The sequence below is a fragment of the Aotus nancymaae genome, unplaced genomic scaffold (genome assembly GCF_030222135.1).
Source record: "Aotus nancymaae isolate 86718 unplaced genomic scaffold, 86718_ANA_hifiasm-v0.15.2.pri h1tg000007l, whole genome shotgun sequence".
Lineage (NCBI taxonomy): Eukaryota > Metazoa > Chordata > Mammalia > Primates > Aotidae > Aotus > Aotus nancymaae.
In genome coordinates this window covers 31,160,132-31,448,489 of record NW_026988418.1, presented here as the reverse complement: position 1 = coordinate 31,448,489, position 288,358 = coordinate 31,160,132, and the positions used below count along the sequence as shown (strand labels likewise).

The 288,358-nt window shown below is 40.5% G+C and overlaps 2 protein-coding genes, 1 long non-coding RNA gene and 2 pseudogenes across 4 annotated transcripts; 2 read left to right on the top strand and 3 right to left on the bottom strand.

The window, feature by feature from the left end:
- The first annotated feature begins 59,559 nt into the window (after nt 1–59,559).
- WLS (Wnt ligand secretion mediator) lies at nt 59,560–187,900 on the top strand. 2 transcript variants are annotated; one of them, XM_012442674.3, is made up of 12 exons: nt 59,560–59,889; nt 97,544–97,816; nt 127,601–127,725; nt 131,564–131,725; nt 133,184–133,320; nt 136,444–136,612; nt 138,012–138,109; nt 138,470–138,533; nt 140,831–140,974; nt 142,201–142,284; nt 148,905–149,058; nt 160,476–161,327. In XM_012442674.3, the coding sequence occupies exons 1-12, from the start codon at nt 59,784–59,786 to the stop codon at nt 160,583–160,585; spliced, it is 1,626 nt and encodes a 541-aa protein (XP_012298097.1). In that variant the 5' UTR covers nt 59,560–59,783; the 3' UTR covers nt 160,586–161,327. The 2 variants fall into 2 exon arrangements, with proteins under 2 accessions (XP_012298097.1, XP_064228564.1); XM_064372494.1 differs by lacking the exon at nt 160,476–161,327 and adding an exon at nt 187,623–187,900 and having other exon boundaries at nt 59,579–59,889.
- Nucleotides 104,780–105,133, bottom strand: LOC105710366 (large ribosomal subunit protein eL34-like; annotated as a pseudogene).
- Nucleotides 170,683–186,645, bottom strand: LOC135273416 (uncharacterized). Its single transcript, XR_010341211.1, has 3 exons — nt 186,597–186,645; nt 184,185–184,246; nt 170,683–171,437 (listed from the first exon to the last, which is right to left on the bottom strand). It is a non-coding gene; the product is annotated as an uncharacterized LOC135273416 (long non-coding RNA).
- A 30,324-nt stretch (nt 187,901–218,224) lies between the features above and the next one.
- DIRAS3 (DIRAS family GTPase 3) lies at nt 218,225–226,700 on the top strand. Its single transcript, XM_012442801.3, has 2 exons — nt 218,225–222,129; nt 225,282–226,700. The coding sequence occupies exon 2, from the start codon at nt 225,347–225,349 to the stop codon at nt 226,043–226,045; it is 699 nt and encodes a 232-aa protein (XP_012298224.3). The 5' UTR covers nt 218,225–222,129; nt 225,282–225,346; the 3' UTR covers nt 226,046–226,700.
- A 1,419-nt stretch (nt 226,701–228,119) lies between these two features.
- Nucleotides 228,120–228,941, bottom strand: LOC105710174 (NAD-dependent protein deacylase sirtuin-5, mitochondrial-like; annotated as a pseudogene).
- Between the last annotated feature and the right edge of the window lie 59,417 nt (nt 228,942–288,358).

Here is a 288,358-nt window from a genome sequence, read left to right as displayed (position 1 = left end):
TCACTCTGTTGCCAGCCTGGAGTGTGGTGGCACAATCTTGGCTCACTGCAACTTCTGCCTCCCAGGTTCAAGCGATTCTCCTGCCTTAGCCTCCTAAGTAGCTGGGACTACAGGTGCGCACCACCACACCCAACTAATTTTTGTATTTTGGCCAGAATGGTCTCGAACTCCTGACCTCGTGATCCACCAAAGTGTTGGGATTACAGGTATGAGCCACTGCTCCCAGTCGAACAGGGTTTTAAATAGAGACACAGGAAAACTACTAGACCCTCGTTTTTGTAAGGAATTATTAAGATGACACTAAAGTAAAAGTTCAACACAATCTCATGCAAACAATGTGAGTGGTGCTCTATCTCCAGAAAGCTAAAAATATTGTAAAATTCTTGACTACAGTGTAGAAATGCTGGACTGCCAGCAATTTACTTTTATGTTCTTTTCCTTTTAGATATAAGGATCTCACTGTGTCGTCCACGCTGGACTCAAACTCCTGCGCTCAAGCAATCCTCCTGAGTACCTGGAACAACAGACACACACTACTGCACCTAGCCTCACCCGCTTCACTTATGTTAAGTTTAGTGTTTCTTTTGGAATTGAACACCCAGTTGTCCCCCTTAAACCCAATGGATGACCACTTGTGACTTTCAGTATCTTTAATGGTTTTTCATTTTCCATTTTGTTACTGAAAACATCACTTCCAGAATGGAAGTCCTCTCTTCTGACAGACCTATTGATGTGGTCCAGAAAGTGGTCCCAGGCCGACTGCTCTTCTGTAACCATACATTCTCTCTAGGCAAATTCCTTTAGTCCCATGTCTTTAAATAATTTTTTTTTTTTTTTGAGATGGAGTCTCACTCTGTCACCAGGTTGGAGTGCAGTGGCGCAATCTCGGCTCACTGCAATCTCCCCTTCCCAGGTTCAAGTGATTCCCCTGACTCAGCCTCCCGAGTAGCTGAGACTACAGGCACGCACCACCTCACCTGGCTAATTTTTTTGGCATTTTAGTAAACACAGGGTTTCACTATGTTGGCCAGGCTGGTCTCGAACTTCTGATCTCACGAACCACCTGTTTCAGCCTCCTATAGTGCTGGGATTATAGGCATGAGCCACCGTGCCTGGCCTAAATAATTTCTATGCTATATGGCCCCTTATAGCTTTATCACTAATCCTGATCTTTCACCAAAACTCCCTTGCCGATTAAGTATCTGACATCTCCATGATGTACACTCAGATGATTGCGTGAGTGTATAGTAGATATGGGGTATCCCAAACTTACAATGCCCAAAACAATGTTCCTATTCCCCTAAATTTGATCATCCTCAGTTTTGCATCTCAGCAAATGACTACACCACACAAACACAAAGCCCTTGGAGTCATCCTTGCCTCCTCTCTCTTCTTCACACGCCATATCCAATGTCGGCTTTACCTCTAAAGTCCACAGTATTCCTCCACTTCTCCCAGTCTCCTCTGCTCCTGCTCTAGTCCAAGCCACCATCATTTCTCCCTAGATGAAAATCAGCAGCTTCCTAACTGGCCCCCCTGCTGCTCTTGCCCACGCCCATACAGTCTGCTCTCTAGACAGCAGTCAAAGCAAATTGTTTTAAATGTAGGCTGGGCCCAGCAGCTCACGCCTATAATCCCAGCACTTTGGGAGGCCAAAGTGGGAGAATCTCTGGAGCCCAGAAGTGTGAGATCAGTCTGGGAAACATGGCAAAACGCTATCTCCACAAAAAAGAAAAAATTAGCTAGGCGTGGTGGCAGGCACCACCTGTAGTCCCAGCTACTCAGGAGGCTGAGGATAGTGTGAGCTGTGGTTGTACCACTGCACTCCAGCCTGGGTGACAGCTCAAGGCCTCACCTCAAAAAAAAAGCAAACAAACAAACAAAAAATTAAAAATGTAAATCGGACCATGTTACTCTCCTGCTTACAACTTTCCAAGGGTTTCCAATTACACTAAGAATAGAATCCAAGCTCCTTACCGTGGTCTAGGACAGAGTTTTTCAAAGCAAACCATTTACTAGATTGTGAATCCAATGTACTGGGTAAAGATCAGCATTTTAAAGTAAAATATGACAGCAAATATCAAAGTTACCATGTGTAGTAAGGATAAGTGTTATTTTATAAGCGCTGGGCACAGTGCCTCATGCACGTAATCCCAGCACTTTGGGAGGCTGAGGCAGATGGCTTGAGTACAGGTGTCCGAACCAGCCTAGGTAAAATGTTGAAACCCTGTCTCTACAAAAAATACAAAATGAGCCAGATGTAGTGGTGTGGGCCTGTAGTCCTAGCTACTGAGGGGGAAAGGGGCTGAGGTGGGAGGATCAGCCCCAGAGGCTGAAGCTGCAAATGAGTTGTGATTGGGCCACTACACTCCAGTCTAGGTGACAGAGTGAGACCCATCTCAAAAAAAAAAAAAAAGTATTATTTCATGAAGTTTCTCTCTCAGATATGTGTGTGTGCTGGACTGTGATGGAAAATAAATTTCTTAGTCTGGAGTCACATTAAAAGAGTTGATAGGGCCGGGCGTGGTGGCTCATGCCTGTAATCCCAGCACTTTGGGAGGCCGAGGCAGGCGGATCACGAGGTCAGGAGTTAAAGACCAGTCTGGCCAACATGGTGAAACCCCGTCTCCACTACAAATACAAAAAAAAAAAAAAAATAGCTTAGCATGGTGGTGGGCACCTGTAATTCCAGCTATTTGGGAGGCTGAGGCAGGAGAATTGCTTGAATCTGGGAGGCAGAGGTTGCAGTGAGCCGAGACCATGCAATTGTGCTCCATCCTGGGCGACAGAGAGAGACTCTGTCTCAAAAATAAATAAATAAATAAAAATAAGTTGAAAGCCATTGCCCTACAAGACCCTAATGATCTATTTGCTCGTATCTCCCACCTAATCTCCCACTCCATCTCCTGCTCACTCAAATCCTTTAGTCCCACCAGCCTTCGAAGTGTCTCCAAAGAAGCCAGGTTTCTCCCCACTTTGGACCCTTGACTCTTGTTTGGAATGCTATATTTCCAATTATTTGCATTGGATGGATCCTTTTTATCCAGGTCAAGTCACTGCTTAGAAAGCCCTTCCTCTGACTGTTCTAAAGCAGGGCCACCCACTTCTCTATTGTATCACCCAGTTGGATTTTCTGATGATGCTGACCATATTTATTTGTTTGTCCATTGTCTTTCTCAGCCCTCCTGGCATAGCCACAAGACCTTGGGACATTACCAGGGACTTTGTCCACCACAGATTCCCTGCCCACATATAACAGTGAGTCAATAAATATTAGTTGATGGACTGTTGAATGAAGAGTGAAATTGCTTGTACATGTGTTTTTATAAAATAGGGACACCCCATAATGAAATGCTTAACTAATTGTCCTAATGCTGCTGAGAAAACAAAGTTGCTGCTGCCCCTGCTAAAACTGCACAGTGGCTGGCAGGCAGTGCCCTGTGGGATAGCCTGATGTTTCAGTTGTCAGCTGATTGATGAATGCTTCAATTTAGTGTGCAAAAGTTAATTTCTTGGCATGCAATGTATGAAAATGCAGATTAGTTGACATTCAGCACTTAATAGTTAAGAACATTCTCATAGTATTTGCCTAGTGCCCTATGGTTCCTGGCAACAATAGCCAGAAAAACTTTAAAAACCACATATTCATCTTCAGCTATAGTGGAACCAGAAGTAAAATCTACTTCTAACACCTCCAGTCCCGAATGAAGGAAGAGGAACCCAAGAAAGCAAGTAAGCAGTGGCAACTGCCAGGAGTGGCAAGATGGGAGCGAAGTTTGAGTGGAAACTGCAGGGCTCTTTGAACTGACTGCACCATGGACTGACTATACCATGGTGACTCCCGTGACCCACACATACACCAGATGGCCTTCTGGAGCCAGACCACAAAAGGAGTAGAATAGCTAGCTCCTGCAGTGACTGATTAACTGACCTCACACCATTCCACCATTGCTCCTGCCTCAACCATTCCTGCCTCAACTGATAAGCCAACCTTGTGATACTGGACCTTAGACCTTGTGACATCCCCATACCCTGAGACACTTCCCAGTTTGCAAAAAACTGCCCTGAATGCTAACTTCCCACTGCCTACCCCAAACCCATAAAACCAACTCCTATCCCACCGCCCTCCACTGACTCTCTTTTTGGACTCAGCCCACTCGCACCTGGGTGAATAAACAACCTTGTTGCTTGATAAAGCCTGTTTTGGTGGTCTCTTCATTCAGAGCACACCTAACAGAAACTGCACTAAGGGAGCCAGGCTCAGGGGCTGCACAGCCTATCCACCAAAGTCCTCCCAAAGGTTATTAGGATTATTGTCTCGATCTTTATTTATTTCCAGATGTCTGATCAAAAATGGGCTTGTGTGCTGAGCTAAGGAGTTTGAATTTTCTTCTAAGTGCTATGGGGAACTTTAGGAGGGTTTTAAGCAGGACAGTGACCTTTTGGGGTGTCTCTTAAAAAGACTTCCTAGCTGCAGTGAGCAGGGGAGGGGAATTGAAGGTGTGCATGCTTGGCAGTGGGAAACACTGCAGCAGACATTTCCAGTGAGGAGCAATGAGAGCCTGCAGGAAGGCAAGGGTTGTGGGAACCAGAGGTAGTGATGAGAGACAGAGCCTTGTTCCAATCTGACTCTCCCTACCTACAAGTTACTGCTTCCACTCGGTGACCCTAGCATGGTTCCTATGCCTCTTTCCTCTCTGAAAAGATAAAGCTGATAATAGCTCCTATTCCAAAGATTGCTGTGAGGATTAGATGTGGTAATGAATATAAAAACTCAGTGCCACATAGTAAGTGCTCAATAAACATTAGTTGTTGAGTGCTGGGAAGGGAAAATCTGGTCCCATATATATATATTTTTTTAATTTGAGACAGAGTGTCGCTCTGTAGCCCAGGCTGGAGTGCAGTGGGCTGATGATCTCGGCTCACTGCAACCTCCGCCTCCCGGTCCGGTTCGAGCAATTCTCCTGCCTCGGTTTTCCGAGTAGCTGGGATTACAGGCATGCACTACCATGCCCAGCTAATTTTTAAAATATTTTTAGTGGAGACGGGGTTTCACCATGTTGGCCAGGCTGGTCTTGAACTCCTGAACTCGTGATTCACCCACCTCGGCCTCCCAAAGTGCTGGGATTACAGGCGTGAACCACAGCCAAGCTGATCTCTTTAAATGATACAGAATGGGGAAGGGAAGTGCCGCGGAGGAGGGTGTGCTCCCTGGCTAGGGCTCTATCCCCACGGACCTAGGCGAGGACAGGCACTTCTACCTTCACTTCTACCTTCCTGCCCAAATGTTGCGTTTTCGAAGACCACCCTAGCCTGCCACCCACCATCCTGGGCCTATAAAAACCAGAGACCCTGGAAAGGCAGAAACAGAAGCTGCTGGACTAGGAGAGGAACAACACAAGCAGCGGAAGACAAGCAGCTGGACTTCGAGAAGATGTGGAGGGGAGCACACGGGCGGAAGAGCACACCGGCAGAGGCCAGGACGTGGGCAGGGCGTAGACCGGCGGGATGAGGCAGAGTTTAACTGGGCAGTCGGAGGAGAGCGGGGGCTGCCGAGCAGTCCAACTCCAAGGGAAAATCATCTCCCTTCTGGCTTCCCCACTACGGGAGAGCTACTTCCATTCAATAAAATTTTGCACTAATTCTCCGAGCCCATGTGTGATCCGATTCTTCTGGTACACCAAGGCGAGAACCCGGGATACAGAAAGCCCTCTGTCCTTGCAGCAATAAAGAGGGGCTAGTTGAGCTGGTTTCACACAAGCTGGCTGTAGGGAAACTAAAAACGCACCCTGTAACACATGCACACTGGGGCTTCAGGGGCAGTAAAGATTCTGCCCTAGACACTGCTTTGGGGTCAGAGCCCCACAGCCTGCCTGCCTGCGTATTCCCCTGGAGGTCTGAGCAGCAGGGCACTGGAGAAGCGAGCCACAGCCCCATCGCACACCATGTGAGGGGGATAAGGGAACCTTTCCTGTTTCACAGAGTGAGGCAGATCCACACCCTGCAAACCAGAACAAGAGTGTGACCGTCACAAATGCTTTGAAAACACAGAGAACCCCAAGTTTATTCTCACAGCAGATAAGGCTTCACAGAGGTAGATCTGGAGCTGGGGATTAGGAGCGGGGAATAAGCAGCAGTGTGTGTGTGTGTGTGTGTGTGTGTGTGTGTGTGTGTGTGTGTGTGTGACTGAGTCTAGTTCTGTCGTCCAGGCTGGAGTGCAGTGGTGCGATCTCCGCTCACTGTAACCTCCGCCACCCAGGTTCAAGCGATTCTCTTGCTTCAGCCTTCTGAGTAGTTGGGATTCTAGGCGCCCGCCACCACGCCCGGCTAATTTTTTTGTTTTTTTTAGAGATGGGTTTCACCATGTTGATCAGTCTGGTCTCAAACTCCTGACCTTGTGATCCGCCCGCCTCGGCCTCCCAAAGTGCTGAGATTACAAGCATGAGCCACCACGCCCGGCCGGCCATAAGCAGCATTTTGAGAGGCAAGACTTATATTGAAAAATCCGATTCACTCCAATGCATACATTGCAATGCAGACTCTATTCTTGACTGATTAGAGTGAGCGAGTGACTGCAGCGAAATAGAGGTGGCTGGGAAGGCCGTGCCTGCCTGCACTTGGGTGAGAATCGGGATTCCAATGACCTCTTCATCTTGGACAGTCGCCTCTGGCCCCCTCTTTCTGAGGCAAGGCTGGTATCTTAAGCTAGTAGGAGATGCGGCTGCAATTCGGGCTCTCAATAGATCGGGGGCTGAGGGCCCCTCAACCACAGGTTTTTGTCTGCAAACCCAGTTTCGGAGGTCCCTAAAAGTGTACAAATAGTAAAGCCCGGCCCAGCCAGCCAATTCATCCCATCCCTCCAGCGCTGCGTGCTGATTATTTGCTCTCCATATCACCTCTCCTCAGGGGGCTTCAAGGAATCAGCGAATCCCCCGCATCAGAGCTACGAATCCCTAGCGCAACCCATTCACACACAGCGGGGCGGCAGGGGATTAATTGGAGGGGGAATGTTGTGAATTCCAGAGAGTTCTTTCTTTTCGCCTCACAGTCAGTGGCCGGGGATATTGCTACATGAAAGCTTTGCTGTCAGTATCAATCATCATTGCCCAGGCTGCTACATTCCAAAGAATGAATTGGCCTCATTTGGTAACTCGACTGGGTTTGGGCAGGGGGAGGGAGAGTCATTCCTGAAGGGTCCACATTTGCAGGGCCCCAACTCAGACTCCATAAGTGGTTTCCAAAGACAAACAGAAACCTGGAGGGCCCGGCTTCCTTTTCCTGGATTCCTCATTGTAGTGAACCCTGGGAAGGGAAAGACCTGGAGATAGGGTGAGACCCGGATAGTGCCAGACCCGGATAGTGCCTGGGCAGGAAATCAGCCAGAGCCTTGGCTGAGAGGAGAAAGACACACAGAAATCTCGCATTGTTTTGATGCAGAGGCCGACTTTCCCCTGCGTCTCGGCAGGAAGGCTGCAGAGCTCTCCCTCGTCTCTGGGCTGAGCGGGGCACAGGACCTGCAAGGCAAAGTGAACCCAGACTTCTCCCCATTCAGAGGAGGAGGTGCTCCAGGAAGACAGTTTTTTTGGTTTTGGTTTGGTTTTTGGTGTTTGTTTGTTTTTTGTTTTTGTTTTTTTTTTAATGCAAAATGTCCAACGTTTTCCTCATGGAAGCTGTTGCTGGGAGCCCCTAGAAAGAAAATGAATTTTCCCTGGGATTTCACCTCTTAAGTCTGCAGCCTCCCTGTCTAAACCTTTCCCTAATTCTTACCTTTTTCAGGGCAAGATTTCCAGATTGCCTGCTCCTCCCCGAGACTGCCTCCTCCTGAGCATTTCTCTCCGCTTTTCCCAGCTGCCTCCTTCTGTCTTGTTGCAGAATTTCCTGAAACTCCCACCAAGTGAAGGGCTCAGATAAACTATCATGAGGGATCAGCAGGCTCCTCCACATGTCTCGACCTCTCTCTGCTTGCTGTGAGAGGTGCTGCTCTCTGTCCGCAGGAACTGGAGCCCCAGGTGGGGCTGGCTTAGTGGCTCTAGGGTGATGTGACCCAAGGTGAGCCACTGGCTCTCTGTCTTACCTACTGCATCCAAGAAATGGATGCTCTGCCTCCCTCTAAGGCTGTGCAGAGATTAGTGGAAGAATAGAATTTAAAGAGCTTTGTGATTTGTGAAGCACTCAACATGAGAAATGATTATTAAATTCTCTCATTGGAAGCAGTATTGGGAGAATTACTGATCTTTATCAAGGCTTCACTCCATAGCTACCCCCACAGGAGAGTCTTGGTGAAGGGTGTCCTGGGAAGAGTAGAAATAGAAAGATAAACCAAAACACACAAAGAAAGGCAAAAAGTAAACAAAATGCTGGATTATTATTATTGTCAAAAACTAAAAATAGAGTGATATGCCTGCAACATTTCAAGTTGAAATGCCCAGAAGGTGACAGTGTCTCATGTGGGCAGCATTCTAGACCACTGCTCCATTTTCTGTAGCTTCTTTGTCATGGCAACAGGCCAGCACTGGCGTGAAAGGCAGGCGATCTGACTATAATAACGAGCAAGTTGCCTCCTCTCTCCAGGCCTCAGGTTTCCCATCGCTAAAATATATGAGCGAGACCAGACATTTTTAGATTTTCTCCAATCCTTCTGCTTTAGATTCCTGGACTTGGTTCGGCATTCTAACTTAGCAACCAGGAGGCTCCAAAGTCATTTCATACTTGATAAACTATCAGTTTTACCGATCCTCATCTGGGGGAAGCAAGCTAAGTAAACAATCTAAAATAACGCCAGCCACTTAGGACCCCTTGATGCTGCCTAATCATAATGAGAATGTTTCAATATTTGTAAATCACTATGGCAAGCAGTGTGGCATTGTGCCTTAAAACACTCTGGTACAATCAGCACAGGATCTCCAGTGCCATTAGCACAGTTTCCCCACTCCCAAAGGCTTTAATACAAAAAGTGCTTACTTTACACGGTAACTCCACTCTCAAAAACAGACACCTAAAAGCCACAATATTGGTGTTGCAAGAATCCTAAACAAACACAAGGTCAGCATTCTGTGCCACCACCGCACCTCACCAAATTGAACTCTCATCTGACAATTCTCACCCAGAGTCTTTATCTCCCAGCTGCACAGTCTGCCTAGAGAGACTCTTTTCTTCCCAGTGGCTGTCAACTGACTTGTCTGTCCTCAGTGGGAGCCTTCAGGTTCAAGGCTCTGTCTGGGGACTTCCTATACATACAGCCTTGACTATTATTCTGATGGGTCATTTTAATTCTCCCTTGACTATTATTCTGATGGATCATTTTAATTCTCTCCACTTTGATCAAGTCAGTTTCCACAACAAACAAGGCTCACCAAAAGCATTCCTGGGCTCACAAAGGCAAACACACTTGGCTTTGCATCACAGACATCAGAAGCCAGAATTCCTCTTCAGCTATTTTAACCCTTGGCTGCATAAGTTTCCCAGTTAACACTTTTTACCTCCCTTCCCTGCAACCAGAGACAAGTTAGACTCCTCCAGGGAAATGCAATGGTTTCCAGCCTTTAATTAAAGAAGGATCCAAGTGGCAGATGCAGTTCACACACACTGGAGCCAAGTCTTGGCTAGGAAGGAAGATCCTTTTGCTCCAAATGCTCTGCAGTTCAGTAAAAGTAACTTCAGCTAATAAAAATAGCTCTAGTGAGGGTCAGCAGCCATTTTAACTATTTGAATATTATCTCATTTAATATTAATGAAATATTCAGTAGATGAATTAGGTATGTCAACTTCACAAATGAAGAAACCAAGGATGAGAGAAGTTAAGCAATTTGTCCATGATCATACAGCTAGGCTGGAATGATGCTGGAGCTTAAACCTGGATCTGGTCTGGCTTCAGAGGCAGGCCCTAATGTCAAGATGTTCAGTGTTAGACTTTCGCGCTCATTATGCTGTAGTAGAAAGACCTCTGAATTGAAGACCAGAGTTTAAGTCTGACTGTGGCTATCTGCAGCAAATCCATTTTCTCTGTGTTGATTTTTCTACCTCTAAATTAGGAAAAGAATTAAGTCTTTTTTTTCCCAAATCTCAGTCTTTCATTTTATTACTTTTGCCATATCTTCATACCATTCATACTACTATTTCATAACTATTTTCTCTAAATCACTGTACTTTTTTTTAAAGCAAATGAAATATTTTAAAACTAAACTTTATTAAATTAAAAACCAAAATGACTTGCTCTAAATGGATGGTAATAATATAAATAAAGAAAAAAACAATGCCATTAAATTCTAGCTAGATTCTTTATCTATCTAAGGCTCTGAGCCTTAGGCTAATCTTATGTTAAATTGGAAAATGTGCCAGTTGGTGAAGGATTCTACAAGGTAGTTAGGGTGTGTTGAAGACATGCCAAAAAAACAAACTGAAACTTTTACTCAATGTAACCAGGTGGAAAGAGGACCTAAAAGAGAACAACTTTTTCACTGCTTTACTCAGTATTTTATTTAACATCGTGTCTGTGTACTGCCTCAAGTTATCTCACATAACATTTTTTTTGCATACTATCAGTGGTCTTATCTTATATTTGACCAAATGATATTGTAGGATTCTCTTTCAGCATTTCTAGCTCCAAAATACTTTGATTCTAATTAGAACAATTAATGTTAATGACGATTAAATTTGAAACTGAATTTGCTGGCACTCATTGAGCTAGCACTCACCAGCTCAGGAAAGAGTCTTCATTTTTTTTTTCTGTCAAAATAAATTGATAGCAGCAATAGTTTATTGTCAAGTTCTTATTTTACTTTCTCTGCTCTTGTTGTCCAAGCTGGAGTGCAATGGCGTGATCTCGGCTCACTGCAACCTCCGTCTCCTGGGTTCAAGCAATTCTGCCTCAGCCTTCCAAGTAGCTGGGATTACAGACACGCGCCACCACACCCAGCTAATATTTTATATTTTTAGTAAAAACAGCATTTCACCATGTTAGCCAGGCTGGTCTCAAAGTCCTGAGCTCAGGTGATTCACCCACCTCAGCTTCCCGAACTCCTGGGATTACAGGCATGAGCCACTGCGCCCGGCCTAAAATAAGTATTTTCAAAATGTCTCAGTTTAATTTCAAATATGGAGAATATCAGTAGATCTATTCCTCATAAACAAAGCTGCTTTGGAACCTCAATAATTCTTTTTTTTTTTCTTTAGAGACATGATCTCACTCTGTCACATAGGCTGGAGTATAGTGGAGTGATCATAGCTTCCTGAATCCTTGAACTTCTGGGCTCAAGCAATCTTCCGGGCTCAAGCAATCTTCCTGCCTCAATCCTCCCAAGTAGCTAGGACTACAGGTATGTACCACCATGCCTGGCTAATTTTTTGGTTTTTTTTTTTTTTTTTTTTTTTTTGAGATGGAGTTTCGCTCGTTACCCAGGCTGGAGTGCAATGGCGCGATCTCGGCTCACCGCAACCTCCGCCTCCCGGGTTCAGGCAATTCTCCTGCCTCAGCCTCCTGAGTAGCTGGGATTACAGGCACGCGCCACCATGCCCAGCTAATTTTTTTGTATTAGTAGAGACGGGGTTTCACCATGTTGACCAGGATGGTCTCGATCTCTTGACCTCGTGATCCACCCACCTCGGCCTCCCAAAGTGCTGGGATTACAGGCTTGAGCCACCGCGCCCGGCCTGTTTTTTTTTTTTTTTGTAGAGATCAAGGTCTTGCTGCATTGTCCAAGCTGGTTTCCAATTCCTGGCCTCAATCGATCCTCCCAAAGGATCAGTTCAACTTCCCAAAGTGTTAGAAATACAGGTATAAGCCACTATATTGGCTAAATTCTTAGTAACTCTTAAGAGTATAAAGATGTCCTGGCTAGGTGTGGTGGCGCACACCTGTAATCCCAGCATTTTGGGAGGCCAAGGTGGGCAGATTGCTTGGGCCTAGGAGTTTGAGATTAGCCTGAACAATATGAAAAACCAGTCTCTACAAAAAGATACAAAAATTAACCAGGCATAGTGGCTTGCACTTGTAGTCCCAGTTACTCTTCAGGAGGCTCAGGTGGGAGGATCACCTGAGCCTGGGAGATTGAGGTCGCAGTAAGCCGTGATTGCACCACTGCACTCCAGTCTGGGCAACAGAGTGAGACTGTCTCAAAAAAAAAAAAAAAAATGAGTATATCCTGAGGCCAAAATATCAAAGCATGTCTGAAGCCATTACAAATGGCAGATCATCTAGAATACATCAGCTAGAATATGAACAAGAACTACCATGATGAGAAAAGTAGGAATAACTGTAGGGTTAGTAATTAATGAATTATTACAATTAGTAATAATGAATAGTTAGCATTTGTAAAATGATCAACTTAGTGATATTATCTGTGATCGTTACAAAGAAAAATTAAGAAATTAAGAGAAAATGTAGCAACCAGAAAAATGTTAACATTATATTTACATCAACAGAAGCAGAATGTTGGATTCTGAACACTCTGACTGCAGCAATGTAAAACATCTCTTTCTGTGTGGGGGCCTGGAAAGGAATATGGAAAACCGAAACGTTAGTTGGGAAGTGTGCAAAGGAAAATTATTTCTTTTACAAATGATTTTTAGTGGTGTCCACCAATTACTTTATAACAACTATTAGATGGTAGCGAAAATTTAATTTTTTGTGTTGTCAAGAAACTGCCAAAAGGTTGGGACACTACAGTCGTGAATCTCTGATCACACACCTGATTAAATCAACAAGTTGGGCAGATATATCTTAGCAATTTTACTAGCTGATTCCCATCAGCTCTATAGCTACAAATTGGTTGTGACTATCAGCCAAAATCATGGCCAAAAAATATAATTGTCAATTAGTGTGTTTCACATAGATAAGGCCAAAGAGTATCCCCACCTACGTTAAATGTCTCAAGCTCATTTTGATTCTGGGAGCTCAATTTACAAAGAGAATTAATATTTCTCTTTATTTTAAGTGGTTTCTATGGATACCTTCCATGAAGCATTTCATTCGTATCTATCCAATTTAAGCTTCTCATTTTAATTTAAATCTATTTTCTGTTCCTTCGGATCTGTATATGATACACACAGTTCATTTACTGAAAATAACCTATAAAAAGCATTTATGCACACGAAATTTTAAATTAATACATTAAATGTTTAAACAGAAAGAAACTCCTAGTAATACAGAAATTCATAATCACAGATTTGGAAGTCTATTTTTATTTCCATAATCATCACTCAGATCCTGACTTGTAAAGAAATACATTTTCTGGTTTCAACCTTTTTTGTCATTATTAGGTTTCCATCCTCTTTCTCGATCTTATTTATTTTGTTTTATTGGAGTTTTCTTGCTTGTCAGAGTTGGGACTAAAATTTTTTGGGGTGAAGCGTGGTGGCTCACATCTGTAATCCCAGCATTTTGGGAGGCCAAGACAGGAGGATTGCTTGAGGCCAAGAGTTCAAGACCAGCCTGGGCAACATAATAAGATCTTGTCTTTACAAAAAATAAAAATAAAGTTGGCTGGGCAAGATATTGCACACTAGTAGTCCTAGCTCCTTGAGAAGCTGAGATGGGAGGATTGTTTGAGCCCCAGGAGTCTGAGGCTGCAGTGGGCAAAGAGCCAGCCACTGCACTCTAGCCTGGATAACAGAGGAAAATCTTGTCTCTAAAAATATACATAAATAGAAATAAAACCTTTTTTGTTCCTACCGCATTTCAAAATCAATAATAAAAATTTAATTGATGACTCCAGTTTCTACTTAGTGTAAAAAAACTTGAGAAAAAAGTATTTTTAAAAGAATAAATCTCTGAAATAATATTGCTGGTATCTGCTAATGTAATAAAAACTTTTTATTTGTTGAAACTTTCTTTTTTGTCCAAGAAGGCCTATAATACCTAAATTTCTTAGAGAGGAGATCAGATGCCATCTCCAGCTAAAAGTCTTTCATTTCTTATCTACTATGCAAACTATATATACCTCAGCCTAGAAACATAGGCCTTCCACATTGTGCTTCCAGACTCCCACCAACTTTATCTACCATCTCGCCCTGCACAGACCCACAATGCAGACAAACAGGTCTACTGAGTTCTCAGTGAGTCTCCTTACTGTGTTTTTTAAGATTTATGTGTGTGTTTGCTTTATTCTCTACTTCTAAACAAAAGCTCCTTTAAATTTATTTATTTATTTATTTTTGATACAGACTTTCACTCTGTGACCCATGCTGGAGTGCAATGACACAATCTTGGCTCACTGCAGCCTCAAATTCCTGAGCTCAAAGGATCCTCCCACCTCAGCTTTCTGAGTAACTAGAATCACAGCCATGTGCCACCACACCTGGCTTATTTTATTTTATTTTAAAGAAGTAATATGTATGTACAATAATTACACAATTCAAAAAGCACCAATGCAAAGGTTGTGCAAGGAAGTCTCTTTTCCACCTTCCTCACCCACTTCTCCTCCCCAGAGGCTCTCAGTATTGCTAATTTCTTGTGTACTCTGTGCATACATAAGAGAGAGAGAGAGAAAGAGTGCATGTGCATGTCTGTGTGTGTGTGCATGCACATGTGTGTGTGTATTAACAAAAATGGCAGCACATTTTCATGTCTTTCTGCAGGGCAGACATATAATTATATTGGGCAGGTTGATCATACAAAAGAGTGTCCAGTAGAAAGTGGATAAGGGCTAAAACCCAGTCCATGTTTCTCTTGTCAAGCTGTATTCTCTGTGGTCTTGCTATTGCAGGACAGAAAACGTGACATCTCTTTCATACCCATCCCAAGGTTCATGGCTAAGACTCCTGTAACAAAGACAGAGTAATAAGAGAAAGGCATATAAATGTATTTAGTATCAATTTTATGTGACACAGAAACCTTTGTAAATGAAGACTTAAAGAAATGCAGGAATTTGTGTATTTTTATGGACAATTGTGCAGAAGTATGATTGGAGGACAAAATGGTATGATCCGATCGTAATAAACTGGGAGGAACATAGCAAGGCCTGTTTGTTCAGTTTCTTCTTGGTGACCCCTGATGATATTCTTTCTCTCTGGGGGTATAGGAGTGGACACCTGTCACATGAAGGTCTTCAGGGAGGAAGAAATAAAGATCAGAGAGAACTTTCTTCAGGGGAGAAAGGCCAGAGGAAGGTGAGGGTGGGCTTCCTGTTTCTGCTGTTTTCTCAAATGCCAAGGTGCTATATTTTGCAGTGTTGTGTCCTGAACTCTGTCACTAGATACATCCTAAAGAAAAAGTGCTTTCTTCAAATTTCCACAAATACATACCAGAGACTAACAGTGAATAGTTCTATTGCATATTTTTATTTCATTTTAATTTTTCATTTTCTTTTAAAATATCTGTTTTCTTCATTTTGCATTATTACAAGAAAGGACTTGCATTACAACTTTATGTTGGGAAAAAGATTAATTTGCAAAACTTATTTTCAAGCACTAACCTTTTTTTTTAGGCTTGCCAATTTATAAGTCATCAGTGAATACACTAAGTGGTAGATATTATTGTTTCAAATAAAATCCCTGTGAATTTCTCAGAAATCATAAAAATATTATTAAAAATTATATTTAAAATGGTTATAATTTTTGAAGCAAGAATTTTTAGAACTTTGAGTAGGCTAAGTTATTTAGAGTTTATTAAATCTTGAAAAAAGTTTTATTGAAATAATTGCACTTTTTTCTTTTCCCCAAATTAGGATAGGACACTAAAAAAATTTTAAGTATTGTTTTCATACTCTGAGGGCTCACTGGGTGAGCCTCACATTCAGTGGCAGAATGTGTCAAAATTTCAGGCTGTTATAGTTGTAGAAAGAATTCATCTTTAATGCTTCGCACTCCAGGGGTCCCCTTCTGATGTGTTTCCACCCTCATTTTCCAAGAGTTAAATCTAAATCTGTATTTCTTCTCAGAAAATTCATCATTCTACTTTGTAGCTTGAGATTTGCATGCCAAGATTATAGCTTCTGGAAATAAGAATTCAGAAATTCATTCTCATATCCAATCACCTATTTGTATTTTTTTTTTAATAAAGCAATCCAGGTTATACACCTTAGATTCATTCCTCTAAGAATTTTATTTCAAGTGACAGTCATTCTTACTGGACATATTGCATTGAGGTCAGAACCTCTAGAAGACAAAAAGACATTTCCTCATGGCCTATCAGGTAGGTATGTAAGTATTTGTAATGCCAGAGACATTTAGCATTTACTCTTATTCTATGACCTTGAAAAAAAACAACCCTAAACTTTTAGATTTTTTTAAAAAAAACATTTTCAATTAGTGTTTTTGTTGTTGTTTGTTTTGCTTGTTTGTTTTGGAAACAGGGTCTGTCTGTGTTGCCCAAGCTGGAGTGCAGTGGGTATTTACAGGCGTAATCATTGTCCATTACAGACTCAAATTCCTGGGCTCAAGCCATCCTCCTGCTTCAGCCTCCCAAGTAGCTGGGACTGCAGGTGCATGCTATCATACACAGATTCCAATAGTTATTCCACGATTCAGGGTCCCAGGATAGGGATTACTATGTACCTAGGTCCCTCTTTACCATCCTGAGAGAAGAACAAAGCACAGAGGAGAGGTGGGGTGGAGCAAGCTCAGATCTTCCCAGGAAACATGCCTTCTGCCTGGTGTTTGTCCCAGGCTGAGACCCAGAATATAGGGCAGAGAATCTTGTCCACATGCCAGTACCATTCACACACAGAGACATCTCCCCCTTTAGCAGTGATTGCCTTCTGGCACCAGTGGAAGTCCAGGCAGGACTACCAGCAGTTCCTGGTCTGGTTCTGGCTAAGGAAGTTGCTGCCACAAGGGGCAGTCCTGTGGTTCTTGATTTGGTCTTGATGTCTTCTGCCACTGCATTGACTCCTAAAGACTCCCCTGACACAACTCGCAGCTCCAAGTGACCCTCCAAAAAGACCAACTTTTAGATTTGTGATATAAAAATCAAGTAATATGTCAATTATCATTTGCCCCCCTAGTGCTGACCTTCATATCAATTCTTCGATCAGTTTACCTCTGACCTCAGACTCAAGGAAGAGTGAGCATGAGATGAGAATGATGACGATGATGATGATGCTAGGGCTCAGAAATCATACCCCAAAATAAAGGTGTCAGAAGGAAAGTTCATCTCTGACCTTCTCCTGTCCTCCTGTATCTCTTCTGTCATTCTCAAGGCAAGCCACAGAAACTAGATTCCTCTTCCCCAAGACAGGTCATAGAAACAAGAACCCCTTTTCCCCAAAGCTAGCCATAATACCTAAAAATATTATTCTAACCTTCCCCCACCTTTCTGTATAATAACTCGCCATAAAAAAAATCTCTCCAGCCCTTCTTGTTTGATTGTAGGTCATAAGACTCCCAGCCAGAAAGGATCCTGTCCTGTATGCAGAAGTAATGAATGCTACACAGACAGGCTAAGAAGAATCTGAATAGATAGCCCTGGCTGGGTTTCCCCACTCAGTTAGTTGCCATTAGTTTATACATGTTTTGTCCAATCCATTTCTACACAGCTGTTCCCATTTCTTAAAACTGAAGCATAAAAATGAACACTTTTCCTTTTATCTTTTGGTCTTCATTCTGAAGGCTCCCAGGACATGTAAAATTATGATTAAATACTTTTATTACACTTTTATCTTGTTAACCTTTCATTATAAGGATGTAGAGGAAAGAGATCACCTTCTTTCTTTGCCTACAGTGCTGATGATGATGATGATGATAATGATTGAAAAAAGAAGGAGCTATAAAGGTAACAGTTGCTTTTTCAGATCTCTAAATGCCAGGGTATGAAAAGAGCCCTGTCAAAACATCCTGCTTCATATAAGGTAAGAGATATTTCAGGCATAACGTTCACAAAGCAGTAATAACTATTCAGACATTTTTGCCTTTCTCTGCATTAAGGGAGTCTAAAATATTTTATCATGGCATAAAAGTTGTTTTGAGTTAAAAACATTTGAGAATGTAATTTTTTCCTTCATTATCTGTCTAAGAGGAGAGCCTCCATTTGAAGTCAAGAATCGAACTGTCAATATAGATCCCATCTTCAGGAGCAACCAGGGAAGATTGACTCTGTCAGACACTAGACAGAGCTCCCCACCCCAACAAACAGACATTGTCACAAAACTATCGTGTCTCCCATCTATCCTCCTGTAGAAGAGGAAAGGTGTAATACCTTTCCTCACTCATTGTAAGGATCCTGGCCAACACTGCATTAACAAAAGACAGGAGAACAAGAGAAAAGCATGACAAATTTATGTAACCAAAGTTTTATGTGACACAGGAGCCTTGAGGAATAAAAAGCCAAAGACCCTGGGAAAATTGTCTTTTTTTTTTTTTAGAGACGGGGTTTCACCATGTTGGCCAGACTGACCTCAGGTGATGATCCACCCACCTCAGGCTCCCAAAGTGTTGGGATTACAGGCATGAGCCACTGTGCCTGGCCTAAATTGTGTATTTTTATGCTTAGGTTTGATAAAGAACTGACAGCCATATAGAAATGTGATTAGACAAAAAGGTATGATCTAATGCAAATATACTGACAGGAGAAACCCAGCCAGGCCTGCCTTTCTGTTCAGATTCTTCTTGGCCTCCCTGTGTAACATTCCTTTCTCCTGGGTGTGGGGTGGACTCCTCTGGAATGAGGTTCTTCAAGACAGAAGAAGAAGGAAAAGAGTGGACTTGGCCTTTTTTTTTTTTTTTTTTTGAGATAGAGTTTCACTCTTGTTGCCCAGTCTGGAGTACAATGGCATAATCTCGACTCACTGCCAACCTCCGCCTCCCGGTTTCAAGCAATTCTCCTGCCTTGCTTCCCATGTAGCTGGGATTAAAGGCATGTGCCACCACACCCGGCTAATTTTGTATTTTTAGTAGAGATGGGGTTCCACCATGTTGGTCAAGCTGGTCTCGAACTTCTGACCTCAGGTGATACGCCCACCTTGGCCTCCCAAAGTGCTGGGATTACAGGTGTGAGCCATCATGGCTGGCCCTAGGTTTTATGGCATGCTTGGAGGAAGAGGAGTTCTAGTTTCTATGACCCACCTTGGGGAAGAGGAATCCCAGTTTCTATGACACGCTTACTAAGGGGGAGAAAAAGAGACAGGAGATAGGAGGATAGGAAGAAGTCAGATAAATCCTGTTTCTAAGGGTCTTCCAACGTCCTTCAGTTCAAAGTACTCAGCATGCCAAGGTGCCATACTTTCAGGTATCATGTGCTGAGTCCAACACTTCTAAGGTCCCATTTATCTTTCCTAAAAGTCATTTGTTTTCCCATATGTAGGAAACTTACTCTTCTCCTATTAAGATAGTATTAATGCTCCAAATTCTATTAATAGCTGCCTCCTTGCCCACATACATTTGACATATGTTAACAAAATCTGTCTTTTGCCTGGCTAATCTGTCTTTTGTCAGTTTAATCCTCAAACCCCCAAGCACTGTGCATAAGAGGGTAGAGAAAAAGCTTTTTTCTTTCCAATAGCATCAGCTCCTTCTGGGAAAATAAGACTTACCCTTCAAAACCCAGCTCAATGCTACATTTTTCCTTCAGTAGGAAGTGTTCTGTCCTTCTTTCGACCTTCTGAGAAATTTTTTTTTTTTAGAGATGAAGTTTTGCCCAGGCTGGAGTGCAATGGCATGATCTCAACTCACTGCAACCTCTGCCTCCTGGTTTCAAGCGATTCTCCTGGCTCAGCCTCCCAAGTAACTGGGATTACAGGATGCGCCACCATACCTGGCTAATTTTGTATTTTTAGTAGAGATGGGGTTTCTCCATGTTGGTCAGGCTGGTATTGAACTATCGACCTCAAGTGATCTGCCAGCCTCGGCCTCCCAAAGTGCTGATTACAGGTGTGAGCTACACATGGCTACTTACATCTCTTTTAGAGCATTTCCCTCAGATATCTTATAATAATGTACCATTTGTTTCCTCTGTCATATTCTAACATCCTCTTTTTTTTTTTTTTGAGACAGAGTCTCATTCTGTCACTCAGGCTGGAGGGCCGTGGCACAATCTCGGCTCACTGCAAGCTCTTCCTCCTGAGCTCATGCAATTCTCCTGCCTCAGCCTTCCGAGTAGCTGAGATTACAGGCGCCCACCACCACGCCTGGCTAATCTTTGCATTTTTAGTAGAGACAGAATTTCACCATATTGGCCAGGCTGGTTTCAAACTCCTGACCTCAAGTGATCTTCCTGCCTCGGCCTCCCAAAGTGCTGAGATTACAGGCATCAGTCACCATGCCTGGCCTAATATATATGTTTAAGGACAAACACTGGTTCTATCCCATGTTTGGGTTTCCAGTAATACTAGGAATAGTACTTTGTATATCTAATAGACACTTGGTAAATATTCAGTCAAAGAACATGGCCTGGAAGAAAGAAATAAAATGTGTCTGTTGGCCTGGGCATCAGGGTTCTGAATAGTTCCTAAACCGGTGGTAGTCACTTCTTAGCTATTAGCTTTGGGCAAGTCCCTTTTCATTCTCAGCCTCAGCTTCCTCATTTGCAAAATGAGAATAATAGCACCTCTGTGGAAAGTGATTTTCATGGTGATTAGATGAGCCGTCTCACTAAAATATCAAGCCGAATGTGTGGAACATCAAAGACACTCTGTAAGATTAGCTCCTCTCTGCTTCCTTCACACCTAACAGGGGCCTGAACTTTGAAGAAACTTAGTAGTCTTCCCATCTTCATCCTATCTGAATGTCACTTTCAGGAGCCTGCCTCCCTTTCTTCTATCAAGGTTAAAATTGTCCCAAATAAGAACCTCCGTTGCCAGGCATGGTGGCTCAGGCCTGTAATCCCAGCACTTTGGGAGTCCGAGGCAGGTGGATCACGAGGTCAGGAGTTCAAGACCAGCCTGACCAACATGGTGAAACCCCGTCTCTACTAAAATTACAAAAATTAGCCAGGCGTGGTGGGCACGTGCCTGTAATCCCAGCTACTCAGGAGACTGAGGCAGAAGAATGGCTTGAACCCAGGGGGCAGAGGTTGCAGTGAGCCGAGCTCATGTCACTGTACTTTAGCCTGGGCAACAGAGCAAGACTCAGTCTTAAAAAAAAAAAAAAAAGAAAGAAAGAAAGAACCTCTCTTAACAGACAACATAGATGGGACAAATCTCTTCCAGAGCCATAGAGAACTAAAAAGCCAGGATTTCTGGAAACTTCCCAGTCTTCTAGGCATACTGTTAGGTCAACTTGTCAGCTCTCCATTACCTGTGTCAGCTAAGAGAAGGAAGTTAGAATAGTGGTGGTGGAGGGGGCTTAGCTGATAGAATTGAGCTTGGGAGATGAATGGGGATGGGTGAGATGGCCACATAAGATGGCTAGGCCCAGAGAAAGGAGGGATTTGTTAATGAAAACAATGTCTTCATCTGTGTGTTTCTCTGGGAATATATATAAATTGTGTGATTTTTTCTCTGTGTGAATCTGTATGTCTATGCTTATGTGTGCAGGTGAATCACCCAAGAGAAATCAATCCATTCATCCATCCATCCATGCTTCCATTTATGTATTCATTCATTCAGTCAGTCATCTTTTCATTTTATTCATATTAAAAGAGATTTTCAAAATGTTCCAGGTAATAGAGAAAAATAAGTCAAATAAAATATCCTCTACTTGCAAGGAGTCTGACTACAATCTGTTTGCAGTTTGTTGGAAACAGACAAGTAAGTATTTTGCAAGTACTGTTCTAAGAGAGAGGTTAGAATAAGGTGCTAGGAAATAGACCAAGGAAAGAACCCTGGAAAAGAGGAAAGAAAAGAGAGCCCGCATAGCCAAGACAATCCTAAGCAAAAAGAACAAAGGTGGAGGCATCATGCTACCTGACTTCAAACTATACTACAAGGCTACAGTAATCAAAACAGCATGGTCCTGTTACCAAAACAGAGATATAGACTAATGGAACAGAATGGAGGCCTCAGAGGCAATGCCACACATCTACAACCATCTGATCTTTGACAAATCTGACAAAAACAAGCAATGAGGAAAGGATTCCATGTTTAATAAATGGTATTGGGATAACTGACTAGCCATGTACAGAAAACAGAAGCTGGACCTTCCTGACATCTTACACTAAAATTAACTCCAGATGGATTAAAGATTTAAACATAAGACCTAGCACCATAAAAACCCTAGAAGAAAACATAGACAAAATCATTCAGAACATAGGTATAGGCAAGGACTTCATGACTAAAACACCAAAAGCATTGGCAACAAAAACCAAAATAGAAAAATGGGACCTAATTAAACTTGGGAGCTTCTGCACAGCAATAGAAACAATCATTAGAGTGAACTGGCAACCAACAGAATGGGAAAAAAAATTTGCAATCTACTTAACTGACAAAGGGCTAATATCCAGAATCTACAAGGAACTAAAACAGATTTACAAGAAAAAAACAAACAAACCCATTCAAAAGTGGGCAAAGGATATGAACAGAACAGAAACTTTTCAAAAGAAGACATATATGAAGCCAACAAACATATGAAAAAATGCTCATCATCACTGGTCGTTAGAGAAATGCAAATCAAAACCACATTGAGATACCATCTCATGCCAGTTAGAATGGTGATCATTAAAAAATCTGGAGGCAACAGATGCTGGAGAGGATGTGGAGAAATAGGAACACTCTTCCACTGTTGGTGGGAGTGCAAATTAGTTCAACCATTGTGGAAGACAGTGTGGCGATTCCTCAAGGACCTAGAAATAGAAATTCCATTCGACCCAGCAATCCCATTACTGGATATATATCCAAGGATTATAAATTGTTCCATTATAAAGAGACATGCACACATATTTTCATTGTGGCACTGTTTACAATAACGAAGACCTGGAACCAACTCAAATGCCCATTGGTGATAGGCTGGTCAAGGGAAATGTGGCACATATACACCATGGAATACTATGCAGCCATAAAAAATGATGAGTTCGTGTCCTTTGTAGGGATGTGGATGAATCTGGAAACCATCATTCTCAGCAAACTGACACAAGAACAGAAAATCAAACACCGCATGTTCTCACTCATAGGTGAATGTTGAACAATGAGAACACATGGACACAGGGAGGGGAGCATCACACACTGGGATCTGTTGGTGGAGAATAGGGGAGAGACAGTGGGAGGTAGGGAGATTGGAGAGGGATAATATGGGGAGAAATGCCAGATATAGGTGACAAGGGGATGGAGGCAGCAAACCACATTGCCGTGTATGTACCTATGCAACAATCCTGCATGATCCGCACATGTACCCCAGAACCTAAAGTACAATAAAAAATATATTTAAAAAAAATGACCTCAACCCTCCAAAAAAAAAAGAAGTACTAAGCTGGGCTTTTTGTTTGTTTGTTTGTTTGTTTTTTCTCCTCTGCAGGTTTCCAAAAATACATTTAGTTCCATATATTCCCCAGCCTACCTCCTTCCACCCCAGAGTTTATTTAAGGAGATTATTTTTCTTTTGACTTGTGCTGAAAACCCAGTGCCTCAGCATTTCCTCTCTAGTTTAGAGGTCACACTTCTCCACCAATTTCAATAAAATAAAATAAAATGTAATGTAACTTTTATTTATATCACTTCCTCTTGTTAGTTGTGGAAAATTATAAACTCTTTGAGGCACCAGCACAGTGCCTTAGAATATAGACAAGGCTCAATAAACGTTTTCTAAATAGTGAGCAAGAAAATGAAAGAATAAAGTTCTCTACCTGTGCAGGTCTCATCTGTCACATGGAGACCCCACCGCTGGATTCTCGGGGCCACGAGAGCAGCCTGACTCTGGGTCTGGCCAGCCAGAAGCACTTAAAACATTATAGATAATAATGTAATTAGTTACTACCATCTATAATTACTATTTAGTGAGTGGTTCCAAAATATTTAAAATATTTATTTTTGCATATTTATTTATTTGAGACGGAGTTTTGCTATCGCCCAGGCTGCAGTGCAGTGGCGTGATCTCGGCTCACTGCAACCTCCACCTCCCAGGTTCAAGCAATTCCCCTGCCTCAGCCTCCCGTGTAGCTGGGATTACTGGTGCCCACCACCATGCCCAGCTAATTTTTTCGTATTTTTAGTAGAGACAAGGTTTCACCATGTTGGCCAGTCTGGTCTTGATCTCCTGACCTCAGGTGATCCGCCCTCCTCGGCCTCCCAAAGTGCTGGGATTACAGGCATGAGCCAAGGCGCCCAGTCTATTTTGCTTTTAGAGTAGATAGGTGGGGTCGGGGGCAGTAGGGAGAGAGAACACTTTCAGGTCATAAGGAAAACCCTATGAGGCACTCCACAGCTCTGTTTTTGAGAACTCAGCAGGGGCACCATGCATTGCCTCCTCCTCTCAGTCAAATTCCAAGATCTAAGGGTTAACCCCAGGAGGGAACATGCCATTCCCAGCAGAGTCCATTATCTTGCAACCTGTTATCTAAACAAATTGTCTCCCTGGCTCCAGTAGATGAGCGGATAACCATACCTGAGGCTCCTGGGGTGCTCTGCTATTTACATAAGATCCCAGTCCCTTGGGCCACTGCCTAGTGCCTAAGGAACCCAAGGGTTGTCTCTCTCAGGACTCAAGATTTTCACTCCTTTGCCTCCTAGGCATTTGCCGGTCACAGAATTCTCCACTACCAGGACACTTGGCAAACCAAGTGTACAGACCAGTGTGATTCCCAGGTCTAATCCTAAACAAGTAGTTCACGTCTTGCTTTGCTGAGACCCACTTTGAAAGCCAAAAGGACTGAGTTGTCTGCAAATAATTTCAATCCCATCACGAGATTTGGGGTTTATTTTATTAGAGACAGGCTTTTATTATGTTGCCCAAGCTGACATGGAACTCCTAGGCTCTAGTGATCCTCCCACCTCAGCCTCCTGAGTAGCTGGAACTACAGGTGCATGTCATCACACCTGGCTGCTAGGATTTGTTTTTAATAGAAGTGAGTTACCCCTTAGCATATGTGAGACGTATCTGGAATGTCACCTCGAGTATGAAGACTGACTTAACTCACTCCAGCTACCTGGATTTTCATTTTGAAAACCGAATGCCTGGGCCTGGAGTTACAGTTTTGCTTCCAGTTCAAAAATGCCTGGCATATAATAGGTGCATAAGAAATGTTGTTTCAATTCATGGAGAAAATGTCAGTTTGGCCTTAATCTGAATAAAACATTTACCTTATTTGGGTAGAGAGTTATGAATCTGGAGATGGCTAGTCCCTCAGGCTACCCATTAAGAAAGAACATCACTCAGAAAATCATACCCGGCAGTGAGCAGGCACTTTCAAAAACTGCTTCAGCTGGGTGCGGTGGCTCACGTTTGTAGTCCCAGCACTTTGGAGGCTGTGGTGAGTGGATTGCCTGAGCTTAGGAGTTTGAGACTAGCCTGGGCAACACAGTGAAACCGCATCTCTACTAAAATACAAAAAATTAGTCGGGTGTGGTGGCTCACGCCTGTAATCCCAGGCTGAGACAGGAGAATTGCTTGAACCTGGGAGGCGGAGGTTGCAGTGAGCAGAGATCGCACCACTGCACTCTAGCCTGGGCGACAGAGCAAGACTCTGTCTCAAAAAAAAAAAAAAACTGCCTCATTATGGTAGGACTGGAAGTATAGGAAGAACAAAGGGAGCGTGTGTGTATTGGTGTGTGTGTGTAAATATATATATAACTTGTATAATTTTAAATTTTACAAAATAAAGATAGAGCATAAATATGACAAAATACTAACACGAATGAATGCTCATGTTATGGAAATATATACTATTTTTCTTTTTTATGTTCTATCTTTTTTGTTGTCGTTTATAAGAGATAGGGTCTTGCTCTGTCACCAACTGGAGTGCAGTGGTGTGATTATATCTCACTATAACCGTGAATCCCTGGACTCAAGGGATTCCTTATCAACTCAGCCTCCCAAAATGCTGGGATTACAGGCGTGAGCCACCATCCCCAACCATGGAGGCAACATTGTCCCCCATTAAGAATGCATATTTTGGCCGGGTGCAGTGGCTCACACCTGTTATCCCAGCACTTTGGGAGGCCGAGGTGGGCAGATCACAAGGTCAGGAATTTGAGACAAGCCAACATAGTGAAACCCCATCTCTACTAAAAATACAAAAATTGGCCTGGCGTGGTGGCTCACATCTCTAACCCCAGCACTTTGGGAGGCTGAGGTAGGTGGATCGCCTGAGGTCAGGAGTTCAAGACCAGCCTAGCTAACATGGTGAAACACCGTCCCTACTAAAAATACAAAAATTATCCAGCTGTGGTGGCAAGTGCCTGTAATCCCAGCTACTAGGGAGGCTGAGGCTGGAGAATCGCTTGAACCTAGGAGGTGGAGGTTGCAGAGAGCCGAGAACGCACCATTGCACTCCAGTCTGGGGAACAAAAGGGAGACTTCGTCTCAAAAAAAAAAATACAAAAATTAGCCAGGCATGGTGGCGTGTGCCTGTAGTCCCACCTACTCAGGAGGCAGAGGCAGGAGAATCACTTGAACCTGGGAGGCGGAGATTGCAGTGAGCCAAGATTGGGCCACTGCACTCCAGCCTGGGCAGGAAAGAGAGACTCCGTCTCCAAAAAAAAAAAAGAATGGGTGCGTTGAGAAGACCAATATTGAAGATTTTCATAAGACCTTTTATATTGATGTTGTTTATCCATATATTACAAACACATGGTGTGAAACAAAAATCTCTCCCCTATAGGTTCCCATAGGAAATATAGTAATGGAAGAATTTTGGTTCTTTCTCCCTGGCTTCTGAGGTTGTGTCTGAGGAGCGACTGCTGGGGTGTTCGTCAGGGGATAGTGAGTGACACCAGAGTAACTGCCTCAGAGCTGCAGACTCCTGTTGTCCTTATTATACAGAGCCAGTTTCCAATTACGTGTGCAAATGAGGTCCAGCAGTAACATGGGTAATTGAAATCCACAAAGAACTCCCAAACCTCATTTAGAAAGCTGTTTCAAACACCTCTTGGGCCTGTAAACCAGACTAGGGTAACTGTTCATCTTCTTGAAACTGTAAGAAACAGACTGGGATGACTGTTCATCTTCCATCGATTCCAGCCTCAAATGGAGAAGGAATAACAATCAGGCCTTGTTCATCTTGCATGTTTTTACACAGGGCATTCTATGGACCAAGCACCTTGTTAACCCCATTCACAGAAGTGTCTAGTTTGTACCCATAGGCTGCATATGTGGTAGGTATCATCCTTCCTGTTTTGAAGATGTGAAACTGACAGATGCAAAGTGCTACCAGTAGGAAATAGTATAGTCAGGGTTCAAAATCCAGTGTTTCTAATTCCAAGTACAGTCCTTCATGGTATCTTCAAAGCCTTATGAAAAAGCTGGAAAGACCTGGGAAATGTTCAATTCAATTGAATTCAGTGCAATTTGAATTGTTAATCAATTTAAGTGTTCATTGTTTGAGCTTTAAAGGTAGGCAAACGGGTTTTCTTTCTTTCTAACTATAAATCCATAAGAAAGTTCCTTATTGGCCCTTGCATGTTATTCAAAATTCTCTCTCTTTTTTTTTTTTTTTTTTTTTTTTTTGAGACAGAGTGTTACTCTGTCACCCAGGCTGGAGTGCAGGGGGCGCAATCTAAATACGAAATTAAATCTAAATACACAATTAGCCAGGTGTGGTGGTACATGCCTGTAATCCCAGCTACTTGGGAGGCTGAGGCAGGAGAATCGCTTGAGCCCAGAAGGCAGAGCTCACTGCAACCTCTACTTCCTGGGTTTAAGCAATTCTTCTGCCTCAGCCTCCCAAGTAGCTGGAATTACAAGTGGCTCTCAAATTCAAGCAATTGTTCTGCCTCAGCCTCCCAAGTAGCTGGAATTACAGGTGGCTAATTTTTGTATTTTTAGTAGAGTCAGAGTTTCACCATGTGAAAAGTTGAACTCAGAGAAGTAGAGAGTAAAATGGTGGTTACCAGGGGCTGGGGAGGGTAGGGGCCTTAGGGAAATGTTGATCAAAGGACACAAAATTTCAGTTAGATAAGTTCAAATTAGTTAAAAATAAGCTCAAGAGCTCTATTGTACAACATAACGACTATACCTAATTAAATATTTATAAAATTATTTACTATATTCAATTTTTTCTATGTTTAATAATCATGTGATCCTTCGATAACCTAGGGGTTTAAGAAAATCTAAAATAAGCCAGGCACGGTGGTTTACGCCTGTAATCCCAGCACTTTGAGAGGCTGAGGCTGGTGGATCTCCTGAGGTCAGGAATTCCAGACCAGCCTGGCCAACATAGTGAAACCTCGTCTCCGCTAAAAATACAAAAAATATAAAAAATTAGCTGGGCGTGGCGGCAGGTGCCTATAATCCCAGCTACTCAGGAGGCTGAGGCAAGAGAATCGATTGAACCTGGGAGGCAGAGGTTACAGTGAGCCAGGATCGCGCCATTGCACTCCAGCCTGGGCAACAAGAGCGAGACTCCATCTCAAACACAATATAATCTAAAATAGATAATATAATTAGGATTTTATTGTACCAAGTTAGACTCTGACATGCATTAGGCATATAGCCTTGATCAAGTCACTAAACTTCCCTGAGCCTGATTTAAGGTAGATAAATAGTAACATATTTATGTAATAAACTGTACTGCAGAATTAGGACAATTTATAAGAATACCTATAATAAACTAAACTAAATAAATTGCATACAGAAATATATTAATACATATAAATTCCAAGAAAAATGTAGGTTGAGTGGGGAAACAAGACTAAAGAAAAGGCCTCTGTTTTTTCAGTTGTTAAGATACAACCTTACAGATTAATGTGAGAATCAAATATTTAATAGGATACTGTTTGATAAAGAGTTCACTGACCATGATGGACAGAGAGGTGTATAAAGAGAAACAAGTCCAGCCACATCTCACATTCCAGCCACCCCCACTGGATCTTCAGACACGTGAGAAGCCACCTTAGATTCTCCAGCCCAGGTGATCACCCTAGCCAGCACCACACGGCAGGGATAAGCTGTCACCACCATGCCCTGCCCAAATTGGAGAAGTATGGGCAAAAATATGGCTTTTTAAAAACCACTACATTTGGGGTTAATTTTTGATACAGTAATAGATAACTCAAACAGTTTGGTTTTCATTTGTTGGTCTCAGTAACAGCAACTTTCATCTCCTGTCTTGAGCAACTTCCACTTTATTTCACCAATTATCACTCCACTACCCGGCCTTTGGCATCCGTGGATTTTGAAGGAAGGTCAGTGGTATTGTGTGGAAAAGGTCTTGACCTTTGACTGATACCTCTAAAGAAAATTATCATGTGTGACTACTAAACAAAAATATTTAAAGCTTCAAATTGTTTGGCAATACAGAAATAGACATCTAAGCCCTCTATTGACCAAATATCAGAAATCAAATGTCACAGTGGCATGTTTGCATTAGACTAGAAGAAAGAAAATGATATTAGTTATTCCCAGGGAGCCACAGTGAGAGACTGGCATGTGCACATGAAATGCAACCTCCTTTCTATAGAAAGTGATTTAAAATGTGGAAAGTAAAAAAGTTCCTCTTTAAAGTTGCCTTTCTTGTTAAAGAATAAACCATGAATGTGCTAATAACTCTTTGTTAAGCCCTATCCTATGTAGCTGTTAGACATGCCACGCTTACAGGCACATAGTACATTCTATGTCCTTGTACTTTAACCAAGGTATTTGTGCTGGACATGCTCACAGGCATGTCCCAGCTCTCCATTGCTTTTATCTGTTTAGAAAAGTTTTCAGTTGTTAGCCCATCGGGTTTTAGTTTAAATTGTGAGGTCTGGCTTCAGCCAACAGAGATCAGACACAGCAGTAGGGACAACCCCAAATGCATAAGGAATAAATATGTCTGTTTTCCTTTGTTCATTGTACTCTCTGGCAAGATGGCTAGTGAGAGTACCCTTCTTGCAGTCCAGGAAGTAAAAATTGTGTTGCTAAAAAATCCTTTGTCTCAGTGCTAATTTTTCTTTGTGGAACCAAGCATCTGTTTCCAACAAAAAAGATTAACACATGCACACAAACACAGTTATTTTATTCCTGATTTTAATATATTGTACAATAAACATATTAATATCAAGGAAAATAAAGTAAGCCACAAGCTTTTCACCAAGATGTAACTACAGTCATGTATTGCTTAATGATGGGGTTACCTTTTGAGAAATGCATCCTTAGGCAATTTTGCTGTTATGCAAACATCATAGAGGGTACTTACACAAACCTAGATGGTACAGCCTGCTCATACCTCAGGTATAAGGTATGGCCTATTGCTCTTAAACTGCAAACCTGTACAGCATGTTAGTGTATTGAATACTGTTGGCAATTGTAACACAATGGTAAATGTTTGTGTGTCTAAACACAGGAAAGGTACAGTAAAAATAAAACATAATATACAGCACACCTGTATAAGGCGTTTATCATGGAGGAAACTTGCAGGACTGGAAGTCGCCCTGGTTGAGTTGGTGAGTGAGTAGTGAATGAATGTGAAAGTCTAGGACATTCCTGTACATTTTACAAACACTACGCTTAGGCTACATTAAATTTATTTTAAAATATTTTTCTTTCATTGATAATAAATTAACCTTAGCTTACTGTAACTTATCTACTTTGTAAACTCTAAGTTTTTTTTTTTAACATCGTGACTATTCTTATTCTGTAATAGCACATCTTTTTTTTTTTTTTTTTTTCTTTTTGAGATGGGATCTTGCTCTGTTGCCCAGGTTGGAGTGCAGTGGTGCAGTCTCAGCTCACTGCAACCTCCGCCTCCTAGGTTCAAGCAATTCTCCTGCCTCAGCCTCCCAAGTAACTGGGGTTACAGTCGCCTGCCACCATGCCCAGCTAATTTTTGTGTTTTTAGTAGAGGCGGGGTTTCACCATGTTGGCCAGGTTGGTCTTGACTCCTGATCTTGTGATCTGCCCACCTCGGCCTCCCAAAGTGCTGGGATTACAGATGTAAGCCACTGCGCCTGGCTAACACATCTTAAAACATACATTTTACAGCTGTTCAAAAATATTTTCTTTCTTTTTATCTTTATTCTAGAAGCTTTTTTCTACTTTTATAATTTTTTTAAAGTTTTTTACATTTTTGTTAAAAACTAAGCACAAACACACACATTACCTAGGCCTACATAAGGTCAGGCTCATCAATTTCACTGTCTTCCACCCTCGCATCTTGTTCCACTAAAAGGTCTTCAGAGTCAATAACACACATGGAGCTGTCATCTCCTGTGATAATAGTGCCTTATTTTGGAATACCTCCTACAGGCCTGCCTGAGACCATCTTATAGTTAACTTTTTATTTTATTTTATTTATTATTTATTTATTTATTGAGACAGAGTTTTGCTCTTGTTGCCCAGGCTGGAATGCAATGGCACAATTTTGGCTCACCGCAACCTCCGCCTCCAACGTTCAAGCGATTCTCCTGCCTCAGCCTCCCGAGTAGCTGGGATTACAGGCATGTGCCACAACACCCAGCTAATTTTGTATTTTTAGTAGAGATCGGGTTTCTCCATGTTGGTTAGGCTGGCCTTGAACTCCTGACCTCAGGTAAGCTGCCCACCTTGGCCTCCCAAAGTGCTGGGATTACAGGGGTGAGCCACCATGCCCTGCCAACTTTTTATTTTTATAAATAGAAGGAGTATACTCTAATATAGCAATAAAAATATAGTACAGTAAATGCATAAACCAGTACATTTATTATTATCAAAGTATTACATACTGCACATCATCGTATGTGCTATACTGTATGTGCGGCACATAATCATATGTGTTATACAACTGGCAATATAATAGGTTTGTTTATAACCAGCATCACCACATAAGTGTGAGTAATGTGTTTTGCTCCAACATTATAATGGCTACAATGTCACGAGGTGAATAGGAATTTTTTAGCTCCATTTTAATATTATGGAACCACCATCCTATCAGCAGTCTGTCATTGACCAAAATGATGTTATGGGGTGCAAGACTATATTTTTATTTTGTCAAGTTCCTTTTTCCATCCCTTTCCAAGTGCATTAACTGTGAGTCCTTATTTTTAGTTGATTAATTATCTAGCTTTTCTTTCACAGGCGCAAGTACCAATATGAACCCAAAGCAATGAAGAAGGAAGGCAGGAAAGGGGAAATAAGGGAGCAGTCCTTGTTGCCCTGGAGGCTTGGAGGAAAGGCCGTTAATGATCAATTTGTTTTTCTTCATGTATTCAGTCAATAAATGTTACTACAAAAATTTTAAGTACTTTTCATTTCTTAAAATCCTTCAGCTGTGTAATTACTTGTTCATTGATCTTCTGCCCAATTAGACTGTAAGCTATGCATGAGGCCAGAGGCCAGATCTGGTGTTTTGTATTGTTTTGTTTTGTTTTGTTTTTTTGGTTGCAGCATTGCAGTGAGCTGAGATTGTGCCCAGGCTGGAGTGCAATGGCGTGATCTCCGCTCACTGAAACCTCCACCTCCTGGGTTCAAGCAATTCTTGAACTTCAGCCTCCCAAGTAGCTGGAACTACAGGCATACATCACCACAACCAGCAAATTTTTGTATTTTTAGTGGAGAAGGGGTTTCACCATGTTGGCCATGCTGGTCTCGAACTCCTGACCGCAGGTGATCCACCCACCTCAGCCTCCCAAAGTATTGGGATTACAGGTGTGAACCACTGCACCTGGCCTCAGATCTGTTTTTTCTTAGTCACTACTGTATGTCTAGCCTCTAACCTAATGCCTAGCCTTAAGAGGCATTTAGTAAATATTTGTCCATTTGAAGTAGGGGAATTGCAAGTCTAGAGGACACATTTACTAAACTAGGAATAGAAAGGAAGAAGTAAGGAGAAAATGGTTGTTAAATAGTGGGTGAGAGTCTATATATTGAAAGGAGAGCACACAGCTCTAATGTACTTTATAATAACTGTGGTCTATTTGATTAATGCTGCTAGCTCAAATTTGGGTCTTCTGCAAAAAAAAAAAAAAATGATGAAACCATCTCCGGAGACATTTTGTATTCAGTTCATTTAATATTTATATTGAGCTTCTTAACTCAGCATCCTCAAGGAGACCAAAAATGATAGTTGGAATATGGAGAGTAATACTCAGGAGGATGGGGTAAGAGCACTCCCCACTCTCATAGTCCCAGATAAATCAACATAGCCTGAGTTAAATTTAGGTACTCTTCTAAAGGATGGAGGGAGTACTCCAGAATAGTCCAAAAGGAAATAGCATCCTTTCTCATCTCTTTTTCCACAAGACTCTAGCAGACATTTAAATAGATTTCTTATTACAAGGAATAAAATCTATGTAAATTAGGATAGAGATCAAAAAGAGACTCCAAAATTCAGTGATTTAGTAAGATAGAATTTCACTGTGCTTTCTCATAACAATCTATAGGTGGGCAGACCAGGCTAGCAGATAGCTCTGCTCAACAAAATAATTAATAGACCTAGATTCCTTTCTTTTTGTTGTTACATTGTATCCTATTAAGATTTCTCAAATGTTAATGTGAATTTAAATCACTGGTGGATTATGCTAAAATGCAGATTCTCATTCAGTAGGCCTGGAATGGGGCCTGAGATTCTGTATTTCTAAAAAGCTTCTGGGTGATGGTGATGCTGTTAGTCCAAGTCCCACACTGTACGTAGCAAGGTCCCAGGGCATTGCCATCATCTTCATGGTCAAAGCTGGGTGACCGGCACATCTGTTCACCAGTTTTCAGTAAGGGGTTAGGAAACAAATCTAGGGCAAGAAGCTGTCACTAAGCAAACAATGTAGAAATATTTTACACATCTTCTTTTCACATTCAGTAGTCAAGGACTTAGTAAGATGGCCACACATGGCTTCAGTGGGACTGACAAATGCCTTTAGTCTCTAGCTGGGCAGCCATGTTACCATATCAAGGGGAATGGATATTATCATAGGCAAAGAGAAAATTCATATTGGGAAACAGTCAGCAGTTTGCACCATAAAATAGAAGGAGTCAGGATCTTATAACTAAACAGTAGAAATGAAATGTAACACCAAGAAGCAGATGGATGGGCCAGATATTGCACTAAAACCTACGAAAACAGCTTTAGCAAAAAGTCAAGGATCATTCATAGCATTCCATTTTTAATTTTCAATTTCTGGCATGCTTTGCTTGCACATCCTCTGTGACTTGTTCTTAAGGGTTGCTGATGATAGGAGAGGTAACAGCAAATGGCTCAGACTATTTTAGTGACACTGAGTGGACTCTGACATGTACTTATAGTGAGATAAAACAAATGTAAACAAAAATCAAGAAAACAGCTAAGATTTCATTAAAAACATTAGGTCAAATATTAGAATAATCCAAGCATGAATTAGGAGCTTCTGGATGTATTAATATATAGCATGAATTTATATCACTGTGGACAACAGTTTATCAGGACACATTTCAAAATTTATCTGCTTCTAACGGCATCAGAAACAAAATTTATTGTTCAGCCCCTTGGATACGACACATTTTCTTAGAATATTCAGTTGAATAATAAATTTTAGAAGCTTCCAGCAAAGAAAATTGCGTAACCTTTTCTGTCATCTCCACCTCATTTCAACATGTAAGTATCCTCTGCCTTACATAAGACCTCTTTTGCAACTAATCTTGTTAGAGTGACCATCTGAAACTTCTGAGCCTGAAAGGGGCATTTTTTTTTTTGAGACAGAGTCTCTCTCTGTCACCAGGTGCCAGGCTAGAGCGCAGCGGCACAATCTCGGCTCACCACGACCTCCGCCTCCTGGGTTCAGGCAATTCTCCTGCCTCAGCCTCCTGAGTAGCTGGGATTACAGGCACGCACCACCACACCCAGCTAATTTTTTGTATTTTTAGTAGAGATGGGGTTTCACCATGTTGGCCAGGATGGTCTCGATCTATTGACCTGGTGATCCGCCCGCCTCGGCCTCCCAAAGTGCTGGGATTACAGGCTTGAGCCACCGCGCCTGTCCAAAAGGGGCATTATTAACAATTATGCTGGGTATAAATCCAGCATATAAATCCAGTTGTATAACCTATGACTGTCCTTGGTAGCCCAGGATGTATAACTCTAAGTTTAGGTTGTACCTATAATATTTTCTTTTTATCTTTTTTTCCTCAGTTCTTAGATAGAAGTAGGGGAGATTAATATACTGGTAAGTAAAGTTCTTTAAGATTGCAATAAATGCCAGGTCTGGTGGCCCACACCTGTAATCTCAGCACTTTTCATTTCTTAACACTCCTCAAGTGAGGTGGGAGGATCACTCGAGCCTAGGAGTTCAAGACCAGTCTGAGCAACACAGTGAGACCTTGTCACTCGAAAACGTAAAAAAAATTAGTCGAATGTGGTGACACATGCCTGTGGTCCCTGTTACTCGGGATGCTGAGGTGGGAGGATCACTGGGGCCCAGGAGGTCGAGGCTACAGTGAGCTGTGATCACATCACTATATTCTAGTCTGGGTAACTAAGCAAGACCGTGTCTCAAAAAAAAAATTGCAAATGAATAGTCAATAGCAGATTACCTTGGTAATGAGAGTTTCTTGCAAATAATTTAGGTAAGGAAAGTAAAGTGAAGTTATGATTGGAGAGCTGTGCCATCAGTTATTGTTGACCTTAATCCTGTACTTTGAAGAGTGCTATGTAGGACAAGATTAAAATTCAACATCATTTGGGATACGGCCTCCACTGTCTTTTCCTCTCTGTGTGCCTCTGTTGGACAGAGATTTTGCCAAGTCTTGTCAAGGTACTTGGCCTCCCTCACATAAAGTTTGTCTTCTTTAATCAATAATGGCCAGGGAACAAGGACAGGTTGACTCACTGAAGATGTTGTGAACTTTTTTATAGAAAAAACTACACTACTTGAGAATTGTTTACTCTAACTATAGCATGTCATTAAAGCTGGAGTGATATATGACTGTAGCATGCCCATAGAACTCATGGGCATTTCTCCAGTAAAATAAACTCAGGACATGGAATGTTTACTAAAAACCACAGTTGGTGGTGGTGGTGGGCACCAGTAATCCCAGCTACTTAGGAGGCTGAGGCAGAGAATTGCTTGAACCCGGGAGGCAGAGGTTGCAGTGAGCTGAGAAGATTGTGCCACCACACTCCATCCCAGGCAACAGAGCAAGACTCCATCTCAAAAAAAAAAAAAAGTGGATTCCATGGAGGTTGAGAGTAGAATGTTGGTTACCAGTGGCCAGTAAGGAAAGCAGGGGAAATGAAGATAAATTGGTTAATAAGGACCAAAATACTGTTAGGTAGAAGGAATAGGTTCTGGTATTTGATATACAGTAGGGAAATTATAGTTAACAATCATATATTGTATATTTCAAAATTGCTAGATGGGAAGAATAGTAATGTTTCAAATAAAAAGAAAAGATAAACATTTGAGGTGATGGATATTCCATTTACCCTGATTGATCATTATACATTGCATATGTATATCAAAATATCACATGTATCCTCAAGATATGTATAACTGTGATACCTCAATGAAAAATACCGGAAATGTTAGCATGTTTACAAAGGAAATATGGTGTACATACTGTATATTATGCAACATCCCCAGCAGAGTCTGAGGTAGCACTTTAAAATCTAAAACATTGTATCAGGTAGCTATTACCTCAATAATTCCTCCCAACAAAACACTCCAAAACTCGATGGCTTACAAAAGCAACCATGTTTTTCTTATTTCCCAGCTCTGTGGGGATGCTGTTCTGCCTTTCTTCTCATTCTTCCAGGATCACTGATTCCCTGGGTCAGGCCTTCTCTTGGCAAATAATGGGAAGGCCAAAGGCCAGACCAATTCAAATCTCAGCACATTTAACACCTCTGCTCTCATCAGCTCCCCTCACAGCCTGTTGGCCAAAGCTAGTCATACGACCAAGTCCAACGCTAGGGAAACATATTTCTTCCCAAGGGGGAGAAGGTAGGTGAAGTGTTGCTATACATTACTCGAATTAACGTGACATACTAATATTTCTTCAGTAAAACATGTGAATATCTCTGCATTAAGTGGGAGGAATACAAATTAGAAATAACCCTGGTGAGTGTGGTGGCTCACGCCAGTAGTCTCACTACTCTGGGAGGCTGAGGTGGGTGGATCACAAGGTCAGGGGATCAAGACCAGCCTGGCAAAGATGGTAAAACCTGGTCTTTACTAAAAATACAACAAAATTGGCTAGGCGTGGTGATGGGTGACTGTAATCCCAGCTACTCAGGAAGCTGAGGCAGAGAATTGCTTGAACCCGGGAGGTGGAGGTTGCAGTGAGCCAAGACAGCCATTGCACTCCAGCCTGGGCAACAAAGCCAGACTCCATCTTAAAAAAAAAAAGAAAAGAAAAGAAAAAAAAAACCCAAGATAATCTGGTTTTCAGAACCTTTTGTATTTTGTATTTGTAGATGAAAATCTCCATCAAGTCCATGTGACCTTTCCTCTCTTGTCATTTTACTCTGTAATTTCTACTCCTGAGACCAAGTGTTTCAGTAAGGATAGCCTCCCCTCTGCTTAAGGCAGGCAAAAGCTACTGCTGCTACATGGCTCCTAATGTCCTTCAAGGCATATATGTCATATACATCTTTTGTTACCCTCACAGGGCCTAACAAAAGCTCCAGACCCATAGGAAGCCCGTAAGAGAAATGCTTATTCAACTGGATTATAACATCAGTGAAACCTATAGATCCAATGCAAGCCAATGGTGAAAAGGTGTGAGGAAGCTAAGCCTTAAGGACATTTTCTGTCATTTAGTTCTTGCATTTCCTCCACTCCTACTCTATAATCTCTCTCTGCTTAAAGAATATCTTAACAATTTACAGCTGTGTTCATTAAACATCATGTTATCTCTTTATTAAATGATTCACACTTTCACATTTTTTGTTTTATTTATTTATTTTTTGGTTTGTTTTTGGTTTTTTTGAGACCAAGTCTCACACTGTTGCCCAGGCTGAAGTGCAGTAGCACGATCTCAGCTCACTGCAACCTCCGCCTCCCTGAGTCAAGCGAGTATCTTGCCTCAGCCTCCCGAGTAGCTGGGATTATGGGCACACACCACCACACCCAGCTAATTTTTTGTATTTTTAGTAGAGACAAGGTTTCACTATCTTGGCCAGGTTGGTATCAAACTCCTGACCTCATGATCTGCCCACCTTGGCCTCCCAAAGTGCTGAGCTTACAGGAATGAGCCACCTTGCTCAGCCATAAACTTTCGCGTTTTTAAACAAAATGAGATAGTTACTCTGACTTCAACAATAGTCTCCTAAAATAAAGGGGTGGGAGAAGTTGGCGTTAAGAGTTATTCTAACATCTAAGGCCAAGTAATTAGTGATTCTACTATTTTTCTATTCCCTTAGTTGTCTGAGAATCATGTTTCTGAGCAAGTTTGAAGTAGGGCTGTGGATTTGTATTTAAAGTGGAACATTGCCCAATAACAGTGCTGTCTGCTACATGTTTGTCCCTAACTCTTCTGGCCTAAAATGTAATTAAAATAGAGGGCTATTACAACTGGATGGTTATTACTTGCTTCATGTTACAGCAGGTTGGTTGATGTCTTCTTAAGAAATAAATAACTCAACTTTACTTTGAAGGATTTTTCTGGTAACCAAATGTGATTCTTGAGGGCACAAAATCATGGTTTCTTAAGTTTAGGAAGGAAGATGAAATAAACCGAAGAATTTATGAAAGAAAAACAATAGAAAATGGCTGAATCACCAGCAACTGAACTAAACAAGAGAGTCTAAATAATTTTTTAAGCTACATCATAAAAAATGACAAATCAAAGATAAATAAATCAATGGAAGCTTAAGGTTTCTGGGCATATTTCTTGGACTTTAAAAGTTGACGCAAATTCTCTATCACTTTAAAAAATTAGCTGGCTTATTTGATTACAGCAACAATAAGGTTCAAAATTTAAAAATAAATGAAATAAAAAATATAAATTAAAACATCAAATTTTCCTGTCTTCTCCTTCTCTGTAACTATGGACATAACCTCTGCTAACATTTTCTTCCATTTATAGCCATTGAGAATATTTCACTTTCAGTGTTTATATTAATTTACTTAGGTTGCCATAACAAAATACCTCAGTCTGGGTGGCTTAAACAGCAAAAGTTTATTTTCTTTCTTTTTTTTTTTTTGTTTGAGACAGAGTTTCATTCTTATTGCTTAGGCTGGAGTGCAAAGGCACGATCTCAGCTCACCACAACCTCCACCTCCTGCATTCAAGTGATTCGCCTGCCTCAGTCTCCCAAGTAGCTGGGATTACAGGCATGTACCACCATTTCCAGCTAATTTTGTATTTTTAGTAGAGACAGAGTTTCTCCATGTTGGTCAGGCTAGTCTTGAACTCCTGACCTCAGGTGATCTGCCCACCTCAGCCTCCCAAAGTGCTGGGATTACAGGCGTGAGCCACCACGCCCGGCTCAGAAATTTATTTTCTCATAGTTCTGGAGGCTAATAGTCCAAGGTCAAGGTGTCAGCAGGTTTCGTTTCTTCTGAGACCTCTCTCCTTGGCTTGCAGATGGCTGCCTAATTTCTAAGCCCTCACATTGATTTTCTCTGTTTGCTCACATCCTTGGTGTGCCACCAGTGTCTAAATCTTCTCTTCTTTACAAGGACACCAGTTGGATTGCATTAGGACCCACACTAACAGTCTCATCTTAGTTTAATAACCTCTTTAAAAGCTTTATTTCCACATACAGTCACATTTTCAGATACTGAGAGTGAGGATTTTAACATATACATTTTAGGAAAAGACTGTTCAGCCCATAACACTATCTTAAAAAGCAATGCCACAGCAAAATGATGAGATTCCTGCACACACATCTTTGAACACTTTTGCAGGTATATGGGTCAGATCAATTTCAACTTGGGGGTCAAAAGCTATGCTCATTAATAATTTAGATATATGTTGATAAATTTCCTACAAAAGGTTTATAATAATTTATTCTACCAACAATGTATAGACCTGCTTAGTTCCCTTCAGCTTGGGGCTTACCCAACCTTTTAATATTCTTAATTGGATTAAAAAATACATTTTATTCTGTTTTAGTTTATGTATTTTTAAATATCAATATGGTTAAGTATCTTTTCAGGTGTTAATTGCCCACTAATATTTTTTCCATGAACTCCCTTGCCCATTTTTTTTTTTATTGAGTTATATATCTTTGTTTCTGTTTTTGCTTTGGAGACAAGGTTTCACTCTGTTGCCCAGATAGAGTGCAGTGGTGCAATCATGGCTCACTGCAGCCTCAAACTCTGAAGCTCAAACAATCCTCCTGCTTCAGCCTCCCCAGAAGCTCAGACTACAGGTACATGCCACCACTCCCAGTTAATTTTTGAGTTTTTCTTTCATAGAGGCCGTAGGGTCTGCCTATGTTGACCAGGCTGGTTTCAAACTCCTGGCCTCAAGAAATCCTCCAGCCTCAGCCTCCCAAAGTGCTACAATTACAGGTTTAAGCCACCACTCTCAGTCTTACCTTTCATTTACTTACTTGTGAGATTTTTTTGTATATTAAGGTGCCTTGTCATATTTGCTGCAAATATTTTTCCCAACATGTCCTTGTCTTCTATTTGGCCTTTTTTCACTGTAGTGACAGAGTAATACTCAGTCTCAAAAAAAAAGAAAAGAAAAGAAATTTGATAAACATTGAAAATGTTAAGATTAAAATGCAGATATTAATCTTTTTCTGTATGGCTTGAGGACTTTGGAATAAGTTTAGGAAGGCATTTCCCATACCAAAATTATGTCTGGATTAGTATTATTATATGTTCTTGTCTATTATTTTGTGATTTCTTTTTTCACATTTTAATAGAGAAGAAGGAGGGAGAAAATCCAAGTTTATGTTTTTCAAATGTTCAAAGAGTGTTACCAACATTATTTATTCAACAATTTATGTTTTCCTCATTTATTAAAAATGTGACTTTTATTTTATCATTAGACTCAGATCATTACTCTGGATTATTTATGGATTTATTCACCTGCCTGATTGATCTGTTTGTCTATTTGAGGTCAGAAAGAAAGTTCAGATACTTGAAAGAAACACTTTATCTGATGTACTCAACCCATCTCATGATTCTTTTCTTTTTTTTTTTTTTTTTTTTTTTTTTTTTGCAGAAAAGAAAGAACACTTAGAGAGATGCAGCAGAGGAGGAAGGCAGAAAAGAGATGAGATGGAAGAGGACATGATAGATTTTTTTTTTTTTTAAGAAAGAAAGAAAAAAAGAATGAAGAAGAGGAGGAAAAAGAAAGAGAAAAATAGAGAGAGAATGGGAGTATTGCTTTCTTGCCCAGGCTAGAGTGCAATTCAGTAATGAGTTTTGAAAACCTCTTTTATACCGATAATTATACTTAATGATGTAGTCAGGAAAAAATAAGGGAAGAAAATAATAAACAAACAGCCAACCAATATTTCATTTAAACCTATGATATGCTATGCGATTACTGAGGAGTGATTTACTTCCAATTATGTAGTCACTTTTGGAATAAGTGTGAGGTGGTAATGTATGTTTTGTGTATTTGAAGTGGAGAGTTCTATAAATGTTTATTAAGTTTACTTGTTCCGGGTCTGAGTTCAAGTCCTGAATGTCCTTGTTAATTTTCTGTCTCGTTGATCTACAGAATCGTTAGCTCTTCTTGTTACATTGATCCTTTTGCCATTATGTAATGTCCTTCTTTGCCTCTTTTGATCTTTGTTGCTTTAAAGTCTACTTTATCAGGGGCGAGAATTGCATTTCCTGCTTTTTGTTTATTTATTTTTACTCTCCGTTTGGTTGGTAAATCTTCCTCCTTTGTTTTGAGTCTTTGTGTATCGTTGTGTGCGAGATGGGTCTGGATGCAGCATACCGATGGGTTTTGGATTTTTATCCAATTAGAATATATATAGGTTTAATACTGGCATTTGATGCTAGCTGGCTGTTTTGCCCCTTAGTTGGTGTAAATTTTTCATTGTGTTAATGCTCTTTGCTTTTTGATATATTTTTGGAAAGGCTGATATTGGTTGTTCCTTTATATGTATAGTGCTTCTTTCAGAAGCTCTTGTAAGGTAGGCCTGGTGGTTGTGAAGTCTCTAAGTACTTGTTTGTTCGCAAAAGATTTAATTTTTCCTTCGCTTATAAAGCTTAGTTTGGCTGGATAGGAAATTCTGGGTTGAAAGTTCTTTTCTTTAAGGATGTTAAGTATTGGTCCCCACTCTTTTCTGGCTTGTAGGGTTTCTGCTGAGAGATCTGCTGTAAGTCTGATAGGTTTCCCTTTATGGGTAACCTGACCTTTCTCTCTGGCTGCCCTTAGTATTTTCTCCTTCATTTCAACCCTAATTAATCTGGCGATTATGTGCCTTGGGGTTGGTCTTCTTGAAGAACATCTTTGTGGTGTTCTCTGTATTACCTGGAGTTGAATATTACCCTGCCTTGCTAGGTTGGGAAAGTTTTCCTGAATGATATCCTGAAGAGTATTTTCCAACTTGGATTCATTCTCTTCGTCACATTCAGGTACACCTATCAAACGTAAATTAGGTCTTTTCACATAGTCCCATATTTCCTGGAGACTTTGCTCATTCCTTTTCACCCTTTTTTCTCCAATCTTGTCTTCTCGTTTCATTTCACTCAGCTGGTCCTCGACTTCTGATATCCTTTCTTCTGCTTGATCAATTCGACTGCTTAAACTTGTGCATGCTTTGCGAAGTTCTCGTGTTGTGTTTTTCAGCTCCATCAATTCACTTATATTCCTCTCTAAATTGTCCATTCTCGTTAACATTTCATCAAACCTTTTTTCAAGGTTCTTAGTTTCTTTGCATTGGGTTAGAACAAGTTCTTTTAATTCACGGAAGTTTCTTATCACCCACATTTTGAAACCTGCTTCTGTTATTGGAACACACTCGTTCTCCATTAAGCCTTGTTCCGTTACTGATGAGGAATTGCGATCCCCTGTAGAGGCAGAGGCATTCTGATTTTGAGTATTCTCTGCCTTTTTAGGCTGCTTTCTTCCCTTCATTATATATTTATCCCTCTGTCATCTTTGTAATTACCGACTTTCTAACTAGGTCTCTGAGTGGACGTCCAACTTTTTGATTCCCAGTGCCGAAATCTGAGCAATCCACTGTGCCGGCCAAAACAGCGGTGTTAAGATTGATGGTGCTTTTCTGCCCGGGAATCTCCGGACTCTGCACCAAGAACTGCCGCTCTAAGGCACCAGCTAAACCGCCGCACTGGCCACAAGAGTCGCCCTGGCGACCCGTGGGGCTCCTCCGCTGGGAATCTCCTGGTCCGTGAGCAACAAATATTCGTCTGAAAATGTGGCATCCTCTCGTTCTCTGCGCTTTCACTGGGAGCTAGGTGCCCAAGCTGCTAGTGATCAGCCATCTTGGATCTCTCTCCCGATTCTTTTCTTTTCAAATATTTTCCTATGTGTTTATTTTGTCATATAAATTTTAGCATCATTTAGTTCAAACTTTCTAAAATCTTCAAAAAACCTTGTTTAGTTTTTGATAGGAATTCCATTATAGTTTAGATTGATTCAAAAATTACTGTTTTTAAAATATTGATTAATCTCTCCAAACAAAGAATGTCTTTTAATTTTAAAAAATTTTGCCTCCATGAAACTTTAAATTTTCATGCTTTCTTATTAGATTAACTCCTAGAATAGTTATTGTGAATGAGATATTCTTTTCCATTCTAATTTTTGGCAGATAATCATTATTCTAAAGTAAAGTAATTGACTTTTTTTTTTTTTTTGAGATGAAGTCTCACTCTGTCACCTAGGCTGCAGTGCAGTGGGTGGCATGATCTCAGCTCACTGCAACCTCCACCTGCTGGGTTCAAGTGATTCTCCTGTCTCAGCCCCCCAAGTAGCCAGGACTAAAGGCGTGTGCCATGACACCCAGCTAATTTTTTGTATTTTTAGTAGAGATGAGGTTTCACCACGTTGGCGGGGCTGGTCTTGAACTCCTGACCTCAAGTGATCTGCCTGCCTTGGCCTCCCAAAGTACTGGGATTACAGGCATGAGTCACTGTGCCTGGCCAAGTAATTGAACTTTTAACTATTGTGATTATATTATTGCTTGAATTATTTTTACTTGACTGTTTTGATTTAAAATAACATTAATCACATATAATTCTAAGCTTGTTTTCTTCTTGTTTCTTTTTTTATTCTCTTGTCCAATTGCGATGGCTAGCATCTCTAAAATAAATATCAAATAATAATGGTGACTTTAATTCTAGATTGCACTAGAGAAATTCACCAACACAATAAAGCAAGCAAACAAAATGAAAGCCATGAAGTTTAGAAACAAAGAAATAAAATTACTATTATTCATATATGACTTGATTTTTCATGTAAAAAATTGAAAGAATCTACAAACAAATTACAAAAATACATTTATCAGCCAGGCACGGTGGCTCACGCCTATGATCCCAGCACTTTGGGAGGCCAGGGCAGGCAGATCACAAGGTTAAGAGATTGAGATCATCCTGGCCAACATGGTGAAATCCCATCTCTACTAAAAATACAAAAATTAGCTGGATGTGGTGGCATGCACCTTTAGTCCCAGCTACTTAGGAGGCAAAGGCAGGAGAATCACTTTAACCAGGGAGGCAGAGGTTGCAGTGAGCCAAGATCGCATCACTGCACTTCAGCCTGGTGACAGAGCGAGACTCTGTCTCAAAAAAAAAAAAAAGGAATACATTTTTCTTGTAAGGTCCATGGATAGATGGTTGATATAGAAAATCAATTTTATTTATATGTATATATCTACTACACAGCTAGAAAATAAAGAAAATTTAATGCTATTTATAATAGCATTGGAATTTTCCGTGTTTGGATATAAAAGTAATAAAAGTAATACAATATCCCTTCCTTAAGAATGATAAAATAGGGGCTTTGTGAAGCATCTCATGACTGTAATTCCAGCACTTTGGGAGGCTGAGGCAGGAGGATCACTTGAAGCCAAATTTTCGAGGCCAGCCTGGGCAACACAGCCAGATCCCATCTCTACAAAAAAATACATAAACTTTTAAGTTAGTTGGGAGTGGTGGCTCATACCTGTATTCCTAGCTATGGGGTAGGCTTAGGCAAGATAATCACTTGAGCCCAGGAGATTGTGACTGCAGACAGCTGATTGTGCCACTTCACTCCAGCATGGGTGACAGAGTGAGATCTTGTCTCAAAAAAGAAAAAATAAAAGATGGCTGAGAAAAATATCTAAAAGACCCTTTTAAATCAAATGGAAGAAATTAGCTCCTCAAAAGGCTGAGGCAGGAGAATGGCTTGAACCTAGTAGGTGGAGATTGCAGTGAGCCGAGATTGTGCCATTGCACTTCAGCATAGGGGACAAATCGAGACTTCATCTCAAAAAAAAAAAAAAAAAAAAAAAAAGAATTACTGTGAGGCCAGGAGGTGTAGTGACTTATATCTGTAATCCCAGCACTTTGGGAAGCTGAATTGGATGGATTGCTTGAGGTCAGGAGTTCAAGATCAGAGGGGCCAACATGGTGAAACACTGTCCCTATTAAAAACACAAAAATTAGGTGGTCATGGTGGCTGGCACCTGTAATCCTAGCTCCTCGGGAGGTTGAGGCAGGAGAATTGCTTGAACCCGGTTTGAACCATTGCATTCCAGCCTGGGCAACAGAGCAAGACTCTATCTCAAAAACAAAACCAAACAAACAAACAAACAAAAAACAAAAACAAAATTACTGTGAGGCTACAATAATTAATAGTCTGATGGTACCATAAGACAAATAGACAGCAAAGTAGAGAGCTCGGAAGCAGATCTACACAAATGGTTACCTGATTTACTATGTAGCCATCACTGCAATTCAGTGGCAAAGAAATAGTCCTGGGTCAATGGATAGACAATAGAAAAATTAATTTGAGATGACTCCCAATCCTTTATGTGAAAATGAAACAAAAAAGCTTCAAGATGGAAACACAGGAGAATATCTTCATAACCTTGCAGTAAGAAGAGATTTTTAAAATAAAGCAACAACACAAATCATAAAAAGGAATATTGATACATTGGATTTAATTAACCTTAAGCATGCCTGTTCCTGAAAAACACCTTCAAAAAAACAGAAAAGATAGATCACAGATCAAGAGATGATATTTTCAATACAATTCTTTTTTTTTTTTTTTTTTGAGATAGAGTCTTACTCTGTTACCCAGGCTGGAGTGCAGTGGTACAATTTCAGCTCACTGAAGCCTCTGCCTCCTGAGTTCAAGTGATTCTCCTGCCTCAGCCTCTCAAGTAGATGGGATTACAGGCTCCTGCCACAACACCCGGCTAGTTTTTGTATGTTTAGTAGAGACAGGGTTTCGTCATGTTAGCCAGGCTTATCTTGAACTCCTGACCTTAGGTGATCCACCTGCCTCGGCCTCCCAAAGTGCTGGGATTACAGGCATGAGCCACTGCACCCAACCTATATAAAGAACTTCCATAAATAAGTAAAGATAAAAACGGTGACCAATTTAAAAATAGAAAAAAGACTTGGACAGACATTTTACAAATCTCAATGAACAAAAGGCAACAGCATAGTCATCACAGAATGCAAATTTGAAGTCTAATTATATACTCGTATATCCTACCAGAATGGCTAAAATTAAAAAGACTGACACTGCTAAGTGTTGATGAAGGTGTGGAACGGTTGGAACTTGATTTGCGAGTGTAAATGTATGTTGGCATATGGACTTTGGAAAATTGTTACAGTATACAGTAACATTGAATACATCCATATTTCTATAGCCCAGCACTTCTGCTTTTACATAGATATATAACACAATGGAATAATTATGTCAACTAAAAGACAAATACGAGAATGCCTACAATAGCTTTATTCATAATAGCCAAAAACTAGAAGAAACTCAAATGCCATATGAACTGTGATCATATTTACACAATGAAATAAAATAAGTGAAATACTGCTACATGCAATAACAAAGATGAATATCGCAGACATCATGCTGAGCAGCAAATGCTGGTTACAAAAGAATACAAATACATATTATGATGCTCAACAGATCAATGGTGAGAAATGTGAAAAAAAAAGTGGATTTTTCATACAGCTTTAGGGTTAAGGAGGAATAATCAACTGGGAAACAGCACAGAAAAACCTTTTGAGATGGTAGAAGTGTTTTATATCTTGATCTGAGTGGCTACGTAGCTTATATATTTATTTGTTATGAGTGAAATTGTGCTCCTTCACCAATTTATATGTTGCAATCCCAACTCCCAGTAGTGAAGAATGTGATGATGTTTGAACACTAGGTCTTTTTTTCTTCTTCTTCTTCTTCTTCTTTTTTTAATTGCATTTTAGGTTTTGGGGTACATGTGAAGAACGTGCAAGATTGTTGCATAGGTACACACATGGCAGTGTGATGTGCTGCCTTCCTCCCCATCACCTATATCTGGCATTAGGTCTTTAAAGAGGTGATTAAGTTAAAAGAGGCCTTTAGGATATGGCCCTAGAACAACATGACTGATATCCTTATGAGAAGAACAGGAATCCAGGCACAGTGGCTACCTGTAAACCAAGCTATTTCAGAAGCTAAGAGGATCACTTGAATCCATCTAACCTGGGCAACAAAGCAACAGCCCATCTAAAAACAAATAAATAAATAAAAGGTGAGAAGGAGACATCAGGGGTACGCACATACCCAAAGGAAAGACCCTGTGAAGAGGCAGCAAGAGGGTGGTCATCTGCAGGCTGAGGAGAGAGGCCTCAGGAATCCAAGGTGCCAATACTGCTGACACCTTGTTCTTGGATTTCCAGCCTCCAGAACTGTGAGAAAATAAATTTTTATTGTCTCCCAGTCTGTGGTGTTTTGTTACTGCAGCCTGGTATAGTGTGGATCTGTGTCCCCTCCCAAATCTCATGTCGAATTGTAATCCCCAGTGTTGGAGGAGGGGCCTGGTGGAAGGTGATTGCATCACCGGGGAGGATTTCCCCCTTGCTGTTCTCATGATAGTGAGTGAGTTCTCAGGAGATCTGGTTGTTTCCCCCTTCGCTCACTTCTTCCTGCTCATGTAGGACATGCCTGCTTCCCCTTTGCCTTCCATTATGATTGTAAAACTCCTGAGGCCTCCCCAGCTATGCTTTTTATGCAGTCTATGGAACTGTGAGCCAATTAAACCTCTTTCCTTTATAAATTACTCATTTCAAGTATTTTTTTCTTTTTTCTTTTCTTTTCTCCTTTGAGACAGGGTCTCACTGTCACTCAGACTGGAGTGCAGTGGCATGATCTCAGCTAACCCCAACCTCCAACTCCCACACACTCAAGCAGTTCTCCTGCCTCAGCCTCCCGAGTAGCTGGGATTACAGGAGTGCACTACTACCACCAAGCTAATTTTTGTATTTTTAGTAGAGACAGGTTTTACCATGTTGGCCAGGCTGGTCTTGAACTCCTGACCTCAAATGATTCACCCGCCTCGGCCTCCCAAAGTGCTGGGATTACAGGCATGAGCCACCACACCCAGCTGGCTCATTGCTTCCTTGGAGACAAGGCATGAGAAGATATTGATCAGTTTGGAGGCTGACAATGTTTATACTTGATGGCCCCCACTTCTCCTTGTCCCATAAAATAGAACATCTGTTGAGAGAGAGAGATGAAGAAACATGAAAGCTTAGAAGCCAAGACCTGGAAGAGCCACTGGGCTTCTACTAGAATTAAATAAAAAGACTTCTGAGTAAAACACAGTCCTTTGACCTTAAAAATGTGTAAAACACCGAAGTGGATTTGACAAGTACCCAAATAACTATAATCTGGGGCAATATGGGCTAAGAGACGTAATAGACATAGAAAGTTAGTTGTATGAGGGTTCACCAAGGAAGAAGCTGTGTCAGGTTATGGGGTAGAAGGATCAAAAAGCATCTCAAAGTATGTGTAATTTTTGAAAGACAGAGTCTCAACAAGCAGTCCAGGAGTCTTAATATTTTTCCAGCAGACAGCTTGCTAAGAAAAAGGTACAATGAGAACATCGTTGTTGGGATTACAGGAAACTGTAGTTGAGGGGAACTTGGCACAGAGGAAAAAGAGTCTCTGACCAGGGCAGGATGATAAGGCAGGGTTTGAGGGCATCGAACCTCACTTTTCTAACTAAATAACAGTATCCACCTCCAAGATTATCTTTCTGTTCCTCCTCTACCTCCTCTAGTTTCTCCGTGTTATTGAGTGCTTAGCAAATGCCTGGCATTTTGCTAAGCTGTTTATATATTGAATGTATTCCATCCTCATCACAGATTTTTTGAAGATAACATCATCTCCATTTCACAGATGACTTAGCTGAGGCTCTGAGAGGTTAAGTTACTTTCCTGAAGTCTCAGAGCTAGACCATGGTTAAGCCAGAATTCCACCAACATCTGTTTGATTCTAAATCCTTGCTTCCCATACTGCCTCTCATAATTGAGTAACAGCACCTGGTATATAGGAGATGTCCAATAAATTTATAATGGACATTAATAATAATTAATAGACATACATCCAACAACATGTGGTGCTTGGGAGGTTTATCAAGATGTTTAAAGTGGACAGAACCCTGCTCTGTACATGTACCCCAGAACTTAAAGTAAGATAAAAATAATAATAATTTAAAAAGTGGACAGAAACCAATGTACCCTTGTGGGACTGGCAGAAGAGGAAAAACCTCGCTTTTCTCTCTCTCTCTCTTTTTTTTTAGACAGATTCTGGCTCACTGCAACCTCCACCTTCTGGGTTCAGGCGATTCTCCTGCATCAACCTCCTGAGTAGCTGGGATTACAGATTTCCACCAACACGCCTGGCTAATTTTTGTATTTTGTAGTAGAGATGGGATTTCACCATGTTGGTCAGGCTGGTCTCGAACTCCTGACCTTGTGATCCACCTGCCTCAACCTCCCAAAGTGCTGGGATTATGGGTCTGAGCCACCATGCCCAGGTTTCTCGCTCTTTTTTTGGGGAATATTTACTTATATTAAACTTACTGTGTTTCAGGCACTGCTGAAAACACTTTATACAAATAAACTCTCTTAATATTAATTACAATCTCATTTACAGGTGAGAAAATTGAGGTACAAAGCAATTAACGTAACTGGCCCATGCGCACAGCTAGTAAGTGGCAAAGTCAGGTGGTCTGGCTCTGGAGCCCATGCTCTGAACCACTAACTCTGCTGTTTCTGTGATGGTCAAATGGAGCCAAGCATGGAGGACCCTGTGCATTAAGCTAAGGAGAGCGATCCTTGTCATCTTGCTTTCTCCAGCCTGCGGTCTCTTCTATGCCTCTTACAGCAGTCATTCTTTAGGACTTACCCTCTCAGCTCGTAAGTCATTGTATCACCAATATCCTTTTATTTACATGAGATTATAAACTTCGTGAGAGTAAAAGATATTTGTCCTTCTTGCATTTGTGTCCCAGCACTTGCCATGGCATATGGTCAACACGTAATAAATATTTATGGAATAAATGAAAGAAAGCTTCATCAAATCATTCACACTTCAAGTATCAGATTCAGACACATGCTCAGGTTCATTCATTTTGCTGTAAAGGAATGAATGAGACTGGGTAATTAATTAATTAATTAATTATTTTTTAGTATTATTCTTTTTCATTTAACTTTTATTTTAAGTTCAAGGGGTACCTGTGCAGGTTTGCTACATACATAAACTCATGTCATGGGGGTTTGTTGTACAAGTTATTTCGTCACCCAGGCATTAAGCCCATCCGTTAGTTATTTTTCCTGGTCCTCTCCCTCCTCCCACCCTCCACCTCTGATAGGCCCCAGTATGTGTTGTTCTTATCTATATATCCATGTGTTCTTATCATTTAGCTCCCACTTGTAAGTAAGAACATGTGATATTTCTTTAGTTTTCTGTTCCTGCATTAGTTTGCAAAGCATAATGGCCACCAGTTCCATCCATGTTCCTGCAAAGAATATGATCTTGTTCTTTGTTGTGGCTGCATAGTATTCCATGGTGTATATGTACCACATTTTACCTAGTCCACTATTGACTGGCATTTAGGTTGATTCCATTTCTTTGCTATTGTGAATAGTGCTACAGTGAATATACACGTGCATGTGTCTTTATGATACAATGATTGTATTTCTTTGGGCATATACCCAGTAATGGGATTGCTAAGTCAGATGGAAGTTCTGTCTTTAGGTCTTTGAAGAATCAGCCACACCGGATGGTTGAACTAATTGACATTCCCTCCAGCAGTATATAAACACTCCTTTTTCTCTGCACTCTCGCCAGTGTCTGTTTTTTTTTTTTTTTTTTTTTTGGTTTTTAATAATAGCCATTCTGACTGGTGTGAGGTGGTATCTCATTGTGGTTTTTATTTTCATTTCTCTAATGATCAGTGATGTTGAGCTTTTTCTCATATGCTTGTTGGCTGCATGTATATCTTCTTTGAAAATTATTCATGTCCTTTGCCCACTTTTTTAACGAAGTTGTTTTTTTTAACTTGTAAATTTGCTTAAGTTTCTTATAGATGCTGAATATTAGACCTTTGTGAGACACATAGTTTGCAAAAATTTCCTCCCATTCTATAGGTAGACTGGGTAATTTATGTATTAAAAAAAAAGGTTTATTTCGCTCATAATTCTGCTGGCTAGAAGACTGGGAATCTGGTGACAGCCCCAAACTGTTTCCACTTATGGGGAAAGGCAAGGAGAGCTGCCATTTACAGAGATCCTATGGTGAGCAAGGAAGTAACACCCAGCTCTCCTGGGAACCAACAGAGTGAGAATTCACTCACCACCCACTCCCAGGAAGTGCATTAATCTACTCAAGAGAAATGCATCTCCTTGATCCTAACATCTCCCCTTAGGCCTCACCTCCAACCTTGGGGATCAGATTTCCATGTGAGATTTGAAGGGGTCAGACAAGCCAAACTATAGCAACATACATCAGAAGTAGGAAAATGTTTGCCCTCATACATTGTTGTCTTAGGATGAGTAGTATTCATAAAACAACTCAAACTCTTGGGCAAAGAGGGTCTTTGCTGGGGATTCATATCATAACAACAAAATAAACAAACAAAAATATTATAAGACTCAATTTGCAGATTATCTAAGACAAAATTAATTTTATGCACTACATGTTTTTTGCTTAATGTATATTAAGAATGTCCTTAAAACACTCTAGAATTAGGCTTAACAATTACTCTCATGAGTCATTTGACTTGAAAATTGATCTTCAAATTGGAAAAGCCCTTAGCAGCAAATACCAGCAAAGACAGATTGTAAAAATTCAAGGTTTAATGGGAGGAGGTTTGCTCTGAGTGGGAGTTAGGTACTGAGGAAGAGAACAGAGTTGAACATATGAACAGAGGAGCAGGTGAAAAACATTAAAACAATGCCAATCTCAAGATTGGCAGGAAAGGGGGCTTCTGCATGAGTGTCTCGAGTGTCTCAGGGAGAAAGCGGGAGTGAGGCACCCAGGAATGCTAAAGACTTGATTTCTACTCCCTTCTACAACTCTGCAGGTTTCTTTCTTGGGTTTCTTTCTTTTGGTGGGTTCAAAGGGTGCAGCTGGCATAAAGGAGATAAGAATGAAGCCTCTGATGTAGGCTTTCCAATGTAGCTCCATGAGGACAAGGCCTTTGTTGGGCTCACTGCTCTTCCCCAGCATCTAGATCGGTTTCTGGCTCAATAAATATTCGGTGATTGGATAAATGGTGTGTTGCATATACTTTAAAATCTCAGCTTCCCGGCTTGCTAGCAGGGTGGCCAAGGGAATATTCCTTAACTTCTCTGAAATAGCTTTCCTCTTTTTAAAATGATGAAAATAATGCCTACCTTACAGGATTGTTGTATGGATTAACGGGGAGAACATAGGCAAAGAATTTAGAAGAGTGCTTGGTACATAGAAAGTAGTCAACATAAGTTCTCACTGTTGTTATTGCTATAATTAGTGGCATTATTCATAGAAGCTATTAGCTGCCACTGTATTTGATGTTTGAGGAATGATGCCCTCCCTCACTCCCAGCCATTCCAGTTTCTTTTCACTAATGCAAAGTAGGAGAGGTCTTTGATTTTCCTGTATATTATCCTCATGCAACCTTTGCTTTTCCACATTACTTATAGGCATCCTAGGCTGTTTTTATGGTACATTGTCCTTCATGCTGAGCTACTTAGTGATGGCTTTGAGTTAATCTGCAATGGGGATAAAGATTGAGCTTTGGCTTGAGTCAACATCTATTCTTACCACATCTAGACTAAGGCTGAGGTTAAGCCTGAGCCTCCCTTCCTGCCACTGGCCGCCTATGGTCTTCCCAAACCACTGGATAGCCAGGGACTGGCACTTATTCATTCATTACTATTCGTTAAAAAAATGTGTGTGTCAAGTCTGCCACGGTGCTGGGTATTGTCTGGATATCACAGGAACCACCATCCAGGGTAGGTGTTTCTTGGCCTTCCCGGGTTTTCCACCTATTGCCTCTCTGTACAGACAGGTGCAGATGTTGAGGAACTTGTGAGCATGACAAAGTTTAGGGAGATATAGGGAAGACGAGCCATCATTACATACATGAAGGAGCAATCAGCTCAGCCCTCATTTGGCTTATACTATAAAACACTGGCGGCCGGGCGCGGTGGCTCACGCCTGTAATCCCAGCACTTTGGGAGGCCGAGGCGGGTGGATCACGAGGTCAAGAGATCGAAACCATCCTGGTCAACACGGTGAAACCCCGTCTGTACTAAAAATACAAAAAATTAGCTGGGCATGGTGGCGCGTGCCTGTAATCCCAGCTACTCAGGAGGCTGAGGCAGGAGAATTGCCTGAACCCAGGAGGCGGAGGTTGCGGTGAGCCGAGATCACGCCATTGCACTCCAGCCTGGGTAACAAGAGCGAAACTCCGTCTCAAAAAAAAAAAAAAAAAAAAAAAAAAAAAACCTGGCAATACCTGGGTGTGGTGGCACAAAAGCATATAATCCCAGCTACTTAGGAGGCTGAGGCAGGAGAATTGCTTGAACCTGGGAGGCGGAGGTTGTGGTGAGCCAACACTGCACCACTGCACTCCAGTCTGGACAACAAGAGTGAAACTCCACTCAAAAAAAAAAAGAAAAGAAAATACTGGAAAAAGAAAAAGCCCTTTTTCCCACCTCTGCACCAGGCAGCCAGCACAGGTGATCTCAAAGGCTTGAACGCTGGAGCTTCGCAGCTCTCTGCTGCAGCTTCTTTCAAGCCTGAGAAACAGGGCTGGCTGGCTACTTCACTGTTGATTGCCTCCCACTAGAGGCCTCTGGAAACCTATAAAGTTTCTTACCCACCCTTCCAGGTTGCCTGGGTTCAAAGAGGCAATTTTATAAAAGGGACTATAATTAGGGGTTTTATAGTTTGTTTTGTTTTGCTATCTGGGAAAAGAATCCGCCTCCCCTATAACATGCAGTATTTGTTGAGCACCCACTTTGTGTCAGGCACTGTGCTAGGCACTTTTTATTTTGTTGAATGATTACCACAGCCCATAAGACTGGTATTATTTATTCGTTGTAAGAAATGAGAAAAGTAGTTTCCCCACATTTATTTACACAGCTAGCAAGCCGTGAAGCTGCGACTGAATAAGCCTAATGACTGAACCGTCTGTGGAATGTAAAAGAAAAGGTGAAATGAAGATCTGCAGAGGAGGCGGGGATGCAAAACGGGAGGGGGAAATGGGGTATGTATTAAGCAATTGAAGATCAGGTTGAAGTATTGGTTTTCTGAATTGTTCCTACCCATGGTTATTGTGTAAAAGGAGGCATTAAGAAAGGTCTTGCATTTCCATACAAAATAAGACAATGGGGTCCACAGAAAAAGAAGGGGAGGTGGTTTTGTTTGGGGAAAAAAAGGCATTTTACAAGAAGTTGTGTGTCTATGTGTGTGTGTGTGTGTCTGTGTGTGTGTGGTGAAAAGTGACACTGAATAATAGAGTGTGAACCCACAGTGCTTGCTCACATTCACAGGCACCAATTACAAGAAAATACCAACAACCATGGAGCCATAGGGATGCCATTTATGGATAAAAGCTATTTATGAGAATGAGAAGACTCAGAGTAGGATTATTGCTCTTGTTAAGTCCCTCTGGGAAGTAAATTAGGTGTTTAAGGAGATGTATTCAATTCTTTTAGATCTCTACATTACATTTACTGCAATGCCAATAATAATATGCTGCTCTTGGCTTCCAAAGGAGGCTTTCTCAACTCCAGAATCTGAGCCCTCCTCTGTGCAAGGTGCTTTGCTGGGTCTGTGAGGCACACAAAGGCTCAGATCACACTCTCCTTGTGTTGAAGGAATTTGCAAGGCAATTGGGGTAACAACACATCACATATATAGTTACATGTGCAAAATGCAGCCTGGTATATAGGGGCCAGGTAGGAATATAAACAGTAAATTATATATAGGAATTGGGAGTGGGGAGAAGTTATATCTATCTTCAGTTAGATATCCATTCATTCCTTCATTCATGCATTTATTCATCTATTCAATACATATGCATGGAACATCACTATGACCTTCCATATCTCAAACATTCTGAATAAAATGATGAATAAATCGGAATACCTAGTTTAAAATCTAGTGGAATGGAGTTGAAATGTTCAGTTTGTTTGTTTCTTTGTTTGTTTTGTTGTTGTTTTTTTCTTTTGAGACAGAGTCTTGCTCTGTTGCTCAGGCTGGAGTGCAGTGGTACGATCTCGGCTCACTGCAACTTTCGCCTCCTGGCTTCAAGTGAGTCTCCTGCCTCAGCCTCCTGAGTAGCTGGGATTATAAGCATGTGCTACCACGTCCGGCTAATTTTTGTATTTTCGGTAGAGATGGGGTTTCATCATGTTGGCCAGGCTGGTCTTGAACTCCTGACTTTGTGATCCACCGGCCTTGGTCTCCTAAAGTGCTGAGATTACAGACATGAGCCACCGTGCCTGGCCTAAAATGATCAGTTTTTGTTGACAGAGTTGGATTTGCCCTTGGATCACTGCAGTCTCTGGGATAATCTACCTAATGACAATGACTCAAAACAAACATTTTCTTGGTAGTTGGAAGTTTTTATAACAGATGTTTCTATGTCAAAAACCACTGAGTATTGCCAAAGTTCAATACTAGATGTTGTCCTTATTAATACAGTCGTCAAGTAAAATTAACCACTTAGATGTCTCCTAGTATATGCTTCAAAAAGTAATCACAATATAAAAATTTTAGAGCTGAGCAATAACTAATCAGTCATCAGTTTTATTTACTAGTTTTTAAACACAAGATTCTTGATTTCCTTTAAAGTTTCCTAAATATAATAATAAATATTCATATCTTGCAAGAATACCATGAAGTAGTACTATTATTATTCCCATTTTACAGAAGAGGAAACGATTCTGTAAAGAGTGAAGCCTTTACAGAAGCCTCAGAGTTGGTCTGTGAAGCCACAGAGTTGGTAAGTAACTGTGTAATAGCCTGTGATCACACGGAACAAGGGCCAGAGCTGGGATCAGGGTTCCAACCCAGATCCAGCTGACTCTAACTCTCAGGCTCTTTTCTACTCATCTTTGTTGTCCACTTGGGAAATAAAGATCCACAGTCATTTTTAATGTTTGAAAAGACATGATAGAAATTATGATATTTTTAAAGCAGCCCATGATGATGGATACCACAGGTGTCTACATCCCACTCAGTTGAGCATTATTGGTAATCTCATGACAGAAGCATTGATTAGCAAATAGAAAGATCTCTTTTTAATTAAAATGATTACTTAATAAGTACTCTTTTATAGCAGAGGATGATATTGGTGGAGAACCAGCATCTTATTTCAAGGCTCTCATTTCCAGATGAGAAAACTGAAACTTAAAGGAGTTAGGCTAGCTACTCTGTAGAGGTGTAGAGATGAATTTGGGAGCAGAGGGCGTGGGGTGTATTGTAGCAGCTGATTAAAAACTAAGTCAAGGAATTCACTAATCTGAAAAAATCAATTCTACCACTCCAGACATTTTTTTGTGGATCCAATTTATATTTGAAGTGCATGGAGGCCAGGTGTGATGGCTCATGCTTGTAATCCCATCACTGTGGCAGGCAGAGGTGGGTGGATCACCTGAGGTCAGGAGTTCGAGACCAGCCTGGTCAACAATGGCAAAACCCTGTCTCTACTAAAAATATAAAAATTAAACAGGCGTGGTGATGGGCACCTGTAATCCCAGCTACTCGGGAGGCTGAGGCAGGAGAATTGCTTGAGCTCAGGAAGTAGAGGTTGCAGTGAGTAGAGATTGTGCCACCGCACTCCAGCCTGAGCAATAGAATGAGACCCTGTCTCAAAAATTAAAAAAAAACCCCTCTTTTTCTTTACCCTCTTATGGATAGTGCTTGGATGTCTGTGGATTAAACTGACAAAAGACAGATTAGCAAGGCAAAAGATAGATTTTTGTTCACATATATCAAATGTATGTGGGCATTTATAACCACTCAAGGAGGCAGCTGTTAATAGAATTTGGAGTGTATACACTATCTTAAGAGGAGAAGGATATTTATGGGAAAACAAATGACTTTTAGAAAAGATAAATGGGCCCTTAGGAGTGCTGGGCTCAGAACATGATACTCCAAGGCATGCTGAGTACTCTGAACTAAAGGACATTGGAAGGACAACAATTCTGTCCACATCCTTTCTGATAGTACCTGGTGTTTGCCAAAGTAGAGGTAATTAATTACTATCTAGTTAATAACAATTGGACTGGGGCTTCTTTAGGGCAGGTGCAAGTATCTGACATCTTGGTATCCTTGAGTGCTTACGAAAGAAAGCCTGGAATATGTTAAGGGCTCAGTAAGTGACTGGGACAAAGAGTTGAATGAGAGAATAGATAAACAGCAACCACAGCCATGCGTTGCTTAATGATGGGAATACCTTCTGAGAATGTGTTAGGTGATCTGTCATTGTACAAATGTCATAGAGGGAACTTACATAAACCTAGGTAATATAGCCTACTACACACCTAGGCTACACCATGTAGCTGATTGTTCCTAGACTACAAACTTGTGCAGCATGTTACTATACTGAACGCTATGGACAACTGTAATGCAATAGTAACTACTCTGTGTATCTAAATATATCTATAGAAAAGGTACTGTAAGAATATGGTATTATAATCTTACAGCACTACTGTCACATACACGGTCTGTTGTTGACTGAAACATCCTTATGTGACACATGATTGTATATCCTCAGAACTGTTAAGAACTATTAGATGCTGAAGAGATGGTGTTTTGTAGCGTAAAGGTTGGTGCTTGTCCTTGAAAAGTGGTTTGTTCTCGGAGACTAGAAATAAATGCTTCTATAAAGTGTAACTTGCATGACATGTTCTATAAGGGCAATGAAAATTCAGGAACGGAGTAGAGGAGGAGAGAGGACTGGGAAAAATAGTTTCTTGGCGTGAAGAAGGTGTGTAAGGAGGGAGGGACAAGAAACAAGGTGTGTGCGTAGTGATGGTGGAAAATGTGCGTGAGGGGAGCAGGGTGGGGTATTGACCAAACCAAGGGTCTATTGAGTAAGGTGAGTTGTATTGGCCAAGTGGTTCAGTTTATGAAACGTGGAAAAACCAGGCCCAGAAATGTAATCTCGATAGAGCAGAAAATCTCTATGGCGGCGGGGTGGAGGGGGGCTCGCCCTCTTTTTATTGAAGTTAAGTATAAATATAAATATATGATCTCTCACAAAGAGACAACAAACATTGTAACTTAATATGTGTACCCTCCAAACCAACTAAGCTCTCTTTAGGCTTTTGAAATGCAAACTGTGGGCTTGCCTTCACCTTCACTTCTTCATTCCACAAAAGTTTTCTGGGCACCTACTTGAGCTAGAATTTTGTTAGGCACCAAGGGGGGTACAAAGAACAAAAAATGTTGGTCCCTATTCCCCAGGAGTTTACAGCTCAGTGGTGGAGACAAACGTGTACACAAATCCTTACAATAGGAGGTAAAAATGTAAACACAGGATTGGAGGGGTTCAGTTCCCAGAGATACTGCATGGAGGTGGTGTGGAAAATTAGAAAGATTTTTTAGACTAATTGATTTGGGATCAGGTTTTAAAATTGTTGGAGTAGAACATGTTCTCTTTAAGGCAATAGCCAGGGTTAAGGCTGTGGAAGTCCGTGCGCTGGAGTAACGAACAGTGGTCTGATTTGGCTGGAGCGCAAGATTCCTCAAGGGGCGCCGTGGGGAATTTAGCTGGGTGTGTGCCCAATAACCGAGGCTGGGAACCTGGTAGAAGGAAGTCGAGCTGAGACTTTATTCCGCATCTCTTGTGTTTTGACTTAGCATCTATCGGTCCTTTAAAAAAAAATTCTCCTCCTCTTTCCTAAAGAGAGTTCTAGCAGCTGGGGGTGGGGTGGGGACCGTTTCCTAAAGTCAACGCCTAAGTTAAAGGTCTGCAAGGCGGTCCACCGCTGATATAAATCTCACACTTCGGAAACCAGAAAAGGAAAGCTGTGAGAGGCTGGGCAGGGGGAACCCGCTTCACATCCACAGCAACCCCCAAATGGCACCAGCCCTGGCGGGACAGGTTGCAGGCCAGACTCGGGAGCGGGGCGCCAGCACCCGCTGGAGCTCTGAGCCCCGAACTGGCGGGCAAGGGGTAGAGGAAGAGAGGGAGGGAGGGAGGGAGGAAGCGCGAGAGGGAGGGAGGAAGAAAGGGAGGGAGGCGGCGTCATGTGATCCGCTTCCCTGCTCCTTTAAGCGTCCACAGGCGGCGGAGCGGCCACAATCACAGCTCCGGGCATTGGGGGAGCCCGAGCCGGCTGCGCCCGGGGAATCCGTGCGGGCGCCTTCCGTCCCGGTCCCATCCTCGCCGCGCTCCAGCACCTCTGAAGTTTTGCAGCGCCCAGAAAGGAGGCGAGGGAGGAGGGAGTGTGTGAGAGAAGGGAGCAAAAAGCACACCCTAAAACATTTATTTCAAGGAGAAAAGAAAAAGGGGGGGCGCAAAAATGGCTGGGGCAATTATAGAAAACATGAGCACCAAGAAGCTGTGCATTGTTGGTGGGATTCTGCTCGTGTTCCAAATCATCGCCTTTCTGGTGGGAGGCTTGATTGGTAAGTGCGAGAGCTGCAAACTTTTCCCCCTTTCTGTCTTTTCGGGCCCCTTCCCTCTTTGCCTCTTGGGCTACTTGTTACAGTATCACTGCCTTGCTTCTATGATCTAATTAGTCCGGCTATTGTGCTTAAGAAAGCAGAGCTCCATGGGGCTCCGTGGGGCACAATCCAGTCTAGTGGCTAAGAGAAAAGGAGGGGAAAAAGTTTTGGCCTAGTTTCAGTATCCACTTGAAAGGCAAGAGGGGGGCGGCGGGGGTGGGAATCTTAAGCATGGCGACGGATCGCGCGAGGAAGCGCTGGGTTACAAAGTTGATTGCTCGCCGCCCCCCCCCCCCCGCCCCCGCCGCTTTTTCCCGCGTTCCCCCCCTTTTCCTCTCCGTTCGCTTCCAATCAGCTCCGGGAGGGCAACGTAATCGACTTTATTAGGAACAACAGAAGAGTCGGGGCACTGCGCCCGGCGCAGACCCGGAGCTCTGTTACACGGCTGTGATACTTGCGTGGTGTGAATGCATTTGGTCGTCTTTGCTAGGGGCTGAGGGGTTTTGCATTCTGGGGTCCCGACCTTCGCGCCCTGTTTCCCCGCCGCCCTCCACCCCACGCTCTGCCGTGGACAGGTCCTAATTGTGGGCCGGGAGGTGGGGTGGGGAGGGAGGGGGTCCTTGACCAGCGCCGCGGGAAGTTGGAGAGGTCGGAGGGGAAAAGCGTATCCGAAAGGTGTTGCTTTTGGCCTCCTGCCCATTCGCGAATCTTCTTCCCCCCACTTCTTAGAGCCCCGAGAGCCGGCGACTCTGGATTCCTCGTCCTCCCTTGGCACTTAGGCGAGCGTCCCCCGCCCCGACTCCAGCCCCCCTCAGGTGACAGCTCTCTGGCTCCCCGGCGGCTGCGCCGCCCTGGGAGACCTCCCCTGGCGTGCACCTCCCGGACCTTTCTGAGTCAAACAGGCTTCCGGTGAAGAAAACCGCCTCACGGACCGTCCACTCGGAAAAACTCCCTTCCCCTCGCTGTGTCCCGGTCTCCATCCATCCTCCCGGCTCTCTGCACATTCGCGCCCCCCACCCCCTCAAGATTTGGGACATCCCGGCACAAACTTCAATGCCAACTTTGCAGCGGGCACGGATGGGAGGTTCGGTCTCCTTACTTCACGGCTTTGTTAAACTTTGCGGAGTGGAGAGTCCACGAGGGGTTTCTCCCCGAGTGCCTTTGCGGGCGCCCACGCGATGTGGGGTGCAGGGGAAACGCCCGGCGGGCGCAGGCAACGTTGCTGCCAGAGCTGCGCAGGCTTGGGCACCTCGAGTCGTGTGCGTGCGTTTTGTCTCCAGACTTGGGTTTGATGGGAACAAATTAAAGGGAGTTTGCTACTGTAAATCACGGTAACATCCAAGCCAATTGTCTTAAACAAAGGGGAGTGGGTGAAGCTTCATCAAGGAGAGAAATTCCTAAAGGAGACAGTGCTTTTTTCTCTGTCTGCATTTATCCACAAAGCAGAAAGGGGTTCAGGGTTTTCCAATCTCATATCTCCAGTGTGGGTCAAACAGCTTCATATTTTTATTTCTGAAACCCTCAGCGCGCGCGTACACACACACACAGACACACACATACACACACATGGTTTGGCTTTTGTGTTAGGAGCTCCTGTTTGGCTACATGCAATCTCCATGTTTCCCCGTATTGGATTTTTCGAGGCTCTTAATACCTTCTCTGCTGGGAGCTGAAGGCAGCCTTCCCTGTGCCCTCACAGTGATTATGCAGCGGTTACAATTACACCTCTTGTCTCCCTTGATGAGCAGTTGCAGTTAGATGCCATTGGATCTTGTGTGATTTCAGCGGCAGACCATAATTAAAATTTCTTGCACCTTGTGCTTTCAGAATTAAATTGGCCTATTATCCCTGTCTGACCTTCATCCTCTTTGAGGTTTTTGCACAAGCAGCAAACCATTACACATAGTTTCCTGGTGTTTGTTGGTGTGTTTTTCCTTTTTCTAAGGCTGATCTCCTAGCTTTGCAGAGCCCATTATCCATGATGTAGGCTTCCTAGGGGACTTCTGGAACTAGCAGAATTTCTGGGATCCTACCAATGGGGAGAAGCCCTAAGGGCACTCCTGAGTGGCTGGTGGACATTACAGTTACTACAGTGTCATAACACTTGTTTGTTCCAAGCAGGGTTTGTCTGGAGTAAGTGATGCCAAAGATTGTTTTTCCCACAGAATTTGGTTAATGACAACAACCTCAAAAAGTCCGTGGCAGGTGCTAACTTAACTAGATTACCCTCAATTAATAAACTGCTTTATTACAATTTCCTTGAAAAATATCTATGTATAACACTTCTTGGAGGAAACTGTGTAAGTTTACTGCTTACTTCCTCTCCTTCCTCAATTGCAAAGGCCATGTCTCCAGTTCAGATCAGAGCCAGCCCACGCTGAACAGTGACTTAGCCTTTCCTCTTAAACTTAGAAAGTAATTTTTTTTTGCTCTGAAACAAATCTAAAAACTTGGGAGGGGCACAAACATGGGAAATAAATATCAACAGAATATAAATGATACATTTTCCTACCAAATTTCCCTAAGCTGGAAAACAGAGGAGACTAAAGAAAGAATAGCAACAAAGTAAGTGGGCAAGCGGAAACAGTAGCTGAAGGAACAGTTTGTAGGCTGGAAAGTCAAGGTAAAGTTCAAAAACCTCCTCTGCTCTCTCCAGTGAGAAGAGAACTCCTCCGCAGCTCATTGTCACTGCTACTTAAGAAGTCAGTTGTCCTGGGTGTGAAGTGTCTCTAATATATCTGCAGTAGGCCAAGTCAGAAAAGGAAACTTTCCTTTTGTACTGGCCAGAATATATTTTTCTTTTTGATCACTCTTTTTGCTGATGAGAGTAAACATAGAGCAACTTAGGAAGAAGAGATTATAAATGACAAAGCTCTTGCTTGTAAGGGTATAAGTCCCACATATACCACACACACAAATATACAGCACAAAAACACCCCCCCAAAAAAACAGTGACAATCCATGAGCCCCAAAGTGACCAGGCAAGTGAGTTAACCAGCAGGCTTCAGGCTCCTTATTGGTAGAGGGAAGAGTTTAAGGTCCCTTTCAGTTCTAAAATTGTGTAACTCTCTCAGTACTTAGAGAATTGTACATGACATTTAGACTGTTGTTTGGTTGCAGCCTTCTAGATTTGATGAAGAAAATTTATAAAAGCAAATAGCCTGTAATCCCAGCACTTTGGGAGGCCGAGGCGGGTAGATCACGAGGTCAAGAGATCGAGACCATCCTGGTCAACATGGTGAAACCCCGTCTCTACTAATACAAAAAAAAATTAGCTGGGCACGGTGGCGCGTGCCTGTAATCCCAGCTACTCAGGAGGCTGAGGCAGGAGAATTGCCTGAACCCAGGAGGCGGAGGTTGCGGTGAGCCGAGATCGCGCCATTGCACTCCAGCCTGGGTATCAAGAGCGAAACTCCGTCTCAAAAAAAAAAAAAAAAAAAAAGCAAATAGCCTCGAGGGACTGGCTTAGGTTTAGCCAGCTTATATATTCTCCTATTTCAATGTCCTTCTTATAAAAAAAAATTTTTTTTTGTTTGCTTTTTTCTTTTTGCATATAAGCAAAAAAAAAAAAAAAAAAAAAAAAAAAAAAGGTTTCAGCTCTAAGTTAAACCTTTAATGGGATTTTGCCAAAAGGCTCTGAAAGCAATATCTTACATAGTAGAACTTGGGGTATTTATAAATTCACTGCTTTATATCATGATTCTGTAAAAATTTTGAGCCACTATGAAACCATATATCTGATACATCTAGTATTTTACATACATCTAAATACATTCTAAATATTTAGAAATTATTTAAAAATGCAATAACCCCTGAAGGAAAAGAAAAATATTTTTAAAAATATAACTTAATCTTTATCTTCCTTAAAAATAAGCCTGCAGAAAACTTAAAAAATAATTTTCCTTTGATTTCATGTTTGGTGAATTTAGCTCCTGAAAAGGCAGCTTTGGGGGTGGTGGATGCAGGGAGGGGAAGGAGACCATGTACCCTGAAAAGACAGTGCAGACTAAAAATCATGAACTTGAATCCCTGGCCCATTATGTGCAATTTGCTCATCTTCAAATTAGTCATGTTTCGGGAATATAATGGTTGAAAAAGCAGGTCACTCTTCCCAGCTGTTCTAAAACTATTCAGAGTATGAAGATCAGAACTGGATAAATAGAAAATTGTTGCACTGTTTTAAGCATACCCGTAAATGACAGTATTCCAAACATAAACTCCAAATAAGTATCAACAAATCACTAATCATTATTTCTTTAGGAAAGATCACTGTTTCTTTGAAAAGGCAACTTATGTGAGTGGCCTCTTTAATGCTGAGAATGTAATGTATACTCTATAAAATATAACATATACACATATGTAATCAATTTTCTCAAATTGTGCATGGATTATCTACTTCTTTCAATGATATAGCCCCACATGATTGTGCTAGTATTGTTTAAGTGGAGGCAACTGGTCTTTACTGTGACCCATTTATGTGAGCTTTTGTTTCTGTTGCTGTTATTTGGAAGTTGCAGAATTTTAAGAAATTAAATAAAACTGCAGTTATGCAGAGTGTATGTGTTTGCTCCCCAATTTATTAGATTTTAAGCTTGTTGGATTTATTTTAATGCGTCAATGATGCAATCGTTGTAATCCTTCAATATTTGAGTATCTGGTGAGAATCTTGAAAAGTACTAATCAATTGGTTTTTGGTTGATATTAGGCCATATTTTTCTGTATTTGATTCTGCTTTTTATTTAATAAAATTTCATTGTTTTCCTCTTTGTTACCTACTAGAAGTATCTAATGCGATTTGTAGGAGTACTGTGCAATCTTAAAAGTTAATCTTTTTAAAAAAGTGAAATTCTTTTAGCAATTGAAATTAATTACAATATTCAAGTTTAAAAAAACAAAACTATTTGGTTATTGCAGTGCAATCATGCTCGTGCTAACAGTCTCTAATTGCTCTTTCATCTGATTGTTCTTTCAGGACAGCCTGTCTAGACTTCTATTCGAACTTTCCCTTTTCCTGTTACAACGAGAAACATTTCCTTGAGCTAATAGTGTTATGTGTGGCTTTGTGAGGTTTTCAGGTTCCCTGCCTGAAACCCAGATTGAGATTTAAGGCCTTTCCTACCTACATGACAGCAATAATTTGACCTTTAAATTTTTAAATCCATATAAACTGCAGAAAGATTATCACCTTATCTTTCTCTTAAAGGTGTTTCTATGGAGATTTAGAATTTAGAATCTGTTGAAATTATGTAAATGTCCTTAGTTTAAAGCTCCTGTGTGCTACTTGCCTGATTTGCAAAATATCTATTAGGGTGTATTGTGTGTCCAGGATAGGGCTACATGCTGAGGCGGAGTTAGTAAAGACAAGACTTAGAGCTTGAGTAAACTAGGGGAGCTGAGGGTAGAAAAGAGCCCTTCTTCATCTAAATTTACAGCAAAGGATTTCCTAGGATGTAGTTTTCTAACATCAAGGTAATTTTCACTTATTTATTGGGAATTCAAGAATGTATGAAATTAGAAGCCCTACTATTTATACCATCAACTAATTATATTATTTTATCTTGAAATAGATATATTAATAAAATGATATGTTTAACATGTACTGAATGTGCAATATGTGCCCAAACCTGACTAAATTCATCCTTACAAAACCTTGCCAAATTGGTATTTTTGTACCCATTTTATATGTAAGGGAACTGAGGTGCAGAAATATCTAGTAAAATTGCACAAGGTTACCTAGCTACTCATGGTCAAAGCTAGGATTGAACTCCAGTCAATCTGACATCAGAGCCTGGATTATCAACCACTAGGTGATCTTCCCACTTTCCCCAAAACCTTGACTTTTAGGCCTGAATAAAAATGGTCTGAATGTAGGGAAACAAGATGAATAGCACTAAAACTGATTTCTCATTTTTATAACCAGCTAACATTAAAAGGAAAATATATCAAATGTGATGAGAAATGAAATGGAGTGCAGCCGTACAGACCCAAACAGTGCCTTGCCAAGGCTGAGGGAGGACGTGTCTTGAGAAGTTTGCCTATGCCAGTCCAACCAATTCTATGTCAAGTTCTAACCAGTACCCGTAATTGTATGAATCATCCAGTTGACTAAAGCAGCCAAGTTTGTTAACCATCAAATGTTTGAGATTCTGCTACTTTTGGGAAGATTACTCAGTTTTATTTTCTCTAGTTGGTGATTTTAACATATATGTAGTTATACAGTAAGTCTGGACTTACTCAAAGGAGAGGAAAGAAAGAATCAGTAGAGGTTGGAGAGGTTTTTAGAGTGTGCGGGTTGGCAGCGATGGCGGAGGAATTAAGGAAAGAGCCTCTTACTGAAAGTTGAAAATTCTTTTCCCCTATGGAGAATTTTTGTTTGTATGCACACTCATGCATAATAAGGAAGGCATTTTAAGCCAGAGACTCCTACAAATAGCCACCCTGACAGCAGGAATAGGTACATTTTGTTCTTTGGAAAATACGCTAAGAGATTTTCTCTATTGAAAGATTTGCAGCCCTCGATTTTGATAGAGACCCTGAGAGGTAATGGGACACAGGGAGCATCAAGACATGAAATGATCATGACTATTTCATTTAAGTCTTACTTTTTCTCTGAGGGGTTGCAGTGGTGGCATAATAAACGTGACTGCTCTGCACAGTTCCAGAGAAAGTGCCCACATGGGGATGTAGGAAGGAGAGGAGGAGAGTGGAGAGAAGGAGCTTGAGGCATGCCAATTCTCGAACTTAACGATCTCAAACTATAGTGTTTTCTAACTTTTCTTTTTGTAAAAGGACGAATCTAAAAGGATTGCTAAATAAAAGAAAATAATGATGTATAATTTATAATGTAAAAATACCAAATTTCTATGGTCTCTTGCTACCATCTCTCCTCCCCCACCCCCCACATTCTATCCCTAATTAAATCTTATAGGGGAGCAAAAGCAGTAATCATATTGGGAGACTGGGGGACTGTGGAAAGCATTTCACATGTAAAGATTCACTTAATGCTCATAGCATCCCAAAGAAGCAAATATTTTACTTTCTTCAATTTTCACATGAATCTAAGGCTCATTTAAGGACCTTTTCTGAGGTTGCAGAGATAGTAAATAAGAGTGCAGAGCAAGTAAATGAGAGGGCTCAGACTCAAGCCCACAGTCCTTGATTGAATCCTAAGCCATGCTCTTAAGCCTAATGCCACACTCTCCTCCCATTGTCCTTTCCATTTCTATGGGAAACAAAGGGGTGAGTGTGATGAAACTGATTCTACACAGATTCAACAGAAGATGAAAGCTTTTTTTTTTGCTTCCACCCCTTCCCCAAACCACTCAGTCCATCACTGCGTGGTAACTGATCATTGGACTAGTTACTTCCTAAACAAGGGATCTCAACTCCTAAGACATAAGAACCTTCTACACTAGCCATTATAAATATTGACCAGTGCTTCTGGGCCATCCTAGGGAGGGCTGAACCTGAGAAAATTATATGCCAACACTCCCAAAAGGAAATTGTTGCATACAGCAAAAGATGACTGAGAGTTGTAATGGGAAATTTGTCGAGATGGTGGGTCCTCTGAATGCCCCCCTGGATTTAGCATACACAGTAGGTCCTGAAGGTAGCTGTTGAAGAAATGGGAGTGTAATGAGGGTGTGGAATAGGAAGACGGAGATAGAATATAGACTCAAGAAAAGAAAATGAAGGCCTCTGGAAATTTATGAGACTATCTTTTCAAAGACACGGTTTGTGCCTGGATTTCCAAAACCTGCTTCCAGTTCCACCAAGTGCCCCTAAACTGAGCTAATATTTCTATCTGCTATGCGTATTTAAATCCTGGACCTTCAAGTTTAACTTTCTGCTCCTTCTTTCTCCTTAATACTCCATTCTGATAATATAATCTGGCAAAGGGGTGTTCTTTCTTTGCTGGCCCACAGGAATTACAGGGTCTTCTTAAACATCTGGTTAATTCCCTGGGTTAACTCTGAGGTTTTATCCGCAGATACACATTTCCAAGAAAGCAGAGGTAATTGAAAGAAAAGGCCTAGTCATTACATTTGTTTTGGCAAGGCATTATGATTTTCCTTTAGAAAGAAGATAATCAGTCTGTAAATGGTTGACTCAGTTTTTCTTCAGCCCTAGTTTAATAAGGACAGGCTCATGAAAGTTGGTTGGAGGCCAGTTAACTGCTGCCTTAGTTACCCCCTCCCAAAGAGAGAGCTTCTGGTCTAAAAGCAGCATCACGTAGTGGAGAGAAACTTGACTAGGACTCTGCAGACAGCCTGGGGCCTCAATGATCCCAAATAAGTCATAAAATCTCATTGACTCCCTCTCTCAACTGTGATGTGAAACAGAACCTTCTTTCCTCATGGGGATTGCTACAAGCATTAAATATCACTGGAATCTACTGTCTTGAGGACTTGGCACTTGTTGGAGTGTCTCATTGAGCCAGACCTATCAGAGATGTGATTTCCAAAAGACTTCGCACTGAAATCATTTGCTTAATCCCAAATCCATCTCTCCTACTTTTCTTTGTCTCTCTCTGTACTTAGATTTGGGGAAACTTACACATGATACTATGTATTATCCATTCTTTTCCCTTTTCTTTTTTTTTTTTTTTTTTGAGACAGAGTTGCCCAGTCTGGAGTGCAATCTCCGGGCAAGATCTCAGCTCACCGTAACCTCTGCCTCCTGGGTTCAAGCAGTTCTCCTCCCTCAACCTCCCAAGTAGCTGGAATTACAGGCATGTGCCACCCTACTGGCTAATTTTGCATTTTTAGTAGAGACAGGGTTTCTCCATGTTGGTTAGGCTCATCTCGAACTCTCGACCTCAGGTGATCCACCTGCTTCGGCTTCCCAGAGTGCTGAGATTATAGCCGTGAGCCACCGCACCTGGCCTCTTTTCCTTCTTTGAGCCATCGCCACTTTGCCCACCACCTGCAGATTAGTAGATCTGTTGAGGCAGAAGGAATGGGAATGATCCAAAACCTTACTTGGTTTGGGTTTGAAAGTTCAAGGAGGTCATCCTGCTCTCTATCATTAGTTCCTGTGCTATAACCAAGTATTTCATTGTGAGCCACCCCCAGTTGATAGATATTAATGTTATTGCAGAAAGCTAACAAATAAGAACACAAGTCCAAATCTTCTCCTAAAGCATGCACATTTAATCCCAAGGGAATCTCTCATGCTTTTACTCAGAATCTATTACTTCTGCATTATATACACTGTTAATGAGCTTGATTATGCCATTTCGTAAGTCTATACTTCTAAGCTGGGATGATTTGCCAACTCTTACTGGCAGAACAGACTTGTAGAAGTGTGGTAACATGAGGACAAAGGAAGAGACAAGAAATGATTAAAAGTCTCTATTCAGAATAAGAATGCCTGGGATTCAGGGGTCTCTGGGATATTAGGCAAGTCATTCCACAGATCAATGGTACCTCCACCCCCGCCCACCGCCTTGGCAGGCAGGATCAACAGATTCTAGGCCAATAGAATACTTGATCCCACCCTAAAGCTGTGTGATTTTGTCACTGTCCATGAGTGCAGCTACTTGGATCCATTGTACCCATGCACTCGGGTGGTGTTTGGCCTGAATAGAAGCTGAAGAGCTTGTCGGTATTAAATCGCAAAGATGAAAGGGCCTTCGAGACTATCTTGTTCTACCTTAATTTAGAAGGAATTTGAGTCCCAGGAAAGGGAAGCCATTCAGTTCATGCAATTAGGCAGAGCCATGGCTTGGACTCAGTTTCTAATGCCACTCAGTGCCCCAAAGATACATATCCCTCAGAGTTTCAGTGTGAAGTTCATCTGATTTCTGTCTAAGGCTATTACAGAGTTAACGTGCAAAACATTCCCAACTTGTGCTTCTTATAGCTAGATCAATTTTTCTGTTACTTGAAAATAAAATAGCAATAACTTTGTCACCCCTTCCCTTTGTATCCTTAATATACTTAGCTAATCCCTTATGGAACAACAGAACTATGTGGAATGTTATGCTGTGCTATGTGGATTTTAAAGAACACTACAGAATTTAAAAAACATAAACTAAATTCCTTCCTTGCTTGCTGAGGGCATGGTACATTCCCTTCCTCCTGCTTGGGGAAATGTACATTTAAAACTCTTTAAAAAACACACACCAAAACCACGCAGTATAGCCATTACTTATCCAATCCAGAAAGCACAGTCCTGTGTCTGGTTTTAAGACTTTATCAGTCTGAGGCTTCCTTGACTAAAAAAATCTATGACTAATTCTTGTGCTTTCAGAGGATGTTTGTGGCAGGCATAATTCCGAAGTTGTAGTGAGCTTGGGGGGGAAGTCACACAGCCCTATATGTTTGGTTGGATTTACATACAAAAGCAGCAACAAAATTCCTCATCCTTCGTCTCTGCCATTTCTTCACTTTGAAGGTAATTGCAAGCAGAACATTCACATTGCTAAAATAAGGCTTACAAGATTGCGGGCCCCACCTTTGTGACTAACAAGCATATTTTTGTGATTCGAGTGGTGCAAGTATTATACTGTAAATTCTTCCTCCTCTGTCTTTCGTTTTGTTGAAACTGAGCAGAGTCACGAAGCACTATTTTTCTGCACCATCTAATTTAGCTGAAATGAACAGAGACTTTTAAGTCTCTGTCTAACAAGCTTGCCTTCAGGTGATCACCACTAAAAAAGTTAGGTTCCATGTTTTATGAATTCCAGCCTTCTTTCGAGGCAGAGCCCCCCGCCTTTTTGAGGTCCTGTTTCTTGTACTCAGTTCTCATGTATTTTATCTGCTTTTAGTTATGTTGTAATTTGCCCCAGAGCAGAATGCCTCAGACGTGGAAAAGACAGAGAAAAGACGCGTTCCCACATTCCTTTCTTTTCTCTATTCTGTTGAGCTAGTTCTGGCTTGTGTGAACCAGGCTCCTACTTTATCCCTGGGTATCTGGGCCAAGCAAAGTCGATAAGATTTCTACTGAGGTTTTGAAAAGACTGCACATTGGGCCCCTCTGTCACTTACAGGACATCTCAGAAAGGTGTTAAATCTTATCTAAGTAGATAAGATTTTTACTGAAGTTTTGAAAAGACTGCACATTGGGCCCCTCTGTTACTTATGGGACATCTCAGAAAGGTTTTGCTTCTTGAGGATCATATGAGGATGTGGTGGGGTGGGGCTTGGCCGTGACACAACTGTGGGACCTCAACCATCTTTTGATTCATACCTCCCCCTGAATTTCAGAATTTGCAGGTCTATGAGCATGCCAGTGTTAAATCCCTGGCACTATTCTTTGAATGTGCCCAAACAGGACACAGCTTGGCTCTGTGAGAATGAGGTATTTCTGGGTAATAGTTGATGAAAGAGAAAAAAACAAGATAATTTGTAAATGCTCAAGATTTTTAAACTGAAAGGGCATTAAGGTCATCTTTTAATTAGCATTTGTTTCTGTTTTTACAGAATCAGAAGAATTCCTCCAGTACCTTCCTTCCCTCCCCCACCCACTTCTTGAAAAAGAGAAAGAAAATTTAGGAGAACCATGATCAGTATGTTTGGGATTTTAATCCAAGTCAGGATTAGTGTATATATGAGGCAGTCATATTTCTGTGTTAGAACTTCGGCTAATTACTTAAACCAGCTCTGTAAAAGAAAGACATTAACTCTTCCCACTTAACAGAACTGTTATAGGAATTTTGAAAGTTGCCTCTTGATGATGTTGGCTTCTTATAGGATTCTTGAGAAATAGTCACTCTACAAAATAATACAGTGTTGGCTTGAGGTTTTCCATATGATAGTTTGTGTTAAATGAGAAGCTTAATCCTTGAGAAACTTGATCCCTCCATTCAAAGTGTTTGGATTTCTATAACTGATGGAATGTGGTTTTATGGTTGATCGATGATAGTGATCTGATTTATCTCTTTGTTATCAAACTTGCTTCATAACCTAGACAAACCATTTAAATTCTGTGAGCCTCAGTTTCCTCAACCAAAAATATCTGAGTCACAGGGGGTTTGGGATTTAAATGAGAGAACACAAGTTCCATCTTCTTGGGAGCCTGCACATAGGTGTGAGATTAATTAATATATATGAGCCATTTCCCTAAAGTAGAGGTTGCCCGTAGTAATTAACTTTTCAAGTCTGTTTGTTTGCTTATTCTGGAGTCAACTTGTGTCTTGTAAGGTCAATGACAGGTTATTTCTGCCTCTTAATGGATTGGATAAAATTAGAAACCCAGCCACCCTGCTTGATAGCCTTCCTATTAGGCAAGATCTATGCTAGCCAATCGTCCAAGAAGCATGTCATTCATATATCTGGTAAATTAGAGTGATTAACTTAGTTTTTTTTTTTTTTAACCAACATTTAATCTGAATCTAAATATTTGTCTTTTAAATACTGGGCCAGTATTCATGGCTCTTTAGAGCATAGATAAGCCCAGGTAGCATGACTTTTAAATGGATATCACTCATTAGGTGGAAGAAACTATTCCCTCTTTGCTTGCTGCAAAGCGAAACCCAGTTGTACTTCTGTTTTACATTATCAAATTGGAGTCATCATCCACTGGGACATTTTTTGCTTCTAGATATGACATTAATGACAAAGACTTTTGAAAGTCAAACTTTGAGGAAAAATGATTTTTAAAACTAAATATTAATCACTTCTCAAACAGCGAGAATTTTAGTGCTGTTTTATAAGAAATTTTAAGCAAAAAATGATGATTAAAATATAACCTCTGTCAAACTATAAGCTGTGTGAGAATGAGGATGGTCTAATTGATTCACCTTTATCTGTGGTTCTTACCACAGATCAGTGCAATGTAGGTACCCAATAATATCTGTTGAAGAAATGAAGAGATAAATGCCTTGCATTTTGGACCTATTGTGGAGGCAACTAAAATGCTTCAACTTTAAAGCTTTGAGGTCTGCCCTAAGTTTTATAATATTATATTCCAGGCTATTATTATTTAAATAGGGGAGGGTTTTTATTATTCACTTGAACATAAAAGATTGTGCTACAATCGTAATACAACATGCTTACATTTATACAATGGTACAATTTTGGAGTTGGAAAGAGACCTTTTTCTATTATGTTATGGAAACTAAGGCCCAAGGACGACATAGTGAGAAATAAGATTTGAACTGAGCTTTCTGACCACTAGTGGAGAGTTTCATTACCAATGCCTACTGTTATGCTGATTATTATTATGTCTGACCTATATATTTTGGTCCCTGTTTGGCCATAAAGGCAGAGAATTGACTGTGGCTGGTTGTCTATACTAGGTGATCAGAGTTTAGTGGGAGGAAGGGAACACACAGAAGTACACATATTTCCAAATTCTGAATATCCAAATGGAACTGTTGGTAATGCAAATTTTGAGGTTTATGGTCTTTAAGAAATAAATGTGTTTCTTTTGTTCCAGGAGGGCTATTTTGAAGGGGCTTTTTTTTTTAAGAAGACCCACACAGTTTGTTTAATTTTCCATAAACTTTTAAAGATGGAAAACTAATCTCTCAAAGTTATCCTTCTAAGAATTTTGTAGATTTACTTACAGTTGTACTTAGAGACCAATAATGTATTTATGATGTCAGCTTTTATAAATGCCCTTGACAGGAAAACATAATTCATTCAAGTAACTACCTCTGCATTCCACTGTATTCGGCTTATAGATCTGGTGAGTGGGAATGGATTCATTTGCACATTCCTTCAGGACTCCTCCAGGTTCCTGCACACAAGCTGTGCGAAATGTCTACCTGCGGGCTTAGAGGAACCCAGACCTGTGACTTGCAAGTAGGGCCAGGCAGAGGTGCGAGGCAGAAACAGGGATTAAAGGAGCGCATGTAAGCTGACAGGGAAGGAAGCAAGTGTAACAAGGCCTCACAACAGTGCCTGGCAAAGAGTACACACCTAGCATGTGATAGGTATTATTTTACTATTAATCTTATTCTTTTGACCCAGAAATGAGTTCTTAGAAGTAAATCACCCAGGGTCCTTTGGAGGCTGCCATGCAAGGTTTTTGCCTGTTGTGAACCTGGTTGTACTGATTCAGAGAAATGTAGCTGATTCCAGTTCCAGAGTTGGATGTACAGTTTCTTGTTTGAAGTTAAAAGCCCATGACTGGAAGTCGGTATCTTTTGTCCCCTCTCAATATCTATTTATATTTTTGAACAAGAATACAATGATGTTTATGGAAATAAAAACAAAGAAAAAAAATCCACCATTTTGATATAACCATTCTATGTTAATGTTTTATTCCTTCCCCTTCTATGACTGAATATTTCCAATTTGCTATCAAAGAAATGTATAGGCCTACTTAGCAGAGGCTCAGAAGTTCATTGTGTATGCTGCTTCTACCAGTTTTGTGTTTGCTTTGGAAATTCAGCAGTCAGTTCCTCTTCTCTTCCTTCAATACTCTTCTCTGATACTTAACTCAAGATTGTGGTTGAGCCATTGAACCATGGGAAATTCATTTTCAAAATCTGCTTAATTGCTGTGAGACTTTTAATTTGTTCTGGATGATGGTGCTAATGTCTGGGAACTGGGACTGAAGCCCTCCAAAGTTGTTAATTTAATCAACCGCTGTGCCCTTGCCATGCCTAATGAAGCTGGGGGGAGGGCACCAGAACCCTCTCACAAAGAGGCTGAGTCCCTCCTGACCACCTTGTCAAAGATAAATAAGAGGGGCCCCACGGTTAGGTTTAACACTTGGGGCAAATTACCAGAGTGTCAGCTCACGTTACCCAAAGCCCAGGGTTGTGCTTCCCAAAATAATTACTGAGTAGGTTTTATGTAGGACCCTGGAGTTTTAAGGCATGGGTTTTGTGTGCATGTGTTCACACCTGCTAATCTGCAGAATTCCTTAGTCAGTTTGGGGTTCTGTTGTGGTTTTGTCCATAATCTGTAAGATCATAAACATCACCCCCAGACTATTGATGTTCCCGTTAACCACTGAAGTTTTCCATGGTGAGACTGGTGAAAGATTGCTCTGTCCTCATGATAAATTAGCTTGTTTATTCCTCTTCTGCTTATTTCTATCCTGCTGTTGGTTAGTGTAATGAAGCAGAAGTCCATTGTATGTGTTCATTGGGTAGCGATCCTCTGGCACCAAAGGGGGTAATTGAGTAGAAAGGCAGAATGCTGTTGGTGCATGGGAGAAGTTAACACCACATGAGGTCACCAGGCTTCAAGCTTTAATCAATGTGGACACAATGCAATTGAGATTGTGAAAAGGGTTTGTTTATAGTGTGAGAGTAAGGGTCAGTAGTTAATCTGAAATGCTGTAGGTGTGTTTTCCTTGAACCAAGAAGGTACAGAGCATGTGTCATAGGGGATTGTAAATATCCTCAAGGGAGGGACATAATTGGGGTGGGGATTTAAAAAGAAGGGCATTTAAGAACTTCAGTGTACTTCTTATTGCTCCATCCATGTTTTATTTAAGTTTTTGCCATTTTTAAAAATAAAGAGATATAGAAGAAACAGTATGTAAGTACATGGTATACAAGCACAGCCCTGCCAACGAAGAACTTTGTTTTTTCTGCAGTGATTTCCTTTGGGAAGATATTTGGAGCACTATAAAATATTGCTAATAGGAGCCCTGTGTGCTAATTCTGAAAGAATGCTCACTCTCAGAAGTTTATATCTTTAGGATTTGTCATTGTTGTGGCTTGAATGAAATAATATGAAAGCCATTAACCCTATACTTGTTCATCCCGCTACCTTTTTCCATCTTAGGGCTCCAGTCTCTAAAACATGCCTGTCTGCTTTTTGGATTATTTTTGGCATTTTCCCCCATTATTCCCTAAGTTTCAACAGCTAGAAACACCAACTTCAGCCAATTTGAATGTAGAGAGGGCCTGCCCTTTTGCTGCAGAGAAACTTTGCAAACATCTGGTTTTCCCAAATGATTGCAGGGAAAATAACATGAGGGTTATGGAGGAGCCAGAGGCCTGCCATGAACCCTCCCATGCTTTGTTTTGTGTTTGGTAAATCTAGGTAATGCATTGATATGCCTGATACCTCACATTTGTATAGCGCTTTTATCCTCCTTAAAGGCACGTTAGTAGAAATCATCTTATTTGATCTCAGGTATATTTATATTTTAAGGTTATAAATAAAACCTTAAAAGAGATTGGGGAGATGGGGAATAACTGTTCTTAGTATGTTTTGTTTGGCAACGCAGTAGCTATGTTTGTGGAGGGAAGAACTCTGGGGATTTGAATATTAATTGCATTATGATAAATTGAAGAACAAGAAAAAAGAGTAGATTAAAAAACGTATGAATTATTTGTGATAGAAATCACTGTATATTAGCCAAGCATTACTTTTTGAGCTCTCTTCCAGGACAAGAAAATGCCAGTTGTGGTCCATCTTCTTCACCTTCCTCTGCCTAGCAAGCCACTCCCATAAACAGTTTTTTAATATCTCTTTACATAGTTATTCAACACATTTTAGCCTGCTGAGGATGTCCAGATGTTTTTCTCTTTCCTCGGGCAGAATCTGGGTCTTTAGAACCCTGGGGTAAATCTTAAAGGAGGAGCCCGGGAGTGCCTAGGAGATGAGAGTGAAACTAATTTACTAGGTTTAATTAGTGAATGATGCTATTGTTGCCCACTTTATTAATTCTTCTGTGTTGTGCCTTTCTACTTACTTAAGCCATGCTAATAAACATGCATTGAAAGTTCATTTTTAGTGTCAGTATGATAACTTCTAGTATGGCTATAATAATTAAATTGCTCAATCTATTGTTGGACATTTAGAATAATTCCAGTTTGGGTTATTATAAACAATACTGGAGAAAGCTTCTTTGTATTTAAATTCTTATGTATGTCCCTTATTATTTCCTTAGTAAATTTACTTCTGTGAATTTATCTTAGGTAAAATGAAATGCACATTTTTAAGGATTTTGATGGTCAGTGATAATCATATCACCCAGTAGCCAAATCTGGGAATGTCTGTCTCTTTGCATGTTAGCCAGTACTGGTGATTACTTTTATTTAAAAAATGTTTCCCAATGTGCCAAGAATATCTTATCCTTTTAATTTACATTTCTTTGATTGACAGTAATGGTAAACCTCTTTTCATGTGCTTACTGGCTGCATACTGACTTGCCTTGTTGTTTCTTTCTTTTAATATACTATTTTCAAAGTTGGATCATCCCAGTAATATAACTTCTTGGAGATTAGGAAAAGAAGAAAGATTTATTGGGGAGAAAGATTGGTGTTTTTTGGCTGCCCAGTGTTTCGCCTATTTGTTTTGACAGCAGGATCTGCCTGAATCTCCTTTGTGGAACATTTTCTTCCCCACTCTCAGTCCATGTGGCTTAAGAGAATCTTCACTTCTGATTCTAGTGATGGACATATGACCAAGCTAAGCACTAGCCACAGTGGATTTATGCCTCAAGTTAGTCAATTACAGTGAATTGTGAGATTTGTGTGGAGGCTACCAGGAAGAGATATCCTCTCTTGTTCTTACTGAATTTGAACTCACAGAATATAAGCCTGGAATTGCTGAAGTCTTTCCAATGAAGCCTGAGAATGAAGCTAATAAAATACAGGGCGGAATTCAGTGACTGTAGAGAAGTGAGATCTGTTGACATCATTTGATTTATCAAAACAACCACTAGAAGACTGCTTTATCTCTAGATATTTTTCAGTATCACCTTACTAATTGATAGGTTAATTTAATTTAGTTTTGCTGAAGTATCTTTGAGCAAGGTTTCCTGTCTCTTCCAATCAAAGAAAACTGATGCCCTTGTTATGCCTTCAGTTTAAAAATAAGTTGGTGGAACCAGGTGCGGTGGCTCACACCTGTAGTCCCAGCACTTTGGGAGGCCGAGGTGGGTGGATCACCTGAGGTCTAGAGTTTGAGAGCAGCCTAGCCAACATGGTGAAACCCTGTCTCTATTAAAAAATACAAAAATTAGCCTCATGTGGTTTCATGTGCCTGTAGTCCCAGCTACTCGGGAGGCTGAGGCAGAAGAATCACTTGAACCCAGGAGGTAGAGGTTGCAGTGAGCCAAGATCACACCACTGCACTCCAGCCTGGGTGACAGAGCAAGAATCCATCTCAGAAAAAAAGGAGTAAGTTGGGGGAGGCCACTGCTGCATTGCAGAGAGTGTATTTGGAGGGTTTGCTTGTTTTGATGACATAAGTTCTCTGTAACAATTAAAGAATAAAATAAGTTATGGAACCAACCTCTGTTAGGCAGCTCTAACTAGAGCAATATTGGAAATGAAGTGTGTGTGTGCGTGTGTGTGTGTTCAGAGATCACTGTTGAGCACCAAGTAGCTGGTGAAGATCATTAGTGACAATTCCTGGAATTTGGCCAGGCTGCTGGCTTTGAAGCAAAGCTCATTGCAACACGTGTTCCTGCTGGGCTGGATGTCTGTGTGAAATGGATGGCAACAGGATGTTCCGGCAGCTGAAATGAAGATCCTGAAGGCAGAAGAGAAGCTTTAATGACTGCCCAAGCAGAGCAGTAGTTCTGGGGATGATTGGGAAATTCAGTAGATGTTACGGTGACTCAAGGTTTCTTTGGGACATCTAGGAGGCTGTGAGGCAGACCAAGCAATGAGCAGCACAAGTTGCTGCAAGTCCTGAACTAGGTTAGCCATGGGCTACAGAAGGAGTAAACACATGGATTTTGCCCTCCAGCAACTTAAATTTGATTGGGAAAACAAGATCCATAAAATAAGACAGTTTGTTGTTAAGGGCTAAGTTAGGTGAAAAAGACTGAGTTCTAGGCATTTTTTAGATCAGATGATTTTTTTTTTTTTTTATAATGGGGGTTTGGTCTGGGCCTTTAAAGTATGGAATGATCACCTGAAACACAACTTGATGTTCGTAATCCAAGTCAAGATTCACCTCACTCAAAGTGCTAAATAATTAGCTTAATACAGAAAGCCATGAGCAGAGTATCAAGAGATCTGGCTCTAGCCCCATTTTTCTCCTCAGGTATATCATTGAATCCCTCATGCTTCCTCTTGTCTTTCTAAATCGACCTGTTAAGGCTGTCTCTTGGCAAATAAAAACAGAGGCATGTCTTTCCTCCAAGCCAAATATGGTTGGGCTTTTCCACCCATTTCTTTTCTTCCTTATTAAAGGCGCTAAAATAAATCTTCAGAGATGTTAGGTCACCTACGATTAGAAATTTATTTTAGATGATGATTAAGGTATTTCTTAGCTCTCAGCTAAATTCTGAAGAATACAAAGAGGCACAAGAGATGAGAATCTGTTCATTTGTGGTGTTATTGAAATAAAACACTGGATATGAAATTTGAGAATTGAGATCTCAGTAGGGTAATCTACCACTTGCCAGCTATGAGACCTAGGCTTGCTTTTACTGCTTGTAACCTTGTATAGATCTGAAGGCTTAAAAAAATAATTATATGAAGGCATTTATCTTTTGGACTACACAAAAAAACAGATAAGGTGTATCTATTTAGCTGAGTAGACAGGCATGACATATATAAAAATGTCATTAATAAAATAGAGTAGTATAAGATGAAAATATTAGGTAATATTATTCGAGTACTTAGTATGCACCAAGCAATGTATTAAGTATTTTATATGCATTATGTCAACCCTGATCTGGTAGTGTTGAAACTAAAATCTTCATCTAAGTTGCTATTTTTATGTTTAAAGGTCTAGAGAAACTAAAGGATTCTTAAAGCACTGCTTTGGACCTCCTTAACTTGTTAATTGTATTTGCTTTTAAAACCCTCTGTTCTAAAAGTAATGGAATTTGGGGGATAAAACCTGGAGGTGGCTGTAAATTGACCAGAAGGTTTACAAGTACCCATAAGGACTGGCATTGTGTTAGACATTGTGGGCAAATGCATTCAGCTCTGGGCCTCCATCTGTATTTCCCTTTGTAAACTCTTTTGCTGAATGTCCCATCATCCTTTGTCGAGATGAGGTCCTGTTCATCCTGTCTGCTTTCACGACATAAATGTTTTAGGAACTCTCCACAGACTGGCTGGATTGTCTGTTTGGGCTGAGAACAGATTGTGTGGGTGATGAGACAAGTAGGAAAAGACTAAGCGATCAAAAAAGGGGAAAGGAAAGCTCTTTCTCTTTCTCTTAGAATGGAGCTTGGATACAAAGGGCACTTCGTTAATCATGCCTCCTTTGTAATCAGAATGGAGGAGGCATTTTTTAAAACCACTACTATTTTGTCCTCTGTCTCATCCAAGTTAAACCAACTGTGCAATAGCTAATCGAGGGGTTAAAAATTTCCCAGATGCAGCCAGGCAGAATCAACTTCACTAGATAAAGGAATCGTTTGATGGTGATTCGAAAGCCGTCAGGTGTAGCGCCAGGCTTCTTGCAGACATGGCACTACTCTGGTAGGATACTCATGTCCAGGATCTGTGTGGTGGCAGATTTGTGATTCGATGATGGAAAGCTCATGTGTGGTGAGAAATGGGGAAGAGATCTGTAAGACTTAGGGGTTTTGGTAAGTTTGGAGAATTCAGTCACTTTGCACTGTGTCCCTAGAACAATCACTGAATGGAAAATCCAGGGATCTCAATTTACTGAACGACCTTGGGCAACTTGTTTAATCTTTCTGTAGTTGCTTTCTTAGAAATCAAAGAAGGATAACAATCTTTGGTGCCCACTTAATGGGTGTTGTATAAAATAATGAGATTGTAAATGCTTTGAGTACCCTGGAGATGAAGAGATAGGGAAAATTCTCTTAGGTGTTCTTCATGCTGAATATGAAAAATGAATAAGGATAGTTTTTGTTGTTTTTTAAGGAAAACCTGTCATTTTTTCAGCACCCCCCCCTTTTTTTTTTTTTTTTTCGAAGGAGGCTGTGTGCCTCAGTAAAGGTTGACTTTGCAACAGTTTTATTTTCCTGGACAGGTCCTGCATATTTACAATGTGGTTGGTTTTCCAAGAGGAATGTTTGGGTTTAGACCTGTCCTATCCATTCACTGAATCTAGGGGTGAGATGTTTTTAATGAATTGTTGGTGTAGAGCAAATAAAGAGCAATGAAACAAAAGGTAGTATTCGTGGTTAGAAAAGGACTAATCAACTATGACTCTAACTATCCCCTAGCTGGATGCTTGCTGATTTTCTTTTTAAAATCAAATGCAGTTTTCAGGCCAAAGCAGTGGGAGGTGGCGGTACATTCCAAGAAAGAGGCATCAGAGCGTCTGAGTGTTGGAAGACAGCAGAAAGCCGCTTGATTCTTGGTGGGGTTTTTTCTGTTTGTTGTGTTTGTTTTCGGTTTTACCCTTACTGCTTATTCCTTGATCATCTACTGAGAACAGAGGGGAAAAATCCCCCACAAGGTTCCTCCTCCCCTTGGTTTGGTGTCACCTAAATGACATTTTCTTCCCAGGTGAGATTGTTGTTTACCTCTCCTCTTGTACTGACGAGCAGCTGGGGCTTTCTGCCCGGTGGACCTTCCATTTGTCTGTTTTCAACAGGGAACCCCAATTTACTAATTCTCTGGAGAAACAGAGATCTTGGCTGGGGAGAGGGCCTGGGAATTTGTCTAGCCCAGTCTCACCCACACTGGGTCTCCCAACAGAGACGACTTTCCTGTCAGCATCTTTCTATTCTAGCAACTTGTTGCTCTCTAGACAGCTTGTTTAATTTTTCAGTCCAGTTGGAACATTACGATGGTTAAATGTTCTTTCTTATCATTCAGTGGAAAACTGGCTTCCATGACCACATTCTAATTTCCACTCACTAATGCTGGATTTTCCTTTTAGAATAATCTAGAAAGTGTGCTTCACTTCAGTTAGATAGTAGCCTTTCAAATAACTGATGATGACTATCATTTCTCTCCTTTGACTTTTTCTTCTCCAGTTAAAATACCTCTGGTCTGGTTTAGACTCCTGACCATACTTGCTGTCCCTTTCTGGTGATTGCATTCCCAGTCAAGGTTAAGTTTACCTCTGCTACCATGGCAACCAGCTACTGCTTGTGGTTCCTACTTAAAGGAAACCACCATTTTCTGGTTTTCTGCAGAAAATCCATAATTCAAAAATTAGCTTGTTGCTGTCCCTAGAACAAAGACATCCATACTGCTGATGGTCTGCATAGTGCAGGGAGCACCACCCTCTACGACGGTCTATACGCCGGACTTGCCATTTGAACTCATGTAACTTGGGGTAAATGTATTTCTTGTATATCCCTGTATTAGTTTTTCTCATTAGGAGAAATAATGTGGCCTGAGACAAAGCGAGACTGTCGACCTCGGACAGATTAGCTTCAAACCCCAGTTCAGACACTTATCGGCTGTGACCTTGGATGAGTTATTTTCATTTTTCAGGTCTTCATTTTACTCATCTCTTAATGGAGATAATAATATGTACCACTTACTTGTGTATAAGAATGAAAATTGTCCTGTTAAATCCGTAGCGCAATGCCTAGCACATAAAAAAATCCAATGAATATATTTAAAAAATAAATATCCATTATTGTAATTTATAAATGACAGCCTGATGCAGTCAGTGTAGCGTGAGGCAAACTGTAATGGTTATGAATTGTTGAGAATGTGGAATCTGTGTAGTTGGAAACTGAAAATGAAGTATTGTAGAATGACTGGATGGAGTATGAATTTTTCTTGTAAGCCTGGGTGATTGGGATAAAGCAAGGGTTCTCCACCAGAAGCAGTTTTGCCCCCCAGGGAACATTTGGCAATGTTTGGGGAAGACTCCCCCTGCCGCGCCCCGGAACTTTCCAGCAGGGGGGAAGGGGGAGAAGGATGCTATTGACCGCAAATGGGTAGAAGCCAAGGATGTTGCTAAATATTTTACATTGCACAAGCCAACCCCCCACAATAGTTACTCAACCCAAAATGCCATTAGTGCAAAACTTGAGAAATCCCGGAGTAGAGGGTTGAGGACTGGGCAGCCAAGAATAGTAAGAAGAAATTGGTAGGTATAGCTATCTGATTGTGAGAAACCCAGAATTTGGACAAAATATTACAATAAGATGATGGCCGAGTGCAGCCATAGCTCTAGCCTTATGCAGTCTAGACCCACAATCCTAACATGCATTTCTAAGATGTCAGTCTTTTCAATATTCCCCGTGTCATGTATGAACTCCATGAATCCTGCCTAAGGTTTGCATGATGTTTTTGCACCTCTCTTATTTGCTTATGTTGCCTCTATGGAAAACATGGCCTCTTTGGTCCAGTCTCCAGGTAGGGATTCTGTCAGAGAAACAGTCAATCAAAGGTGAATTTAAAGTGATCTAACAACTTCTGTTCTTTAACTGTCAAAGCACGGTAAAGGGGATGTATCATCTCTAGCAATACTTCTAGAAATCCCCATTTTTTTTCCCCATCCACTTTGATGTTGCTAGCGTGTCTCTTCCAAAATCTCCCCAACACTCCCGCTGGTAAAACCCCTCCCTGAGCCCAAGCCCGTCTCTTCTACCTATCTCTGTCTTTTGATTGTCTGTTATGAAAACCCGAATAATCCATCGTGGTGAACCCTCATCATGGGGCACGTGAGAGGTTGTGACTGAAGGGGTAAAGCCAGCATTCTCTTTATCCAAGGGGAAGAGGGGAAAGGTTAGCAAATACCCATGTCAATAGATTTGGCTCTGCCATAATTATTTTATAATAATTTGTGAAGATAATTGTGAAAAAAAGATTTTGTAATCCCATTTTGCTAAGGATAAAACCAAGGGTTAATTCTGTGTTCCTTCAAATAACAGGCTGCGTAAGATATGCCTGGGTTATTTCTCAGGGATATCTTAGATGTTCAAGTTAAAATCTTTATAAAATCATCTCTAGTGCTGGGGCTGTTCACTGATAAGTGAGGAGAACCCCTGTTTTTAACATCTAGGATGTACACTTTCTAGTTCCTTAAATGTTGATGAACACACCCCTCAGGGGAAGAAGGCAGAACAGAGAACATGGAGTAGGTCTTCATCTCCCACCAGATTCTAATTCTTCTCATTTGCTGATAACACTGTTATTATCAATAGTTAACATTCATTAAGGCCTCACTGTTTTCATGGTACTATAATAGGGTTTTTATATTAATCATTTTATCCTCAAAACAAACTTATGAGGTGAGTACCTTTAGTACAATTTTACAAAAGGAAAACTGGCATCCTAGAAGGCTAGGTAAGCTGCCCAACTAAATTGCTAGTGAGTAACAGAGTTGGGATTTGAACCCAAGTTTTTCCTGAGTCTAGAGCTCTTGCTTTTAATTTTTCTTACTCTGTTTTTGTAATTGACTTCAGCAACATAAAGAACTGTTCCTGTGAACGTAAGTCCCTTGCGACCTTGTAATCATTGTTTTCTCTTATGACATATTTTTTTGTAGAGGGTGATCTGGGTAAATTTAGAAATATATTAGGAACCCGGCAGCTTAAATGAAAATCTGAAGGAATGTTATGGTTGATTTCATTAGCAAATTTTGTCAATGATCTCTTGGCTTAGGGAAGTATATGCTATGACTTATATTTCTTCTGAATAATAAATAGACTTAGCTCTCTTGAGCTAAGTCTAAAACATAGAGGCTGGACATGATCCAAATTATTTCATTGTATTGGAATGTCTTTGTGTTGTATTAGACTGTGAGTATACGGACCACTGGCTGGAAGCTGGAATAGAGTTTTGTTGTTTTCCCCTAAAGGTCTTCATTATGATTGGATTAGACCCACCTTTTCATAGTATAAATTATAGGGGTATATTTCACTGTGCTGAATACATCAGTATGAAGTTTTACATATACAATTGGCTGTAGCTTGTCCTTGCTTTTAGGAACAGTTCTTTGATCTCTCCAGCTGTTGGAAGATAGAAAACACTCAGAACTCATTCAGATCCCAAACAATAACAGAACAAGAGGAGGACCATTAAGATCTGTTCCTCTAACAGATGTGAAAATACAAGGACAAGGAGGAGGGGAGGGGCCTGATAGGTACAGCCTGAACTCTTGGAACATAAATTGACCCTAATTTGAAGGAACTTTTTTTTTAAACTTAAAAGAATGACTTTCATCATAACATAGAGTACATAAATTCTCTTCAGAATCCTACAATTGCTGAGGTAAAAGTGCATAGCAGTTTAAATACTGCCTTTTACAGTTGAGAAAACTAAGGCCCAAGATTGAATAATTTGCCTGGTTAATAGTATATCCATTGCTAGAACTGAGCAATCATAAGTCGTAGGATAATTCATTCTACCAAGATTCTTATCCTCAAAAATTTAAAGTAGTTCAGGAATAGCAGATCAACTTGTGGCCCAGAATCGAAGCTCTAAATATTAAATATGAAGAATGCTCAGAGAATAATAATGATAGTAAAGACCCTAAAAGTCATCTTTCCATCCCTACGCGGTGCTCAAATGTCCTCTGCATCCTTTGCACTCACCAAGTGTTACTGCGGAGCACCTCCACTCACACAGGTGCCGGCAGCTCATTTTCTTCAACTGGTCTGGTGAACTTTGGGCCAATTTGATTTTATTGATCTCACATTTCCTTCCTGAGAACTTGCAACATTGGAATGACCCAGGGTAAATCTAATTCCTCTTCCACATCTTAGTCATTCATATATTTGGCCTTTTATCTGCAACCCTCCCCTTTTAAACAAGCTATACACCTCCAGCTTCTACAAATTCTGTCTGTAATAGGACATGTCATTCATTTTCCTTTGATTCCTGTCTCAGTGAATGACATCACTCATCTGCTGCCTATGCAAGAAATTTGGGAACATCTTTGACTTCTGTCTTTTGCTTACATCCTACGTCAATCAACAGGGACAGTAAATTGCTCATCCTGCATCGCTCTTTCCTCTAGTAGAAACTGCCTCTGTCTGTCACCCTTCTGAATCTCTGAGTCACCTCAGGACTTCTGATACTGTCTACACTCCACTGTTCCTTCAACACCAGATTTCAGTTTTTCTTTACTAATTCTTTGAGAACTTTCATATGTGATTCTTTGGGGCAGAGAAAAAAAAATCATTTAGATCTCTGAAAAATAGTACATATGTACAGCAGAAGGTTCCTTTGCCCAGGTTTCTGTCTGAGCCTGTTTTGTACTTTGGCCTCAGAAGCAGAATATTGATGCTTTTAGGAGTGTTTGCTTTTTCTCTGGTAGGTATTGTTTTGAGGACGTTAAAGAAATGGCCAAAATCTTCCCTACATGTGTTCTTAAGAATATGGATTTTGTCATAAAATCTTCAAACATACAGCCATGAGTTATATACACTACAGGCTGAGATGTGAACATTTTATCTCATTTTGTCCCCCATTTGCGTTCTGTTCACTTAGGCCTTAAAACCCTCAGGGCAGTGCTGTAAGAAGGTAAATAACCGTAAGTCCTGGCTTTGAGAATCTGTTTCCAGGAACTATGCTAAACAGCAGTTATCTAAACATGTTCCTGCAATATTAATGTTGGCCACAAACCTTTTGGAAGCAGTTTTTTTAAACATTATCATTTTTTGTTTGCCTGGTATCTAATTTCTTTTGATGTGTAAATTACTTTTCTTGCTATGGATTGGGTGATAGTTTAGGACAAGTTCATTTTGATCTTCAAAATTTTTTATTTCACTTAATATATTGCTTGACACAGATCTGCAAGAATCGTCGTAAGTGTCTGTAGGAAGTGAGCCTCTGTTAAGCACACGTGTGACCTTGGGGGGCTGGCCTCATGGAAGGCAGCTCTGGCTTCTTCCCAAACTGTCACTGAGTGCCAGTCTAAATATGCTTTGATACAGGCAGGTCAAGGATTAATCCACTATGGCCTTTAAAAAATGATGCCTAATGGGCATTTGATAGACATTTGTTAGTTATATTGAGCATAACTTAACATTAATGTGTTTATTATGACACAAAAACCCTATAATAATAGTTCAATTCAAGTCTGGAGGACTTGCATGTTTAAGTTTCTATGCTTAGTGGCACAAGGCAGAATAAAATGTAGTTCTTCCCTTTAGGAGCTTATAATTTTGTAGGGTTCAGAAGTGATGCCTGCAAATAAAGTAGAATGCCATAATAAAGACACAGACCAGGCCAATGCGGTGACTCACACCTGTAATCCCAGCTAATCGGGAGGCTGAGGCAGAAGAATCACTTGAACCTGGGAGGTGGAGGTTGCAGTGAGCTGAGATCGCATCACTGCACTCCAGCCTGGGCAACAGAGCAGGACTCCATCTTAAAAAAAAAAAAAGACATAGATCAGGTGGTACCAGCACGAGAGGAAGTAAGCATCATTTGTCAACTGAAGGAAAACCAAAGGAGGCCTCCAGCTGGCACATTATAGGCATTTAACAAACTGAATGAAGGAGAGATGGCCCTTGAGGTAGAATCTAAAACTGATGAAATTTAAAATATTTAATAATTGCATAGGCACTTTATTCAATTTTGTGATTTCAGTGTTTTAAAAAGCCAATAATTCCTAAGAATGTGAATGTTAAAACTGCAAGTTTTAACATTCTTAAAATGTACTTCTACCCTCAATTCTAGAGAATTCACAAATTATAAGGGCCTGTGTTTTCTTTGAATAACCAGGAAAGGAAATATGATTATTCTTGGCATTTGTAAAATTCCACATAAAGACATTAACAGGTCTTGCTTGCCCTTAGCCCTAACCTGCAATGTACATCACTAAATTTTCGACCATTCAGAATGTCCTGTACTTTAATTGCTTTTATCTATTTATCTGAAACTGGTCAGAAAATAGAAAAAAAAATCAATAAATTGTGCGCAGCTCTTTATAGGATCTTGATTTCTCCATTCCCTGGCATACCACATGCATGGATAGGAGACTTTATCATTTTGGTGTGACGAGAGGAACTTATATTTAGTTCAGGCTCTTGCCCTTATCTATTCATTTACTTCCTGAATGTTTCCATGGATGAGAGACCCACCCTTTCCTGAGTCAAACTGTGCCATTGTTTGCCTACTTGATTTATCAGTCATTCTTCCTTAGGTTGCTCTGGAGTCAAATTTTCTCTAACTTGAATTCCTGTCTCTTACTATGCATACAAGGGGTATCGTAGACTTTTCCATGGCAGCTCTGTGCTCCTGAGTCAGATCTTCTCTAGGCTAACATCCTAAACACTGCCTACCTGCAATATGAAGTTATGACCAAGAGCCAATAAAACGTGGGAGAGTATCCATTAGATTCAAGGAATTTTAGTGCATTTTCGGGAGCCTATTATTCCATCATTTCTTTAGGGAAGTCTTAGAGGTACTCTGTCCCTGACTGTACATCAACCAGACAAGCTGTCGTGCTGGCTCCATTTGTGTGACATCCAGCCCAGTGCTGGTAGTGCCTCACCTATGGATCTTCAGTAAGCTACTTATGGCCACAGTCTTCATCCCTGGGCTCTGCAACTACCTCAGGCAATCTGAGACTGCTAATAAATAGTGAGCGCTAATAAATAAACAGATAGTTGTATTGGAAAGGAGCATTACATATTAAGTCAAACCTGGGTTCCAGTCCTAGCTCTGCTATTTACTGATGAGACAAAAACCACTGATCTTCTAAATATGCAATGGTGGTAATTATGTTACTTGATTACTAGGTGGATTCGATAATAATCTATGTATGTGAAAATGCTTTGCAATTCACATACTAGTTGTTCATGTTTATTATTAACAATAATATTGATAAATGAATATATGTAGTTTATAAATAATAAATGTCTGATAATTTTAAATAACAAATGTTGGAAACTTGTAGAGCATAATAGGCACTTTAGAACAAAGCCACTGACTGGGTTTCTTCTAGAATATTTAATTTCGGTATTTTCTGACCCTAAAATTCCAATATAAACCTGTGCCCATGGTGAGCTTATTTAAGAAGGAGAGCCAGGTGTCCCCTTTTGTGTCACCTCCACCCCTACAGCTTTGCCAGAACAGCTTTGGGGGCCTCTACGGGGGGCTGAGAGATTTCCCACACAAGAACTGCTGCGCCCTCCATGCTGGGTTTATGAGATCATAGCCCAAGGTAGTAAATTATAAGATGCTATAATTCACTTTCCATAGGTGGTCTTGGCTGCATTCCACAGTCTTTTGGCTGAGAGGTTGCTGATTTTGAAGCACTGGCCCAAAGTCAAAACTTAGCTCAGATGACTGGCTAGCCGAGCAACGAGCAATAGCGTCAACAGATGAGCCACTGGTTTTTCTGTGGAGGTCTTTTGTGTTCACTTCATATGTCTTTAATTTTTGCTGTTTTGAGTATTTCTGGAGTGACGGAGAAACAGAAATTGCAGGCATTTTTCAGGGATAAATTCGTAGTTTGAAGTACTTCTGTCAGTCTTTTTGATTTAGGCTCTCTTTGCTGCAGGACAGCAAGGATGGTTAAGGGTCAGTTTTTGAGTCTTAATCCAGGCAACTAGATTGCTATACCAATTAGCACATCTAATCATTGGCAGATTTTATGGGCTAAACCTCTGGCAGCGTCTTTTATGTGTATTTTATTATTTTTTCAAAAAGAAGGGAAAAAAACTGGCACCAATTTCGAGCCTAAAATAGTTTCGTGTTTACCACACCATTTCAAATACTATGTAAGAGTTTGGCTCAGTGTCCCAGAGCACTCTAATTTTTTTCCTCTTGGTTCCAAGGCTCCTCCATTCCACGGGATCCAAGCCAGGCAAGTAATGTAAGCCAAGTGGCGCTTGTTTGCCGCGTAGATCCTGACAAATATAGAGTAATTCTTCTATTGTTCAAAGCTGTTACATCTTTGGGTCCACAACAATTGAGGTTGTAGGCCAAGCATTTAAAATCCTTATCTGCCTAAAATGTAAACATATACTTTTTTCAATATTTTTGAGTCAGAATGGATTATACACGTTTGCTACAATTTCTGGAAATTTGCTGTCAAAATGTCTGTCATTTCATAAGTTTATGTTGTAAGGAACTATTTTTAAATAAGTGCTTGACTTTTGTGTGTACAGTACAAATTATTTTGCATTCAACTCTATTGTGTGGTATGTGTGTTTGTGTGTTTTGGTGGTAGTGGTTTAGTGTAAAGGAATGTTCTGCTGTATTAAAAAAAAATTAGCTTTCCTAGAACAGATGTTAGCATAATTAACTATTGACTGAAAATGGCTGGCGAGAATGAATTTCATTTCACTTAGCATACCCCATTTCATGCACAAGGGCATAGCTATGATAAGTCTAAAAATCACTTCTCCAGGTCTAGTCTCTGTAGACACACTTTCAGCTCTCCAGTAATTGAGATTGAATTGTGAAATAATATTTCATTGAGTAAGCTAGTAAGATTTAATTGGTATGGTTGAAATATAGGAGAATCTTCTCTTCAAAGTAGGTGGTGGAGGTAGCGTAAGTGTCTGACCATTATAACTTCAGAGCAATTTCAGTAAAAGAATTAACACACTGAATCTGTTAAGTACTAAGTCAACTTAATGCAAATATTTGCACTATCTTTAGCTGAAATTTTTGAAGAGCTCATTCTAATGAGTCATTCAAAAACTTAGATAAGTGGTATGGCAAATATTAAGACATCTTTTCAGGAACTGACCTTCAGTGAATGGTAAGCAGCATTGGCTCCATAAGACCTCATAACTCAAGCAGTTAATATGATCTGGCCACTTAAGTTGTGCAGTATATTTCACATGTTTCCTTTTAACCAGAATTAAGGCTTTGGAGCTGAAGAAAGACATGTGGGACGTCTAAGGAAAATCAATTGAGCATATTTAAAGCTAATTTCTAAATTTAGTTAAGGATTTTCTTAGGTTAAATAAGTACTTTGGGGGCATTTGAAAAAAAAAATGTAGCTATGTAACAGGAATTCATATGGCCTCTTTTTCTGACACCTGTGTTCCCTCTCTCCCTCTTTTCGACCCTCCCCACTTTGATACATCAAAAAATCCAAACCACACCCTGCAATTGCCCAAGGGCCTAAGTGCGCAATACGTTTTATATAAGTTCTCATAAGGCAAGCAGAGATATTTAGATAGGCAGAGCTTAGAACTACTTTGGGCATACGCTTTGTAGTTAACTTCTTATAAATACCATTCAGAGTAAAATGGAGGTTTTCTCTACATTACAAAGTAAAATGGATATTGAGCCATTTAACTTCATAAATCAGGTAAAAGTTTTGGGAGCCTATATTTCCCAGCTGTTGCTTCAAAAGCAACAGCTTGGAAAACAAAAAAGCAATAGCTGGGGAATGTAAGGTCCCAAAACTTTCGAAGCTATCGACATAGGCCAAGTAATTTGTAGTCAGCCCACCCCTGCCCCAATATTAATTCTATCCTTTGAAATCAGCCTCAATTGTTTGTTAAAAATAAAGGCTAATAACCATTTCTAGTCCCCAAAAATGTTTTACAGAACAAGATAGAAAATAAATAAAATGTGGGGTCTGTTGGGGGGGGAGTGGGGGGGACAGAGGAGGGGTGGGGAGTTGGGGAGGGATAGCATGGGGAGAAATGCCAGATACAGGTGAAGGGGAGGAAGGCAGCAAATCACACTGCCACGTGTGCACCTATGCAACAACCTTGCATGTTTTTCACATGTACCCCAAAACCTAAAATGCAATGAAAAAAAAAAAGAAATAAAATGAAATTATAAAATATAAATGAGTCAAACATTCACATTTTTGCAGGTGGACAGATGACGTTGGCAGCTTTTTAACTGAGATTAGGTTTCAGGCGTTAGACCAGCATCTCAAGTCAGTAAGCGAAAGTATTTGCTAGCAACTTTTTATGTTTTTAAATCAATGTATATTGTTGTTTCTATCATTTTTGTTAGATAAATTCTACTGTAAAAATAAAATAAAACATTTCTGAAATCTTTGACCATTTTTGCTTAAAGTTATTCCTTTTTTAAATGGTGGCAGTCTGATTATTAATTCTTACAAACAGGAATGACCTTTTAAACTGGTCTATTCTTCTCATTCCTTCCCCTTGTAGCCCAAAGCAGATTAATCTTTAAATATCATCTTTGTTGCCAGGCAGACATTCTTCCTTTCATTTAGAGGAAGGCTATTATTACCTGATGATTGAGACTTCAAAGGCTCTTGGGGCCATTTGCGGGAATAGGAGGGATGCTTCTTCATTCCCACCTGACCACCCTCTCACTCCCCCTTCTTTCAGCAGATCTCATGTTTGGCCTTGTGGCTAGTTATAGGGCAGAGATAGGTGTCTTAAAAGGAAACATTCCTGCCAAATAAAAGTTCTTTGTTATATGTGGGTCTCTTTATTATTCCTTCTTTATGGTGCTCTGTAGGGTACAGCAGGGACTATTGGGAGCAGGGGCCAAGGCACTCTAGTAGAACTGTACCACTGATTAGAAAAGGCAAGGATGGCCACAGACAGAGATAGGAGTGGTGCTGTATTTTTCACCTGCTAAGTGATTTCCTTTTAATTTTTAATATTTAAGCACAGATAACTGCAGAAAATATGATTGTTTTAGATATTCTATGACCCAGCCCATGTTCTACCTCGGCACCTTCCCTCCTTGGCCATCCCCCTTTCTCCCTTGGCTACTACCTGCTCTCTTCCAAGGCTATACCCTGCCAACAGCCACCCCCAGCTCTTTTTACAACCAGAGCATCCTGTGGAAACCTCTGTCAGATAAATTTCCAATCAAGATGTAATTCTCTGAACTTCTCAGCCTCCCACACCAGACTATGAGCAACTGGGGCTCTAGGACGCCATTTGTCTTTTTCTTCAGTTAGCACAGTACCTGCATGATAGTAATGCTCCTAGGTGATTGCTAAAGGGATCTTCATGACTTGTAATAAAGCAAAGAAATAAATAGTCTATGTTGGCTAAAATGAGACCATGTGTCATGTCAGCATGTTGTTTTAGTTTTATTTTAACTTTTCTAAGAGGCTAACAAGTCTTATATCGCTCTCTAACTCTTAAATTACAGGTTCTGGAAGGAGTAGGGGCTAATGATTTAATGTTGACTCAACTTTGAGCATGATAAATGCTAGTGGTTGGCTAGATAGTAATTTGTAAACTGGATAGCCATTTGAAGTGAAATAACAGGAAGCTGACTGGAGTCAATGAATATTCTTCCAAAAGCAATACTACAGGTTTAGTCATTGTTCCCTTACATTTTTATTCCAGGTTATGTTGTAACAATGACTGAATTTTTCCTCTCATTCGAGTGTATTCATTTCTCCTACCTCCCAAATATCTGACTGTTGCCCTTTCTCGGGGAATGTCAGGTTACATATAGCATTTGTCAAAATTTTTTTTCCTGTAATTATTTATTTATTGTCTGCTTCCGCCATTATTTGTATGTTCCAATGGTTGGCACCTGTTAGGTTTGCTGCAGCACCAGCACTGTCTAGTACATGGTAGGTATTCAAGACAAATTTGCACAATATACTATGAGCCATAGTAATGTGTGAAACTGAGGGACCATTGAATTCTTAAAGAGACTTCAAGCTGTGTTTGTGCATTTCTTCACAACCTTCAATTTGTTAAAACTCTTCTTGATTTCATATCACTTTAACATTAAATGTTGTCTAGAATTGCATTGCACAATTTGTGTACTATAGTGGAAAAGTGGAGGCCAAAAATATTGTATGGAAATACAGACAAACAAAATAAAATGGTCATGTTTGATGAAAAAAGAACTGAATTCAAAATGAACTGCATTTTCAATGAACACCTCCTGGTTTTATAACTTCTGTGCATATTCTCAAGGCTATCTGAACCAGTTTATAGTGACTAGGCATATTCGGTTTTGGCCAAATTGCTCCGTTCATTGAATTGGTCTGGTGTAGAAGTAGTTTTTGGCCCACTTGTTTTCAATTAAACCTTATGCTATGGTTGGGTGGAGGGGACATTTATAATGTGTGCTGAGGCAGCTGGGTAATATTGCATTACTATCCTAGGAATACTGGAGAGTGCTTATTTTTAGTTTTCACCTGAGCAAACATGACTCAGTTTGTTGACCTGAATCTATCCAGCCCCCTCTTGAATACACAAACTCTATTAATCCTTAGAACCACACAAGTGACTAAGTAAGGATTTCATTACAAATACTTGTTAGTTTATTGTGACTTGTCCAAAGGTTGAATTTCAACTTCCTCCATTTAGCTCTTTTCTCTTAAAACAAAATCTTTCACACTTAAAAAAAAATTAAAGACAGATCAAACTTCTTTTGATTCTAGACACAATTTATGACCCATGTAGTTATAATATTGGCTGTAGCTAATGAAAACACCTTCTATGATACGTGACCAGCTACCAGCTATAAGCTTTGCTTTTGGTTTACTTGATAATGCTGTATACGTAAAGAAACACTTAGGAATTCATGTTTAGCTGGAGTAGGACATTGCACTGAGCTGTAAAGATATTACTGGGGAAACATTAACTGTCTGTGTTTGAATATCAGGATGTCTGTTTACTTTCTCAAGCAAGACATATGTTTTCTTTTTTGAGCACTATTAGAAAAATGGAAAATATTGAATTATGTTCAGGTTTTGAAGTTATACAAAACATTTTTGAGACTGGAAGACTAATTTATTTAAGTGAAAAAAATTGTGATTCTCACAGTATAGCTTGAGATACACTTTAGCCTTCTCCAAGTTCACTGCTATGATATTTATGAAAATATTAGTATTTCTGGGATTTTTTTTTCTTTATGGGAGAAACACTAGACTAATGAAAGAATGAAAATAATGCAGTCCCCTAAAAAGGCAGGCGTTCACTGCATTCATTAAAAATGCAGCCTTTGTGCCCGTAAAGTGTTCAGCTTCTCTGTTATTAAGTTTGGAATGTGGTTTTGGAGCTTAGCTGAGGAACTCAGCTAGTTATTTTTCATTTTGGTCTGAGAAGTGAGAGACTTGTTTTTCAAAAAGGTAAAAAAAAAAAAAAAGGTTAGGTTCATTTTGGAAGAATAGAAGTTTTAAAATGTAGTAACTATTTTCTGCAGCAAATAGTCAGTCTGAGTATGTTAGCCGAAAATAGAATTCATGACTTTTGTCTCACTGTTTATTTCTCCAACCACATTAAAAAGGATTCAGTTAAATGTGCCATTTGGCTTTTCTAATGTCAGTGGGCTATTTAGCTGAGTCAGGATAACCAAAGTTTGATTGACTCATATTTCTAAGAATAAGCCAGATGTCTGATTTTAGATGGATTAGATGTAAAGTCTTTGTGATACAGTTTTGAGTTTTAAAGAAAAACTTTTCCCCAGCAGAGGTTAGTGGCAACTTGTATTGCAGTGTTCAGCATTCTACATCAAGAATGTTCAGCTAGAGATTGGTAGTGTTGACTTTTCTGGTAAGTTTTAATAGGCATTGTTGCAACTTCTTGCAAACATAACATTTTACTAAAAACTTTTCATTAAAATAGATATTTAATAGAATAGAGAAATAATGTGGATTTGAACAATAGAAGTAGGGCAGAATATTAATAATAGACATTTTTGCCTCCTACATAACTTTCTTTTCGCTTTTCATGTTCCTCTGTTGCTATCTGATCTCTGTTAAATAAGAGAGAATTTCTGCTCCGAGATCTACAAACATACCAAGTATCAGGTGCACAGAAATATGCATATTTAAACCACACACATAAATCATAATTTATGACATTTTATTTTAACTAATAACTTTCAAAGTTTTATAGATGTATATATTTTAAAATATAATATGCTAGTAGGACCCACATAAAGAAAACAATGAAAGTTTTCAAAGAAATTTCAAAGCAGATTGTAGACAATGGAGAAGCAGGTACTGTTCTTAGATGGGAAAACTAAATGTTGGGGAAGGATTCTAATTCTGTTCACATTCATTATTATCTATTATGTATAGATTTAATTCAATCTTCAATATCCTAGCAAAAAGATATAAATTTGAAATGGATTGGGGAAGAGAGTTACTCTGGCAGATATTGATAAAAATCATCAATTTATAGAATTCAAAACAATGTTGTGCTGACCCATGAACTGACAGTTTAATACATGGAAAAGAGCAGATGTTCGGAAACATATGCTCATATACATAAGGTAACAGTGATATCATAAATCAAAGAAAGGGAAGGTCTGTTCAATAAACCATAATTTAAATATTTAAGAAGAATAAAACTAGAACCTCACTTAATCTCTTATAGCAATTTTCAGATGGATCAGCTATTTAAATATTAGGAAAAATGAAATTGCATAAAATAAATCGAAGTCAATATAGATGACTATTGAATTTGGAGATCAAGAAGGTCAGTCTCTGTAAGCACAAAAGCATGGAGAAAAAAACCATAAAGGAAAAGAGGGATTCTATATAAGATCTGGAACTTCTATATTTAAATGTGCCATAAACAAATTTAGATAGCAGATGGAAAAGCTGGGAGAAATTTCCAACAAAACATATTAGGCAAAGGATTATTCTTATTTATAGATAGCCTTTACAAACTGATGAAGGCGGAGTTAATTTTGGTGTATTGTGTGATTGACTATTTTGCAACCACTAATTCAAAGGTTTTAATTATAAAGAAAATATTTATGATAGAAAGGCTAATATCTTATGCTTTTCGTATGCTCAAGCACTACTCTGAGTGCTTTAATATGTTAACTTGTTTAAAATATACAGTGATTTGGAAAGGTTGGTACTATTATTATTGCCATCTAAGAGATGATAAAACTGATACAGAGATAGGCTTAGTAATTTGCCCAAAACTTCCTAGCATGGATTTACGGTGACACAACTAAAAATGGGAGAGCCAGAATTTGACACCAGACAGGTTGCCTCTAGAGCGAGTGTTATCACACACTACTCTGCTTCTCTAAGTGAATGAAAAGAAAAGACTCTAAAACTATGCATGATATAACTATTTTATAAATATGTTAATATTTGTGTATATTTTAAAGTTATATAATTCAATTCATGTGCAAACTTTTATCTAATTACACAGTCATGGAAAAGACAGATGGTATTTTGATATTTTTTCAACAGTGGTTACTTCCCTCTAGTGGGATTTTGGGTAAATGTTGTTTTGAAGTTAAAATTTCTGTATTTTCTAAATTATTAATATTGTAATTATATAACTTATATAATCACGACATAGTGTTTTTAAAGTTACACATTTCAAAGTTGCTTTGCTGTCTTGAAATGCATGGTTTATATTTTAGTACATTTTTGAAGTATCAGTCAGTGCTTGAGTTCCCATTCTTTGCTAGGTACCAAGCTAAGCAGGGGCCCATCGTTCTTTATCTTAAGCAAAGGCAGTGTCGTACCATTTTAGAGCCAAGAGAAATCTTAGAAACCAGTCATTTAATTTCTCAGATGAGGGGCCTGAAGCTATTATAGATTTAACTGACTTACCCAAAATTCACTGACAGTAAGTTGTTTAACCAGGCTTCAAATCCAGCTTTGAAGACTAAGGTCTTCTGACTTTAGATACTGTTCTCTATGAAGCACCAGAGCCCTCCAAGACCTCAATCAGGTGGGAACTGTAGCACAGCTGATTTTTTTTGTGACATTGTTTTGAAGTTTTGAAGTATAACTAGACTGGTTACAAATGTATTCTTTCACAGCAATTGAAAACACAATGGGAAGTTTCTCAGGGATACTTTTATGATAAAAGTCACTGAAAGATGCTCACCTGGATTTGGAAGATCCCTAAGTATTGCTGAGCCCCAGTTGTAGAAGGCGGTACAAAAACTGGAGGGAACACAGTAATGGAAAGACTATTAACCAGAAACACTTGCTTCAGTAGATGGTTTTTCTAAAACAGACAAACATTCTCTTTTCAGCTCCGGGGCCCACAACAGCAGTGTCCTACATGTCGGTGAAATGTGTGGATGCCCGTAAGAACCATCACAAGACAAAATGGTTAATGCCTTGGGGACCCAATCAGTGTGACAAGATCCGAGACATTGAAGAAGCAATTCCAAGGGAAATCGAAGCCAATGACATTGTGTTTTCCGTCCACATTCCCCTCCCCTCCATGGAGATGAGTCCTTGGTTCCAGTTCATGCTGTTTATCCTGCAGCTGGACATTGCATTCAAGCTAAACAACCAAATCAGTAAGTGTACTCTTCTCTTATCCCTTTCTTCCCTTTGAGCATTGCCCTCTTTGGGTTCTTTTTGAGCCAGTGCTAATAAAAGTAAAAATGATAATAGTAATAGCAGACAATTATTGACTACTTACCAGGCACTTTCTGAGTACTTTACCTGTATTAACCCATTTAATCTTCCCAGCAGGTTCCTTGAGGTAGTCTTCTTATTTCATTTTACAGATAGAACACTTGGGCACCAGTGAGGTTACTCATATTCCAAAGACTAGAGAGTGGAAAAGATGAGATTTCTGACTCAGAAAACTACCCTAACCACCAAGCTTCATCACCTCTCTAGTGTCACAGGGGAGTCCACCCCAGTGGAGTGACTTGAGGGTTTCTGAAAGGATTTTTGTTGTTGTTGTTAAATGTCTTTTCCCACTGGGCTTTGAGAAAGCTATGGCCTTAGAAAAAGATCCCTATACCAAAATGGAAATGCCAACCCATGGGCGCCCATTTCTCCCACTAGCTTACTCATTTTGCAGTTCAAAACTCTGAGGGCATGAGACAAACTTTTCATGGGGAGAAAATCACTCGGTGATTTCTGGGAGGCTGACACCTGTATGGCATCTGGGGACAGTACTAGGAATCAGGCTGAGAAGGAATAAAATTTTTTTTTTTTTTAAACTTTTTGACTGAGACGGGATCAGGGATGTGAGAGAAAGGGAAAAAGATGGGCTAAAGGCATCTCTGTTTAGGGCCTGTCCATAGATTGAAACACTATTTCTTTCTTCTGTGTTTTTTTTGTTTTGTTTTGTTTGTTTGTTTGTTTGTTAAGAGACAGGGTTTCACTATGTTATCCTCCCACCTCGGCCTCCTGAGTAGCTAGGACTACAGGCATGCTAATTTTGTAATTTTTAATTCTTTTTTTCTTTTTGAGACAGGGTCTTGCTCTGTCACCCAGGCTGGAGTGCAGTGGTGTCATCACAGCTCACTGCAGCCTCAACCTCCCAGGCTCAAGTGATATTCCCACCTCAGCCTTTTGAGTAGCTGACATGAGCCTGGCCTTAAATTATTAAAATTTATTTTTTTAGAGACGGGGATCTCTCCTGAGCTCAAGCAGTCTTCCCACTTTAGCCTCCCAAAATTTTTGGTTTACAGCTGTGAGCCACCATGCCTGATCTGAAGTACTATTTTTAAATATAATTTTTATATATCTGTAATAATTTTGATATAGAATTATTTTTACTCTATTTAGGAGTTGGAGCAGTATGTATACCTGATTGATATCTTATCTGAAATGAATAGATTACGCTGAGATAATTTTCTGGTTTTCTTTTTTTTAAAATAGTTTTTATTGCGTGACAGTTTTCTTTTTGTCATTCATTCAATCTCTTGCCCATTATTTTAAACTGTTTTTGAGTACCTACCACTGCTAGGCGCTCTGATGGCTGGATATGCTGTTCTTTAAGGAGCTTATGGCTAAGTAGAAATGACAGGCAAATAACTGATCATTACAGTATGACACGCTGGGTGCTGTGACCAAGGTATGCCCAGGAGGATATGGAAGCATAAAGAAAAGGCTTCACAGCAGAGAAAAGGAAGGCTTTCCTGGTTGAGTGTGTGGGTGTGTGTTGGCGGGGAGGTTGTAGAGAAGCAAGCAGACAGCCCTTTGAGGTGAATATTAAAGAGAGAAAAGCCTGGTGAGGAGTTGAGGGTGAGCAAGTGGAAGAGCATTCTGTGTAGAAGGAAATGGCTATGAAGGTCCAAATCTGCAAAGGAGCCTCAAACTTTCAAGTGGTGGTTTCCATGTCCCTAAACTCTTGCTTATTGACTCACTTGTTCACTCACTCACTTGGTTGTGCAACACATTTATTCATTAGTTCATTTAAACTTTATTATATCCCAGCCATATATGAAACACTCAGTACTGAGGATATAAGATTGCACAAAACATGGTTCTTGTAAAAGGCTAGGGAAGAGGATGCCTGGAAAACAGACACTTAAACCTACAAATGAGGAAAGAAACATGTTATGTGCTCTAACAAGAACATGCAATGTAATGTGAGGAACCTTGAGAAGAAAAGAGTTTGCTATGAAATTCAAAACTATATTTCTACAAATTTTTTTTTAAACCTGCAGGTTTGGGTTTTAGTATTCCTATTCCTAAGAATGCATTTAAGAAAAGGAGAGTGAGGACAGTAAGAAGAGCCATGGGAGGATGAGATATGTAGATTATCTGATTTATGTATGTTTGGGTGGAAAGGTAAAGGACGTGGAAATCTGCTATTTGTGCTGGTTGTGGTTATTTCAGGAATAATCTCTTCTAGACAGATTCCTCCTTCTAGTTCCAAGTACAAAGAAAACGATTTACCCTGTAATAATAAATAATTATTGTCTACTGGCTGTATTAATGCTGGGTAACAAGTTTTCCTAAAATTTAGCAGCTTTCACCTATCTTATCTCTTCATTTCTGTGGGTCAGGAGTCTAGTTTGGGAGTCTCTGGCTCAGACGCTCTCTTGGGGTTGCAGTTAAGCTGTTGGCCCGGTCAGCAGTCTCTTCAGGCATGAGGGCTCCACTCGGGGAGGGGCATCTGCTTCCAAGCTGTCTCGGTGGTTGTCGGCAGGCTTCCATCCCTCCCACGTAGGTCTCTCCATAGGGCTGCCTCACAACATGGCAGTGGGCTTCCCCCAGGGATAGTGAGCCAGGAGAGAGCCCGAGCAGGGCTGGAGAGGGAAACCGATCAATCTTGCAAGCGACATTCCATCGCTTCTTATGTATTCTGTTGGTTAGAAGTGAACTGGTAAGTCCAGTCCACACTCAAGGGAGGTGATTACAGAAGGGCATGCAGGAGATGGGTATCATTGAGGATCATCTTAGAGGCTGACTACCTGCTGGCATACTTTTCAGTGGAGCCATGGTTTCCTTTGAAATATTCCCTGATTTATATCTAGATTGGGAGGTAAGATAGAAAGTTATTTAAGACCATGTGCTTGGTAGTCCTGTAGCTATGGGATTAAATGTTTGCACCACTGTTTAAACGCTCTGCAGTATTGGGCAAGTTATAGAACCTCTCTTAGCCAGTTTCCTCACTTGTAAAATATGGATAATCTTAATTAACTAAAATCACTCTAAGGAATAAATTAGTTTATGTAAAACTTTTAGGACATAGTAAGTACTATTTTTTTTTTTTTTTTTTTTTGAGACGGAGTCTTGTTCTGTCACCCAGGCTGTAGCGCAGTGGCACGATCTTGGTTCACTGCAATCTCCGCCTCCTGGGTTCAAGCGATTCTCCTGCCTCAGCTTTCTATAGGCGTATGCCACCATGCACAGCTAATTTTTGTGTTTTTAGTAGAGACAGGGTTTCGCCATGTTGGCCAGGCTGGTCTCAAACTCTTGACCTCAGGTGATCCTGCTAAAATGCTGGAATTACAGGGGTGAGCCACTGCACCCGGCCTGTACATAGTAAGTACTATTAAAAAAATTTAAAAATTAAAATAAAAGAAGCTATTAAAATTATCCAATTGTATTTATCCTTACTGCTGTTTCCAATTCTTCTACACCTTGGTTAGTGAGATTAGTCTTCATAAAAGAAGCATACAGTAGAGATAAGTCTTCCTTATCCATAGGAGATTTGTTTTGAGACCCCTCCAGTGAGTACCTAAAATCACAGATAGCATTGAACCCTATATACATACATGATGTTTTCTCCTATACATACATACATACCTGCTTAGGATAAAGTTTAATGTATAAATTAGGTGCAGTAAGAGATTAACAACAATAATAATGAAACAAAAAGTATGATATACTTTTCACAATTTTAAGGATAGAAGATTCATTTTTATTGTAGATCTTAGAAACCTCAGCATGTGATTTTTTTTTTTTTTTTTTGAGAACTGTCATCTTTTTAATTAAAGGAAGCACTTGACATATCTCTTTAGCACATCTGAATTGCCAGCATCCCTACTCCTGCACCTTGGGGCTATAATAAGAGAAAATAAGAGTGGTACGTAAGTACTGCAGTACACAGCTGGTAACCTAGATGGCTGCTAAGTGACCAACAGGTGAGAGCAAGGAGATGCTGGACAGAGGGGTGATTCTTGTCGGGGACAGCACAAGATTTCATGATGCTACTCAAAAGAGTGTGCAATTTAAAACTTCAGAAATTGTTTATTTCTGGAATTTTTCATTTTTTACACTGATGAAACTGTGGTTAAGAAGTTAAGGATTGACTACAGGAGTAGCATGTTGTTACTTTCAAGCAGCCCGTTACATGACAGGCAGTTGTTTAGAGCGTAGTCTAACATTGGGCAGCTACTTGCCACAGGTTCCATTTTCAGGTTGTGAGAAAAGTGCTGGATTATCTTGTGGTTCTACCTTTTACATCACTGAAGGTGATTAGCTTATAATTTGGTTTCAAAACTTGGCATCAGAATCATTGAGTAACATAATGCAGAGCCTCAGGTAAGTTTAGGTGAAATTTTAAAAGTCAATGATAAATTTCTAAAATTAAATTATACCACCAAAATTTAAAAAAGTTTATTAAGTGTGTTTAGTGAATGTTATTTATAACTGATTTTTTAAAAGAAAGTTTCCTAGTAATATGAAGTAACTCAAATACCTTTAGCTACATTGGGTGTTGGGTTTTTCTGGCCAGTTTCTAATGAAGTTTTATATTCATTATAAATAGATTGAATATTTTAGAATTCTCCAAACTCATTTGAAATGTATTGAAAGCTCCATATTTACATTTTTCAGCTTTAGCAGTGTGAATAAAATGCTTTTAAGCTTACCTCGAGCATTTCTCCCAAACCAGAAACTAAGAAATAATTCTACATGTTAAATAATTTCACAGATGAATTACTTTCCAGCAAATATTAATCAACAAAAATGCTCATGTTGCAAAGCTTTAAAACATTTCTATGTGTAAATGAAATATGAATGTCTTATTTTTTCTCAAGTACATCTTCATGCTCTAAAATTTTCTCTTCATCTACAAAAATACAGTACTCAAGCTTTCTATCTTAAAAATAATTTTTAGTTTTCTTATAACGTGAGAGCTAGCACTTAATGGGCAGCATACTAAAATGTTAAGATGGACAATTATTTCTTTGATAAGTGCATAAAATCACTTTCTTGATAGAGCTATCAAGAAATCAACATCAAAACGTACTTTTCATGAGCAGCAGCAACACATTTTGGCTGCTCACTTTTATATGATAAGTTAAATGTTGGGTTTGTGGGGGTATTCGTTTCCTTAAATGTATCCTATCTGCTTATGAACACTGAGCAGAGATTGATTATATAGATTATATAGATTACGTTATATATATTCAGCAATATACATACACACACATTTTAGTATAATATCAGGCACATCAGGTCTAGATTTCCTTCTGATTTTTGTATTAAGCATGGATGAGACTGTCTACTTTTTATATTTTTTATCATTACTTTGGATTCCTTTCTGAGAGCAATGAATAGGACTTCAGGGAAGAGTTTGGGAGTGTGGCAAACAAGATCCTATTACACAGGGACGGCTTCTTGCTTATCAGAGATTCACCTGTAACAATATTACCTCATATGTAAGGAAAAGTCAAGACTAATCCATTTTTTAAAACTTTTCTAGGCAGTCTTTGAAATGAGTTTCAGATTTCAAACAATGGGAAGAGATTTCATGTTTGGGCTATGAAATTAAAGCTGGGGTTTATAATATATGTCTGGGCAGTGTTTTCATCTACTTTTGAAGAGTCTTTGAGCAGATAAAATAATCCAAGGACTACATATTTTAAATGACTTCTAGTCACTTGGGGTTAAATGTTTATTCTCTTTAAATCTTTCAATTTAAAAGTGATACAGGTTTTAGCTAGGATTTGAGTTTTCAAACTCTCAGAAAACTAGAAAAGCATTGACTTACACTATAGAAGCTGGCAGATGTTTTAATTTCAGAATTTAATCAGGCTGGTGCCTTTGAGAGGAAAAACGATGGCATTATAAGGTGCTTTATAGTAATAAGTTTCCTGATCCACAGCTTCTAAAATTCTTGGAATCTCCTGAGTGATAGGAATGTCTCTTTGCATGCTAATGAGCCAGCTGATGGCTGGGGACTCCCAGATAGCTTCAGAATGGTCACGTGAAAGATCAAGGCATGATTAGAAGGGTGGGAACTAACTTTCAGCCCCACCAACCAACAGCCAGGAGAGGAGAAGGCCTAAAGATTGAGCCACTCACCTATGGCCAATGATGTAATCAGTCATGCCTAGGTAATGAAGCCTTCATAAAAACTTAGAAGGGTTCTGGGAACTTCCAGTTGGCTAAACTTGCAGAGGTTCCTGGAGTATGATGCCCTAGGACATGGGATGGGTACCACATCAGAGATTATCAGATCTCTGGGATCTGATAAAGAGGACAGGGATGCTCTGTGCCTTACACAGCAGTCCTTAACCTTGTGCAGGGACCAGTTTCGTGGCGAACAGTTTTTCCACAGATGAAGGGATGGGAGATGGTTTGGGTATGAAAATGTTCCACTTCAGATCATCAGGCATTAGATTCTCATAGGAGCATGCACCCTAGATCCCTCACATGCATAGTTCACAAATAGGCTTCCCACTCCTATGAGAATCTCATGCTGGCTGATCTGACAGGAGGCGCAGCTCAGGCTGTAATACTTGCTCACTCACCTCTTACCTCCTACTGTGCAGTACAGTTCCTAACAGGCCACTGACTGGTACCTGTCTGCTGCCAGAGGGTCAGGGACCCCTGCCGTACCACATGCCTTGCCCTATGAATCTTTTATCTGGTTATTTGTCTGTATCCTTTGTAATATGCTTTATAACATGTGCATAAGTAAAGTGTTTCCCTGAGTTCTGCGAGCCTCTGAAGCAAATCAATCAATCCCAAGGAGGGGGGTCATGGGAACCCCCATTTATTTTTATTTTTTTTTTTACAGCAAATCTTTTCATTTTTATTACTCAAAAAAGTTTCATTTTTTATTTAGCTTTCCGATTCTGTGCTTGCACCTTTAACACTTTCACAACAATTTTCTGCTCCTCGATAAGGAAAGCACACTTGATCCTGTCATGATCACATTTAGCACAGATGGAACCACCATAGGCCCTGCTGACATGTTTCTTTGTTTTGGATAATCTCATAAGAACTTTAGGTCTTACAGCACGAACCCCTCGAAGCTTGCCTGGGCACACGCCACATGCTGATTTTGGTGCTTTCCCAACCTTCTTGGTATAAAGGTAAACAATTCTATTACCAGGGGTCCGGGACAGCCTAGTTTTGTTAGAGACTGTAGTGTAGGAAATCCTACGTCAGTATGTCTAACGCTGGACCATTTTGAGTGCCTGCACACAACGTCCCCGGAAGAGCAGGAACCCCCATTTATAACAGGCCACAGCCTGTTTTTCTGACAGGCATCTGAAATGGGGGGCAGTCTTATGGGACTGAGCTTTCAACCTGTGGGATCTGATGCTATTTCCAGGTAAGTGTTGTCAGAACTGAATTGAATTTTTGGACATCCAGCTGATGTCTGCTGTGGGAGTGATTGCTTGCTTGGTGTGTGGAGAGGCCTCCCCCGGCTCTGCGCCCCATTCATTCCATAACATCTGGGTTGGAAGTAGTCTCTGTTATGTTGATTGTGAGTGGAGTGGGAGCCAAAAAAAGGTGTGTTTTTGATTGAGACTTTCTACCAATGGCTCTAGTGCTTCTATTTCGACAGCCTATAGATTTGAAAGCTGGAAAGAGAGATATGTAAACAAATCCTCTAACTTTGATCTATGCCCCCAGGTTCCTCAAAAGAAGCCCTTGGAGAGTCTGGGGTATGCTAAGTATATGACCTGCAGTTGAAATCCTTAGAGTGACAGCCCATTCCAGTGGGTACCATTTTAGCCAACCCAAACCTTTATTTTCCTAATACATACTTAGAGTGACTTTTTAAAAAATAATATATCTGGGAAAGTATTTTAGAATGTCATCTGTTAACAGAATTAGGTACACCACTCCAGAGTATATTTTCAGGTAATAGAATTTGGCCTTACAGAGAGGTCTAAGCCTATCACATAAATAATCATTTTTGCCAATGATTCATAATACATCCAGACTCCAAATGTTAAGGCTTACTTTTTTCTGATACTCTTCTCTGCCTACTCACACTCCTTTGACTTCCTAACTCCTTTAGAGTAAAAACTGAAATCCCAAATCCCTAACAACTAGACAGAGTTTAACTTTTAAATGGTCGTAGTTTTAAAACAATAGTCGGTAAGAGCTGAGCGGAAGAAGCCAGTTGAAGAAAATCCAGAGACTCGTAAATGTTGGGAACAGGAGTCATTGGCTTTTCAGTGAATACAGGTTACAATTTATGAACAGACCTATCTGTGGAAATCTATGATCGGGTCACTGCTAGCTTTTTGCTAAATATTTCAGAGAAACAGAATTAATAAATTTGTCAGTGTGTAAACATGATGCTTCTGTCTAGTTGTTAGGGATTTGGGATTTCAGTTTTTACTCTAAAGGAGTTAGGAAGTCAAAGGAGTGTGAGTAGGCAGAGAAGAGTATCATAAAAAAGTAAGCCTTAACATTTGGAGTCTGGATGTATTATGAATCATTCGTGAAAATGATTATTTACGTGATAGGCTTAGACCTCTCTGTAAGGCCAAATTCTGTTACTTGAAAATATATTCTGGAGTGGTGTACCTAATTTTGTTAGGTACAGATGCCATTCTAAAATACTTTCCCAGATATATTATTTTTGAAAAAGTCACTCTAAGTATGTATTAGGAAAATAAAGGTTTGGGTTGGCTAAAATGGTACCCACTGGAATGGGCTGTCACTCTAAGGATTTCAACTGCAGGTCATATACTTAGCATACCCCAGACTCTTCAAGGGCTTCTTTTGAGGAACCTGGGGGCATAGATCAAAGTTAGAGGATTTGTTTACATATCTCTCTTTCCAGCTTTCAAATCTATAGGCTGTTGAAATAGAAGCACTAGAGCCATTGGCAGAAAGCCTCAAGTGGGATAGCTATGTCTTGAGTAGTAAACCTTGGAGTTTCAGGGATTGAAAAATTCCTGAGAGTGAAGAAATATTGGTAAGTGTTGAAAGGCAGGGGAAAGCCAGAATAGTGTCTGTGCTGTTCTTGTGTAATGAAAGCATTATATTTTGCCTTGATCCTTGTGTGTATACTAGAACCCAGCGTTAAGTCTTACTTGTTTATTTGTTTCATTATTGCAAATGGCCACATGAAGCAGTAGAATTCTTTCTATAAGTGGCAAGTGATTTTTCTTTCCCCACACTGAAAATATTTCTGTATAACATATTTCTAGTTAAAAAAGTAATTAGAATGATATTACTACCAGTCAGTTTTCAGGTTAGATGGCTGAGTGTCCTGGGAGAAAGTTGACTAACTTTTGGCAGAGTAATTGTGCTTTTCCATTTGTCTATTTATTATGGAATGTTAGGTAGATATCAAGTGAAGACAGTTGGAATAAAGGAACAATCTATTGACCGTAAAAAATAAATTCTCAGAATTTCATCCTACAAATTCACCCGTCTCATTATCTAAAATGGTGATGGGTGAATTTGTAGAAGGATGAGAGTCAGAGAATCCTTCTGAGAACTAATTTTTGGCCTTCAACAAGAATTGTGATATTTAGTTCTATGTTTTCTGATGCTTAGGAGGAAAGGTCCATAAAGAGATCTGAATGGGGCAGAGGATTTCATACACTATAAAGCTAACCCTGCTATGATGGAACAGGCCATTGGTAGTATTTCTATGCTTCAGTAGATAGTCTTTATCAATAAAATATGTTGAAGCAACTACTAAGAAAAAATCTGTAACTCTACTCTCACACCCCAACTACTCCTCCTGCCAAAAAGAGATCTTCTTTAATTTATGACCGTGTCTAATTTATGACCACGTTATAGTCTGTGTTAAAACTAACATTTTGGCTGGGGTTGGTGGTTCACACCTGGTGGGTCACCTGAGGTCAGGAGTTCAAGAACAGCCTGACCAATATGGTGAAACCCCATCTCTACTAAACATACAAAAATTAGCCAGGCATGGTGGCATGCACCTGTAATCCCAGCTACTCAAGAGGCTGAGGTAGGAAAATTGCTTGAACTCGGGAGGTGGAGGTTGCAGCAAGCCGAGATTGCACCACTGCTCTCCAGCCTGAGCAACAGAGTAAGACTCTGTCTCAAAAACCAAAAACAAACAAACAAAAAAACCCATAACATTTCTAATGTTTTATTGTTGGCTAGTGTCACCAAGATTTTAAAGTTACCTTTTCAATTTCTTTACCACAATCGGAGTCCATGACAGCAGAAAGAAAAACTTCAAATTCTCCCTTTGTTCTCTCCTCCCTCCTCTTTCACCAGAAAAGATAAGTTGAAAAGCTCAAAATACAGCAAAAAGATCTCAGAGACTTAAATGGAGGAGGGTTTGTAGTGTTAGGTGAAAGGTGAAAGGTAGGGAAGTTGTCAGTATTCAAGATGGGCTCACATGGCCAGTCCCCCTTTACTCTTATTGAATTGTGTGCCCCTTCAAACCAAGGCTGGAACCTGGAATTTACCAGTATGAATCAGTTTTACTTACTGACCTGGGATGGAGAGCAACTAAAATCATGGGAGAAAATGATCTTTTGATGTTTACCCCAGGATAGAGAAGATGAGAGACACGATGTTTGTTTGCTCACGAATTCTCTCTCTTTGAGGAAATCTTCAGGCATATCTTGACAGCTCTTCCTTTGGAATTAACATTGCGAACATGTTTATATTGGCAGGAGCGTGGGAACCTTAGGCTTTGTTTTATTTGGGTGTGATTATTGGTAGGCACATTACTTGGCGACATTATTATAAAGATCCCTGTTTCTCCATAAGCATCACTATAGATGGCTTGGTGGGTTTTGTTATACATTTTTAAATGAAAAATTCCAATTCTGAAACAGAGTAGAGCTCTTCCAAAACCTTTCCAAGATTTTAAAATTAATATTTATAGTTTTGGTATATTCAGCCACATACACTTCCTTCCAGTCATCTATGGGCTTATTGGTCAATTTAACATCGGAGAGTAGATTGTGTTAGATTAGTCTCTAGTCTTAACAAAACACTCTTCTATGGTGTTGAATAATTTACAGAAATTGTTACTAAACATCAGCTGTTTTATTTAAGCTTGGAGTGCTAGAGGGAATACTAGAGAGCTGCTGGTCTAATAATTATCAGCTAGGCAGTTTAGACTGTAGTGTCTAAATAAAGGGCTAAGAGAACCCCTGGATACTCTACATAAAATTTCAGTCATACTTGCTTATATGCATTTTTTAATTAAGAGTATGGCTTTTGGCATGTTTGAAAGTGGGTGCTTGACCCAAGTTAAAGGACTAATCCTTTAATTTACCAGATGAAGAAAGTGTGAACTCCGTGGTACTTGCCCACTGTGGCACAACGGGCTGGGGCCAGGGCAGGATCTCCTGGTTGTACATCAGTGGTGTAGATCGGTAGATGATACCTAACAATACACGCACCACCCTGTGCAGGTGGGTCAGTCTTCTACCAAACAGCAGCCTCTAATATCCTTGCACAGAAGTTGCACTGGTCTTTCTAAAATGATGTATTTTCAATTTTTTGAAATCTTCCAATCAGTATTTCAGGGAATGAAGTGCCGTCTGGAATCTAGACTAGGTGGTAGACTGGTCCTGTTTATAGTGCCACAGCTGCAGATCACCCACGTGTCTCATTTCCTGCTCTGAGTGTAGAATATAAATGAGGAGATTCTCTTTGCATCCATAACAAGTATATCCTGGTTACTAAAATAAAAACCTGGCGACATCATTGAATAATGTGAAGAGCAGAGAGCACATCCCATAATGGTGCCCCCAACATATAGAAGGTATTTTTGTGTTTTTACCTCCTCTTCTAACTTTGGGTCTTGTCAGTATTTAAATGCCAGCTGGTCATAATGTAAGGTTCTTTTATGGGGAGTTCACACCTTTGTCTTGGCTAACTTAAGAACAAAATAAAGTTAAGATTATTTTTATGGATTGTATTTTTCTAAGCAAAAGGAAGTTAGATGAGAGGGGAGGAAAATTTTTGGTTAAGCAAGGCAGAATTCTACTTGCAAAAGTGCTAGGGACTCTACATTAGAAAAAATAATTTTCCCCAACCCAACCTACTATCTACACAATGACAGTTCCAGATCCTCATTTGCTTCAGTGAGTTATTAGTAATGGTATTAGTAAGAGGAACTCTATAGGAAAAAGAGGTTCTGGTTTTTTTATTGTTCTGGTCTAGGTTGTTTTCTAAAATAATTGTATTGTGAATCTATCTTTCTTGCTTTGTCCATTATTCACATTTTGACTAGAAAAAAAAGCCCAGGCTTGACCTAACAAGCAAGATTATGCCTTCATTGAAGGTAAGGTTTGGGGGAAGATTACAAATATTTCAGTTTAGGAGCTTAAAAGAAGTTGCTGTCACATGGAAAGGAGTTCTAATGTTGAAGTTGTTTGCCAGTTAAAAGGTTGTCTCTGCCAGTAGTGAGCAGCCTGTTACTGGTAGTGGTCAAGCAGAAGATGGTTGGTGAGGATCATAAGAATGACCACAGTGATAGTGGGCATGGGGCAGTGCCTTCTTTACAAAGTACTATTGCACTAGCAATGCTGCTGCTTGTCTTTGTTGCCAGTCATTTGCTTTGGCCTGAACTTGGCCTAACTCCTCTTCTCCCTCAGCGTGTTCCATCATCCCTACTGAATAGGCAGCTGGCCACGTGATCAGTCCCCATGCCATAGGTGATCAGACTAGCAATGGGCCCTTGGCCAAAGGGGAAGCAATCAAATTCTCTCTTGTAAGAAATTAGGTTTCAGTAATTTGAGTTCTGCCTTTATTAGCACTTAAAGTGAAAAGCCATGAGAGCCACCTGGGCAGTCATCATTCAACACATGCACGGAGAAGCTGTGATTGTTGGCTGGCTGAGTGGGAAGACCAGATGCAAAGAGGCAAACGGAGATGAAGACTGTTGGTGTAATTACAATAGACTATGAGAGATGACTTTACTCTTGATGGCTTTCTGTTCCTGGTTTCAGACCCTCCAGCTTGTCAGCATTTTCAGCCCTTGATTTTCCTAAAGCACGCCTATATCCTTCCAGCTGATTTCTAGTTAAGTTAGTGGGGGTGAAATCCTGTTACTTGCAAACAAATGTTCACTGATTAAGACAACTTTTATTTCATCTGATCTTCTGAACAATTATATGCGGCAGAGTGAGGACACTAAGGATGAGAGAGTTTACATGATTTGCCAGTCTCCCAGCTGGGAAGTCGAGAGGCTATGAGTGTACATGATGTTAGGACTCTAGTGCCTTGATCCCACCATGAGTCTATTGATAGTGCTATGGAGTTCTTCCTGTTCTGAGTGGGAAATTATACTAGATGACCCCTAAGGTCCCATCTACTCTAACTCTCTGAAGTTGAGAGTCCATGACTCACTTAAGATTCTCTGGCTTCATAAAAAATCTCATTGGTATCCCTTTGGTTTTGTAAATAGATGACTTCAGAGACCCTCAAGTGAAAACCATTCTAGAAGACAGGGCTCAGTCAGGACAGATGCTCTTGTTAGAGGGTGAGCTAAGTGTTGAAATGAGTGAATTTTCTTTTCTTTTGTTACATGTGACCTTGTGTTCAGTTCTGCTCCTTAGGTAGGCAGACAGGGTTGGTGTACTGGAAGTGTATTTTTAGTCTGACATTAAAAAATGTATCATAGACACCAACACAGGAAGCAGTTTTTAGGTGAGTCAGTGTATAAATAACCTCAAAGAGTTTCATGATGGAATGGTAGCTCTTTCAGTTTAGAAGTCTAGCACCTGAAAACCCCTTTCCAACTTCATTCATTCATTCATTAGGCATTTGGGGGGCTTGTACTACATGCTAGCATTTTGCTCAGGATGTAAGAAACAAAGATAAGTCATTCTTCATAATACAATTTCAGAAACCATCATTACCCTCTTTTGTTTAGTTTTCTCTATCCTACAAGACTGAATTCCTTTTTTTTTTTTTTTTCTGAGATGGAGTCTCGCTCTGTCACACACGCTGGAGTGCAGTGGTGTTATCTAGGCTCACCACAACCACCGCCTCCCAGGTTCAAGCAGTTCTCCTGCCTCAGCCTCCTGAGTAGCTGGGATTATGGACGTGTGCCACCACACCCAGCTAATTTTTGTGTTTTTAGTAGAGGCGGGGTTTTACCATGTTGGTCAGGCTGGTCTTGAACTTCTGACCTTGTGATCCATCCGCCTCGGCCTTCCAAAGTGCTGGGATTACAGGCATGAGCCACCACGCCTGGCCTAAGATTGAATTTTTTAAAGGCAGGAACAGTGTGTTGTTCATTATTATGCCCTTATACTTAGCACAATTCCAGGCACAGTAAATACTCCATGTGTATTCAAAATAATTAGGAGCTCACAGTCTCATTCATGGAGAGAATTAAAAAATTACATCAATGTGTTCAGTACATTAAGTGCCCAAAGGAGTACATAATCAGAGAAGGGGAGATGATTAACTCACAGAAAAGGAAATGTTTTGATTGAGTCAAAGGTGGGGTTTTAAAGATGTTGGAATCTGTGATCACCTACAATGTGAAGGCAAAGAAACAGTCCAAGGGCAGTCTTATTTTTTTTCTGGGAAGTGGAAGAGCTTGGGTAGACAACTCCAGCACTGGGTTAAGTACTTTCAAGCCAGAGTACTTGGGCTGAATCATAAACTATGAGTGTTTGGCCTACTGCTTATAAATTATGCGACCCTTAGCAAGGATGTTTTTAAAACTTCCTTGTACTTCATTTTCCTCACCTGTAAAATAGAGATAATAGTAGTACTACCTTTATAGGGTTGTTTTAAGGATTGAACTAGAATAGTGTATGTGAAACTTTTGCTTAGTAAGTGCTGGATACATATAGTAAATGCTCAATATAAGTAAATAGTTGGCTAGGTGCAGTGGCTCACACCTGTAATCCCAGCACTTTGGGAGGCCCAGGCAGGTAGATCGCTTGAGCTCAGGAGTCTGAGACCAGCCTGGGCAACGCAGTGAAACCCTGGCTATTGGAAGACCTGCAGGCCTGGAGGAATAGTGGGAGAAAAAAGACTTTTACATTCTTATCTCCACCACAGAGGTTTCCCTCAAAACAGATGCACCTCATGCATCCCTTTATAGACTCTCCATAAGGGTCATGGGTTGCATTCCCTTTCCAGGGCTATAGTTAACATGCCTTTCCTGGGAAAGGAATCTGGGCATTAAGCCTCTCCATTACACGTCTGTTTATAGGCTCTCTGCAACGAGCAGCTTACTATGTGCTGTTATCTCTCTCCAGCAGTCAGGCTATGTGGTTTGTCTTTTACACAGAGTTCCTGTTTTTACAAGAACAGCTCAGCAGAGCCAAAGTTACAGGCTACATTTTAACTTTTCACACTATTCTTTGTGTTGCCAAGTATGATTCGTATAGAGCATAACAAGTACAGTAAAGCAAATAACTCATCTCAGGCAAACTAAGTTGAAGATAACACAGCAAACAAAATGTCAACCACAGCTGCTTCTCATAATCTCAGATGTCTTGGATTTCGCCAGTCCTTCCAGAGGCTTGAGCTGCTTGATTACCACCGAGGGGTCTGACACATTCCCAGCACCTGTCTCCACAAAAAATACAAAAGTTATCAGGGTGTGGTGGCATATGCCTGTGGTCCCAGTTACTTGGGAGGCTGAGGTGGGAGGATTACTTGAGCCCAGGAGGTTGCACCACTGCACTCCAACTTGGGTGAGATTCTGTCTCAAAAGATTAAAAAAAAAAAAAATAAGGGTAGACTTGAATAGAGAGGAGGAATCGTGTTCCAGAGAAAGCAGAGAAGCTCAGAAACTTAGGTGGCAGGGCTGAGTGTTCAGAACAAGGACCCAGTGGATGTTAGCCACGGGCCTTTCATTACTTCCGGACAGTGGTTATTAACTTCAGGTCAGGAACTTTAACCTTGGGAGAAAAATGTGCATAGACCCTATTTGCACATTTAGCATTCATATTTCAACAGAAGCCCTGAAGCTCATCCATGGAATTCAGAGGTTTATGTTCCAATGAGGCTATGCCTCATGAGTACCAAAAGGCATGCTGATCAGCACTGAAGCAATTGGAGAACGTCTTCAAATAGAAGATTTGGGAAATTCTTAGCATTTTTAGGAGAATGTGCCCACCGGCATGATTTAATTATATTTGACTATAAACATAGCAACATGTAAATTAAAATATTTTCAAATGGAGGAATGTTAAGATGGGAGCAGAGGTGTATGGGAGACAATCTCTGAGAACAGAAGAGTGATAAGGGAAGAGCAGGACAAGAGTTAGCAATGGGAACATTCTTTCGGATGAAGGTAATTCAGTAAAGGCATTAGGTACAGAGAAGGAAATGTTGATTATGCATCTCCTATGCATGCTCAATGCTAGATGTTCAAGGTTAAATCTGTACTGTTCTCTGTGAGGGTATTATTGGAGAACAAGTTTTAAATTTTAACAAGTATGAAATTACGGAAGTTAAGTGACTTCTCCAAAGTCATGTGATTTGTAGGTGAGAAAGTGAGGACTAAGGCCATATTCTTCTACCATGAAATGCTCTGAATTAGCATGTTGTGTGCAAAGAACAGTAGGCCCATATGTTGGGCTATAGAAAAGTGTCCATATTAGAGAAGAAGGATGAGCTGCTGAAAGACAGAGGAGCTGGTAGATGAGTTGCCTTGATGACCAGCTAAGAAATTTGGAGTTTGATCCTTAAGAAAAGGAATTGAAAATCACTTCTCCAGTGCTGAAATAAAATGTGAAATTCAGGATTTGAGACTCATAGCTTGTCCTTTGAATTATACAGCAGCTGAAAATTGTATTTCTTTTTTTCCCATCTGGACTTCTCACTTGGTGGTTTTCCCGACGGGAGGGCATCTGTGAACCTTTTAATGGGAGAAGTCGTAAAGCTGGGTTAGGGCTGTGCTCACCGCTTCCGAGGCAGGTAAAATCCGACTCCCTTTTGCTTTTCAGCTACAGACACAGCCATCGCTGCCACCACCAGCTGAGTGACTCGGAATCTAGGGGTTGCCAGTAATTGTGGGTTTAAGTCACAGAGGAAAAAGATAAGAGGAGAGCCAGGCTGGTTTTTCCACAATTAAATGTTGCCTCTCGGGCTTCTCTGTTGGCAGGAATCCAAGAGGTCAGGAACCACCAGCCATATTATTTTTGTCCCTGGCTGCCTGCTCTCATTTGTATCCCCTCCTCATTCATGGGAACGAAGAAAAGGTGGGTTGGAAATAAAAAAGCTTGTTCTAGCCTACTTTTTCCTTTACGAAACTTGTCAGAAACAAAGCTTTCCTGTGAAACAGGCGGGATCCCTTCTAGTAGCTGGCTTTTCCTGCAAGCGCTTTCTGTCTCTTCGTCCCTTTCTGCTGGCAGCACAAATGTATTTTTGGGGTTAGGGGTGTTACCGTTGCTGAAATCTACTCTTCTCCTTGTATAGTTATGCTGTTATGTGGTGGTATTTCTCAAGCACTGCCCTGTAGTCTGGTTCTCTGGTGTTTTTGTATTTGTTAATTTTTTATCTCTTCTCTTAGTCAAACTCTAGTTGTTATCCCTTGTCAGTCAAACTCCATGATAAGTTCCCTGAGGACAGGAATGGTTTTATAGTTCTTTGTTTTGGCCTCAGTGCCTTATATAGAAGGCAGTAAACAGCTGGAGGTGTTTTAGATTTCTACATGCATGAAATATTAGAACTAGAAAGGATCTTAGTAAGGCTATGATCCAACTATAGTATTTCATGAAATAATACATTATGGAAAGTGACTTACTCAAATTGTATGACTAAATATTGGCCTTTCTAGAACAAGAAGCGAGTCTCCTAACTTTCCTACACCATGACTCAGAGACACAGTGGGAAAGTACTGGTGCTGCTGAGTCAGGCAAACCTGGGTTCTCATTTTGCCTCCCTCTCATCTTGGTAGCATGGCCGTGGGCCTCAGTTTCCTCACGTTGAGATTGCCCATGGTGGCTTCTATCTGGCTGGCATCTGCGTGGGTGAAATGTCTTCACATAGTAGGCAGTCAAAAAGCTTTTAGGAATCATTGTTTTATTTCTTTTAAAAATACTTCATTTATCAGAAAACACATTTCTGAAATCTTTTCAGCATCATAAAATGGTGCCCGATTGCTCTTGGTGAGAACTTCGGAGGGAGAGCAGGCCAGTAGGGCTCTTGGGGAGATTCAGCCTAGAATGGGCTAGAAATAGAAATTAGTCCCACCCACGGGACGTAAGCCTCATAGATGTACTGCCTTTTCCTTTTCCCAGTTGTCCCTCCATGTAAGGGAGTTTGGGTTGATTTACTCAGCTGTTAGTAACAGAGCCCCTACGTCACTCACACTCAGAAGAGGATGTGGAGTAGTGGAGATCGCCAGGCCAGCAGACCCAACTTGCTTCCTACATAATGTGAACATCAATGTCATAAACCACTTGATGAGATAGGAAAAGCCCGGGGCTGAGGGAGGAGGCGGCATTCAGGGGCCTGTGTGTGGAGCGATGCCTGTAGAGACCAACGCAGCGCTGCTAGCATCACCCGAAAGGAAAGAGCGATGATTGTAAGGGGAAGGCTGAGGGAGATGGCTGGAGAGGAAGGCAGAAAGGGAATCCAGCTTATCACTCCTTTGTTGTGGGTGGCTTTTATTGAGGGAGGAGCAGCAGAGATCTTCCAAGGCTCCACCAAGGGTCATGGTTTTCCATTATGCTTCCTTTTCTCTCACACAGACTTAGGCTTCATCCACCTTCTTTATAGTGTTACGAATCTGTCCATCATCTGGAACCCCGAGTGGCAGTAGAATATTGTCCCATTGTCTCCTGGAGCCCAACTTGGGGAATGTCCTGGCTGACTGATCAAGGGGAGGACCTTATCTTCAAATAGAACCCCAAAGCCGGAGTGCAATAATTTCCCACATAAGACGTAGGAAACAAATACTCCATGTGAATAACACTGGCCTGACTCCAGAAATAACACAGCTGTTGAAACAGCTTAGTCACCAGGGCGATGGAGGTATGTGGTGAGGGAATGTTGGGGTGCCGTGATCTGACATTAGCTGGCTGGCAGCAGCGCTGAGAGCCAACACAGAGCTGTGGGAGAGCCGCAGAGAGAATCTGCTTCCCGTCCACAGGCATTATTCCCTTGTTTCTTTTGAAGCCCAACCATAATCCCCTCCCTGGGCAAGGCAGACTAAGGAGGAAAACGGAAAACATTTCAGGACTGAGGGGAGGGAAAGAAATGGTTTGCTTCTTTTAGACACCTGGTTTCTGCCCCTTAATGATGCATGTTTATTTCCTGGATAACTTTTTTTTAAATGCCCCAGGCTAGGCAGAGTATAATTTAGATATGGTGAAGGGGAAAAAAACTCACTGATCTACCTTGCCTAGAAAAACGTCTTGACTCTTCTTAGCTTGCTTGTGTCCAGGGGATGTATAAGGAAGTCAGCAGGGAAAGTCCTGGCCCTGCTGCCTGATACTGCCCGAATCTCTGTAGCGGTTCATCGCCAGAGCTTGTCTGAAAGACTCTGGGCAGATCTGGGCAAAATACTTAGCTGGCTTCGTCAGGATTTTGGGAGGACTAATAAACTGCCATGGAGCGACCCCATCCCTCTTCCAGCTCTTTGAAGAACTGACCTGTGTGTTTTCTCTTCATCCTGAACTCCCTCTGCACTGTTTGTTTTGGAAGTTGTTAAGTTAAATTAGTCATCCCTTTCCTTTCCTGCTTACTGTATGAGAATGCAGCTGTCAGTCTGTGAACTCTGCCATCATCTATTTTTAGATGCAGTGTGAATGAAGTTCTCTTCTCTAATTGCATTCAGAGAGAGAGAGAGAGGGAGGGAGGGAGGGAGGGAGGGAGGCACGCAGGTAGATTTTCACAACGATCAAATCAGCTATTCTAAATGCTCTGTGTACTGACAGTGTCCTGGAGAGAAAGCAAAGAAACCCACTGTGTGTTTTCCTCCCTTGGCTGTCAGGTTTGTTTTCTCTCCACATTGATGTTGATTATGGTCAAATAGGAAAGTGCTGTTGCCACATTTGCTTCCCAGTGTTTTAACACTTGCCAGCTTGGATGGTTCTGAGTTCTCTAGCTTTGTTAGCAAAAGCTTGGTTCATCGATGGGTTCAGATTCCTTGGTAAGCAGATTCCTTAGAAAATATCTTTCTGGCAGTATTTTCTACAAGATTAAATCATCTTAAGCACACTGAGAACTGTGTCAGCAGCGGGCCTCAGTTTCCTTAGGATGTCTCTCTAGCCACTGCCCCCGCATCCCAGTCTGTCTTCCACACAGCTGCCAGAATCTCCTTCTTTGCTTTAATATCCTCTAAACAAAATGCTGCAGTGCTCAGTGAAAGCTTCTTCCCTTTGTCACCAGACCCTTCCTGTTCCCCAGCCTTCCCTGTTCCCTCCACTCCCTCTTGCATTCCCTGCCGTACTGAATTAGTTGCTTTCCCTGACTGCACTCTGCTATTTTGTGCTTATGTGACTTCTTTTTTTTTTTTTTTTTTTTTTTTGAGACCGAGTTTCGCTCTTGTTACCCAGGCTGGAGTGCAATGGTGCGATCTCGGCTCACCGCAACCTCCGCCTCCTGGGTTCAGGCAATTCTCCTGCCTCAGCCTCCTGAGTAGCTGGGATTACAGGCATGTGCCACCATGCCCAGCTAATTTTTTGTATTTTTAGTAGAGATGGGGTTTCACCATGTTGACCAGGATGGTCTTGATCTCTTGACCTCGTGATCCACCCGCCTCGGCATCCCAAAGTGCTGGGATTACAGGCGTGAGCCACCGCACCCGGTGCTTATGTGACTTTTTAGACATGGGGCTTCCTCTGCCTGTAATACCTTCACTTATCTTGTTGCCCAGTGAACTCCTATCCAGCGATTCATTAGTAAATATCACCTCTTCTCAGTAGAGTGAGCCAGAAGATTGTGTCTTCTGTGCTACATTTCTTGACCTTCTTCTCAGAACTCTTGATCTTTTTGTGCTGACTGTATGCATCATATATACTTTGAATGCAGTACAAACTACATGAAATTATACTTATTTATGTATATACCTGTCTTCCCCGCTTTACCGTAAACAATTTAAGGGCAACGACTTTGCCTTATGTGCCTTTTTATCTCCACTCTTGTGCGAGGAAACCAGTAGGTGCTTAAAAATATTTGGTGGAAGCAAAAATAGAGTTGGATGGTCCATCTAGCACCAGGGATTTCAGGAGTGTGCATGCAGGGGGTTGCGGGGAGTAGGAGTAAAAACACAGGTGGTGGGGAGAGAAAGTACGAATGTCACCAATATAGAGCAAACCACTTGTTTGGTGGTAGAGCGACAGGAAATTTAGGGTTGTAAGAGTTATTTGGAGAAAGAAGGATGATAATCATTAATTTTGGTAAATATTTAATGAATATCTTTTGTGTAAAAACATGAATGATATAACTGTGAACAAGACTGAGGCAGTCCCTGGCTTTTAGGAACTCAGCCTAAATAGGAGATGGGAAGGGAGAGAGATGGGGATAAGTAGTCAGGTAGAAACACCGTGGAGAATAAGTATCATATTGCTGGGTGAACAGGGTGCTATGGGAGCAAGAAGAGGGGTGCTGCATTGAGTTTGGGTGGGTAAAGGGAGGCAAGAGTAAATCTGGGGGGAATTCCAGAAGATGAGTAGGAGTTAGTCTGGCATGACTGGGGATGCCAAGCACTGTCTGCAGCCCAGATAAAGAAGACTTTTATAATTCACCCTCTCAAAGGGGGCACCTCTTTAAAATCTGGTGTGATTGTGGGGACCCCTGAGTACAGCAGGTGTAGATAACCTTGAGTAACAGCCTTGAAATAGCAGCCAGTATTGGCTGAGTGCCTGCTGTATGCCAGGCCCGTGCTGAGTGCTTGGCACGTATTATCTCATTTACTCCTCACAGTCATAGGAGAAGGGCATCACCATTACTATTATCCTCATCTGACAGCTAGAGACATTTAGTGACTTTCCCTACATTGCACAGGCACCGGTGACGAAGGTAGGCTGTGATCCCAGACTGTCTGTCTCCAAAGCTGAGCTCTTACTCGTCTTCCAAGGCAGGAGGGGAGAGGAGCTGTATTTGAAGTGGCCATCCTGGGTAAAAGGAGTAGTGAACGGTCATGGAACTAGAACCTAGACTGCTACATAACATCTTAGCCAATTATGCCATGTAAGGAGTTTTGATGTCATGCTGAAGACAGTATAAAGGCATTGAAAGTGTTTCAGAAATCATTTCTCTAGCAGGAAGTGTGAAAATTAGATAGGAACAGGGAAGGTGTTTTAGTCATGGAGCCTGGAGATAATGGTGGCCTGAACAAGGGGAGTATCGGTGAGGCAAGAGAGGAGGATAAATCTGAAAGACACGTAGTGGAGTTGACCAAATTTGATGGTTTGGATTGGTGAAAAGTGAGCATGCAGATTTGAATCTCAAGAGGGAAATCTGGACTGGAGAGGTTGACTTGCATCCCAGGAGCAGATGAAATCCTTCAGGGTGAATGCGTTGAGTTAGATGGGTGAAGAGCTACTCTCCGACCTGGTGAACACCAATGGATATATATTTGTCTACATTCTGTGGTACTTCAGATTCATTTATTTTAAAAAGCAATGATGTCTCTGCTTACTTTTTCAGTGGTATAGCCTTTAAGCAGTAGTCACCTTGGTTGCAATAGGGGTAAGTGGATGTTTTCTAACTGGATGTCACTTTGAAGAGAACCTAATGTGAGCACCATTCTCCCTTGTCCTCGTCATGTTCCATAGACAGATATGTGAATTCAACCAGATGATAATACATCAGAATACAGCAAGGAATCAGTTTTTCCGTGCTTAGAAATGTCTTCTTACATGTGGAAAATAATTCTCCGCCATTCAAATGCTTGGTATGACGAGGAAAGACAAGAGAGGCGATGTGAACTAAACTGTTAGGCTGGTTTGCAAAATAATTGTGCTCATTCATTTTTATAACCACTCACACCCAGGCCTGTAGGGCATCTTAAGAAAACAGGAGGGCCAACTTTATAATTGGCTGAGTCCATTTTTGCCAGACCTAACCGTGTATAGGACAGGGTTGGTTTTGTTATTTCCTTAATTGAAAGCATCAAGAAAAATACAAGCCAGGTCAGAGAGTTTTTTATTGGGGAAGGAATGCTGGCATAAATAACCCCAGATTATATGTCTGTCAGAGGCTGGGAGGAGGTTCATCTCTGCAGCCTCTTTCTGAGGTTACCCAAACAAACTCTGGTGACTGGCAGCTCCCCTATGGAATGTGGGAATGCACATGAGCATTGAAACCTCTTTAATTTTTTTCCCAGGGCAAAGGCCCAGGAAAGTCACAGTGTCTCTAAGAACCTAAAAGCTTTTGACAACCATAAAATCATTCTTTATTTCCTCTAATATATCTTGTCCTCTCCTTTCCCTGCTTTTATTCCAGTTAATAAGTCAAAAATATAACGCAGCCGTCTTGGGACTAGATGGAGAGGAAAATGGTATTCGTAGCAGCCTTGGAGTAGTTCCCACTGTTTCCATGCCGCGAAGGTGGAAACTGAGACTTATCAAGGTGGTTCGGGTGGAAAGCCATAAAAGTAGAATTCAAAATCAGATCTATTTGGTGCCCAGTGTGTACACTTTCTACTATCCTGGCTGGCAAAGACCCGTTTCAAATATAGAAGGTGTAGAGAACGTGTGTAGAAGGTGAGAAGCATCCTAATGTCTTCCTCAGTTAAGGTTCTAGTGGCCTTTCATTGCTTCTTCTTCTCCCCACATCCCCACCCCAGGGACCATTCTTACATTAAGAGCAGCTGCCCTAAATTTCTTGGGGACATTAGACTTCTTTCCTAGCTATTTCCAACCCCCCTCCCCAAACCACCACCACCATTTTGGGTTTATAGAAGGGACTTGCTCCTCTCTCTGACTTTCCACTTGCCTGCAGAAAAACTGATTGGCTGTGCTTTCTGCAAGTAGGGCAGGGCAGTATAACTGGTATAGAGACAGACTTCCTAAGGATACAACTAGTTGATGCTTCCCAGTGTGGAAAGGTATGGATCTTTCTGCCTGTAATGACACTTTACAGTCTAGGTCTGCTCCTATGGAACCCTAGAGCATAGGGGAAACCATCCCCATAACAGGATGGAAATAGTTAAGTGTAACAAACCACAGTGCTTTCCACACTTCCCTTCCTCCGAGTATTCTGAATGAATTCTCCGCCCAACCAAAATATGTCTCCAAAGCTATTTGAGAAATGTGAAGCTCGGTTAGCCCATAGGACGTATGGACTTCTATACCAAAGCTGCTGGTATAGTACAGATATGGAAAACTGTGGATTTCAAATCTACAAATGCCCTATGCTGATACCTTACAACTGTACCCCATGAAACTGGTATAACCAGTGTCCTTGTTTTATAGGGAAGGTTCTCCAGTGCCAAATGTAGCTTAGCCTTCCTGCTATTCTCCCAGGGAGTTCAAATTGGATTCTTCACCTTCATTATCTCTGGGGGGGTGGAGGGGGAAGTATTGCCCACGCAGCATCCCAGGAGTCATGAAACCAGTGTTTTATTAAATGCAACATCGTCATTAATGCTGAACTTTATTTCCAAGTCCGTTGGCAGCAGAAGAGGAAACAATTCAGGTGACCCGCTTAGCAGTTTTACTGTGTTCCTCTGTCTAGTGCTTTCCTGTTTCTGAGTTTTGTGATCTAGGTTTGGATTATGGATTCATAGTGGGAAGCTCTATGTTCCTGAAACCTGGTAATTATTTTGAATTAAGGGTAAGTATAAGAGTTTCACTTCCCTAATAAAATGACAACAATATCTTACCCTTCGTGCTTTCTGCTCTGTCTTAAGCATTTTTCATGCGGTAACTAGTGTAATAATCACAAAATTCTAGGCGTTAAATCCTATCCCAACAGATAAAGAACTATGTCTGCTAAGATTGACCTATGCTACCTCATGCCTGCTCTCTATCTGGGGGTGGGGAGTGATATCACAGTCTAGTGAAGGTCACTTGAACAGGCCATTCTCCCTGTGGTTTCTATTTTTTATGTATATCATAAAAGATGGCAGGATGCTATAAGACTACAGGCTATGAAGCTCCGGGGTTCTCAGTCTGGTATTTCTAGGGGCAGGGCTTTCTAAGTTTTGGCATCTTCACCTCAAACACAGGAATAACACCTCTGCTTCAGATTGCACAGGAAGTAAGATGATAATGGCAGAACATGCTATAAATTTAACAACCAATAGTAGAAGGCTTTAGAAAGCTGAGATGAGAGAATTCCAGACATTCTTATGAGCTGTACTTACAGCCTCCCAGGAACACTGCCTGTTTCTCTCCTATAGAAAGCTGGAAAGGTGTTTAGTCTGAGCTGAGTGGCTCTGTGACCAAGTATGCTTGATTCAGCTGTTAGTTTCTTTTGAATTCTACTGTGTTTTTTGGTTTGTTTGTTGTTTGTTTTCACCCACAAAGGTAGGAGAGTGCAGTGGGGCCCTCGTGTGATCCAGACTGAAGCTCTGCTGTTTACTAGCCATATATTCTTCCGCAATTTTTATAACATCTTCTTCCCATGATGGATGTGAGGCCTGAAGAAGGCTGGTGCCTGCTAGCCTCTGATGAAGGAGAGCTGTGTCTCATTAAAGACTTAGCATATTCATATCGTGTGACTGCTTTGAGGGACTTCTTTTATCTCAAGTTAGCCAGTTTTCTTTAAGCAATACAAAAAAAGGTGATTTTATTTTAAGGCAATTTCAATGACTTTATACAAGTTCCTTAAGATCTGGGGGCATCACTTTACTCATTAATTAAAAGGAAATATTCATGTCCACTTCATGGAATTGTTGGGAACATTAAATGAGGTAATTTAAATGAAAGCACAGAAACCACGGGATCTTAATATGGAGTAACTGTACATTAAAATACTGTTTGCAGTAACCGTTTTAAACTACATATTTTAAAACAGTTTTTCCTTTGGGATCCCTAATAGAGTGAATAACTTTTGAAGCTGGGACCAGGCAAGGAAGCAATCTTATCTCGCTTTGTCTCTCCGAGGCTGCTCTGAACCAGGCCCACCTCAAACATATGTGGGGCTCGGGGAAAGAGTTTGAATGAAGGCATGCCTATCATGTGTCTAAATATTTAAAAGTGGTCAATCAGGCCAGCAAACTGGTAAGCCAACTACAAGCTCATTGATGATGAGTTACCTACATAATAAACTGAATGGTCAGGTTTGAATTGAGGATTCATGAACAACTTGGAATTCTGTGCCAAAATGTGTGGCCAAGAAGTGTGGGCCCCTACACCCCTTTTCTCCCCACTTCTGGCTCCATCCCATAAAGAGAGGAGCCTTGCATGCTTGTGTATGGACACCCTAACCTCCAAGCTCAAGCTCTGTTCATATCTTCCAACAAATAGCCTTTTCACCCCACCCCCCCGAGAGTGTACAAGTGGTTTTCTGGTTCCTCTTGGGAAGCCAGATCTGCAAAGAGGCCACACAGACCTTGGAAATAAGATTAGAGTTCAGAATTGTCTATGCAGAATGTTCTGGGGTCTGACATCTCAGAGCATAGTCTAGAAGTGACGGGGTTGGTAGGCCCTAGGTATACATATCCTCTTCACTTGGGAGTCTTCTTGTCCTATAAAGAAGGGAACAGCTGTCTGGGGACAGTGGCTTACGCCTGTAATCCCAGGACTTGGGAGGTCAAGGTGGGTGGATCATGAGGTGAAGAGATGGAGACCATCTTGCCAACATGGTGGAACCCCGCCTCTACTAAAAATACAAAAACTAGCTGGGTGTGGAGGTGCGTGCCTATAGTCCCAGCTACTCGGGAGGCTGAGGCAAGGGAATCTCTTTGACCCAGGAAGCAGAGGTTGCAGTGAGCTGAGATTGCGCCACTGCACTCCAGCTTGGACGACAGAGTAAGACTCCGTCTCAAAAAAAAAAAAAATTGGGAACAGCTGACAGAGTGGGACCCTTTAAAAGTGTGGGGCCCAAACTTCAAAGGCCCCTCTTGCCTGTGTCTAAGGCCAGTGTTGTTCTGAACCCTATGGCTCCAAGGAGAACAACACGTGAGCTATTTGTAGCCTGTATGTGAGCTGATGACCTTTTTACAGCTTTGCATATTTGTACCCTTGTGGTTCTCCAAGCACCCTTTCCAATACAGTTGAAAGTCCCAATTCCTACTCTCCGTGTTAGAAGTAGGATGTACTTTATACCAAAGATTGGACTCCATGGGAGCTCTGGCTGATTCTTTCTGTTGACCACTGAGGCTACTAAGTGGGGAGAAGTTGTAGCCAGCTTGGTCCCTGACCAAGGGGAGATACCAACTCTGAGCATTGTTTGTACCAAGCTGAGAGTGGCACTGGCTGTGACCAGATTGGTCCCTGATCAAGGGGAGATACCAACTCTGAGCATTGCTTCTGCCAAGCTGGGAGTTTCTTCTACAGACCCTTGCTCTTCTCCACATCCAGCCCTGGGTCTGTGTATTGCCCTGGTATCCTCAAGTCCAAAGTCTGTCTTTGGATTGTGCAGAGATGAAAGATGTGGGAGAACTGAGGCAGCCGTTTTGTGTGCAGACTTTGACCCTGTCACCCCATTGTCAGTGCCGTGCTTTGTTCTGCCTTCTGCAACCCCTGGCACTTTCAAATTCTGAGTGGCTTCAGGTTCCTGCAGACATATTGGCTCACTTGTCTAGAATATCCCCTCTATAAGAGTGTAGGCTGTGGCTGTCAGGAAACCCTACTTCATGTATTTTTTTTTTCTGTTTAAAAAATTTTGAGGCCAGGCACAGTGGCTCATGCCTGTAATCCCTACACTTTGGGAGGCTGAGGTGGGCGGATCACCTGAGGTCAAGAGTTCAAGACCAGCCTGACCAACATGGAGAAACCCTGTCTCTATTAAAAATACAAAATTAGCCAGGTGCGGTGGCACATGCCTGGGCAGGCACATGCCTGTAATCCCAGCCACTTGGGAGGCTGAGGCAGGAGAGTCACTTGAACGCTAGAGGCGGAGGTTGTGGTGAGCCAGGAGCACACCGTTGCATGCCAGCCTGTGCAACAAGAGCAAAACTCGGTCTCAAAAAAAAAAAAAATTGTAACTCTAGTCTGCTCATGTCTTTACAGTTAGTTTCTTCCCCTGTGATTTAATATGTTTTGCTTTTCTTTACTATCTTTGTCTTTATTCTGTGGAATTTCAGGAGGAAAACACAGCGGCCAATTTACCATGTTTATCTGAGGGTAAAAATGATAATGTTAATAGAGTAGTGGGTACTGATGTTCATTGAGGGTTTCCTCTATATCAGAATGGCCTCAGATTCCTTCTTCCTTGGATTGTCTCTTCCTCGGATTGTCTCTTCCTCTTCCTAGATTTCTTCTGAGAAGCAGGAATCTGCCACGCTGCCATGTCAGCTTCAAGCCACCACAGACCAGTGGATAGAAAAGCCCTGCTTTTTCAGAGGGCAGTTATTCCTGTCTGTTTCCCTTGTGACTTGCGTGTGTTCAGGTTTAGTAAACATTTATTAAGCACCTACTGCTTACTAGGCAGTATACAGTGCTTTCACTAACTTGACTTTTAATCCTTCACACAGCCTTTGAGGAGGTGGGTATTACTTAGATGAGCAAACTCAGGTGCCTGGATACTGAGACTTCTTCAAGGCTGAATAGCCAGAGCCTAAAACTGTGCTCATTTCCATAACTCTAGTGATGGCTGGATCTCCAGTCGTTCATTAACTTTCTTAAAATATTATTTTGTGATTTTTTTTTTAGCTCATCAGCTATTGTTAGTGTATTTTATGTGTGGCTCAAGACAATTCTTCTCCTTCCAGTGTGGCCCAGGGAATCCAAAAGATTGAACACCCTGGACTAGATGATATAATGAACATAGGCAGGATGACCTTATGTGATTTATGCTTTTTTTTTCCTCATTAAGACTTCTCTGTTCTTGAACTTGCTCATCATAGTATAAAACACAAAATTAATAGGTACAATGTTTTATTAATCTAATCTCCTTAATGAGTTCTGTGGCGAGTTAAACCCATTCGTGGTCCAGTCCCTACTGTTATGGAAGTATATGTGAACATTCATTTGTGCAATTATATATTTATTATTATATTCCTATCTGTGTATAAGTCTTTAATTTTTGAAAAACATTTTGCCTTTTACATTAACTTCATCCACAATATGAAGGGATTTTGACTTTTGGAGAAGTAGCAGATCCTATATTTGAGAGCTTTTGGGAATAAGTTTAGAAGGATGTTTTCAGACCAAATTGTGACCAAAGGGAAGCCCCAGGGGGACATGTCTGAGAGGTGGCAGAAAAATTTGGTCACGTTTATCAGAGAGGAAAGAAAACACAGGTAGATGTGCTACGGTTTTCAAGAACGTAACGTACTTTTTATGGAAAAAGGAAGGACCTCACCTTCCATGTGGCTTCTACAGGCAGACCTAGGACCAGTGGTACAAGTTACGGGAGGATGAGGTCTGACCGTTTGCGTTCCCTCAGAGGGAGTGAGGCCCTGTCTCTGGAAGTGTTTAAATGGAAGCTCCTGAGTCTGGCAGAGTGGTCATGAGAGGGGACCCAACATTTGGCTTAGACTTCCATCCTATGACTTTTAAGTCTACAGGTTTGGAGTTTGATAGAAATTAATATTTCTCTTTTGTCTTATTGGTTTCCATGGCAGAGCCTATACAGATTTTTTGAGCTGTTTCTGAAATATCTTTGCAAAGGCCATTTCTGAAATTGCCTCCTTTCTCTTGCAGGAGAAAATGCAGAAGTATCCATGGACGTTTCCCTGGCTTACCGTGACGATGCGTTTGCTGAGTGGACTGAAATGGCCCATGAGAGAGTACCGCGGAAACTCAAATGCACCTTCACATCTCCCAAGGTACGACCCTTGCTGTCTAAGCCAACAGAGTTTTTACTTGGTTCCCAGGTATGTGGAAAGATTTGCTTACTCTTCATAGGTGTGTCCCTTATTTCTTCGCATGAGAACAGCTTTGGTAATACCTGCTCTGAGGAGCATTTTATTTCCCCTCATCTCCTACCGTTGGCCTTTCCTAACTTTGCTTTTGCCTATTATTAAGATTTCCTGTGAAATAGTAAAAACATGAGGTTGAAGCCTCTGAGTACATTGCCCCAGCCTTAGCCATTTTTTCCTAAAGAGGAAAAAGATTGGGTGGTTTGATCACTGACAGCATGACCTCAGGTAAGCTTACAGAATCCATCTGAGCTTCAGTTTTCCATCTGCAAAATGAGGTAAGAGTATCTACCTTGGGAGTCTTTGTAAGGCCTAGATCAAGCTTGTCCAGTTCGATGCCTGTGGGCCACATGCAGCCCAGGACAGCTTTGAATGTGGCCCAACGCAAACTCATTAAAACATTTCTTAAAACATGATAAGATTTTTTTGTGATTTTTTTTTTTTAGCTCATCAGCTATTGTTAGTGTATTTTATATGTGGCTCAAAACAATTCTCCTCCTTCCAATGTGGCCCAGGGAAGCCAAAATATTGGACACTCCTGGACTAGATGATACAATGAACATACGCAGGACCTTATAATTTAACATCTCATCTTGGACATGTTTGAGAGTCAAAGGGGCTATTAGCCAGATGGGTCACTAGGAAAAAAGGTATAAACTAAGGCCCTCATGGGCCAACCTTATACCCTACAACCTAAGTACCTATTGCAGTGTTTTTTGAAGCACTAGGGGAGTCTCCCTCCCCCAGGTTTCTTAGATCAAAGCCACAGAAATTGTGCTCTGAGAACTAACAGGTGCAGCATCACCTGAGAGCTTTTAGGAAAGGCAAATTCCCAGGGCACACCCAAAACCTATTAAGTCAAAGTCTCAGGGGGTAGGAGCAAGAAATCTATGTTTTAACAGACCTTCAATTTATTACCTTAAACTTAATAAGGTTTGAGAGCCACTGCCCTAGACCCTCTGCTGAGTGCTAAATACAAGGCTGTCCTCCAGAGAAAGCCATTGGTAGGTAGAAATGAATGATAGACAGAAACTAGAGGAAGAAGGAGAGAGGAATAGCTAACATTTTCAGACCTTTGTATGCAGTGGAGAAAATTAATTAAAACCTTTCTAGCTATCTCTGCAAGTTGACTGCATCTTTGAAATACTGGTTGAATATCTAAGCTAGATGGCTTTCAGATCCAGAATTTTATCCTTAGAAAAGGGAAAAGTCGTTTCTCTTATTTATATACATGGCGGGCACTGAGTGGAGGGGGAAGGGTGTTTGCCTGCAACTGCTTCTTAATGACGGTTGCTTAATTATCTTTAGGATGTGTTGATCCCTTTCAAGAAAGATATTAAACCTTGAAAGGTATGAAGGAAATGAATCATCAAGTCTCTGCTTTTTGATTGCAATGAAATTTGGTCTTGAGTCTCAAGATTAAATGAGAAATTGCTTTAAAGCTTTTGATTCCCTGGTGGATTGTGAAGTTTAAAAAAAAAAAAAAAGAAGTCAAGTTGCCACCTGCTGTAATTTGTCCTAATTAGCCAGTCTCATGCTGGAGTTGAGGGAGATCTAGGTGGGGGTGGGGGGAGGAGAAAGAGAGGAATCTTTCTTCTTAAATGCCCTAAATACTGGCAGAGGCAGAACTTTAGTGCATGAAGAAAAGTCTCTAACAGGATACAACAAATTTGTCTCTGAGACAGGAAGGTCGGGCCAGTGTCCCAGGCACCAATGTGTCTCTTTTAATTTAAACTTAGGTAAATTTGTGTCACGATGGCCACGTTACTCCGTAGTGACAGGGAAGTGTGAGACACCCAGAGACCCATAGCAAGGGATTAGAAGTGACCCTGGAGATCATCTTAACTTTCTTACTTAGGAGGAAACTGAGGCCAAATGAGGCAGGGGGATCCAAGGTACACAGCAAGGGAGACAGGACAAGAATCAGAGCCTCCTGGTTTGGAGTCCAGGACCCTTTATCACAGCACAATGCCTGCCTTTGGACAGGGCCCATTTACTACTCTTGAGACCTGGGCGAGACACACACCAGATGGTATTAGACTAAGTAGTAGGTTTCATTCCCTTCCCCGCTCAAATTCTCAATTTCCATAAATAAAATCAGGCCCTGACTGGAAACAAATCAGAAACTGTCCTTTTGCTGTTACCACAGAGGATAATCAGCCTCCTCGCTGCAGCTTGATCTGAGGGTGAATTAGAGCCTGTAGTGAATTTTCACTGGTACCTGCAGAGCCCACATCCTCCCTGACTTGAAAGTATAAGAGAGGAGTGGAGGGGAGAGAAGGATGATCAATATAGGAAGAATCCTCCGACCTGCAGCTGAGGTTTGAAAAAGAAGCGGCATTCTTTCTACAGAAGAATTTTTAAAAAATCTCACATGCCAACTCTAATCAACTGGTGTGTCTGACAAGAGCCACTCACACCTTAGGGATAAAAACTGTTGACGAATGGTTGGTTATGTCTGCTGTGGTGGGGAAGAGGAGGCAGACACACCTCCCCACCTCCACCTTACAGTGTGTGTCTGTCTCTGTACAAAGGTCTGTTTACTGCACTCTAGGCTCGGACTGTCCAGTAAGGAACACTCGCCCCCAGCCAAGATCTCAGAAGGGGCAGAGCCCCTTCCTGCACACTCCTAGAATATAGACTCCTGTTATCTTCTTTCTTCTCACTTCTTCGGTGGATCTTTGCTCTGAAGATTTATGACAAATTATGGAGGTCTTGCGAATTCAGGCTTAGGAACGACAAATTAGATCTCCCCTATCACTTGATCAGGAGGTACCAAGTAAACATTGAAGCTGACATAGAAACCCAACATTGATGGCAGACCCTCATCTTCTGTATCAGGGAAAAGTGCCTGCCTGCTGAAGCTCATGCCTCTGCATGCCCATATTTACCCCTGGCCCCCACCCCTCAGCAGGTGCATATAGGCGGGAGTCCTGGTAAGGTAGAGCAGAATTTAGTTTTTAAAAGAAAGCTGTGTCCCTACTCTCCAATTTCCCTCCACCGTGCTCTGGACAGTATCTCTGAAATTGGCAGGAAGTCCAAGAGGCTTTTCTAGACACTGGGCTAAATTTTTATTTCATTCAAATTTCTCTTCCCTTCTGCCATGTTAGACTGTTAGGAAGCACTGGAGGCAGAAAATTCTGAGTGGGTATCTCTGGCCACTAATCTTATTATTACCTTTATTCTGTTTCTACCTTCCCTAAATATAAGGCCTCCTTGTGTCTTTTTTTTTTTTTCCTGGCAAGTGAATAAAAAGATATTTTCAGCTTCTTCTAGCTTCTCCCTCAGGCCAAAATCTGGAAAATAATTAGCTATCATTAAAGAGTGTAATGTTTCAGCAAGAGCTTCCACCTGAACATTTAAGACGCTGACTGTTCCACAGAGCCTTAGAGGTCCCTGACGACACACTGCAGATAAAAACTCTTGTAGCCCTGGTGGACAAGATTGTAAGACGCGAGGTTCTAATGAAGATGAAACGGCCGAGAAAGGTGTTAGGTGATAGAAGGTATCTCTGCTTTCTACCTAAAATGCCTGGTTCTACCTTGAATATGGCCGGTTTGTTGTTGTTGTTTGTTTTTAGCTAGGTGGACACCATGCCTCCGGTATGCTTTGTTCATCTGTACCTCTAAAGTGTAGCTGTAAGCATTAGCTTTTAAAAATCGGTGTTATGGTCCAAGGTAACAGAATTCAGAGCCAGTCTATTGAAAATAGTGACCCTGCTGCAAATCCTCTGCTCTTCTTCCAGACCCCAGAGCATGAGGGCCGTTACTATGAATGCGATGTCCTTCCTTTCATGGAAATTGGGTCTGTGGCCCATAAGTTTTACCTTTTAAACATCCGACTGCCTGTGAATGAGAAGAAGAAAATCAATGTGGGGATTGGGGAGATAAAGGATATCCGGTTGGTGGTAAGTGAATGTAACTGATCTTGTGTGTGTATTGGAGGGGAACTCTATGTCACTCTTGGCATCTCTGTGCCTCACCTGTCTCATCTGAGAAATGGGAATGATAACATACTCATGATGGCTGAGATGATAAAGTGAATTAATTTGTGTGAGAGATTACAGAAATGGAAAACAATGCAATTATTGTGCCCACTTAAGATTTTAAATGGGCTTAAGATCACTTAAGATCATTATAATGATGATAAGATCATGATGTTATAGTTGTGATTGCATAATGAACTACACCAAGATAAAAGTAAATTTTCTTTTTTATGTGTTTTACCTTGCAAGCACGAATGTTAAAGAGAATAGAGGTGGTTTAGATTCTTTCCATTTTATTTGTGTAATTGAGGACAAGTTATAACTTGCTGCAAGGAGGCCATTTCTTTTCAATCTCAATGAAGTCCCACAAGAATTGGGTAAAAACACAGAAAAACATAATAATTACCTGTAATGTCCTACTATTTAGAGAAATAGCTACTGTTCAGGTTTTGATTGATATTTCAGGCTTTTTTTTTAAAATACACACATAGTAATTCCCTTACAAAGAGTAGGATCATATTGAACTGACTTTTGTTCCTTGCTTTCTTTATTTCATGGTATATATAATATAAATCGGCGAGTGTAATGTAAATATGCTTTCCAATATTGGTTAGCATTTTATAGAATACCTTTATTAACACTTACCAATCTCAACATATTAAGCATCTAGGATATCTGCAACTTTCTAATGAAAAGCTTACCAAAAACATTTGATCATGTACTAAATCATTATCTTAGCATGGGGAGGAAGCTCTCCGAGCCCTGGTATACCAAGTAAGATGTAAGTCTCTAAAGAGGATTAAATGGTCAAGAGAGTTGTTAAGGGTAGAAAATATCTCTACTTTTTACCTGAAATTTTTGGTTCTACATCAAATGTGGCTTTATTGGGGGTGCAGTGGGGGGTGGTACCTGAATAGACATCATACACCCTGTATGTGCTATTAATCCATACCTGCCCTATTAATCCATACCTCTAAGGTGTACCTTTAGGCATTAGGATTTTAAAATCAGTGAGATGAGTCCAAGGTAAGATAATTCAAAGTCTATCAGAAATAGCGACCCTGCCCCAAACCCTCTGCTCTTCTTCCAGACCCTAGAGCTTGAAGGCCATTACTATGAATGGGATGCCATCTTTATTTCTCTGGCCTCGAGTCCATAGCATAGGGCAGGCAAATTTTTAGTCTTTTGATACGTATTTCTGTCATCTTTGAGGAGACGCCAAGGGTGTATGAGGGCAGTGCATACTATGAATGTGAAAGATGTTGATCATGAACATTTCGCAGACGGGCTTTCCACTTAGCTCTCCCACAGACGCATTTGCTAGTAGAAAAAATGCTAAGATAATATTCACCTTCAAAATTATCATCGGTCTCTGCCTAGGGGATCCACCAAAATGGAGGCTTCACCAAGGTGTGGTTTGCCATGAAGACCTTCCTTACGCCCAGCATCTTCATCATTATGGTGTGGTACTGGAGGAGGATCACCATGATGTCCCGACCCCCAGTGCTTCTGGAAAAGTAAGAGTTGATTTTGGAGTGCTCTTCAGGAACACTGGTTTCCCATTATCTGCCAAGCTCTTGTTTTTACTGGGGTCCGGTTCAAGCAGCCAGTGTGTGACTTAGGCCAGTGATTTGACCAGGAGTCATCCTGCACTCTTTTTTCTCCTGCAGCTTTCCTATGCAAGTTGTTATTAAGTAAATCCTCGGGGTTCTACTTCTCTCGCCTTTCTGGCTCTTCTTAATGAATTTATTTTTTGAAGATGGGGTCTCACTCTGTTGCCCAGGCTGGAGTGCAGTGTTGGGATCTCAGCTCACTGTGGCCTTGACTTCCCAGGCTCCAGTGATCGTCCCACCTCAGCCTCCCAGTAGCTAGAGCCACAGGTGTATGCTTCCCAGCTAGTTTTTTATATTTTTTGTAGAGACAAGGTTTCGCTGTGTTGCCCAGGCTGATCGCAAACTCCTGAGCTCAAGTGGTTTGCCCGCCTCGGCCTCCCAAAGTGCTGGGATTACAGGTATGAGCCACCACGCCTGGCTAACCTTTCTGGCTCTTTAACCTGTCTTTGCTCTTTGGGATATTCCATGGTCAGAATCAGATAGTTGTCTGTGTGGTAGTATCTCTTAACTAAGCCAGCTCTCCTCACTTAGAGAAAGACAGACAGTGTTCCTGCAGATGTGTCCACTTTCTCTCCACATCACTGACTTCTCCCTTTCTGCCAGATCTTTCCATTAATATACAGCAAACATGCCCAATAATCTCCCACTCTTACACAAAACTCTCCCATTTCCCACTTCTCCCTGAAGCCACATACCCTTTTTCTGCTCCTCTTTACAGCAATGCATTTCAAAAGTCTTGTGCATATGTCTTCTTCCTGTTCTCTCTTGAGTCCATTCCAGTCTGGATTCATCTCCACCACTCCACTGCAACTGCTTTTCATAAAATCCCCAGTGACCTTCATAGTCCAAATGCAAAGGTCATTTTTTAGTCCTTGCTTTTTTTTGACTCATCCCAGCGTTTGACACAAATCAGTTTCTTTTTCTTCCCAGAGTCTCCTCTACCCTTCTCTTGGTCATCCTTCTTTGGTGACTAGCATTTAGTCTCCATTCTTGTCTCCTTCCATCTTTCCAGCCTCTTAGACTTTGGGACTTGGGCACCTGCTTTGGACCTCTTCTCTTTATTAGCCTTGTTTTCCCCCAGGTGATCTCACCTACCTTCATGCTCTGAAAAATCATCTACTCTCTGATGACTCTTTTTTCTTCAGCCTCAGCCTCTCCCAACTCTAGACCCAAATATTCCAGTTCTTAATGTCTTCATTTGCCTTGAAAATGTCACATGTACCAAGGACAACACTTGATTGTGTCCCACTTCCAACCTGTTTCCCTCCCAGCCTCCCTATTTCCATAAATGGCGACTTCATCCTTTCAGTTGCTCAGACTGGAAAAGTAGCAGTGAGTCATCCTGTATGTCTCTGTTTTTCACACTTCTCATCCAACTCACCAGGAAATCTCACCATTTCCACTGCTGCCACCCTAATCTAACCCACCCACCATCACTTCTCACCTCGATCAGTGATCAGTGGGAACAGCCTCCCAACCGCTCTGCTTGCTTCCACCACGTGCCTCCCTCCAGCCTATTCACAGGGCAGCTGGAGTGCCCCCTTTCAAGTGTTAATCAGATCCTGTTACCCCTCTGCTCAAAGCTCTCCACTGGCTTTTCATCTCCTTTACCGTGACCTATAAGCCCTTTGATGATTGGGCGCTTTCCACCTCTGATCCTGTCACTTGTCTTCACCACCACCCACCAGCCCCCTTTATTGTGCTCAAACCCTCACCCCAAGGCCTTCACACTTGTTGATCTCGTCATCTGTCCACCTTATGTAAAATCACATCCCCATTACTCTCCACTGTCTTGCCTAGCTTTTTTGTTCATGATGCTCATTCTTTTATTATCTTTTTTCTGCACCCCTTCTCTCACTGCATCTCTATAGAAGCATCACAAGAGCACCATCCTTGCTTATTTTGTTCACAATTATATCCCCAGCATCTTAGCATAGTGACTGACACATAGTAGGAGTTTAATAAATATTTTTGAGTAAATGAATCATGTCACTTCATTGTTTAAACTTTTTATTGGATTCCAATAAAAAGTCTCTTCAAGGTAAATTTCAGTTCTCTAATGGGGTATGCAAGTTTCTTCATGAGCACAGCCGCTTTTGCTTCTCTGGTCTCATGTCCTGTCATTTCCTCATGTGCTACATGCAGATCCCCAAATGCACCAGGTTCTTCCAGGCCTCTGTGCCTCCATCCGGGCTCTGCCCTCTCCTCCAAACACCCTTTCCACCTCCCTAACCTTGACTCACAACTCAGCTTCATTTCTGTGTCAAAATCAGAAGTCCTAGTAGCCACCTTCTATTCTTTATAACTCAATGATATTGCTGATCCTACTCTATTCAATTGTCTCTTTTTCTGGCTCCCCTACTAACTGTATCTCCTGTGAGCGAAAAAACAGGTCCTGTTCATTTAGGGTTCTGTAGTGCTAACACAATGCCTGGTGCATGATCTGTGCTTAATTTCAAGGAGATGGAAAAAAGTATGAATAAATCAGTGACATAAGAATTATATTTTAATAAAGAATTGTCAGTTCTTAGTGTGACAGGGAAAGAGTAAAATAAAAACTAAACAAGCAGTCAAGAGAATTTACATTTCAAATGTGTTTGGAGTCATGTATTATTGAAATACACATGCTTATATAATTCATAGTTGCTGAGGATATCACGATAATAACGAGTGTTCTTAATGATCAGATGAATGATGAGGACAATTATACTCACTGAGGCCTGGGTCAGAAGGCAAGGGGGATACAAACATTATAGGGAGCTCTTCATCTGTGGTGGCACCAAAATAAAGTGTGGGGCATCAAGGAGATCAGATTCACTTCCACAGAAAGGTTGATGTGGCACTCCTTCATTCTGCAGTGGTGCCAACTACATAGGACATTTTGCATCTCTGTGTGGAAGAAAGTGATCATGTGGCTTCAGACCCAATAAATAACATCTCATGTCTCAAAACTGAATTCTGGGAATTGTTTGAAAATCTGCCTTCCAGATGAATAAAGTGACTGTTCTGATATTTTCTCACCATCAGAGTCATCTTTGCCCTTGGGATTTCCATGACCTTTATCAATATCCCAGTGGAATGGTTTTCTATCGGGTTTGACTGGACCTGGATGCTGCTGTTTGGTGACATCCGACAGGGCATCTTCTATGCGATGCTTCTGTCCTTCTGGATCATCTTCTGTGGCGAGCACATGATGGTAAGAGCCCCCAGGAGGGACGGACGTCTGTACCACCTGCTCCGTGCAGGCTGCCAAGCTGACACCTGCCCCTCGTTGCCTCCAGTCAGCAGTGGGTGAGACAGAATAAACTAGTAGTTAAATAAGTGGGAGCTCTGGAGGCAGACCCTCTGGTTCACATTTCTGCTTCACCACCTACTGGCCAGCTGAGTGGCTTTAGGCACCTGACATTATCACTCTGAATTTCAGGTCCTTCATCTATAAAATGGGATGTAAAGGCCTAATGCTTAGGGTTTTTGTGAGAATTGAATGACAGAATGTGAGTAACTTAAATGATTAGTATTATTTCTTGCCCTTGAGCTTGAGTTTCTTGTCTGCTGGTTTCTGCCCTGCTTGTTCTGTCCCCAGGAATACAGGTTAACCACCAGAGAATGTGGGCCTGTCTCTTTCCAGCTGGCAGTATGTTTGGTGGCCTAGTAACCCCTATTCCTCTGAAATACAGACCTTCCCGGTCTCCTCAGTTTGCACAGGCACAAATCATATTTCAAGAGGGATTGAAGGTACCATGGTTAAAAATAAGAATGGTGTCGTCATCACATTGTGGCTAAGATCATGCGCCAGCTGGAACTTGGTCTTCATGTCGGGCACATGGGCTTCATAGCAGAGTGGACTGTTTTTAAATTCCATGGTTCAATAATAAAAGCCAGACCTCTGAAGTCTTGCTGCCCTTCTGAGAGAGCAGTGTGAGAGCAGAGAGAGAGAGAGACTTAAACTGTCTACATTAGGGGGTCTTTCCCTGTGAGGGGGTCCTCTAGCAGAGACGTGCTAAGAATGAGGCCTCAGCAGCAGGGCCTGGGAGGAGAGGGGACTCGGTCCCTTTCCCTTTTTTCTCATTCTACATTTCTTCATTTTCTTTCTCTTGGTGTCTTTCTTTACCAAGGGGAATCATTCCTGGTTTTAATAAGGATGGGGAGAAAATATGCCTATAAGAGACATACTTCACATATTTAAATGCTTTAATGTCTTTACTTTGTCTGCTGGAACATCACTCACTTTTATAAACAGAAGTTATAAGTCACATAGAAATGTAATGCTGAATGCGTTATTTTGTGGAGCACAAAATGTCCCCTGCCTGGGAGCCGAGGCCTTTCTTTGTGTTCCCATGGCATCCTGTTCTTGTTACTCTCAGAGCCCTCATGGCTGGGCTTTGTCATGGTCTGAGTACGTGTCAGACTCCTCCGCAGGGGTCAGCTCCTGAAGAAGAGATTTTTGTCTTCTTTGTTCTCGTACACCTAGAGTTTAGCATGGTGCTTGATGAACAATAGGTGGTCGGCAAGTGTCCTTTGAATCCTGACTCCTTCATAGAATTGCTTGGTCTTCCTCTCCCCTCTATCCCCCTTTTCAATTTGGTTTTCCTCAGGATCAGCACGAGCGGAACCATATTGCAGGGTATTGGAAGCAAGTCGGACCCATTGCCGTTGGCTCCTTCTGCCTCTTCATATTTGACATGTGTGAGAGGTGAGCAGGTGTTTGTGGGACACTGAGCCAAACTACGTCGCCACGCCCGCTCCTGTCACTGTAGGAGGAGTGTTGGAAAAGGAGAATGGTGGTCGGGATCCTTTGGTATGGAAGCAGTAGATGTGTGCACATCCTCAGGCAAGGTCTGGGATCAAATCAAAGCACAGCTCTTTACAGGTGCAAAATGTTTGGGTTGATGTATTCTACAAGCTTTGTTTCTCTTTAGGATCCTGTAATGTTTTTTAGCCTAAATACAGCCCTCACTCCTGCAGCTGAAAAGCTAAGAATACGTGAAAAGGAAAGTTCCTGTTTGCCTTTGTATTAATTGTGTCTTGCCTTTTCATCTCATTTTCGTTGTAGAGGAGTACAACTCACGAATCCCTTCTATAGTATCTGGACTACAGATGTTGGAACAGAGCTGGCCGTATCCTTTCTTGATGGGCTCAGGTTTTATTCCTTTCACTAGCCACCCAGTCCCCAAGATCATTTTCTAAGGCTCTGCTGTTATTCTCCATATCTACTCAGCCACAGCTTTGATTCTCACACCAATGATAACAGCACCATTAAGGCTAATAATGAGAAGAATTATTGCTTGCTTTCCAGCCTGGTGAGAGCAGGCAAAATGAGAAGGTTGCAGCCCATCCTCACAGCAGAGAAATCCAAGTTGCTGGGCTTACCGCAGCCTGTCTGAATTTATCTATTATACACTGTTTACTGCAGACTGAAGCATGACTAGCTTTTCCCCAGAGCTATGGAGGTTCATCTCTAGGCCGCTGTGGGAGAGTCTGTTTCTGAAATTGCCTATGTGTAAGACTTCCTGCAGTGACCTTGGTGTTCTGTCAAACCACACTGCTGCTATTCATTCCTGAGACCAAGTGGAGATAAGGCTAAGGTGATTAGTTCCAGAGGAATCGCCGAGGCTTCTGGTTGGTTGGCATAAACTCTGTCTAAGTCATCTTCATGAAGCAGAAGTGACAGTCTTAGCTTATCCCCTTTAGGATGCTGGATTTTAGGATGCTGAATTTAAATATTTTATCTTCCTGAATAGTATGTTAAATGCTCTTTGGAGAAAAAGACTTTCCTTTGGAGTGGAAAGAAAGGCTTGGGTTGTAGTCTTCCTTGATAGCTCATATCTTGCCAGGTGCTAGTAAATATGCTTTGTCTTGCCATGATGTTTATATTGGTTTCTTAATGTCACAAGAACGTTGTGAGCAAATGAAATCAATAATATCATTACCTCAGAGAGAGAAGCTCTGCCCTTCCTCCATTATGCCCCCACCCAAATGTTAGCTGCACAACAAGGAGAACATTTATAATGTTAAATCTAGTTCAAGATTTTCATTTTATAGATATGATGGAGTGAGTAAAATTTTAAGTCCTGCAGAAAATAACTATATTCCCTTCATTTCAGGATACTGTTCATTATAGGAAGGAAGGAAGGAGAAACCGAATTAGGTATTATATTATTAATGAAGTATACATACCAAATTCATACTTACTAAGTGCTTTTTAAAACAGGCAATTTGGGCCCAGCACAGTGGCTCATGCCTGTAATCCCAGCACTTTGCAAGGCTGAGGTGGGTGGATCACCTGAGGTCAGGCGTTCCAAACTAGCCTGACCAATATGGAGAAACCTCATCTCTACTAAAAAATATAAAATTAGCCAGGCGTGGTAGCTCATGCCTGTAATCCCAGCTACTTGGGAGGCTGAGGCAGAAGAATCGCTTGAACCTGGGAGGTTGCAGTGATCCAAGATCACACCATTGTACTCCAGCCTGGGCAATGAAAGCAAAACTGTCTCAAAAAAAAAAAAAAAAGTAGGCAATTTGGGTAGAGTTGTGGCAGAAAGGAGTTAGAATCAGATCACTGGACTTCCAAGGAAGCTTATGCTACCCTAAGCCTTGATGGTTCTCAGATCGGCTCCAAAGGCAGGTCTCAAGTATACTGGGAGCAACCCAAACTCCCACTTGTGCCATGTATGTCCTTCAATCCCCATTCCGTTGGATGAGATTTTCTGTGGTGACAAGATTGCAAGTAGTCCTTCATCCCTTGTTTTACTTCAAGACCTTTAAGCCCATGCCCAGGGCCCCTGCACTGAGCCGCTGCACAGAACCCCCACGTATCCCCTCTTCAGTTATGCCAGAGCATCTCAACCTAATTCTTATAAAACTCCAAAGACCAGCCCAGTGGTTTCCAAACATAGTCATTCTTGATGTCCTAGCCCTCAAGTATGATTCCATATATCTGGGAAAAACTGATCCATAAATCTGGGATGGGGCCTGGAGATCTATATTTGAACTCTTCTGGTGATTTTAATGTGGTCTTTCATCTGATCCCTATTAAGTGATCAATATATGCTTTATTAGTACTTTTCAAATTTATTGTGCATATGAATCTCCTGGGGACCTGGTTAAAAGGCAGATTCTGATTCATTAGGTCCAGGGTAGGCCCTGGACTCTTCATATCTAACAAGCAAGACACCATGTCTTTTCTTACTTGGTTTAGAGAGCAGTATTCAACAACTCCCTCTGTGGTACTATTGTGTCAAGAAACCCATCACTGCATTAGAATGCCAGGTTTTAATATTTTATCCCCTTGAAAATTTTCTACATATTTGGAGACAAAACAAGTTTTGCCAGCAGATCTGGGGAGAAGTGCCTGGACCCGCTCATCTTGCCCTTGGCTAGCCTGTTGTTTGTTTCCTTTACTGGACACTGCCAGATGGCCTTCATTATCGTGGCTGGAATCTGCCTCTGCCTCTACTTCCTGTTTCTATGCTTCATGGTATTTCAGGTGTTTCGGAACATCAGTGGGAAACAGTCCAGCCTGCCAGCTATGAGCAAAGTCCGGCGGCTACACTATGAGGTGGGCAAATTTCTTGGCTTGCTCTACAACTGATGTTTGCTTGATCTTTCCGCTTGATGTGTAAACACACACACCCCAGAGATAGAAAGCCTGCACTTTGAAATACACATTGAGAGGTTCTCACGTATGATCTCTGGGCAAAATTACTCTGAGGCCAGATCTTATTCGCAGAAGCATCTAGCTGGCCTGCCTAAATCTTGGCGTTTTCTGTGGTACTAATGTGTTTCCATTCCCAGTAAGGAGTAAACTTGTTCAGCCGGTTCTTCAACTTGGTGATGAAATGTAGGTGCATACTAGATGGGAGATTGGACTATGGCAGAATTGGAATTTGGTTGGGATGAGGCTTTAGTCAAAGTTCTGTCCCAGGATCAACCCTGTCCTGTAATTAAACAGGGGTTAGTTAGCCCAGGTGATCTGATTTCCAGACTCTTAACAGCCCACGTTCCCCTGAAATATCCAGCAGGTGCTCAGACAGAGTTCAGTAATCTCTGTTTATAGATTATGTTCCTCATTCAAGAGAAAGACTTAACATCCTCAAATCCCCAGTGCAAGCAACACATCCTTGATTTTTCAGGGATTCCTTGGGTTCATGCCTAAGTGGCTGTCCTTGGAGAAACAAGCCTAATTCCAGTATGAAAAGAGAAGCAGAAACTACAGAACCTCAGAGTTTTTATATGCAGTAGATCTGCACATAAGAGCCTTGAATAATAGGCCTCCCTCCTTGAAACACAGGTTCTCTTAAATCCTGCTCTCAGGAAACCACAGGCACTTTCTAAGGCTTGCCTGTCTCCAGAGCTGGAGTGACATGAGAAAATTCAACCAAATCCACTTCATGTTGATTAATATGCACATTTCTTTTTGTTCACTGGAGCAGAATTTTATTACAACCACAGAAAACTTGGATTTGGTAACTTTGAACCCTTGCAGAGAAGCATAACCAGCTTAGCAGGGAAATTAGCAGCCTCACGACGTGTTGTGAATATAATTTCCCAGGCTCTCGTATTGCTGCTTTATGAGTGATAACAACATAGGAAATATTTGACCTAAGAAATTTTCAGCCACACTTACCTCTGCAGGAGAAATATTACTATGGGAAATCGTGTTACTGTCATTCTTAGGGATTTGGTTTTACAGATTTCTTTAAAATTAAGCTTTTTATAGATTTACATAGTAAGAAAAGGGTTGGTAGCTGATGGAGTATTAAACTACTCTCTCTTTTCTAATAGGGGCTAATTTTTAGATTCAAGTTCCTCATGCTTATCACCTTGGCCTGTGCTGCCATGACTGTCATCTTCTTCATCGTTAGTCAGGTAAGTAGACCCTGAGATGTTAAGGTAAGAATGTCTCTGGAGAAGTTCCTCTGCCCTGCACAGAAATTCTATAGCGCTACTGAGGAAAGGAGCAGAGAGGACATAATTCTGGACAGCTGGTCAAGCCATATTTTTCTGGGTCTTGATATCACCTGGCCAAATGAACTAAAGTTTCTCTTTCCATAAAACCTTGTAGGAGATAAAAGTTGCTAAATAAAGTAAAAGCCTGCAGCCAGATTGAAGGACATGTATTTTATTTACTTATGAGAATAAACTTAGCAAGCCTTGTAGCACAACACTGACAAGCATAAGTTTGATTCTGTTTTTATCTCACATTAACATAGATCCTTTTACAGTCCATCAGCTACTCTTTGTAATAATTATATTGCCACAAATATGAAACATAATTCAAAAGTCCCTTTGATAGCATCTTGTCTTTTCACTGGTTATTTCCAAAACTCAAAATTTTGCTATAGTTGAAAATCTCAGTAACAATAATAATTTAAAAATATTCATAACTTGTTTTGAAGGGTAGAAAGTACTCTTTAAATCTAATGTATCTATTATTCATTTGAGCATCACAAAAATCCTACGAGGTAAGTAGGGCAGGAATTGTTATCCTAGCTTGCTAGAATATGATATTTAATAGCTTTAGAGAAAGTTTTCATTTATGCTGTTTTCTAGCTGGTTAGGACTGTGGATGGATTACTTAATAGTTCTAAGGTTTAATTTTATTATCTGCAAAATAAATATAACAATAGACCCACAGAAAGCTGCTGTGATGATCACAGGAAGTAATATTTACAAAGAGGGATGCATTCAGAGAAATGCATCGTTACGTGAGTTCCTCATCATAGAGTGTACTTACACAAACCTGGATGGGATAGCCTACTACCTACCTAGGCTATATGGTGTGGCCTATTGCTCCTAGGCTACAAACCTGTACAGCATGTTCCTGTACTGACTACTGTAGGCGACTGTAACACAATGGTAAGTATTTGTATATTTCAAACATCTGAACATAGAAAAATACAGTAAAAATATGGTATGATAATCTTACAGGAACACCATCGTATATGTGATCTGTTGTTGACTGAGCCATCATCGTGCACCCAAATGTAATTAGCAGAGTACCTGGCACATTTGTAAGCATGAATATCTGTGTTCTGAATAGCAAGAAGACTGAATGTCTTTCTTGCCAAAGGACATGCAGTAAGTTAGAGATCAGAACCCATTCCTTCTGACCTTTTGCCAGTGCTTTGTCATTTAGCCAAAATGGAGGATTTCAGCAGTGCAGATAGTGCCTTAGGACATGACTTGCTCCATTCTGCTAGCAAGTTTCCCTAGTACAGGGAAAGCATTTTTGTATATGGACCCCTTTAGCAACCTGATGAAGGCTGCGAGTCTCCTCTTAGAATGTTTTCAAATGAGTAAAATAAAATACTTTGAATTTCAAAGGGAATCATCTCTATATATTATATGTAATACATATTTACAGTGAAACATGTTACAGGTGTACTACAGATTTATATTTACAACTGTAATTGATGTGAAAATATAATGTCTATTGAAAATATCACAGATAGTACTAATACTACAGGGATTTTTCTACATCCATAATTGAAGTAAATACTATCTTTCAGTTAGAGACTAGTGAAAATAAATATATAATTTTTTTCATTCTAATTTATGGACCCCTTGAATTCCATCCAAGGACACCCAAGGGGACCCCAACTTTGGAGCCTCTAGAGCCCTGCTGTTGGCTGTGTCACTGGGGAGTGTTAGTGTTGCTAGCTCTGCTGAGGTTGAAATGAACTTGGAAAAAATAAAACTGATATACCTGTATGTCTTCATAAGTCCTGTTCATCACATCTGCTTTGACCTATAACACTGCTGTGTTTGTATAAGGTTGTTTGTTTATAAAACCTTGGAAACTTTGCTTTCCACTCCACTTGCAGTAAAACTGTTTCAAACTCTGAAAGAGTTTTTTATTCTACCATCGAAGGCTCACACATTCATATTCAAACAAGAGTATGAGGCCTGACTTCTTCCATGGCAGTTCCCTACTATGACCAATATGCTTTTCAGTTCCTCCAGTCCTTAGTAGTGCACGGTGACACTTGACACAGCCAGGTCTGCAAGGCTGAGAGGGCACGGAGCACAGAGAAACAGAATCTCAAGGAGGATGGGTTGAGGCATAAAAGGCAATTTCGAGATATGTTTTCAGGAAGGCAGAAAGAAAGGGCACTTTTGGTCCCAAGGCCTCACACAGGTCCTTCTGCTGGTTGGGGAAGCTGACGTCATTCTCCCCACACCGTCTCATGTATGTCTGGTCTCTGTGGAGTTCCTTCCACCTGAAGTCAAGAAGGACTGGTCCCTGAAGCAGCTGCATGTTGCCAAGATTTAACCTTGTACATGTTTAATTAGTGTACTTCTTAAAGCAAAGGAAGCCATCTTCCAAGGAGCATAGTTTGTGGCTTTTCTTTAGAGAAAAAGATTAATATTCCATTGCCCCAGTATTTTCTAATACAGCTTCAGCCTGTGGCTGGCTTTTTATATCTGCTGCGACAGTCTGCCCAGAGTGGATTTCAACTCGGAGGGGGTAGCAATGAGGCCTTTTGAATTCCATTAGCTCCTCACATTCCTCCTGCTGGGTTTTTTTTTTTTAAAGATTTATTTATAGACATCTAAGACATTTTCCGGCACAACTCTCAGTGTCCCAGGTACTGTATTAATATAGTCATCAGAGGATTTATTTTTTAATGTCATTTTGGAATGTCAGAGCAATGAGCTCACCTGAAAGGAAACCTATTGGGTAACTTTTTGAAATGGATCCCAGCCTTAGGTAAAAAGGAATGTATTAAAACCCCCATTATACTCCCAGGCTTGCTGTGGGAGAGCTTGCATTTAAGCCTCATGAAATATAATGCGAGGGGATCTCGCCAGGATATTGAAGCTCTGAGGCCAGGAATGAAAGGCGACGGGAAGCTGTGGAATGCAGTGACCTTGAGGCTTTGTAGCTGGGTACTGAGGTGCAGTCTTTTAATGCCTGCCATTTTAATGGCCTCAGTCATAGCAACCAAGAGATGGTACATCGCAGTCTGGTATTTCAGCCCTTTCCCTCTGGAAAAGAAAGAGGCGTTCCATTTAGAGGTGGCGGCAGTAGGGAACAGAAGTGCAGTGCAGGGGAGAAGGTCACTGACCTTCATTAAGGGGACCCCCAGGTGCCTGACATTCAGGTCAAGCCACATGCAGCAAACTCCCAGAGAGCCTGTCCCCAGCTCTTTTGTGTGTGTGTGATCACTTCATTCTGTTACTTACAGAGGAAATGTTTCCGGTAAGAGAGCCTGTGTCTGGGATTTGGAAATCTTGTTGTTGAGTGGAATGTTGGTTGTCAAGACTACTGGGTGTAAAGGGATTTGACCTTCACTTGGCTCCAGGGGTATAATTGGGTGGTTTCACACAAAAGTAAATTGTTCAAATGTAAAATCAGGAAAAACAGAGACTTTTAGAAATAAGACATGCAGAGGGTGAGATTTGGGGATTTTTGTGTGTGTGGGGGGGTGGTTTTGGTTGGGGAGGGCCAGGGCTACCTGATTTTTCTCTCAAAGTTAAAAGGCAGAGACTATTATCTCTGCCTTGGCATTAGAAAGATTTTGGATATACAAGGCCTGCTCTGTTGAGGCTGCTCATTGTGGTACATATTGGTGGGAATGTGCTCAGAGCTGAGGATGTCTCAGGCATGAATAATTGGGAGAGGAGAGGGAAAAACAATCCAGTCACCAAACAGTAGAGTTACACTATCTATACTGTTGATTTCTGCATTTCAACTCTGCCCACAGCAGGCAACACCACATTTGCAGATTGCACACTCAGAAGTATGTGTAATTCTGCAACTCCACTCTAAACAATGTGCATGTGTCCCAGAGCAAGTATGAGATGAGAGCATGAGTCTGATATTTCCTGTCAGGCTTAGTTCTTGTGTGCCTCTCATACTATGGGGATCTCATTCCAGTGGTGCTACTGTAAATTTTTATTTTGTTTATATATCTAGTTTATTTATGCCATACATTACTATGTCCAGGATATACAGTGTCTACAGATTTGAACACACATACAAACCTGTGTATGTACGCTCTATTAGTAATGTATATTATGGGCAATGAAGTGAATTTCCAAAGGAAATGTGACCTTACCCAATCGTTGCCTCATGTGCTACCTTCAGAGACCAACCCCTGTTTAAGATAACATTCCTACCCTGTGTTGTATAATGGTTAAGAATACCTTCTTTCGGAGTAAGAGCCATGACTTTCTGGCTGAGCAATCTTGAGCAAGATATTGCATCTCTCTGCGCCACAATTTACCTATGTGTTGAATGGAAATATTACCTACCTACCTCACAGCATTGTTATTAAGACTAAATAATGTGTTTCATGTAAAGTGTTTAGTATTGTGTCTGGCACATCATTACCATTAAATAAATGTTTATCCTTGTTATGAATACAAAGGAATCTTAGCTTTGCAAATATTTGCATTAACCAGTTATTTTAAATGATAATAAATGTAACAGAAAGCAATATTTTAAATGAATATGTAACACTTGTCACACATTGGCATCTCCTCTCACCTTCAAAGTCAATTATTATGACTTACTGTGGACTGCAATACTTTCTCTTTACTTTTCAGTCAAGTACTTATTAAGAGTGGCTGTTTCCATCTCTACTTTCTACCTCCGTATATTTGCCCTGGAGTCCCTATATATGCCTATACTTTCACCTCTGTTCATTCAACATACATCTGTTGAGCACCACTGTGTACCAGGCATGCAGGTTGGTGTTTTCTTAGATGGGTCAGTCATGTCAACCCTACCAAGAATCAATGTCACTAAAATAGTCAATACTACTTCCAACTTCCGTCCCAGGCAGTAGGGCCTCTTACTAGCCCTTCCCTGAGCTGAAATGTCCACTGCCTTAAGAAAGTAGAAGAGATGCCATATTGCCATATTCTATCTTGCAGCTAGGATGGGTGACAGCCTAGCCTCCCCTCCTTAATCACATACAGAAATCTGTGTTATGACAGCAGGTACATGTATTTCTGGAAACTATCTTAATACTTTCTTTTCTTTTCCAGTACATGCAATAAAAATCATCATAAGATGCTCTAAGTGATATAGCTTTTATAAAGTTAGTACATTCTGCACTTAAAAGTAAGAAGAGTGACATTTGGAGACATTTCTAAGAAGTCCTAAGTAGCTTGAATGCTGGTATATTGTCCTAAAATTAGTAATGGTTATGAAATCCTTCTTTGCCAAAAAACACTTCTGGGCATTTTATATAAAATGCATTATTTTCCAAAATATGTAAGAGTTCATAGTGGTGGTTTGTTTATGAGTCACAAAAAATGAAAAATTATGTATCACCAACGCCAAACTAAAACTGGTAAGTCTATAATTGGTTAATGTGGTTAACTGACACACCAGGTCTTTCAAACGAAAATATCTACACTTAGACCTTAGTTTGGCCTAGGGCCCCAGCGGGTTATGGATTATACAGAAGATACTGAATGAACACAGACCCACTGTATCCTAAACAGGCAGTGAAATTCACCTGCTTGTTAAAGGTCTTAACATTTCAATCTAGCCTGCCATCTTACAATTTAAAAGTGGTTCCTAGAGATGGTTTATACAACGCAGCCTCATTCAGCTGTCAAAGGAACATTTATCCAATGCTTTCTTCGGTTTCCATTTTAGGTGTCCTGTAGCAAGCAGAAGTGGTCAAAATCATTTCATTTTTCTCAGAACTGGCAGAAATTAGTCATTCAGCTCAGCAGCTCTGTTGACAGTTCTTAGTGTAATCCATATATCTTTAGGCAGCCCTTAAGACAATTACCAAGTCATTAACACAGACAAAAGCAGCTTCAAAACATCTCTTGCAGAATTTCAAAGCATATGAAAGCTTCATAATTATCTTCATGAGTGGCTTACTTTGAGGGATATTATAGAAATAACTAAGATTTATTTACTGTATGCCAGGAAGTTTCTAGAAATATTTTTACTTAATTCTCTTCAGTAACCTTCAAGCTTTTATTTTACCCTTAAGGACACTGAACTTCTGAAGTTTGGATTCTTCATCTTACTTGTCTTATATTAAGCTGAATGAGTGGTAGACAATGGATTTGAATTAATTTATGGTGCATCAGGCCCCAAAGACATGGCAGCAAAGGAAAGAGAACTGGTCTCTGCCTGCAGGGAATTTACATCTAGCTGTGAAGGCAGACAGCAGAGGAGAAATTATAATTGTGATTAAGCGTTGGGCTCAAACACAGTTTGTTTAACTTAGGAATAGCAATGAATTGCTGTTTATAGGAAGAGACACTCCCCAGGTGATACTAATATGTAACCAAGGTAAGAACCACTGACTGTGCCTGACACATAGAGAACCTTCAGTTGATCTTAATTTAACTGAAATGATTCAGATTAAAAGATGGAGTCTTACATGGCCCTTCACTTTTCTCGTATGTGGAAGAGACTTGGTTTTCCCGTTGGTTGGTTCCTTTATTGGTGTTATGTTTCTTCTGTTTCTTCTCTGTTTCAATTGAATATCACCATCCTTTCTCCGTAGGTAACGGAAGGCCATTGGAAATGGGGCGGCGTCACGGTCCAAGTGAACAGTGCCTTTTTCACGGGCATCTATGGAATGTGGAACCTGTACGTCTTTGCTCTGATGTTCTTGTATGCACCATCTCATAAAAACTATGGGGAAGACCAGTCCAATGGTGAGTTTCTGTCTCTTTAGCACAGCTTAAGTCGGGATAAATAGGCTTCTGTCTTTACAAGATTTAAATAGCTAAAGCTCTGAGATGCCCAGTTCAACTTTCCAAGTACACTCTTCGCACTGGGAGGCAGTGAATATAAGCACCCAGGAAACTCAGGGCTGTAAGACAAAAAGCTCACACAAGCCAGAACTTTCCTTAAGTTCTCATTTTTTAATCTTTCAATTCCCTTACATTTTTTTGCACAATTGACTGATGGATGTATAAACCAATAGCTATTCTCTTGTCCCCAGAATCTTCCTGTCCTTTAGTGCTGGTATGTGCTGCCTTTTTGTATCTTATAATCACAGAGCATTGAGACTTAGCTGCTGCAAGTAGCCTTAGAGAATCCGGTCATTTTATAGATGAAGAAACTGAAGCCTAGAGAAGGGAAGATCTTGCCCTGGGTTTCTTTACTAGCCACAGCAGAGGAGAATGATCAACACTGTCTAGGCCAGTTAGCTGTCAACAGGTATCAGGTGGCCTGATAAACACCTGATCTAATACATCCTTTTTCTGTTTGGCTCCAATCTTATTCTTTATTCCTTCTCTTTTTACACCTGCTTTACTCTAGCCATGTCCTTGCTATTCCCCAAACACAGGATGCCCTTTCTCAAATTAGTGCTCTAGTGCATTTCACTCTACCTTGCAGTGGAAACCAGGGTAGCAGCCCCCCAGAAGCAAAGGTTGGCCTCACTTTTGGGAAGTACCCAGTGAGTGGATTGCACATTCTGCTTCCATCTGGGTCTAATGAAACTCTACTCATGTTTTGGGCCCAGTCAAAAGGCAGCATCTTCTTTAACACCTATTCCGAGTCACCCCAATTAGAATCCAGCAAATCACATTCAATGGAATGTTGTTTCCGTGAAATGTTGATAAATTTAGGTAGTCAAACACATTTGAGAATGATAGGGTTGATTGGCATTAATAAGGCTTTTCACTGCAGGACATCTTAATGCCTTTAGTACATTAATTTGTACTGTCAGTCTTTAAAAGGGATAGGGGTAACAGCATTTTCCAAAATTATTTGATCACTTGGCCCTGGAACCCTTTCTTCAGGCAGTGCATCTCTTGAAACTCCGTCCTAAGAAACATGCCTGGGGGATCGCGAGTCTACTTTCCACGTGGCATTCATTGTGTAGAGGTGGCAGATGAGTCGTCTGTGCCTTTATGTTCCTGCTGGACCATCGACTCCTTCAGGGCAAAGACTAGTTCTTAAGGATACTTTTAAAATGTTGAGTGAATTAACGCTTTAGAAATAAGAGTTCTATATTAGCCTTCAGTGATCTTGTGGGGAGAAGGGATGGGGGTAGTAGAGAGATGGAGATGAAGAGGAGCAGGAGAGGAAGGCATCTGTGCTAGAAGTCAAGGGGTGTGGAGTGGTCTCAGCCGCTGTCTCTCTTCATCCTGTATTTGCCACATCCATATGAGAGCACGCTGGACATGAGATTCCCTCACCCCTTGACCTCTTTGGAGTAGACATATGGTCACAATCAGTTTCAAGCCCATCTCTGGTCTGAGGTGAGAATACAGAGTGTTTACTTACCTACCCCCTGCCCAACTCTGGTTTGACTGACTGTTTTGCTAGAAGGCTTGTGAGTTAGGCAGCCTTCTGCTTCCTTTCCATTTCTGTCACTCAGTGTTTTTACTGTATGAATGGAAAATGGGATCATGTAGCCTGTCAAGCAGTGGACTCCCACAATGCCAGCAGCAAGGGCTGCCAGGCTTGTGGACAAGAATCTTGATTTCATTCCATGGTCATCCTGTGGGACGTTGAAGGAAGCCATGTGGTCTTGTCCTTCATGTGAGTAGGTAGAGTTTCTGCCTTCCAGGGAAATACCATTTAAAGCAATAGCTGGACTTCCTGGATGACGGAGTGATAATACCAGTGGGAAATAATTATCAAGTACTGACAGTGTGCTATAGCACTTTATGTACATAAATTCTTTTGGTTGTTTTTTTCTGTGTGACTTTTGGCAAACCACTTAACCCTCCTTGCACCACTGCTCCCAAACGTAAGTGATCTCTTAAAGTCCTTTTGAACTTTGAATTTCTATGGTTAAGCTGGGTACAATGGCTCACATCTGTAGTCCTAGCACTTTGGGAGGCCAAGGCTGGAGAATTGCTTGAGCTCAGAAGTTTGAGGCCACCAGCCTGTGCAATATAGTGAAACCCCATCTCTACAAGAAACAAAATTAGCCAGGCATGGTGGTGTGCACCTGTAGTCCCAGCTATTCAGGAGGTTGAGGCAGAAGGATCCCTTGAGCCCAAGGAGTTTGAGGCTGCAGTAACCCATGACTGTACCACTGTACCCCAGTCTGGACGATACAGGGAGACCCTATCTCAAAAAAATAGAAGAAGAAAATTGTGGTTGTCTTTCTTCCTGTTAGCAAGGAAGGGGCAGAAGAACACCTCTTGCTACTAAGTGGCAGCCCAGAGAGTGACAGCTGTCATAGGTAAGGGATTTCCAAACACTGCTGAGAACGTGTCCAATTTTAACACTGTTCAGCAAGTGGGAGCCCAGAGCCGTGGGCAACCCTGCAGAGGCAGGATGACTGCATACCACCCTGTTGTACAGATGCTTAAGCTTTGAGCCAGGTGTTAGGCAGCTCCCATCAGGACTTCCTACCCTACACAATAGCTACTCTCCTAGGCTTGAAACGTTGCAATTGAGAAAAACACTTGACTCTCCCTCATCAGAGTTTTTCATTGAAGACAGCTTGATTTGCAAGCTTTCCATGAAAGCTTGCAAATCTCAACAAGAGGTCATATCCCCTGAATCCTTTGCTAAGGGGATGTTTTTAAATGTTCACAGTTGTTTCGGTTTATCATTATAACTGGGATGTGCCTTTGGCATTTAGTGTCCAGAATCTAGGGGATGCTATTAAATGTTGTTCGATAGGCAAAAAAGGCTCTTGTCATAAAGAAATGTCCTGCCTGAAATGCCAGCAGAACCCCTGTTGGAAAACATTCTTCAAGGAGTTTAGTGGGCAGACTCTTTGCAGACCATATGCTGATCCTAAACACAAAAGTCATAAGATTTAGCAGTTCCCCTTTGGTAACACGATCAGCTGTGACTTCCCAGCAGCCCCATGAGCCCCTGGCAGCTTGTGAGGCCTTCACTTTCCTGCATGGTGCTGTGACCTTGTGCATTTGGAAGGGGTCTCTTCCACCCTGGGCGCTGTGCTCATTTTTCTTCTCTATTTTGTTTCATTTTTCATCTCTTCATCTGCTACTAGATCACACAATGTATCCTAGGAATTACGGAGTGTTTCGCAAGGTTTGAAGTTTCTTGGAAAGACCTAGTCTGGAATATTCCATGGAAACCTCAAAGATGAACTCTCGGAAGGAAGGATACATGTGTTTTTACATTCTCTGAGTCTCTGGATGGCATTCCTTCTCCTCCCCCAGTATTCCCATGCTCCTTTTCCATTCTCAAGGGAAGTTTTTATTTTTAAGTTGGCGTTGGCCTTTCTTTCTCTATTTCTTTCTCTCCTTTGCTTTGAAGCTCCAGAGCTAGGAATTCAGATCTCTTGCTACAGAGAGTGGATCCCAGGTGTGTGGGGCTTCTAGCCTTTGTTAGATGGATCCTGGATGGAGCACAGACAAGCAGTTTCTGATGCCAAAGGTGATAAGAAAGGGGAAAGAATCTTTGATGGAGGTGATTTTGTATGTGAGTTGGAGGGACATACCAAGTGTCAGAAGGAAGTAGAAGTGGGTAGCAAGGAAATGGAAGCATCGAGCATTTCAGCATAGACTTTTTCTTCTCTCTTTTAGTCATGGAATGGAGAAGAACGAAGTGGGCCACAGGTTCAAGACAAGGTCACTTTCCAAAGAGCATTTTCTCACATATTTCTGTTTCTCTTTCATAGTATGGATTAGAAAGTGACCCTTTACAAATGAACCACTGAGCACCTCAACACTTAGCTCATACTTCATACCAAAGTTCCTTAGCACTTAGCCTTGTGCCATCTTGGATGAGATGGAGTGAAGTGAAGCTCAAAAAAGTGACAGAGACATAGTCCTTGTTCTCAAGGAGCCTTTAGCCTGATCTGGAGGACAGGATTTCCTCATCTACCTCTTGAAAGATGACAGGACAACCCCAAGCTGGAGTGTTTTCACCAGCAGATAGGTGCTGTGGGAGTGTGGCTCAACACTCTTTATAGCTACAGGCTTTCGTGGACTTCCCTGGGTTTCTTCCTACTGGTTGATGGACCATAGCGGCAGTGAACGTACAAACTCATTCACATTAATCATTTTATTTATATGTACATAGAATTTCATTTGTAATCATTTTATGCATATATGTGTGTCTATGTGAGTATGCACACACATGCGCACATGTGCACATATATGTTCTTTAATTTAGCAAAGATATTTTAGTTACCTTTTCTTCAAGGAACACTTATATATTCTGCCCTGCTGCTGCTGCTGCCTTTTCATGACAGTTGTTCTTTTTACCTGTTGCCATAACCAATTTGTGAATCATTCTGGAAGTCTTTCCAGGCAGAAATGAATTGCAGCAGGCTGAGGTGAACCCTTTTCTCTAAGCAAAAATACCATCTCCCAGGGCTCCAGCAGCAAAGCCCTGCACACATGAAAAACTGTCCAAACCCACTCAACCACAACTCAGATGGGAATAAAAAGCTGGAGCTGCTTATGAAGTCGGACAATTATTGGTAATAGCTTTGGTTTTTGTGTTCTTTTGTCTATAAAATTCTTGTCAGAATGTTTTAAAAAAAGAGGTGAGACAGAACTCCCAACTAGACTGTGGCAGAGGGAACACAAGACGCCCTCACTGCCACCATTCCCTCCCGTTTCTGTTCACGCCGAACATCTTCTGGCGAATGCACCCACTCTGCTGGGTGCAACAGCGGCAGCGCTGGTTCTGTGTCTTGGCAGCTAGCTACCGTGTGGCGTCAGTTTTACTTCTGGAGGCTTCTGAAGTCTCCTGCTTCTTGTTTCACGGGAAACATGGCTTTGGCTTTTGTTGCTTCAGTAAAGAGTCAGATTAAGTCCTGAGGCCCTGACAGTTGTCACCCCCTTTTATGGAAGCCATCCCCAGTTGTACGTTAGATGATCTGCCCATGGCCAGCCGGGCTTCTTGATGTCTGTGAGCACTGATGGGATTCGTCTTGTCACGCAGGCTGGACCCAGACCCTAAAGCAGGTCTTGAAAGCCTTTCCCCATTCCCCAGTGAAGGTGGGAACCAAGTGACAGACCGTCACCAGCCTGGCACCCCTTGCCCAGCCAGTCGTAGTCAGGTGTCTTCTGCCCCTGCCTCTCCCAGGGCTGTGGCTCTGCCAATGACCTGCCCTTTCCTGGCCCAGTCAATTAAAATCATTTTTTCTGAGTCTTAGAATTCCTGTCACCCCACCATGATAGGGGCATCTCAGTTACCTTCTCGGGAAGAACCTTCAGCTTCCTAAAGGTGTAAGTTTGCTAGAGTCATGATACGAATACCACAGACTGGGTGTCCTAAACAGCAGAAGCTTACTTTCTCATAGTTCTGGAGGTTAGAGTCTGAGATCAAGGTATCACCAACGTTGGTTTCTTCTGAGGCCTCTCTCTCTGGCTTGTAGATGGATACTTTCTCCCTGTGTCTTCACATGGTCTTCCCTCTGCGTATCTCTACATTCTCATCTCCTTTTCTCTCAAAGCAGTCTGTTGGAGTAGGGCCCACCCCTAAGTGACCTCATTGTTAATTTCTTCTTTAAGAAGGCCCTGTCTCTAAACACAGTCACATTCTGAGGTTCTAGGGGTTAGAACTTCAATAGATGAATTTGAGAGTTTAGGGGAGATGCAATTCAGCCTATGACACTAAGATTTTACCCCAAAACTAATAAATTTTATTGTGTTCCTCTCCCACTTGTAGTTGCTGTCTGGCACTAAGTGTCAGGAGGTGCTTTGGGGGTCCAGGGGCAGTGGCTCACTCCAAGCCTGGAATAAATGACCTCTGGGGTTGACAGGGACTGAGAGATTACTGGGCCCAGGGTTCCTAACCCTGTCCACCAAAGCCACGCTACCCCATCTCCCGGAAGGGATCCTCAGAGCTGAGCTATCCCAAGGCACACTTGTTTTCTAGCTGAGGGTGTGTCCTTAAACGCTGGTGGGGTCCTGGCCATGCAGAGCACAGAGGAGCCGCACTTGCCTGCACCAGGCAAATCTTTGCTGGGTGCTTTTTTTTTTTTTTAAGACGGAGTTTCACTCTGTAGCCCAGACTGGAGTGCAATGGCGCATTCTTGGCTCACTGCAACCTCCACCTCCCGGGTTCAAGCAATTCTGCTGCCTCAGCCTCCGAAGTACCTGGGATTACAGGTGCATACCACCACACCCAGCTAATTCTGTATTTTTAGTAGAGTTGGGGTTTCTCCGTGTTGGTCAGGCTGGTCTCAAGCTCCTGACCTCAGATGATCTGCCTGCCTTGGCCTCCCAAAGTGCTGGGATTACAGGTGCGTGAGCCTGGCCTTCGTGGGTGTTTCAAGCACTTACTATATACCACATACTATCCTGGGTACTTACTTTCTTTAAAACAACAACAACAACAAAAAAGAATAAACCTATCATTCATCATTTTCTTATGATTTTTTCTTCTTGTTAAGATCTTACTGTGTCGCCCAGGTTGGTCTCCAGCTCCTGGGCTCAAGTAATCTTCCTGCCTCTGCCTCCCAAAGTGCTGGGATTACAGGTGTGAGCCACTGCACCAGCCACAGTATTGTATTTTCTAACATAACAATCATATTAACACCAAAAATGTAAGTAGACATACTCTTAAACAACAGTCTTTTGCATGAAAATAATTTGGCTTTACAAATACTACACTTTCTTATTTTTCTCATTCTGCTGTGAACTAGAGACTTCATTCCAAAAAGTTATCATCTCAGCTTAGCTTTGAAGGTGAATAGGAGAGAGGTTGTTGTGGGCCTAGGGAAAATTCCACAAAAAAGAATAGAGTGATGAGTGTTATGGAAAGAACATAAGCTTTGGAGGTAGACACAGATGGTTTGGTATCTCGGCTCCAGCACACATTGTGTATGACCTTGAGGACGAATACGAGCTCATGGTGTGGGACCTCCCTGGCTTTCGCACTTGGGCAGTGGCGTTTTAATTTGCATAGGTAGCGGTGAGGATGGAAGTAGGCAGTCCTTATTAATATAAGAAGGCCTCTGGTGGTGCCTCCGATCTCTCCTGGAATCTGTAATACAACCTCAGAATGAGTGTAGCAGTTGTCGTTTTATTGAAGTGAGCACAGATGCACAAAGATTGTCATTAAGATGCTGCCAGTCCTACGAAGCTGTCTCCCATGCGTGTGGCTTTCTTCGTCCTCGTTAGGCATTCCAGACAGTTACAACCAAACAGCAGCTACACACCTGTGGATGTGACTCCACACATATGGATGCATTGCCGTAGTCCATTAAGATGAAATCTGTGCCAGAGATGGGTCTCATTTCACAAGGTTAGGAAGATATAAACCTTCATCTAATTGTTAATGAGCTGTGATGAATTGACATCATAACCAAGGAGAGAAATTTACTGCAAACTGAAGCATTCTTTTCTTTTTTTTCACTCTTTTGCACCCCAATAAGACTCATGTCACATTTTCAGAAGGGTTTTTTCTTGTCTTAGATGGGAAGAGACTTTGAGCATGTTTGTGCACTGAGCAGCAGGCGCCAAGAGAGGGGGAGACTAACAGATGGAGCAAGACCTTGGCAGAGGTAGGAGGTGATGGAATTAGAGGCAAGTGGAGGGATCTCCACTCCTGCTATGTTACTGCCGTATTCACAGCCGTTCCCCAAGGGGGAACAGTTGGCCTTCAAGGTACAATCAAATCACATGGGATACATAGAGTCCCATTGATCTGGGTCCTCATCCAGCACAGTAGAGAAATTAATTATGCCACAGTAGCTTCACAACATACAAGGAAATACAGGGCATGCTCAGCCCCTCACAGTGCATATGGCCAATACTCATAAATAACAGCTCTCCTGTCAGCACACTGATTTCTGTGCTATAAATTTATTAGATACAAAAGCAAAGTTAATATGCCAAACAATTTATTCAAATTATTGTACGTGTGGTTTTTGGTTTTGTTTTGTTTTTGAGACACTCTATCACCTAGGCTGGAGTGCAGTGAGTGGCACAATCTTGACTCAATGCAACTTCCACCTTCTGGGGTCAAGGAGTTCTCCTCTTTCTGGTTCCATATGAATTTTAGGATTGTTTTCAATTTCTAGGAAGATTGTCATTGCTATTTTGATAGGGATTGCATTGAATGTGTAGATTGCTTTGGGTAGTGTGGTTATTTTTACAAAATTAATTCTTCTAATCTATGAACATGGATGCCTTTCCATTATTTTATGTTCTCTTTAAGTTTTCATGAGTGTTTGTAGTTGTTCTTTTTTTTTTTTTTTTGAGATGGAGTCTTGCTCTATCACCCAGGCTGGAGTGCAGTGGCACGATCTCGGCTCACTGGAACTTCTGCTTCTCAGGTTCAAGGGATTCTTCTGTAGCTGGGACTACAGGTGCATGCCACCACACTTGGTTAATTTTTGTATTTTTAATAGAGACAGGGTTTTGCTATGTTGGCCAAGCTGGTTCGAACTCCTGACCTCAAGTGATCTGCCTGTCTCAGCCTCTCAAAGTGCTGGGATTACAGGTGTGAGCCACTGTGTTGGCTGTATGTGGATATTTTTAACTGTAATGCGCTGCATGGGGACTTCATATTTCACTGGCAATCTCATTGGCTGCTGGAAACTTGAATATATAAGAAGAGGCAGCAGAACCCAAAAGATGAGAGTCTGCATCCTGGCACCTATTTCTTTGGTTTGAATCCCACATCACTGTTTAGCAGCTTGGGACTTGGGCAAGTTATTTAGCCTCTCTGTGCCTCAGTTTCTTCATCAACAGAATGGGAGTGCTGATAATAGTGCCTCTGTCTGAGGACTGCTATGAGAATTAAGTGCATTAATATTTGTACAGTATTTAGAACCGTGTCAGGCATGTGATCAGCACGATAACATAGGTATTCGTTTAAATAAAGAAGCCAAAGCAATTTTGGCTGTTTCTTCAAGTGATCTGTGGGATCATACGCATATTCTAGAATCTGCTAATTGGAGTCATATTTTAAGTTTAAAGAATTAACATCTTTGGTTCAAAGCCTGAGTAGGATTACTCTCTAGTGTCTATTTCTAAGAAGTCCCCAGGGAAAGGGATTCCTTAGGTAAACGGTTATGAGTGCTAATGGGTCCACTGGGGTGGTCAGGACTCTCTTTGAAATTTTGATGACTCACACAGACATGCAGATCATGAAACTGGCTTTGAAGTTTTGATGGCTAGCCCAGATATGCAAATCCAGAAATAACTTTGACCGAGAAATGTGAGGCTTATACTGTTTGTGCTTGACTGCGGTGTGGACTGGACATCACAGAAGTGAGAATACAAGTTATCGGTCTGGGAGAAGTTGCTCATTATACAAGCAGTGGTTTAGCTTGGTCCAAAGTAGCCCAGTTAAAGCCTCTCACCAGCCTTACTTAGCATCTATGCTCTGGCTTGAGGGCAGATGAATGTAGATGTGCTGGAGTCTGGACTGATGCCCCTTTAATACCTTCTCTACCCGTAGTCCTGTGGATTAGACCCTTGCCAAAACAGCCCCAAATACCTTTAGCAGTCCTCTGCAGCAGCCAGCGAGCCTGCTTCTGAGAACAGGGAAGCTCTTGGGTAGAGAGCTATAGGCTGGCATTTACTAATAGGACTGATTTTGCTGTGCAGCCACATAGAAATGGTTTTACAAGGAGAAACGAATACTGTGTGGCACACACCAAGCAGCCTGCTGGGCCAGTGGGTGGGAGGGACCTCTGGGGTTCTAAGGCCATCGGATTCATTGACGCCCAGCAGTTCTTAAATTAGTGATAAGATATTAGTCCTAAGGGTAGGGCCAAGGCTTTTTCTAAGTTATAATACGGCATTTCCATGGAAAACAGCATTTAGTTACTTAATTCTATGCCTTAAGTTAGAAAAACTTTAGTTCCAGAAAACATGAAATCAAATGATACGTGCACAATATAAAAATCACTGACACAAGTTTAACCTTCTCTTCCCCGGTACCCCCTCCACAAACACGCATGCACATATGCACCCCCACACACAGTCAAACTGAGCGTGGTTACGTTTTCCATTTTCTCTTTGTTAGTTGTACATTCACTTAATTGTCTTATGGCAGGTGACAGGCTTTTCGATGTGTAACTTAGAGAATTTTTTTTCCCTGCTAATTTAGAAAAGTTCAGATTATTCCATTTTAGCAGAACACTGCCCACTGATAACGAGTTCAGAACACTTGGGGCAATCCTGAGGGCAGCAGGAAATTCACAGCACGTTTCTGGCACTTTTTTTCCCCTGGAGAATAAAGCCCCTCATTGTTTCTAGATGTGTTAGATAGGCTTCCTTGCCCAATCTGTGGATAGATATAGGCACATCTTATGGCCTTCACATGATATAGCGATGTAGCTGCTTTATCGTTTATTTTTTTAGAGTCGTAGTCTCACTGTCACCCAGGCTGGAGTGCAGTGGTGCAGTCATAGCTCACTGCAATCTAAAATTCCTGTGCTCGAGTGATCCTCCTGCCTCAGCCTCCTGAGTATAGCTGAGGTTACAAGTGTGAGTTACTGCACCCAGGTGATTAAAACAACAATTTTTTAGAGGCCCGGTCTCGCTCTGTTGCCCAAGCTGATCTTAAACTACTGGCTTCAAGCAGTCCTCCTACCTCTGCTTTCTGTGTAGGTGTGATTACAGGCCTGGGCCATTGTACCTGGCTCCTGTTTTGTAAATTATTCACAGCAAATGTGTTGGTGCCTTGCTGACCCATCCATTGGGAGGTGTTACACTGGTTTAGCCCATCACATGGGTCTTGGCATCAGACATTCCTTTGCCAGCTTGCTCATGGGCCTGCTCCTCCACCTGGGGCAGTTACTTTGCCTACCTCCCAGCGTCCTCATCTGTAAGGCTGGCACGTTCATAGTGCCTACTTCACAGGACTCCTGCGAGGATTAAAGAAGATCACTTACAAAATGATTAGAATAGCATCAGGCACAAAGTAAACGTTCATTAAATGTTAATGATTACTATGAATAATATCAGCAGTGAGCTGACTCATGTATCTTAATGACTGTTGTCTGGAAGCCAAAAATGATATTTAAAAAAGTTCTGCAAAGTCCAAGTGAGCAGGTTGGGAGTTAGCCCTTGTTCTGAATGTTGTATGCCCTGCGTTTCTCTATGTGCTCAGAATGTGAAAGAGGGCTAACCTCAGGGCAGTTGTCCATGAGATGAACCCCAGCTTGCTTCGCTTTCCTCCTTGAACACATCTAACACCGAAAACCCTGTTTCAGGCGATCTGGGTGTCCACAGTGGGGAAGAACTCCAGCTCACCACCACTATCACCCATGTGGACGGACCCACTGAGATCTACAAGTTGACCCGCAAGGAGGCCCAGGAGTAGGAGGCTGCAGTGCCCGGCTGGGACGGTCTCTCCACACCCCAGCTCCTCTAACTAGAGCCGGGAGCATGCCAGAGAGAGCTCAATGTATAAACGAATGCCTCGTGGCTCTTAGCTGTGGTTTCTTGGACCAGCGGCATGGACATTTGTCACTTTGCCTTCTGACGGTAGCTTTTGGAGGAAGATTCCTGCAGCCACTAATGCATTGTATATGATAACAAAAACTCTGGTATGACACATTTTCTGTGATCATTGTTAATTAGTGACATAGTAACATCTGTAGCAGGTGGTTAGTAAACCTCATGTGGTGGGTGGGGGTGGGGGTGTATTCCTTGGGGGATGGTTTGGGCCGAATGGTGAGTGGAATATTTGACATTTTTCCTGTTTTAAATTCTAGGATAGATTTTAACATCCTTTGCAGTCCCAGTCCAAGGTAGGCTGGTGTCATAGTCTTCTCACTCCTAACCCATGACCACTGTTTTTTTCCTATTTATGTCACCAGGTAGCCTACTGAGTTAATATTTAAGTCGTCAATAGATATGTGTCCTTATTTTTGTGGCATAATATAAAATAACTGCTTTTCATGAGATGATCTATTCCACCAGGGATATTTCAGCTTTGAAACCAAATTTGTGTATCTAATACTAACCAGTCTGTTGAATGTGGGTTTTAAAAAATGTTTGCTAAACTACCCAAGTAGGATTTATTGTATTAAATGGCCTTTGGGTCTGAAAAGCTTTTTTAACCTCTTGCTTAAAACGTGTTTTATTTTGATAAGATATATCAAATAGCCTCCAAAAGTATAGATCCAATCATTTAAATAAACCTGTATGTATATGCAGATATGTATATGCATAGGCCCTCCTGCTGAAACTCACACATGCATGCAGAATATTTTCCAGGTTGCACCTAGGAGTGGGAGTTGATGGGGGAAATAGGTTTATGAAAACCCGAAATACTTTATCATGAAATCAAAGCGTTTGGGGATAATATGTATTCCTGGAGAAAGGGTGACATTTTCTGTCCTGTGTGGTCAGCCTCTCTAGGCCGGCGATGGATGCTTATATGTGTGACAACAAAGGTGGGGAAAACATCATGTGCTTTAGAAGCAGAACCATCCCCTGCCTTATTCAGACCTCCCCGAGTAGCCTTTTTTATTGTATTTTAACACTTGCACTGCAGGTAGCGGAGAGAAGGAACACCGTTTCCTATTGAAGGTCTGTGATTTACCTCTGACCTGGCTGTTTCCTCACTTAATTCATAAACTTTAACTGCTTACTAGGGTCACAGTGAAAATTTCAACCAGTTCATGTATATGGAAGTGTTTTATAAACAATAAGCCATATAAATGTGTTTTTCCTGGAGTCTAAAACCAGTTTCATGAGCATCTTGTTTTTCAGACACTGAGTGTGGAGGTCTAGGGTACAGTCCATGTAATTCACCACTCAGCACCCCCAGCCTTTCTTTTCCTGATATTGGCTTAAAGCATGGTAAGCAGTGACAGTAGGAAATACTTGACTTTGGCTATTCTCTGTACGCCTTTTCCTAACCTGGTAGACACTGGATGGTGTACAGTCCTGCACACTCAATATCCATTTACCATCAACCACAGCAGTGCCAGGAATCAGATGGAGCCAGGCCTCCCAGTCTAGCAGGGAACTCCTGTCCCAGAAGAGGGAGGGAATGTTTCTCTATCCCCTGGCTTAGGAAAAGGACTGGGGATGGGCCTTAAAGAAGAGAGATTTTACTAGAGCCGAAGGGCAAAGGGATCAGCAGTACAAAAATCACAGAAGATGCAAAGCATGGGCAGTGTTTGGATGAGGTCGGCGATCAGGCCTGGCTGGCACTTAGGAATGGAAATAGCAGATGATGAGCCCTGTGCACCCGAGAGCCAGACAGACAAAGGTTTTTAATGCCGTGGTAAGAGTTACAGACTTTGCCTCAGATGTTAGGCAGGTAAGTGATATGATCAGAATGACCACTGGAGCCTGGAGAGGCTGGACAGGCCCAGAAAAGATCACAGAGACCGGAACCAGGGCAGTAGAAGAGGACTTGGAGGAGAGGATTATTTTGAAGACAAAACGCACAAGGTTTGAATGTTCCGGATGTGGGTTGCACAGAAAGTCAGAGTCAAATTTCAAGCCCTCACTGGGGAAGGGAATTGTGGGGTTTCAGACAGAATGAGAGATTGTTGGGTGACAAGTGTCAGTGGACCCACTACTTAAAGTTCTCTAAGTAGGAGCCAACTCTAGCAAGCTTAGGTAAAAGAGACTTTCCTAGCATATATGAACTTTCCTAGCATGTATGAAAGATCTGTGGAAGAGTTGAATTAACCAGAAAGATAGGAAGAGGGGCAGCTCTAAGGGGCCCCAGCACTAGGAATCCATGCCCCTTTCTCTTACAGAGCAGCACATTCACTACTGAGTCTTTATCCAGTTCTTTGTCTCTCTCACTTAAATACTAGAAGCCTTAGGCAGGTGGCTGTCCCTGTGCCAGACGACTGTAACCAGGAAGTCAGGTCAAATGACTGCTCGGGGCCCAACCCTATAGATCAGTATTCATCCTCAAAGAAAGGAGAACCCATTTGGAATGGGGCAAACAATCAGAAAAGATCTAGCACAATGGGCAGGATGATGAGTTTGGGTTTGCCTGGGCTGGGTTTTAAAAGCCTTGGAGGTCTCTTGGAGGAAATGATGAGCTGACAGTTAGAACTGAGGGGTCCAGCAGATTTGGCAGCCGCCACCATTGGGAAGGAGAAGCACAGCTGGGCAGAGCAGCAAAGCATCAAGCCAATGACCACCAAGAGTGGTGAGCCAGACATGGCCGTATTCGATAGGAAAAGGGAAGAAGATAAGGTGGACAAGTCAGAGAAATGTGTGGTTTCAAAGAAAGAACCAGATTCAGGAGGAAAAAAGAAGAAAAAACAGTGTTAGATGTGCTGAGAGGTTCCGTGGCTTTTAGGGATCCAGGACTCTTGAATTTGGTGGTTTGGATGTGTGTGACCTCAAGTGGCGAGGGCAGAAGGTGGACAGAGAGGTGGAGCAGAGTCAATGGGCGTTTGTGATGGGAAGGAAGGAGGCAGGATGGTTGCTCCAACAAGAGCCAAAGTAAAGTGGAGGCTTGTGATTTTAGTCCACAGAGAAGTGAACTACGTTTGTAGACCTGAAGGGTGAGAGGCAGCCATGAAGGAAAGATGCAGGAGCTAATGTAAGCCACGAAAACACCAGAGTTTTGGGACCAAGAGTACAAGTTGATTAGTTAGCACTGAAGTAGTAAAAGGACACTTTCATCCTGAGACAGGAGAAAGATAACAGATGGACAGAGGAGGAGAAACTTGAGGTCCAGAGAGCGGTTGCACTATGTCCCCCGGTGTTCCGTCTTCTCCGCCAGTGTGGGGTGGGTGCTGGAGTTTCACTAAAGAAGTCTCAGTTTCAAGAATACAGGTTGGGGGCACCCCATTTCAGTCAGTGGAAAGAGGTGGAAACTCAAGAGGTGAGAAAATGCTTTTATTAAGGACCATCAACCTAGAGAAAAGAATTGTTATTGGCCATGAACACCAGTTGTATACATTGTCCTAATAAACATGTTTCATGCTTTAAAGGGCATTATAGGAAAAATGTATAAAATTTTCCAGGTGTCTGTTTTTAAAAAATAAGAAAGTTCACCAGTACGTACATACAACAAACAAGTAAAATGCAATTGCTATATCAAATAGAAAACAAAATCAGTTTTATGTTGGTTATCCCATTGGGTTTTTACTATGCATTGTTCCTACAAGAAAATATCCATAGTAATGAAATAAGTGGTTCCACAGGTGACTGCCAAGGGTAGTTGTAACCATTTCTCAGAACTGAGATAAAGCTCTAGCAATTCTGATGCCTAAGTTCAGTCTATAATCTCAGAGCTGATAGGGCCCTTGGAATTCACACCCCTGGGGTCCCAGGAGGTAACTTTGAAAAGTTTAAGAGAAATGTTGGGGGAGGCTGGGGGACCTCCCAGTATTCACAGGGTAGTGGCCACACCCTGGTCTTAGGTCTCATCCTCAACTTGGCAGTTCTAGAAACTATATTTTATCTATTCTTTCAAATTAAATCAGGCTCCCAAAGTCTGAATGGTCACATTGGGGAATCTAAACTAGAATTTCTGTGTGATCTTTTACAGTAAAGAATGCACATGTCTCGTGGCTCCATTCATCATCATAGACTTCCTTCCTTCCTTCCTATTTGCAGGTAACCATGGAGGTTAAAAGAGGAAATAGAAGGTTTTTGGTAGACAAGGAATAAATGCACAGAGAAATTTGTATCCTTGGAAGAGATAATGTCCTCACCCTGTGCCTCCACAGCAAATGTACACAGCTCCCTAAAAAGTGCCTAGCATAGCGTGGGAATTCAATCGGGATAGTTGGTGAGTGAGCGAGTGAACACCCTCGACTAATCCCCATCTCTCTCTGCTGCATGACTGTGAATTACTTGGAACCCGTCTTCTTGAGTCAAGCCGACTCATCAGGATGTCAGTGCGGTTGGTCAGGCTCAACTTGCTGGTATGTTGTCCAGACATTCATGAGCCTGTACTTTGTCTTCTGTATTTCAAGGTCCCGTTTCCTGTAGTGCTCCGGGAACCTCTCACTTCTGCAGGCTCTCTCTCCATCGCGTTTTGATACATGATTAATTTTGTCGTACAGAGATAACTTGGTTTCTCAGGTAACATCTGCAGCCCCTTTTCCACTGACATCGAGGGGCCTTCTAAGCATGTCTTGAAGTGTTCAGAACGTTCTGTCTCCTATGACAACACTGACCTCTCAGAAAAGAATGCCCTTTGCTATTGAGACCAGACTTTTTCTCTGTGGCTTTTACTTATTTGGATTGATGGAATCCCTTTTTGTAGGGCCTGCCCCACTCAAGTCTTCCCTTCCCCTCCCCAGGCTCAGCATCTCTGTTCCTGAACCCCGTCTCCAGACATGGTTTCTAGAATGTTCTCCCATTACTACTTACCTGTTAACTGCATCCTAGCTTCCCAGTGTTCCAAAATATGATAATCAGACAGCAGGACTGCTCCAGCTGGCACAGATTAGTGTGAAAATGTCCCTTCCTATGCTAGGGCTTGATGTCCTATGAAAATGGTACAGGATTTAAAAAAAAATACTTCTCACTTTTTTGCTTCTCATGACCAAGTAACCAGTAAAATCCTTAGTTTTGAAAATTAGTATTACCAATACCTTCTCTGTATTCAGCAATATTTTTAACTTAATGGTAGAACTTTACATATATCCCGGTCATATTTTACTTTTCTCATACACACAGGTTAAGGGACATCTTTAGCTTTTAAAAAAGTACAGTTTGAAATAGAAGTAAAAGTGGTTAAGTCTTTTCCAAGTACAAAGTGGATTCGTTTCAATTGCTGGAGAATTTACGAATATATATATTCACCTGAGACCAGAAAAACCTCCTTTGGCCAAGGCCTCTCTCCTTTGTCTAGCTCTCTCCATCATGAGCATACACACACACACACACACACACACACACACACACACACACACACACAGAGAGAGAGAGAGAGAGAATTTAGCAGCAGGGATGTATGTTGTAATATGTAACTTTGTAAATTACATATTTCCCCCTAATGCCACCTTCTTAGTCACAGAGTAGAGATCTTTCTTTCTTTCTTTCTTTTTTTTTTTTTTTTTGAGATGAAGTTTTGCTCTTGTTGCCCAGGCTGGAGTGCGGTGGCACAATCTTGGCTCACTACAACCTCTGCCTCCCAGGTTCAAGTGATTCTCCTGCCTCAGCCTCCTGAGTAGCTGGGATTACAGGCATGCACCAACATGCCCAGCTAATTTTGTATTTTAAGTAGAGACAGAGTTTCGCCATGTTGGACAGGCTGGTTTCAAACTCCTGACCTCAAGTGATCCACCCGCCTCGGCCTCCCAAAGTGCCGGGATTACAGGTATGAGCCACCATGCCCGGCCCAGAGTAGAGATCTTACTTCATGAGTAAAGAAGTGAGACTCAGAGGTCAAGTGACCTGTGCAAGGTCACCTATCACAGTGCCAGAGTTGGAACTAAAAGAACTTCAGTCTCTGAACTTCAGTGTCTTTTCAGTAGCATATTCACAGCAGAAGAGTCAAGAATGTTGTGAGCTGCAACTCTCACTAGAACCAAATGACCTTATTGGGAGATGTTAGTCCAGCCTTAAAAACAAGCTCTTCACCTCCATGAATGGCAAGTGTCTGCCCTCTTCTGGCCAAATCGAGAATGACATCCATCTCTGAGCAAATCCTCAGAACACAAGTCTGACCGTGGATTATTGCTTTTCACTTAAGTTCTGGTCCTGGCTCTGCCTCTAACTCTTGCTCTGGGACCCTCAGGAAACCTACCCCTCTCCTCTACCCGACCTGAACGAGATGATTTCTGAAGTCCCCAGCAGCCCTGATTCTAAACCTCATAAAGGAGAGTAGGTGTTAATGGCATCCTGTGGCAATGGTAGGCGCTTGATGCAGATCGGCTGTGAGCGATGTGCTGGCATCGCAGGGGTGGTTTATTGATTTCATTTATTATTTGCACAACCCCTTCTCATAACTTACATCTTTGCCTCTTCTGAGGCTCTAAGCTCTCCAGGGTGGCTCCTGTATCCAGAAACCCTTTGGTCTTCCCTCCCAGTTAAGTCAGATCTCTCTTCGGCTCAGGGATGCTGAGAGATTGAAAGTGAACTACAGACAGGAACAGCCAAGACAGGATCTCCTTCCACAGCACCGTGCTTGGCTTTCTTTACACAGTGCGAGCAGAATTTTAAAAACAGCGTTTGTGCCTTTTAGCCTGGGCTCCTCCTAAAAGCAGACTCTGGGACAAGGATTTGTGTGCAGGTAGCTGGCTTGAAAGGTAATGCCAGGAAGCACTGAGGTGGCATGGAGAAGTGAGTCTGAGAAGAAGGGAACACACAGAACAGCCACCAAGGTCCCCTGCCAGGAGCCTCTGCCAAGCTGTGAGGAATACGCTGTAGAGTTGCCCCTGGGGCAGAGGCAGCTGTGAGAGAGAGCCACTCACTCCCACCCTTTGGAGGTAGAGAGCCATCCCCAGGCGCTTAGCTGCTTGGAACTAGGGCCAGCTTGAGGAATAAGGGTGAGGCACCCATGGCCTCTGCTACACTGTTTTTAATCCAGTCTCAAAAACAAAATGGTCTTATTGCAGAAACTTTGCAAAAATACATGAAAGAGTAAAGAAAAGCCAGGCGCGGTGGCTCACGCCTGTAATCCCAGCACTTTGGGAGGCCGAGGCGGGTGGATCACGAGGTCAAGAGATCGAGACCATCCTGGTCAACATGGTGAAACTCCATCTCTACTAAAAATACAAAAAATTAGCTGGGCATGGTGGCGCGTACCTGTAATCCCAGCTACTCAGGAGGCTGAGGCAGGAGAATTGCCTGAACCCAGGAGGCGGAGGTTGCGGTGAGCCGAGATCACGCCATTGCACTCCAGCCTGGGTAATAAGAGCGAAACGCCATCTCAAAAAAAAAAAAAATAAAAGAGTAAAGATAAACTTGTAAACTTTTTACAACCACGCTATTCAAAGATAAGTACTGTTCAAATGTCAGTATGCTCTTACACAAGTTATTCTATACATATATGCAGATTTATATAAATTAAGATTGTATTATACATAGAAAATGAATTTCTGGACAGGAATTAGGAATTATATATATATACATATATGTAATTCCTGCCCTTTTCACAGTATATTATATCTAGGAAATCTTTGTATGTTATTATGTTGCCTTCTCTAACATGATTTTAATGACTTTACTATTATCATCTCTAATAAGGATGTGTCACAGTTTTTACTAATCCCTTATTATTGGACATTTCAGTGGTTTGGAAAGTTCAACTACAATATATATTGAAATGAACATCCTTGGATATAAATCTTTTTTGGACATCACTCATTGTTGCCTTAGTATCAGTTCCTAAGAGTTACTGGGTTAAAGATCAATTATTCATTCAATAATCATACGTTGAACATCTAATTTGGGGCTGGGTGCCTTTTTTTTTTTTTTTTTTTTTTTTTTTTCAGATGGAGCCTCACACTGTTGCCCAGGCTGGAGCCTCCCAGGTTCAAGCAATTCTCCTGCCTCAGCCTCCTGAGTAACTGGGATTACAAGCACCCGCCACCACACCCAGCTAATTTCTTGTATTTTTAGTAGAGACAGGGTTTCACCATGTTGACCAGGCTGGTCTTGAACTCCTGCCCTCCTGATTCACCCACCTCAGCCTCCCAAAGTGCTGGGATTACAGGCATGAGTCACTGTGCCCGGCCCGGCCAGGGGCTATTCTAATCATTTGTGGCAGATCAGTAAACAATGTCCCTATCATCATGAAGTATATTGACCTGGTAAAGGAAGGCAGGAGGAAGGAGGCAATAGGTAATAAATACATCAATAGTGATGAAGGCTACACAGAAAAGCATTATCATGGATACCTGTAAGCATATAGAGCCCTCCAGAACTGCGCCAACAGCAGAATGAGAGAGCCTGTGGCCCTGCATCTCCACTGACACTATGTAGTTTTGAAATTTGCAACTTCAAGATGCAGAAATTGAATTTTGCATTTACTTCATTACCAGTAACATGGAGCATGCTTCATATTCCTGTGACTTCGTATCAAGTTGTCAGTCCAGATTCTTTATCCATTTTCCCCTGAGACTCTGATTTACTATATTCATCCTTTGTCTGTTCCATGTGTAGCTAAACTTTTCTCCATTTGTCATTTGCTTTTAATTTTGCTTTAGATGTTTACCAGGATATAAAGCTTTTTAATTTCTAGGTAGTCAACCTGTAAATTTTTTCTTTTATAATTTCTGGTTTTGCTTTCATGCTTAAAGAAATATTCCCTGAGATAATAAAGATAAGAAATCACCCATATTTTTTCTAGTTTAAAAAATTCCCTTTTTAAGGTTTTTTTTTTTTTTTTTTTTTTTAAACTCATCAATTCATAAAGAATTTGTTTTCCAGTTGGGAGATCAATTAAATATTTTTTCCAGGTGGTTATCCCAGTGTAACTTTTTGGATCATAACTGGGAAGGAAGGACAGGATCTAGCAAGCTGGGGAGATCATTTCGCTGGGTGACCCCTGGAGCCGTGGTGAGGCTTGGGTGTTGGAGCCGTTCCATCCACAAGTGGTGCCAGAAGGCACCATCAAGACCCAGAGGCTCCTCAGGAACTCACCTCGGACTGCCAGTGAGGCTCCTGCCCATGACAGTGAAGTGCGCCATCAGGGGAGGATGAACTTGCGCTGCAGCGCAGAGCAAACACCCGAGCCGCGGGCAGGGGAGCCACGGGCAGGGACTGAGTGAGCTGAGGAAGAAGTTAGTGGCAGGGGCCGCCTGGCCAGGGTCCCTGGAGCTTCCAGGGAGCTGCCCTCCAAAGCATTCTGCTCCTCTGTGCCACAGGGCAGGGGAAGGGTGTCTGGGGCCAGAAGCTGATGGCTGCATTGACTGGATGGCAAGCAGGCACCCCATGAGCCTCCTGTTGGCAAAAGAGTGTGTGTGATGAGGCTATGTAATGGACAGCAGAAGGCCAAGGCTATGGCTCTAACATTACCCCTAATTGCTGCTGTGTGTTCTTGGCCAAACTATAGTACCTCTCTGGGTCTAGAGTTTTCAAATCACATGTTTTTAAAAAATTATACTACATTTAGCAGCATTCATCGGTTGGGAAGAATATTGTGTAAGGATTTACTCTAGACGTCATGGTTTGCAGTACAAGCTGCAGTTGTACAGATAAAATTTGGGAGTAAGTACAGTATACTAGCTTGATGCAGAGGAGTGAGTGTGGGGGGTGAGGGGAAGCAGATTAGGGAAAAAGAAGAGGAGAGGAAAAGCAGGGATAGTGGAAGGGAGGGAGGAAGGAAGGAAGTTGAAAGGAAATTGAGAAGAAATGGAACCAAGATTTTTTGTGAGTTGAATGCCTGACAGTCATTCTAACCTGCACAAAGGTGGGTGGGAGGGATCAGGGGCAGTTGCACAGGTGCATGGCAACCTTGTATTCCCCGAACTGGCTCAGGAGGGACAGTTCTGGTAGCTTTCAAAATTAAAACCACCTTTGCCCACAGTTAATCAGTCACAGCCATTTGCTGCCCTCTGCTGGCCAAGATAAACAATGGCTGCATTGCAAAAGAGTTTTACCTTGAAAATTGATTTATTCACCCAACCGTTTATAGAGCGCCTATTAAGATGAGGCACTGTTCTAACACAGACCAGTAACTAAAATACACAAAGACTCCTGCCTTCATGAGGCTTAACAACAACAAACATAATATCTAGCATATATAGAGTCCTTGCTATGGATGTGCCAGGTAGGATTTTAATCACTTGATATTTATCAACTTATTTACTCCTTAAATGAATCCTGTGAGGTAGGCACAATTGTTGGCACAGAGAGGTTGGGTGATTTCCCTAAGGTCACACAGCTAGGAAGTAACAGCCTGGTTCAGCTCAGCCAATTTAGCTCCTGCTGCTCCTGTTACCCGTGAGTTCTGATAGATGCACTGCCCTTCCTGCCCAAAATTTTGTATAGATGGTGCCATTGTAAGATGAAAAAGCAAAAGCACTGCTCTTCTGGCTTAACCGCTGTGTGGCCGTGAGCCTGGCCTTGCCCCCTGTGGTGGTCACAGGAGTCCTGCATGAGAAGTGTGTGCTTACACGGGCCCTGCTGATTGTTGTCCCTGTCCTCTTCCTTCCGCCCTGATGCTGACCCTGGGACAACGAGGCCAAAGTTGGGCTGAATCTCCGAGCTGCTGCTCCCGGTCCCTGTTGTAAGGTCCTGCGCGCCCTGCTTCTCCAGCTCTGCATTAATGGGCAGGGAGCAACCTGGAAGTTAATGAAGAAATGAGGGATTTCCCCGTTAGGGTGAGTGCTCTGGGACAAAGGGACAACTTACAGCAAGAGGGCTTCAGCTGCAGGGGAGAGCTGGCAGCTCCTGACCAGGGGGTGCAGAGCTTGCCAGCCTCCAGGGTGAGCCATACAAAAATGCTAGCGACTGCTGCCAGGAGGGAGAGGGTGGAAGACAAGTGGAATAGAGCATCAAGGGAGTCCTTGGAACTGTTTAGAAGCCCTTGATTGCTATTTGTTAATTAGAAAATTGTACCTAACCTCATACAAAAATTTTAACTTTATAAGAGAAAAATATGTTTTAAAGTTTCATTTGAAAATGCCTTCAGAAATTTGTTGATGTTTTTTAAAAAGCAAATTTTAAAACTATTCCTCTCTCATAACCAATGTCCAAGCAACAGCAAGGGTAATAGCTGCTCTTTACAAAGCACTGATAATGTGCCAGCACCTCACGGCAGTCCCATGACATACGTACGTTCATTTATACCAATTACCAATGAGCACGCTGGAGCTCAGAGAGGTCGAGTGACTTGTCCTGTGTCACACAGCCAGCACTCAAGGCTGTGCCCAGCTGACTTCATTATCACCACCCTATACTTTGTCTCAAAGTGAGAGAAACCTAAACTGAAGGCTCTAGGCCCCAGACACTGCCTAGTGAAGAATGGCAAATTCCTAGTGTCATCCCAAGAAGCAGGGACAGTTTATCCTTGGGTTTGTCTGACCACACAGCAGGAGTTCCAGCTTCATTACAAGGGTTCTGGGCATGTGTGTTGGTGCAATTTGGAAGCAACAGATCTTCTGTATGTCCCTGAGAGAGGGAGGGTTAAGCCACCTCTCACATAATCTGGATGTGACAGCCTGGAGCAGCCACAACCCCCAAGGAGCCCCTCCTGAAAAGCAGTCATTGAGTTGAAACCCAAGGTCCAGCCCAGGACCAGGTGTGGGGGATGTATCTCTATTTTCAAACACTGAGAAGACAGACCCAGGGAAAGAGGCCTGTCACAGGCCACACAGTGGCTGCAGACCAGCATTGTGACAAGATCCCAGACCTTACAATCCAAGCATAGTCCTCCCTGCAGTCCAGCACTGTGCTGAGTCTTCTATGCCTGGCCTAGAGCAAACCAGGTGTCCCCTCCCAGACCCACCTCTGAGGTCACTCCACCCTGTACCTGCCCAGTTAGGACTGCTTCACACCTAAGTGGCACCCACAAATTGGGAACAGTGTGGACATTCCTCCAAAGGGGATTCTGTATTCTTGCTTTACCCTGTTCCAGAAGGAATAAGCCCATGGTGTGATAACGCAGTTTTGCTACGGCACAAATTTGAATCTTGCCCACTTCTGGGATGGGGCTCTGAGCAAGGCTCTCAGCCTTCAGGGCCTGGCTAGGGGGATAAAGTGGCCACTCCATCATCTGGCCAGTTTGGTCTGTGCCAGTCGGTTGCCTGTCAGTTGCCTCAGAAGTCATATTCAGCATGAAAGGGATTAAAACAAGGAGCCAGTGCTGTGCCTCAATTTCTTCATCTGCAGAAATGAGGATTATACCACTTAGCCTCGCTGTAGGGAACATATGAATTAGGACAGTGCTTGGTATATAGTAAGTTTTAAAAAGTTATCTGTCCTTGGCATTGCCATCATCATCATCATCACAGATTCTTGACACCTGTGGAATATATATAGCCATGACCTTGAATCCCTCAAATAACAGGGCACACTTTTATTGGCTCCTATATTTCTCCAAATACACATTTCAGCTATGGAATGCAGGGTTTTCTGTATCTATCCTCCTTATGCCACAAGTTAACCAGCAGTTGGCAGTCTCTGGGTTCCCCTCTATCTTTCTAGCCCTCCCATCCTCACCCTATCCCAAGCTGAGACCTTGGCCCAGAGTCCCAGCCTGGCAATAGGCATGATTCAGATTTGTTCTTCAGCAAAACTGCCAGTTACCATCCCATGGGCTCGCTCCATCTGTAGTCACTGAAGCCAAGAAAGTCCACTACACGTTTTCCCAAGGTGTGTTTCACAGGATGCTGGCTCTGTTGAGTGATTACAGTCGGTAGTTTGTTGTTGAGCTATCAAAGACGTTGGAGGAGCATTGGATTTTTAAGCACGTTTTTTTCTGAGGGGGTCTCAGTCTTTAGCCCACAGCCTTTCCGAATCTGCAACAGAGGCATGGGATGTGCTTTCCCAAATGCATTTTCTCATTCTGTTACCTTTTACTGCAGGACAGCTTGTGGGATTTGGTGTCCTGTAGTAAGGCTTTTCAAGCCTTTCCCTGTGCACAGTTCACCTGGGATCTTATTACAAAGTGCAGTTTCTTATTCAGAAGGTCTTGAGAAGGGCATGAGATGGTGCATTTCTACCAAGATCCCTGGAGGTGCGGATGCTGCCGGTCCACACACCAAATTTGAACAATGAGGCTTGAGGCAATGTTTCTGAGAGAGGTGTCTGCCATGTCCCCTACCCAAGGGGCTCCCGTGCCATCCCTCCTACAGCCCTAACACCTGCCAAAGTGCTTGGATCATGTGAAAAACAGACTTAACCAGGAGCTGGAGTGGAGGCCCCTAAGGGCAGGATTTCTGTCTGTTTTGCTCCCAGGTATATTCCCAGAAACTAGAACTGTTCCTGGAACACAGAGTGGCTCAGTATTTACCTGGGGAATGAGTACATTACTAAGGTCATTCAGCAAAGAGATGCTCTTTTCCAGGCATTTTCTGAAACATTCACTGTTCTGAGTGGTGGTGGACTTAAGTCCAGGACTTCTGCAAACTCACCAAAGGTTTTAAAACCATCCAAAGCATTTCTTTCCCAAACCCATAAATCTGACTCAACAACCTATCTGTAAGGCCTCCACCTATAAGGACATGGATGTTTTTATGGCCACGTGAGGTTGGATGACTCAGGAAGTGAGTAATCCCAGAGCTTCAGTCGATATGGTCTCAGAGGGAGAGAGAAGGCTTCCTGTGGTGGCACTAAGGAGCGTGGGCCTCAGGCTGACCAGTGTCCCCAGAGTGAAGCACTTTCTTTAATATGGGCCAAGGCATTCCACGCCAAGTTCAGGGGCAACTAACTAAATGAGGTTCGTGGATTTGGCCTCAACCCTGCTCTGACGCTCTCACTGCCAACCTAGGCAGGGCGCCAAATTCCTTGCTCTTTGACAGTTTTCGTTTTTGTTTGTTTGTTTTGATCCAAGAGGACAGGTATTTGTTTCCATGGTAATTGCTTGAAATGATTCTTAAGTAGAGGGGCCTCAAGGCCAAGTCTTCTCATTAGGTTTCTACCTTCAAGGAACTTAAAATCTTAAGACTCGAGGTTCCCAACACATGAACTATGCAGTCAGTGACCAATGGGAGGTATGATGACATTTTTCAGTAGTTCCCAAGCGGGGGCAATTGAGAGGGCTTCCCAGAGAACTGAAAATGCGCCAAGCCTTGAAATAGCTGGGTAAAAGGTGAGGATATGGGAAGGGTATGAGAATCTGAAGATGCAACTTCACAAGCATTATTTGGGAGGCAATGACTAAAGTAGCCTGTTTAGCAGAGAGTCTGGGGTGCAGTGAGTAGACAAGCAAATTGGAACCAGAGTGTACGTAACAGTGAATGTCAGGCCATGGAGTCTGGATACCTGGGCCCATTCTTTGGAACTAGAGCCTGAGAAGTAGGTGGGACCCAAACATTTTGCTTTTGGGTTTAGGCAACCATGGGGAGAGAGCCTCCTGAATGAAGCCAAATGTAGATTGCCGAACTGGTAGAGAATGAGAGGGTCCAGCCGCTAGGTATTGTTGTACAGCCTGCGCAATGCACAAGAGTACCTGGAGAGCGAGTAAGCACAGAAATACAATTCTCACTCCTCTCATCAATCTATGCGCCCTAGCATGGGCTGCCTTCTCCCAGAGGGACTCCTCTGTCCACAGAGACATCTGCACAGGCTGGCGCTGACCCAGTTGGCTCAAGCCACATCCAGAGAGTATTTTCACCTTGCGGCCAAGGCATTTTCTCAGAGCAGCTAACACTGTACATTCCCAGAGTGTCCCGAGGAGGGCACTGCTTAGCTTTGAACAGAACGATGATAAAACACTGCACGCAGGGTTCTGAGAATGGAAGTTAGTACCAGAGCAAGCCAGTTTTCTGCTCCTGCTGGCTGTCAGAACAAGGGAGCAAATGGTTTGTGATTGTCTGCTTCAATCAAATTCAGCTAAATCTTATTCCTGCAAGGACGAGTCAGCCCCCCAGCAGGACATAAATGAGAACAGAGCATCTCATCTGCAGCCCTAAAAAGCCTCATGTTTGGACAGCAGCCATCTGACCCGTGGGTTTGGGTGGAGACCTGCATGCTTGATAAAGTATCCAAATGTTTCCTGACCCACTAGCACATTGTTAGAGATTATATTTCTCAATGGCACACTGGCATTTAGGATACTACTGTCTCACACATTGGAGGGTATTTAGCCAGCAGGGTTCCTCAATCCTTGCGACAACCAAAAAATTCCTCCTCCATGTTTAAATGCTCCATTAGAAAGGTTGAATCCAAATGAGAACTGAGCCCCTCTCTTTACAGAAGACAACAGGCCCAGTGATTAATTAGCACCCAGGTTGCCCACTTCTTACCTCTTGTCACCAACGTCTCCCGCCAGTGTGGTCTTCTTTCTCCCAGCCTTAGTTATTCTCTAGGTTTCTACATTGAAACCACAGAACATTCTAGAACCAAGTGATGTAGGTTCATCTATGGTCCTCAAAGGCTTATCTAAAGCTGTCCTAGCTCAGGCTACTATAACAAAAATACTGTAGACGGAGTGGCTTAAACAACAGACGTTTACTTCCTACAGTTCTGGAAGCTGGAAGTCTTAAGACCATGATCAAGATTAATCTGGATATGAATTCCTTATATTTTCATTTATGGTCCCTTCTGATGATATTTGTGCAGTTGATTTACCACTATTTTCTTCTTTAATGGGTACTTTTTGTGTCTCTTTAAACAATTCTTTAATTCCAAGATTATAAAAATATTCTAAATTTCTTCTAAAAGTTCTAAAAGTTTTATACTTTTGCCTTCTATATTAAAATTCTATTCGATCAAAAATTAATTTTTGTATATTAGAGAATAAGGAGCTTCTTTAATTTTTTTCCTATATGATAACTGATGCTCTCAGCACCATGTAGTGAATGAGCCACTCATGAGCTACAACACAACATCCTTCACTGAGCAAATATATATATTTACTAAATATAAAAAATATATATATTTATATTTATATATATATTTATATATAAAACATAAAATATGTTTATATATATTTATATATAAAACATAAAATATGTTTATATATATTTATATTTTATATATAATAAACAAAATAAATTTTATTTCCATATAAGCATATATTTATATAGAAAGAAATATATATTTTATATGTTTATATATAGAAATAAAATATAAACATAAATATAAACTTTTTTGTTTGTATATATATAGAAATAAAATATATTTAGAAATTATATATAGGAATAAAAATAAACATATTTTATATGTTTATATATATTTATAAACATATATTTTATGTTTATATATATAAACATATATTTTATATATGTTTATATATATATAAAAACATATATTTTATATATGTTTATATATATAGCAAATATATATATACACACATACACACACACACACAGAGAAAGAAAGAGAGAGAGAGAGAGATTTGGGGGCTTCTTAGTCTGTTCCATTGGTCAGTTTGATTATCCTTACTTCAAAACCATACTGTTTTAATTACTTTAGCTTTTTAATAAGACTTGCAATATAGAAAAGCACATTCCTTAATCCTGTTTGTCTTCAGAATGTCTTAACTCTTCTTGAACATTTGTTTTTTTATTTAATGTAATAATAACATGTCATTAAAATTATTGACATTTTTATTTTTTCTTTGCAGAAAAATTTTAGACTACTGTTTTAACTTATTTAATGATTATAAGGCTATTTAGGTTTTCCATTTCTTCTTCAATCACATTAATAAGTTATATTTTTCTGGGCATTCTAAATTGTTTCCGATGTATAGACATAAAGTAGTGTAGATTATTCTTACTATCTTTTTGTACTTAAAATATTTTTTAAACTTAAGTCTTTTTAAAATCTTAAAATTTAATGTTGCCTATCTGTAGATATGTTCCTTCATTCATACCTATTTATACCTTCTCTTAATCTTACTAATCTATTTTTAATAGTCTTTTTAAAGAACTTTTGATTTGGTAGTTCTCTATTTTATCTTTAATTCCTATTATACTAATTTATGCTCCTTACCATATTATATTCTTTCTTTTACTTTTTCTTTGTGCTGTGTTCCAATGCAAATTCAGTTGATTCAATGATTTCCCCACCACCAATTTAGGATTTGGTTTTCTTAGCTCTGATAGCTCTGTTATCAGTTCTTCATTTACCTTCCATTTTCCAGAAGTCTGTTGCTGTTGTCTCATCTCTTATTTTGCCCATCCTTGTGGGTTTATATGATTGTTTAAAATCCCTTGCTGTAGTTTTAATAGGTTTGTGGAAGGGAGTAAAATTAGATGTATGTGTTCAATCTATTATCTTTGTTTGAAACCTATAATGATTATTGATCCTTCTTTCTTATTTACTGTCTTATTTTCCTGTGCTATATTCTGTTTAATTTCTTCACTATTTTCCACTTCACTAATTCCTTCTTCTGCTGTTTTAATAACATTTTTCATTTCTAAAAGTTATGTTTAAGTCTTTTTCAAATCTACCATTTCATTTTTTATAGTCTATCATTGCATGCTTATTCTTTTATATGCAATGATATATTTTAGTGACTATATTTTTTGAATGAATTTTATAATAACTATTATACAGTTCATATATTATCATTCCAATATTTAAAGTTCTTAGAGGTTGAAATATAGCACACCTCATCTCTTCTGCCTCTTGCTTATAGTGGATTCTTTCTTGTGTGTTTGATTATATTTCATTGATTATATTTTATTGAGTGCTCATATATTGTTGCTTAATCCATGGAAATCTAAGGACCCAAACTGAGGAAGATTTTCTCTAGAGAGGAGATTTGTTTTTGTTGAGAGCCAAAGGGTTACCCACCTATAAAAACTTTAGCCCACCGCTGGGATCCCAGGCTTAATCTCTCCATCTTATTAGCTGGCTTTTGATTGCAGTTTTAACATCAGCTTGCCAGCAGGGCAACCCTGCCTTTCACCTATACTTAGCAGTTACTGCTGTATGTTCAGGTCTTTTTGGGGGGTGAAGGTGGTAGTGCAAGAGTAGCACATAACTTCTTGCAAGCCTGGGAAGAAAATTAAAAGAAGTATGCTTTGTCAGGTTGTCCTTATTTTATAGCATGAAACATTTCATATTTCATTCCTCATAGTACCAGAAGTTCTCTTTAATACTTTCATATTGAATTCTGCTAACATGGGCCCCTCCAGGCATTACCATTTCTTTCCCTCATATTTTCTTTTTTTTGGCCTTTCTCGGAGTCCATGACATCTTTAGTGTGCCAATTTTCCCCATGATATGAAAAGCTCTCAATTTTTTTTAATGTTCTTTGACTTCTGTTTTACTTTTCCCAGAGAATAAACTTATAACCTTGAGCTGTACATTATGGTCATCCCTACCTCCATGTGGCTATTAAGTTAAAATTAATGAAAACTAAGTAGAATTAAAAACTCAGTTCTCAGTGAAAAAAAATCTCAAAAACAGAATACAAGTGATTCAGTTCAGCATTTGATGAATTCCTTCAAAGCTTATTGCCCATTTCAGTCCAGTCACCCACAGTGGAGTGGGAAGGGGCATCTGGTATAGGTCACAGCATACTAGGGGCTGGGTGGCTGGCGTGGGTACATGCCTTAGAGGTGGGAAGGACACAGCAGTAGGCATTTTTAATATCCTCCATGACCTCATTTGGATTTTAGGACAATCCTCGACATAAACATTATTCCTGTTTTTGATCTCGTAAGAAATGAAGAAACTGAAAATCTGAGAAATGAAATTAATTACCCAAAGCTACACAGATACCAAGTAGAAAAGCCAGGGTTTTTTTTCCAATAAGCTGGGATTATTCAAATTTCAAGTGATCTGGGACCAGGCATCCAGAGTTCCAGTTTTCCCTGTCCTAAGGTGTAGGATGATGCTTTAAGAGCCACTGCTCCCCCATGAGATTCTTGCCCCACCTACGGCACAGAGCTATTGTCAGGAGGGAAAGCGCTCTGGAACGCACAAATATTGTACACACATGAGGACTGTGGCCCCCATTTTAAAGACTAAAAAAAGACCCACTGAATCAAGACTGTGAGCAGGCTGTCAGAAGCTTTTTGGCCTCAGGAATGTCCCCCGCCAGTGCTTCTCTTCATCTCCCCGGGAGCTGGGTCTGGAAGGCTCTGGAGCTGTCCTTCTGCCACACTGTGGAGTGCGCTTCTCTTCTGCCCTGTATCCACCTCAGAGCCTGGGATGTGGGTCTGGCAGACCTGGGTCTGAATCGCTGTTCTGCCACTCCTACCGTTGTGCCTATGAGGGGGTGGATCATCCACGTGTCTCATTTCCTTTCTGTGTAACAAAAAATAACCCCTACCTTACAGGTTTGCCATGAGGATCAAATAAAATAAAGCATGTAAGATGCAGGAAAATGCCTGGCATATGAGAGAGTCACAGTAAATGGAAGATAATGTTTTCCCCCCATCTCTCTCATAGTGAGGTACAGTTAAAAGGTACTTGCACGTGTATTTCCTCAGTTAATCTCCTGTGCTGTCCTGTATTGTTATTCTCATATTACAGATGAGGATACTGAGGCAGAGAATTGAGCTGACTGGCTTAAGGTCACATGGTTAGTAAGTGGCAGAGTTGGGGCTTGAAGCAATGTATTCTGATTGCAGATCCTAAACTCTTGTCACTCCTATCTACCCTCTTACCTTTCAGCTGTTAAACATCCTTTTGCTCTCTGACAATAAAAAACCCTTCTGAAGAAAAGATAAATTGCTACATTGTGTTAATAGCAAAAAAAAAAACCCAAAAAACAACAACAAAAAAACCCACCTAGCTATTTAACAATGGAGGATAAACAATGGTACAGCCATAAAATACAGTATTAGGCAGCAACTAAATATTATATACAAAAGACAATGAAGATTATTCACAATGTAGTAATTAAAAAGCTGACTAAAAATATAGTGGATATAATTTTGTCTTATTTTCATAAATGGAAAGACATTGACATATTAATAGATACCAACATATTAATAAATAGTAGGAATAAGGATTATGTTGATCATTTTCTTTATGCTAATCTGTAGTTTCTAACTTTAAGAGCTTTTAAATTTAAAAGCAGAAAACATTGGAATATAAACATTCAAACTGAAACCAACTTAAAGTATATTTAGTTCTTTTAAAGGAATTTCCTCTTGACAGGGTCCAAAGCATACTGTTTTTTAGTGGAGTCCGTATTTGCTCTAAGGAACGGAGCTTGCGTTCCATTAAGCATCTCTGGTCCTGGACACTTTATACTAGTATCTAACACACACACACACACGCGCGCGCGCACACACACACACACACACACACACACACGTTTCCAGGTGCTTCTTGGGTGGCGAAGTGGGAAGCAGCCTGTCTATGCATGAGAAGCACTGAGCTGCCTGCACTGAGCTGCCTACACTGAAATATCTGCTTCCATTGAACAGTGAGCGAGCAGCAGGTACCTAGATTCCCAAGGGACACGTTTCTGGAATGGAATTGTGATTGCTCTGCCTGCAGTAACAGCACAATTTCCCAACTGTTGTTCTGTGGGGTCCTAGACCTGAAGGACACTGGTCTGGTGTCTTACCTCTTACCCAGAGATGCTGTCTTTATTGTCCAAACTTCCCTTTGAGACAGTCAAACAGCGGAGGTCACACACACTGAGAAATTCTGAGGACACTACCACCCAGGCCCACTGAGGGCTCCCTTGGCCCCCCTCGCATACCTTCTGCCCACCCAGCCTCAGCATCTCCCCAGGAGCACTCACTGCTAACTCCCCTCCTGGCCATTGAGTCCGGCTGCCTTGCACTATCATTTATCTCTTTATGAATGGTTCTAAGTGCCTTTTCATAAACCACTCCAGAGTGTATATATGATGGATGTATCTACATCTTAGATACAGAGCATTGCTATGGGAGTTACTGTTAGTTGTTTTTGGCTGTGATTCTTCCTAGTCCTAACTCCACACCAAGGAATTCTGGAATTTCAGAGCCATGTACTTGGTTTTTCATATTAAAACTTTGATTGCAGGGACCAATGTTAAGTTTTAGGTCATTATTCTGAAAGAAATATGTAGAAAAAGGATTATGCATCACTATCTTTTCTCTTCCCTGACCCCTCATGCCCTCACATCAATCCCACATCCTTCTCTTTGTGGAGCCCAGGGAATTCCTTCCTTTTTCCTCTTCTCTCCTGACATGTGTCTGTCCACTCATCAGGTGTTAGATGTGCAGTACTGACATGTTTTCCCTGGATGCAGCCCCAGAACCCAGACCCGTCTTTCCATCCCTCATTCCTAGCAGTTCAGTCATGTTCTGGCTCCTTTAATCTGAGGCTAAAGTTACTAACACCCCTCCCTTCCAAGAAATACATCTTTTGTGTATTTCCCAGTTTTACATGGTAGATAGTTTCTTAGTAAACCTTGAGCAGAATTCATAGAGAAAACCAAGATGCCTTTTTCATTTGAGCTTTGGACTTTCTGGAAAGCCAAGGACCTTCTCACAGTGATTTCTGCCTTTGTTTCATAGTTTGGAATTTTCAAAGTTACTACTCAAAACCATTTCATTCTTCCTGGATTCTTTTTCTGCAATGATGTGCACACTGGTTACGGCTTTGTGGCATATAAACCTAGACTTGCCATTAAGAGTAACTGAATTGAATGAGAATTTAGCAAATTGTGCCTATTTTTTATAAATCTCTGTTTTAAAACAATTAAGTGGCATAAAAAAACAGTAGTACAAAACAATGCAAAAGGGCTATGCAAAATATAAACACTCAGGTTAGATGTCTTTTTCCAAAATCTTGCATTGTTACCTCTCACAAGGGCAGTCTACTGTTAGATAAACTAATTATGCTGCTTCAACAGATCTGAGAAAGCAAAGTCCCCAGCTCCTGACTTTCCTCCAACTTTTCTGTCAATGAATTGGAAAAGAAAGAATAGTCATTAATAAAGGGTAGATCAGACATCTGACCTCATTAAACATGCTGGTCTGGATAAATTAGAACTGAAGAGAATGGGACCATGTAGATACATCAACTATGCACAGGCAGTGACCTCCTAAGACTTCAAAGACCAGGACAGGTAACAAAGAACCAGAGACAGCAGGTTGCAATCCTTGCAATCCTAAATTTTATTTTATTGAGACAGGGTCTCATTTTTTTGCCCAGGTTGGAGTGCAGAGGCATGATCACGGCTACCTTCATCTTTGACCTCCCAGGTTTAAACCATCCTCCCACCTCAGGCTCATGAGTAACTGGGGCTATGGGCATGCACCACCATGCCTGGCTAAGTTTTTTATTTTTATTTTTAGTAGAGATGAGATCTCCCTATATTTCCCTGGCTGGTTTTGATCAAACTCCTGGGCTCAAGAGATCCTCCTGCATCAGCCTCCCAAAGTGCTGGGATTACAGGTGGGAGCCATCGCACCAGCCTGCCATCCTGAATTTTAAAATGCAGAAGGTGAACTTACAAACTTGACAGCAAAAGCAAGCAAGGAGCTAGGAGGGTCCCTGGACACCATAGTCCCAATAGAGCTGGGGTTAGTGATCATGTGATATTGCACCTTCAAAGGAGAAATACCCTGCAAGTTTTCACTGACTGTAGCACTCAACGTGCCTCACCAGTGGGATGCAGCTGCCCAGAGCAAATGTGATATTCAGCTGCATTAATGAAACTATTATGTTTCCAAAAGATAGCACAATGACCTCCCTGGACTTTGCATAACTGACTACATCTAGAATACTGAGTCATCTCCACTGATAATGGTAGTGATGCTTTTCAGAACCATTTTGTATAAAGAAGAGCTGCATGTGACATTTATCCTGGGCAACAGGGTCTGCACTTTGATTTTGCTTTTTTTAATCACAAACATTGCAGGGCCCCGAGAGACAGAGGCTGTGCCCTTTATTCTTAATCAAACACTACATCAAGGAATGTTCAGTGTTTTCCCTGCTGCTTTTCTCCTGTGCCTCAAAATGGGACTTTTCAACTGCCTGGATAGTTCTGGGCCCTTGAGCCTGTGTGGCTTGCTGGGTATGGGCACTGTGACAGAGGCAGGGCATGTCTCATGAAGAAACCTCTGTGAGCTCAGCCAGTCGGCCAAGTGAAGGAGGAACAGTGCCCCCCTGCCCTGGCACCCTGTTTTTCAGTTCAATCGAAGGCAGATTTCCTAACAATCAGGGCTGTTTTAAAACAAAAAGGGCTGCCCTGGGAAGGAGCGAGTTCTTCATTTTTGGCAGTGCCCAAGCAGCGTGTAGGTGACCCACTGAATACTGCTGTGGATTAAGGAAAGGCTCAGCAGGGACGATGCTGGGCGCGCCTCCAAACCCGACTCTCTGCTCCTACGCTTAGACCACCCATCTCTTCTGATGATAAGACTCTCCAAATACCACGCTTCTCCTCATTTGGAGTTAGTAACCCCCTACAAACTACAGTTATAGAATTCTGAATCCATTTTAAAATAAAGTGGATTATTTACCTCTTATCTCTCTCCATCACCACCAGTGCAGCCTCCAATCACTCAGCTCTGACCACTTGAATCTATAAGAAGAGAAGGACTACATTATTTTGTTTTTCTAGCTTTCCTGGTCCATTAGAAGGGCACCGCAGTGTTCCCTCTTTAATCCCTTTAGCTTTTTTGGCAAAGCAGTGGGAAAAAACACTGTATGAGGACTGTGAACAGATCACAAGGGGAGCCAACTTGTGACTATTCTTCCCCACTCACCTGCTTCCCAGTCGGCTCAGTCCAAATCCTTTTGAAGCAAGAGCATGAATTGTTGCTAATTTAGGGCAATTACAAGATTTACAGATTAAACCTATCCCCACTGGTTTCCCTAGCAACCATCTCTGAATCACAGGATGAGATAAAACTATTGTTCTAGTTAATAGAGTCTGATATTAAGGGAAGTCCAGCCATGTAATTCACAGAGGTATGCACCCTGGTGGGAGCAGAAAGAATGTGAGGCAGGGAGGCAGCAGACCTACGTGCCGGTTCCCGTCCACTGGGGTCAGATCCAGAACAGGAACATATCTCAAGACACTGGTGACAGTGCCCCCAGCAAAGAAAAGGGTTCTGAGCACTGCCAGGGGAGGAAAGATGCAGGTGTTTCTAAATGAGTGAAAACATTAGGCACAGAACAATTGAAGGCAAGGGGACTACTTGGACAAAGCCGAGACACAGTGAGGTCAGGTGCAGAGCCCACTCCTCCAGCTGCCAGACCAGGCAATCAAGCCGCCTTGGGCAACGCACATCATTATGTGGCCAAGACCTGGGTGGTGTCTGGGAAGGTCAGCCGGCAGGAGGGGCATGCGATTTGGGCTTTTTACATGCATAATAAGATGCTTGGATTACATTTTAAAACCCATTTCAACTGTTGGGTAGTAGAGTTTCTCTAGTTCTAAACCAATTGAGAAACAGTGGTATTTCAGCCAAATACAGATGAATAGAGCAGCTTTATTGGTTGTTAAGTAGGAGTCCTCAAAGGGAACCTGCAACCAGATGACCTTCAAAATGATACAAACTCAGCTGAGTCTGGACCTGCACGCGAGGAGAACTGAGTCTGTGGTGCAGAAACATGGAGGTCAGACGTGTGCCTCAAATTGATGAATTCTGGAGAGCAAGAAGAGAGACATCAGCCTCCAGATCCCAAGCTGGGATTCAACTGTGCTTCCCTTAGGAAATCAGAAGGAATGGGAAAAAAAAGTCTCACCCTGTGTGCAGTCAGCCTAAAAAAGAGAGCCCATGTTTAGGACCCTTCTCCAACCTCACCAAGAAGAGAATTGACTCTTTCCCTTGGGAAAAAGTAAAAGCGGGAGGGGCAGGAAATAATTTCCCAATCCCCAGAGGGCAGAAAGTCCTGTTACAGGCTGGGAAGAACGCAGGAGAAGAGATGTTTCCTCTAACACAGGGAGGAGGGTGTCTAATGGAATACCAAAGGCATGTAGCTGGCCCATGGTAAACACTCCTTACTTGCCTTTGCTTCCCAGAAAACACAAGTCTAACTACCTACACCTCTGTGTTCAGAGTCTGCAGCTCCCAGCAGCCATAACAAACACATTACTTCGAAGAGCACATTTTGTGTGCAGTCTCACATCTGGAAAGTGGCAAGACTTCGCCGGTTTAGACAATTCACTTTTAAATTCTAAATTTACAACCTTTGCTTCCCACCTACCCATTCCCCCTCCTCCCCAAAGTTGGACATTTGTTATATTTAAAGGAACTCTACTATGTGTTTGCACATTCCCTGAGGGTTTGCTCTCTGTCCTTGGGAAGAAAGGGGAGTTTGGGGTGTTCTAGAATGGTTGGGGGAAGGTGGAATTTTTGGAACCTGTGGACACTCTGGGCAGGAGAGATAATAGGCTGCTTCTCTGCACCCCTCCCCAGGCCAGCTCCAGGCTGACATATCCAAAAGAGCTGCAGAAGGGAGCCAGGGGACCGAGATCCACAACTAACTTGTGGATCCTCAACTAATATGTGAGCTTGGCCTCTAGACTTTCAGTCTCTGGCTGCAGTGTCCTGCAGTGTAGCACAAGCAGGTTAGAACTGATGAATGTCAAGTTTCCTCTGAGTTTTCAATCTAGGGTATTCAATTCCGTATCTACTAGTGAAAGAAACCGCTAGGAAAAACTGTTTTCTCTGATAACTTTTTCTGCACATTTGGCAAATGTTTATATAGTGCTTACAAGTAACTACTGTATACTGTCCTAAGCACTTTATATACATAAACTTATCTAATCCTCACAATAGATCTATGTAGTATTAGAGCAGTGATATTATCCGGTTATAGGTAAGAGGCCAGAAGCATGTGGTGATTAGCTCAAGGTCCCACAGCTTGTAAAAGTGAAGCCAAGTTGAATGTAGGCAGTCTGGGTCCAGAGTCCATGTCCTTACCTTGAAAGTATAGTCAGTCCTCTGTATCTGCAGGTTCTGCAACCAACTGTGGATTGAAAATATTCTTAAAAAATTAAAAATAACAATACAACAATAAAAATGGTACAAATGAAAAATGTAGTATAACAACTATTCCCATCGTATTTATATTGTATTAGGTATTATCGGCAATCTAGAGATGAAAGTATACGGGAGGAAGTGCATAGGTTACATGCAGATACTATGCCATTTTACATAAGGGACTTGAGCATCTGTGGATTTTGACATCCGCAAGGGTCCTAGAGCCAATCTCCTACAGGTACTGAAGGATGACTAGAATTTGTTTTTAGTCTTATCAACATAGAATTGTGTATCTGATCAAGTATTCCTCCTTAAATTCACAACCCAGTTACTTCTCAACTTTATTGAGCGTACAAGCCCTGGGTGTGTATTTTAGATACTAGGTTCAGCTTTCAGCTTTATGCTGCCTGCCTGTTTTTCTTTCATTCTTCACCCCACCAGATATTTTTCCTGTCTATGAGTATATCTCTTTGCAGTTCACCAAAACATCCTTTTTGGAAGATGATAAGACATTTAAAAAGTAATATTAAAAATAAATTTAAAGATGGGAATCCTCCTAAATTGTTTTCTGTATCTCCCAGTGCCTGTGCTGGGCTTTTACAGAATTTGAGGGAGAAAGCAGGGATGAGAGGAGCAGTTCTATCTTAAGATGAACAGATGAACTAGGTACACATTCTCAACAAGGATGGCAGTGCTGCTCGGGAGGTGTTGAAAAATTTGTTGGGTGTGAAGGAATTGATTGTCACAATGATGGGGGAGGAGGTGCTATTGGGATTTAGTGGGCAAGGGAGAAATCCGAAAATGTCCTACAATGAAGGAGATAGTCCTAAACAAATTTCAAACACTCCACTAGAAATTTATGTAGGTAAAAAATTTTATAGTTACCTGAGCCTCGGTCCTAAACTACATCTTACATATTTTTTTAAAAGGATTTTGCATGGTTTTAAAATATACTGAATTTTCCAGGAATGCCACTCCCATGTAAATCGAGGGAAGATTGTGCTTTGTTTGTTTCGGAACTTTACCAAGAATTATTCAGCACTTCGAAATATTCCTTCATCAATGACAACGCAGCTTCTGGTATTTGAGTCAACAAGGCAGCACCCCTTTATCAGCTTTGCATTTGCAGTTGTCAGTTACATTGATTGTACTTGTATATGCACACAAATACGCTCATTTAGCCTCTATCTCAAAATGTTACATATAAGGAAAAAGTGTCAACAATAAACATTCTTTCAGTATTGTCTTACTTCTCTTACATCCATATTTACTCAATGTAAGTAGAGGAAAACATCTGCCAACTTGGTCACATCTCTAGTGTAGTCATGCCTGAACATTTCCAGGTTGAAAAACATATCATTTTGTTACAAATTACTTTTTACTTGTTTATCCTCCACGTAACAGGATATTGTATTGTTTCCTAAAAATTTACATTATCTATCATTTTTTTTAGGACAGCAAGAGGAATATTGCAGATATATGTCTTTAATATGGTAGTGTTGCATCTGATAGTTTGGGAACCACTGGCTAAGCTTTCAAAAATGTGTGTTCCCAGCACATGTAATGACCTTCTTCAACTGTATGATTCCCAGCTTAATACAGTAATTTGAGAAGTACCAAGGCAGTGCAGAATTGCAGGGCCAAGATCAGAAAGACAATTTCCAACAAATTTGGACCATAGTGGAAATAAGCTAAAAATCTATTTTTACAAAGGTAACTGTAAAATACCCATATGCTTGGAAGTTTTAAAGCTACCTGTAAATTTCCAAAACACTTTCACAATTAATATTTTAAAATAGTTTAATTGAATGTAAACGTTGATAATATCAAAACTTGTAGGATATAGCTAAACTATACTTAGAATAAAATTTACAGCCTGAAATGCATGTTATGAAAGGAAGTGGATATCAATGGCTTGAGTATACCACTCAAGATTTTAGAAAAGGAAAGGCAAATTAAATAAAAAGGAGGTAAAAAATTAAAGCAGAAAAAAATTAATGAAATATAATACAAATGACAATAAAGAGAATCAGTAGGCCAAAAGTGTGTTCATTACAAAGTACAATAAGGCCAGGTTCAGTGGCTCACACCTGTAATCCCAGCACTTTGGGAGGTTGAGGTGGGTGGATCACCTAAGGTTGGGAGTTTGAGACTAGCCTGACCAACATGGAGAAACCCCATCTCTACTAAAAGTACAAAATTAGCCTGACCAACATGGAGAAACCCCATCTCTACTAAAAAATACAAAATTAGCCAGACGTGGTGGTGCATGCCTGTAATCCCAGCTACTTGGGAGGCTGAGGCAGAATCGCTTGAACCTGGGAGGTGGAGGTTGCAGAGAGCTGAGATCCTGCCATTGCACTCCAGCTTGGGCAATAAGAGCAAAACTCCGTCTCAAAAAAAAAAAAAAAAGTACAGTAAGATTGATAACCTGGCAAGACTGATCAAGAAAAAGAAAAGAGATCAAAAGCAAGAGTAGGAACAAGCAAGCAAGAGAGTAAGAGCAAATTACCATTATGAAAAATAAAAAGGGTTAGACACAGCGGTTCACACCTGTAATCTCAACACTGTGGGAGGCCAAAACAGGAGGATCACTTGCACTCAGGAGTTTGAGACCAGCCTGGTAATATAATGAGATGTCATTTCTACAAAAAACAAAAATATCCAGGCATGGTGGCACTCACTTGTAGTCCCAACTACTCCAGAGGCTAAGGTAGGAAGATTACCTGAGCCTGAGAGGTCGAGACTGCGGTGAGCTCCAGTCATACCACTGCACTCCAGCTTGGGTTACAGAGTGAGATCCTGTCTCAAAAATAAAATAAAATAAAATAAAAAGGGGATATTATCACAGACTACAAAGTTTCATCACAGATAGACAAAGTCAATAAGAGGATAACATGAATAATTCTATGCCAATAAATCTGAATTTTTACATGTTATGGACAAATTCCTTAAAAAGCACAACTTACTAAAATTGATACAAGAAGAAATTGAATATATGAATAATCTCTGAATATTTTTTAAATTTTATATTCAATTCTTTCCCACAATGAAAAGTTGGGCTTTACTGGTAAATTTTATCCAACATATGAGAAAGAAATAGGACAATTACATAGACTATTCTAGAGAATAGAGAAAAAGGGAAATTTCCCAATTTGTTTTATAATTTTGACACCATCAACTTGATGTCAAAAAAAATTACAGTCCAATATTACTTACAAAAATAGATGCAAATATCCTAAAAGGAGTATTAGCAAACTCAATACGGCAATATATAAAAAGTGGAATTGATCGAAAATAAGCTGGATAATTTCTAGAAATGCACAACAAGTTTAACATTGGAAAAGCCAGGCAGGGTAATTCACCATATTAATACCATGAAAGATAAAAATCGCTGACCTCTCAATAGGTTAAAAATATTTAATTGAATTAAACATCTATTCATGAAAAAAAGACTCTTTAAGAACTAGGAAAGGAAGATAATTTCTTTAATTTAATCAGGGCCATATAAAAAGTCAGCATGATAATAAGTGGTGAAATGTTTAACGCTTTCTCTCTGAGACTAGGAACAAGAGAAGTATGCTCGGAATCACCACTTCTTCATGGCATTCTAATGGAAATCCTAACAATTACAACAATAACAGAAATTAAACCAAGGCTATAAGGAGTAGAAAGAGATAAAACTATGATTGTTTGCAAATGTTATTTGTATATGCAAAGAAAATCCATAATAATTAAAATGAAAGTATCATAAATAAGTGATCCTTGCAGGATTGCTAGATACAAGGTCAAGCTATGAAATCAATACCAGCATTAAAAATTAGAAAATAAAAATTTAAAGCAATCATTTCATAGTAGCAACAAAACTACCAAATACTTTTGAATAAATCTAACAAAATATGTACAAGACCTCTGCACAGAAAATAACATATATTGAGAGAAATTACTGAAGACCTACATAAATAGAGAAATATCCCATCTTGGTAGATTGAAGAAAACTGCATGAAACATAAACTCCAATATATGCAATTCCCATTAAAATCACAGCAGTGTATTTTAATAAAAAATTACGAGCAGCTTGTAAAATGTATACAGAAACACAAAGGACCATAAATAGCCTAACGCCTAAGGACTTATTCCACCAGATATCAAGACTTACAGATAATTAAGCTACAGTAATTAAGACAATGTGATATTGATGTCAGGGTAAACAAATAGACTACAGAAATGAGTCCTCAAACAGATCCACACATACTTGGACATTCTGTCTTGCAAGCTAGCACTGTACAGCAGTAGAGAAAGGATCATTCAGTAAATAGTGCTCAGTCTATTGAGCAACTGTCTGGGGAGAAAAAGAGAAACTTGATCATTATGTCACAGCACACATAAAAATCAATGCTCAGTGTATGGTAGTTCCAAATGTAAAGGATAAAATAATAAAGCTTCCATAAGATAAAGTAAGAGAATCTCTTCATGATGTGAGGCAAGAGAAAAAATTTACTACATGACACAAAGATCACTAACAATAAAGGAAAATGTTGATAAATTGAATTATATTACATTAAATTAAGGTGTTTGTTCATTAAAAGACATTATTAAAAGAGGAGGGAAAAGCCAGAGTAGAAGATATTTGCAACACATGTAAACGTGAGCAACTTGTGTCCAAAACACATGAAAAACTTGTACAAACTGATAAGAAAAATAGAGACAATTCAAGATGCCTCTTGTATAAAAAGAGGAAACCAAATAGCGAATATACCTATGAGAGGTACTCAACCTCATTAGTAATGAAGAAAATACAAATTGAAATAAACACCTACCCTCTGATCCAGCAATTCCATCCCTAGGCCTATACCAACAGAAATGCAAGCACATGTGAACAAAAAGATATTTAAAGAGGGTTGATAACAGCCTTATTTGTAATGGCCCCCAAATGGAAGCAACTCAAATGTCCATTCATAGTAGAAATTGTGGTATACTCATTTCGTGAAATACTATACAGCAGTTACGATGAATAAAACTATACAATGTGAACAGATTTTACAAACATTATTTTGAGCACAGCAAATTCAACATGAAAGAATATATATTGTGATGATACATAAATGATTTCCCTTACATAAAGTCAAAAACCAGCAAAACTGGCCGTGCGAAGTGGCTCACGCCTGTAATCCCAACACTTTGGGAGACAGGTGGGCAGATCACTTGAGATCAGGAGTTCAAGACCAGCCTGGCCAACATGGTAAAATCTCTTCTCTACTAAAAATACAAAAATTAGCCGGGCAGGGTGGCACATACCTGTAGTCACAGCTACTTGGGAGGCTGAGGCAGGAGAATTGCTTGAACCTGGGAGGCAGAGGTTCCAGTAAGCCAATATCATGCCGCTGCAATCCAGACTGGGTGACAGAGGGAGACTCCATCTCAAAGAAAAAAAAAAGGCAAGCAAGATTAAACCATAGCTTTAGAAGTCTGTGTAGGAACTAAATGGGGAGGAAGTAGTTTTGGGGAAGGAACCTGAGCTTGGCTTTAGGGATGGTGAAAATGTCCTATGCATGATGCTGATGCATTATATGGAGATATGTGTTTATGATGTATACAGTCTTTTATATGTACTGTATTTCAATATTTTAAAAAATTCAGAAATGCCTTAATCAGACTAAGCTCACAGAATTTTTTACACTATTAATAGTTGATGTGATAATTTATAAGCAATGTTGATGAAACAAAAGGAAGACATCATCTATGGTTTATAACTAGTAGCAAATGAATAAGGTTTTACTCATTGAAGAAAATCTACATGCAGAATATACCCTGAAAAGTTTGAAGAAGGTAGCTCAATGAAGACAAAACTCCTTAGAATGCCCCTAACTGGACTCAAGACTTTAGGTTTCACTGGCTTTCAATCACACTCTGTTCCCATCTACAATTCACAAAGCCACCTACACCTCCTCCCCGTCCCAGCGACACTTTTGTCTTAATCCTGGACCAGATGAACGCAGAACCCTTTGAGCTCTGGCTGGCTAATAGCAGGATTGAAATGTCTCCAACAATACAGAGCTGCAAATAGCTGTAATTCATCCTAGGTGACTATAGTCCTTGGACACCTTATTGAAAAGGAACACAGTTGCCAAAATCCCTTCTGTGTGACCACAGCCTCCCTCATCCACATGTGGGTGCTGAGATTTGGGTTTTAATTTTTAATCTGAGAGCACAGTTTAATAACTGGGCCATTTTTCTGGGGATGTGTTATCATTGCTGTTGCTGCTGTTGCTGTAAGCAAAAGGAAAGAAGAGAGGGAAAAATTTCAAGACCCTTATAATCTTTCCATAAGCTACCTTTTTGAACATAACTCTCATTGGTATCCTGGGTAGAGCGTATATTAGCAAAATAAAAATCACCACATAAAATACCATGTGCTTCCTGCTTTTAAGCATTTGTCCATGCCTTGTCCACTCACTTCTTCTGGGGTCAATCATCTCCACCTTCAAACTGCATTTCAAGTGCAGTTTCTTCCAGAAGGCTTTGCCGATAATTCCAGGCCCTGATGAGTCCTCTTTCCTGTGCATTCCAACTGCTTTGTATTGACTCTCTTTTCTACACCCTAAATCAGAAGGCATGGTCGGCAGAGGATTTGTCTCCCACTTATGGGTGTAAGCAGCCACCTAGGAGATGTTGTTTGAAGCTGAAAATACTGGAATTTCACACATTAAAAGTTTTTTCTTTAGTTTAAATGCATGTTATGGGCCAGACACTATGTAAAATATATCATATTCATTGATTTCATCGATACCTCATGATAATCTTCATAGGTAGGTATTATTATAGATGTGCTCGAGGTTAGACTAGTGACAATAAATTGCAGAGCCAGAATTCAAACTTGGCTCCTGTATGCAGGACATGCTCACCACTCGGCCACCTAGCTGCTCACAGAAGTGAGAAAGGGTAGGGTGGCAGGGTTTAGATTGGGTGGGTCTTCCAGTGTGTGAAGAGAAGCTGGGAGAGATGAGGCTGGGCTTGACCACAAGCATTAGGAAGTACTCAGGGCTGGCATACATGAGATTCAGGCCCTCAAACTCTGTTGCTTTCCCAGTCCCATTCTCAAGTAAAGAATATTGACTTTTTCTGTATCTAATGGAAAGTACTATGTATATGCATTTCAAGCCTCATGCCAACTCATTGACGGCCCTTCAGCCACTTAAACCAGAAATTCTGGAGCCACCAGTGCATGCAGCTGGTAGATGTCCACCTGTGAACACCCCAGTCCCTTAGACACTGGCTCACGCCTCCAATACTGCATGTGCTGTCCTCACCTAGATTGCCAGGGACCTTCTCCAAAATTCTAGGGAAGTAACACAGAAATTATCTTTTGCCTCAAGAAGTAATAGAGCATTGTGGTTAGAGTTTCCACCTCTTGTTCTCTTAAATAAATAAGATAGCTTCCTTAGTTAGCCCATGATTCTGCTCTATGAGATGATCTTTCTAACTCACTGTTCTGGGAAGCCCCCAGTCTCGATCTTTGGGAAGTTCTTCACTGTTAATTTTCATATTTGGCCATCTCCAACACAGGTGTCAGAGAGTAGACCCTCCCGAGTACAACTATCTCTCCCTTATTATTTGTGTGACTTGGGGCTCTCTCAGTTTCAGTGTCCTCAGTGTAAAATGGAGATTATATTATACTTGTACCTACCTCGTTGGATTGGTTTTGTTGGTTAAATGAGTTAATATGCATAGAACATTTAGCAAAACACTTGTAATCTACAAATGCTAGTGTGTTAGTCTAGGTAGGCTAGACTCTGCTGTGGTAACAAACAGACCCAAGAATGTTATAATTGAAAACAACAGAAGTTTATTTCTTGTGCAGGATTTTAGGGGTTATTCTACTTGCATTCTATTGGCCATAACTCAGTCACATGGCCTCAGGTAACTCTAAGGAAGGCTGGGAAATGCAGTCTTGATATCTGCCTAGGAAGAAGAGGAATCAGGCTTGGTGACCCCTTAGTCACTTTTTCACACAGACTGCCCTGCTGGTTGTCAAATAGCAATTTCACTCTGCTTCTCACACAACGAACACACTTGTACCCTTCCCCCAAATCCTATCCCATCACAGCATTCAGCCTCAAGCCCAGGGTCTCTGAGTGATGGGTAGCAACCCCCATCAGGTACTGATTTTGATGCTCTAGTTTGGTGACCTAGTAATGAAAAAGGAAAGTTATCTTCCCCCTACACCCAGGGCCACTCACCATGCACACGATTACAGGGAAAGAATAAGGTAACCACAATAAACTCCCATTAGAAAAGAGAGAAATAACGTGAGGCACACTGTGGTCACTGGGCCTTGGCAATTCAGAAGTCCCACTGCACAGTCATTGTAAAGGCTCTCTATCCTAAACTGCAGGAAGTCCTTAGTTAGGCTGTGATTCTGCTCTATGGGATGGTCTTTCTCACTCATTGTTCTGGGAACCCCTAGTCTTGTTCTTTGGGAAGTTCTTCCCTCTTCATTTTTATATTTGTCCATCTCCAACATGGGTGTTAGAGACCCTCCCAAGAACACTTGCTTTCTTCCTGAGATTTTCTTTAAAAAGCAACTCTCCATAATACAGACGTTTCTTTTTTATTATTATTATACTTTAAGATCTGGGATACATGTGCAGAACCTGCAGTTTTGTTACATAGGTATACATGTGACAAATATCTATACATTACAAAATACCTAATGTAAATGATGGGTTTATGGGTGCAGCAAACCCATCAACCCATCATTTATATTAGGTATTTGTCCTAATGCTATCCCGCCCCTTGTCCTCCACCCTACAACAGGCCTCAGTGTGTGATATTCCCCTTTCTGTGTCCTTGTGTTCTCATTGTTCCACTCCTACTTCCGAGTGAGATCATGAATCATCTGGTTTTCTGTTCCTGTGTTAGTTTGCTGAGAATGATGGTTTCCAGCTTCATCCATGTGCCTGCAAAGGACATGAACTCAATTCTTTTTATGGCTACATAGGATTCCATGGTGAATATGTACCACATTTTCTTTATCCAGTCTATCATTGGTGGGCATTTGGGTTGGTTCCAAGTCTTTGCTATTGTGAACAGTGCTGCAATGAACATATGTGTGCATGTGTCTTTATAGTAGAATGATTTATAATCCTTTGGGTATCTACCCAGTAATGGGATTGCTGGGTCAAATAGTATTTCTGGTTCTAGATCCTTGAGAAATCGCCACATTGTCTCCACAATGGTTGAACTAATTTACACTCCCACCAGTGGTGTAAAAGTGTTCCTATATCTCCACATCCTCTCTAGCATCTCGTAATACAGACTTTTCTTGACCAGGCTTATGGTTTCTGTGGTTTAAAATTCCCTCAAGAAGTAGTGGGTTTTTGTTCTATTTGCTGCTAATCTACTTCTTGTGCCATTAAACAAACCAGCACTTCTTTTCTGATGTACCCTTTAAATACGTTTTCTTTCTCTAACACCATCCCCCTGGCAACCCCCACCCCGACCCCGCCACCATGCCTCTCTCACTACCTTGAAGCTAGCAGGCTCATGAGACAGCAACACCCTTCATCTTATCTCTATCACCAAGTGAATCTAATGGACTTTTCTGGCTTCCTGTATCTTATTTCTTTTTATTCAGAATCTAGAAGTTTTTCCTTTTCTACTCAAAGTCCAGCATTAGACTTTCTCTGTTTCCTTGCATGTCTGCTTGCCACAGACAATTTTTGCCCAAGCACACCTTTGTCTTGTAGTATCTTACTCAAAACAGCCATAGTGGCCAACACACACTATCTCTCTGACTTTACAATCACTTCTCTAGAACTTTAGGCAGGCAACCATTTTGTCAAATAGTTTGCAAATAGCAATACAGGGCTCCCCAGCCTTTCCTGTCTCTAATATTTTGTCTCCTCACCAGCCCATGCCTCATGCTTTAGTTTTCTGTTATGGGAGCATCGACTTCACAGTATCAACATCTATTTGGTTAGGGCAGTCCATGCTATGCTGTGATTACAGATAGACCCAGGCATATAAAGGCTCAGGAGGGAAAGAGTTTATTTCTCAGTTGTCTCAAAGTCCAATGCAGGCTGGGTAATTCTCCAGGAAGTAATCTGGGAACTATAGCTCCTTCTACCCCATAGTTCTATCATAGTCTATGCATGACTCTCAGAATGGTCTTGAAAGTTCTCTCCATTCCAGTCTTATGGGGAAGGATAGGTCTGAAAGTGGCATACATGACTCACCCATAATGTTCGTTTTGACTGGAGAGTCAGTCACACAGCTGTGCCTAACGCCAGAGAGGCTGGGAAACGTAGTCCAGCCGTGTGCCCAGGAAGAGGAAGATACCGATTTGGTAAGCATCCTGCCAGCCTCTGCTACTGTTAGCTATGATATTAGCCCCGAGGCCTGTCTATTCTGCCTCCATAATCTAATTTTTTTATTCCTATTTTCAATATCCCCTACTTTGTATCTATCTTTTCATAGTTTTTAATAATAACTCTTACGTTTCTCTCCAAGCTCTTATCCTTCAAATTTCGTTTAGACAGTTGCCAGTTATTTTTCTAAAACTCAGATTTGATCATATTACTCTTCTTGCCCAAAAAAGCCATTGTCCTCCACATTCAGAATTGCAAAATAAAGTGCACACAAGTTCTACGCACCCTGTGCTCTCATATGGCAGACTTTGGCTATATGTCATGTTCCTTCCTTTTCTGCCTTAGTACATGTGGTGTATCACTGGCCTCCTCTACCTTTGCAAATAACGCTTGTATGTTCAACCTTCCATGAAGCTGTCCTTGAGTTGCCATGTTGACACGGAACTTTCCTCCAACATTCTCAGTCTCTTGCTTATTCGTCTCCTTGATTCTTACATTGTTACTGTGATATGCTATAATTATTCTCACCTTATGCGTCCAAGAACAGCTGTATATTAACAAATAGCAGAACCAATTGGAAAGTTTGAAATATTTACATCTCCAAATTGCACAGGAAAACAACATCAACATCCTTGTAAATGTCAACATAAGACTTTATCAAATCAGATTATCTGTACGAGCTTTATGAGTCAGAAGAAAACATCTCTCCCACTGTTAGTGCAGGGAAAAGGAAGCATCTTCTCCATCTTGTCTAAAAATCTTGTTGTTATTAATAATTAAAAACACTTCATTTTTAACATCGGCCTCTGTAATTATGTTAATTAGCCTTAAAGTTTTAAAGTAAGTAATCAGCAAGTATGATATGGAAAGAGAGAAAAAGAAAGTAGCTGTATAGTGAAGAAACCTGACAAGTATTACCTCAGCTGGGTGATCAGAGACAGTATCTCATATAGTTTGGCTCTGTGTCCCCACCCAAATTCATGTTGAACTGTAATTCTCAATGTTGGAGGTGAGGCCTGCTGGGAGGTAACTGGATCATGTGGATGGTTTCTGTTGGTTTAGCACCATCCCCCTAATGCTGTTTTGTGATAGAGTTCTCAGGAGATCTGGTGTTTGAAAAGTACATAGCACCTCCCCCTTTATTATCTCTCTTCTGCCAGCCATGTGAAGGTATACTTGCTTCCCCTTCGCCTTCTGCCATGATTCTAAGTTTTCCCAGGCCTCCCCAGAAGCAGAAGCCTGTACAGCCCACAGAACCATGAGCCTATTAAGACCTGTTTTCTTATAAATTACCCAATTTTAGGTATTTATTTATAGCAGTGTAAGAACAGACTAATACAATATCAAAGTGAAAAGTCTCATTGATCATATGTACTCTTGATATGATGAAAATGATTATGTACATCTGTGGTCTTCCTCAAAAAACATATTATGTCAGTCTAATAATGAGAAAAACACTAAACAAATTCCAATACCAATTTCTACAAAATACCTGACCACTAGTCCTCAAAACTGTTAAGATCATCAAAAACAGGGAAAATCCGAGAAGCTGTCACGACCAAGAGGAAGCTGAGGAGACATGACTACTAAAGGTAATGTGGTAACATGATTAGGATCCTGAGACAGAAAATGGACACTAGAAAAAAAGAAAATGAGGAAATCTGAATAGTGCCAAGAAGTTTGAGGGCTTCTAAAAGGAATCATTTAATGCTGCTGCCCTTGTCATTGCTCAGGATTGTAACACAAACACACAAACACAATCAATGTATATAAAGATACATGTATAGTCTGCTTAGTCATGGTCTTTCCCTGCCTCCTGTGGGCAACTGTTCTAATGTGCTTAATATGTATGTTGTATGAATGTGTTCCTGCAAAAATGTATAATCATGTTTTCTGGGCATACCTCTTTAATTTACAAAAATGATGAGTTGCCATATATCTCATCCCTTTTTCATACTGTTTTTCAGTAAGCACTATGTTTTTCACATCCATTTGTGTTTTTGTGTGAATACCTAATCTACTTCTAATTGCTATATGATATCACTCCTGGAAAGGCCCTTCTCTGCTATTCCCACTCTCCTCCCACCACTGTTTTCCTCAAGGGGAGAGCTGGCTTTAGGTGTTGGTGCATTCCTTTGACTCTAAGGCATAAGTATTTACTTACACAGACCTGATCTTCTAGGAAAGTTTCCAAAGAAGAATTCTGGCTCATTTAATTAAGAAGACTATGCTGGCGGTATATTCAAAACTGTAATTAGTGCTAGTCTACAAATCCTCTGTGCCTCCTGAGACTATTTCATTTCTGATTCTTACAGAACCTTATTTCCCTTAACCCCAAAGGACTTTGTTAACTCTATCACTAAAATTCCAGTAGGATTTCTGAGCATTAATCATGTTTCAGGGTGTATACCTGTGAAAGTAGAGGGACTGGGAGACAGGAACTGATGGCTTTGTTCTGGCTGTGCATTTGATTGGCTGGGCCACCATGAGTAGGTCCTAACCTCCGTCTGTGGTTGGCAGAATAAGTGCTGAAGTCACTCTTTCTGAGTTTGAATCCCAGCTCTACAAATTTCTAGCTGTGTAACCTTGGGCAAATTATAGTATTCAGCTAGGAAATGAGGTAATTAGACCATATCATTATCACACCTGCCCTGCAGGAGTGTTAAAAGAAATTTTTCAAGGAGAAGAAAAATAATATAGGTCAGAATTCAGATTTAAATAAAGAAAAGATACTTGGTGAAGGGGGCAAATAAGGAGGGCTAAAAGCAGCTCGTGTGTGCTGCTCTCATGAAGAGGAAGAAGATGGGCTTGTGAACACCGATCCTGTAGGCCAATCATCTGAGAAACCATGTTGAGATCCATCAAGGCAGCTAGGGATACAGAGAGCAGAGCAGAGTGAAGCTGGGTGCCAGCCTGTCTGGGATCAGCATGGAGCCAGGAGAACCTCTTTAACATGGGAAAGAGTGAGTGAGTGAGAGCCCTATAGGGGATTCACATTCTTCAAATGGAATCCTCCTTTCCCGCCTGCATCCCCCAACCATGCTTCTAGACTGAGGCAGAGAACCACCTAGATGTTTTGCAGGGTCAATTCATGAGTCTAATGGGGCCTCTATAAGCCTTGGGCCCCAGAGCAGGCAAGCACTGATACCATAACCCTAGCAGAAGCCACAAACATGGTACGTGGGAACAGTAAGCTTGCTTCACTCACACCTTGCTAGAACAGGCTGACGGCTTCTGACCCAGTGGTCTCACTTCAGCCTGAACTCAACCAGATGCTCCACTCACCTCAGCCACTGGTAGTCAGGCAGGTAATGCTTCTGACTCAGCGGTCCCACTTCTGTCTGAACTCAGCTGGATGGTACAGCCTCCTGTTGACCAGGGCAGATAATTCTACTCATGCTCTGCACTAGAAGCCAGGCAGGAGGAGAAAAATGGCAGACAGAAGGCAGGACTAAATTGGAGCTCCTACTCCTATGGATAGAGCAGCATACAGAGACTCACATCATGAACTTTTGCTCCAAGAACTACCACAGGAACATACCAGAAAAGCTGAGAGAATCCACAGACCCTTTTGAAGGAAGTGGATTGCTCCTGCAGGCCCTGAGAGACAGCCAAAAAAACTGTGAGTGCCCCAAGTGTAAAAGGGGGCCATCCTCCCTCAAACACACACCCTCACTGGGGAACCTGAAGATCCAGATCACAGGAGAAGAATCTGACCTTACCTGGAGCTGAGACAAATTTAGAGAGCTAAGCAAAATACAAGAATAGAAGAAGCAGGAGCAGGAAGAGCCCTGTGGGCTCTCTTGGTCCCCAGGGAAACCATTTCTGACTTTGTCTCAGAGGGATCTTTGGGGAGGGCTGCCAGAGGAACTGGGAAAACACCACAGAGAGAAGGAAACTTCCAGTTGAATGTAATAACAATTTCAACTGAACACGAAGTTTCCCTGACAGAACTCAGAGAAGGGGGTGAATCGGGAGTGCAGACACAGCACAGAAGCCACTGCAGGACGGGAGGCACAAAACCTAAAAACCTTGTTTGCTTTCTCAGCTAGGAGTCTAGGAGCCTGGAGCAAGTTCTCAGTCCTGCTCACCCACTACCTGGAAATAAACTTGGTGCCATTGAGGGCACAGTAGGAGTGAGATCGGCCTTTTGGGCTGCATGGGAGCTGGGTAAGTCCTGTAACTGCCAGCTTTCCCCCACTTTCCTGGCGACCTGCATGACACAGAAAAGGGAGCCACAGTCCCTCTGGAAGCATAACTCCAGTGGCCTGAGAAACACACTCCCATATGATAGGCTACAAAACAAGTCCCAATAAATTTAAGAAAAGTGAAATTATATCAAGTACCCTCTCAGACCTTAGTGGAATAAAATTGGAAATCAACTCCAGAAGGAATCTTCAAAACCGTGCAAATACATGGAAATTAAATAACTTGTTCCTGAATGATCATTGGGTCAACAATTGTCAACAATTAAATCAAGATGGAAATTTTAAAAATTATTTGAATTGAACATAATAGTGACATAACCTATCAAAACCTCTGAGATACAGCAAAGGTGGTGCTAAGAGGAAAGATCGTATCATTAAATGCCTATATCGGAAAGCCTGAAAGAGCACAAACAGACAATCTAAGGTCACACCTAAGGAAGCCAGAGAAACAAGAATAAACCAAACCCAAACCTAGTAGAAAAGAAATAAACAAGATCAGAACAGAACTAAATGAAATTGAAACAAAAAAATATAAAAGATAAATGAAAGAAAAATCTGGTTATTTAAAAGGATAAATAAAATTGATAGACCATTTTTGAGATTAACCAGGAAAAGAAGAGAGAAGTTTCAAATAATCTCAGTTAGAAATAAAACAGGGGAAATTACAACCAATAACACAGAAATACAAAAGATCATTCAAGTCTACTATGAACACCTCAACACACATAAACTAGAAAACCTAGAGAAGATGAATAAATTCCTGGAAATATACAACCTTTCTAGATTAAACCAACAACAAGCAGCAAGATTGAAATGGTAATTTAAAAGTAACCAAGGAAAAAAAGTCCAGGACCAGACAGAGTCACAGCTGAATTCTTTCAGACATTCAAAGAAGAATTGGTACTAATCCTGTTGACACTATTCCAAAAGATAGAGAAAGAGGGAATCTGCCATAAATCATTCTATCAGGCCAATATCACCCTAATAACAAAACCAGAAAAGGGTATAACCAAAAAAAAAAAAAAAAAGAAGAAAGAAAGAAAGAAAAAAGAAAACTACAGACCATTATCCCTGATGAACATAAATGCAAAAATCCTCAACAAAACACTAGCTAACCAAATACGACAGCATATCAAAAAGATAATCCATCATGATCAAGTGGATTTCACACCAGCAATGGTTTAACATACGCAAGTCAATAAATGTGATACACCACATAAACAGAATTAAAAACAAAAATCACATAATCATCTCAATAGATGCAGAAAAAACATTTGACAAAATCCAGCATCCCTTTATGATTAAAACTCTCAGCAATGTCAGCATAGGAGGGACATACCTTAAGGTAATAAAAGCCATCTATGACAAACTGATGGCCAACATTATACTGAATGGGAAAGAGTTGAAAGCATCACCTCTGAGAACTGGAACAAGACAAGGAGCCCACTCTTACCACTTCTATTCAATGTAGTACTGGAAGTCCTAGCCAGAGTGCTCATCCAAGAGAAAGAAATAAAGAGGATCCAAATTAGTAAAGAGGAAGTCAGAATACTGCCGTTTGCTAATGACATGATCATATACCTAGAAAACCCTAAAGACTCATCCAAGAAGCTTCTAGAACTGGTAAATTAATTCAGCAAAGATTCAGGTTACAAAATTAATGTATACAAATCAGTAGCCCTGCTAGGCACCAACTGTGACTAAGATGAGAATAAAACCAACAACTCAGCTTTTTTTTTTTTTTACAATAGCTGGAAAAAATTTAAAAATTAATAAAATAGGAATATACTTAAGTAAGGAGGTGAAAGACCTTTACAAGGAAAACTACAAAACACTGCTGAAAGAAGTCACAGACCACACAAACAAGTGGAAACACATCTCATGCTCATGGATGGGTAGAATCAGTATTGTTAAAATGACCATACTGCCATTCTACAAATTCAATGCAATTCCCATCAAAATACCACCATTATTCATCACAGAACTAGAAAAAACAATCCTAAAACTCATATAAAACCAAAAAAGAACCCACATAGCCCAAGCAAAAAGAACTAATTTTTGCCACTAAGGAAAAAGAACAAATCTGGAGGCATTACATTACCTGACTTCAAATGATACTACAGGGCTACAGTAACCAAAACAGCATGGCACTGGTTCAAACACAGACACATAGACCACTGGAACAGAATAGAGAGCCCAAAAATTAACCCACAAACCTACAACCATCTGAACTTCAACAAATCTCATAAAAACAAGCAATGGGGAAAGGACTCCTCATTGGTGCTGGGATAACTGGCTAGCTATGTGCAGAAGATTGAAATTAGACCCCTTCCTTATACCATATACAAAAATCAACTCAAGATACATTAAATACTTCAATGTAAAACCTAAAACTGTAAAAAAGTAAAACCTAAAACTGTTAAAAACTAATAAAATCCTTAGGAAATACCATTTGGATGTATGCCCTGGCAAAGATTTCATGATGAAGATGCCAAAGCAATTGCAACGAAAAAGAAATTGACAAATGAGACCTAATTAGACTAAAGAACTTCTGCACAGCAAAAGAAACTGTTAACAGAGTAAACAGACACTCTACAGAATGGGAGAAAATACTTGCAAACTATGCATTCAACAAATGTCTAAAACCCAGAATCTATAAGGAACTTAAAAATATTTACAAGCGAAAAATAACCTCTTTAAAAAAGGGACAAAGGGCATGAACAGACACTTCTCAAAGAGATGTACACATGGCCAAAAATCACATGAAAAAATATTCAACATCACCAATTATTAGAGGCATTCAAATCAAAACCACAATGAGATACCATCTCATAACAGTCAGAATGGCTATTATTAAAAAGTCAAAACAACAGATGCTGGTAAGGTTGCAGAGAAAGGGGAGTGCTTACAAACTGCTAGTGAGAATGCAAATTAGTTCAGCCACTGTGGAAAGCAGTTTTGCAATTTCTCAAATAACTCAAAGCAGAATTACCACTTGACCCAGCAATCTCATTATGGGGTATACACCCAAAGGAATATATATTATTCTACCATAAAGTTGTAGGCATGCGTATGTTCATTGCAGTGCTATTCATAGTAGCAAGGACATAGAATCAACCTAAATGCTTGTTAACAGTAGACTGAATAAAGAAAATGTGGCATGTATACACTATGGAATACTATGCAGTCATAAAAAAGAATGGCATCATGTCCTTTGTGGCAGCATGGATGGAGCTGGAGGTCATTATCCTAAGTGAACTAACACAGGAAGTGTTGAGAAATGCTGAGTGTATGATTGCTGAGAAATGCTGAGTGTATGATAAAATTATGTTGTTTGCTAAGAAAAATGAGGGCAAGGAAAACCTAGCCGCCCCCAGAAGTGGAAAACTACTTGGGGTATTCTAAAGTAGCAAGATAGTATATGTATATCATATACTGGTTAAAACAATTCTTTAAGCATGGGATATATGACCCTGCCCCCATGGCTCCCTCGTGGAGAATACTTTCTAGTTTGTCCTTGATCAATGGTAAGCAGGTACCAGCTGCCTACCTAGTTTATCTTGGTTCTATGAGAAAACACAGCACACCTGTTTATTAATAATAATCACCTGTTCAGAGAGAGTAACTATGTGGATCAGACTCTGCTGGAGAACTTCAGCCCAGAATGCTGTCAACCCCTGAGGCTCTCAACTGGGAAGGCTGTTGGTCCCTGGATGGTCCCACCTTGCTGTTCTATCTGGGTGACTGCTTCTTAATGCCTTCAGCGCCACCTGGGTGGGGTTCTCTACAGCTGAGCTGGGCTTGGTAGAACAGAAAAAAAAAATACCACATGTTCTCACTTGTAAATGGGAGCTAACCATTTATTACATATGGATACAAAGAATAGAACTACAGACACTGAGGCCTACTTGAGGGTGGAGGGTGGGGGAGGGTGAGGATCGAAAGACTATCAGGTATTATGCTTATTACCTCGGTGTCAAAACAAAAACATACACCAAACCCTTGAAACATGTGTTTACTTGTATAACAAACCTACACATGTAACCCTGAAGAGGAAATAAAATTTTAAAAAATTAAAAATAAATGAAAAAAACACAAAGCTATAAAAACCCTGGAAGACAACTTAGGCACTACCATTCTGGACCCAAAAACGGGCAAATAGTTTATGACAAAGACACCAAAAGCAATTGCAACAAAAGCAAAAGTTGACAAGTGGGATCTAATTAAACTTAAGAGCTTCTGCACAGCCAAAGAAACTACTAACAGACTACAGACAACCTACAGAGTGGGAGGAAACATTTGTAAACTATGCATCTGACAAAAATCTAATATTCGCATCTAGAAGGAACTTAAACAAATTTACAGGCGAAAAACAACCTCATTGAAAAGTGGGCAAAGGACGTGAATAGTCACTTCTCAAAAGAAGACATACATGTGACCAACAAGCATGTGAAAAAAAGCTCAATATCATTGATCATTAGAGAAATACAAATCAAAAGCACAATGAAATACCATCTTACACCAGTCAGAATGCCTATTATTAAAAAATTTTTAAAGTAACTGATGCTACTGAGGTGGCAGAGAAAAAGGGAAGACTTATACACTGTTGGTGGAAATATAAATTAGTTCAACCATTGTGGAAAGCAGCATGGCAATTCCTCAAAGAGCTAAAAGCAGAATTACCATTTGACCCAGCAATCTCATTACTGGGTATATACCCAGAGGAATATAAATCATTTAACCCTAAAGACAAATGCATATGAATTTTTGTTGCAGCACTATTCACAATAACAAAGACATGGAAGCAAACTAAATGCCCACTGATGACAAGTTGGATAAAGAAAATGTAGTATCCATACACCATGGAATACTATGCAGCCATAAAAAAGAATAAGATCCTGTCTTTTGCAGAAACATGAATGGAGCTGGAGGCTATTATCCTTAGCAAATTAATGCAGGAACAGAAAACCAAATATTGTATGTTCTGAATTATAAGTGGGAGGTAAAGTATAAGAACTTATGAAGACAAAGAAGGAAACAACAGACACTGGGCTCTACTTGACAGTGGATGGTGAGAAGAGGAAAAGGAGCAGAAAAGATTAACTGTTGGGTACTGGGCTTAATACCTATGTGATGAAATAATCTGTACAAACCCCATGACACAAGTTTACCTATATAACAAAACTTCATGTGCCCCTGAATGTAAAATAAAAGTTAAAAAAAGAAAAAATAAAGAAATGAAAAAAAGGAAAAATGAGAAAGAAATGAAAAAAAGAAGAATGCTAGAGATAGAATAAATGAAGTTCAAATAAAATATTTTATTTTCTTATTCTTCATTGATCTAATAGATAACCGTTCAATGTAATAATATTAACAATGTATTAGGCAATTATAGCATATGGATGAATGAAATGAATAACACCAATACTATAAAGGATGGGGGGAATGAATTAGTAATACTACATTATAAAGTACTTGCATTGAATGTAAAGTGATATAGTCTTATTTAAAGGTGAACACAAATTAGTTATAAATATATTTTGCAAATTCTAGAGCAAATATTATAATTTTTAAAATTGTAACTGTTGTACTAAGAGAGAAGAAAAATGGAATGACATAAAATGCTCTACAACTAGAGAAGGCAGAAATAGAGGGGAAAAATAAAAAACAAAGAAAAAGTACAATTAATAGAAAACAGTTACAAACATGGTACTTATTATAGTAACTGTCCATAATCATATTAAAATGTGAATGGTTCGAATATATAAATTAAAAAACAGAGACTGTCAGAGTAAAGAAGACTTAACTATATATTGTTTACAAAAAACCATTTAAAATATAAAAGCACAAATAGTTTAAAAGGAAAGTAATAGAGACCTGTATACCATAATAATACTAAGCAAGAGAAACTTGAGTAGCTTTGTTAATTTCAGACAAATCAGACTTTAGAACAAGGAAAATCATCAGGGATAAATTATCAGGGACATTACATAATAATAAAAGGGTTAATTCTTCAAGATAAATAATAATCATTAACATGCATGCACCTGACAGCATTGTCCATATCACTATCAGCATTTTGATCAAAGTCATTCAACAAGTCTCTAGGAAGTTCCAAACTTTCCCACATCTTACTATCTTCTGAGCCCTCCAAGTCTCTAGGAAATTCCATACTTTCCCACATTTTCCTGTCTTCTTCTGGGCCCTATAAACTGTTCCAACCTGTGCCTGTTACCCAGTTCCAAAGTTGTTTCCACATTTTTGGGTATACCTTCAGCAGCACTCCACTGCTGGTACCAATTTTCTGTATTAGTCCATTCTCATGCTGCTGTAAGGACATGTCTTATAGACTGAGTAATTTACAAAGGAAAGAGGTTTAATGGACTCACAGTTCAGCATAGCTGGGGAGCCCTTGGGAAACTTACAATCATGACAGAGGGAAAACAAACATGTCCTTCTTCACAGGGTGGCCGGAAGGAGAAGAATGAGAGCCAAACAAAAGGGGAAGCCCCTTATAAAACCATCAGATCTCATGATAACTTACTACCATAGGAATAGCATGAAGAAAGCCACCCCCATGATTCAATTACCTCCCATCAGGTCCTTCCCACAACATGTGAGGATTAAAATTCAAGATGAGATTTGGGTGGGGACACAAGCAAACCATATCAACTACTAAGAAATGAGAAAGATGTGGCGCAATAAGAACCTCTTATTTATTGCTTGTGGGAGTGCAAAATTGTAGTCATGTTAGAAGATAGTATGGCAGGTTCCTAAAAAAGCTAAACATACCCTTCCCGTATAATCTAACAATCATGATCCTAGGTATTTACCCAATTGAGTTGGAACATATCCACACAAAAACCTACACATGAATGCTTATAGTGGCCTCATTCATAATTGTCAAAACTGGAAGCAATGAAGATGTCCTTGGATGGGCAAATGGATTAACAAATGGTGATACAACCTTAAAATATAATATGTAGCAATTGAAACAAATGAGCTATTAAGCTACAAAAAGGTATGGAGCGACCGTAAATGCATACTGCTAAGTGAAAAACCCTTTCTGAAAAAGCTGCCTACTTTATGGTTCCAACTATATGACATTCTGGAAAAGATAAAACGACACAGATAGTAAGAAAATTGCCAGTTGTCAGCAGTTTGGGGCAGAGTGGAATTATAAATATGCTAAAGCACAGACTTTTAGGGCAGTGAAAATTATTCTGTGTGTTACTGTAAATGATGGACACATGACATTATGTTTCTGTCAGAACCTACAGAATTTTACAACACAAGGAGGAAACCTTAATGTATGCAAATTTTAGGAGGTTGGGAAATTCTAGGAAAGAATGCAGACTGTAACCAGAGTTACAGTCTGATATAAAGTCTGATATAAAGTGTGTGTTTTCCACACACACTTTCCTCTGTGTGGAAAACACTAACCTAAGTCATTTTGGAAATAAACGGAGTATGTAAGACAACAGTCAAGGAACTACACATAAACATTGTCCTCTAGTTGACAAAGACGTTTCCCAGGGGGATACAGTTAACAATTCTGAACCTGCTCTACATATATACTGGGATTGGATGACTAAGTAAACACAGCAGAAGGTGGGGAGTTAGATGTCTCATTGTTGGAATGGAAATTTTTAGATCTGCAAGAGGGTGGCTAGAATGATGCATATAGTAACGAGTATGGTCAGAGACATCAGTAAGAACTCATATTTAACTTAATATAGACAAAATTAGATAGAAATATTTATAGATATTTGTGTAGACAAGAACCAGTGTACATGCATATATTTCTTTGCCCTGTCAGTTGAGGGGGTCTGAGAGCAATGACTTCCCAGTACAAACAAGCATATTAGATTTTTCTTTAAAAACTACCATTCTACTTGAGAAATGGTTAATTTTAGCACTGGGGTAGGAAATATGCAAGATGAGTCTGGAGCATCTTATAATGCCAGGAATTGCTAAAACACAAATAGAAAACTCCAATCAATTAATAAGAATGTCAAAGGAGCATAAGAACCAGCTGAAAGAACTCCCAATGTCCAAAGCTGGAACAATTTGAACAAATCATTGCAATCTAATAAAGTAGCACTGGGTTATAACCCAAAGTACAAAATAAGTATTTTTAAATCTATACTGATGTAAATACATGATTAAATAAATTAATAAATGGGTTAAAAAGATAAATCTTCCACGCAGAAGCAGAAGAATTCCAAATAATTTTTTAAAAAATTTGTGTAGATACTTTGCCCTCAAAGAGATGAGCATAAATCTCCCCTTCTTAAGTGGCCTGCACATAGTGACTTCCTTCCAAAGAGTATGCAAAGCAAGAAAAGCATAACTTTACAGTGGAGAAACATGGCAAACACCTCAGCCAAGTGATCAAGATCCACATCAACGGTTATAAATCATGTCGATAGCATGTACATGTACCGTCGATGTGATGTAATGAAAAATGTACTTTACCTCTGAGATCTTCTTCCCAAAGATCCATAATCCTGGTCTAATTATGATTCAAAAAAAAAAAAATCAGACGATGTTCAATAGAGGGGTATCTTAGAAAATACCAAACTACAACTCCTCAAAACTGTCAAGGTAAACAAAACCAAGGAAAGTCTAAGAAACTGTCATAAAAAAAAAAAAAGAAACTGTCATAGCCAAGAGGAGCCTAAGGAAACATGACAATTACATGTAATAGGATGATATCACAAAACAGAAAAGACATTAGGTAAAAACTGAGGAAATCTGAATAAAACTATGGGCTTTAGGTAACTAAAAAAAAAAATTAAGACAGCCAACATATGTATTGTATGTACTAGGTACTGTTGGCTTTATGTATATTAACATTGTTCATCACCACAACCCCGTGATGTAACACCTTTTCTTATTAGAATAGTTGAGACCTGAGTATATTTACGGGCCGGCAGAAGGAATCTAATTGACAGTGAGAGACAGTGATAGGTTAGAGAAGAGATGATTGATCAAGCAAGGTTCTAAAGGAGTTGTTTCAAACTTGCCTTTATATCAGAGCCACCTGAGGGGGCTTATAAAAATCCAGACGCCCCTCCCACCCGGCTTCAGGCCCCACCTCCAGATTCTGATTCTGTAGATTGGGGCTGGGTGGTTTAACAAACATCCCCGGTGATTCCAATACAGGTGATATTAGGACTACAGATTGAAAAACACTCCATGGCTCAGATAAAGCTATTAACCATGGACTAAGGAAAGACAAAATGCCCAAGAACGTGTGTGGCCCAGGAGCTGGTGAGTTTTGTCTGGTGGCTTCGTTTCTCTAAGAAGTAGGAGATAATATCTCTACCAATGAGGAGCTATTTGGAACAGCTGGGTGCTAGGCAAAAGCAGACAGGTTGGGAACAGACATGGTGGGAGTTGAAGACACTTGAATGGGATTAGGAAAGGGATTCTTAAGCAACCCTGATCCAGGAAGTCAAATATTTTAAAGAAGATACGTATCTTGTTGTGAAAGGTGGGAAATACAATCTTCTTTAGTTTTCTACAGAGCTTAAACAAAAGTGTTTGTAGGGAGAACTTTGTAGGAAATGAAAAGAAACAGATTCCCAAAATTATAATTATGAAGGTCCAACAATGCCTTTTTAACAACACCTAATAGAAAAGCAGCATGGTGTAAAATGCTCCAGACCTGGGGCTAGCTAGACCTGGCCTCTGCCACTTAGTTAACCTTTCTATGCCCAGCCTCCTCATTATAAAGTAGGGATAGCAGTGGTCTCCACCTCACACAATTACAGTAAGATCTAAATAGTTAACACATGTAAAATTATTAAAACAGTACCTGGCTCGTGGTCGACACTCAGTGACTGTTAGCTTATTCGTATTCCACAGTCAGTACTCTCCTTTGAATATTGTGCTCTAACGTTTCTAAAGGGCTTCTACACAAATAATCTTACTTCAGACATAAATATTTTGTACCCATTCTACAGATAGAGAAACTGAATGGAAGAGGAAAACAAGTTGTTTGCTTAAGCCTATATAATTAGTATATGACCAAACAGGACCTGGAAACCAGGTCCCCAAACTCCAGCTACATTTTCTGAGCGTCTACTACGTGCCGGGTATTGAAGAAAGTTTATTTATTTTTTATTTATTTATTTTTTAACACATTTCTATTATCAGTTGAGGAAACCGAGGATAAAGTCAAAGGCCAAACTGTAAAGAAGTGGTGAAACCAGGCCTGGGGAGGAAGTCAGGCTAGAGCCAAAGCCGGCTCTCCTTCAGAGACTCCACCCCTCTGGGTGGAATGTATGTTCCCTACCATCTTGGCTGCCTGTGAGTGACACATGCTGGCACTTACTAGCATGAGGGAGTCGGAGATAAATGAATCTAAGCCCTGTCCAAGAGAAGCTCATAGCTTTGTAGAGAACATAAAACAATACTCACATAACCAATACAAGGTGGAAAAGTGCTGTGGGAGCTCTGAGAAGGGAGAAATTCCTTCCAGCTGGAGGTGCCGGTTAGAGGCGAGCCTTGAAGGCAAGTAGGGTTGGGTTAGGTAGATGAGGAGATGAAGGTGGGAGTGGAGAAAGGTGCAGGGCAGCAGGAATGCATAAGCTGAGTGGACAAGCTGACATAAGTTCCTCCCAAGAATAGCTAGTTTGTGCACAAGGCTTTTGGAAGGTAAGATTCGAAAAAGAACTTATAGTCTGTTTGCAAGGAGCAAGGAGTATGAAGCTAAAGAGTTTGAACTTTAATTCTTTAGGGTATGGACAGCCATCAGAGTTGGGTTGTTTTTACTTTCGTGCAAGTGATTTTTAAAATCGGGCTTTTTTTTTTTTTTTTTTTTTTGAGACGGAGTTTCGCTCTTGTTACCCAGGCTGGAGTGCAATGGCGCGATCTCGGCTCACCGCAACCTCCGCCTCCTGGGTTCAGGCAATTCTCCTGCCTCAGCCTCCTGAGTAGCTTGGATTACAGGCACGCGCCACCGTGCCCAGCTAATTTTTTGTATTTTTAGTAGAGAGGGGGTCATGTTGACCAGGATGGTCTCGATTTCTTGACTTCGTGACCCACCCGCCTCGGCCTCCCAAAGTACTGGGATTACAGGCGTGAGCCACCGCGCCCGGCCAAAATTGGGCTTTTGAAAAATTTTGAGATAACTGAAAATTCACATGCAGTTGTAGGAAATAATACAGAGAGCTCCCAGGTAACTTTTATTTGGTTTCCCCGATGGTAATATCTTGCAAAATTACAGGCAGTGTTACAACCAAAATATTAACATCGATACAGCCCACTGATCTTATTCAGATTTCCTTAGTTTTACTTGTATTCATTTATGTATGTATTTAATTCTATGGAATTTTACCAAAAGTGTAGGTTTGTATCTCCACAACCACATTCAAGATACAGAACAGTTTTCTCAACATACTAATTTCTCATATTGCTGTTTTACAAACATATCCACCTCTATCCCACGCCTCCTCCCTCATCCTTAACCCTTGGCAACTACTAATACACCACCTCTATAATTTTGCCATTTCAAGATTGCTACAAACATGGAATCATACAGTATATTTCATGATTGGCTTTTTTCACTCAGCATAATTCTTTCATGATTCATCTAAGTTATTGCATGTATTAATAATTCTTTTTTATTCCTGAGTAGTGTCCCATAATATGAATATGTTAAAGTCAAAGAAAATATAGAGACAAATTTCTAAATTCAAAATGTTTTATTAGGGAAGAATTACAATTTGGGGCATACACACAGACTGGTTGGTCTTCAGTCTTTCTTGTGTGAAGACAAAAGAAGGTTGGAGGTTCACAAAAAGGAGAAATGTTTTATATTGTTTTGAAAGAAAGTTCATTGGCACTAGTAACATTTTTTGGGGGCTGGCAAGTATTGATTGGTGAGTGATGGTGGTGGATAAAACTAGCATCTCAGCAAGATGTTTCAGTAGCTGTTAGATAAAACTGGTTTCAGATTACAACTGGTAGTTTCATAAGCCAGGATTTCAGAAAATGACATTCTTGAAGCAATGTTATATGTTCTGAGTGATTTTTCCCCTTGGCCCCTTGAATACGATTTAGTTGGGCATGACAAAATTAACCCAATTGGTATGATCAACTTCACATTTTCTTCTTTCGATCAAGATCTTTCTCTGAAAGTATCACTGATCAATCATCTTGAATTTGGCTTAATTTTTCCTCAGTGCTGGGATAAAACTGTCCTGGTTGTCTCTGTCCCATGTTGGAGAGAAGAAATGAGGGTCTATGTCAGGGACTTGGGTCACATTTGAATAACAAAGAGGCCAGAAGGAAAAATTTTTCAGGGTAGGTTTCTCTGGAGAGTATCCAGTTCCCTCTTATCAATACCATGGACAACAGCAATCACTGTGAAGTGTTGCGCTAACATTATCTTTTTAAAATATTTTTAAATTTAACTTTTAAGTCCAGGCATTCATGTGTAGGTTTATTAGGTAAACTTGTGTCATGGTGATTTGTTGTACAGATTATTTCATCACTGAGGTATTAAGCCTAGTACCCATTAGTTACTTTTCCTGATCCTCTCCCTTCTCCACCCTCTATTCTCCAATATGCTCCCATGTGTGTTGTTCTCCTCTAAATGTCCATGTGTTGTCATCATTTAGCTTCCACTTGTAAGTGAGATCACGTTGTATTTGGTTTTCTGTTCCTGCATTAGTTTAAGAAAGATAATGGCCTCCATCTCCATCCATGTTCCTGCAAAGGACATAATCTCATTCTGTTTTATGGCTGCCTGGAAGTCTATGGTGTATGTGTACCACATTTTATCCAGTTTACCATTAATTGGCATTTAGGTTGATTCCATGTCTTTGCTATCCTGAATAGTGCTATAGTGAATATACATGTACATGTGTCTTTATGAGAGAACAATTACATTCCCTTGGGCATATACCCAGGAATGAGATTGCTGAGTTAAGTGGTAGTTCTGTCTTTAGGTATTTGAGGAATCACCACACTGTCTTGTTTTCCACAATGGTTGTACTAATTTACACTCCCACCAACAGTATATAAATGTTCCTTTTTCTTCACAACCTTGCTAGTTTCTGTTATGTTTTGACTTTTTAGTAATAGCCATTCTAGTTGGTTTAAGATGGTATCTCATTGTGGTTTTGATTTGCATTTCTCTAATTATCAGTGATGAGCTTTTTTTCGTATGCTTATTGGCCACATGTATGTCTTTTTTGAAAAGTGTCTATTCATGTCCTTTGCCCACTTTTTAATGGGGTTGTTTTTCTCTTATAAATTTTAAATTTAAGTTCTTTCTAGAAGCTCCATATTAGACCTTTGTCAGATGCGTAGTTTGCAAAAATGTTCTCTGATTTTGTAGGTTGTCTGTTCACTGTTTATGTTGCTGTGCAGACGCTCTTTAGTTTAACTTAGTCCCATTTGTCAATTTTCGTTTCGTTGGAGTTGCTTTTGGCATCTTCTTCATGAAATCTTTGCCCATCCCTGTGTCTAGAATGATATTACCTATGTTGTCTTCCAGGATTTTTATAGTTTTAAGTTTTACAACTAAGTCTTTAATTCATCTTGAATTGATTTTTGCATATGGTATAAGGAAGGATTCTGGTTTCAGTCTTCTGCATATGGCTAGCCAGTGATCCCAACACCATTTATTGAATAGGAAGTTCTTGCCCCATTGCTTGTTTTTGTCAGCTTGTTGAACATCAGATAGTTGTACATGTGCAGCCTTATTTCTGGGCTCTCTATTCTGTTCCATTGATCTATATGTCTGTTTTTGTACCAGTCACATACTGTTTTGTTTACTGTAGCCCTATAGTATACTTTTGCCCAACTATAGTATAGTTTGAAGTTGGGTAATGTAATGCCTTCAGCTTTGTTCTTTTTGCTCAGGATTGTGTTGGCTATTGAGGATCTCTTTTGGTTCTATATAAATTTTAAAATAGTTTTTTTCTAGTTCCGTGAAAAATGTCATTGGTAGTTTAATAGAAGTAGCACTGAATCTATAAATTACTTTGGGCAGTATGGCAATTTTAACAATGTTGATTGTTCTCTCTATCCATGATAGGGAGAATCATATTTTCCATTTGTTGATGTTATTTCTGATTTCTTCAAGCAGTGTTATGTAGTTTTCGTTGTAGAGATCTTTCACATTTCTGGTTAGTTGCATTTCTAGGTATTTTATTTTATTTTATTGACCCTGGGGGGATGGGTATCCCTGGCCATACTCCACTACAGATGCTCCTGCTCCAAACACTCTGGGCTCCACATCAGCTGGCTTACTACTCTTACCACTTCTCTAAGCAGCCCTTCCTGCCAACTCAAGTGTTCATGGTGGTTGAGGGATCTCTTCCTGGTGAGGTTCTAGAGGCCTATGGCAAGAATGGGTTGCTTCTTGCCAGTTCAACTCACCCATGCCCTCAGACCTGTTGGGGTCAAGGAACGAGTTCGGTGCACAGTAGCCCCGTATAGTGTTCTCAGTTTTCTCCCCACTTCAGCCCAGCTTCTGTGTCTTCCCTCCATCCACTTTTGTTGCCCTCCCTCTGAAGATCTGTTAGGAGTACACCAGTTGTTTTGGTTTCTTGGTAGCAGCTGTTCTACCTGGCTATGTTTAGTCAGTCGTCTTGTTGGGCTAACATTATCTAGTTGGGAGAGCTGGCTTTACAAAGATTAGTCAGCCAATAAGAAAAAAGTTTAAAAATCATAACACACAAAAAAAACCCCACTAATATAATCAGTCTGGCCTAAATACTAGTGCTACCCCATAAACTTAATGTTGAAACTAAAGAAATCAAAAGACCATGTGGGAAACTGGTCGTCTTGAGTCCTATTGTAGCCTTTGAGTAACATTTTATGACTGGGTTGAATTACGGCAGAGAATGCCCAACTCTACGAAAGGGAAGATGAGTATAATTTGAACAAAAGGTTATGTTAGAATTATGACTGCTAACAGATTTCTATGAATTTATATAATTTTTGAAAGATTCAAATCAACATATCCATAAATGTAACTAAAAGAAGATCTAGTATCACTTATTTGACAATGTTTTTATACAGTTTACCAAATAAGCCTAGTCATCTCTAAAAAATGATAAATATGTCTTTTAAGGTTTTCCAGGAGCGTAACTGAAAAATTTCAAAGTGAATTTTAGGTCAAAAAGACTTAAAATAGGATTTGACCTGGGAGACATTTGCCAAAGATGTTAAAAAGTTCAAAACAGAATCACAGGTTGCTGTGAAATAACAGTTATTCATTTAACCAGTGTGTTAATCAAAAGACTTCAAAACCAATAAGAAAGTCATATGGATTTAAAAACCTTAACCCTTTTAAAATTCAATTTTTTTTCTAAGTAATCAAAAGCCTAATAAAGGCAACATAGAAAGTTATTTTGCTAAAACATAAAATCTCTGTTTCTTAGACTGGCTACAAAAAACATAAATAAAACCCTCTTCAGTGTGATTGTTTCTCATGATGGGAAGCTCAGTCAGGTAACCTGGACGTTGAACCTGAAGATGTAATGAATGTAATTGGTACTTGGATGTAATGAAACACAGAAAGAATATGTCCAAGGTTATAAATGTATACTATGTTATAGAAAAACACAAACAAGAAAACTAGTACCTTGAATAGGGAAATACATGGTTCTTAGTAACAGCACACTGTTACCACAATAACTTTTCTGGTTACATGGAACAATTCAGACATATCAAAAAAAAAGCCAAGAGCACAAAATTAAATTATACTGGAGAACAGCACTGCTTTTCTAGGCCTTCAAGATAAATATTTCAATGTCAGGCCAAAATAGCAGTGTTAGAACCAGAAGAAGTCAAAGAAAAGAATGATTATCTCAGGCCTTCTCCAGGGGAGAAAAAGCTGAAGGAAATGACATATTGACCTGCAAATCATGTGCAGCAAGAAACAGCAAAAGATGAACTTGCACAATATGAATTTGAGAAATTAAAAAAAAAACTTTTACCTCAAGGAATGAAATTACCACTTTAAATCAAGAAGACAACATTTTTCATCCGAAACTAGGAAAATTAAATAGATCTCAAGGAGAAGATACCTGTATAAAGGAACACATTATAAATTTAAAAATCAAAAGCCCTTACAATTTTATTACAATGAGATCAGTACTTCAAGAAATCGTGTTGTTTTAAATATAGGGAACCAGACTCCAGTTCTGTATCAATGCCCATCCCCCCATCCCCCACCCAACAACGTTTAATTTTTAGAAAAATACACAATTTCTTTTTAATTCCAACCAAGTCAATCACACATAAAACTTCCTTTATTAGCTCATCCTTTATAAGTCTCTTCAACTTTATTATTATTAACTTTTATCATTTTCCTAACCCCTACCTCTTAGTCCTATAAGTTTTCTTTTTTTAAAAAATTTAAGATAACCAATCATTTTATCTTATTTGACTATGATACAGTTATTTTGTATATATGATTTAATTTAACATAAATTTTAAGACTTTAAATTACATGAGTTCATTTATAAACATTTATTTCGTTTACAGTTAATTTATTTTTTAACAACTATACCTAGATTTCTTAGGAAAATTGAGATATTAGGTGGAGCTGGTCATTGTTTCACATTTTTTTATTAAATAATGATATGGCCAGTTAGCATCAGGTATTTACCTACATCAGAGCCATTAAGTTAAATACATGGGTATCCTGTAGATAACTCAGAAGATATAACTTTTCTTTTTTTCCTTAGAGGCAAAGGCTCGCTCTGTTGCCCAGACTAGAGTGCAGTGGTGCAATCATAGCTCATTCTAGCCTTGAACTCCTGGGCTCAAGGGATGCTCCCTCCTTAGCCTTCAGAGTAGCTGGGATCATAAGCACATACCTGGCTAATTTTTAAATTTTTTACGGGGATGGGGTCTTGCTATGTTGCCCAGACTGGTCTCAAACTCCAGGCTGATCTCCAGAGTAGCTGGGATCATAAGCACATACCTGGCTAATTTTTAATGGGGATGGGGTCTTGCTATGTTGCCCAGGCTAGTCTCAAACTCCTGGGCTCAAGGGATCCTCCCACCTTGGCCTCCCAAAGTGTTGGCATTACAGGTGGGAGTCACTACCCAGCCGCTGCTGTTTTTATTAAAAAATATTAAATTAATCTTATTTATCAAAGAATTGCATAAACAAACATAACTTTGCTTTAGGCCTGGTTTGTAGTTTCATGACCTTAATAGCATAGGCAAATATAAAACTGACCAGTGCTGATGCTCAGAAACTGATACCCCAAAACATGGTATTTGACATCCTGAACTAAAGAAACCTCAAGGTCTCTCTGACCTTTCCTTCACCCCCACCATCCGTCCCAAAGAAGGTGAAGTTCCTTTATCTGCCTAAGGACCAGACCTACCAAGGAGAACAATTGTTTGTTCTCCTGTTGTCTCATCTATTGCAGAAAAGAAGACCATGATGTGACCACACCCGAGCAGACTCTTATAGAAGTACAATGACTGCCTCCAAGGATGATTTGAATTCCAAAAAGAACTATTTACAAGTTAATATCTGTTCCCCAATCCAATCATTCTCTCACCAATCATTCATTGCCCTTCAGTGGAATTTCTCTTCTCTCCCCTCCCATAATCTGTTTTACCAGAATCCAAGCCCCTCATTCTTTCTGTAATTTCAGGACTGGTATATAAGCCTCTGTAACTCATTGAGAAGTTGGATCTTTATTCTGAAAGCTTCTGTGTATACATGTTAAATAAATATGTATGCCTTTTCTCTTACTAATCAATCTGGCCCATGTCAGTGATTTTCCAGCAAATCTTTCGGGGGCGATAGCCATGGCCCCCACACCAGTAAACAAAGGCAAAAATATATGTTGACAATTTAGAAGACGTTTTTAATTTTATTTCGTCAACAATTTTAAAACCAATTCATTTTTTCGAGATTTACTTAAGTCTCATGAACTAAAATAAATAGGTTAATTACTTACTATATATTTTCTATGAGCACTCATCTATTTAAACCAATCAGATTAACATTTCTTAAGGGATTTTTGGCCTATTACACTGAATTTATTATGTAGACATAACATACAACATAATTTACATATGTATAAATACATTTAAACATATACATACACACACACACACACATACATAAATAAAGGTCTTCTAGCTTTTATTTTAGAATTTTAGTTGTGAGATAGTAAAACATATAAACTTGGTCGTTTATAGAAAACAGTTGGATCCAAATTATTTTTCTGGCAAATGAGATAAAGGCTATGAATCAAATTTTGGTGAAGCAGTTTCAGTTAGTTACCAGTGTAGGGGCCAAGGGGCCTGAAGGTTTCCCATGGCCCTCTGAAGGTTCACTGAAAAATCAACCTGCAAAAGGCAGATTAATTGGATAAAAGGCATACAAATGTGTTTAACGTGTTTACATGGGAGCCTGCAGAATGATGACCCAAAGATATAGAGGAAATTGTCTATTTTGATGCTTGGCTTAACAAAATATAAACAGCCATGTAGAAATATGATTGGACAAAAAGGGTCTGATCTAATGTTAATAAAGTGAATGGGGAAACCCAATGAAAAAAGCCAAACTCTGTAAAATATTTAGAGGTTTATTCTGATCCAAATATAAGTAACCATGGCCTGTGACATAGCATCAGGAGGTCCTGAGAACATGTGCCCAAGGTGTTTGGATTATGGTTTGCTTTTATACATTTTAGGAAGGGAAGGTACAGGCAAAAACATAAATCAATATATGTAAGGTATACATTGGTTTGACCTGAAAAGCCAGGATATTTTGGAGGAGGAAGGGTTTGGCCAGTAGTGGCAGAAGGAAGGTTGTGGAAGCCAAGGTTCTTGTTATGTATGTGAAGCCTGTAATATACCTCAGAGAGAATAGACGGTATATGTATCTTAAAAGGTGTCAGGCTCTTAGTTAACTCTCTCCAGGATCAGGGAAAGACCTGGAAAGGGAAGGGGATTCTCCAGAGAATGCAAATTTCCCTCTCAAAAGAACTTTGCACAGGATCATTCCAAAATATGTCAGAAGTATAATTTGGGATAAAATACTTTGATCTCCTTTAGGGCTGTTACCTGTCATGTGTTGCTAGACCAGAGTCAGGTTGGAATTTGTTTTTGTTTGTTTGTTTGTTCGTTTTGAAACAAGTTCTTACTTTGTTGCCCAGACTGGAGTGCAGTGGCTGTGATCACGGCTTACTGCAGCCTTGATCTCCTGGGCTCAAGTGAGCCTCCCACATCAGCCTCCCAAATAGCTGGGACTATAGGCTGCTGCCACCACACTGGACTACATTTTTTAGACATAACTTATCCCCATGTTGCCCAGGCTGGTCTCTACCTCCTGGTCTCAACCTACTGATTCTCTGGGATTACAGGTGCCAGGCCAGACTCCACAGGTCTTTAAACTTCTACGCAGCAGGTAAGGGGAGAGATTATAGTGGCGGAAGAGCCGTACCAGCTGCCGCACAGCACACACCCTGGCCTCAGCTGGCTGGGGCACATAAAATCAGGTGCTGCCGCGAAGGACTAGGCCGACAGAGTGCTGTTGTCAAAACCTGCTGCCAATAACTTCCATACACTCCCCAGAACACTAGATAGGCGGTTGTGTGCGGTTTTCCCTGCATCCGCCGCCAGGCGCTCACGGGCAAGGTAAAAAGAAGACTGACCAGGCTCGGAGATGTGGAGGGCAGACGCAAGCGCATTTGGAAGAGGGACGGGCGGTGGGGGGTGCGGAGGGAGAAAGGAGCAGCACATCTGCCGGCGTTCCGAGCCGCTGGCGGACCGATGGGGCGTCCTGCGAGGGTTCTGCCAGGATGATAGCAGTGTCTAAGGAGTGAGAGGCACCTGGGGCTACTGGAGCCAGACCCTCGATCCGCCGTAGTGGGAAGCGAGAAACAACGAAAGCCTCATATTCCCATTTCTCTGGTGGCTAATGACATTAAAAATTTCATATGGTTACTTGCCGTATATCTTAAGCGAAATATCCGTTCATGTCTTTTGACTATTTTCTAATTGGATTTTTAAAATAATTGACTTTTGAGTTATTTACATATTCTAGATACTGGTTATATGCTAGATATGTGGCTTGTAAGTATTTTCTTCTAGGTAAACCTTTTCAGTATCTTTACAGGGTCTTTCACAAAGCAAAAGTTTTAAATTTATGAGGTCTAATTCATCAAAATTTCTTTTTTACGTATGTCAATGTAAGAATCTTTTGCCTGTACCTATGCAACAATCCTGCAAGTTCTGCACGTGTACCCCAGAACTTAAAGTATATATATATATATAAAAGAACCTTTGCCTAGCCTTAGACAATAAAGATTTTTTGCTGTTGTTTTTTAAAACAGTTTTGTAATTTTACGCATTACAGTTATGTCTAGCCACTAAGCCACTTAATTTTTATTTAAGGTTTTTTTTTTTTTTTTTGGGAGGGGGTTGTCTATGGATGTCCTATCTCTCCAGTATCATTTGTTGAAAAGATTATCTTTCCTGCATTAAACTGCTTTTGGACCTTCATCAAAAATCAGCTGGACCGGTTTGTGTTGGCAAAGTTTAGCCTGAAGCTTATTCCAACAGGTGAGAAAGTCCACAGTTTAATCATTCCTCCCCAACTTGTAACCCCGCCCTGAACTTCTGGACTCAGGCGTTGGAGATGTCAAGAGGACCTCGGACCGCTCTGCGTTGGGTCAGCCCCTCAGGGCTGTTTTCCCACCACGCATGGCGCAAGCGGAATATATGCCTGTTACCCACACACCCTGCGCCCCCGCACCCCGCTCCTGTGATCACGTCGGAATTTAAAGCCGCGGAGCAGAGAGTGCTTGGAGTGTCCAACTGGTTGCCGCGGCCATCTCTGAGAGCAGCGCGTTTGTCTTCTAGGCTGCTTAGTTCGTGCCTCCGAGAAAGGTAAGTCTTTCTTTCGCTTTTTTAGGGATACTTGATACTTGAAAACAACGTGTGCCAGACCCAGCAGATGCTGTCACACAGTGGAAGTTTATGTGTGAGTTGTCCCTGCACCTGGCACCAGGTCTTTCTTGGCGCGATTATGCAAGAGCCACCCGCAGCCCCTGCGGGATCCTAGCAGGTCCCGCAACTGCAACTAGAATAGTCCCGTTGGGAAGCTAGCACTTTTTATACAGTAGAACGAGGTTTGCTAAGTGTGCACGCTTAAAGGTTGACACAGTATCCACTGTTACAGCTGCTTAGGTTGCTAGTATTCGGGAAATAAGAGTGGAGTCATGGGATATGAAAGTAAGATTGAAATGGGCAAGGAGGGTAGCTGCCACCGCAGCCATCAGAGAGATACCGGACCCTGGAGGCGCGTGGTGATGTCCATGACCCAGGCTAGTGCCGCAGCAGCAGCGGCGGGACCTTGAGTGCGGCATGGCCGCGGAGTTTGGCCTCCCTCTGGTTCCTGGAAGCTTTCACCTCCCCCTCAGCCTGAGGCCACGTGGCCTGGGAAGCTGGAAGGAGTGTTGTGGGGAGAGGGGTCTGCTGCCTGAGAATGAGAATTCCCTTCACATCTGGAAACTTCAATTATCGTGTGCGTCCTTTACCAATTTTCTTTTTCTTTCATTTTCTTTTTGATAGAGACGGGGGTCTCCCGCTGTTACCCAGGCTGGTTTGAACTCTTATGCTCAAGCAATCCTCCCACCTTGACCTCCCAAAGTGCTGGGATTACAGGCATGAGCCACTGTGCCCGGCTGCTTTACCAATTTTCTATAAATGAATTTGTACATACATCCCCTACAGTAGGAAGTAATGTAAAACAGAGTCATTAATAATGCACATTTCCTAATGTGGGATGTTGGTGACCAAGAGATACTTTAGTCTTTACTGAAACTCTTGTTATACTAACATGGAATTTGTAATAGTTGTGGACAGTGCAGACAGGGCTAGGATTTCCGTGACTAGAGAACTATTAGGGCATGAGGACCTACGGAAATCTGCACTGTTGACTTTTGCAAATAAGATGTGTAAGATTGCATCACTGTAGCAGAAATCTCCTAGTTTTTTAAGCTAAATTCTATTAAATTCATCATTGCTAAAGAAATTGTGCCCAGGATTTGGATAACTGATGTCATTACTTAATATTAGATGATATCCACTAAACACATCTCATAGACTGGAACGAAGTGCTAGATTTTACCTGAAAGCTGCAAAAATGAATGGTTTAGATATATGTATGTATTTATTTTATATCAATTTCAAATATTTATTAACATCCCTGGTCCCCTTTAATCAAGAATATAAAATCATCTACTTAAACTTTGCCACTTAAGTTTAGAACATTCTTAGAATCACACTATCTTAAAGAAGCCAGACTGGAATTAGAAGCAAGTCTGAAGGTATAACAACCAGCAACAACAAGATTTTTTTTTTTTTTTTTTTCAAATCAAAACTCTTCTATGGGGTGGGCATGTTTTCTCATACCTGTAATCCCAACACTTTGGGAGGATGAGGTGGGAGGATCACTTGAACACAGGAGTTCAAGACCTGCTTGGACAACACAGTGAGACCCTGTCTCTACAAAAAATAAGAAAATTAGCTGGGCATAGTGTCACATGCCTGTAGTCCCATCTACTTGGGAGGCTGAGGTGAGAGGACTGATTGATCCCAGAAGGTTAAGGCTGAAGTGAGCCATGATCACACTATTGCAGTCCAGCCTGAGGGACAGAGCAAGACCCTGACTCAAAAAAAAAAAAAAAACAACAATAAAAAAAAACCCCACCAAACTAATATGGACATATTACTGTCATAGACCTTCACATTCTAAAAAGGGTCCTTTTCCCTAGTACTGGGAGAGTATATGTTCAACTATGCAGCCAGCAAGAAAGCCTAGTTTACATAGGGAGTGTGCCACTCACAAAAAGCCTCTCTTCTCTTTCTGGTATTGTACATGACACGATCGTAGCTGTACCTGAAGAGAAGTATATTTTAATGCCCATCATCAACTAGAAACATGTATAAATTTCTATACTTAGTGCCAGAGGAATGACATTGCCTTACACTATTCCTACCTCTGTACAGAGGCCAGCTGTGTGGTCTGTCTGCAGAGTCCCTAGAACTTTTTTCCATCTGACCTAGGATGCTTCTGAAGCAGTCCCACTGGACAGCTGTCTGGTATTGAGGATACCTCTGAGAAAAAGTTCTCATAAACCTAATCTACCATGTTTATTCCTGAACTCAAAAAGTTCATTGGCTGTTCAAATCCTGAAGTTTCCTCTATTTACATAAGGCTGAGTTAAAAGTATTTTGTTAAAGGTAGTCCATTGCAAAAGAGAAACAACTGTTCTGTAGAAAAACTCATTCAATATTTAGAATCTTTTCTTAGCAGAGATGAGATCCCGAAAAGAAAGTGTCTCATATATAAATATTTTTAACTCCACTATCATTGTGACTAGGGATTCACGAACTGAGACCCCCTCCCCCAGCTCTTGGTGGCACAGGGTGACAGCATGCTCAGAGCAAAGGTGCCACCCATGCCTCTTCTGGGGCTGCGCTGACTGCAGGCACCTTCCCCCCCCCCACACCATCAACTCCAAAAACCCCCTCCTTTCCCCTGCATTGATGATTCTGTAGCTTTAACCAGGGCAGTGGTGTCGCTCTAAATGTCCCCTTGGCATTCAGCCCCGGAGTGTAGGGAATATTCCCCCACCTGTTTCTCTGTGACTGTTCAGTCCTCTTCAAGTAAAATCTTCATTTTACAAGCGAGGAAATGAGAGTAAGTAATTGATTTTTGCGAATAAATTTCTTGTAGGGGCATAGTGAGAATTTAATAAAACAGTTTAAGGAAAGAAAACAAAAGGTACTATTTGTTGCGCTTTCTAGATGGTAAAAAGCAAACCACAGGTCTGTTGAATATGTATCACCTGCTGGTCCCTCGGTCCAACAGGCTAAACTGAGTGCCTGGGAATTTTTTTCTCGCTGTGTGCACCTCTTTGCGTCACAGGGTGGACTCTCTCCAGAGTCCTAGTGGACCAGCTGACCAGGTTGACGTGATCTGACAACATCGTAGGTTACCAATATCATCTCTCTCCCTCTCGCTTTCTTCCTAGGAGTCTCCTGCTGCCAGCTAAGTGTGAGAGAACTTGTGTGCGCAACTCCCCTCCGAATCCCAACGATGGGTAACGTTAGCTTTGGCTCCAAGGAACAACAGCAGCTGCTGGAGCGGTTGCGGCTCCTGCCCGCTATGCTCATCCTCCGCGCCTTCAAGCCCCACAGAAATATCAGAGATTACCGCGTCGTGGTAGTCGGCACCGCTGGTGTGGGGAAAAGCACACTGCTGCAGAAGTGGGCGACCGGCAACTTCCGTCATGAGTACCTGCCAACCATTGAAAATGCTTACTGCCAGTTGCTGGGCTGCAGCCACGGTGTGCTTTCCCTGCACATCACCGACAGCAAGAGTGGCGACGACAACCACAACCGCGCTCTGCAGCGCCACGTTATAGCCCGGGGCCACGCCTTCGTCCTGGTCTACTCAGTCACCAAGAAGGAAACCCTGGAAGAGCTGAAGGCCTTCTATGAGCTGATCTGCAAGATCAAAGGTAACAACCTGCATAAGTTCCCCATCGTGCTGGTGGGAAATAAAAGTGATGACACCCACCGGGAGGTGACCCTGAGTGATGGTGCCACCTGTGCGCTGGAGTGGAATTGCGCCTTCATGGAGATCTCGGCCAAGGCAGATGTGAATGTGCAGGAGCTGTTCCACATGCTGCTGGATTACCAGAACCAGCCCGACCCCGACCTCCAGGAGCCCCAGAAGAAGTCCCAGACGCCCAAGACCATTGAGAAGATGCTTGACAAGTGCATAATCATGTGAGCCCTGGGCCTTAAGAGCCAGCTCTTCCTACCCTGTAGTGTGTAGAAAATATGGACTAAATTTCACTGTTACCTGTACATGATTGATTTTGTGCTGTTGTTTAGACTGTAACAATCATATTGTCAATAAATGTACCTTGTAAGTTGATAACTTTACCTTTTTCCAGGCCAGATAATTTAAATTGTTAAAACATTGGCATTTGAAGAGAACAAAAAGGAACATGATGCATTCAAAGTAAGGCCTTTAATAATAAATTTAATAAGAGAAAATGTTTTGAAAAGAACAAAATGTCAAAATGAATAGAAAGAGAAATTGGAAGGTGTCCTTTTGGTAACCCTATTATTGTGTATGACTTTAAAACATTCCACATCCTATAAGTGTTTAATCGTATCTTTTAATTGTGTAATTAAGAAATGTGTTTTTACAACAAAAGCTTTTGATAAAGTGCTTCGAGACATACATGCTAAACAAAAAAAAATGAATATGCTATAGCTGATCATTAGGGGTGTGGGAGCAGAGAAAACTGTGAAAGTGGAACTCTCTCACTAAAGATGTTAGTAGTTTCCCATGTCATTTAAAAATGTTTGAGTATTCTGCTAGCAGTTTTTAAAAGTGTAACAGCTTCTTGACTTAATAAAGCTTTTCCTGCATGCAATCAGCTGTACGAATTTGTCTTATCAGAAAACCAAATATTGCCCACTGTATTAAAATTTAAACCATATCTGTTAAAGGTTTCCAATAAGAATGTCACACATGGATGTCCCTGCCATGTTTAAATTATCCAATGTGGGAGGGAGGTGTTTCAGGGAGGTCCCTGAAATGCAGAGCTGTTTTGTATCTTTCCTGGACTGACATCCAGAAGAACTCCAGGCATCTTTGAGGAAGATGGTCACGGTGTTGCTGTCTCAGAGGAAGCAGGTGAAAAGCAAACCTCTGCCCTCTGTGGCCTGAAATACTGGATATAGGCAATAGGGAGCAGGATGAAAGATAAAAGGAGAAATGATATTTGAGAGACTCCCCCATAAGGGAGTTTTTAGAGATTAATTTTATATTTGAACATAATTTTTTGAGTGAGGGAATAAATACACATATCCTTGCTTTTGAGAGTTTTTTCAACTTGGGAGAGGTGCAGAGGAGATGCTCTTAATCTAGTGATTTTTTTTTTTTTTTTGCTGCAAAATATAATTGAAAAAATATCTATTGAACAATGTATGTGTTTCTAGAGGAGAAGCACATTGTTGAGAAGGAATCATAAACACGATTTCATGGTAATATAGACAGTTTCAAGCTTGGAAAATCCATTCAGTGGCTCCTTTTAAAATAGTTATTTAAAATTTTCCCTATTCATTTTCATAGCAATTATTCTCAACCACTTGGAAAATACCCAAGTGATTCTACCATATAGCTTTTTATAAATTCTATTCTTAAAAAAAAAAAAAAAGCAATTCTTTGCTGAAGTTCCTAATGGAGTTCCTAATCCACTTCCAAAAGAAAATACTCTACCTTGGTTATTCTCCAAGATAATTCTCCTTGAAAATGTATTGCATTTATTGTTGTTCCTCATAGGTGAGCAAAGAGATTATTAAAATTCAAGTGGCAAATACTAACCTTGAGAAAGGGAAGAACAGGTTTTTAAATGTTACAGGTAATAGTTAAATAAAGAATTTTTATTTCTGAGGTAACATCTTTATACAAGTAGGTAGTTACCTTACTGTAGAGAATAATTTTATTTTCCATTAAAACTTGTACTACATTAAATAGCAAGGTTTTACACCTCTACCTCTGTCTTTGCCCAAATAGGAAAAATATAATCAAGATAATTACATTTTTTAAGACAATCTAATTATAACACTTCTTTCCTCCCAGTAACTGACAAAATATATCAAAGGTCTCTTATGTTTCAGTTCAAATCAAATAACATGCATTAACTTTATAGTTCTGTGACTTCAAAATACCTTTGCTCTTGCTACTTCTGAGCCCCAAACGCTTAACAACAGGTTGAATTCCAGCCAGGGAATCAAGATATTTTTGGATCATACTTAGATATACTATAATTTGTTTCTTCCCAGGATGCTTAAGAAACAGTTTCATTTTCATGACCAGCAAGGGCTTCAGGAAGCACCCTACCACAGGGTTCCTGGAAATGAAGCCTGAATCTGCTCATGGCTGGGGTGGTCTCCATGCTAAATTCGGTCACTGGCACTCCCCTGGCAGACATCTGGTGGGCAAACACAGCGGTGGAGTACACCACAGGGGGAGTGCATGCCACTAGACATAGTCACAAGGGTGAGCTCTCCGTCAGCCTCCTCCAGAATGGCAGGATCCAAGTTTTCGTCTAACCACAGGGCTGAAGTTGCGGCAAGCCCCTGCGCTCTGCCTCTTCACACCAGGGAAGTTTCTCAACTGGGATTCTGGCATCTTGAGTTCCAGGTCCTGGAGCACCTTCTCATGATAAAGGTGGACAAACTGGACTCGTAATTCTCAGACACCACTCCACAAGAGGTACATGGAGTTTAACATAAGCTAAGGTGGATTTCCAGAAAGTTCTTGGTGCCAGCCTAGGGTGCCGCCCATGGATGTTCTGTCATGATCATGCCCTAGTGGCCCTGTGCGCCCAGCAGGGCCTCACATTTGGTGGTGGCGAGGTGCGGGGCTGGGCTCCCGCCCCGCCTGACCTCTCACTCACACTGGGGAGTTACCGCACCCGGGAGGGCGTGGGCAGAGGCCCGAGGAGCCGCCAGGGCCTGAACTGACATTTTCCCCAATGACCTCCGGCTCCTCTGAAGAGTGGAACCCCACTTACCGCACTAACACTAGCCCCTGAAATGAAGACTGTGTGCTTTGCTTCTGCAAAAAACTTCCGAAAATCTGCCATACTTGAACTGGGAGGAGCCATTTTCAGGCTATCTTGGTTTCTGTGGTGCCTGGAGGCTTCAGGCCACACCAGCTAGGAAATTAGAGGGCTCGGGACAATGGGGAGAGGTTAGCAGGTTTTCTTGTAGTTTTGATTCATTCAGTCGTTTATTTAGATATCTGATGTTCAAAAGTCTTCTCCCAGTTTGTAGGTAGTGTTTTCATTCTTTAACGGGGTCTTTCACAGAAGTTTTAAATTTGATAAAGTCCAATCTATCAAATTTTTCTTTAAGAATTATGCTTTTGCTGTCAAGTCTAAGAAGTTTTCACCTAGATTTTTAAGATTTTCTCCTGTTAAGTTTTATACTTTATGCTTTATATTTAAGTGCATGACCCATGTTAAGTTACTTTTATATAAGGTGTGAGGTTTAGGTTGGGTTGTTTTTGTTTTTTTAAGTTTTTTTGCCTATGGATGTTTAATTATTCCCAAACTATTTGCTGAAAAGACTATTGTATTATTCCATTCTTAGACAGCAATAAAGAACTACATGAGACTGGGCAGTTTATAAAGAAAGAGGTTCAATTAACTCACAGTTCTGTAGACTGTATAGGACACATGGCTGGGTGGCCTCAGGAAACTTACAATCATGGCAGAAGGCAAAGGGAAAGCAGGTACATCTTCATATGGTGACAGATACAGAGATAGAATAAAGGAGGAGGAGCCACACACTTTTAAACCTTCAGATCTCATGAGAACTAACTCACTATTATGAGAATAGCAAGGGGGAAATCTGCCCCCATGATCCAATCACCTCCTACCAAGTCCTTCCCTCAGCACCGGGAATTACAATTCAACATGAGATTTAAATCTCATGTTGAATTTTTTTTATTGGGGTACATGTGCACATCCTGCATCCTGCAGGATTGTTGCATAGGTACATACATGCCATGGTGATTTGCTGTCTCCATCCTACTCTTCCCCATCGCCTACATCAGGCATTTCTTCTGGTGTTATCCCTCCCCAACCTCCCCGCCCCCTGATGTCCCTCCTCTCCTCTCTCTTCCACCCCACCACCTACCCCAGTGTGTGTTGTTCCCCTCCCTGTGCCCAAATGTTCTCATTGTTAGTCATCCACCTATGACTGAAAACATGGGTGTTTGGTTTTCTGTTCCTGTGTCAGTTTGCTGAGAATGATGGTTTCTAGATTCATCCATGTCTCTATAAAGGGCATGAACTCATCATTTTTTATGGTTGCATAGTATTCCATGGTGTATAGGTGCCACATTTTCTTTGTCCAGTCTATCATTGATGGGCATTTGGGTTGGTTCCAGATCTTTGCTATTATAAACAGCAGCACAATGAACATACTTGTACATGTGTCTTTATAATAGAACGATTTATAATCCTTTGGGTATATACCCAGTAATGGGATTGCTGGGTCAAATGGAATTTCTATTTCTAGATCCTTGAGGAATTGTCACACTGTCTTCTATAATGGTTGAACTAATTTACACTCCTGCCAACAGTGTAAAATGTTCCTTTTTCTCCACAACTTCTCCAGCATCTGTTGCCTCCAGATTTTTTAATGATCACCATTCTAAGTGGCATGAGATGGTATCTCAATGTGGTTCTGATTTGCATTTCTCTAATGACCAGTGATGATGAGCATTTTTCATATGTTTGTTGGATGCATAAATGTCTTCTTTTGAAAAGTGTCTGTTCATCTCCTTCACCCACTTTTGAATGAGTTTGTTTGTTTTTTTCTTGTAAATCTGCTTTAGGTGTTTGTAGATTCTGGATGATATTAGCTCTTTGTCAGATGGGTAGATTGAAAAAATTTTTTCCCATTCTGTTGGTTGCCGGTTCACTCTAATGATTGTTTCTTTTGGGGGCAGAAGCTCTTAAGTTTAATTAGATCCCATTTGTCTATTTTGGCTTTTGTTGCCATTGCTTTTGGTGTTTTAATCATGAAGTCCTTGCCCATGCCAATGTCCTGAATGGTGTTGCCTAGGTTTTCTTCTAGGGTTTTTATGGTGTTAGTTCTTATGCTTAAATCTTTAATCCATCTGGAGTTAATTTTTGTATAAGGTGTAAGGAAGGGGTCCAGTTTCAGCTTCCTGCATATGGCTAGCCAGTTTTCCCAACACCATTTATTAAACAGGGAATCATTTTCTCATTGCTTGTTTTTGTCAGGTTTGTCAAAGATCAGATGGTTATAGATGTGTGGAAATGTTTCTGAGGCGTCTATTCTGTTCCATTGGTCTATCTCTGTTTTGGTACCAGTACCATGCTGTTTTGATTACTGTAGCCTTGTGGTATAGTTTGAAGTCAGGTAGCAAGATGCCTCCAGCTTTGTTCTTTTTGCTTAGGATTGTCTTGGCTATGCAGGCTCTCTTGTGGTTCCATATGAAGTTTAAAGAGGCTTTTTTTTCCAGTTCTTTGAAGAAGGTCAATGGTAGCTTGATGGGGATAGCACTGAATCTATAAATTGCTTTGGGCAGTATGGTCATTTTCACAATATTGATTCTTCCTAACTATGAGCATGGAATGTTTTTCCATCTGTTTGTGTCCTCTCATTTCCTTGATCAGTGGTTTGTAGTTCTCCTTGAAGAGGTCCTTTACATCCTTTGTAAGTTGTATTCCTAGGTATTTTATTCTCTTTGTAGCAATTGTAAATAGGAGTTTGATCATGATTTGGCTCTCTGTTTGTCTGTTGTTGGTGAATAGGAATGCTTGGGATTTCTGCAAACTGATTTTATATCCTGAGACTTTGCTGAAGTTGCTTATCAGCTTAAGGAGGTTTTGGGCTGAGACAATAGGGTCTTCTAAATATACGATCATGTCATCTGCAAATAGGGACAATTTGACATCTTCTTTTTCTAATTGAATGCCCTTTATTTCTTTTTCTTGCCTAATTGCTCTGGCTAGGACTTCCAATATTATATTGAATAGGAGTGGTAAGAGAGGGCATCCTTGTCTAGTGCCAGTTTTCAAAGGGAATGCTTCCAGTTTTTGCCCATTCAGTATGATATTGGCTTTGGGAATTTTAAATCCTCCTAATTCCCATGTGTCAAGGGAGAACCCAGGTAGAGGTGATTGAATCATGGGGGTGTCTTCTCCCATGCTGTTCTCGTGACAGTGAGTGAGTTATTAGGAGATCTGATGGTTTTATACAGGGCTCCTTTCCCTTCACTTGGTGCTTCTCCTTCCTACTGCCTTATGAAGAAGGTGTCTTGCTTCCCCTTCACTTTCTGTCATGATTGTAAGTTTTCTAAGGTCTCTCCAACCATGTTGAACTGTGAGTCAATTAAACCTCTTTCCTTTATAAATTACCCAGTCTTGGGGCATTTTTTTAATAGTGGTATGAAAACAGACTAATACACATATCAACTATCTTCCCTATAGTGAATTGCTTTTGCACCTAGTGCATGCTTTTGCACAATTAATTGAACATAATTGTGTGTGTCTATTTCTGAGTTCTCTGTTCTGTACCATTGATCTATGTGTCTCTCCCTCCACCAATCTGATATTGTTTTGATTACTTTAGCTTATATAATAAGCCTTAATATTAGGTAGAGTCATTTTTGCCACTTTTTTGGGGGAGCTGAATAATGGCCCTAAAACTATTCAGGTCCTAATATCTGAAACTTGTGAATGTTCCTTATACAATTGGTCCTTAAATAACATGAATTTGAACTGTGTGGGTCCACTTACGTGTGGATTTTTCAAGATAAACATATTGAAAAACTTTGCAAGGGGGGGTTCTGAAAATTTGAAAAAAATTGAAGATGAACCATATAGCCTAAAAATATTTTTTAAAAAAGAAAGAGAAATGAACTGAATACATAAAACAGATAGATGCTAGTTTATTTGATTATTTGCTACCATAAAATATATACAAATTTATTATAAAAAGTTAAAATTTATCAAAATCTACACAAAGAGACCACTTGCAGTTGAGAGAAATGTAAACAAACGTGAAGATACGGTTGATATGGTTTGGTGCTGTGTCCCTACCCCAATCTCATCTTGAACTGTACTCCCATAATTCCCACGTGTTGTAGGAGGGACACCCGGTGGGAGATAATCTGATGGGGGCAGTTTCTCCTATACTGATCTCGTGGTAGTGAATAAGTCTCACAAGATCTGGTGCTTTTATCAGGGAATTCTGCTTTTGCATCTTCCTCATTTTCTCTTTCTGCCACCATGTAAGAAGTGCCTTTTGCCTCCCACCATGATTCTGAAGCCTCCCGAGCCATGTAGAGCTGTAAGTCCAATTATACCTCTTTTTCTTCCCAGTCTCCGGTATGTCTTTATCAGTAGCATGAAAACGGACTAATACAACAGTATTCAATCATAACAGCATAAAATTAACTATAGCACATATCACTTTAATAATTTTGTGGCCACCTCCTGTTGCTATTGTTGTGAGCTCAAGTGTTGCGAGCATCCGCTTAAAATGCTGATGACGCTAAGCATCTCCATGTGAGCAGTTTATGTCTCTCCAGTAAATTGCCTATCACAGTAAAAAGTGATCTCTCATGGTTCTTATGTATTTTTTATCATGTTTGGTGCAATACCATAAATAGCACCATGGGAACTATATGAAGTGTCACTAGTGATGCTGGAAGGACTCCCAAGAAGTGAGAAAAGCCTTGACATTACAAAAAAATAAGTTGAATTGTTCGATATGTACCATAGCTTGAGGGCTGCAACTGAGACCTCAATCTGCCATTTCAAGATAAATAAATCCAGCATAAATACATCTGTTGTAAACAAAGAAAAGTACATTTGTGAAACTATTGCTTCAGGTATGAAAACCTGTACTTTCTGTAAAACATACTTATCATATTGAAAATGCAATTTTTATGTGGGTACAGGATTGCTGTAAGAAAGGCACACCTATAGACTCTAATGCGATTCGAGAAAAAGTGAAATCACTATATGAGAACTTAAAGGAAAAAGATGAAGTATCCAAAGTTGGAGAATTTCATGCCAGCAAACAACAATTTAATAATTTTAGAAAGATATTTGGCTCTAAAAATATCAAGATTACAGGAGAAGAAACTCCTGCTGACCAAGAAGCAGCAGACAATCTTCCAGATGCCATTAAGAAAAAAGAAAGGAAATTCGCCTGAACAACTTTTCAATGTAGACAGAAGTGTTCTATTCTGCAGGAAAAAAAATGCTACAGAGGACATTTATTAGTAATAAAAAGAAGTGAAGGCCAAGACTTTTCACAGGAGGGGATGGGCAAATGCAGTTGGGTTTATGATAATGACTGCCCTTCTCTATAAAGCTGCTAACCCCCAAGACTTGAAAGTAAAATATAAATACCAGTTGCCAGTTTTTTTGGTTGTACAGCAAGAAGGCCTGGGCAACAAAGGCAATCCTTCACAGGATTTACAACAGAGCCAGTTAAGGAAATCGTAAAACAGACTGTGGATATGTTTAAAAAGGTAGAGGATGAAGAATTTCAAGATATGGATCTTGGGGAAATTCAAGAGCTAATAGACACCACACCAGAGGAATTAACAGATGATGACTTGAGGAGTTCTTCTGAACTGGTTCCAGATTATGAGGAAGAAGATGTAGAAGAAGCAGGGCCAGAAAACAAACCGATATTAGACAATCTGCCAAAACAGTTCTTATTATTCAAGACCTCTTTTGACACTTTTTTTGGTGACATAGACCCTTCTAATGGGCATTAAAATGAAAGCAAATGGTGGAAGGATTGGTATCATAGAAACATTCCTAGAGAAATGAAAAAGCAAAAAAGTCAGGAAGAAATTATATTCTATTTCTGCAAAGTTACTAAAGAAACGATAAAGCAAAAAAATCAGACAGAAATTATGTTCTATTTCTACAAAGTTACATTGACTGTGCCTGCTTCTCCTGCCTCTGTTGCCTTGCCTTCCATCTCCTCTTCTTTTTCCACCTCTGCCACCCCTGAGACAGCAAGTACAACTTCTCCTTTTCTTCCCCTGAGACAGCAAGTCCAAATCCTCCTTTTCTTTCTCCTCCTCAGCCTACTTAATGTGAAGATAATGAGGATGAAGACCTTTATGTTCATCTACTTCCACTTAATTAACAGTAAATATATTTTCTCTTTTTAATGATTTTCTTAATGTCATTTTCTTTTTTTGCTAGTTTATTGTAAGAACAAAATATGTAAAAACATACAAAATATGTGTTAATCAACTATTCATGTTATCAGTAAGGCTTTCATCAACAGTAAGCTATTAGTAGTTAAGTTTGGAGGGAGTCAAAAGTTATATGCAGGTATATTCCTAAGTATTTTCATTTGTTTATTTATTTTTTGCAGCTATTATAAAAGAAGTTGATTTACTGATTTAATTCTCAGCTTGGTTACTGTTGGTGTATATCAGTGCTACTGATTTGTCTACATTAATTTTGTATCCTGAAACTTTGCTGAATTCATTCATCAGTTCTAGGAGGTTTTTGGATGAGTCTTTAGGGCTTTCTAGATATACAATCAGGTCATTGGTGAACAGTGATAGTTTGACTTCCTCTTTACTGATTTGGATGCCCTTTCTTTCTTTCTCTTGTCTGATTGCTCTGGCTAGGACTTCCAATACTACATTGAATAGAAGTAGTCAGAGTGGGCATCCTTGTTTTGTTCCAGTTCTCAAGGAGAATGCTTTCAATTTTCCCCATTTAGTATAATGTTGGCAGTGGGTTTTGTCATAGATGGCTTTTATTACCTTAAGGTATGTTCCTTCTATGCCAATTTTGCTGAGGGTTTTAGTCATAAGTGGATGCTGGATTTTTTCAAATGTGCTTTCTCTGTATCTATTGAAATAATCATGTGAGTTTTGTTTTTAATTCTGTTTATGAGATGTATCAAGGTTTACTGACTTCATATGTTAAACCATCCCTGAATCCCTGAAAGGCCGCTATAAGGAAACTACAAAACACTGTGGAAAGAAATTGTAGATAACACAAACAAATGGAATTACATCCCATGCTCATAAATAAGTAGAATAAATATTGTGAAAATGATCATACTGCCAAAAGCAATCTACAGATTCAATGCAATTCCCATCAAAATACCACTATCATTCTTCACAGCACTAAAAGAAAATTCTAAAAATCATATGAAACCAAAAAAGAGCCCACATAGCCAAAGCAAGGTTAAGCCAAAAGAACAAATCTGAAGGCATCACATTACGTGACTTCAAACTATACTATAAGGCCATAGCCACCAAAACAGCATGGTACTGGTATAAAAACAGGCACATAGACCAGTGGAACAGTATACAGAACCCAGAAATCAAGCCAAATACTTAGAGCCAACTGATCTTCAACAAAGCCAACAAAAACATAAAGTGAGGAAAGGACATCTTACTCAACAAATAGTGCTCAGATCATTGGTAAGCCACATGTTGAAGAATGAAACTAGATCATCGTCTCTCATCTTGTAAAAAAATCAACTCAAGATAGACCAAAGACTTAAATCTAAGAGCTGAAACCATAAAAATTATAGAAGATAACATTGGAAAATTCGAGACATTGGCTTAGGCAAATATTTCCTGACCAAGAACCCAAAAGCAAATGCAACAAAACAAAGATAAATAAGATGAGACTTAATTAAATTAAAAAGCTTCTGCATAAAAAAAGAAATAAGCAGCAGAGTAAACAAACAACCCACAGAGTAGGAGAAAATCTTTACAAACTATGCTCCTGACAAAGGATTAATATGCAGAGTTTACAAGAAACTCAAAGCAGCAAGAAAAAAACAAGCAGTCTTACCAAAATGTGGGCTAAGGACATGAACAGACAATTCTCAAAAGAAGATATACAAATTGTCAACAAACATATTAAAAAAATGCTCAACATCACTGAAAATCAGGGAAATGCAAATCAAAACCACAATGCAATATATCCTTACTCCTGCAAGAATGGCTATAATTTAAAAATCAACAAATAATAGATGTTGGCATGGATGTAGTGAAAAGGAAATGCTTTTACACTGCTGGTGGGAATGTAAACTAGTACAATCATTGGGGAAAACAGTGTGAAGATTTTTTAAAGAACCTAAAAGTAGATCTACCATTTGAACCAGCAATCCCATTACTGGGTATCTACTCAGAGGAAAATGAATCATTATATGAAAAAGACACTCATACGCACTTTTGTAGCAGCACAATTAACAATTCAAAAATATGGAACCAGCACAAATGCCCATCAATCAACAAGTGAATAAAGAAAAGGTAATACATATATATACCATGGAATGCTACTCAGCCATAAAAAGGAAAGAAATGATGGTATTTGCAGCAGTCTGGATGAAATTGGAGACCACTATTCTAAGTGAAGTAATTCAGGAATGGAAAACCACACATTGTATGTTCTCATTCATAAGTGGGAGCTAAGCTATGAGGATGCAAAGGCATAAGAATGATACAATGGACTTTGGGGACTCAGAGGAAAGCGTGGGAGGGGGTGAGGGATAAAAGTATACAAGTACAATGTATGCTGCTTGAGTGATGGCTGCACCAAAATCTCAGAAGTCACCACTAAAGAATTTATCCATTTAACCAAACATCACCTGTTCTCCAAAAAGTTTTGAAATAATATAAAAATGTTATATGCAGATTTTCTATTGTGCAGGATGCCAGTACCACTAGTCCCCACATTGTTCAAGCATCAACTATATAGGAAAAGGGACTTTGCAGAGGGGATTAAGGATCTTGAGACATGGGACAATTATTCTTTCTTATCTGTGTGGGCCCTAAATGAATTATATGTGTCTGTATACAAGGGAGGCAAAGGAAGATTTTCCTATAGAAGAGAAGGCAGTATGACTATGAAAGCAGAATTGAAGTAATGCACCCATGAGCCAATGAGGCCAGCCGCATCTAGAAGCTGGAAAAACCATGAAAAAGATTCTCCCCTGGGGCCTCCAGAAGGAACCATTGCTGTCACACCTGGACTTTAGTCCAGTGAAACAGAATTTGGACTTCTGACCTCCAGAACTGTAAGACAATAAATGTGCATTGTTTTAAGTCATCAAGTTTGTGTTAACTTATTATATCAGTCATAGGAAACTAACAAACAATTTCTTCTACTTTTTGAAGATTGTTTTAACTATTCTGGGTTTTGTGTTTGTCCATATAAATTTTAGAGCAGTTCATCTACATTTACAAAAAGTCTTTCTTGGATGTTGATGGGAATTACATTAAATCTATAGCTCATTTCCAAGGGAATTGACATCTTTATTAAGTGTTCCATTCCATGAGGATAGTATGTAGTGTCACTTATTTAGGTCATCTATAATTTCTTTCATAAGCATTTTGTAACTCAGTATACAAATCCTGCATGTCTTTTATTGTGTTTATAATTATTTCATTTTCTTTAGAGCAATTGTAAGTAGCACTGTGTTTTAAATTTTGGCTTCCAAATATTTGTTGTTAGTATATAGAAATAAATTGATTCTTGTGTGTTGATGTTATTCCTGTGGCGGTTGCTAAACTCAGTAATGTGGTTTGGCTGTGTCCTCACCCAATCTCATCTTGAATTGTAGTTGCCATAATCCCCACATGTTGTGGGAGGCACCCGGTGAAAGGTAACTAAATCAGTTACCCCCATGCTGTTCTTGTAATAGTGAGCGAGGTCTCATGAGATCTGATGGTTTTATAAGGGCTTTTCCCCCTTTACTTGGCACTTCCCTCTCCTGCTGCCATATGGGAAAGGATGTGTTTGGTTCCCCTTCCGCCATGATTGTAAGTTTCCCGAGGCCTTCCCAGCCATGCAGAACTGGGAGTCAACTAAACCTCTTTCCTTTATATTACCCAGTCTTGGGCAGTCCTTTATAGCTGCATGGGTACGGACTAATACACTCAATTATTAGTGTTAGGATATTTCTTGGAATTTTCTACATAGAGAGTCGTATTATCTAGTAATAGTAGCAGTTTAATTTCTTTCCTAGTTATTTTGACTTATTTTTTGGCTTTATTTTGGTGGGTAGAAATTCCAAAGTTACAATGACTAGGAATGGTGACAGTAGACATTCTTGTCTTAGCTCTGATCTTAGGTGGAAAGCATTTACTCTTTCACCACTATGTGTGATGTTAGCTGCAGTGTTTTTGTAGATGCCTTTTATCATGTTGAGGTAGTTCTCCTTCATTATTAATTTGCTGAATGTCAGACTTTATCAAGTGCTTCTGTTTCAATTGATATAATCATGTTGTCCTTCCTTAGTCAATATAGTGAGTTACATTATTGACTTTTAAGTGTCAAACCAACCATGTACAGCTGGAATAAATCCTACTTGTTCATGGAGTATAATTCTCTTCATATATTACTGGATTACATTTCCTAATGTTTTGTTGAAGATTTATGTCTAAGTTCATGAGAGATACTGAAGATAACTGAGTGAGAGTTTTTGAGTTTTTCTGGTACTCTCTTTGTCTGGTTGTGGCATCAGGATAATGTTGACTTCCTGTAAAATGAATTAGGAGGTGTTCCTTCTTTTTCCATTATTTGAAATAGATTGTGTAAAATTTCTTTAAATCTCCTTTAAATATTTGGCAGTGTTCTCAAGATAAATCATTTAGGCCTATAGATTTGTTTTGAGAGAACTTTTAAATTATGAATTCAATCTATTTAATGGTTTAGGACTATTCATATCTTTGATCTTGGATGATTTTTGGGAGTATGTATTTTATGAGAAATTTGTATGTTTCTTCTAAGTTATTGAATTTAAACATAACTTCTTCCTTTACTATCCTTTTAATCACTATAGGGTCTGTAGTGATAAACCATTTTTTATTTCTAATATTGATAATCTGTGTATTTTTTCTTATCTTTTTCAGTATTACTATAGGCTTACATATTTTATTGAATTTTTTGAAAAACTACCTATTAATCAATTATGTTCTTATTTTCAATTTCTTCAATTTCTGCTCTTTATTATTTCCTTCCTTAAACTTGCTTTCAGTTTGTATTATTCCTTTTCTAATTTACTGAGGTAAAAATTGGAATTTTTGATTTGAGACTTTTAATTTATTTTAACGTAACCATTTGGTACCATGTAATTTTCTCTTAGCACTGTTATAGGTACATCCTATATATTTTGATATATATTATATTTTTAATTTTATTATGTTTTATATATGTCTTTAACATCCTTCAACACTTACTTTTCAACTCATGGATTATGTAGAAGTATTTTGTTTCATTTCCAAGTGTGTAGAGATTTTCCTGTTGTCTACTACTGATTTCTATTTTAATTCTATATGGTCAGAGAACATACTTTGTATAATTTTATTGTTTTACATTTGTTGAGGCTTCTTGATTGTTTGATTTTGGTTTGTTTGCTTGCTCTTTAATGGCCTAGGATATTATCTATCTTGGTGAACATTCTATGGTGCTTAAAAAAACGTATATTCTGCTGTTGTTGGATAGAGTGTTCTATATATCTCATTGGTATTAGGATATTTCTTGGAATTTTCTACATAGTCATATTATCTAGAAATAGTTGGTTGATTGTGATGTTCACTTTCCTGCATCTTTGCTGACTTTTTGTTCTATCAGTTGCTGAGAGATGGATATTGAAGTCCCCAACTAAAATTGAGCATTTATATATTTCTCCTTTCATCTCTATCAGGTTTTCCTTCATGTATTTTGGTGCATAAATATTCAGGGTTATTATCTCCTCCTGGTGGATTGGTCCTTTTATTATTACATAATATCCATCTTTGTTTCTATTATAGTAATTCTTTTTTCAACAAAGTCTACCTTATCTCCTAATAATATAGCCATTTCTAGTTTTTTAAAATTAATGTTTGCATAATATATCTTTTTTATTTCAATTTATCCATGTTATTACTTTTGAAATGAGTTTCATGTAGAGAACATATAGTTGGGTTGTGTTTTATGATTTTGAATTCAGTCTGCCAGTCTTTGACTTTTAGTTGGTATACTTAGAACATTTGCTGTCAATACAGTTAACAATTTGGGACTTAAGTGCCTTAGGTAGGGAAAGAGAATATTCAGTTCATAGACATGGAGAGCACTTCCCAGGCTAGACTTCTTGTTTCCTCTCTGCAGATGGTAAGTAATTGTTGACCACTGGCCATCAGGCACTTGCTTCTCTAGATGGGGAAAGGCATTTTCTGGCCTTCAGGAAAGAAGAGCTCACCTCTGGCCAGGCTGCATATTGTGGCATAATTTTCCCCGTTCAGTGTCCCACAACTTCCCAGTGTTTCTAGGTGGAGGTTTTGTTTTTACTTTTGTTTTGCCTTATTTTAAAAATTACTTTTATTTAAACACTATAGAAGTGGCAGAAAACTATTCATCTACCTTTGATTACAGAAACTTGAAGCTATCTGAATTCTCTCCCCTAGAATTTTGTAGAAAAAGTCATGCACTTGAGAATCTGGAGGTGTGTGTTTGACATTCAACTTTGCTGTTACTGAGCAGTGTAATCTTTGGCCAATATCTTTATCTGTATACACCTTCGCTTAACAATACCTAATAATACCTAAACTTCAGGAGTAACTACATGTTATTTAAGTCAGCTCATGCAACCAGAACTTATTAAGGAACATATTATATGCCAGGCACTGTGTTTGGGACTGGCCAAAGACAAATCAGACAGTATCAAGAAGCTTATAGGAAAGATCGAATGTTCTAGAAGGTGAGGGACATTTTCTTTCTTTGTTCATTACTATTTTAGCTACTCCGTGTTATGGCATGTAATAGGTGATTTTCACTCAGGAAAATGAAAGCTACTCTAGGCATTTTGACTCTAGAGAGATTTAGTTCAATGAGATGGAATTATATAGCTGTGTGAAAGGCTAGGGAAATAAAGGTAAAGAAACTGCTTGAAAAAAAATCTTCAAGTGTTCAGTATCCTGAATTGTCACTCAATCCCACTGATGATTCCAGTTGCCTGTTCTCAAATGCTGCCCTGTTAATAAGTAAACGCTTCTCTGTCTCTTCATCCTTCTAATCGTATTTGAGTGACTCTAATTGCCAGATATCCAACCTGGATTGATTTGTGGGAAGGGATTCTGGGTCACAAAGAAGGATGTAGAAGGGACAATGCTAATTCTGAATAGATCGTGGATAATTTGCCACAAGTGATCAATAAATACACAGTGCACATGCAATGAATAAAGTGAGAGACATGCATAAATAATTACAATACACTGTGATAAGTTATTTTGATGGTAATACTTACAGCAGGCTATGAGAGCAGAGGAAGGGCAGCTAACCCAACCTATGGTAGTAGGACAGAGGGGTATGTGGTGCGAATCAAGGAAAACTTTGAGGGCGAAGGCTATATAGGTTAAGCTACGTGTAGCAGAAAAATCTAAAATGACAGTGGCTTAGGTAAAATAGAAGTTTATATTTCTCTCACAGGAAAAAGGTCTGTAGCTAGTCAACCTAGGACTAGCATAGTGTTCCAAAGTGTCAGGAATCAGGCTCCTCCTATCTTCTTTCTCTGCCCACTTTGCTTCTCTTCTTTTCGTGATTCAGGATGGTTGCTGAAGCTGTAACATCATTCACACATTCCAGTCAGTAAGAAGGAGGAGAATGGAGGAACATTGTTCTTTCCCTTTATGTACATTTCCTAAGTTGTACTCATCACTTCCCCTAAACATCCCACTGTCAGAACTTAGTTCATGCCCTTCTCCTCAGCTTTCAGGGAAGTGGGCACATATCTTCAGGGAGGTTGGCACATATCTTCTTTATCCTAAAAATATGAAGGATGAAGGAGATATGTGCCCTGCCAAGTTAAGGGTTTTGTTACCATGGAAGAAGAGAATATATGTGGATATAGTTAGCAGTTTCTGTCGCAAGACACCTCTCAAATCTACATTACATAGTTCTGTAAACTCTGTTAGTCGAAGAAGTCATTCCTGATTACAGTTCTCAGTTCAGACTATCTCCTCCCTTTAATCACTATGGACACACTTCATGGAGTGGAGATGGCACCAATACAAGAAGAGATATGGCTGAATTTACCAAGACTCTTTCTGTCCATGGATCTCCACTTCATTGCCCATAATACAAAAGTTTGGGACAAGATAATCTCTTAGGTCTATTGCCCCAAAAATCCATAGACGAGAGAGAAATTTTGCAGTATTACTGCTTGGATGGGGGCAAGAGGAAGACGGATATAAATAATTCTACCCATTCTTTGAAGGAACTAACTGCTCTAAGGAGCTGGAATCTACAGCTCTTAGCCTTATGTGACTATTGTGCACTTGAAATGTAGCTAACATGAAATGTGTTGCATGTATAAAATAGTCTGGACTTAGTATGAAAAGAATAAATGCAGAATATCTCATCATTCTCTATATTTATTACATGTTGAAATGACAATATTTTGAATACTGTGGGTTAAACAAAATATATTATTAAAATTACTTTCATGTTTCTTTTTACTTTTTATAAATATGACTATCAGAAAATTTAAAATTATATACATGACTCATCTTTGTGACTTACTTTATGTTCCTACTGATTAGTGCTGATCTGCAATACTGGCTGTTGGAACCAATTTCTAATTTGAGTTTGATTAAATACATTAGGTAGGATAAACAATCAAGTGTCTTAGACAAATGATAGCATATAGTTAAAATTCTATGCATTGGCAGATGTTTGAGGAATTTCATGAATTTCAAGATGAACAGAAGTGTAACAAAATCCACTGAGATGTTTGCATGCAAATGAATTTGAATAGCATATCTATAAGCTACATCTATAAACCTAAGCTCACAGGCTCAGAGCTTAGAAAAAAAAAGTCATACTTACTGATTTCAGGGCATCGGTGAGGATGAAAATAAATGCAAACTGAAAATATTTACACTGCACTGCTATGGTGTTTTGCCAGCCTACTGATACTGACTCTGAAAGATGCCATCCATTTGATATTGAGAAGTGGAGGAAAGAAGCCTAGTGTGGAGATAAACACAATTTTGCAAAGTGTGAGTCAAATAAATTTAACTATTTGACATATTGTGGGTGTATGTGGGTGGGTTCATAGATGCCATCTGTTCTGTCTTCCAGGTGAATGGGCATGGGTTAGAGAGGATCTCCCAAACTCAAAATAGCACTGGAGTCCCCCATGTCCTGCCTCAAGACTTCCTCTATAGTTTTCTCTGAGTACATCACTCCATATACCCTTCCTCCAACCAACCTGGACAATTAGCTGTCTCCCGAATATCCCATGAAGTCTTTTCTTTGTGGTCTCCTTACTCAAGATGCTTTTCCTTTCCTTTTCTGCCTACCAAAATGTTATTCACCCTTGAAAACCCAGCTCAAATACCAGATAACCACTCCCATTGAAAGCTTCCCTTTTTTGGTAACTCATTCACATGTTATGAAGAGTTGTCAATATTCCAGCCTTATGCCAAGCCCTGGGGTACAGAGTCCATGCCTTCGCGAAGCTTGTAATTCTAGCAAGGGAAACAGGTAAGAAAACAAAAATGTGTCATAGAACAGGCAGGTGCTATGAGATAGGTCCATTTCTCACCTTGCTATCACATTGGCCTTTGAAAATGCAATTTAATTTGACTGCTGCTTTTCTTAGGATCTATCATTTGCCAGATATTCTGACAAATGTACACAAAACCATGCAGACAAAGACATGCATTACAGCATCATTCAGTCTGCCTGGGGGTGACTCTTATTTAAGGATTAGAGAGAGAGAAGGGGAGGGAGCGAGGTTGTATATGTATAATAGAAAATTCTTCTGAAAGGATATATAAGAAATTGTTAATAGGCATTGGCTCTGAGAAGGGAAATGGTGGTTTAGCGGGGAAGGGAGATCCATTTTTATTTAATACCCTTTAATACCTTTTGAATTATATTCCCATGGAGTTACGTATGTTTTAATGATTTTAAAAAACAAATAATTTCTTTATGAGTCTCGGAAGGAAAGGACAGAATAGAAACTAGAATCCAAATCTTCTGACACCAACCTCAGTGCTTTTTCAATTTTATTTAATATTAAAGTAATCCCAGTGAGGAGCCACGTGGTCTAATTAAAACAAACAAACTGTAAATGTATTGTGCATCTGCATGTGGCATTTACCAGATGAGAAATAGATGAAGAGCAGAACAGTTAAATAAGTAGCCCAAGATTACTGCTGGGATCACTGGAACTGGGATTCTTACCCAAATCGCCTGATGTCACCAAAATAAGTCCAGAGTTAGAAAACGTGGGTGTAATCTCATATCTTTTATTTCTTGGTGTGTGACCTAGTGAGTTGTGCAAATGAAATAAAACACCTATGAAATCCCTGTTTACCATGCCTGACACTGAGTAAACCCTCAACCTGTTAGATGAATTAGATGTCTCCCTCACTTTTCACTTTTCCTAGGTATTTACTCCATGGCTAAAATATCATTCTACCCAACACCCACTACCTCTGGACTCTCAGAGATTATGTTTACCTGATATTTTTAAGAGAAGCACATCTTAACAATTCCATTTCTAAAAGCTGTACATTCAGGCATGGGAGGTGACTAGCCTGCCATGTTAATGCGTGTCCTCTTGTTTACTCCTTTCCCTTTGAAAGCTCATGTGGCCTCTTTGTAAAGGTAGTCATTAATCCAGAGTGGGACCAAAAGAGACTGATTTGGAGGAAAATGACTGGTAATTGCAACTCTCTATTAGTGTTATTCTTTGCAACCTGAAGCTGAACATCGTGAAATGTATTTGTGCCCAGTGCAATTTAAATGTGGATTAAGCTGTGCTGTGTAGTTGGGCTTTTTGAGGACAAGGCAGTTCTTCATGTATTTGGAATTGCTGCTTGAAAATACCCACTTGAGTGAGTGAAAATGCCCCCTGCCCTGATGGTATGGATATACATTAAGGTACTCACTTTAATATCAGCTCTGCCATTCTTACCTAGGTGGCAGCCTGTGGAAACTTCTGTGTATTGCAGTTTTTTCACCCTTAAAATGATAGAATTTTAAACTCAAGGTCCATAGCAGGCAATTAGGGAGTCTAAATGATGGTATATGAGGAGTTATATTCCAAATTTTATGCCAAGTCTCCTGCCAAACCTATTTTGAAAACAGAGCCTTCACCTCTAGTTCTAAACCATAGCTCAATAAAGACTCAACTTTCATGCCTCCTTCCTTACAGCCCACTCACCTACATCTGTTCTTTGCCATTCAGATTAACACTGCCTCACTTAGACCTTCTCTGATTGTCCAGACTGGGTTGTATCTCCATTGTAAGTTCCCATCAAACCCTGTCCTTCCCCTCTGTAGCATTGTTTGTTTAATAGTTTACCAACCAGATAGAGAAGACAACTCATGAGCATGAGGTCATGTGTGATGTTTGCTCACTGGTGTATCCCTAATGTCTAGAACAATGTATGAACTTACTAGGGGCTGAATAAGTACATGCTAATGAAGTAAGCCATATTTTATAGAGGAAATTAAGACTCAGAAAGGTTAACTATCTTCCCAGGGCACAGAGCTAGGAAGGAGTGAAATTGGGATTCAAGCCTAGATTTGCCCAATTCCAACAGTCCTGATCTCTGAACCACCATAAACCAGGAGCACAGATCCACATTCTGCTTCCCAAGTTCTCAACCTGCCCCAAAGGACAGCAAAAGTCAAGCCAATATGAAGGAAGAATTTTGTTTTTAAGTTAGAATAATTAAGTGACTTTTCTGTGCAGATCAAAAATAAGAACTCAACACATGCTTAGAAATGTGATGACCCTCATGTTGCAGGGAAACTTGTCACTTTGTGGTTGACTTCGTCAGGTCTGAAGCAGAAAAGCTTCCTGGGGCATCAGATACCAGTAAGAGACCGAACAGTTTCCTGGCAGAATCATGAAGAAAAGTTTGCAAGTAATCATCTTACAATACAGGAATACAATAGGAGAAAAGGTGATGTCACTACAAGACTTAGAACTATAAGGATGAGGACAGGCCAGGAACTGGAGGAAGCCATGGCATGTGGCACATGTACAAGAAGGAAGCAGATTCTAGATCCTTAACCACAAGTGAGGCACACAACAGGGTTCCTAATACAGAGGGAGGTTTATTTATTTATTTATTTGTTATTTATTTTTTGAGATGGAATCTCACTCTGTCACCCAGGCTGAAGTGCAGTGGCATGATCTTGGCTCACCGCAGCCTCAGAGGGAGGTATTTTTTTAAAAATATATCGTTTTTACTAATAACTAACATACACTGGGCTCTCAGTCCATCCATTTATCTATCTGTCAAATATTTACTGGAAACCTACTGGGTTTTAGGGACTTTCCTAGATGCTGAGGATACACAGATGAATGCAACAAATTGGATCTTTCCCTTGATATAACACCATTTTAGTGGGTGGGTAGTATGGAGAGGAGACACAATAATCTAATACCTAAATTTCATACATGAATACATACATACTATAACATCAAACAATGATAAGCATAATGAAGAAAAATAACACAGATGAAGGAACCAAGAGTGGCCAAGGATTCTTTTCAGATAATGTGACCAGGACAATTTGCTAAGCATGAGACAAAAACATGATTGCGTGTAATTCCTATAACCACCCTCTAAAGTGGGTAATAGTACTTTCACAGCAGAGAAAATGAAAAAGCAGTAGATTAACTTACTTGCCCAAGAATCAGACTCAAACTCCCAAGCCTATCTCATGCCAAAGCCCACATTTGGTGCTTATGCTTTCCAATCCCAGAGATCTGGGTTGATCAGAGCTGAGCCAGGTAAAACCTGGCTTGTTGTTATTATTTTGCTTCAGCACAAACATTTATTAAGTTTGTATGCTGCATTAGACTCTGCACCAAGCTCTGGGAGATAGACTCCATCCCTGCTCTAAAGGCACATACCGTCTGGTAGAAATGTGTACCATGAAATAGGCACCTTGAAACAATGTCTGACATAATGTAGGCCTTTAGTCAATGTGTGCTGACTAGGTGAATGAGGGAAGAATGAACAAATGACTCCCTGTGAGTATGATGAGATGATATTGGAGGGCTTGGTAAAAACACAACTGCCTGGGCCTCAGCCTGGAGAGGTAGATTCAGTAAGTCTGGAAGAGGGCTCGAACATCTGTGATGTTCAGAGGCTGAAAGTTAATTCTAAGGTTCAAGAGTCAATTGTTACACATTTGGGAATTACGTAACTTGGTTGCTAAACACAGTGATTATTAACTTTAAGGCTGGTTGCCTCGCTGGGAGCCAAATGGACACACCCTTCTCTCTCCACGCCTGAAAACTACGTCACCATTCTGAGCGCATTACTCAGCATCTGCCCTCTCCACGCGGGCTCCCACACCCATTTCCGCATTCCAATCTCAGTCCTGCACTCATCAGCAAACTATGCACCCGCCGAAATTTTGAAAAATCCCGCCAAAGACCTGCCCTATGGCAGCTTGCCCCGTATGTCCTCAACCAGCCCACTTGCCAGTAGCCCAGCTTGGCTGCCAATGACAGCTCACCTCATCCATGCCCAGTCCTTTCATAACCAATGAGACTACCTCCGCTTTGTTCACCTCATCCATGCCCAGTCCTTTCCTAACCAATGAGACTACCTCTGCTTTGTTTCCCCTACAGCCGATCAACTACCTCCACTCCCTATAAAACCCCACACCCCAAGAAGAGAAGCCTGACTTCTTTGGCCCCTTTCCAGGACCATAAAACCTCACCTGGGAGCTGAATAAATTGGCTTTTAATTTCCTTACTCCGGTCTCCATTTCCTCATTTAACTCGGCAAGAAACCTTACATTAACAATTATAAACAAGTAGGTTAGATCAATTATAGTTACAGAAATTGTATTTAAAACAAATATACTCAAATTCAAAATACTCAGAATTCATCACTGTAATTCCATTTTACTACACTTAACTATTACCTGTGCTTTCGAGTTTTTCATAAATTGTATGTGTGGGGTGAAAATCCTCTATGATGTGGATGACTGCACATCCCTTTTGATATCTCTGTTCAATGATGTCACGTTGCCAGCCTGAAACTGGCCACTGCAAGAGCATTTATACCATGGAAATCGCCAAACACTACTAATGAGGGCTTCATCCCATTGGAGAGCCAGTTGTTTTACTTACCAGCACACCACTAGGCACACTAAACTATAAGAACCACTGAGTGGGCAGAGGATGAATTCAAATCAGCTGTGCCACTCACTAGCTGTGTGACCTGAGCAACTTCTAAACCTCTTGGAGCCTAAATTTTCTTAGCTCTAGACTAGAGCTGCTGTTGTCTTTCCTCCTCCCTGACCCTCTCTGGCCTTGCCCCAGCATAACTTAAGAAGGAGAAAAGGCACAGAAAGAAATTATTTGCTTAGCATACAAGAGGCCTTCAGCAAAAGTTAGCCTTGTAGCTACTCCTGTAAATCTTAAAGGAAGGCTTTCACTAAATGGTACTCTTAAGCAGACAAAGAAGAAGCAGAGAGAACCGGCCGGGTGCGGTGGCTCACGACTGTAATCCTAGCACTTTGGGAGGCCAAGGTGGGTGGATCACCTGAGGTCAGGAGTTCAAGTAGAAGCAGAGAGAAACAATTATGGTGATTGGAGAAGTCCCAAGGGCTTCTGGGAGAGAAAAAGAAAGAACACATTTTGGGGTACTCTGAATAGTTCCATTTGGCTAGAGCAGTGGTTCTGAAACTTTTTAGTCTTGGGACCCCTTTATAATATTAAAAATTATTAAGCACCTTCAAAAGATTTTATGTGGAATATATTTATTGGTATTTACCATATTAAATGTTGAAATTAAAAATGCTTAAACATGTATTATTTATTAATTTAAAATAACAATAAACCCATTACTCATTATGTGCTAACAAAATATCTTTTATAAAAAACAAATATATTTTTCAGAATAAAAAATTAGTGAGAAGCTGGCATAGATTTACATTTTTGCAAATCTCTGTAATGTCTGGCTTAATCAAAGACAGCTGGATTCTCATATCTATTTTTTGCATTCAGTTTGTTATAATAGCACACATCATATAGCTTTTAGAAAATGCCACCATAAACTCATGAGAAAATGAAAGTGAATAAAGCAAAATGATGTTAATATTATTATAAAAATAGTTTCAACCTAAGACTCCTTGACAGGGCCCGGAGACCCCATTGGTCCTAGAACCACACTTTGAGAACCTCTCACGTAGCACATAAAATGTAAAATGTATAACAGAAAAACTGATGGGTTAAAGAGATAAAACTTGAAGTGGGGAGGGATAGCATTAGGAGAAATACCTAATGTAGATGATGGGTTGGTGGGTGCAGCAAACCACCACAGCACATGTATGCCTGTGTAACAAACCTGCATGTTCTACACATGTACCCCAGAACTTGAAGTATAATAAAAAAAATAAATAAATAAAAACATTCTTTGAGTATACAGACAAAAAAAAAAAAAAACTTGAGAGAGAAGCAGGGGTCAGATGGTATCTTATGGAGTCTATGAAGAGCTGTTGAGGGCTTAAAAGCCAGAGAGTGATAGGGCCACTTTTTCTATTTTGCAAAGATCATGGCTATAATGAGAAAAGTAGATTAGATCAGTCAAGAAGGGGTTATGAAAGAAGACTCAATTAAGAGGTTGTTACTATTAAAGCAAATGAAACATGAAAGTGGCTTGAATTAGAATCATGACACTCATGTGGGCATAGGAAAGGTGGATGGGGGCCTCCTAAGTTTCTGACTTCGGCCGCTGAGTGGATGGTAGGGAAAGAATAGCTTTGAAATGGGAAATAATTAACTCTACTTTTATATGTAAGTAGAATTTTCTAGAAGACTGTTGACAGACGGGGCAGAAAACAGGAGCCCAAAATATATTTGGCCAGGCAGTAGTATAGCCTGGGAACGCTCAAGCCAAGGCTTAGAGGGACAACTGGATTTGACTGTGGTCACACAGCTTCTAAATATGTTTGACATTTTTAACAGGATAAATATATGAAAGGGATTATTGCAGTACCTGACACATAGTGGTCCCTAAATAAATCAGTTATTTTTTTAACTATCATTTGTTTATTTTTCTCTAATTTTCAAATGAATTAATGACATTCATCTGGGATAATGCAATGCGTGGGTTTAAAGGGAAAGGCTTAATGCAATTTCCTTCAGGCTTGTGGACAAGAAAATTAAGGTTGGAAAATATAAGGTAGCTATTCTGCAACTTGCTATGGAGAAATGGGAACAGTGTCGAAATCCGTGAGCAAGCTTATTAAGCATCTACTACCACAACGCCTCAGGAACAGAAGGAATCTGATGTCAAGTTGAACAGCTACAGCAGAGGGTTTGCCCATAATCACAATGAATAGCACCAACACTGGCCACTCACTGGTGAATGATATGGGTACAGTTTATAGTCGGGGACAGGGTGTCCAGAAGGAGAAGGGACATACATGGTCAGTAAAAGCTCATATAAATTTTGTCTTAGTCCACCCAGGCTTCTATAACAATACCATAGACTGGGTGGCTTATAAACAGCAGAAATGTACTTCTCATAGTTCTGGAGGCTGGGAAGTCCATGATGAAGACTCTGACAGATTCAGTGTCTAGTGAGGGCCTGCTTTACAGATGGGCATCTTGCTATGTCCTCACGTAGTAGAAGTGGTTAGGGAGCTCTCTGGGGTGTTTCCTATAGAACACTGATCCTATTATGAGGGCTTATATCTCAGGACCCAATCACCTCCCAAAGACTCTGCTCCAAAAACCATGACATTGGAGATTAGGTGTTAATATATGAATAGTGGGGAGAGACATAACCTTCAGTCTATAGCAACTGCCATTCATTCATACATTACTCAACATGAATTTCTTCAGCATCCAACTAGAGACAGCACAAGGTGTTTAGGTTCCATGGGAGTTATAAAGTGGAATGAGACTAGGATCCTACCTTGAAGGAAGTTACAAGACAAATAAGAAATGTTTCTTTTTTTTCCTTGACTTTACAAATGATAAATGTTTGGAGTGTTACATTATGCCAGACACTGTCCTAAGCATTTTGCACATATCAGCTCTTTGGATCATCATAACAAATGAATACATTACATATTGAGACTATAGTTTCCATTATACAAATAGAAAAATGAAGGCAATGAAGGATTAAAGCACTTGCCTAAGTCCCTAGAGCATGTGCAACAGTTGGGTGGATAAACAGAAGTCTCTGAGAGGATACTGCATACACACTGCATCTTTTGCAATGGGTCCTATAAGGAGCATGCCAAGGAACAGAGATTTACAGGTGGGAGCATATGAGACTGGGTGAGGGAAGAGGCCACTTGTGGAGAATTTGGGAGGTGAAGAGAAAAGCCAGCCTGGCACAGAGCTGGTGCTTCATAAATATCTGTTGAGCTGAGATTTAAGGAGAAAAAATACTAATAAAAGTCCACAGATTGTATAACAGGGCCAGATTTCTGAAGGCCTGGAAAGCCACATTAAGTAGTTTAACAGTTATTTATATAGGTAGTGAGGCGCCAGAGACTCTTTAAGGGAAAGGATGTTATAATAAAAAGAATGGTTCAGAAAAATCAATATGGCAGATGGTGTAGCACACAAATTGAAGGAGAAAGAGAGTATGTGGTTAGGTGTTTTTTGCAGTTCAAAGAAGAGATAAGGACTGGCTTTTTTTCTGCAAAGCCTAGTCTTTATAATTCTTTTCCTTATTATAAAGTAGACATGGTCACCACAGAAAATTTGGAAAATATGGAAAAGTGCAAAGATGAAAAACACCCAAGAGGCGAATATACAGGGATAATTACTGTTAACATATTTATTTATATTCAGTTATTTTTCTAGGCCTATATCCCCTCAATAGATAAAGAGATAAAGAACAGGCAAATGGATGGATGGATGGATGAATGGATGGATAGATGGGTGGATGGATGAAAAATGGAATTGATTTACAAAATTAAAATCATATTATTTATAATTTGGAATCCTGGGTTTTCTCTCTCTTTGTTCATGTTGGGAATGTTTTCCCCATGCCATTAAACATTTCTTTTAAGCAAACATATATTGGGATGATTGAAATATGAAGTAAGCAATTTGTTAATTATTGGATATTTTCTTTGATTTCTTCAGTGGCAAAGAGTGCTTCAAGACAGTACCCTTAGTACTGTCTCTGAATATTTTCTCAAGCCTGATATTCTCTAACAGTGAAACTACTCGGTTAAAAGATATGAGCCTTTTAAAGTTTCTTGATCTGTTTTTCCAAATTGCTTTCTGGAAAGACTGCAGTAATTTGCATGTCCACCAGGCCTGGGCAAAAGTTCTACCAGAGGATTGCATGTTTTGAGTCAGTTTCTGAGAATCTAGCCCTGAATCGTGTGGATCATGCTAGACCACAGTTTCAAATTGGGTTTCAAATATTTTGACTTGGATTATGTGTCAGATCAGGACAGTTTCTTTTTGAAGCCAGATTTGCTCAGTGGACCAGGCACTAGATAAGTTACCACTTACGTTGTGGGAGTAGAAATGAAGGCTGATGTTATTGAGATAGTTCATTGACTGACAGAAAGGCATACAACTAAGAGAAGGTGCTTTAAAGAAATGGGAAGACTGATTTTTCAGACACCTTATTGTTAAATCAGCTTCAAAATAAGTAATCCCTATTATGTGGAGCCTGACTACCCTGAATTTTTATCCCTTTTCTGTTTCCTCCTGATAAGCTGGGATTTGACCAATTCACTTTTTATTAACACCTCCACCAGAGGTCTGGAAGAAAGAGTAAAAGGAAAAAAATCAACACTGCCTAGGCTTCTTTTTTGATTGGCAGAAGGAAAATTAGAACATCAGTGAACAGCATAATATTCCTTGTTCTCTTTGATCCCCAAATCACAGAAAATTGAGAAGTCATCTTAGAAATGATTGGAAAGGTTTTTCTTTCAATCACAAAAAGTGCCTGACTGATTTTCTAGCTCTGGAGATTATATAATTCATCTTTATAAAACTTCAAACACCCAGAAGGTATCACGTTTTTTTCAGGAGGTTCCCCAGGATTTTGTCCCATCTCATTCACTTACCCTCGCAGCATGCCCAGCTTATTTACTTACATAATGAAAGGAGGCAGTGAAGTAGATGACTGTTAACTGGCACCCCAGTGATTATGATCCATGGAGAAGACTTAGGGATCAGTGGACCTTCTTCCTTGGCTTTTTCTATAAGCAAACTTATAGGTCCTTTCTGTAAAGTCTACATCTAATCTAAGGGCTCTTCAAATATTACACCCAGTCCTCATGAAGACAAGTACTATTAATAATGTCAATTTGTAGATGAAGAAACTGAGGTACAAAGCATTTAATTTAACCAGTCTCACAAGCCTAGCTAATAAGTGACAGAGACAGATTTCAGACCAGGCCAGCTTGGCCCCACAGTGAATGCGCTCAACATTCACAGACTAAGTGAGCCTGTCTCACTCAGCTTCTGGACAGCTGAAATCCTGCCAACCCAACTTCCCAGTATCAACACCTCAAACAGATTTATGTCTCACTTTGCTCAACCCTAAAATGGGAACACAAAAAGATACCTCACTGTGGTATCATGAAGTATAAACAAGATATCGTTTGTAAAATATTCATTTATTGGCATTTGCTGGCTGTGTGACCTTGGGCAAGTTTGCTGACTCTTTCTGTGCCTCAGTTTGTATATCTGCCAAACATCATGACAGTATCCATTTCAGGGGATTACTGTGAAAATCACCTGTAAAGCACTCAGAATAGGACCTGATATAGGAAACCAAGTGTTGTTGTTTATTGTTAATATTATTACATTAGATGTCAGATCATTATATTGTTTTGTTATATTATGCATTGTTATATTATATATTACATATATAATATATATTTGTTATATTATATTATATATTATAATTGTATGTCAGGTGCTGTGCAAAGCACTGGAGAGACAGCATTAAACAAGAAAGATGGGTTCCTCCCCTCTAGTCTAGTAAAGGAAAATTAGGAAAAAATAATGACAAATGATAAATGTTTAGAGTGTTACAAAGGAGAGCTACATGTTGCTCTGGGTGGGAGCAACCAATATAAAGCTCTAACCAGGACTGGGGATCAGGAAAGTCTTCCATAAGAAAGTAATTTCACATAGCAGATGCCAAAATCTTCGTTTCTCTGCAGTGTTTTCCTTCCTTGCTCCTCCTATTTTCTCATTTCTTTTCTTCACCTTTCACCCAATCTATGAACAAGATCTATAGGATTTAACTCCAAAGTTCTCTTCAGTTCCCTAATCTGCCAGAAGAAGATATTGGAGGTAGAGATATTGGGTGACTCAGATGAGGGTAGTGTTATCTGAGTCACCAGTATCTCCCCATTGAATACGGATCACCCAAAAGTTTTTGCCACCCCTCCTAACTCCCTCTCCCTGCCACCCTGTGCCTTATCTCTGTCATTTCCACCAGGCATTCTCCATTTAGCATCTAGGGTGATATTTTTAAAATGCAAGTGTAAATTAAAATGTTCCAATGGCTTCCTTTTAAACTTAATATCTGAGCCCTTACCCATGGTCTAGAAGACCCTAGATGTTCTGCCCTCCCCCAACCCTGCACCTCTTTGATTTATCTTATGTTTCTCTACCTCCATCACAGTGTTCTAGGAACTCTGGTCTTTTTTTTTCCCTTGACTTTACAAAGCTCATCTCTGCCTCAGCCCATTGTACTTGCGGCTACCTCTCTTGCGAGTATCCTTTTTTATCATTCAACTCACAGCTCATATCACTAAGAAGCAATCTAATCTAATGTATACTGCCCTCTGTCACCCAACCACCACCCTCCAGAGAGCCTGACCTGCCCCATCCGACTACCTTTGTATTGCTTCTCAATATTACCATAAAAACATTATCTTTTTCCTTCATTGCTTGCTTGTATTCATTCTGTCTCTCCAGTGCTAGAATATGAGATTCATAGGACTTTGCCTTCCTATTTACTACTTTCCCCATTGTCTAAAAAAGTGCCTGGCACATAGTAGGCACTCAATAAATATTTGTAATTTGAATGACTTAAGTGGATTTAACTTGGATCCTTGTATTAGCCATTTTCACACTGCTACAGAGAACTGCCAGAGACTGGGCAATTTATAAATAAAGAAGGTTTAAGTGACTCACAGTTCTGCATGGCAGGGGAGGCCTCAGGAGACTTACAATCATGGTAGAAAGGGAAGCAGGCCTGTCTTACACATAGCAGTTAAAAGAGAGTGAAGGGGGTAGAGCTCCTTATAAAACCAACAGATCTCATGGAACTCACTCACTCACTATCACAAGAACAGCAGGGGGAAAACTGCCCCCATGGTCCAATCGCCTCCCAGTAGGTCTCTCTCTCAACACCTGGGGATTACAATTTGAGATGAGATTTGGATGGAGACACAAAGCCAAACTATACGAATCCTAAAAGAGGGACGAGAGATAGTCAGGTGGGGAGGAGAGGCAGAGTGTGCCTGACAGGGGTACGATATGAGCAAAGGTCTAGGCTGGCAAGAGCACGGCATCTCTCATATGACAAAGGCCAGTGCAGCCAGAGCACAGAGAGCCAGGGAGGCATGGTACAAGATGAGGCTGGCAGATGAGTCATGCTGCAGACTGTGGGCTTTCGTAAGGGTAGTGAGAAGCCTTTTTAAGGTTTAAGCAACCTGTTTAGTGTTTTTTGAGAAACCTCTGTGGCCAATACATGGGGGAACCTCTGTAGCCAATGCTTTAAGGTAGATACATAATGTCGCATAGCTTCTTTTCCTCTGCCTCAGTTCTAACAAAAACTCCGTGGGAAAAATATGATTATTTCTAAACTACAGATTGAAAAAGAAAAAAGAGAGCATAAAGAAGTTGCTAAAGGTCAGAATTTCTTTGTTTTGCCCTGTTCCGAGTTGAAGCAGCCATGAACGAAGGAAACAGGAAGAAACAAAAGAGATCACCAAACTGAGCCGATGCTCCCAAGGCATCCTCTCCTCTCCTGAGGCGGGAGGGCATCAGGGCCTAACATACATAGAACCTTCTCTTGTAATCAGTATTCTTCTTCCTGGTGAAAAGACCATCAGGAATCTTGTCTCTTAAAAAGCTTCTTTGCTCTGTGAATTCTAACAACTGTCTTTGCTGTAGAAACTTGTCCTCTTGCTGTTCCTGGTTAAAATCTGAATCTTGAATGAACAGATCTATTATACCACTGGTGTGCAAGAGTGGTAAGACCATACATTCATTTGCTTGAACAATTTAGGTCTGTCTTTTTCACCTGTAACTGATGAGGTCACTGCCCTGCTTTGCTGCCACATCACTCTTCTCCCTTCTTCTCTCCTCCAGAAGAAGGATGAGAGCCCAGAGCCATGCCTGCTGCAGGCAGAAGGAGGGAGACAAGAAGCAGTTCCTGAGCACCTACTATGCGCCAAGCTTCAGGCCAGGTGCTGTTCATGCCCTATCACATTTCAGCCATACACAGCAATTATTTTCCTGTTTTGCTGATTATGAGATCTAAGTGGCATTTTTTTTAACGTAAAAAATACTAAACACATTAGAATCAAAGTAGATGTATTCTCTATTCTGACTGCCCCCATGCTGGATCCAAACCTCATCATCTTTCACATGATAAGGACCACTTTCCAGTAACTTAGACTCCAGTTTTCCTCCCAACTATTCCATCCTCCATCACCACCAGAGTCATGTGGCAGAAGCACAAACATGATTGCGTTTCTCCTCTGCTTTGAAACATTCCCTGGCTCCCCTTAACAGAGACTGAGGGAAGCATGGTGTAAGATGAGGCTGGCAGATGAGTCATGCTGAAGACTATCGACTTTTGTGAGGGCAGTGAGAATCTCTTTTAAGGCTTAAATAACCTGTTTAAAGTAGACAGTAGCTCAGTAAACAATAAAAAACAATCATGCTAGAAGCACAATAATAAAAGAATGCTATTAGAACAATGGCAGAAGAGGGAGGTGATCCATTATACTTTGGCTGGAAGAGCAGCAATGGGGGCTGCGAAGACTTCACAGAAGGAGGTTGAGCTGGGTTTGGTGGTGGACAGAGGGGTCCCTCTAAAAAAATTGACAGCAACCTGCATGAAACCACTGAAAGGTGAAAGCTGTGGCTCTGGGTGCCCCGAGGACACATAGCAGCCTATAGACTCTTTCTCTCAGGACTCTAAGGAGCAGCATAGCAATAAGCAATGATTTGTTACAGCTCAGCTGTCAGGCTTACCTAAATGTTAGCACCCACATGAACTGCATAATGATTTATGAAACTCAATTTCTCAAGCAAACAGATTTAGTTACAGTTAGAGAGGGCTTGGGGGAAAGGCAGCCTCTAGAGAGAGGCCAAAGCTACCCCCTCCATTACCCTAACTCTATCTCTATGGAGCGCTAAAGTAAGGATTTGGATCGAGACCATGGAGGATAGAGGCTTAGGGTTGGGGCAGAGCTTTCAGTGTGATAAGGAAAACATTTTTTTTAAAAAGCCCTAGAATCTGAATGTTAGATCTTCAGCTTTCCCTTTATGTCTTCTACATTGGCTTTGGAAATATCTCTTCTCCCATGAGGCTAAGGAAAGGGCATCCATGTGCTGGGAAGGTCAAGTAGATACCACAAGGGTACCACAATACAGGGCATCAGGGAAAAGGAGGCTTCATTTGTCTGCTGAGGTATTTCCTAGTCTAACCCTTAAGCTAAAAGCGCAGAGAGTCCTTAATATTTTCCCAGTTCTGATTATTGGGACTAAGAGCTCTACAGAGAAATTAGTTGAAATCATAGCTGTTAATGAAAAGGAACCATTTGTTCGGGTTCATATTCTATGTATCTTGCCCTTGAAACTTAGCAGTCCAAGGTCAATGGTAGTTGGGGAGGTTGTCCTTTGTCCCAATGTTTAGATTTACCACCACCCAGGACCACATAAAGAAGAAACAGGAGGACTCAAATTCAGGTCTTGTGATTGGTTTCTCTGGGACTTTGGCACTGCTAACACAGGAACCCACAAGAGGCTCTAGAAGCAAGGGCAGGGAAGCAGAGTCAGCTTCAACTCCTGCATTCATCCAAGAGCAGAGCTCCTACTGATAAATACAATTTAATGCATTCTAGGCCACCTGGGCCTCTTGCATTCTTATGCATATTCTTAGAGCTTCTCTAAGCTTGGGCATGCATTTAGTCAGTCCATAAGAGTCACTTTTCTGTAGATAGGTTTTGCAACATACTCCTAAGGAAATGAGATATGTTCATCTTCCAGAGTATTCTATCTCACTTCCTGTGGTCTTTGCTTAGAAAGCAATTCAGATAACCAGGGTTTTCAGCATGGGGCTTATTGTCAGAACTTGGAAAAAAAATATTTCTTGATGGGAAAAAGGTACAAATAAGAAAATGGAAACACCGAGAGGTTAATAGATGATCAGTAGACAGGACCTAATGTAAAATGTGAGACAGAGTATTACTCTTACTCTATATACCAACAGTACACTGTCTGTGTAACTGAACCTAAAATTAAATATAAATACATTTATAAATATTTACTTTCAAAATGTTTATGGTAATTCAAACTTCCTCTTCAAACTCAGTGCTATAGGGCTAATTTAGGCACTTAGTGTCTCTTTAATTTGACTATTACAAGAACCTCCAGCTCCTTCTTCCTCTATCCAGCCACCAGAGGGTGTATTATCTAAAGCAAGGCTGATCATATTTCTACCTTGCTTAAACCATTCCATGGCTCCCTGTGATTCTATTTTACATATTTGACTAGCCTATACTCCCCAGTTATTCAATTAAACACGAATCTAGGTGTTGCTATGGAGGGTATTTTGTAGATATGATTAAAGTCCATAATCAGTTGACTTTTAATCAGGGAGATTATCCCAGCTCTTCTGAGTGGGCCTGATTCAATCAGTTAAAAGGCTGTAAGAACAGATCTGAGGCTTTCCTAATGAATAAGAAAGGCTTAATTGGCTCACAGTTCTGCAGGCTGAATAGGAAGCATAGCATCTGTTTCCGGGGAGGCCTCAGGAAGCTCATAATCATTGCAGAAGACAAAGATGGAGCAAGCATATCATATGGTAAAAGCACGAACAAGAAAGACGGGGAGAGAGGTGCCACACACTTTAATTAATTTATTTATTTATTTTTACTATTTTAATGATTTTATTTATTTTATTATTATTATGCTTTAAGTTCTAGGGTACATGTGCAGAACGTGCAGGTTTGTTACGTAGGTGTACATGTGCCATGGTGGTTTGCTGCATCTTGTGAGAACACATTCACTATTATGAGGACAGCACCAAGGGGAGGGTGCTAAACCATTCTTGAGAAATCCATTCCCATTATCCAATTACTTCCCACAGGCTCCACCCCTAACATTGGAGATTACCATTCGGCATGAGATTTGGCATTGGCAGGGACACACATTCAAGCTATATCATCCTATCTCAAGAAACTAGAAATGAAGAGCAAAATAAACCAAAGAAGACAAAAAGGAAGAAAATCATGAAGATAAGAGTAGCAATAAATAAAATTGTAAACAGGAAAACAATGGAAAAAATAAATGAAACAAAAAACTGGTTCTTTGAGAATAATCAACAAAATTGAAAAACTTTTGGCAAGACTGACAAAGATAAAAAGATCAAAAAACTGTAAATCATCAATATCAGGACTGAAATACGGGCTATGACTACAGACCCTGCAGCCATTAAAAAACAGTAAGAAAATACTATGAATAATTTTGCATCATAAATACAAAAAAATTAGAAGAAATGGAGCAAATCTTCAAAATCCAAAAACTTACAAAACATACCAAGATAGAGAGGATAACCTGACCAGCCCTATACAACTAAATAAATGTATTTGTAATTAAAAAGCTTCCGTAAGAAAATTTTCAGGCCCATATGGTTTTACCGGAGTGTTCTATCAAAGATTTAAAGAAATAACACAATGTTATGCAATTTGTTCCAGAAAATAAAATAGGAGGAAGCACTCCTGTGGTCATTTTATGAATTTGTTATTACCCTGAGATGAAACCAGGCAGACAGTACAAACAAACAAAAAAAAAACCTATGAACAATAATTCTTATTAACTTAGATGAAAAAATTTCATTAAAAAATCAGCAAATCAGGGCTGGATGCGGTGGCTTACACCTGTAATCCCACCACTTTGGGAGGCCAAGGGAGGCAGATCGCTTGAGGTCAGGAGTTCGAGACCAGCCAGGCCAACATGGCAAAACCCCATCTCTACTAAAAATACAAAAATTATCTGGATGTGATGGTGGGCATCTGTAGTCCCAGCTACTTGGGAGAAGCACAAGAATCGCTTGAACCCAGGAGGCTGAGGTTACAGTGAGCCAAGATTACACCTGGGTGACAGAGCGAGTCTCTGTCTCAAAAAAAAAAGCAAATGAGGTCCAGTAATATATAAAAAGAATAATATTCCAAGTGTGTGAAAGGCTGGTTCAATATTTAAAATCAATAAATGTAATTCACCATATTAATAGGCTAATAAAGATTACATAATCAAATCAATCTTAGCTAACATCATATTTAATAGTAAAAAAACAGAATACTTTCCCTCTATAATCTAGAACAAGCCAAGGATATTCAGTATCACTATTCTCATACAATGTGGTACTAGAAGTTCCAGGCAGCACAATAGACAAGAAAAAAATGGCAACCAGATTGAAAAGGAAGAAATCAAACTACTTTCTCCATCTAAAGATGACATAATTTCCTAATCAAAACTCTCAAGAAATCCACCAAAAAAATCCCTTCCTGGAACTAATAAGTTAATTTAGCAAGGTCACAGGATTAACGCAAAAATAAATTACATTTTTATATGCCAACATGGAACTGAAATCAAAAGCATAATACTATTTTTAATTGCTCCAGAGAAAATTAAATACTTAAGTACAAATCTAACAAAACATGTATAGGAGCTGTATGCTCAAAATTACAAAATGCTGATGAAAGAAATCAAAGCAAGCCTAAGTAAGCCTAAGAGACACTTGCCATGTTCATGGATTGGAAAACTGAACATGATAAAGCTGTCAATTCTCTGCGGTTTGATCTATAGATTTAATGCAATTCTTATAAAAAACCCCAATGTGGTGTTGTAGACACAAACAAGCTTATTTTAAAATTTACATAAAAACAAAAAGGCCCTCGAATGGCCAAAATTATTTTGATAAAGAAAAGCATAAAGAATCAGTCTTCTCCATGTTAAAGTTAATATATAGCTGCAGTAATCAAGACGTAGTCCTGTCAGAAGGGCACATAGATCAATGGAACGGCATAGAGAACTCAGAAATAGACCCATACAAATACGCTCAACTGATTTTTCACAAAGATTTTAAAGCAGTTCATGTAAGAAGGATAGCCTTTTCTACATGGTGCAGGAGTGAGCAATGGACATTGCTATGGTCTGAATTTTATTTCCCCTGTAGCAATATGTTGAAGCTCTAACTTACAATGTGACTGTATTTAGAGATAGGCTTTTAGGAGATAATTAAGGTTAAATGTTACTATGAGGGTGGAGTCCTAATCCAACAAGATTAATGGCCTTATAGGAAAAGGGAGAGCTGTCTCCCTCCCTGCTCCCTCTCTTCTACCTCTTACTCCTCAGCGTGTAATGACACAGTGAGAAGGCCATCTGCAACCCAAGGAAGAGAGCTCTCATCAGAACCTGACAGTGCTGGCACCCTGATCTCAAACTTTGCCTTTTTGCCTCCGGAACTGTCAGAAAATAAATTTTTGTTGTTAAACCACTCACTGTACAATATTTTGTTATGGCAGCCCAATCTGACTAATGTAGGCATGTATTGGCCAAAAAATAAAAAAATAAAAAATAAAAAACCTCAACCTAAGCTCCATATTTTAAACAAAGATTAACACAAAATATATCATGGATTTAAATGAGAAATGTAAAACTATAAACCTTTTAGAAAGAAACATAGGGGAAAATCTTTGGAAACTAGTAATGATTGAAGAGTTTTTAGATCTGACACTTAGTACATGATCTATTAAAGGAAAAATTAATATGTTTTCCTCAGCAATAATCAAAGCTAAAAATTCTCGCTCTATGAACTATCCTACTAAGAGGATAAGACAAAATTGTGGACTTGAAGAAAATACTTGTAAATCACTTGGCAAACTATTTTTATCTGGAATATATAAAGAACTCTCAAAACTCAATATTTTTAAAAGTCCACTTAGGAAATGGGCAAAGACATAAACAGATACTTATTAAAGAGGATGTATGGATGGCTAATGATCACATGAAAAGATGTTCAGCATCATTAGTCATTGGAGAAACACAAATTAAAACTACAACAAAGTATTACTACACCCCTAAAAATGGCTAAAATAAAAAACAATAATAACACCAAATGCTGAGAGGATGTAGGGAAACTGAATTATTCAGACATTGCTGGTGGGAATTTAAAATAGTAGAGGTACTCTGAAAAACATTGGAAATTTTTAAAAAATTAAACATAAACTTAAACCGTAAGATCCAGCAATTGTATTTCCAGGTATATATTCAAGAGAAATGTGACATATATTCATTCACACGAAGACTTAGACATGGATGTTCATAGCAGCTTTATTCATAATATCCAAAAGGGGAAACAATTCTAATACCCACCAAATGGTGAATGAATAGTTACACTGTCAGTTGGTGAAAGGATAATTAAATTGTGGTATGTACATATAATAGAACACTGCTGAGCAATAAAACTGAATGAAATACTGGTACCTGCTAAAACATGGATGAAGCTCAAAAGCATACTGTTTCTACTCCCTGACTCTTCAAAGTCGTTTTGGCATTTTTGATGTGCTTAGCTGAGTGTCTCATGGGAGCCAGAGTGTTTATTGTTAAAAACAGAAAACAAAAGAATATTCAAAGCAGTCTCACACCACATGGATACCAAAGCTCACAATAAAGAAATAAGACTGCAGCTCTGTCTCATTGGTTTTCAGAACTGAAGCCATGCTTAGAGAGACAGCTGGGGATGCTTGGCATTGTTCAGCTAGAGGTGAAATTCTTGTAGCCCAGAAGAACCAGAGGAAAACATTTTCCAAGAATGCTTTCCTTAATCCAAGAGGAAAGTCAGAGGTTTGATCAGATTCCTATAGAGATCAGATATATGCATTGTAGTCCCAATCATAAGTGCAGACTAGGCCATGTGACCTTACTATTCTCATGACCCTTAATGCAGCCTCCAGAAAATCAAAATTTTTTGGTACTGATGGAAGTATGGGTGCAAAGCTGAAACTTGAAAAAATTGATAGAAGAGTTTTCCCTAGAAGTGGCACCTGTAGCTTACTTAGACTCCATACAGTCATCCTGGCCCAGCCCAGACACAGACAGAATAAACAGTTTTCCATTGGCCATTTTGTAAAACTTTCCTGTAGTCACATTTTACTTATTTGTTTATTTAAATATAGTAATTGACAAATAAAATTATATATATTCAAGGTGTACAGTGTGATGATTTGATACATGGATACATTGTGTAATGATTACCACAACCAAATCAGTTAAAACATCCATCACCATCCATGCTGTATATTAGATTCCCAGAACTTGTTCATCTTACAGCACCTTTGTCTTGTTTCTGATCTAAGAGGGAAAGATTTCAGCTGTCACCAGTGAGAATGATGTTGACTATGGCTTCATCACATATGGCCCTTATTATGTTGAGTATATTCCTTCCTAATCTGATATAACTTTTTATCATAAAAGGATGTTGAATTTTATAAAAAAAATTTTTCCGTATCTGTTGAGATGATCATTCTGTTAATGTGATCATATCTACTGATTTACTAATGTTAAATTATCCTTTTATCAGATTTAATCACGGTATATGATCCTTTTAATGTGACGTTGAATTTGGCTTGTTAGTATGTTGTTGAAGATGTTTACATCTATGTTTATCAATATATTAATCAATATTCACTTATAAAGACTATTTTCATAGCATTTATATTGTATTACATAGGTATTACAAGTAATCTAGAAGTAATCTAGTAATCTAGAGTTGTGTAAGTTATATGCAAATACCATGCCATTTTACATAAGGAACTTGAGTATCCACGGATTTTGGTAACTGCAGGTGGTCCCGGAACCAATCCCCCATGCATACTGAGGGATGACTGTATATGGTTTAGTGAGCCCTTTAGATTGACTTCACTGCAAAGGCCATGACCCTGGTTGAGTTCTGAGACTATGGTGAAATTTGACTTCGTAAAAGAACTTATGTGTAATGATGTTTTCATAGGTGAACCTGGAGAAGGATCAAAATCAGTTTTTTCTTTCTCCATGGACCTGGTGTAGAGGTGTGATCTGACTGCAATCAAGAACCACGTAGGGAGAGCTCACCTGTGGGTTGCCCTGCAGGCTCCCCCAAAAGTCCCAGGAGTCAGCAGACCCCAGTTTTTGGTTTGACAGACCAATGGACATTTCTGAGAGAATGTAAGAAGTGAGACACAGAAGACCACATACTATATGATTCCATTTGTATGAAATATCCTGAAAAGGCAAATATATATGAACAGATATATACAAACAGATTATTGTTTATTATATATATTTATAAATATTATTATATATACAAACAGATATAAACAAACAGATTATTGTTTGTTTAGGGTCTACAATGAGAACCAGCAGTGAAAATGGTCACAAGGAATTTTTCAGTGATAATGAAAATGTTCTAAAATTTAAATGCAGTTATGGTTGAATAACTCAGCAAATCCACAAAAAATCACTGAGCTTATACTTAAAATGAATGAATTGTATGGAACATAGATTATACCTCAAGAAAGTTGCTAATTTTTAATAATGACTCAACTTAAAAGTCATTTACAGAGAAACTGCTAAGAAATGAATAGCATAGTTAGTATGCAGGTAGAGCTTGAAGACAATTCTCAGATAATAGAAGTTGGGCACATTCTTTGTTATATGCCCTCTAGTTCTATTCCAGGGTTGATATTCCTTGATGCTAAGATGCTGCATTGAAATAAAAATTTAACATGGAGAATCACAAAGGCAGTAGGTCAGCCAGTAACACGTAGCACATTGTATATTTAAAATTTCGCACCTCCTTTTCCCAGAGTTGTCATTATTAAATCATGGGTTTTCTGAGAAAATTACACACATATGAGAATTTCCATGTTAAATTAAGGAATTAAGACAGTAGCCGAAATCAGAATGGTCCGTTCTATACAATGTCCTGATCGCCCTAGAAACATTTCACCCAGTGCAAAATCCTAAGTGTAGTTTTATAGTATCCGGTTCTCTGGCATTCTCAATTTTGCTTCTAGGCTTAAAAAGTGTGGGAAATATCTGTTTCTTGCAAAGATGTTCAGCTATCCTCAGGGAATAAATGAGCCAAGCTAGAAAATTCTGGTGAGAGATCAACATGTGGGTTGCCATTATTTGTTTGCTAAAAATATGTTTACTGTAGTAGAGCATATTTTCAGGCAGCCAAGATGTGGAATCCTCAGTTCATTCATTTAACTCTCCATCTGTTCAGCGCTCTGCCACTTTTATTTTTATAACATGAAGATAATTTAATCTCAATAGAACAAGAGATTAAGAATGGAACTATATTGGCTGGGCACCGTGGCTCACGCCTGTAATCCCAGCACTTTGGGAGGCCAAGGCAGGCAGACAAAGAGGTCAGGAGATCGAGACCATCCTGGTTAAGATGGTGAAACTCTGTCTCTAGTAAAAATATAAAAAATTAGGGTGTGGTGGCACGTGTCTGTAGTCCCAGCTACTCGGGAGGCTGAGGCAGGAGAATCGCTTGAATCCGGGAGGTGGAGGCTGCAGTGAGCCAAGATTGTGCCACTGCACTCCTATCTGGGCAACAGAGAGAGACTCCTTCTCAAGGAAAAAAAAATAAAGAATAGAACTATATTATATAGATATAAAAATATAATTATTATATGGCATATCTATATAAAATATATAGATAAATTATTATATGTCATAGCCTCAGAGGGTTTTATTCCTAAAGATAATTATTATTTTTCCTATTTTTCATTCTAAAAAGAAAACTCTGTATTTATGGCCATGAATAATCTTATATCAAAATATTTGGAAACCATCTTATGACAAAGAGTTGACTCCTATACAAACTTATCCAAAGGAGCAATTTGGGTCATGAAAAAGAGGCTTCAGTTCCAGTCCTGGCTGCGTCTCATCACATAGGCCAGACACTTGCCATTTTTAGGCTTCCTTTTTCCCATCTTTGAAGTACTGTAGGAGATTTTAAGGAAGATCATCTGTAAACTGCCTTTTAGGTCTAATATCTATAATTCAGAGACTTGGTTGTTTTTTAAATGGATTTTTTTCAACAGGTGATTGAACAATAAAATGCTATATAGCATCATGGTAATATAATGGTCTTTGGAATCAGGATTCTGCCTCTGTCACTTTTAAATCTGTGACCTTGGTCAAGCTATTTCATCATTCTGAACCCTAGTTTCACTGTCATTAAACATGATGTGAAGCCTTCATACTTCATGAGGTTTTACTTCATAGAGTTGGAGTACGGTTAATAGTAGCTGCTGTGACAGATAAATCTCCAAGTCTCACAAGATTACACAAAAGAAGTTTCTTCCTTGCTCGTAAAAGATTACAGTGGTGAAAAGGGACCACTTTATGGACCTGCCATTATTATTATTAATTTTTTAATTTTATTTTTATTTTTTTAAATTTATTTATTTAACTTTAGGTGCATACTATCTCTGGCATTTCTCCCCATGTTATCCCTCCCCACCCTCCATTACTAACACATAGTTTCCTAAGTTGCTGTGGAAAGGTAAAGGCAGGGTGGGGAGACCTACGTGCTGCCTAACCACGTCGCCTCTGCTCAGATTTCACTGGCAAAAACTAATCACATGGCTACACATTAGATACACTTATAGGAATACTTACAAGAAATATTGTTCAGGTTGGGCAGCCAATTTCTAGAAACTACTCCATATTATGGAAGGGAAGCACACATTTTATATGGAAAACTAGCTATCTCTACCACAGGTTGTTAAAAAATTAAATAAGCCTTTATTTGTAAAGTGCCTTGTATAGTGCCTATTATAACATAGGTACTAAAAAAAACACACATTTGATATAGAGAAAAAAAGAGCTAAAAATTGAAAATTTATATAATTTAAAAAAATTTATATAATCCAAGATAAAAAGTGGTGTCATCAGAGAGTACATTTAAAGTGCAGTAGGACACTGTGTTAATTTCCTATGCTGCTATAACAAATTACCAGAAACTTAAGGGCTTCAAGCAATACAAGTTTATTATTTTACAGTTCTGGAGGACAGAAGTTGGAAGTGGGTCTTACAGGGCTAAAATTAAGATGTCAGCAGGACTGCATTCCTGGAAGTCCTAGGGGAGAATCCATTCTTTGACTTTTCCAGCCTCTAGAGGGCAGTTCTTTGGCTCACAGCTTTATCAGCCCAACCCCTGCTTCCATTATCCCATTTCCTTCTCTGACTCTGACTCTCCTGTCTCCTTCTTGTAAGTATATGTGATTACATTAGCCCACCCAGATAATCCTAAAAATAATCTCCCTATCACAGGATCCACACCTGAATCACATCTGTAATGTCTCTTTTGCCTTGTACAGTAACATAGCCGCAGGTTCTAGAAATCAGGATGTAGACATCTTTGGAGGGTCATCATCTGGCCTATCATTGACATCAAAGGAAGGAGAGACACTGGTAATAATTTTGGTTTCGGAAAGTGACATGGACTTTAAAACCAGCTAAGTCTTGTGCCAGCTAAATGACCTTGAAATGTGTGTGTCTCACTTTTCTCTTCTGTAAGATAGGAATGGCACTAGTAATGTAACAAAATGCAGGTCCAATGGCTCACCGCTTGCAGAGTCCAATAACAAGAGCAAGGTATGGTAGGAATACCTGCGGCCAACAATCATATGAAGAAAAGCTCAGCATCACAGACCATTAGGGAAATGCAAATCAAAACCACAATGACAGACCATCTAACACCAGTCAGAATAGCTATTATTAAAAAGTCAAAAAGTAACAGATGCTGGCAAGGTTGTAGAGAAAAAGAAACACTTATACACCGTTGGTGGGAATGTAAGTTAGTCCAACCATTGTGGAAGACCGTGTGGTGATTCCTCAAAGACGTAGAAACAGAAATACCATTTGACCCAGCAATCCCATTACCAGGTCCCCAAAAATAAAAATCATTCTATTATAAAGACACATGCACACATACGTTCATTACAGCACTATTCACAATAGCAAAGACATGGAATCAACTCAAATGCTCACCAATGACAGATTGGATAAAGAAAATGTGGTACATATACACCATGGAATACCACAAAGCCATGAAAAGGAATGAGATTATGTCCTTTGCAGGGTCATGGATAGAGCTGGAGGCCATTATCCTTACAAATTAATGCAGGAACAGAAAACCAAATGCCACTTGTCCTCAAGTAAAAGTGGGAGCTGAATGATGAGAACACCTGGACACATAGAGGAGGACAACATACATACACCGGGACCTATTAGAGGGTAGAGCGTGGGAGGAGGGAGAGGATCAGAAAAAATAACTAAAGGGTACTAGGCTTAATACCTGGGTGACAAAATAATCCATGCAACAAACCCCCACGACACAAGTTTACCTATGTAACAAACCTGCACATGTACCCCTGAACTTAAAAACAAAAAAAAAGGACTTTATTAACCAAAACTAGTCATGAGGAAGTGGCTGGATTCCTATTAAAAGTAATCACTTCAGGCCGGGCATGGTGGCTCATGCCTGTAATCCCAGCACTTTGGGAGGCTGAAGCAGGTGGATGACGAAGTCAAGAAATCGAGACCATCCTGGCCAACATGGTGAAACCCCATCTCTACTAAAATTACAAAAAATTAGCTGGGCATGGTGGCGTGTGCCTGTATTCCCAGCTACTCAGGAGGCTGAGGGAGGAGAATTGCCTGAACCCAGGAGGCGGAGGTTGTGGTGAGCCAAGATCGCACCATTGCACTCCAGCCTGGGTAACAAGAACGAAGCTCTGGCTCAAAAAAAAAAAAAAAAAAAGTAATCACTTCAAACCTTAGGCTGGGAAGACGGGCTTAAAAGGGGGAACTGGTAATAAAAAGCATGCGAGACGGGTACTGAGTATGATACAATATCCGTGGCTCCTGTTCCTATGGCTATCTGGAGCCATGGTCTGGCATCTGGAGTGAGGGCTGGCATCATCTCAACAATGGCCAGGTTTGACTAACTTCCTTAAGGCAATCTCCGGAATTTTGCAGCTGGGTCTCTATGCTTGGTCTGTTTCCAGATTAGCCCCCTTGGAACTTCTAAATAAGCACATAATTAGATAAAAGCCTACAATTATTGGAAAATGTGCATGGCGTAAGGGAGTGTATGGTGAGAAAAGAAGAGATGTGATGTTTTAGAGAAAGTACATATCAAGGCTACATTTTAAGACTAAGGAGAAGGAAAAAGGTTTCTGCAGTAAGCCTCAACGTTATGTCTTAAGACTAGGGAAAAAAGAAAAAGGAGAAATGGTTTCAAATGCATTTGCAATCGAGACTATTGGGTTACAGCAGCTACTTCACAGGCAGGCCTACTATAAGGATTTAAGAGACAAGGGAAGTAAATTGCCTGGCACATGTATATGCTCAGGACAGGAGAATCCATTATTATTTTACTATTTCTTGGCATATGCTGGAGCCAGTGCATACTACTTTGCCATCCTAGGGTCCTCTAACATCACAAGTAAAGCAGAAACAAGTACCATGTTTTACTTTCTACCAGGAGACTATAAAAAGACTATCAATCATGCTCAGCATTCCGAACTTCTCTTTGCAGGAAAGCAGATGAATGCATTTTAGAGAAATTTGCAAATAGTGAAGATTGAGCAATACGATTCTTCTACTCTGCTGGTAACCCCAACGTTCCAGAATGTCATCATGACCTGAGTTTTCTAATGACTGTGGTTTTATTGTGTATTTGATTACTCAAAAATCCATTTGGCAGGGAGTAAGAAAGCTGAAGTATTTTCTCCAATGAGATAGATGGTTACACAAATTGAGCACAAGAATTTGGCCACAATGAGCAGGAGTAAGAATGACTTCCTAGAATGTCATCCCCCAACACAAGCACATCAGGGCTTCGGGGCGAATACAAGCCCCAGCCCCATCCACCCCATCTTTAGGTGGTTTAGAAGCTTCTTTTGTTACATTTGCCACAGGTATGTCATTCCCAGGCTGGGTGTGGTGGCTCACACCTATAATCCCAGCACTTTGGGAGGCCAAGGCAGACAGATCACCTGGGGTGAGGAGTTTGAGATCAGACTGGCCAATATGGTGAAACCCCATCTCTACTAAAAATACAAAAATTAGCCAGGCATGGTAGCACACACTTGTAGTCCCAGCTCAGGAGGCTGAGGCAGGAGAATCACTTGAACCCGGGAGGTGGAAGCTGTAATGAGCCAAGATAGGGTCACTTCACTCCAGCCTGGATGACAGAGTGAGGATCTGTATAAAAAATAAAAATAAAAAAAGTCATTCCCAGTTAGAGAAATCTGCTGGCACATATTCCACCATACACCAAAGATTTGTAGGCTTAAGTTTATCATAAACAATTTTGTTTCTAAGAGCAGTGAACCATCATTCTCAGCAAACTGACACAAGAACAGAAAATCAAACACCGCATGTTCTCAGTCATAGGCGGGTGTTGAACAATGAGAACACATGGACACAGGGAGGGGAGCATCACACACTGGGGTCTGTCGGGGGGGAAATAGGGGAGGGACCACGGAGGGTGGGGAGTTGGGGAGGGATAACATGGGGAGAAATGCCAGATACACGTGATGGGGAGGAAGGTAGCAGATCACACTGCCATGTGTGTACCTAAGCAACAATCTTGCATGTTCTTCACATGTACCCCAAAACCTAAAATACAATAAAAAATAAATAAAAAAAAGAGCAGTGATCATATCAGAGTTAGCTGTCAGGCAAGGTCTAATCATCTAGAATGGCTTCAAAGTTCAGCAAAACAACTGCAATAATATACATAAGAACAACTGCATCATAACATGAGGAAGCCCCCTCGCGAGGTGAGCTTCAGATGTCAAAACTCTTAAGAGCAGTCCTTTCATGTAATCAAAGGAAGTCTGATTGTTCACATAGACGGGGAAGTCCCAAGGAAAGGAGTGAGGGGGAGGGGTCTCCTGGAGAAAGTCCAGAAGAGAAAGGGTAGTGAGTACGAGCCTTGTAAAGGCGAAGTCCTGCTGGTGGGAGGACAGCTCCCATCATGAAGGTTAAAAGAGGCAGTAAGACTGCACCTGAACTTGCAGGGTAGAGTGAAAGAATGCATATCTAATTGTACAGGAGTTGACAGACACAGGTGGGAGACGAGACAGTCTTTACTGGCACTAAATCAAATGTCAGTTGGGGTTCCAAGTTTTTTTCCTATTTCTAACCTGTCATCTTCACAATTCATCCGTGATATTTGGGTTAGCACAGCAAACTCCAAGGATTCCTGTAAACATATGTGTACTTGACAGAAACCAAATTTGCAAAGCTAACTCAAAATAATAGTCATTATCATAATAATTATTAAAATAGCAATTATTATTATAAGATTTCTGAAAGACAGTGGGGAGTCGATTGCCCCAGGCAGAAGGAGGCATCCAGAAGAAATCAGTGGAATCCATGGCATCTCTTGGAGTAATAACATTGACTATTTTGCTTTGTTGCTTTATTTGTTGAACTCTTCTGAAGACCTTTCCTGTGTTATTGACCCACATGCAGGAGAAGGTTTCCATCAAGGCACAAACTCCACTTTCTGTTCTCAGCTACCATGGCAACCACAGAGCTTTGTTCCTTATTCCCAGCATCTAAGTAAGGCTTTGGCCTCTTTATGTACGTGGTCTTGTGGAGGTGTGACACTGTCTGTGTGACTCTTCTGAGTTGAGCCTGTTTTAGAGAATTGAAAATACCTAAATTTATGCCTGTTGTACTAAAGATTGTGATGAGGCCCAACATAACAGGTTAAAAAAATAACCTTCCCTCTTGAGAGAAGGCTGTATGAGAGATGTGAATTCTCCAGTTGGATGTAGGGTGACCTGGGTACTACGTGGCCCTAGGACACAGGCCAGGCCACACAGGTTAGGGGAGGGTGGGATGTAGGAGCAGAGTATGAGGCCTGGTGAGCAGGAGTAGTGTCCCAGGAGAATGAGTGGCCCAAAGGTCTTTAAGCGGGGGGATTTCTGGTAGGCAAATTTACATCAATGCAGATGTGTGATAGCCAACTTATTTCAAAGTTGGGGTGCAGTGGGGGAGATACAGCTGTATATGTCGGTTGGTAGGGGAGGCTGAGAAGGGCAAGGGGTCCTTGATATGAAGATTAATGAGGAAGCACCTAGGAAGGTCAAGGGAATGCTGGGGGAAGTACAGGGGACAGAGATGATGACAAGTACTTAGTACAAGTATCATAGACCTCCAAAAGAACAGAAATTAGTTGAATAAGTTGTGGCCCAGGCTGGGGCACCTGGTAGCAGGCCCAGTGTTGCTAGAAGTTTAGCTCTCGGGTGACATATCCTGTTACTGTTACTTAGATATTGTCCCTCAGGTTCAGGAAAGTAGGGAGTGGAGATGGTGACAGGGAGGTAGTGGAGAGTGAAGGGCGGATAGTTGGATGAGGGGAAGTCAGAGCTGATGTGGCAGTAAGAGTAGGGAGAGTGGAGATGGGAATCCTGATTCAGGTTTCGGTATTAAGGGGAGAAATAAAATGGTAAGACCGGTGTTCAGCATGGAAATGTGTCCTCACTTGAGTTACCAGTGTCAAGGCTGGGACTATAAGTCACACTGAAATTATCATTTGGGACACTTTGGTCTGCTGCTCTGAGATCATCATTCCTGAGATGATGGCCATTGTCTGTGCTGTTGACTACAGGTGACCTATGGATGGTACCTTAAGGACCCTGGTGTGGTTGGAGCAAAGGGTTCTTGATATGAGCCCTTGACTAGCCCCAAGATCTTGAGGTCAAGATATACATTTGATAAATTATTACACATTTGTCTGAAGATAAATATCCCTTTGCCCTTTAAGAAGTTAAGGAGTAACTTTTACAGGGAAGCTGTGGATTGATTGACTGCCCCACACAAGTAGGGATGACAGCATTGGCAGAAAGGAGCCTATGGTATTTGAGACTGAGCTGGGGTCATAGAATCCCAGACCCAGGCTTGAGCCAAATGAAGCACAGCCAGGCCAAGATAAACCAAATTATTCCATAGTGATATTTTTGGGCTTTTGGCATAGGCTGTTATGCTGGGGGAGGGGGGTGCCTGTTTATTACGATGGTAGTCATGGTCATTATTATCCCCTATCCTGTAGGAGTCACCCATTCAAAATAACTATAATGGGATGGAGCCAGAGATGCATCCTATTTAGAAATGTTGACATTGGAAACTAATTTAAAATCTTATTTTTTTCTTACTGGAAGATCCACACAATTGTAGGTATGGGACAAAGCACCAAGATTTTCATCCCCTGCAAAGAGGGACTTACAGTTAGCAAACCTTCAAAACCATCATATTAGGGAAAGATAGCAAGCTTTGGCAGAGAGTTTTCAGGGACACAGTATTACGTATTTGGGGAAACAAGGCCTCTCAATTTTCGGTGAGTTCCATAACATTCACCACTGATCCAGAAGCCAATCTAGTGTGGATGGTGCCAGGATTGACAAGGGGTAGCAGAATCAGAGGTATAACTGAGAAGAGGAATTTTACTTAAATATTACAAACTCATAGGTGAGAGGCATACTGTTTTGTGGTTATAAAAGGGAGGATAAGAGCTCTTGTTACGTGTTCGTGGGATGTCATAGGCTCTAGAGCTTGAAATTGTAGATTAACTAAGGCAGTGGGCAAAAGAGAGGTCAATTTGGGAGACCATTATTTATTTTGTAATTTTAAGAGAATTTCCTCGAGTAAGCCATTATGTCTGTCTATCAGGCCTCGTGCCTGTGGACAATAGGACAAATAGAAGTTCCAAATAATGCCATGTTGTAAGTAAAGCCCACACCTGAAATGAATGAGCAGCAAAATGTGTACCCTGATCAGAGTCAGTGATATCTGGGGGTGCAAAGAGAGCTCTCTAAGTTTTGGTAATACCTGTAATCGTGGTGTTGGCAGTAGAATGCTGGAAAGCGTAAGCCAAGAATACGCAAGAGGTCCATAAATATCAACCACCACTGAGGCACAGCAATTTTTGCCAGCAGACTGGGGCAACAGTTTAATAAAATCATCAGGAATGCCCATCACTGGTATAGATCCCCATTGGCAATCCCCGTCTTCCTTGGTATGAAACCAGTGCAGGGACAGGGAATAGAGTTAACATGGGGGGACTTGGGTTTGGGCTAGAGCCAATAGCATGACTAGTCATGGTGCTTGACCCAAAGTCGCTTGGGTCCCAGGGCTATAATGACCAGAGATCTCATAGGCCCATTAGCCAAGGACAAGAGCATAGAGTAATATCCGAATTTATTTGAAAAACTTGAGCAAGTTGGTCAACTATTTTATTAAAGACTGCCTCTTCTATGGGAGCCTTGCCATAAGCTGAGACATGAGAGATTTTAACTATCATATGTGAGGACTGAAAAGCAATATATTCCCAAGGTGTTTGAATTCCTTAGACTCAATGTCCAGTGACACCCCTAATTGTCAAGTGTTTCCCCTTTTTAAATTTGGAAGGTTCACTGGGCACCACAGTGACCTAGGATATAGCATTAATGAGGACTGCTAAAAATTGAGAATTATGTGGAGACTAATATATCATCAATGAAATATATGGACCTGTGTCCACAAAAGATGGCCAGGGTATCCAATGACTTTCAGGTTTCTAAGGAAGTCAAAAGGCAACGGGATTCCATTGGTGGTGGTCAGAGAAGGAATGTGGTGTAGATGTGGGGTTTGCTGGGGCTACAGGAGGAGGGCTTTGGGTTGTAGCAGTGGTTAGCATGGTAGCTACAGGAGCCCTCACAATACTAGAAAATAGAATGGCATTAGAAATAAATAGCAATAACATGACCTGTTGGAGTAGAGCTTGCCACTGGTAGACTTTCCCCAAATCCAGTGGTTAAAGAATCCTAAAGCCCTGAGCCTTCAGAACCAAACATCTGGAATGAGTCTTAATGGAATATTATTTGTAAAACCTTTGTTTTTATTTTTGTAATCATTGTGATATTACAAATTTTCCTGGGGCAACACTGTGTTTGAATTTTATATATGGTGGCATCTGGGTCAGGTTCCTATGCAGCTAGTAGTTCTCATCTGTTTACAGCCTGGTGGCCTGGCTTATCAAATGCAATAATGAGGCTCAATCTGTAGGAGGAGATACTTGTAAGAACAGCTGGAGGATGTGTGAGTCTAAAGGGGACTGTTCAGGGATGGCAAGGACCTCTGTTCCTTCAGGGAATTTGCCGTAGTGATAGATCACAATAGGACCAAATAGAGGAATGTCTGTTTTCAGCAATTATTTTCAACTTTCTTCTAACATAGTTTGACTACTGAGGACATGCACATTAAGGACAGTGGCAGTTGGATGGGCCATCCTTCATGCTGCCAACACCCATTGGAGGGAAGAGAAGGTCAGTGGTTAAGTCTGCCCACCAGCATGAGAGGTTTGGGCTGGCTGTTTGGGGAGCTAGGTCAGAGATCTCACCTCAGATAATCCACTTTTTTTTGGTGTGGTGAGAACACTTAAAATCTGTCCTGCTAGCACATTTCAAGTAGATAATGCAGTATTATTAACTATAGTCACCAGACTATACATTAGATGTCTAGAACTTATTAATCCTACACAAGTAACTGAAACTTCATACCAATATCTCCCTGCTCCCCACATCCACCTGTCTGCCATTTTCCCCTTTGCTGCTAAGATGTTGACTTTTTAAGATTCCACATATAAGGGAGATCATGCCGAATTTTTCTTCCTGTATCTGGCTTACTTCACTTAGCATATCTTCCAGGTTCATTCATGTTGTCACAAATTGCAGGACTGCCTTCTTTTTTAAGGCTGAATATTCCTGTGTGTGTGTGTGTGTGTGTGTGTGTGTATGCACACACCACAATTTCTCTATCCGTCAACAGACACTTACGTTATTTTTATATCTTGGCTATTATAAATAATTCTCCAATAAGCATGGAAGTGCAAATATCTCTTTTACATATTGAATTTATTTCCTATGAATATATAACCAGAAGTGGGATTTCTGGTTCATATGGGAGCTCTGTTTTCAATTTTTTTCAAAACTCCTTACTGTTTTCCATATCAGCTTTACCAATTTACATTCTCACCAACAATGTCCAAGGGTTCCCTTCTCTCTACATCCTTAATAACACCTGTTATATTCCATCTTTTTAATAACGGCCATCCTAACAGGTGTAAGGTTATATCTCACTCTGACATTAGTGTGCCTTTCCCTGAAGATTAGTGGCATTGAACATCTTTTCATATACCTGTTGACTAAGACATTTTTTCATCTTTCTGCTAAATATAATCCTTAAATAAATGTTAAATTTCTAAGCCAGTTAAATCCCTGGTCTCAAGCTAAATTACAACAGTAGTTCTTTGGTAAAAGCAAAGAAAGATTACTCCCAAGGTGAGGAGCAGAGAAATGGTTCTCTGGGAGAAAGTGCAGAACAGAGAGTACAGCACATGTGTCATTTTATGGAGTTATATTCCCACCAGCCAGAGGGCAGCTCACTGGCTTGAAGCTTAATAGAAGCAACAAAAGCATGCCTGTACTTGTGACCGTAGTGGTGGAGAGTGCACCTTATTAAGTGTTGTGCGGGAGGCAATGGACACACGCAGGAGATTAGACTTAGAGGATGCTGGCTCTAAATCAAATGTAGATAAGTCCAAGTTTCTCTCCTATGGTCTACATAATATAAAGCAGACTGATGTCATAAAGTCTTTGAGATTCACAAAAAAAGTAGACACACAAAAATATGTAAGAAACTAGAAAGTGAACTAACAATATAAAGTATTATTATTATTTTGTAGCTGAGTTATTCAAGGTGATACTTATTCATTGAATAACAATTACCAAATCACAATTACAAACACTGGCTGGCATAAATGATGAATGAATGATGCAAAGGAGGAAATTTCAAGAAACAAATTAAGAAAGGCAATTTCTAAATTATACTGAGATAAATAAGATATGAATGACAGATATCTATCACAAAAAGGGGGAGGAAGAGAGGGAGAAGGAAAGAGAGAAGGAGAAAGAGATTCATTCTATAAGATGGTTATAAGCAAAAGAATAATGACTACAAAGCAGAGAGTGATTATGCCATTTCTCACTGGAGCAGAGGAGCCAAAGAAGAGAAAGGTGGGAACTTTTAACCTTCCCCACTGTACTTAACAGCTTCCTCTAATGTCTCTTTTCATTTTTTCACATTAGCATTTAGTCCTTTTTAAAATTCTTGAGATAATCACAGTAATTATTCTGAGGCTACAATCCACATGATTAATATATCAGAACTGGCTGTATGAATTTTAGGGGAAAATCAAAGTTAAAAACTGAAGTTATCCTTTCCTTTTTTTCCAAGGTAGAGGTAACTACCTCCCTAATACAAAAATTTAGCTGGGTTGTGTTGGTGCATGCCTCTAGTCCCAGCAACTTGGGTGGCTGAGGTAGGAAGATCACTTGAGCCTTGAAGGTCAAGGCTGCAGTGAGCTGTGATCCTTAGAATTCTCTAATCAGTGGAGATAAATGCTGCATTTTCACAGCATTTATCTATTGTGCTTTGTTCTCTGGTATTTGTATAAAGTTGAATCACCTCCAACAGACTGTGCATTCCTGGAAAAGAAGTACCACATCTCACTCATCTTTGATCTCCACTGACTAACACTATACCTAGCATATTGCAGATGTTATTAAATACTGTTGAATGAAGAATGGAAGAATAAATTACTATTAGATAAACTTGCCTATTCCTTGGCTATTTGTTTTGTACATTTCTGTGGTGGATAGGAATGTCTATCCAGAAGAAATCACTAAGCTAGGGATATGAGGGAAGTATATTTGACCACATTTTGGGAGCAGGCAATTTTTGACATTCTGTGAAATAAAAACAAAAAACAGTTTTAATCACAAGTACTGGTGACTCACTGTGCTAAGAACTCAGAGTAGTTGGAGGATTGCTCAGACCTGAGTGATTTTCAAGACTTTAACAGGATTTGGAGAAAATCAGTTTGATCTGGACGTGTATGAAGGGCGGGGCCAAAGCTGTTGTACAAGGCAGCTTCCTGTTCTGAGAGAACATACATGTTGTTGGAAATCTAAGACTTGAAAAATAAGAGTAAACTTTAAATCAAGAGCCAAACTAAGAGGTCAAGGAAAAGGAGAGGTACATGAGCACTGAGAATCAAAGTGGAAGGCTGATGTTAGTCTCAGTGTGAATCAATGGAAAAGGAAAGAAAGTTGTTGTCATGAGACCCCGGGGTCCCAGTCATGTGAATGAATGATCCATGTAAGTTGGATCCCAAGCTTATTTTCCCATCTGCACAAGGGGTTAATAATGCATATCATGTTTACTTGCAAGAGTGCTTTGTAAACCAAATGAGGTCATTTATATGAATGTATTTTGCAGATAGGAATGCTGGGCAAATGACAGCCAATATGGATGGGGCTTCAAGGGTGGGTAACATTAAGACTGGCAAAAAGAAAGGGTAAAGCATGCCACAGAGATGAATAGCATGAGCTATGAACTATGGAAGTAAAAAGGGAGAGTGAAAATTCTATCCTAACTGGAGCAATCTGAATCTGAAATTTGGTTTTAATTGTGTGTTCTGTATTTTTATTTGCTAAATCTGGCAAACCCAGCTGGACTTCCCTCAGTTCTATTGCTAAAGTACAGCCCATCTATCAAGGGCCATATGCTATTTCTTCCACTGGGTTCTCTGTTTGTCCTGGTTAGGGGGTTTTTCTCTTCAGCAAGAAGGGAGAAAGAGGAGAAGAGCTGTATAATTTAGTGTTTAAGAGCTTTGGCTCTGGGTCATGTGTCCGGGACTTAAGAGTTCATCTCTCTTGTTGAGCAGTAATGTGACCCAGGAAAATTTTTACCTCTCTGGGCCCCAGCTTCCTCCTCTGTATAAAAAAAAGTACCTACTCCATGGGATTGTTTTGAGGATTAAGTAAACTTCACACACGTTACTTGGCAGAGAGTAAGTGTTGAGTAAAATGTTCAGTGTTGTTTTCGTGGTAGCTTTTCCTCTTGAAACTCTCCTCCTGTCTTTTGCAGGCATTGCTCTTCCCTGATTTTCTGCCTGACTTTCCCCCTTTTTGGACTCTTCATTCTTTGCTCATTCCATAAATGCTAATATTGCCCAGGGTTCTGTTCTCAGCCCTTATCTTTTTACTTGGCATGTTTTCCCTGCATAATCTCAACAATTCATCCATCCATAACATTCTCAAGTACATGCCATATGGAAGGCACCCAACATACAGGAATGCAAACACAGATCTGCCATCAAGGAACATACAATTCAGGAATGCAGAGAAGTTTACACAATTAAAATAAAACCAATTTTATCCAGTCCCATGTCCTTCCTAGCATCTATCTGCTACTAACTAAAAATCTTATATTTCCTTCCCAAGCTTTTTCCTGTATTCCCAATCCTACTGTCTCCTGGACTACCCTACCTGCATAGCTCACGGACATGTCAGCCTCAGCAAGCCCAAAGTGGAATCATAGCCTTTTGTCTTTTCATCCTCCTTACCCTGATATATTATACCACCCAGCCAGAAAACAAAAAAATCACTTAGTCTTTTCCTCTTTCTTCTGCCTTCATGCAGTTAGGAACCAGTATCTATCTAGTCTACTTTTTAGTCTTCTTAATGTTGTTGCTGTTGTTTTGTTCCCTTCGTGGTGGGAAGAATTCTAAGATGATCCCTCCTAAGATTTCCTGCCATTCCAGGCATAATCCCTGGGACTGTGAATATGAATAATTATACTCCTGTCATTAGGTTAGGTAATATCACACAGACAACTTTAAGGAAAGAGGTTATCTGGGTAATCTAAACATACAAATCCTTTAAAAGAAGAGAGTTTATTCAGGCTGGTCACAGAACGGGAAATCAGAGAGATGCAATCCAGCCGACTTGAAGAAAATGAAGATCTATATTGTGAACTACAGATGGAGAGGGACAGCTTCTAGCAGCTTAGAGCGGATACCATGGGACAGCTAGCAGGGAAATTGTCACCGCAGTCCTACAACTGCAAGAAAATGAATTCTGCCAACAACCTGAATGAGGTTGGAAGTAGGCCTCTGGCCCCACATGAGTGCTACAGCTCGAGCTGACACTTGGATTTCAACTTTGTGAGACCGTGTCCAGAGAACACAACCACACCAGGCCCAGTCTTCTGAACTACAGAATTATGAGCTAATAAATGGGTGCTCTTTTAAGCCACCAAGTTTGTGATGTTTTGTTATGCCATGATAGAAAACCAGTCCATCATCACATAGATGTGCCACTTTCTTCCACTTTTTCATGTCGATGTGGACTTTGTTCTCACCTGGACTACTGCAGCGATCTCTTCACTAGACTCCTTATCAGTGCATTGAAATCTTCTCAAATCATCCAGTTTTCATATGGTAGAATAATCTCTCTACAATGTAAATTTGAGAATGATCTCTTTACAATGTAAATTTGCCAGCAGCACTCTGTTGCTTAAAAGCCTGACATAGGGTCGGGCGCGGTGGCTCAAGCCTGTAATCCCAGCACTTTGGGAGGCCGAGGCAGGTGGATCACGAGGTCAAGAGATCGAGACCATCCTGGTCAACATGGTGAAACCTCTCCCGTCTCTACTAAAAATACAAAAAATTAGCTGGGCATGGTGGCACGTGCCTGTAATCCCAGCTACTCAGGAGGCTGAGGGAGGAGAATTGCCTGAACCCAGGAGGCGGAGGTTGCGGTAAGCCGAGATCGCGCCATTGCACTCCAGCCTGGGTAACAAGAGCGAAACTCCGTCTCAAAAAAAAGAAAAAAAAGCCTGCCACAGCTTCACTAAGAGGTAAATTCCACAATTTTTAAACATGGTTTAAACCTACCTTTAGTGTTTTTCCTGTGCCTACCACTGTAGCCTACATTTAGACCTGCAACCCCTCCAGGCTGGGTCACATCCCTGCCCCTGCACTTGCTATTCCCTATATGGACATATCCTTCTTCACCTCTGCCTTTCAAAATGGAACCAGGCTCAGCTACTTTATGCCTTTCTTGGGCATCTTTGCAAAACTAAACTCTTTCTCTTGTATCCTCACAATATCTAATGAAGATTTCTATCATAGCACCTAAAATAATCCTTTGCATGAGTGTTTGTTTATATATCTGTCACCCTTTGTGGAGAGGAAACATTATACCTGGTCCCTACAAAGGTCCCACTCATAGTGTTGGGTGCATTCTGGGTCCTGAATAGATATTAGGTCTATAAATACTCCTTCAGTGAATAAACTGAAAAGCCAGCTATTGTGCTCCTCCCATGTTTCTTTTTCCTTCTTTCAGATTTTGTTTCTTACAAGGTAGTAGGTAGAGGCAGGTGCTTAGTCAAGACAAAATAAAATAGGACACTGTCTGGGGCAAAAGAGCTACCAATGAGAGGCTGGTATTAAACTGGATGGTACCTGGTACCAGAGGACACTGCCTGCTCTGTTGCTCTGTTCAGCAGTGCGAAGCAACATTCAGGTCTTCAAGGGTTGAATGGTTGAATGTTGAGATTATATATTTTATGGGCACCTTGTTTCTCTGGCTCCTTCCCTGGTCCTCGCCTTCTAATGTTTCTTTTTGCTGGCTGAGGATAGGCAATAACAAAAAGGGGATAAACTTTATCAGTCTGTTTTATTACTCATTAGGAGTCCCCAGAACATGAGGGCAGAAAAATCTTAGAATAATTTGGCCCAAAGTCATCATTTTATGGTTGAGGAAGTATAGCTCTACAAATATGAGTGTCTCCTATAGGATCTCACCTGATCTGAGTCAGACCCAGAACCCAAGTCTCTGGACCCCAAAAAGGTGCTAAGACCTTCAGGAGCAGGGTGAGGTTTCTGAGCTATAGTTATTTCTGTGCTCCATTGCTATGGTCTGAGTATTTGTGTCCTCCCAAAGTCCATATGTTGAAACCTAATCACCAATGTGATGATATTAAGTAGTGGGGCCGTTGGCAGGTGATTAGATGATAGAAGCAGGAACCTTCATGAATGGGATTAGTGCCCTTATAAAACAGGCCTCAGAGTTCCAGCACGTGAGGGCACAGCAGGGAAGTGCCATCTTTGAACCAGGAAGTAGGCCCTCACTAGACACCAAATGTGCCGGTGCCTTGATTTGGGACTTCTAGTCTCAGAATTGTAATAGATACTGTTTTGTGATAAGCAAGTTATTTTGTTATAGAAGTCTGAACTGACAAAAACACATACTTAATAGAGTCACACATAGTTCCAACAAAATGTTGCTTGGCAAAGATAATCCAAACTTATGACTAAAATGAAGCATTCTATATTCTTGTAATTTCCTTTCTTAATGCTTTTTTCTGTCACCCAATCATTTCAGGGGAGAGAGAGTTGATTATGAAAAGCTTCTTACTTTTCCCCAGTTTCTTTCCTGATATCTAAGTTCTCAGGATAAATTCAATATGCCTGAACAAAGAAAAATCAGTAGCTTTTTCATGTAGGATGAATAATAATTTAGAAGATATAATACAAAACAGATCCCATTCATAGTTGAGCAGACACACAAACTGTCCATTTTCACACTGCTATAAAGAACTACCTGAGACTGGGTAATTTATAAAGAAAGGAGGTTTAATTGACTCACAGTTCCACATGGCTCGGGATGCCTCAGGAAATTTACAGTTAAGGTGGAAGGCGAAGAAGAAGTAAGCACCGTCTTCACAAGGTACCAGGAGAGAGAGAAAGCCAGGAGGAACTACCAAATGCTTTTAAACCATCAGATCTTGTAAGAACTCACTCAGTATCATGAGAACAGCATGGGGGAAACTGCTCCCATAATGCAATCACCTCCCACCAAGTCCCTTCCCTTACACGTGGGGATTACAATTAGAGATGAGGTTTTGGTGGGGACACAGAGCCATATTACAAACTAAAGTTGATATTTAAAAAACCTAAAAGGCTGGGCAAAGTGGCTCATGCCTGTAATCCCAGCACTTTGGAAGGCTGCAGTGGGTAGACCACTTGAGCTCAGGAGTTCAAGACCAGCTGGGACAACATGGTGAAATCCCATCTCTACTTAAAAATACAAAAAATTAGTGAGGTTGTGTTGATGCATGCCTCTAGTCCCAGCTACTTGGGTTGCTGAGGTAGGAGGATCACTTGAGCCCTGGAGGTCGAGGCTGCAGTGAGCTGTGATCATACCACTCTACTTCAGCCTGGGGTATGTACTGAGACCATGTCTCAAAAAAAAGTCTAAAAATATGTAAAAGGTACATTTAAAAAAATCCAGAAAACTTTATTGATGGTAGTTAAAGAAAAATTTAATAAATATGTACATGTTTAGATGAAAATATTTAATATTTTAAAGAGGATACTTTTTAAATTGATCTAGACATTTATCACAATTCCCAATAAATTACAAAATATTTTGACAAAGTGATTCTGATATTAACCAAGAAGAGTAAACAGATAAGAGCCAAAATACTAAAAGAGATGATTAAGAAGGTAGACAAGCACTTTTATATATCATAATTGATTCAATCAAAGGTGTTATTGACTATGAGAAAAAACCATTATATTTACATACTATTAAAAATAATTTTAAATGTTGACAGTTAAGTTGTGATATAATTCTTTTTTTTAATTGTAAGAGACATTCCAAATTAGAGATCTTAGAATGTTTTTAAAAACCTTAGAATCAATGAAATGTGGTATTAGAATACATTGTAAGTCTATAAGAATTTAAACAATGTGGTGCTGGTGTGAGAATATAAAGGTAGGTCATTATATTATAAGTAGACCTGCTTGAGGCAAAGATACATGACCTTTCAGACAGAGAATTCAAAATAGCTGTTTTGAGGGAGCTCAATGAAAGTTAAGACAACACAAAGAAGGAATTCAGACTCTTAGCAGATAAATTTAACAAAGAGATTGAAATATTTAAAAGAATCAAGCAGAAATTCTGGAGCTGAAAAATGCAACTGCCATACTGAATAACGCACAGAGTCCCTTGAAAGTGGAATTGATCAAGCAGAAGAAATAATAAGTGAGTTTGAAGACTACTTGAAAATACACACTCAGAAGAGACAAAATTTAAAAATAATAAAAAAGCATGAAGCACACATATAGAGATCTAGAAAATGGCCTCAAAGGGGTGAATCTAAGAGTTATTGGTTTTTAAGAGACAAATAGAGGTAGAAAGTTTATTCAAAGGGCTAAAAAGAGAACTTTCAAAACCTAGAGGAAGAGATAAATATCCAAACACAAGAAGGTTATAGAACACCAAGCATATTTAACCCAAAGAAGACTACCTCAAGGTATTAAATAATCAAATTCCCAAAGGGGTTTCAATACCTTTGGTAGCACAGTGCTCAGCAGAACCTTACAAGCCAGGAAAGACTGACATGACATATTTAAAGAAAAAAATTTTCCTTTTTTCTAGAATACTATATCCAGTGAAAATATATTTCAAATATAGAAGAGAAAGAAAATCTTTCCCAGATAAGCAAAAGCTGAGGGACTTCATCAACACCAGACCTGTCCTACAAGAAATGCACTTAAGTGAGCCAATACTTTTATTTACTTTCAAAGTATTTAACCACCTGTATTAGTCAGTTTGGCCTGCTAAAACAAAATGCCATGAACTGGGTAACTTATAAATTTTAAAAAATTATTTCTCAGCGTTCTGGAGACTAGGAAGCCCAAGATCAAGACACTGGCAGATTTGGTATCTGGTGAGTGCCTGCTTCCTAGTTCATAGATGGAGCCTTCTTAGTGTCCTCACAGAGTGGAAGGGGCAAGGCGACTTTCTGAGGTCTCTATTATAAGGGCACTAATTCCATTCATATGAGTTTTACCATTGTGACCTAATCACCTACCAAAAGGCTCCACCTCCCAATACCATCACCACTGGGATTAAGATTTCAGCATATGAATTTTGAAGGGGAAATTGGTCTGAACACTCACTATTTATTTACTTATTTATTTTGCTTGAGCCAGTTTGAGGTGGATTTTCTGTCACTTGTCAAAACAGTGTCCTAATAGACACATATGCTAAGAATACAATTAAGACTGTGAACAAAGATTGTGGTCTAAGTAGAGACATTGCAGGATTATTTATCATAGTAACAAATTAGAACTAACAGAAACGCCCAACGGCAGAAGATGACTTAATGTCTAACACGTTCATAGAGGCACTATGTTCCAGGCACTATTGCAGAAACTTTGCATATTTACTAACTCATCTAATCCTCCCCATAACCCCATGACACAGGTACTAGTATTTTCTCTACTTTGCCATCAAGAAAATGGAAGCATAAGGAGGTCAACTAATTTGCTCACAATCATCCAGCTAATAAGTGGAAGAAGTAAATTTGAATTCAGGTAGTCTTACTCCAGCAACTGTGCTTTTAACCATTAAGATTTGCTAGTTCTTTAATCAAGTATGGTGTATCCATACAATGAAATGTGTATTAAACTTTAAAAAATATCACTAACTGGTATCAAATATATTCATAACATATTGTAAAGGAAAAAAATAAAGTTATCAAAGAACATATAAACTTCCCATTTCTGATCAGGAGCTTGGCAGTAATCACTCTGTCCTAACAAGTAAAAACTCAAACAAAATGAAAAATCAACAACTGTTCTTGGATCTGTCAGAGAAGTGAGGTCACAGACAAACCCCTGTCCCCAAAACTGGAGAGACAGACATACATATTCAGAGAATCACAATTTACCAGAGCAGAAACCCCTGAATAGAAATCTCCATGGAAACCAGTGAGGAGGTAAGAAAACCTGAACTATAATTGATGAATTACTGCAGGATCCCTGTGGGAAAATCCATGAGTTAAAAACTCCAGGGAGACTCAGTCACAGAGGAGCTCCACGCTTTTGTGAACTTTACCTCCAGAAGCTCAACCAGGTTCTCACAGTGAATATCAGAGAAAAGACCCCTAGAGCTTCATGTCTGGCAGGGAGAAGGGAAAAGGAACCGTTTTTAAATACACTAGACCATTCTGTTCTTAACAAGGCCTAACCTCAAGAGAAATTATTTTACCAGAGCCTAAACTATTGAGGTTTTTTCCAGAGTTTAACCAACCTGGGGGAGGGAAATACCCAACTCCAGCCCTTTGTAGCTCCTCTGTCCCACCTAGGGTGTGCAAGGAGGTAAAAGGAACTGATGAAGCTCTGTGAAGTCCACAGGCCAAGGCACACGCTCACTAAAGGACTGAGACCTAATTATAGGGCCAAGAATGCTTCCCCTCCCAGACCACTTACCACCGCATACCTAAAGGCGAATTAACAGCAGTTCCTTCACAGCAAAAATTTAAAACAACTATGATTAATATGGTAAGCACTCTAATGGATAAAGTAGAGAGCATGTGAGAACAAATGGACAATATAAGCAGAAAGACGAAATGCTAAAAAAGCAGCAAAAGACCATATTTAAATACAATATTATTTATGTATATGTGACCATTTTTTCTTTTCACGTATATTAGTCCGTTCTTGCACTGCTATAAATTAATACCTGAAAATGGGTAATTTATAAAGAAAAAAATGTTTAATTGGTTCAGGGCTCCCCAGGCTATACAGAAAGCATGGCTGGGGAGGCCTCAGGAAACTTACAATCACAGTGGAAGATGAAACAGGCACATCTTACATGGTTGGAGCAGGAGGAAGAGAGTGAAGGGGGAGGTGCCACATGCATTTAAACAACCAGATCTCATGAGGACTCACTCTATCACGAGAACAGCAAGGGGAAGTCCACCCCATGATTCAATGCATGATTCAATCTCCTCCCACCAGGCCCCTCTGGCAACACTGGGGATAACATGAGAATTCAGCCTGAGATTTGGGAGGAGACATGGATACAAACCATATCATCACTTATCGGCATTTCTTTTTGCTTCGGAAAACATGTGTTTCTAATGTAATAAATACATAATAGTAATAGCAATAAGAAATTATTTCTCTTTTTTGAAGCTTGGGTCATTGCTAATTAAGACCGTATCTTAGATTATTGTCACTTATCAGCATTTCTTTTTTCTATAATTATCATCACATTGGCATTTCTTTTTTCTTCAGAAAACATGTGTTTCTTATAAAATAAATACATAATAGTAACAGTAGTAAGAAATTATTCCTCTTTTTTGAAGCTTGGGTCATTGCTAATTAAGGCTACGATTATCCTAGATGAAATAGGTCAAAAAATGTTGACTGTCAGCAATTTCATACGGTTCGGTGTAATAGTTAACCATCTTTGACAGCTGAAGACAAAGGATAAAAGTT

Excerpts from the sequence above, each read along its gene's own strand:
- WLS (XM_064372494.1), top strand. The coding sequence starts at position 59,784 with ATGGCTGGGGCAATTATAGAAAACATGAGCACCAAGAAGCTGTGCATT. Across the intron at positions 131,726-133,183 it reads TAAAGGATATCCGGTTGGTG|GGGATCCACCAAAATGGAGG; the intron begins GTAAGTGAATGT and ends GTCTCTGCCTAG. Across the intron at positions 149,059-187,622 it reads TGGGGAAGACCAGTCCAATG|GAATGCCACTCCCATGTAAA; the intron begins GTGAGTTTCTGT and ends TGAATTTTCCAG.
- DIRAS3 (XM_012442801.3), top strand. The coding sequence starts at position 225,347 with ATGGGTAACGTTAGCTTTGGCTCCAAGGAACAACAGCAGCTGCTGGAG.